Below are 288,358 nucleotides of genomic sequence, written 5' to 3'. Positions count from 1 at the left end.
AACAAACAAGATGTAAAATATTTCATCTTTATTATATACGCTTTGATTAAAATAAAACTATTGTGTTATAAAAATAAAACCACATTAACAACACCAAATTGACCACAACTTAATGCAATTCAAAATTGGAAAAAGTTTTAATAACTTTCACCGCTATTTCATATACTGAAAATAATTTTACTGAGTCCACTGGGATTATACAAAATAACGTCCACGAATGAACTTTCCTTGCATACAAAAATTATGTGTTTATAAAAGCTTCGCTGCATCCACTTTGGGGGTTACAAATGGTTTATTCAAAGGTTATGTTGTTAGTACGACCTGCAAAGTCAAATTTTGGGTGTAAAATGCAATAAGATTAAAATGAAGTTATTGATTTATAAGACAGTAAACAAACAGCTTTTTAATATATTCGTTTTATATCACTCTATGAGCATGTAGTATGTAATAGCAGGTACTATTACATACTACATACCTACGTCATATTCTTAAGTCTATCTCAATACTTTAGATGTCAAGGTCAAGATCAAAGATGAATTTAACAATAGAAAATCAATAAAAGTCACTTATTCATAACACCTACGGCTTTTACACTTTCACTGGTAAAAAATAAAAATATTCTTACATCTCACTAAAGTTAAATACAATTTCCTTCCATCTTTAATCTATGATATTTACATACTACATACTACAAGACACAATATGCGATAAGAGTCTCCTTTAACACAAATGTCGTATATATCTTGAATGAACCAAACAATACAAACCTCGATTACCACACAAATGAACATCAATAGAATAACTTAATCAGTAACCAAACTGTTAACTACATCGGTGTTCATAACAAAGCGATGGAAACAATAAGCGAAGTTGAGTAATGTGCGTAAACAGCCTAATTAATTACTAACAGCCTAATTCATAATTTAGACTTGATCGGTTTGTGTTGTATTCGAGAATTTGTCGCTCGAATCGCATATCGATGCCTATTTGGTTAGTATGTATTTGTTATTAATACATAATGTGTTTTAGTATTACAATCGAGATATCTTCAACATGAACGATTTCATAATCTAAGCAGTAATTTAGTTGATACAAAGATTTGTAATGTGAATTTATATTCTTTGTGTTGCTGTTTGCACTTTGAACAAATACAGTGAGTGCTATGTAGATAATATTAGGACGTAGATATAAACTCAAAAACTACAGCATCACTAAAAACTTTCCGAACCTTTACACAGCTATACAAATCAAAATCATATACATTTGGAAGTCACGTCGCAATTAATGACTAAATACATAGGACATATTATTATGTTCCAATTTACAATGAGTACCTACATTGTTCGAATACGAGCAATGCATTCCTGTACGATAACATTTGTGGACTTCGCTATTTAGGTGGTTTAATTGCGAGCACTGCATAGTGCAAAATCATGTATATGGCCTGCGCAAACGAGGGATTTTAGTCCGAGGACTTTTTTGTCCGCTAAAATAGAATACTTATAACTGCATCGAGTAAAGCAAACAAGGGATTTAAAGTACCGAGTACTAAAAGTCCCCCGAATAACCGCGGATATGTAGGGAGCGGACCGGATAAAATTACGCAGAGGTCCGCGAAAGAAATAGAACACGGGTGACTAGGCGAAGCAACGCACACGGCGGACTATAGTCCCCGTTGTAACCTATTCGCTTCTTATAGCGTACTTTTCTCCGCAATACGTGTGCGTTGAGTCCGCGGTAAATCCGCGGCGGAGTTTTTATTCGCGGAGCGTACTTTTTTCTCCGCCAGGGACTAAAATCTCTCGTCTGCGCAGGCCAATAGACTAACAGTAATGAGACTCAATTTGTCATTCACAATATACCGGTTTTGACGTTTTCGATTGAAACGTGAGATGCTCTTTTGTTTTGAATTTGATTATTTTGAGAAAATCATCGCATGTTGTATGTATGTTGGACTATAGAGATTAGAGATAATATCTCTAATTATATTATAATAAAGAAATTTAAGAGAATATCGTTTTCTGGCTTTATCAGGGTATAAAGCTCAAATTGAAGAAATGGCTAGGTCAAAAGGAGGAATTCACTCCTGATGTTTTTCCACTTCTTGTATTAGATGTATAATATTAATTAATATAAAACAGCTACTGTAAGTCTTCGTGATTCCACAAATTATAGGAGTACCCACCAATAGCTAGAACATTATCATGATGCTCCATTTACATTTGAAACATCATGATAATGTTCAGAAATAAAAATTAATTTGAAACCTTAAATAAAACACAAAAACCTACTTTTCAATAAAAACTACTTTAATAAGAGCGAAAAAATATCTTGAAAACTGTCACCGTTTTTAATGAATCTCGGAGGTGTAAAGCTGAGAAGAAAAGATTTTAATTTTAAATAAAACTAAAGACCAGTTCTAGTGATCATTAATCTGTCATGAAAGTAAACTGTATAATCATAACCACGAAATAAATTGTATGGGTCGTCCCAGTGAGAGACTTTTTTTTTCTAGGAAAGTCAAGCGTGGGTCAATGGCCCGTGAATTCGCATTACGAATAAGCATTCAACTTTTGGGACTATTTTATACTACTTCACATAATATATTATTATCACTAGGTATAGCCATTTGTATTGCACTCTTTAAATTAATATGATTGGAGCACATAAATACGGTACTTTGCTGCGCAGAACATCGACACCGTCGCAGTCAAAAAGCGTTCTGAAATGAGTAGTTTCGAAACATGATCAAGCATAGTAGTAAAATGTACAGAAAATATTATGCTTCATCATATTTACCTTTATTTTATTAATTATTTCTACTAGTGTATCTATATTTATTATTGTGTTTGACAAAAATCATCATTAAAAATTGGTTGTCTGTAAAGTCGGTTTACTGACGATCAAGAAGCTGACGATAGTTGAACGTGACAACGATTGTGCTTCTTTGTCGCTCGTTCCGCGCTCTCGCTTGCACTTCAAGCCTTACATGGAACACCTCAGAGCGAGGTAACGCCGCATGAGTCATGTTTTTTCGGGCGTGCAGCCGGCTCTATCGAATTATAAGACGTTATCACGTCAAAAATATTGTGTATCAATAAACTAAAAGTTACGTTACCATAACATACTAATGTTTCACACAGCTGTCTCTGTAGCCTTTCCGAGATTCATCGTAATAACCTGCCTATTGTTTGTTGCTGAGGTTAATTTTAATAAAGGTCTTTGTGACCCCGCGCTTACGTAATCAACTCTTCTGTTCATGTCAACTGTTACACGCAGACGTTTTGGAATGAGCTAGAATCTAAATAATAGTCATGTTATTATTGCCATTGCTATGTGGTTAAGAATAAAAATTTCAGTGTATTAATGAATTTGATCAAGGCAGAAAATCTTTGGTAATAAACAGATAGTAAGATAAATGAAAATAAAGTTGAATTAGATTCTTATCTAATATACCTGATTATACATCTTTTTAATTAAAGGTAAATGAAGTATTAAGTGTCAAAGAGATTTCATTTCATCATTGACGGGAAGAAAAGGTCACATCAAACATCAGATGGAAAAAATGTCGTTTCCTTGTGTTGAAAATGTTCATTTGTTTATGGAGAGATAATTAAAGTCTTGTGAAAGTCATTACTCATTTTCAGTTGAACTGTACATTATATAAATTTAATTAATTATTGCGTGCGACCTTTCATTATGGTAGTTTTCGATGGAGATGGTTACGAAGCATTATATTTAGATTCACGCGACACAACAAGAGATCATTTTAATAAAACCATTATCATCTATTTTTAGAAGTTTTAAAAAATCCTAAATCTCATAAACAATAAACATATTAAAATGAAAAGAGCGTGTGTGCCGAGCACACGTGTCCAAAGTAAAACTTCTTTGGCAAGATTCAAAGATCCCAAAATCGTCGCCTTACTACAACGTGACGGTATTGAAATAGTTTCACATCGTTCTAAATAACGTGTCATTAGGCAACCTGACGATCCTCTTGACGTAAATTAAATATAACGGTTCAATTTTCAAATCCCCTGATGAGTTTCTACATTGATTCAAGACTCAGCCCGCGTAAAGGAAAACGAAATTTTTATACAGTCTTATAGGAAATTGCGTAGCTCAGTTGGGTTGATGTCATTACTTCATTTGCTGAGTAAGAATCGGCTTCAAAAATTGACGACCCTTAATTTCCGTTGGAGCACTTATCATCAGTACTTCTGTCAAACTTCACAGATCGTATTTTATAAAAAGATTACGGTATGCCTAGAACGCGAATGATTTTCTTTTTATGAACTTTAAAGTTAACCTTCATTTTAAAAGCAACCCAGTCCCAAATTAACAACACCATATATTATTTGTCCATAAATAAAGCACGATGTTGAAAATAGCTCATGAAGTAACACGATCACTATATTTTAAAACTAAATCGTTGGATATGAGAATATTGTGTGTGTGTGTGTATTTGTAAACCGTCAAGCATGGACAGATATGGATGAAATTTTGCAAAAAACTTCTCCTTATAATATCTATTTTCATAATTATAGTGAATCTTAGAAGACTTGTGTAGCTGCTGTATTTAGCAATTTTTATTTAATTTCTGACTTTCAAATGTATACAAATATAATTTTGTAACAATTTTATTTTTGCACAGGATAGCTTTGTTCAAGTCAAACTTAGTTAGCGGAAAATATAAGACAAGAGGAAGGGTCCTATAGTTTCCGCTACAATTTAATGACGTCCTCGGCATCTGGAGCAATTTCATACTTTTTATCATAAGGAAATTGAAATAAAATAGATTTAATAATAAAGTAGTCACAGAGCAATTATGTAGCGTATTTTCTGTAAAAAATGTATGAAAAAAATAATTGATAATAATAAAAATAATTGAATGATAACGTATCTGAAAAATATGTAGAACGTCACATTATAGTATATAAACCAAAATCACTTTCTCTGTCCCTATATCCCTATGTATGCTTAAATCTTTAATACTAGACAACGAATTTTGATGTGATTTTTTTGATGGATAGAGTGGTTCTCGAGGAATATGTTAGTATATAATTTATTAGGTTTTTGACAAAGCGGGTGAAGCCGCGAGCGGAAAGCTTGTGTATATAGTATATGTGCTACTGTATACGGTACGTGAGTAAAGCCGGGGTTAATAGCTAGTTAAATTACAGTACTAAGAAGATAATATTATATCGGTAATGCATCAAGTATGACAAATGTGAATACAATGGCTGTACAAATTAGATTATTATCGCTGTTCAAAGGATTACGTTTGATAATTGAGGATATTGGTAAGCCTCAATTAGCAATCATATTTTGAATTATCTGTTATCTGTTTATTATTGGCTATTTATTTATTATATAGAGATTAATGACTAAAAATATTGGTAAAATCTATTGGTGATGTTGTTTATCATTGCATTTATAACAATAAAGCTCAACAAATCATAGATAAGAATATAATATTATTGTAAAAAATTACTCCAAATAGAATAACTGCTTGTGAATGTATTTTAAATCGGTTAAGGGCTGATTTTTCAATCGTTGGTTAAAACTTATTCATTGAATAACGTATTAAACTACCATTTCAAAAATGTATTCTAATTGTCCGTATTTGACAGTTTACAGGTGACATTTTAAAATGTCCGTGTAATACTTTATTGGACGGATAAATTTTAACCAAGGATTGAAAAATCGGCCCTTAGACTTTTAAATTCTTCATTTAAATTTTCACTATCTATAGCTATCAGTATATGCTCTGTTTCATTTAATTATAAACTAATACAATTCAGTAAATTTAATATATTGTTTAACTCAAAAGACGCAAGCAATTTTTAAGGTAGTACGAAACATCAATATTTACACCGGCAAGTTCGCAAACACCTGTTTAAATCTTATACATACAGAATACAGCCATTGGCCGTTCAGCAAATATGGCCCACATGGACCCAACTAAGTTTTTAGACGCGGTCTAAATCTATAACTTGGAGCGGTTTTTAAAGATTAGCAGTTTAAATTTTTACTTGTTTTTGTGTAATGAGTTAATGAGAATTAGCACACATTACTTACTTATTACCTACATTTAAAAATTGCAATGTCATTTTTATGAAAATGGTTTAAAATTCTGCCCTAAGTCCTTATCAGCGCGTAAGAGCTGTGTTGCGGAGATGAAAGTTACTCTTGCGCGCTAGCTCTAACTCGTTTTTTAGCTGTTGTTGTTTTCTTACCAACTAAAAAAAATGCCAAATAAATATTTTGTCTCGAATGCAGCATATTAATACTAATACTATTATAATGCATATTAATACTATTATAATGTAAAATGCAATGAAATTGTTAGATTAACACTGCAAGAGGTTTCTTTTCATTGCATTAATATTCAATGAACTTCGACAGAATGCTTCCAACACTTTTATATAAAAATAAATGAAATTCATTTTATTACTTGTATTTAATAAATAGCCGTACATTCTCTGTTGACTCGTAGTGCAAATAATGACTGATATTTCTCTTAGAATAACAAGAATTTCAATTTTCAAAAGAAATAATCAAACTTTCAACCGGTGTAAAAAAAATTAACAGCGATTCTTTATTTCAAGAGTTAGTATTTTGCTTAACTTTACCCTTATGACTTCCCCTTCCCGCCCACCGCTCGCCAGGATTAAAATAACTTATGTTACTAGCGGAACTTTTTAATGTTGAATGTTTTCAAATCAGTTAAGCAGTTTATCTTGAACGGTGAAGGAAAACATGATGTGGAAACCAACACGTCGAAGAATAAAAAGTTCGACGACATGTAACATCTGCCAGCCAACTTGGCCAGCGTGGTGGACTGTGGCCAGATCCCTTACATGAGGTCCGTTTCCCAGCAGAGTGAACATTATAGGCTGATGATGATGAAGTAGTTTATCGTTAAATCGTATCAAATAAATTATCAAAAAATCAAATCTTACTAATTATAATATTAGTTTAGATAAAACGCTATACGCTTATTTCGTATCCCACACGATATGTAGTTTAGGCTGAAGTTGTAGATAGTCAGCGATGTCGGTCGCTTTGTAAACCAAACTCAGCCACTTCTGTAAAACTTAGTGAGACACAAACCTCGTTCAGAGACTGTTTACTTTCCGCCATTACTTCAATCGAATCGCAATTTGACTTGAATTTGTTTATTTTATTAAAGTTGCTAGTTTTTATCCTTTTAGAGTTGGTGTATGTTCACCGTGGATAAATACACTGCAGAATTATTTCTCTATATTTATCGCGTATAGTATAAGAAAGGATCGGAATAAAGATACTCTACAGACTTTATGAGAATTCAGAGAGATTCCGTTGTAATGTTTTACATTTCAAACTAATAATATTGTGTGTTGCGCGTTTGGTTATACGTTTTGAAATAAAAACATAGACGGAGTAAAACATGATTTATTACAATATGTAAGTATAGAAAGTCGGTAACTTATAGTGTACAAAACGTAATATATAAATAACTTACTGCAACTCTACATTAAAATGTTCATATTATTTGTATTATTACATTCCTATTCACAACTTTTGCTCCACAATATGAAATTAATTACAACTTCTGAAACAAGGACACGAAAATCTGAAACGGCTTCAAACTAGTCATTTAAAACTATGGACAGACATCCCAACATCTTAATAGCTATGTAAACAACTCTGTGCTGTAATTAATTACTCGAAACTAAAATTGATTAAGCTGGAGCTTCCGTTCCAACTTAATACATTTAAGTTTTAACTGATATAAATTATTGGGATCACCTTCAGAGTATTTCCGAAAGGCATTTGTTATGGTTTTATAGCATATGCAGAGATTCAGTGGCACTATTTCGGTGGATTAATCTATACTTATATTATAAAGGTGAAAAGTTTGTCTGTTTGTTTTTGGACGCGCAAATCTAAGGAACTACCGGTCCGATTTGCGAAATTCTTTCGGTGTTAGATAGCCCATTTATCGAGAAAGGCTATAGGCTATATATTATTATCGTTACGCTTAGACCAACAGGAGCAGAGCCATGCGGTTGAAACCGCGAAGCGCAGCTAGTTCATTATATGATAGAAATATACATTTTTAATTCAATAGTTCGATTTTGGATTACAATTTAATTGCGGTTATTTTGTGAGTACAAATTAGGCTTTCGTTTTAAATTGATTGCGTCAAACTAAATTAAATATGATGTATTTATATTTTACTAGTACTGCATTGTAGTAATTATAGATATTTGAGGCAATATATTAGCCTATATAGTAGTTTTTTTAACCCGAACAAACTGTATAGTGGATATTGAAAATACAACATATAAAAGTATAACTAAATAACAAGGTCACGTGTCGAAGTATCGGCTTCCCATAAAATTTAATATTTAGTACTAAAGATTCGCAACTTATGATCAGATGGACACACGTCGTAAAATCGCCAAAACATATTGGAGTCGCAACTTTATTGCTCCTATGACATGATCCCTCGTAAAAGTATGGCGCACGTGACATATATGGCATTGTACTCGACGCCTACCATGAGTTTACGTAATACGTTGGTATCACGCTAGCGATTGCGTTAAAAGATTGTATGGAAAATGGAGCAGCGCCTCTAGCGGTCATTAAGAAAACTATCGTTAGGATGATCTACGCAAATGGGCCACCTATCTCAGCCACTGGTTACCAGCGACAGCCACTTAACACTCTTTATTCATATATTATTATCATGTATAGACGCACCGCCTTGTTGGTACAGTGGTTGACGCGTGAGCGTAGAACCGAGGGGTCCTGGGTTCGATTCCCGGTGGAGACGAAGAAAAAAAAATGTCTCGGTCTGGTAGGACACAGAAGGCTGATCACCTACTTGTCCCTAAAGAAAATCGATCCGTGAAACAGATGTATGCATAATGCATCTGCCCCTTACCCCACTACGGGGACACGGGACTTCACTTTTTAGACGCACCGCAAACGTGTAGCTGGTTGTGACTCGCTACAGATGTGTCCGCAATATAATATACCTATGAAAAACTAATATATCAAGTGACGGTCGCGGGATACCAGCGGCTGTGGTCAATGGCCCGTTTGCGACCACGCTTAATGTAAAACCTTCATAATCTTACCGCTATCAAGTCAAGTCTTGTTTTGTTTTCCATAGATAATTGGTACCATGAGTCACTTATTTTTGACCGATACTCTCGACTCAGAGATGCACCGAATATTCGGTTCCTATCCGGTATCCGGCTTATCCGGCCCTTTTTTACTATCCGGCCGGATACCGGATGGTAATGTACTATCAGGCCGGATACCGGATAGTAAAATTGGTAGATTTTATAAATAGAATTGAAATAAAGACAGTTGTAATTGAAGCTTTTTATTATTTTTAACGAAATTTTTTTTCACTGACACGATAAAAGTGTCTCTACCAAGAACTGTGACCGCGCGAACGTTCACTACGAAACAAGTCAAAACCTGCACTGCATAGGCGGCGTGCCGGTGCACGATACGCACCTACGAAACTCAAAAGGCCGTCGGCCGAATATTCGGCGGCCGGATACCGAACATTCGGCTGGTGGTCAGGCCGAACATCCGGTATCCGGTATCCGGCCAAACAACTATTCGTTGCATCTCTACGAGGATCGATCGAATTCTCGAGAGTCTCGAGAATTCGATCGATCCTCGTTTACTCGATATCGAACGCAGTGAACGCAATATTCGATTGCTAAATCATGGTAGGGGTATTGGTGTAATTTCGATAACGGACCCTTACGCGGCGTTTTAAATGCGTAAATACAATAATTTTTTATACTTTATTGTTGAATATTTATTATATTTATATTGCATTTAATGTTAAAGTGAGTAGTAAAGTTATAGTGTGAAAACATTTTAGTAATAAATATAACAAAGTTGAAAAGGGTTATTTCGTTAATAATTAATGAAATCAAAATACTTTAACTCTTATTTAACTATTTTTACCTGCAAATATATTTCAAGTTCTAAGAATACGTAAAATCCATATATTTATGCTATATCACACGTAGGTTATTAATTATGATTTATGGTAGAGTGAAGTACTTACGTGTCGTACCTAACATCAATAATTTTCTTTCTTAAATATCATAATGATAATAATATGTTAATCACAACGTAGATTTTCAATTTGCAATATCTAAATAAGCTTTCATAGACCGTTTGAATACCAATTTCTCAAACTATCTGAACTAAATTCAGCTTTCCCAAAATACTCCTTCGTATTTTCGCACACCGTTCTCAGGGGCCGTGCGTCCAGCGAGGCATTCAGTAAATATTTGAATCCATGTTTTACAATTTACACCCATCCAGAAACTCGGAGTAAAGCTGCGCTATCAAATGGTATGGAATTTTGTAATTAGAAATGTTTTACCCATCGCTCAGTAGAATTCGGGAGGTATTGTTGCGTTAATGAATTACTGCAACGTTCTTCACCTTTATATTAGTTTGGTGGAATGAAATCTGGATGGTTTCGATGTTTACGCGAATTTATATTGAATTTGAGAGTAGTGTAGAGCGCGCTTTACATTGTTTGGTATTGGTTTGGAACGGTTAGTTGTGAATGATAGGTTAGTCTATTTATTATTTTTGGATTAGTTTGTTATAATGAAAAAAAAAGGATTGAAATAATAGGAGGCAAATTAAGCTTTATTTATCAACGAATAGAGATTAATTCACTTCGTTATATTAACTGTATACGGCATAAAAAGCAGAAGTGTGTAGTGATAGCAATATGTCGTTAAATATTATTTTTTGCTTAATAATTAATAGATGAACAGTGTTACAGACCGTTTAATTACAAATAAATACAAGCAAAAACCGCAAAACAGCACGAAAATATGCAAGCTATTTATTACAAAGAATCATTTCTTTTTAATCCTATTAATTATAAACGCATTTATATGCAAGCTAATGAGCGGCTAGGTAAGATTTTTCTTTAGAAACGACTCAATAGACATACCGTAATTATCTATTCCGAGATATGAGATACGATCTTAAAACCCATGCTATGTGAATTACCTAACATAATATTTATTTATGTTATTTGAAAAACATGTTTGCCTTTAAAGACAGAATATACAGTTAAAAAGTATTAAAAAGGAAACAGTCAAGTAGTACAAGTAGTCTGCATAAAGAAAACTGAATAACATATTATTTTCATTATTATTTTAACATCTCAGCCACTTAAATAGTACCGTTGCAAACAGATTATTTGAACATACCAGCTTACTACAAAACGGACTTTTTTATTCATCACACAACACGATTATCAAGCAAGCCATAAGTTAAAGCACAACACAACATCAAAATATTTAATTAGCGTATATTGGCAGCGCCTCGCATATTTCAGCTTTCAACGTCGAGCATGCTGCATGTAAGCGATTGACGCGAGCGCAAACTAATTCTGATACTTTAATTCGATTAAATTCCAACAAAGTTTAACGTACAAATTAGTAATAGACTAGAATTGATTCCGGCCCGCGATGTAATGATGGCGCAATAAATATTCATTAGCAAATGTGTGCGAACGTCGGGCTTGTTCGTTGGATCTCATTAATCTTGCATAGAAGATTGTGTTTTTTGAGGTTAACATTACTATTTAATGTAATATAGACAGTGTTAGTAAGGAGCAGGTAGGTAGAGTGATTTGCTTTGAGATCGACTCCGCGTTACTGGAGTGTAAATATGAAATTTAAGTATTTGATGAAAGTTATACGATAATCAACGAGATAATTCTGATGGTTCAAGTATAATATTATGTTCAAGAGAAAGTTGAAATATCCTTGAGATATCAAAAAGAAAATATCTACTTAAAATAATATCAATAAAGTTGTTTTTCTTACGATATAGATTAAATGGTACCTTACCTACTTTATTTTATATTATGCCAAATCAAATAAATTTATACACAATTACTCTCCAATTTCCATTCAACTAAATAACAAAAACGGACTTCTGTTTCTAGTTCCGTTGCGTGCGAAGTAAATTCACGCAATTCATATCGATTGAAACCCTTATTTTCCAAGCTTTTTCCAAACTAAATCCACGTAAGCCTTGACACAATATCATCCACACGTCCGTTTATTCTAACACGAAGGGATGCCATGGGTTATTTCTGTGAATTCGAATCGATAAGCAACGATCATGCCAATAGGTATGGTATATTCGCCGCGTTTTTCCTTGAAAATCTGTGGTGGGGTTGAAAGCATGTGATAAAAGTTATCAAGAAAAAATTAACTTTAATATTCTCTCTTTTAGATTATATCTATTCTTTTCTACTTTTATTCTTTTCTACTTTTAGGGATTAAAACAACAGAGTACAAGAGATCAAATTATCTTCTAATATTCAGCGGTATGTGAAGCTAAATGTATCCTAAATTGTACTATGGAAATTAATGTTTTCAGCATATAAGTAGGCATTGTTAATTAAAAGAGGAATATTTCTGGGAATCTTATTTGTATAAGAACACATTCTAAGCGCTAACATTCTTTCTCTGAAGTATCTACACGATAATTTTAATCAAGAATAGATCGAGAATTCTTAGAATAGCTAAATATTAAACGCTTTAATTATCAGAACATACAAAGAATTTTCTATAATATGTTGAACCATATTATTGTATAATCATATTCATTGCTTCTCTAGTTAATTGATCTTGTATTAGCCTATACTTACCAAACTAACAATGCCTTGAATTATCGCGTTTCAGGCAACATGTATAGAACCAGTGCCTTAATTCTCAGAACAGTGGCAGAAATAGCCTTGGGGAGATCTGTTACTACACTATTGTAGTAACTGTTACTACACTATTTGATCTTTACCTAACTTTAACACTGTTCAGGCGTAAATATCATCCTTTTCATATAGAAATTGTATTTTGTTTTGTTAATTCTCGGAAATTTGGAATAGATTGGTTCAGTGGAATTATAGCGTAAATGAGGCAAGTTTGGTAATCTGTAATTAAAAGTGGATTAAGCAAAGTACGGGAAAAGAAGGTAGTATACAAATTAACAGAACATAGATAAAGAACATATAAAATGGAATAGGAGTAATCCAAGAGAACATAGACAGGATAGAAAACGAATATAGAAGAGGAATAAACACGACAAATGCGTACAAATTATCACTCCAGTTATATTCGAGTAGTTTCGGTCCACCTCTTACCTTATCATACTTTCAGGTGCTACCTATTCCATAGCTGTAATGGCATATTTCCATATAGCTTATAGTGATTTATGCGAGGTGTCAATGTGATTAGCATCAAAGAGCCGTGCGGGCCGTTTGGCGCATTTCAATTACTTCGGCTGAGTGTTGCCCGTTGAATAATGCATGGAGGAACTTTGATTGAAACGTTTCGGACCCATGTTGGTCTTAATTTCAGCCTGTTTGATTGCTTGTGTAGGTCGGCTAATCGAAGTGATTATTAGGGTTAGGATGAGTTTTAGAAGTGGATTTTGGGGCAAATATTGTGTGATAGATAAGTAGGTACTGTGTTGTTCTTTAAATATGCAAAGCAGTTAGAATATTGGTAAGTATCTGAAGTAGAAAGATTACTAAGTGGCCTCTTTTCTATTTTGAAATAATTCTGAATTATACTGAAATGAAGATGTAGCTACAACGCATTGTTATCTGTTATAGAGGAGCTTGTAAATAATTAAAGCGTGTTATTATTATAAAAAACTTCTTCAAATTAAAATCAAAACAACACACGGTAAAGTTAATTGCAAGACACAACACAAAATGTACAAAAAAAAACCTGTACATTCATTACAATTAATCAAAGATAATAATTCATTAATTTTTACCTTTTGTAGCTTATCTATACACTGCTTAAATTCAAATCTCTACACTGCTTAAATAAAATAGTTTTCACATGAAAACATCAAATAACAAGCCTTATAAGTATTATTCCAGCTGTTAATAAGCTATGATACTACATACAAACATACATACATCATGTTTAAAAAGAAACACAAACGCAAACGCAAACGCAAACGCAAACGCAAACACGCGATGCTTTTGCGTTTGCGTTTGCGTTTGCGTTTGCGTTTGCGTTTGCGTTTGCGTTTGCGTTTGTGTTTGTGTTCGTGTTCGTGAACTCACATTTTTTTTTGATCTGCTAAAAATGATCTGCTACGGGAAGTTGGTAAAAACGCCAGAACTATTTCTTAAAAAGTATGAGGAACTATAGAACTCAGCTGCACGCGATAAGAACTCACATTATTTTTTGATCTGCTAAAAATGATCTGCTAAGTTCACTTACATACATGACGTGTCAGAGAAAAATGATTGAAAAATGATCACCCAGGCAGGGTTGATGATGGTGCCCTACAGTCCATGAATCATATTCGTGACTAGCTGCTCGGCGCGGTTTCACCCCCGTGGTTCTACTCCTGTTGGTCGTAGCGTAATGATTGATAGCCAAAGGACAACTATTCAACCACAAAAATATTAAATCAAAAGTTACGTCTAACAATGTATTTATTTTCTATCATTGTGTTACATTCATCAAAACCTAAATTAGTTTAGCTAAAAGTTAACACTACATTCATTTACTGGGCGGTACGAAGTTAAAGATTAAAACGGGACAATTTCTCTTACTCTTAGGAGGATGAAAAAAACCGATTCGACGACTGGGGAAAATTTGATTATAATGCTATTCAGAAGATGACGTATATGGATATGGTTGTTTCAGGTTACATATAGGCTTTTTTTGGTATAGCTTAAGGAAAAAAAATTCGTTCGTAGAGGATGGAAGTGGGGAGGATGGGAGTGGGGAGGATGGAAGTGGGGAGGATGGCTGTGGGGAGAAAAATCTTTAAAAAAAGACGTGTGGCACTCGGGGACTGCCGCGGTAAAGCTATTGCATGCTATGCCTTCAAGCCACACCTCCGTGTCCATCGGAGTGGGGAGCGTTAGGTTTTTTCGTTACGGAATTTCTCGATTCGGTCCCCGCGCTCAAGGCCCGCGATAGAAGCTATGCAATAGCTTAAAAACATTATCCCAGTTGTCAATAAACATTTTTACTACATACAAACATACACACTACTAAAAACAAGCCTTAAAAAGCATTATCCCAGCCGTAAGTCCCTGTAGCAGAGGCTGAACGGAAGTGGCACCGGAAGTCGTAAGGCGGCGGCAAATACTACATCCTGCAGCTGTTAACAAGCCCCTTCTCGCTTTAAATTAAACGACTTTTCTGGTAGACAACAATTACTTCCTTTGTGTTGGGGATTTGTTTTAATGCTGGTGAAGTAGATGAAAATTGTATTGTGTAGTTTTGATCTCATCTATACTTATTAATATTATAAAGCTGAAGAGTTTGTTTATTTGAACGCGTTAATCTCGGGAACTACTAGTCCGATTTGAAAAATTATTTCGGTATTCATTCATCGTGGAAGGATATAGGCTATAAACTATCTCGCTATGACCAACAGGAGCGGAGAATTGAGTATTTGAATAAAAAAAAATTATTGATTTTTTTATGTATTTTAAAACTTTATTAATAATAATATTGATATTTAATGCAAAAAACTTTTTTTTTCCGTTAATTATAAGCAATTAAAAATTGATGAAATTTAAATTCAAATCACGTGACTTAAAACGCGCCGTGACTGGTCACTATAGTTGTGACGTCATAATGTTATAGCTATTGACTGCAGTACAGCGTTTACGGCTATTACACGTGACTAGCACTAGACAAATGAAAATTTATTGAAACTACTATATAGAAAATTTATTGCTAAAATACGATTTGTTAGTTGGTTCCGAATTAGTTAGTTAGTTCCTAAAATAATATTCTTGATGTTGATATATTTATAATCAACGATTTTTGTCAGGAGTTGCCTTTGTAGTATTCGTAAATAATGGTACAAAACGATAAATTTTGAGGTTCGCCATTTTCAATATAAATTTAAATAATATTATAATTAACAATTATTAATATAATTAATATATAATTATTAATTTTATAATGACAACAAAATTAAATAGATCAAAACACTGAATTATTATTAACCCACTTAAAACCGACGGATTTTGTTCAAATTTTGAACACTGATTATCAAGGTCCGACGACAATACAATAATATCATAAATTTATCGTGAATTTATCCTTTTATCCTGATAAGGATCGCTATCAGCTTAAAACATATGTTTGTATGTAACCAATTCTCCTTTCGATTCGATTTAGACCCACTCTAAACCGACGGATTTAATTTAAATTTTGAATACTTATAAAAACCCGTAACAATACAATAATTTCATGAATTTATCTTATTATCCTGATAAGGATGGCCACACAATGTGTGACTATTTTACACACGATTTCAACCCAATATTTGTGAAAAAAGTGTGGGGTGGCCATGTAGAATGAAGATACCTATCTATAATACGATCAGCTCATGAAAAGCGCCCCACGCTTTTTCCACAAAAATACTATGTATTGGTTATTGCTTGATGCCTAGATTAAGAATTATTTTCTACTTTTTAGTTGTAAGTATCTATCTTGAAAGCGTGTTTTTTAGTTTTTCAAACTATATTTATTTTTCTATCAACTGCAATGAGTGAAAACTAACATTATGACGTCACACGCGCTCTGGTGACGCTTCGGGAGTTGTCGGCGCTTTTTCGGTACTGGATTAATAGACTAATTTTTGTTTTGAAATAACTTTTGAATTATTGCAAAAAAAAAAAACAGTTTTGTTATAAAACTAATATATAATCTTTCCATTTATCACAAAAAAAAATTAATTCAAATACTCAATTGCGGAGTGCGGGTAAAACCGCGGAGCACAGCTAGTAAATGAATATAAGTTGCATTGCATGATGTATTTAATCCCTGTTTTTTGTGATGTGTTTTGGTTTGTTTCTAATGGAAAAAAAAAAGTTTTATTTTGTGACGTAAATAAAACCAGAACACAGCAAATCACTCTAAATAACTAAAAATGCAATCAAAACTTCAGAGTGGGAGTCGAGCATTGCTTCGGCACGAAATGGGTCAAGCTCGCACCGGGGAAGTTACCACACCCTCACAGAAAACCGGCGTGAAATGGTGGCATATTAACAGTATGCTACCGTGTTTCGTGCGGCAGCCCGTCGTATTCTGGGGCGGGCATAATTCCGCTCGGTCATGTGCCAAGGGGGTTCGCAGAGCAAGCGAAGAAAATCACCCCCCTCCACTCTCACGGTGGACTTTTGCAACATCCGAAGGGCTGCACACTAATTTACTTCCATCTTGAGACGGCTAAGCCGGCCTTGCTCTTCCTGACTGAGACTCAGATATCAACTCCGGCCGACGTATCTTATCTCACATACCCTGGTTTTAAGCTGGAGCATACTTTTGCACCGCGTGCCGGGGTATGCGCAACAAGAAAATACAGATAAACACTGTAATTGATAACATAAAAAAACTACATTATTATAATCCTATTCCACACTAATAGTGTTTAGCATTTAATGAATGAAGTTTACATTGCAATATTTATATGTAGCTAGCAAATGCGAAATACTGCCTTTTTGAAAATTTCTAACTGTGGCAAAAAGCGTTCGAATCGGCTTACCGATGTTTCGGCGAAATGCCATTGCAAAGCCTTCATAAAATGTCCAACAATACTCGGATGAACGAAAAAGAAATGTCATGTATCAAATTTTTGGATGCACGTCATATTTATGAAGAAAACTGTGTATCTATTGTCATGGTAGAGATTTAAAGAAGATATTAATTTAGAAAAGCTTTATTTAGTGCTTGTGAATAATTATAAAAATTGCAAGGAAAGTTTTTATATGAAGGACAAGTATGTTATTGCATTGTTATTTTGTTTTTGGTGTTATTGTTATTTTCCTAAGTATTAACTAATATTTTACTTAATTATATTTATGATGTAAGTATAAATTTCATAGTATTTTCTAGGGTTTGATTTTACGCGAGTATTATACATTTAGAAATTAAAGACTTTTTAAAGCTCGCTGTAAAGTGTTCGAAACGTCGGGAAAATAATATAATGAATAAATCGCGTTTAAAATCCGTTAAAAGTCTTTAATTTCTAAATATAAATTTCATTACAAATCATAAAATTTGTCAAAAACTTACATTTCCATTTAAAATACAGCCTTGCATAAAGAAATTTTAATCTCAGTGAGAAAACCCAATATATCCTCGGTTTAAAAAAATGTTATTAAAATTAGAATGAGAAAAATAATTCGGTTCATAAATAAAAATGAAGCGTCAATTAAATTGACGATCGGCAAAAACATAACGACAATCATTTGCTACGCGATAATTGGCTGCAATAATAAACAAACAACAACGTTACAGTACAATAATTATTTATTTTTATTTGTCACAGGTATTACAATATACTTTTATTGTAAACTAGCGGTCCGCCCCGGCTTCGCCCGTGGTACATATTTACGATTTCTCTACATAAGAACCATCCTCGTACTTCAAGGAATATAATAAAAAAAGAATCGGTCCAGCCGTTCTCGAGTTATGCGCTTACCAACACATTTTGCGATTCATTTTTATATATAAAGATTTAAAATGCGATTTATTCATTTCTTCCTTCCTATAGATTGGTATAGTAGATCTGCATTTATTTAGAGTATAATATAATATCTATGATTTAATACCCGCTATAAAGACTATTAATTCAAAAAGTACACATTTGATTAATTGCTAATATATACTTAACACTAGCGGTCCGCCCCGGCTTCGCCCGTGGTACATATTAACGTTTTCTCTACATAAGAACCATCCTCGTACTTCAAGGAATATAATAAAAAAAGAATTATCGAAATCGGTTCAGCCGTTCTCGAGTTATGGAATTACAACGAAAAGTGGCATTGATTTTTATACTTAACTAGCGGTCCGCCCCGGCTTCGCCCGTGGTACATATTAACGTTTTCTCTACATAAGAACCATCCTCGTACTTCAAGGAATATAATAAAAAAAGAATTATCGAAATCGGTTCAGCCGTTCTCGAGTTATGGAATTACAACGAAAAGTGGCATTGATTTTTATATATTAGATATTATAACGCTGAATAGTTTGTTTGTAATTGTTTGAACGCGCTAATCTAAAGAACTACTGGACCCATTTGAAAAATTCTTTCAGTGTTGGATAGCTCATTTATCGAGGAAAGTTATAGGCTTTTTTTTAGTTTAGGCGATAGATATATCATCACGCTAAGACCAACAGAAGCAGAGCCACGCGGGTGAAGCCGCGGGGCACAGCTAGCTAATAATAATTTATTGTTCTCGCGTAGTTATTGGTTATCCTTTTAACGTATATTCTCTGAAAAAATTATAAGAAATATAAGTCCCTAATTAGTTTATTCGTTTTATTTATATAAAAGTAAATACCTGTAAATACGAAATTTAAACTGAACTGCAGCACGTGCAATATAAATCGGGCTTTTCAATTCATGAAAACGTAATAGAAATCTGTATTTGATTTATTCTAATGTTTTTATGATTAAATTGTGAAAAATGTTATAAACATTAGTGCAATGTATTTATTATCAGAAGCAGTGATATGATAGTATTTATGATTTGATAATTTTATCTTGAATCCCTACACATAACCATTTCTAATACAAATTACAGTATTAATTATTTATTTTGATTTATTTAGGGATTCCCTATTCACAATAAAAAAAATGTGGAAAGTCATGATTAATTGCTAAACCTTTAAATATTACAAATTAAACAAGACCATCCTAGTTTCAAGGTCATTTAGATAGGTATATTTACACTATGTATTGTAATGTTTGATTAAATGTACCTAAAAACACATAAAATTATGTCATATATTATGTCATCATTTTTATATATTGTGCTCTATAATATATTATCTAAAACTAATAAAATTAAAACATGTATTTAAACCTTAAATTATACATCATTCCATTCCAAAAATCTCTAATTTGTTTCAAAACAAACTTGCAAATTAAAGGATGAAACGATACCAAAATTAAGCCAACTGTATTTGATTAAGCATATTCCAATAGATAATATCTGTATCGAAATGCGCCCGGATGACGAATAAATCACGCTCCACGGTTTATTTATTACCTGCGACTACCGCAACGCTAATCTCTACCAAATTAGTACACTAGATAGGCTAAATGAGCCATATCCGTGGGTGGCTGCGATTTACGACGCGACTGTGTTTTTAGTCGCAATTAATGTCGTGACTGCGTTTTTAGTCGCAAATCGCAATTAATTTAGTGACTGTGTTTTTAGTCGCCGTAAATGTCGCAACTGTAATACAACTAGCTGAACAAGAAATATGAGATCCGAAGCTCTTATTTACCTAATGGTGGAATTTAACGCTAAACGTGGGTTTTAAGGTTTATATGAAATGTTGTTGAGTTGAGTGTACGAGCGTGGAAATTATTTTGGTATTTTTTTCTTGGTTCATGTTATTGTAGTAGGCACTAAGCAGTGAAAATTGAAAGGAAATAAGATGTTCGATAAGGTATTACATTTTTGCAATCTTCAATGTCCTACAGCTTTATTAATTAATGTACTTGACCATTCTGTAAAGGTAATGAAAAAACTGCCGATTTAATGTGAACGTGTTTGAATTATTATAATAAATATTATGTATATAATTACTGACTTATTTAATTATAAAAAAATGCTTTTAGATTTCCTACATTATATTCATTGATTAAAATATTATATTTTGTAAAATTTTCAGGAACCTGCACTTTTAATAACAGCGCCATCTAGCGAATTCCGCATGAACTATTTGCTATTCCACTTGAAACAACCGCTGAAAGGTTCGCTTTGGGAGTCTGATCAAACACATTAGTTGAACAGTTGTACAGATAGATGTACACACTCGACGCGTTTCAGCCTCCGTTGGAATAAATTACGCGGGTGTAGCTACGTTTTGATAATTCAACATTTTGTTTACTTTTACAGCTCATACATTATGTATATGGGACTGAAGACGCGTCATTTGATTTCTGTTTGATGTCGCATAAAATAAGCGAATGTGTCGCATAAAATTCACCTAAATTTTGTGACCCTTATCAACTTTAAAGAATGTCTTTTCTTTTAGTTATTTTTTACTGCTTTAACGTGGGCTGAAATTTTATGTTTGATAAGTGTTTGGTTTTTACTTCTTAATATTAAACGAATCATAAGCCCTCTCAATGCTTCGTTGAACACAATAACTAAAACAAAATTCGCCTTATTTTTTGACTTGTTTTCCGATTCTATTTATATTATTAGGTAGGTGTGAACTTTCAAACATATATTTTTGTTTAAGAATATGTGAGTTATAAATACGAATATAAACACAATTGATTATGAAAAAAATAATCAAATACAGAAAGAATATACCTATAGGTAGGTAGGTAGGTACCTACAAAAATGGTGCACTTTACCATGGTGTGGATTGCAATAATTAATGTTTTTTAAGCTAAATTTAAGACTTCTTTCAGGAATTGGCAAAAAGTAAAACCATACTAGCGTTTAGCTACTATTATGTATTCTGTGACCATACCTTAAATAAAATAACACTGTCTGATGTAAAGTTTTAGTAGATTAGATCAAACATTATAGTTCAGGATACATCGCCCATTTTTGCAAGTGACTATAACTATCAAGCTAATTTTCCGTTTGTAGCTTTATTTTGATGAGACGCCCAATAATTTCGTGTACGAAAGTCTCGATTGTGGTAGCTAACAGAGATAACAAGGATAAAAAATTTTGATTTGATGATTCTCAAATATTTATTACTAACTGAATTTTTTTTGTTCAATCTCAAGATAATTACCTAAATTATTCGAAAAAATATTTGTCCTACAAAATCTATGGTTTGTTCAAAGAGTCCCCCTTTCCAAAGTGTATCGATAACGAGGTCATCATAAATGATTACTAACAAGCTGATTTTTTTGTTTTCACTTAGTTAATGTTTATATAAATCAACAGACATATTGTCCTACAAATTGCGTAATAAATATTTGAGAACCATCAAATCAAAAAAAATTATCCTTGTTATCTCTGTTAGCTACCACAATCGAGAGTTACGTACACGAAATTATTCGGGGTCTCGTCAAAATAAAGCTACAAACGGAAAATCAGCTTGATAGTAGTCACTTGCAAAAATGGGCGATGTATCCTGAACTATTAAAAGAATAAATTAGATAGGTAATATTATTATGTTTATTGTCTCGATTTCGTCTACTTCGTATCGTAAATATTAGTCTAGACGAGATAACTATCAATAATAATAATATTAGAATCAGCTAAGCTAGACGGATAAACTTATGTACCTATCCAATTATATCCAAAATAAATATCAATCTATAAATCAATAAGAAACCTATGTAAATCCTAAAATATATATTGCAAGAAATCTGTACAAATAGGTTATATAAACTTTTGGATGTTTAGTTTGTTTAGTTGAACTAGTATAGTATAATTATTATCTGTGGTTGAACCTACTAATACCGGGAACTACTGGTTCAGATAGAAAAATGCTGTTTGCGCTGAACAGAGATCGAGAAAGACTGAAATAAAACATAATGCTTCGACTTATAGGAGCAGAGATGGTTAAATAATACAAAAATACATATATACCTTTTGAGAGCAAACTTTTTAGACCCCTGTAACAATGATACAAATATTTTATATTGAGAGACAGACCTCATCCTCCTCCTCATCCTCATCTCACAAAATAGATGGTTACGTCTAGATTTATTCAACTACACATGATCCGAGCTTACATATTGTTGAATATTTCTTCTTTCTTTACGACATCTAGAGTAACAAGACTAACAGATTTTTTCGCAAACACAATATTTTTCATAAAATCTATAACTACTGACTTATTTAACATAAAATATAACATACGTAGAAAATCTCTCATTTGGGCATTTCTTAAACACTAAAGTCAATTATATTTTTGTATTATCTATTAGTTACTCCATACAGACACCTATCTACTGGTGAAAATCCCGTCAAAATCTCTGTACAGAATTTTCTGGAAAGTCTTACTGATGACGTCATTAAACTCCTTCAATATGTTCGTAGTAACATACTTCATTATCATTACCACATACTGATTAATAGACGCGTTACCCGCAGGCGCTTCGTAAAAATATTCCAAAAATGTTATTAATAGCTCTGATTATGCAACGTTTAAATTACCGATAGCCGAGGAATTAATACCGGGGCATCTGCGGATAATGTTGGCACAGAGAAACTTTGTCATAGATACGACGTGCTTCTGTTATCCGTATACCATATCCATTGTATTAGGTAGTTTCCAACTTCTGCCGTTCCGTTTACATGTTCAAACTTGTACTCATTCAATGTGAAATTTATTATCGTATTTTAAACGGCTATTTGGGTATAATTGGAAGTTAGCTTTTATAGATAGCGTATATGGTACCTTGTTTCACTGTAATTTTCAAAGTAGGCAATAGTAATAATTTATAAGTTGATAAAGAGGATTCTGACTAGACCGAGTTTTCAATAAATTAAAAAAAATATATATTTTCCTACACATCTAATAACAGAGTAATAATTTCATACTTCATCATTGAGAATAAAATATAATGAATGTTATCTGACTTTAATTAGAAATACTTTCGAGGTTTTAAAATAATTGTTGACTACTATTAAATGAAATAAGAATTTGAATAATAGGTATGTTACTTCTTGTTGTTTGATATTCACGTTATTTATGATATCTACATTAAAAAAATAAAACGACCAGGATAAAATTTACAAAAATCAATACTTTTTCTTATTTTTTTGCTATTCATTGCAGCCTCTGTCCTTCCCTACTCTGTACAGCAGAAGTGCGAATGGGGCCAACACTTGTATCAAGTGCCCCTACAGTTAGCGCGGCATGCTCCCAGTTAATTCTGCCATAGCTTCGAGGGGAGAATACCTTCGATAATACTAATAAGTCATAACCTCTTCATTCAGGATATATCTAAGATATCTTCTATAAATAAGGGAGGAGTTTCTGAGAAAGATAAAGGAAATATGTACCTTATTGGTTTTTGATTAGATTTCTTCTAGGTGTGTACTGTAGTCTGTAGCATTTCGCGATTTTCCGGATTCTGAATTGGGTATACTTAATGGTATGATAGATTTAACCCACAAATTTTAATCTCTATCACATATTTTTATATTATGTTTTTTTGCAATTAGTATGCAGACGATGGATGCTTACGACCATCTTGAAGGTTCTATCTATTAAAATTATTTTCAGCATTTAATGATAATGTGAAATTCTGCAATTTCATATTTTTAGAGAAATGTACCTTAATTGTTTATCAATTCGTAGCGGTGACCCTTTTTTTTTTTTTTTTTTTTTTAAGTGGGGAAATCTTGCATAGATACCCACGGCTTCTGGGGATAGGGCCGTGGGTTATGTCGGATTCCTACCGACCAAAACCCCACTGTATTGCGTCAAGCCGCATCAACGACGGGGCCACGGGTATATGTAGATTTCGTCCGTGACCCCATCAGCAGCTGCCCGTCTCCAGGCCAACACAAACTATGAGCCCGCCAGCTCTGACCTCATGGGGCGGCGTGAGCAGAACACGTCTCACGCCGCCTCATCTCACCGGACGATGGACTAAATCCCCGCTCCATCGCCCGGTGCCCCTCGTGTAGCGGTGACCCTAATTGATGGACACAATGACGATTAGATTCCCTAAAAGAAAATGAATATTAATTATTGGTATGTTTTGGTTCTAACTTATCATCTACTAGCTTACCGCCCGCGGCTTCGCCCGCTTTGTCTAAAACCTAATAAATTATGTACCAAAACCTTCCTTCTTAATCACTCTATCTATTAAAAAAACCACATCAAAATCCGTTACGTAGTTTTAAAGATTTGAGCATACAAAGGGACATAGGGACAGAGAAAGCGACTTTGTTTTATACTATGTAGTGATTACTAGCTACACATTGTATTGAATAAGCAATATGCTTTGATGTACAAGGCTTGATCGAATTTTACTAATCTTGTTTAACACCAGTTGCCAAATTCCCATTAATTATAATCAGTCCATTAGCAAGATAAAACTAAATCAAGTCCAAACAAAAGGTAATATTGAATTATATTCGATCAACATTCATACATTTCTAATCTCATAATTACGATCAACAGAAACTCCGACGAAACTAAAACAAAGCTTTGTAATAATTAAACTCTGCTTTCATATTTTATTATAGTAACCTTTTGTTGAAACAAAAGATTATGACAGACAATGGGGTAGCGTTTACCTGCGCTCCACAATTGTTATGGAAAATCAAAATTTCATCATAATATTGTTAATAACTTAACATTTTGGAAGTGTGTCAGTTGCAGGTTTATTAAAGATTTTTGATGCAGATTGTAGGAATACGGTCAATCGATTAGCGCACGTTTAAACTTATACTAATTTATTATAGTAAACTTAAATTAAGAATGATTATCATATTATCATCCATTTGAAATAAATCTACGCAAAAAGGTGTCATAACTAACAATTCCAGAGCAAAATAAAGGTATGAACTTGGTGAAAATATCATCAAAATACTATTAATATTAATAATAATCAAAATCTATATCTATACATATAATAAATCTGTAGAAGGGTCAATTCTGTACATTGAAAATATTGAAAAAATAAGTAGCAGGGGGTGTTAATGGATCGATACCAAACCCAAATATGTGATTTAAAAAATTTTTGTCTGTCTGTCTGTCTGTCTGTCTGTCTGTCTGTCTGTCTGTCTGTCTGTCTGTCTGTCTGTCTGTCTGTATGTGAAGACATCACGTGAAAACTACCGGTTCGATTTCGATGAAACTTGGTATAATTATACCTTATTATCCTGGGCGTAAAATAGGATACTTTTTATCCTGGAAAAATACGTAGAAAAAAAATTATCTTAATTTTTCAGTTTTATTCATAGAACCGTGAACACACGTGTATTATTATAGGCCTAGCCGTATTTGGGTCCAATAGATAATTATATAAAAGATGTCATTGTCAGAATTACTCAAAATGGAGAAATAAACCATCCACGCGAAGACCGACATCCGCGCGGACGGAGTCGCGGGCGGAAGCTAGTATATTAATAAAGCTTATTATTATTATTCATTCAAGTAAGGAATAAGGATAATACATATTTAAAAGAACGTGTGTGCAGAGCACACATATCAGAAGTGAAACTTCTTTGGCAAGATTCAAAGATACCAAACTCCATGACGTGACGGTACTGCCATGACGCGATCTTAAAATTTAACTCTCAAGAAGTTTAATTTTAAAAAAAAGACTCAAAGCTAAAAATTATCTTCGAGAATGTTACCTCGAAATTAAAAATGAAACACGTGTACCCCAACCCTGACATAAGTACGAAATACCAATTCGACCATAAAAGTATGCACTATTCGAACGATTTTGCGCATAACGTTGTTGTTTGCTTCCGTAACCTTTTAATATTTATTATTTGCTGAAAATTAACAGCAGTACTGCGACATAACCACAGGTATAATTATCGGACATTTGTAGGTGGCAGCACGACCGCAAATTTAGCTTGGAACAATGGCTATTTGCATAAAAACACAGGCACATGACTTTTGAAAATTACCAAGTGGTTAGCTTAATGACGTCAGATTTAGATAATGAAACTATTTAAAATGTTTGTTTTTATCAGCTTGGTTATGTTAAGAAAATGTACTGGAAACATTGCATTTATTCATTAAGACAAAATAAAACACGGTATAATTTGTTTTTTTATCATACTCTTCCAATGTTGATTGTAAATGAAACGATCAATCCATACTAATATTATAAATTCGAAAGTAACTCTGTCTGTTACTCAATCACGCCTAAACTACTGAACCAATTTTCATGAAATTTGGTATGGAGATATTTTGATACCCGAAAAAGGACATAGGCTAGTTTTTATCCCGAGAAAATGACGCAATCCACGGGAACGGGAACTATGCGGGTTTTTCTTTGAATGCGCGGGTGACGCCGCGGGCGGAAACCTAGTACAAACTAAAATAAGTTAGGGATTAAAAAGTTGATACCAAAGCTCCAACCTAGTATCTAATCTGTGCTCCAACAAACAATAAACGGTTTAGATTTATGCTTAAACAACAACAATCCTGTTAATCTCTATTAATTCAAACGTATTTGAATTAATTAATATACCTACAATACACGGGATACAAGGCGTGTACATTTAAAATGTACAAAGGGAAATATTTAATAGGAACATAGAATTAACCTATTTCACATTGGCCGAAACAAAACAATGAAAAACGGATTTCACTGACCCCATTTAGTTTGGTTAGGTCAGGTTTGGTTTAGCTTGAATTTGTTGCTGTGTAATGATCCATTTTACTTTTCCTGAAATCTGCTAATGATGTTAGCGTTAATAGATTCCGACTTCCGATGTGACTACCTTGCTGCTTTATTGTTTACCATTTCAACTGGAATGCTCCGAAATATAACCTGTATAAGAACATTAGAACATTAAATATAAGATGCATTAGCTGAACCGGAAAATGTCTGATGAAATCCTAATATACGCGGACAAATCCAACAATCTTTAAATCATTTACGTCTGTTCAGTAGGTACCTATGTATAAATTTGTATGAAAATTAGAGTATAGGAATTTAATAAATTAACCTTTGTTAAGATCATTATAAGAACGGTTTCATACTAGGAGTAATTTCAAACATTTTACTTCAAATAATACGGATATATAATATTATCTCTTATCATCTGCTTGAAACGTTCCCTGCAGAGTAGCTTCTATCAAGATTAACCGTCAGAACTGACATTTGGTTAAGGGATCATTACATTTCTATGTTTAATATAGAAACCTAGATAAGCCTTTAAAAAAATAATTAATGACTTTTATCTCTGTCTCTTTTACTCTTTCGCAATTAAGTGCGAGAGGAAGAGTGTGTGATCGTTAATTTAAACAATTAATAAAGTTACATGTGACGTAATTAATGTGTCATGTCGTAATAATAAAGCAGTCTCTGGGGGTGATTTCGATTAAATTAAATCACGTTAATATTTAAACCGCGTAAACGTTTCATAAAATTATATATACGCATTAACTATCGTCGATTGGGATAAAACAAAGTGACTATAAACCTCACTCTAAACTAGAATATAATGATTGATGTAAGTTTACAAAAAAATGTTGATAACAAAGCTCCAACCTATCTAATCTGTGCTCCAACAAACAATAAAATATGGTTTAGACATTGAGATAATATTAATATGGAGACGATACCGCCTACATCACTTATGTTCCACTCAACATACGTCATGTGGCGTAACTGCACTCAGTCGCTTGCTCGCTCATTGGCGCGAACGTCACGCTCATTTTTTATTTGTTTTAAAGTGAAACGCATCAAATATGCCTACGTGTGTGTTACGATATTGCACAAATAATACAAAGAATACGGAAAAGTGCAAAGGAATAACTTTTCATCAGTAAGTAACTAGATAATAATTTTTAAAACTTAGTTAGAGCAAAATTTTTGGCGGGCGACATTTTGTCATAGATTAAAAATTTAAGATATGACATTGGGCATGAAATAAGTGTTGTTAGTAATATTTTCTGGCGTATATTTTTATAGTATAAAATAATAATTTTACATAATATTTAGAAAAGCATAGACTGGTTGTTAATTGAAAAAAGGTGAAATCATGAAATATGAAAATCAATTACTCAATCACCAATTTTTTTTGTTAATTGATTTTAATCAAGTTTTTAATTGATATTGTATAAGCTACTGACTTGAACGTATAATTGAATTATTATTTATTTATCTGCACTAATATTATAAAGAGGAAAACTTTGTTTGTTTGATTGTAATTAATAGGCTCATAAACTACTGGACCGATTTTGATGAAAGGAGAATGCCCATTTTTGGTACTGGTTTTTCTCATGCATCAAGACAACAATACTATTAAAAAAAATCTCGGCAATTTAGAGGCCTTCTTACCATCGGAAAATATATTTTGAACAGGGAATGTTTTGTAAAATCTAATAAGACATGTAATTATTTAGATCCGTTAATATAGATTTAGTGTCCATTACCGGTTACCACGGCAACCAAGCGGTAACTTATTGGTTATTACATTTACTATAGTAAATAGCTAAATGTATTAATATCGATTATTGTTTTCATTGAATTACAAAAAAAATCAATTAACATAAAATCACTCTTTAAGGTATTGTTTATACACTGTAGGTTGTTTTAACAAAGATAGTGAAGTAAAATAATATAAATATGTATATATAAAAAAAAAATTATTATGACATAGCTTGGTAGGTAACCAGTTATTTCTTATTTGTTTCTTTCTTCGAATATGTAGTGAAAAAATGATTCAAACAACAACAACAACAACAACATGTAAACCGAATAAAAACTCAATTGGCATTTTTTAAGTATATATTTAGGTTTTCTTGAAATCCGTCCCGGAAGATTTCTGGTGCCTACCTACACTAGCCGATGAACAGATAGACTTTGTCTGAAAGCATAAGCTCTACGCATAGATTAAATATGTTAATCGAAAAATAACCTTTGGACGATAAAATGTTACCTAAATCACACATAAACCTAACTAAATCGGGGATAATTAAGTTTTGAGGTTATTTCACATTTTTCTCAATATCTTGAAAACCCCTGTTTTTATCACAAAAAAATCAATTGGTAAAAATCTTTTGAATATCGAAGAACCCTCCAAAACCACTCTGGCATTGACGCAACACTGTACTGTGGTCCATACTTTCATGGGCATTCTCCTTTGGCACAGACAATCTTAAGACCCTGAGAAAGAACATAGGCTACTTTTTATTGCGAAATATGTGCCACGGGCGAAGCCGGGGCGGACCGCTAGTTCAGAGATAAGTAATTAATATTTTTTCTATTCAAGGTTTCCATGTATGGGCCGTGAAGAAAGGGAAAAATTATTTTTTTTCTAAAAAAGGCTCAATTTGTAAGGAATAAAACTTCCCATAGCCCTGACTGAACCTAAAACACGAAAAAAATTAAATTATTCCATATGACGTCACTATTTACATCATCCTATATTATATGCCAGATATTGTTAGCCCCGCGTAGTAAAGCCAGTTTATACCTAAAATAAATATTAAGTAAGTACAAAGAAAATTTCAAGTCAACGTGCATGTAAGGAGTGGCACCCAATAAAATAGACAGAATGAAACAAAGTGTCGCCTCTATAGCGGTGAGTCAGTGACATCGCATAATCTATGACTGTCTAGCCGTCATTCGCGCGCCCCGCGCCGCCGCGCTTGGCGCACAGATTTTGTTCGTGGTGTCTGCTCCATATTAATATTATCTCAATGGGTTTAGATGAATTATTTGTATGACGTAATTTCGTTTCTTAAGTCTTCTTTCAAACAATTTGATTGAAACACAAGCAATAACGGCTAAAAGATCTTACTGAATTTCAAGGCCAAGTCCTTGAGAATTAGAGAGGAAAACATCACGCGTAATTTATATTTCGCGTAGCCTATTTTACTCTTGTAGGCTATGATGAATGTGAATGATCAAAACCTTTTTTAGTATATAGGAAAAATTTATTTAACATCTGACACAATGTCTCTTTTATTCATAGCAAACCTAGACAGAAAGAAGAAGAAAGATTACAGAAGTTTAAATCAATAACATATGAACCGCTTCATTCAGATACCATGTGTTTCATGGCAATAATAAACCATTTAAAATATAAACACATTCACATCATTGAATATTAATTAACATTTAATGTACCTTTACTCATGCATATAATCGTTTATATTTTCCTTACATTAACAGTAATCAACAAAGGACTTGAGCAAAGCATTAATTTCGAAGCTGTAGATGGAACAAGGTACAGTCAGTAATGATAATAATTATTATAAACAAGGATGTTAGATGGTACGCCAGTCTTGCAAGGAGATGTGGGTCTTAATTGTAAGACGATTAAGCGGAGATTCCTTTGTAGACCAAGTTGGAATTAGTTTAGGTTCGGTAGTCACCAAACTCGCCAACATGCTTCCGAAGGGTGGACACTTAAATTATTGACTTCAGCTCAATTTCACTTTGCATAATTAAGGTATCTTCTTTGTTTTTGTCGGGTAAGCGTATATAAATGCGTGTATAATAACAAAATTTAAATGAGAACCATAAAATGTCACCCTTGTATGTGTTGATAACGTGACCAAGTCTTAAAGACTATGTTTAATTTCATAAAAATAGCTTTAACGATTTAGTCGTTAAGATCCATTTACAAAATCAGAACAATCATCACATCCTTAATGATCCCACTTCAATCAAAAAATTTCCCATAGGTATACATACAAAAAACTATTCACTATCCTCGGCTTATGTAATCCGTGCGCTAGGAGCAGCTCCATAGCATGTAATTGAATTAGTCGCGGTTCGAACGATACGTAGTGTCGCCGCAAGTAGCGTGTACCAATTTCACGGGAGCGATTGCTAAACCCTAATTATGTTCGCAAACATCGACTCTAGCTAAGTCTGTAATGATGGTTATAAAGAGTTATTAATGAGACATCGCTTGTGGATCTTGAGAGATTAGGTGCTAGCAATAACTCAGGATTTATGTTCTCTGGATCAATACTAGACTTCAAATTTGCAAAGCTTCCGACTCAGCTCACTTAAATCTTGTTATTATATTATTGTAATTTTCTGAACAGTGTTGATATTAATAGACCTCATTTAGACTAAAAAGGGATTGTAACAAAAGCGAATCAATAACATTTCAAACTAATCATAATAATGTAATATTAAAAGTAAATGTAACAAAGTTCTGCGTTAAAATCATAATACAAAATACTACTTTTATGAAGAAAATAAAAACTCAACATAAACCTTAATTATTGTACCGATTACATAAGGAACAATTCACACCACAATCAAGACGTTATTTAACGGGAAATAGAAAACAGTTTAATCTGATATACATTCTAAACTTTCTACAAATAGAACCGCAGCCCGCAACTAATCAAGTATCGGGCGGTGGGCCGTCGATTAAACGAATTTCCACACCATCGACTTGGTAAGCCACTTTTACAGGCAACGTGACTAATTCCCCAGGTATAAGATCGATAATGGCCTGTACCTTTTATGTTTATGTACTTATCTACTTGTGTTCATCCTTATGCAATATTTTTTTAACTAACTTCAAACTTTTAAATTCAGTTTTCTGTTAAATCTCTACTTCTTCTTCGTCTACTACCTGTATATAAAATAGAAATTCATCAGATGTCAAGGAGTCTAATAGACAATTTAAGTAAATCGGTAGTCATATTGTGTATGTGAGGCTGTCTATTTGTTTGTCATTAAATTTATCACGGAATTAAATGTATTAAAAAAACGGCATTGAACTTGTTGTTTTTGAATCATTCCATAAGCAGATAATGAGGACGAAATATTTACGAGAACAGATTTCGCAAAGCTAATACCAACGTTATATTTTTTAGCAATAAAAAAGAAAATAGACCTATTTCCGCATAAAGAAAATGAACACATTAGCAACAAATTACCTTGTATTTCTAGCTACGTGTAACCTACTTCCTTGAAATGGAGTCATTATCAACTCAGAACATAGCTATATTCGATGTGAAGCCAAGATTGATGGGCGGGCTTCAGCTGCCCATTTCATTCACTGGATACAAATGGCTAACATGTTCTGTAAAACGGATTGGCTGTGAAGGTATTCAGCCTATTAAACGTTTCTAACCTAAATCCTGGCGAGTCGATTTTGATGGCTCACTGGGAACTGTGTTATTGTGTTGTGCTCAATTGAAAGTTGCGATTCGTCAATACGTAAATGCCTGTAGACTGTTTCATGTATAAAAAGTGCAGAGAGAAGTTGTGTGCGGTGGAATTTTGAGCTCAAATCGTGTAAAGAGCTTAAAGTGAAATAGCATAAGGCTAAAGTTTCTTTAACTGATATCAATTTTGTGAGTCATATACGATTAAGAATGAATGGTATATTAGACAATTTTTATTGCCGATTCACATATCTATACTAATATTATAAATGCGAAAGTAACTCTGTCTGTCTGTTACTCAATCACGCCTTAACTACTAAACCAATGTGCATGAAATTTGGTATAGAGATAATTTGATACCCGAGAAAGGTACCTTTTATTGCAAAATATGTACCACGGGCGAAGCCAGGGCGGACCTCTAGTAGGTACATAAATAAAAGATATTTAATAGTTATGAATAATATATCTGGAATAGAGCATTAATTATTGAGGTAAAGATTCTTACAATAAACCTCAAACTAAATAAAACAAAATCAGTTTCTGTAAGATTTAATCCTAATTAGCTATAATGAGCTTCATGGACCTTGCTCACCTGTTTTAGGACCTCTATTATGTAACTAATACGTTTAATGGGTCACTCAAATTGCTCTTTAGGTATAATAATTAGGTATAAAGCCATTTAAGGTCATTCGTGTCATCGAAGTGGCTATTGTTGTTATTAAGCATGTAGTTTCTGTTGTGACATCACAAGTTTAGAATGATAATGTTGTAGTTTATGTATGAAGGCTACATAAATGCGTATAATAACTTATGTTATTAAATAACACATTGAATATATTTACAAAAATCACATACTTAGGCTTTATTTTATTTAGAAGTTAGTTTAAAACATTTTAAAAATGTATTTACACCAGCGTTATAAATGCGAAAGTAACTCTGTTTGTTTGTCTGTTACTCAATAACGCCTTAACTACTGTGCCGCCTTAACCAATTTGCATTAAAATATTTGGTATAGAGATATTTTGATACCCGAGAGCCGGGGGAGAGAGGACATAGGCTACTTTTTATCCGGGAAATAGGATAGGTTTTATCCCGGAAATCCCACGAACGGGAACTATGCGGGTTTTTCTTTGACTACGCGGGCGAAGCTGCGGGTGGAAAGCTAGTAAGTAATATATATAATTTAAAGCTTAATTTCAAATAAATCATTTCATTGAAATGCGCTATCATTTTCTTTCAAATGCGATAAAAAAAAGAAACTTAAGAGCTTTTCATCTTACGAAGTAGATAAGATAAAATATTGCAAACAAAATATCCTTGGTTTTTCTGCTACCATTCTGCTACTGTATCAGTCAGTCAATCAGTCAATTCAACTACGGAATATTTCAAAAGAAACTTTACCTGACGCAACAAAAATATATTCCGGATAAACTTCCTCGTGGTGTTTCCGTATAAATATACAAAACAAATAAATTCGAATAATCAATAAATACAATTTAAGTGTATAACTGTATTGTTTTATTAAAATGGCGTTGAAGATTACATTGTTTTACGATTTACATTTAACATGTTTTCTTTTCTTTGTTATTTTGGAAACAACTACAGTACTTTTCACTATTCAATAGCTGATCTTATTCACAATAATTGTCTTCACTACATTATAAAAAACAAAGTCGCTTGCCGCCGTGTCTGTCTGTCTCTATGAACTCTTAGATCTTTAAGACGCAACACATTTGGATGTATATCAGTATGTTCTGAATAAAGTGAGTTCTCCAGGAAGTTTCTAGAATATTATTTGTTAAGTTATTTACACAAAACGGCCGGAAAGCTACTGAAAAAAATACAATCAAATCCATTAACCCTTCCTATAATAGAACGAATTGCAAATTCCAGTTAAACATAATACCATCAATTAATTAAGATTTTTAAAGGAAAACTGGTGAAATTCCGTTCATTTTATTAATTGTCTGTATATGAAGCATGTCACGTGTTGGCAGAACTATCGGAAAACCACTTAGCGATGAAATTAGGGAAGTTGGGACACACGTTGGGAATATTAGCAAGTGTTGCGGGATATTGGCCCGTTCCGTAAGATTGGGGCAAAAACTTGGTGCAAACAGATTAATTGCAAATTAGCTTGGTATGGTGATTTAGTTAAAATTTCTAACACGTATTAGTAATTAGAGTTAGGTGTAGGTATTGTAGTTTTGCACATCTATACTAATATTATAAAGCTGAAGAGTTTGCTTGTTTGTTTGAACGCACTAATCTCGGGAACTACTGGTCCGATTTGAAAAATTCTTTCGGTGTTAGATAGCTCATTTATCGAGGAAGGTTATAGGCTATAATTATTTCATCACGCTACGGGCAACAGGAGTGGAGCCACGGGGGTGAAACCGCGCGGAGCAGCTAGTTATTCAATAAGTGGGAGAACAAAATATCATTTTATGGAAAAGTATATATTTTTACTTTGGATGATTATAATTTAGATACGGACGATAGTGCTTTTGTAATTTTAATGATTTCATTGAATGATCAAAGAGCAATATTTAAATGATCATAGAATTGCACTAGTTTATTTTAGATATAAAATATTGCACTATGTATTAATAATAACTTAAATGAAATAGCTATAAATTAAATTATAATGATTAAATAATTATAATTAATAAATAATTATGATTAATATTTATTAACGCGAGTTTATTTAGATTCTTCCAATATTTGTATGTTACTTCACAATTAAAATATTTTTGTACAAATTGGTTCATTTAGATTGAACTTTGATTTTCAGTTTCCGTTGCTTTTATATATTTTAGTTGAAATCAAGTTAAATACAAATTTCTAATGAAGCTACACAATACACATCCAGTGATATTTTTACATCGAAATTCCGAAAATCTGGTACTGAATTAATGTTTTCTAGTACTATATTTATATGCAATTGACTTTATAAATTAACGATTTTTAATGTAAAATATTCGCGAGAAATCAAACAAGAAAATACTAAAACATAATTGTATTTTACGTAGGCAGGTAAAATGTATGTAAAAACAGTAAATCACAATTTATCTGTTCCTAACAAATCATCCATAAAACAGAAGCCACACAAATCCTCACTTCAAACATCGGCAAAGTGAAATTTTAAAGGAATCTGACGCCATTTATCTACCTAGCCCCAAGGCGGCAAACTGACAAATTGTTGTCTATACCTGTAGTATTATGTTATCTGTGTCTAAACGTTAGTCGTGAACATTTATAAACTGTCTAGAACTTAGCATGACCGTCTTTGGTACAGTGGTTAATGCATAAGAAGGGAGAGAATCTGGTTTAGATTCTGGGTAGGGAATAAAAAAAAAGTGGTCTAGCAGAAAAGGTTGAATTTCAAACACAAAATTAACCCGAAAGCTTTTTTATTCATGTAATTTCTTTACCAATTGGAAATTCTTCTACTGAAAGTATAGTCAAAAACTTAAGAGCTTTTCCTTTCATTATCTAAAGAATATCGATCAGTAGAATGTATGTATCTGGCCAGTACCCCCAAGGAGACAAGAAACTTCACTTCTACCACTAAACGTTCCAAACTTATAAATTGCGGTGTCCGCCGTACGCAAATAAACCTTTAAATAGGTAAACCAAATTCCCGGCCTGTCAAGCCAAGATAAAAAGTTGCCTGTCTTAATCAAAAACGTCACCTGTTATTAACATTGATGGCTTCAAATCGCTCGTTTATCATCGTTACCAATTTTGAATTTGTTTTGATAATAAACTTTAGGTTCTTGGCACTTTCAAACTGTTTGAGTTGATCTATGGACGGTTTATTTGATGGAAATATCTGTCAGGAATTTTACTAAAACCATAATTAGCCTATTGATTGTTTTAATAGGGTGATTATAATTCATAAGATTATAATATTGGGTCATGACATACTAGTTTTCCAACCCCAGTTTTGCCTGCGATTTCCGGGATTCAACCTATCCTAGTTCATGGTAGTTAATCCAAGTTACCCTCTGTATGTGCCCTAAATTTCATTGTAATCGGTTCAGTAGTACACATTCACATACATCCAAGCTCACAAACTTTCGTACCTATTTTTAATATTAGTAGTAAGTAGGACTTATAATATTGACGTAATATCATATATCTTATTACTTAGTTACCTATGTATTCAAAAGGAAAAAAATAGTATAACTGAACAATAGGAATGTAGCGAAGCGTCAACCAAGATTTATCTTAACTCGCTAGCTACGTTTAATATTTGTATGACACTTTGATAAAGGGCCTCTAGCGGTTACGTGTGAAACTATGGACAGTATACAATAGCATTATTTGGTCAAGATATAGATAAATAATTCTCTCAAAAACTTAGTATCAAATTCTCTTGGGAGTTGTTCTGATTGAATTCAATACATAATGTGTATTACGAAGACACGTTAACTAGCTAAAAGTGGTCGATGAAGTAGTATAAATAAAGAAGTTATAGAATTATTTCATAAAAACATTTATTATTTCATCCCTTGCTAAAAATTTAAAGTCAAAACCAACCAACCAGCATTATACCTTTACTAGTATACATAATGTTATAGTTGTGTTATGTGAAGTTCAGGAATAAGTTAGTTGTACTGTAGTTGTATATTTTACCATAGAAGCAGTCCTGGCAAAATCATCAAAACAGCTTGAGACCATAATATTATACCGAGTGTAATATGTTATAGTTGTTTTTACCTAGGTATATAAAATTCAAGAATATGTTAGTTGTGCCGTAGTGTATTTTATTTTACCATAGTACGCCCTCAAAACGAATTACGACAAAATACTTACACACAACACCACATACTCCAGCCCGTTTCTATTATCGGGATGTAAAAAATTTCCTTCATAAATAACGTGTGATAATCAAAGGCATTGTGGAGTGACGCAGGTTCGACGCACAAAACATTTGTGTGACGTCACTTTCCCATTTGTTAAGCATTCAGCGCCCGGATCAAACCGGCTATTTATCTCCTAACCATTGACTAGGCGTTCCTCTATCAATTCCCAGGGATTCCCGACGATCCATCAAAATGTATTCACATTTGTATTGACCATACAAATATGTTGCATGCACGTTTAGGGCTCTGGTCTTCCTTTATACATTTGGTGGACAATAATCGATTTTAATTTTAGCACTGTTAAGCTTGAATTTAGTTTAAAGTATAGCATTCTAATAGAAATACACTTGAATGTAGTTTGTGCTTCAGATTCTGTATGAATCCAGATTTAGAATTTTTTTAATAGGCGAGTCCCCATTGAGCGAGCAGACTCGCTAACGTTTTACAATCGTTAATATATTTATTTATTTATTTTGGTAGGTAATCCAACAGCTTTACATTTTATAAGATTTTACTATTTTGTTGATTAATTGAACAAATTGCCAATAAGGATTACAACATATTATTCTTAAGAATAGACCATAAACTAGAAAGGTATACCTACAATAATATTAATAAAAAACATAAAAATAACTACAATACAAACTTAGTTACTTAATGTGTGTGAGCGCATGTATGTGTGTGTGTGTCTGTGTGTGTGTGTGTGTGTGTGTGTGTGTGTGTGTGTATAATATTTAATATTTATGATGTGCTATTAAAATACGAAACACTAAATACATACGTTGGTAAATAAACATGTCAAATTATATACAATAAATTAAAACATCATAGAAGCAATTTACATGATTGAATAATCATTAACTCATTTTTTACTTACACAAAGTAATTCCGACCATTAAACAATGAATAGTGTATACTGATTACTTTCATATCTCACGTTCGAATCGGTAATAAAACTAATGAATTTAATGTATCTACTGCCTTTGTTTTGATAAAAACGTTATTCCGACTTAAAAGCATCAATTGGAACAATGTCTATAATTAAATGGCTCCAGTACATAATTTCTCTTGAAAACTTTTTAAAATATCGATTACTGTTTGGATACTGCTATCAGACAAATTCATCAACTAAAACCACCAATGTACTTCAAAGTATGTACTGTATTGTATTCTCAATTGCAACAGTATATGCTTTTTTGGCAGATAAAACTTACAAGGAAATTGGATTTATTAGAATGCTGCTTCCCGTGAAATATTGCGGTCAAATTATCATTTCTTTGTTTATGAGGCAAAAACATTTTCTTCAATTCAACAACAGTATCATAACTGTTGATAAATTTATCGGTTATAAAAGGGATCATTTTGACCCATACGCGACGGTCATATCAATTTTCATCCTAATCATATTTAAGCATGTATATGATGGAGTTATGAATTTAAAATCCGGGATACCCTTAAGCTATATTTGTGAAGGTTTGTTGAAAACGTCCAATTATATAAGTGGAGTTCCGAGAACAATTATCATAGAGATGTGCTGGACTCGCATGAGATTCATTAGAAGGAAGCTACAAAAACACTGCAATACTAAGAATTTGGATGACAAATGCTATGCTATTAAAAAGTTTTTGTTCGCATACAAACTGTTATTGGATATTTATAAGCAAGCAAATATTATGGTGAAGGTGACTGTAAGTATAATTTAACTATAATGACGTTGTTAAGTTTTATATTATTAGTAGATAGTCTACGTACTGCATATATTTTTACCTATTTAAAAAATGCGCTATGAATTTTTATTCCCATCCCGATATCTGGGTTTAGAACCTCTCGATCTAATAAGTAAATCGGCATATAGCAGATACACGTTATAACTAATCTTAAGCTCTTATATGGTATAATTAGCGATATAATAAAAATAGTAACCATTCATTAACAAGAAACCAAGTAAGTCTCATTGATTACATTACTATAGGATTAACCGATACTAGTTCAGTGATTAATCTACATAATCGAATTATATACATTGTATTTAGTTACGCAATGCAACAGTTTACGTGTACCTTGTTGTAATTGTACATTTAATTACTTGTTTATTATTTTCTTGTTCGATTACTGTGAGTATTAGAGATTCGACGCGATGGCTCAGTGGTGATGATTTAAAATTGATAAGCTGGGGGTTCGAGACCAGGCGAGCGTTTGGATTCAGTGGTAAGGACGTCGGACTTTAAATCGATATGTTGGGAATTTTAAATCACAAGAGCGTGCAGTAAATAAACTAATTTTTCAATTTATCTGCACCTTTAATAACGTCACCACGTTCACCGCTCGAAACCGACGTGTCAAAGAATCGAAAGTTCGACGACATGTGACACGCTTTTTTACTGATGTAAAACGCAATTTTCTTCTAATTTTCGTGTTCATACGGGCCGTTGAATGTTGACTATTAATGTGGGATATTTTAATGAGGTATTATCCGATAATCCGTAAGCAAAAACGTTGGAAACAGAATGGCATATACAAAAGTTTATTTTTATTTTTATGATCCATCTAAATACGGAATCATATTAGCTTAGCTATTGTGTATATTTAGTAATGTTGTGTTATCAGTTTTATCGTTCACTAGCGATCTGGTAAAAGAATTATTGAAATTGGTCTAGTTATTCCTGAGATTAGCACGTTCTAACAAACAAACTCTTCATTTTTATATTACTAGTAGGTACAGAAGTATTTTAAACGCGTATTGATTTTTTAAGAATAATACCATAAGAAACTTATTTATTAAGAAATCTATACGAAATAATTTTACTCACGTAGCGCTAGAATCTAATGTCATACAAACATTGAATATACTCGTAGGCGAAATTACGTGAGTAACTTTACCACCTCCATACTTACTGTAATCTATTTATTACAAGTTTGCAAGTATTAGCTGAATATTCCACTATTAATAAAATAACTATTTGTGATATACATTAGGTAGAATCTAAATCAATTGTGAATTATATGAGTTATCAAAATCAATGCAATCAGTTTATTACAATACATTTAAATTAGGTAGTGTAGGCAGGCATTATGCAACCACTATTCTTCTATAAGGATGTGACGTATCTGCAAAAAATCTGACTACAGTAGACAAAATATTAAAAAAGAGTTACTTCACAGTATTTTTAATAGTAAACTACATATTTAATGATATAAATTTGTGTAGATAATAATCCCAAAGACAGATAATAATTACTAGATCTCCGCCCGCGGTTTCGCTCGCGTCTTCAAAGAAAAACCCGCATAGTTCCCGTTCCCGTGGGATTTCCGGGATAAAACCTATCATATTTGTTAATCCAAGTTACCCTCTATATGTGTGCTAAATTTCATTGTAATCAGTTCAGTAACAAACATAGCACATAAATACAGATACATTCATCCTCAATCTAAGTATTTCATGATAATAATTACAGTAATCTAATCAAATAAACGTTCTAACAATAATTAATGTAATCAATGTCACAATACAACAATATGTAATTCAAAATTGTAAACTCCACCTACGCATTAATTACAAATGTGACCTTTTCACTCGAATCAAAACCTTAACAATTTGATAAGCTTATGAACTCTTGATTAATGTCATTTATAATTTTGTTAGGCAGTTTTAATTAAGTATCTTATAATATTAAACACTAGCAATAATATACTAATATTATTACGCTTTACCAACTGGTTAATTTGAATCTTCTTGTATTAGATAATCAGTATCAGTTACTAGCTGTGCCCCGCGGTTTTGACCGCATTGCTTCGCTGCTATTGGTCGTAGCTTGATGATATTTATATGGCCTATATAGCCTTCCTCAATAAATGTGCTATCTAGCACCGAAATAATTTACCTAAACGGACCAGTAGTTCCTGATATTAGCGCGTTCTAACAAACAAGCTAACTCTGCAGCTCTATAATATTATAGTTTATTTATCTTACTATTATGTCCATCACAACTGCTTACAGCAGAATTGAATTAAAATTGACATTTTCGTTGCTTCACCATTACTAAAGCTTTTTACAAAGCTGTTTAACTTTTTGTATGGTAAGGTAAATATTTATTTTCAGATGACAATAGACATTGTATTTTATTTCGTTAAGACTGTTTATTATAACCAACTTAGTATTTCCTACATCATCGAAGAGGTGAGTTTACATACTATATATTGTTTTTAATAATGGCTTATATTATGTCTTCATCTTTTTCTTCTTCCTGGTTTATGGCCCCACCCAATGGAAGAAGAAGGGACGTCACAATGGCACGCACATAATATTATAACGATCATAATTTATATACCAGTCTACTTTTGACAACTAAAAATATAAAAAATATACATCTCTATTGGTCTGAAGATGACTAGTTAGTGAAGCATTTACCTTTTACGTGTATATTTTTTAGTAAATTAGCCTCTAAATTTTGTTAAAAAAGTACCTACAGAAAGTAATTCATTGTAATTTAAATTTTAAGGGCTTCACTGTTCAAAGCTTATACTTTGGCTTCCAAAGCACTTTTGGGTTATATTTTGCAACAGCAACACCTCTGTTTCAAGAGCTAGTGTTGAACGAATACGACAAAATAAAAGCTATTTTGGGAAATGAATTAATTGCTTGTGACGGTAAGTTCAAAATAAAATCTATTTTTTGACGTGACAACGTCTTAAATTAGGTTGCGGCTGGGAGTCACTTATGAAAAATTGTAACGCTCGGTAACGTTACGATGAGTCACCGAAAGAGGCACGCGGGCATGGTTAGCCCGCCTAAGAGCGAGAGAGACAGACATAAAAAGTCGTTGTCACGTAAAACTTTCGCCCGTATACCGACTTTACAGGCAACCAATTTTTTTTTTTATTTGAAAGAACATAACCTACCTATTTTACTAGCCTTGTAACTATTAACGTATTACCAGACAGAAGTCATCCCACAAAATCTCTCCGTTGCAACATGAAAGAAAGGCAAACATTCATATATCATATCTTGTATTATAAAGCTAAAGAGTTTGTTTGTTTGTTTGAACGCACTAATCTCAGGAACTACTGGTCCGATTTGAAAAATTATTTCAGTGTTAGATAGCCCATTCATCGAGGAAGGCTATAGGCTATATATTATCATCACGCTAAGACCAGCGGGAGTGGAGACACGCAGGTGAAACCGCCAAGCGCAGCTAGTCTCATATAAATTCAGTACATATACATTATACATATTTTGTATAGATTCTAGTTGTTAAAGAAAAAAAACTTGTTTTCTATGAAATCACTATAAACTGAATAAACATTCGCAATAGCATAAAAAACTGTTAAGAAACGACGAATCTAAATATAGACTGCCTCTTATTTATTCTTGTACAGGAAACAATTATATCATCTATTACATTGTTTGTACTGAAATAAAAACTTTTGTCATAAATAGCTTCAATCTCGACGTAAAAATATCAATTCAATCAACTACTATGATATAAAACACGTGGACACTTGATTGTAGATTTTTCTAGAAACACTGATAGTTATTTTTATAATACAAGCTGCTCCCTGCGGCTGCACCCGTGTAGTCAAAGGAGAACCAAAATAGCTCCCGTTCCCATGAGATTGGCGCGATGAAAACTATAAGTCCTAGAGTATGTCAGGTCTCAAAATCTATTTGTGTCAAATTTCATCAAAATCGGTTCAATGGTTTAGCCGTGAAGAAGAGACATAATAGACAGACAGAACATACATGTTTACTTTCACATTTATAATATTAGTAGAGATTATTATTTACTTTTTTTTATTTACTTATACATACTTTAACTTATTATTATTATTTTCAGATGCAAAACTCCATTATCATCTGCACACAGCTATTGAATATATAGAAACTCGTCCACCTGTTCGGACTTTGTGGCGGATTCTTCCAATGGATATTTCTTTGATAAAAAACTTTATTAGTGCAATGATTACGTATATTCTTATAATTGTGTCATTCAAACTTACATAATGATCGATTTCTCATCATACGTAATAAAAATGATCACCTAATATAATTATATAAGAGCTTTTTTTCATTTCTCAATTCAATCAAGCTGTACCTCAGAAATTCTTGAATAACTCAATTTTTCTTCTTCAATTTCAATGGCAAATATATTTATATGATTAGTTCAACTTGAAAAAATAAATAAAATAAATTATCTTTAAAGAGTGTCCCACTATTAGTATACTAAGCGCGAAGGAACTTGTAGTTTTGCATACACTGATCACGTAAAAAATACTTGAACAACAAAATTACGTCAAACATTTTTTGCTACTTTTTTCTTGAAAATTCATGTTTTGTTCTCTAGCTTCGTGCAGCCGGCATATACCGCTTCTCTAATATGAGCATTTTGTCTATGAAATCATAATCTTAAACGATAGCTCACGTGCTGGTGGCAAAGTTGAACGAATTGCTTGTTATGGGTGTACACATAGAGTTTTAAGAGTTCATCTATTTGAAAAAAAGATGCGTATGGAATTTTATAAGTATTTTTTACGTATTCAGAGCTTAGTATACCAACAGTGGGACAACCTGTATTATATTTATAGGCTTAGGCTAATTTTTGTTTTACTAGCATTCCTATTATTATTTCATTGTCAATATTTCACATAAAAGTCAATAATATAGCACTAAAGAAATTTCCTCAGAATGTACAGAGCAATAAAACATTTTGGGAGAGCAACATCAAAAACGAATTATATGCGCGTGTAAGTGTATATCATATTGCAATAAAATATGGAAGTCGATAGTTGGTTGTCATCATAATTTGTACCCCGAATACGGCCCCGGAGGGCCAAAAACTACCAGATATAAAATACCGTAGATACAAAACCTGGAAACGGCACGTACTTAAATCTTCATGCTAAAAACTAACCAAGGAGGAAAGCTCCTTGGTTAGTTTTCAAAAAATCCTGGCTGACTAGAAAAAAAATGTGACGTCATCAGAAAAAAAAATATTCAAATTTATAAAAGGCTTAAACCAGAGCACAGTTACCAGAGTCTTCTAAATCCACGGTCCTCAACCCCATGACGAATGGTTTTTTCGACATATCAATAATTAAATTAATGCAGACTGATTTTCATTCTGCAATCGACGTGATGCCATCGGTGAATCGAAAAATTCAATGATTTATTAATTTTATTAATTACGCCCCTGATTAATTACGTCGAGTAATTTTATGCTAGCGTACTTCATTTGGAAATGTACGGTACGTGTGTTTTATAATTACGAGTTTATAAAATTTTGATGCGCATTTTTGTTTATTTTTAGATTCGGCAAGCCGTAATAAGAGCTCTACCACGTATATTTAAATTCATTTTTTAATTACGAAATGATGGATTGAAAATAAATATAAAGAACATGTAATAGTGAAATTTTTCATTATCACGTCATGTTCTTTATGATTGTTGTATGATTTCGAAATTTTTCATTAGTAACATAAAATACCAACGTTAAAACGTTTATATATAATATTACGTTTATATCGAGTTGTTATTATTTTCGGAACAAATCTCTACTAATATTATAAAGCTGAAGAGTTTGTTTGTTTGAACGCGCTAATCTCAGGATCTACTGGTCTGATTTGTTAAATTCTTTGGTGTTAGATAGCCCATTTATCGAGGGTTATAGACTATATAATATATAGTCTATAACCCTCAATAAATGGGCTATATAAATGGGCTAAATAATATTATTATCATCATCCTAAGACCAACAGGAACGGAGCAACGCTGGTGAAACAGCGGGGCACAACTAGTAAATTATATGGGTTATGTGACGATTAATATTGCAGTAAATAATATGTACCTATGTATTTTTAATTTTACCAATTCTGTACCAAATTCTAAATTATTTACGTTTCGGATTAAGGAATGTATTATGTAAAGTACTATTTATAACAATTTTTATCCTAAATAATATTATAATCTTAGTAGCAGGTTGGCCTAATATTAGACTGGGCTTTGTTTAAAGAAAAAACATGTTATTTTCAAGCAAACTTAAACGGAGTCTTTTATAAAAGGATTTCATAAAGACGGATATAATAGTCGCTAAAGAGTATCCTACGAAAACAAGTTTGTATAAATGAGTGAAAAGTGACTTGCTACTTTGATGTTAATAGACTCAAGATCTTCATCTTTACGGTTAAGAGCTCTGGGAAACATGTATCAGATGTAGGTACTAAGTTTCACATATTACTTACTGTTTGAAAGGATTTTAGAAGCTTTTGAATATTTACTGAAATCAATAGTGTAAAATATGTATCAGAGTTACATCTGAACTACTTAATATAACAGTAACAAATTTAAAAATCAATTGTAGTAAATAGGAGGCGAAATAAAAAGAGACATCTTAGCTTATTATAACACATGTTTGTTCTTTCTAATTTTGAAGAAAAGAGCGTTTAAAAAATAAATAAGAATTATTTTTTTCTTCATTATTAAATCAATTTATATCATACCTATTAGATAATATTTTTATCAATTTTGATTTGTATGTATCAAAAACTAACTTAATGCCTATAATATAATTTATTTCTACAAAACTGTTTTATCAAAAAATGAGCGCCTTAGTACGAAGTAACTATTACGAAGTTTTTTTTTAATCTCGCATAAAACGCATTAAAAGTAAGCTATACCCTACGGCCTTGAGATAATTCAGCTTTCTTCCGCTTTCCAGTTTGTTCTATAAATCCTTTGCGTACAGTTTCTTGGAGTTTAATGCACACGATGCACTTTCACGTGAAATTCTACGGAAAATAGTTAATTATTAATGTGTTGTAAAAGTTTGGAGACGTGCTCAAGTGCTCTGGATCCGTTGAATATTCTAAAGGAAAAATCTAAATCGTGTTTATGCTGACGGTACATATACTATCATAATTTATTTGTATTTAGTACTCTATCTTTTTAAACAGCTAATTTAAATTATTTCTGAGTTATTAAAGAGCATCTGTCTAATATTATAAAACTGAAGAGATTATTTGTTAGAAAAAAACTATTCCATTCCCAAAAGATATCCCATTTATCGAGGAAGGCTATTAGGCTATGTATCATCACGATAAGACCAACAGGAGCGGAGCACAGCTAGTAAATTATATGGATTATGTGACGATTTACCATATTACAGTAAATAATATGTACCTATGTATTTTACCTATTCTGTACCAAATTCTACTATTGCGGGTAGAACCACAGGGCACAACTAGTAATATAATAAATAATCATTACAAAAATATTCCTCTTAAGAAGTAAGAACGTAGGAAGAATTTTATTTGCAGAAAATATAACAAAGAAAGGTCAGCTGCGTTCAAATAAAATTTGTATTTGCATGTCGTTAACAAAATCACTATTGTTGGTATACGTGTATCAATATTTTTGTCTTTTCTATAGAAAACATTGGCTTTGATGCTTCAAGTTATTTTTGTTAGCGATACGGTTTCATGGAAATTATTTCGTCTTGTACTTCGTTTCTCAATTCTATACTAATATTATAAAGCTGAAGATTTTGTTTGAACGCGTTAATCTCAGGAACTACTGGTCCGATTTGAAAAATTATTTCGGTGTCCATTTATCGAGGTAGGTTATAGGCTATATAATATGATAACCCTAAGACCAATAGCAGCGGGGCAATGCGGGTGAAACCGCGGGCACAGCTAGTTAGTTTATAATATATACGTAGTTTTAGTTATATATTCCAACATTTTTAAAGAGTATATTGTATCATTGGATAACTTTGATGTTATTACATACATTTTTAAATCTAAGAGCAGAAGAAAAGATATCAGTACGAAATAAACCTCAAAGACGCACGTTATTATATAAAAAAATATATTACATTAAACCTATAAGAAAATGAAGGAATAGGGTAGGGATTTGAGAGTAAAAATAGTTCATGATTTCCTTTTATCTTTAATCATAAAAAATAAGATATTCTGTTAGATAATATAACAATAGCAATCTCCTATCAATATTTTATTAAAAGCTTATTATATCGGAGATTTTAGCTTTTACTCTCTATTGAAAATTTTTATTTTATAAAAGCGTAGTATTGTTATCAGTTCTAAGACTTTAACGTGAAATTAAACATTGATTCTTGTTAATATTGTAATATGAATTTACTGACGCTGTAAAAACATGAATGGCTTCATGGGATATTTATAATTGCTTAACTTTAACTGCTTTCCGAATCGGTGGTAAATGTTAAAAATACTTATGTAATGACGATTCGAAAGTGCTACTAAATAGTAGTCTAATTGAATAAATGAATGTTTGAGTTTGAGTTTGAGTTTTTCATAGAAGCCAAAAGTAATTTACCTATTTGTATTTTCATATTGAACAATTTACAGAGTATTTTCAGGAAAAATATCTGCATATTATGTATTTGGTGATTTTACATTTAAAATGTTTTGTGTATAAAAGGTTAAACGTGTCTATAAAAATAACATTTTCTTTTAAAAGCAAGCCCGCGGCATCGTGTAGTTACAGGAATAAAGGTACTCGTGGGATTTCCGAGATATTCTTTCTCCGTCTCAAACTATCCTTTACAAAATTTTATTCAATTCGGTTCAGGCTTTGGCGTTAATACCAAGAAACACTAAGCAGTAGGCCTATACTCACTACTTCCTCGGTACAGCCGTGGTGAGAATAGAACTGAGGTCCTGGATTCGAATTAATAAGAAAATAGGGATTAGTAAGGATATATTTCAATTTATGCATATGCAATTTTGCCCGCGGCTTAGCTCGCGTTATGAAGTGATATTATAAATTAGGTATTTTTTTTATTTTAGCCGGGGTAAAATTGATTAAAATTATTTCTTAGTGGATGCCTCCATCAAAATATCTATTTCAGACAAACTTTTATCCTCAACTATTTTGTCTCCTTAAGACATGAGCGCCTCCTTTGTGCAGTGGCGTGAACGTAGTACCGAGTGGGTTCGATTCCCGGTGGAGGCGAAGAAAAAAAATTCTCGGTCGGACACAAAACGCTGATACTTGTCCCAAGAGAAAATCGATCAGTGGAACAGATGTGTGGATAATGCATGTGCCCCTTACCCCACTTGGGGACACGGAACTTCACTTTTGATCTCCAGGGGTGGAAATTATCAAAATCCTCACTTGAGGAATTTTTGTCTCATTCCTAGTATGCAATTGAAAAAATTCTATAGTGGAATGTCAAAATGTAAAAAAAAAACCATTTATCTTGTTTAGTTGCTTTATTAAATCACATGTAATAAAAATCGCTGTCCGTTTCATTACATTTTAAAGTTAATTTTTACAATGGAACAGTGCTCTTTATAATAAATTCTTTTAATATAGTAGTTTGAGTAATATATACTAAAACATAAATTAAAATTGTAAAGTAACAATAAATTTACAATAATTTCCTATTTAGGTATTTAAAATTTCGGTACAATTAAACAATATCGTTTTTAAATCATATCTTTTTCTATTTTTAATATACATTTATTATTTTGAGCACTTTAGTGAAATCAAATGTATCTATCTTAAATTTTAAATTAATAAAGGTACCAAATTTGCTTACAATTTTTTTATAATTTTACTACTAAGGAAAAATATAATATCAGTCCTCAAATAATTTCACTACAAGTATAATCCTAACCAATTAAAAATCCATCTTTGGTAAAACGCTTTGGAAACAAATTCATAATATTATTTAACACATAAAGTACAACAATACATACAATTCATTTATTTAGTGGCACTTATGAGCCTATTTCTTAATCTCCAATTATCTTTGCAGGAGTAATGTTCTATCCGTCCCTTTCCTTTGTTTTAAATAACATGAGATAGCATCACAATTCTGCGAAGTAATTTTCTCTTGGTCATTAAGAAATAGGCACAGCATTGAAACGATAAACAAAAAGTAACTAATACATAAACAATATTAATATACTAATTAGTTAAGAAACGGCTTGAAGCCGCTATAAATATATTTTCATTATTTACACATCACTTAATTATACAAAAGTTAGGACTTATTTTAGATACTTATTAGATTATCTATTTTAAAAACTCGAAGCCGTCGGATTTGATTTCAATAACTCGATACCGTTTGAGCTTGATTGTTAATTATTGTCTTCAAAACAAACTCTTAATTTGTGAGAACTCTTTTTATTTGACTAAAAATAAATAAACCAATCACATAAGCAATAATAACTAGCATGTGCTATTAAAAACGTTAAATCCCACATCAAATTCAAATGCATTTGTGAATGTAAACGAGCATTGACTAAAATTATGAAACCCATCAAATATCACGCGTTTTCAGTCAGAAACTTATCAACCAAACTGTATGTATTAAAAATAATGATCAACATAGAACACATTATAGGCACGGAGTACCATTACATTATATATTACATGGAATCATGTATTTACTGTATGTACATAATCACGAAATGTCCCAGATATCCGACGTGCGATATGGTTACACACAGCTTTCTTGGTGTGCCGCGAGGAGCGGCGTCCGTGTGGTCACCACCTCTCTGTGTGACCTTAGCGCTCCATTACTGGCTCTTTCGTTCTGGAAGAAATATAATAATTGTCATTTTTAATTTAACTATTAATAAGGCTAAATTATCATATTATAGGTAAGTAATATTATTTTATTCCGTAATTCAATACCTAATTAATAAATTCTGTCCTCCGAAGTTTTACAAGCGGGTTTATGATAAGCGTTTAGGTATAAAATTTCTGATGTCAATCGCTATGAAACTACCACAACAAAATTTCAATAAAATTCCAATAGACCGTACATAGGTACTTTATTTCCCAATAACTGTTAACCTAAAATATATTATATCAACTTGTATCTATAACAGTAATAATCCTCGTGACATTGGTCTAAAGTACTAATTTACACCGCTTTCACAACTTCCTAATTGTTTCGTCTTACTATGTTTGTATAGGCGCCTTCTATAAACAGATAAATTCTACAAAGATACATAATTGTTTAAACCGACATAGCATCGGTCTAACGCAAAACGGGAAAGGCCAAATCTATTTGGCACGAGGCTTCAAGACCTTAACATAATATTGAGATTACAATTTCAATTGTGTTCTAAATAAACCTTTGTGATTAACAATGCCCGAAGTTCATTACAAACTGCCATGTGTGAAATTGCCAACGGTGCTTATAAAGCGCGAAATTGGCATAAATCAATCATTTACCAAATAACTCTTTGTACACATCTATATTGGGTAAATTTTTCAAACGTCCCCACAATGTAAGCGTACAGCTACAATTTTAATTGGAACCTTGATTAACAGTTGTTTCGCCTCACAAAGTTGTGAAACGCCAACCTCTACCTAATCAAACAGCTCCTTAAATAATCATTTTTAATTTTAGCGTAATTAATATGGAAATTAATCGAACACGAACATATCAACCCACAAATTATTTTTTAATCGAAACGAATTCAAAGGAGAGGCGATACAATTTTCGGAACGTTTTATATTGAAACATTTTAATATTTGTAAAAGTGCAGTCGATCATTATACAAATCATTCATGTCTGTATACTGGGAACGATATTTCGATGCGTATTCACTATAACAATTTGCAATTTAAATGCTAGCTTCTCGAGTTCATTAAGCCAGAATATCCGCATTTAAAATAAATAATGACCACGATCCAAATTAAGAAATCTCATTATTGCAGCTGAAAGCATCAGATAGTAATCAACGTAATGCAGATCAATTTTGCGGAAAAGATTTTTCATTCGATTTTATATAATAAGTCGTAAATTTTGCGAGTCGATACTGAGAACTGAGAATTTCATTAAAATTTAATAAAGCGTCACATTTTTGTGATTCAATTAATTTGTATCTACAGATTGGATAAAACATTTAATTATTGCGTTTATTATCGAATTAATTTGCCCAATATTTAACATACATTTGATTACATCTTCTCAATTAAACATTAAACAACACAACACTTAGACAAGACTAACAACTCTCTCTAAAGATCTCAAGGAGCGTAGTTCGTCTAATTTCCTAGAAAATATACTCAACACACAAGTACTTACAGACCTGTAACTCAGTGTTCGACGGGGGCGTGCCCGGCGACTGAGTTCGCAAACTTACAGCGCTTGAGGAATTTTTTACTTCTGGCTTCACAACCGCTGAGTATTCCGGCGGTTTCGGACAGTCCGCGTCTGCAAGAGAAATGCTGTTTGAGATGAAATGGATTTTGAACGAATTTGGAGTCGGTATGGTACGTGGATAAAGGATGTATTTACGACAAATTATTTATTGAAGACATTTTTTTAGATGTAGTCATGACTTTAATTTAAAGAAGTACAAGGTAAACTTTATGGAACTTTTTGGATACTTTATTAATTTCTGAAATATCTGCAAGATAATATTGAGATGCATATTTTTTAAATATACTGTAACATAAATGGTGGCTTAAAGGTTTTGATGTAATATACAAATAAGACAAAATGAATGTACTACCAAGAAAATTAATCAAATATTATCTAAATGAATATTATGCTTATTTCCACACTTGATTTCACAGAATAATACATTCTCGCGATCATAAGGAATGCATTAATTAACCGCTTTAATATAACCCGTAATACATGCCTGAAGGCATTTTGAATCGTATGTCTTTGTCAGTTTTCAATTCATATTTTATAGCACTAGGACTAAACAGTTTAAAGGCACGGTTTTATGATTTACAGGACAAACTAGCTTTGCCCGATTTCAGGACATACTAGTTTTATCTAGTTAGTTCATCTAGGCAAAACTAGTTTCTACTGAAATCGGGTTTAGTCAGTAACATATAAATTTGGAGATTATAAACCATACAAACTATTAAAAAACCGATAAAAATAATTAATAAATTACCAATTAACATAATATATGCAAATATTTTATTAGTATTTTATACAAAATTATATTTTATCCTTAATTCTGAACATAATATAATACCAGCCTATAATATTTCATCTCTATCTCACAGCTTGTTCTGTTAAAAATGACAGTACACGCCTCCAATGTAACTGCATGGATCGATCCCTCCCAGAGGAGTGTTGAATAATGCTTCAGTAACGAAGTTCACATTTTAACGAACTTTCAAACCTTTTTACAACGTTTATTTTGTTAATTAATTCAATGTATTGTTAGCAGTGGGAGTAAAGGTCATATTTATCTTACGAATATGTTCTAATAATACATTCGAAGTGTGATGAAGTTGTAGAAGTTTTTGTTTAAACAATCTTTGAAATTATGGTTTCAGTTATGTTTATTCTCTATTATTTTAAAAGTTAAGAATATTATAACATGATTCATGTGTAAATCTACTAATTCGTTAAAATCAAAAATATAGGTTTTAGAACTTCGTTTGAAAACCGTTTAAAATATTTATTTGTCTTGTTTCAGGAATCGTACCCGGGACTACGCTCAACCGCTCACCACTGAACCGCAAAAGTCTAGTTACCAACAAAAGTAAAAATGTATTTCTTCACACCACCGATTATCCAGTAAATTCCGCAAATCTTTTACGCAACAACAAATTTAATTACGAAAGATCTTTCACTTATTAACTTTCGTCACTAAAGGTAAATCTAAACAATGGAATAACAAAGGTTTAAGTTCGCGGAAACATTTCACGGGACTATATAAATTGGCTTGTCGCTATTCAATTTAGAACTAATTAAGGTTGGGATCGTATCAGTGTTTGTTATCTATGAAAACCTATGAAAAAGAGATATAAGTATCGATATGGTGTTTGGCCTCGGCTTCTATGTAGAGATTTGACCCTAGTGTATCTTTGCAAAGTTGCATTTAAAATTTACTTGTATAATACGGCTTTATAGTATACTAGCTTACCGCCCGCGGCTTCGCTCGCTTTGTCTAAAACCTATATGCTAAAACCTTCCTCTTGAATTACTCTATCTATTAAAAAAACCGCATCAAAATCCGTTGCGTAGTTTTAAAGATTTAAGCATACAAAGGGACATAGGGATATAGGGACATAGGGACAGAGAAAGCGACTTTGTTTTATACTATGTAATGTAGTGATCTGCTGCATATCTAACACATAATTATTATTATTAACATAATTCATTGTATTATTTTTTGTGCTTGCGTGTTGCAGATGTTTAAACGAAGCTATATTAAATGAATTAATTATATTAATTAGCGTATTCATTCTGTAGTTCTAAACTCGATAAGTCAAACAATAATACTTAAAAATAATTGCGTTTGCAATTCAGTCTACCGTCTTTAATTTCTACTTTTATCTTTATTAATACAACTAATTGGGTACAAAATTTATTTTCATTGCATAAAATGCAGTCACTATCATTTAGCACAATAGTAATCAACCGATAACTGGATTAAGCTTTCTCTTATATAAATTAGTAGAGAAAAATAAACAAAAGGCGAGTTGCGCTAATCCTCTTAACTCAAAATAGAAAATGTTCTAACTCTGTTTGTTCAGCTAATAAGACTTTCTAACATGACTTGACAATAATTACAATACAATATTAACGTTATACTTTAGTCTTTATATAGAAAAACGTGTGTTAAATGTGTTTTTTATATTGGAAAAACACGCACTCGTCGAGTTAGTCATAACAAATTTGTATTAAAGTAATCGTATTACTACGTTTACAATAATTATGGTTGTAATTTGATTACTTACATCGTTGCAAGATTATATTTTACTTAGGTATTCAAATACTATAAAATATTAATAATTTCATTGATATTGTTTGTCACAAGAAATCAAGACGTACCTATTGAAGTTAGAAAAATTGTGATGGGAAAAACTAGCGAGTTTTAGGTTCACTTCGAAAAGAATAATTCTAATCAATACCCGTGGCCCCATCATTAAAGCGGCTCGACGGAACACAGTGGGGTTTTAGTCGGTAAGAATCCGACATAACCCACGGCTCCTTCCCCGGGGGCAGTGGATATCTTTGGAAGATTTCCCCACTATAAAAAAAGGTTCACTTCGAAGAATACGTAAATGTAAAAATTATATTATAAATAAACAATTATTTTACCAAATTGTAGGTATTAATTTAGTGTTAATATAGTTGATGAGAAAACAGTAAAGTTTTGATTGATTGAGAATTTAATTTCAAAGCGAGAAATTTGTTACCAGATAGTTTAACCAATATTAGATAAACAACCTTATACAAATACTGTATTTGTATAACTATAGTATTTAATTTAATTTAATTTAATTTATTTAGTATATAATTCGGATATTGCAGATCCATTACTATACACATATACAGGTATAGTTTGCTTAGAAAAAATAATTTTGTATTAGTTATCAAATTAGAACCAGATTTCACAAATAATGTTGTGCCGTAAATTACGTCAGAAAGGTACATTTAAATCACGCAAGAACCGACCAGTTACACAATTTTTATTCGCTCCAAATATCGGCAGTATTGTACATATGGACAAATTTTATGAAAAACATATGGAAATGGGTCATAAGACGGTACACAATATACGAACTATAATGGCTAAATATAACGTAGTTCTAACTAACTTGTTCTAAATCCATTACAATGTAAATCTATTTTTATAAACATACCAAAAGCCATCTAAATCCCGGCTAATTAAAGATTACTAATACTAATGAATCCTCACAGAATAGCGTCCAAGGAAGGATATAGTGACATGGCTATTATATCAGACTATTCACCCTAATGACATGATCCCTGTGCATGATCCCATCTCAGAAAGGTCCGTATTAACTCGCAATGGAAAAAATGACAAAATGAAAGCGAAAATCAATAATGAAATATGGAACATTGACCATGGATGTTATAAAAGCAGATATGAATTTCTATTTCATTTTGATGAGAAAAATAATGTATGCACATAATTGGATTAATGTAGTATTTGCGTGAAAGAGTAACAAATATACATACATACACAATACACATAGACATACATCCTCATAAAGTTTCGCATTTATAATAATATTATAGTAGGAAGGATAGGATAATGCAGCAGAATGTCTGAATTTGGCACAAAAGCCGATTTTTAACAAATCTCAATCCCGATTTAAAGGAATTAAACAAAACCTATCTACCCCTTGGGAGGGTTTAACATGCGTCTGCCTACCCTTCGGTAAATCTGTTTACATATTACACGAATATATTAACCATTTTGTAGAACAAATTTTGTAAAAAATCTACCGAAATTATTTGACGAATATCATTAATCCTCTATAAGATAGCATTTCAAGAATACCTGTATACATTTCTTTCATAAAGTTTTAATATAAGGTATATAGAAATATACTGCCATCCCATTTGTATCTAAAGAGGTTATTATTATTATGATACAAGCGATTATTTCGCCTCTATCATAATAATACACGAGCACTAGGGTTAAAATTCCACGACTGACCGTTAATCTTCTACGTGTGAACGATTTCCGAGCTGTTTATTCATGCTAAAACACACCTCACACAAACTAGTATTGGAGAACATCTGTATTATGAATAATTTAATGTACATGACGCATGTATATTACGCAGATGCAAAACGTATTATGCAGTATGCATGTCAATTGCAACTTCAAAGGGCACGTTGAATTTTTAACCGACTTCAAAAAAAAGGAGGTTATCAATTCGGCCGGTATATTTTTTTTTTTTTTTTTATGTATGTACACCGATTACTCCGAGGTTTCTGAACCGATTTACGTGATTCTTTTTTTGTTCGATGCGGGATGGTGTCGAATTGGTCCCATAAAAATTTTATTCGGCTAGGCCTAGTAGTTTTTATTTTATGAGCATTTTTGTCTGTACTCGATGACTTAATTTCAATGTAGCAAGTAACTTTGATTCACTTCCCGATAACCGATTGAGCTGAAATTTTGTATACGAATGTAAATTGGATAGCGATGAAACATTATCATGACATGGAGCTGATCTGATGATGGAATCGGAAGGTGGCCATAGGAACTCAGTAATATATTGACTCAACTTTATCGAGTTTGGGCTCGTTTGATTCGTGTTGAAAAATACACTAAAAAGTATTAAATAAAAATAACTGCGTTAAAAACAACCGACTTCAAAAACGGAAAAGTAAGAAATAAAAAAGATTTGATATTATTAATTACTACATATTATTTTTATGTGCTATTTATTAAATAGGTTTGAAGTCGGTGCCAAACACTAAGCACTTAGTATTAAGCCCATGCACCGACATCAAACCTTTTTAGTAAATAGCACATAAAAATAATATTATGTAGTAATTAATAATATCAAATCTTTTTTATTTCTTACTTTTCCGTTTTTGAAGTCGGTTGTTTTTAACGCAGTTATTTTTATATTTTATACTGTGTTTGATTTTATTAAGTGAACTTAATTAATAGAATATGAGTTGTAGATTGAAAGACGAACACTGGACATGTAATTTAAGATATAAGATACTAGCTTTCCGCCCGCGGCTTCGCCCGCGTTTTGAAACAAAAACCCGCATAGTTCCCGGTCCCGGCAATTTTATTTTGATCCCGGTTATGAATAAATGTTCGTTCATTCGAGATTTTATTTTTAAGTAAATATTATAATTTAATTACAATATAAGGTACAACATGTAGCTTCAAACTACTGACTATTTAGAAATATCACATGAAGTCACTGCCCCATTATTAATTTTACGTTGTCTTCTTTTATTTTTTCAGTAACATTAAAAATCAATCTTACAAGTTTTGAATAAGCAATAATAATTTCTATAACATAATACCAATAACAGATTCCTATTACGATACGGAAATATGATTGTAAGACAATCTTACCCTTACTCAATGGTATTAAATCTGGATTGCAGTCGTCTGGAGAGCTTCGCTTCTGCAACGACGCCTTTTGATTTTTAGATGACTGCATTGTGACTGTAACAAACATTATCATTAATACATAGAACTTATAATATTGAAGGGAAATTTTTGGAACCATTTATCAGATATCACAAAAGAAGGTAAATTATAATTGAAACAAAAAACCAACTACAAATTTTGGTATTAATTTCTTTTGGCGTCAATTTTTTTTTGTGTACCCAGATTAAATACGATAGGCACGCCCGAAACGGCTTATGTTTCGGGCGTGCCAAAGAAATACACATACATAATAATATTATATACGAAAAACATAACCCTCTTGCTGTTGCAGTCAAGTCATCGATTTTTTACTATAATATTATTTACCTAGTGTAGTACAGTAAATATATAAAACTATAGTCGTTGTATTACAATATTCAAAACAACTTTAACCTTACAGGAATAATTTCAAGTCTTAAGAAAAATGCTAAAATATCTCATTACATATTATACAATAATAATTTTGTTTCCCATTACAGTTTCTGTACAAATAAATATTCTTAAAAGTAGAGCAAGAGTATAATTGATTCTTCAAGGTTCTTGTTTTTTTGTTGGATAATTTACAATAATGATATTATTATATTCACTTTTATTTTTAAAAACGGTTTTAAATTAAATATTTAATTTATGTGAAACTTAATGGTATTATAATATATTGAACTGTTTGTTATTTGTCGAAATTTCACCCTATGCTATTGTTTTTGAAAAGTTTCATATTAGTTACGTTTCATGTTAGAGAAATTATAATAATTAACCCTTATAATTGCAACACTTCATAGAGTATTTTCTAACATTAACAATACAAAACATAATATTGATAATATTAATATTATATTGAACACAAAAGTTATATTCAAAGCACGAACGAACAAACTGAATTTAGAGCAAATTTGTGATGCATAGTTCGAACCCCGCACGTTATCAAAACATATTTACGTGTGCAATATTTAAAGCAACGTTTAACTAAGTTATTGTTTCCACTGAATATTAATTATTTGAATATGTTATTAATCTATTGCATAGCTTCTATCGCGGGCCTTGAGCGCGGGGACCGAATCCAGAAATTCCGTAACGAAAAAACCTCACGCTGCCCACTCCGACGGGCGGAGGTGTGGCTTGAAGGCATAGCATGCAATAGCTTTACCGTGGCAGTCCCCGAGTGCCACACGTCTTTTTTTTATTTTATATCATGAACTCTTTGAATTTTTAATTCATCGCGTATTATGATAATATTATAAAATGAGTATTCATCGTACGCTTTTATTTTAATTTTCTCCATGGAGATATGCATGCTATAATTATGAATCGTGACTATATTTTGATTTAATATTCATTGTAACTACGTCAAAAAATACTGAATACAATTTATAGTATGCGAACCATTCCGCAAATAATCCTTCGTAAATTTAAATTTAAACAATCAAACATACGTTAATTCACTTTACTTCATTTAGAAGAACTTTTGAGCTAACAAAATACATGATAGCTTAATATTCCCGTCTGACCAATGCGATCAATGCAGAAGACTGATCATTATTACTCAGTAACATTTCATTCGTACAAAAATGAAACACAAACCTTCATAATTGGTCGAATTATGCCGTAGCCTCGTCGCAATGAGCGCTAGGCACAAGATAATGGCCACAGTGAGCGCGGCGCCCAACACGCCGCCCACGGCCCAATTCACCTCCCATGCTTCTTGGGCCTCTGTAACAAATTATTCTGTGATACATCCTACGTACAATTAAGAATACGAATGTGTGTATGTTTGTTGTCTATTATAATGATGACTTCTTTGTGGATTTGTTTCCTTTGAATGTAGTGTGACGCTTGCGTTACCTTGACTAATGACTATAATTAGGGATTTTTATTCACGAAAAATTATTTTGGGTAAAACATGAATGTGAAAATGTTGTAGCTAAATTGTTAGTTCGCTTAAGGACCCCTTAAAATTTTAATTAAAATAAATACTAAATTTAAATTAATCCAATTTAGGGAAACCTGTAGGTATATATAAAAAAAATGTAAAAGACACTTTAAATATTTGGCAAATAGGCTAAACTGGGTTTATATATTCCTAGGAAAAGAGCAAATCGCCCTTATAATCATCACATTTCAATATCCAGATACAATGGCAGCAGTATAAAAAATATCGATCTCATTTTCACTTTCCATAAATTCTAAACCTGCTTATCGCTACTTAATATTGACCTTCTGATATTCCATTTTATCACGTTTTACAAAATGCCGCTTAAGCCGGAAATTAAAGAGATACCGTAAGTTTTAAGCAACCTCTTCAAAGCGGCTTTCAAAAGATATTTTTGCACAAAAAATTACCTACTAATATTTTACACGTCAGAAAGGACTTTGGAATAAGCTCGTATAATGTTAGCGGAAAGTACATTGTTAGGTCAGGACAGTAGATATTCGAGCGAATATAGCTTCATTTTTTTGTCCTGTTGGAAGATGGACTTGTGACTTAATAGGTGTGAATTTAACCCTAGAACACTAACCTTATTTTTCAACGTTTAATACTAACCTTCGTCGTTTCGACTACGCTGTTTATTGGAGGGGATTTAGGGGTTTAATTAAAAAAATATATTTGTAGTTATGTCTTTATTTTAAGGACAAGGTATTAATCTACATATAAAAATATAAAAATATTTATTTTAACATAGTTTTAATTCAAACAGTCATCAAAATGAGATCACAGTTTACACGCTTTATGAACATTCTTAATTTTTTTGAAAAATTCCGTACAAATAATATATACCTCTAAATTGCTCGAAATAAAGTATTACTTACAAAAATAATATCTGGAAAATTAATTAAAAATATAATTTTGATAATAGCTTAGGATCTAAAACATTTGTGACACACATCAAGTTTGTGTTCCCCACACAACGATTTTTGCACCTAGTGCACCTATTTTTAGGTCTACCTTTGCTTTACGGAGGGACATAATATAGCATATATGTTTATTTTAGTTTGCTATGGAGGCACATTAGCAGCATTACTTTGCTCAGTCTCATTTATAACTTTCACATTATTTATTTCTGGCATGTTTAAAATTTATGTAATTGAGTCCCAAAGAGTATCAGTAATGTCACCAGTAATTATACCTGAAAAACATTGAAGAGGATCTAAAATATCTCGAAAAAAGCGTCACACACAGGTCCACGTGCTATGTATCTATGTTCTTTGAAGGTCTTCTGCTTTGTGGCCTTGACTGTTGTGATGACCATAATATGTGTTTGTCTTTCCCAAGAAGAATGGTATGCGATGGTCTTGTAATCGCTAGGGTCAGCTGAAGTGCTAGGTATCTCATCTTCAATAGAACGTGGGGAGATGTATTACTACTTGCCTCATAATCTTGATCTGGAAATTGCTCTTTATTTACAGTAGAAACTTCATCATCACCCTCCGTTTCATGCCTCTTCAGCCTCAATGTGGTCTTCAGGCTCTCTCGCAGATGAATTTTCCTCATCGCTTTCAACTTCTAAAACTAACATATGAATCGTATCTAAAAATAAAATAATAGGCACCATTATAAAACATAAAATAACGTAATTTTAACTTAACTAAATAGTACGAAAAGTTACGTTAATACTAACCTTCGTCGATGTGACGAGCCATGGCTGCTGGAACACCGCGTGTGGACCTTCCACGCACAAAGCACTACCGTCCATCGCAAGCGCAACGGGTTGGCTGAGATTAGCTGAAGTCAGAAAACCATACGGTCGCACGCGTAAAAGTTATAGCGATTTTTTTGGTGACGCGTCGTCGAATCGACGAAGGGTAGTAATCTAGGGTTAATTATTAAGTACTTCATTAAAGAATAAAGATGCAAGAAGGTATATTATTTTATTGATTTTGGCAAAATGGTAGGAAAATATAACAAATCGAGTCCACGCAGATAGAAGTCTAACAAATGTGACAAAATATTTACAAATACCATTAAAATCACTGTCCCATAAGTTTTAGGATAGCATCTAAACAAATAAACCTTTTCCTTTATTGAAGTTTGTTGAAAAGGTTATAATGTACATAATCGCTCGATAGTATCTCATTTCGGTATCATCGACTGAAAGGCTTAAATTAACGAACAAGCTTAAACTTCACATGTAAAGGCATTGGGATTAATTCACCAGTAAGTTAAGAACGGGTTAACTCAATAATGACGTGATTAGTAATAATAATTAACACAGGATCGTCATCATTAGTCACTGTCAAATTAATATGGATAAGATGGCTTGTTGCCAACGATAAGATAATTTGTGAATTGATTTATTATGCTAGTCGAAAAATGGTAATTTTAATTCAGACTACATGCCAGACTTTGGAAGAGTGCTTTAACATGATTGATATCTTATAAGTTTTGTAAAGCCTTTAATAAATTAGATTCTTTGCTGAATTGTATTTTACTCATAATATTATCATTGTACATTTTTTATTCTCTATTCGATATACTTTTGTTTCTCGCCAAACCATTGTTTATACTATTATTTTGTAAGCGAGCATTAGGTACGAGCAGATTATATCGTCAGATTTTAAACTGAAAGAAGATCGAACCAAACAAGAGAGATAATAATGTTACATAATTTACATTTTTTCTACATAATACTAAGATATAATATTAGTTAATACGTTTTATAATATAAAGCTATATAAGGAAATACATTTTCCTTTACTATACAATAATAACTGCAATTGCTCAGGATTTAATACAATGAACTATTCCTTATTTAGATACGATTCTAATTTGAACTGATATAACGGGAGAGAACAGAATGATTTCGGACTTGGAAATGTCTATCAAAAACCAACACAAAACTTTTTCTGATCTAAGACTCTGACCTTCTATTAATTATTTTAATAAAGTAACAAATAATATATAATAACATACCTGTTCTCGGCGACAATCTAGGCGCCGTTTCCACAGTAAAACTGACATGCTCAGAGCGGCCGCGTGCGTTCGCCGCGTAGACCACAACGCGCAAATGTCGCTTGGCGCCCAGCCGACGTAGGTTCCACACGGCGACGGTGTTGGTCGAGTTCACTACTAAGCCTTCATTAGCCCACACTTCGGCTATGTATGTGCAGGAGAGGCCGCCTTCGTAGCCTGTGGAAATGGGAGTTTTGAAATCGCGAAATAGTCATCAGATTGTACGTTAAATAAGCCCTACAGGATGTTCAACATTTTGTGCCTTAGTAAATAAATCAAGTCTAGCAGCACATACAAGATAGCTTATGTGCGATTACCTGATTAGGCAATTAAAACAAAAAATATTATTGCTTCTCGTCAAAGTTCCTACGTTCCGTTTCTTCAATTTGTCTTTTAGCTCTATTTATATTATAACATTAACAATACAAAGAGTGATTCATTCGACGGTTAACATGTTTTATATCTACTAATAGAATACAACATTGAATCAACAACAACTCGCATATAATACTACTCACATCCAAAGGTACAAAACGTTTCAAGGGGTACTTTCCAAATATATCGCATACACAAGAAGCCGGAAGCAGGAGCAGTCTAGTATTCCAAACACATGGAATACGCATTAGACAAGCGCTGTTTTCAGTCGCATATGGATAGAACGCCGCAACCGGGTGAATAATGTTTAGAAAATGGATGTGTTACGTAGCTATACCTACCTACCTAGTATACGTTTACTGTATCATAAATACGAGTGCGAATTACAAGTAGCTTGCGGTATATTACAGTACCTGGTAGCGTTAGTTAAATAGAGTAATGCGTCCCCTTTCTTTTGTTTTGTTTCTTATGGTATTTGTTTCTTTTATGTAACTTTTATTTGCACAAATTGAATTAAGCAATTTCAACGTTGAAAGTAAATGTTTACAAACATAATTCACAAATTAAAGACATCAAAATGTGATACACTTATTCTTCTTAGTATTGATATAAAATACTTTAAGGTTTCAAAAGCACTATCGCAGTTTTTCCCTGAAACATAAGTCATTTCCTACGAAACAATATAATATGCCTTGCTTAATAATCGTTCAGGGAGTTCATGTTGCCTCACTGACCTCTGACTAAGGGATGAGATCACGGAACCGATCCGTCAAGGTATCCCAAATTAACACGACAAATCCAGCAAATCATCTATCAAATTAAACACAACACAATTGATTGGCATCTACACGCATGATGAATTTTATTGTCCGCTTAATGTGGTCGTCCAAGAGTATAATGTTACTTTAATTAATATTCACGTTGTAATGCCCGGGTCGTCGTTACCCTAAATCTAATTTAGTTAGGTCAATTTGATTGAAATGAGTCGTATAAAGCCTAACTTATGTAAAAGATACTGGCTACGCCAAAAAGTTTGTTAACTTGATTGAGATATTATATCAATAACCACTAGTTGAATTATAAAAGATGCTATGACCAATATTGGAGCACCAATAAAACATTTCACACATCGTTAATCAACGTGGGTCAAACACAATAGAATAAGCTCTATAAAGTGTGCAAAGTTGATGATGATAATATTAACCCTAAAGCAATATTATACTGTAATCATTGTTCCTATAGAAGTATAGAGAAACGTAGCTAATATTTGCATAAACACACAACATCATTCTATAATCATCTCTTCAGAACTGAACCAAACTTCCACAATCTACCAATCCCTACCTCAACATTACCTATACTACCCACTTACCCACACTACTAAATTATTCTCTTCTAAGCTACATACCCGACAGGCACGTCAAATCCAGGGAATCATCAGTCAAATTGTACACAGTACAATTGGTCGGTGGGTCCGGTCTGGTCGCCGGTAGCAGCGTGTAGACACACGGAGATACTTGCTGGCCGGCGAGGTTGGTCGCACGACACGATAGCGTGCCGTAGTCCACGTCGGATACAGGTGTGTATTTTAGTATCGATTTGCCCTCTTTCGCGTGTACTGTGAAACGGTCCTGATGAGGAAATGTTTTGGGTAATTGAAATGTTTTGGTACTATATAGTATATCCTCTGAAAAAACACAGTTTTAAAACTCAATTTTTTTATTTTATTTTACTCGAAGGACCAAAGGGAAACATTTTATGTGTATAATATTATGTTATAATGTTATTTTCTGTCGATTCCTGACGGAATTTGAGAAATCAGTGCACTTAATGCCTATCTTAATTCAGTCTGATAAAATTATAGCTGAAATATCGTTATAATATTTGTTCTAAAAATATAATGGAACTCAATTTTATGAAGTTTAATCTTCCGGCCGCCAGAACTTCTGTCAAGAAAACGTGCTATAACGCCGCTGTTATAAAATGCTATTAATTTTCCCACCGCGGAGCTCGGGTCAAGAATTTTGATCAAATTTTAACAGCTAAAGTTAAACATAGACGACATAAACATTAAATTTAATCAGAAAATCTAATTTTCTTCGCATGTGAAAATATCTTGCGTTTCATCAATATTAGCATAAATTCCAAACCATTATAATGAAATGCCATGCGTAGGTTGGAAGGAAAATCCATCAAAAGGAACTCATAAAGAACGAAAAGCTCACATGTTACATGATATTTATAAAATATTCAATACAAGAACTTAACATTTGAGTCAGAAATCACGAAAAATAATCCCTACTCAATATCATATACCCGTGGGTCGAATTGTAAAGAATCAAGATGTATTCCCCTAGAAACTGAAATAAACGTGTGACGCTCCAAAAAGTATTTTTTCCATTCGTCTATCCCATATCAAAGGAGCCTTTTGAAAGAAGCGATTAAGTAATTTTATGTAAAGGATCTATTTTGACTTTTATTCCTAGATAATACGGTCGTTTTTATGTTCAAAGAACGTCGGGTTTTTGTAAACATCGCTTTGTATGCAGTGTGGCCCCGATTCCTCAATTCCTCCATATATTTGCGTAAATACAAATCAAAAGTATCCAGTGGGCTGTATAACACCCTTTCTATCTTTATAAGGGTCGTAAAATTGGGATGGACAAGTTTATTGTTCTTTTAATACCGTTCATAATACGTGTGGTGCTAATTTGTGTGACAATAAGGGATACGATGTCAATAGAAATAAACTTTTAATATTCTTTCTATTTTGTTAATTAAGAAGTAATAAAGTTAATCTCTATAGCACCATCGTATTGTACCTAAATTACTTTTTGGAGTGTGATTAGTTTTGTTTACTTTTTGCTCCCAATTTTACCAATTATTTCAAAAGTTGGTAGTTTTGGCGGGTTTCCTTTTAGCTCCTCCGTCAAACAATAATAACGGACTTGCAAATTAATTTAGCTTTTTTAAAAAATATATATATTTATTATTATGTATGTGTAATGTGTATCCAAATATGCATTATAATATTTTGGTTTATTATAATGTATTTACTGCACAGTGATGTGACCGCCATTCGTGCTTTTATTGAATATCACAATACCTTTAAGCATAAGCTTCCTAGCACTATAAAGTGGTAAATATATACAAAAAACAATTGTAATTTTTTTCACTTACCGCATCCACCTTTATCGAGCCAGCAGAATTATTCAGCGTCCATTCGAAAGTGTCTGGCGGCGGGAAGGCATCGACCAGACACTCCACGCTTGAGGGCTCCTGCAGCGCAGCGCCGATTAACTTGATCTCGCGTGTCCGACACAGTGGCCTATCTGTGAGGAACAGATAATCAATTCTATGATTGTATTGGTCGGAGGTGAGGCGGAATGGCACGTCAGTTACAATTTAGGTAGGTTGAAATCTGTTGCAACATAGACAAATTCATTGAAGTAAAAGTTGTCTATCTAAGAGTAAAACATATTATTATGTAAGTAATCATTTTTATAAATACGAGATCGAAGCGGCATAAATTGTAGGTAGAATATAAATTAAGATCATAAATTATCTAAATAATAATACATGTTTTCCGATGAATTAAATCGTAATTGAGATCAAGAAATAAATTAACATCACGTTGATTTATAATATTAGCAGAAGACAAAATTTTAAATTAGATATTTAAAATAATTATGCGGCATAAAAACTTATAAATTCCTCAAGAACTGCGTATAAATCTTTAAAATAAATAACAATCCCGATAGAATAATAAAATAAGTAGCCTTTATATTAAACATGTAAAAAATGACCAAATAATAATTTTGCCAACCCAGTCAATTCCAACAATTACTTAACCCGTGGAATACTCTGTGCACCGTATCATTAGTCCCTAATAGATTAAATGATCCACATTGGGACCTCTTTGTGATCGAATCAAAGGCCTCCAACACAATGTCTGTCGTTTTCTACTGATAAGAACCTCACTGATTAGATTATTTCGTCCAATTGTTCTGAACCAATCGATTAGGATTCTAGATGGTTGATTCATTGTTATAGTTTTGGCTGCGTATTCAAAATCAAACTTGGAACTCGAACGTTTAAGCATTGTTTTTACTTATTATTGAAGTGAAACTTCTCTAAGCGCGTTGGGAGCAAAATTTTAAGGTCGCGTCACGGCAATACCGTCATGGAGTAAAACGTCGATTTTGATATCTTTGAATCTTGACAAAGAAGTTTCACTTCTGACACGTGTGCTCGGCAATTTTGGAGGAAAAAGAAAATATTTTGGTGACGTATAAAAAACGCGTTAAAGATGATAATAACTTAACGCTGTCTACTTTTGTCTGTATAAAATTAATAATGAACTAATCATTGCGGATATCAACGATATAGCGTTCTTGATGTTATTGTCTTAAACAAGATTGTTAATGAATAAATGGTAGAGGAAATGAAACTTCCTCGTAAAGACACAGCAGGGCGTTCAATACTCCAATTATGAATATTACCCTTTTATTTGATGACTCAGTTATTAGTAACTTTGCCATGTACACATTACACAGTATGTAGAAAAAATAAGATCAATATCGTAGGATAAAAAAATTAAAAGTATTTTTGATTATCCACTCTGAATAATATTATATTTTAGAATCTGCCGACTTTACTTCTCATCTCATTCATGGTAACTATCAGAACAGAACACAAAGAAGATAAAGCCTTAACATTTAAAATTTACCAACACAATATATAGACCAAAAAACAATACTATTTTAAGTCCTACCCCAAAGTGCATAATATAGTCCAAAATAACTTACAAACGACTTGCATCCTCAGTTGCGGGGATTTCCCGTCCCCCTCCACATTGGACGCAGTGCACGTGTATAAGCCGGCTTGATGCCGCGACACGTTCCTGAGTGCGAGGTTAGTGTTGCCGGTCAATATCACGCCGTTCGCTGGATTATGTTGTAAGAGCACACCCTGGTAGGGAGGAGAATTTTAGGTTGTTCTGTAGTGCTTTGTAAAAGCTAAAAAAAGGGTAAAAGGGTATATTGTTGTTCTATTGCACTTTGTGCAATGATAATTTTGCGTTATCAATTACAGGTTTAATGTGTAATAGTGTTATTTAAAATGTCTAAATGTGTTATACAATTTAGTAGTAGCCAAATGCCTGAATGGCAATTGTTATGCAATTTAGAACTGACTGATTGAACACGTTACTATGATTTTATATGTACAAATGTGGATGTAAATAATATAGATTGCTTAATAATATACCTAATTACTCTTGTTTTTAAGAAGTATACAAGAGTATACTTCTCTATCGATTTTATAAGATATTAAACGTTTAAACGGTTAACGAGGTGATTTTTTCTATGAAGTTATTATCTATCACGAAGTTTGCCAGTTGTTGAGCTCATTTAATATAATATTCAAAAGGTCGAATAAAATAAGATATAATGAATAAATGTTACATCAAATCGATTTTAATATTTAAATCTCGTAAAGTTAAATCAATTAAAGTGATTATCTTGACTTGAAAATTAAAATAATAAAGTTAGAACTACTTCGAAATATATTTTTAGATACATAATTAATTTACATTCCTCAAAAAGTAAAAAATATTTACTAAGTGTCTAAAAATATCTTCAATAAATATTAACAAAACCATTTTCATTATTATGTAGTTGCTCTCGTTATTGTTTCTTAACCGCAACCATTAAAAGCACAGTCAGAAATATTTTAGTAATTCAAGTGGCGCTAAGCTCAAAGCAAAACAACATCGACGTTGAGCAAGCGAAAGTATATACAAAAGAATGCATTTAAATGCAAATTGAGTCAACACGATTGTCCTTAGAAAGGAATATAAAATCATAGACATTTTCTTATAATATAATGCTATTCTGTTGAATTGTTAGATTTTTTTTTCATAATACGTTTCGTTATTTCGTTATTTATTAAACGAATAGAAAGTGGCTGGATAATCGTTGTTGCTTCACGTTATTAATCTCTCATAATCTCTAATAATAAGAATAAAGGTGAAATGTTTTTTTTTTTTCGTTTTGAATATTTGTAATGCATAAACTAAAAAACATGTATAAACTCAACTCAATAGAAAATTCTTTAACCACAAGAAAGCTTCAATACTCCGACTCCGAAGACTATCTTTCTAGGGTTAAAAAAAATTATTTTTCCCAGATTGACTAGCGAAGAACGTTCAACTAATTAATGATAATATACGTAACGCTACGTAATCAATTTAATACTTTATCTTTACCGCAACTCTGATTTTGCTCCGTCTTTCTCAATTATTCCTATACCTAACGGTATTTTATCATTTTACACTATATGGACTATATTTTCCGCTTGATATATTATGTAACGCGTGTCAATCAGCCGGGAGGATGAACGCTTGATTGATTTATTAGATACAATAATTAGCCCTAATAGGCCTTGTAACAACGACATGTCCATACATTATCATATAATCGTGTAATATGTCGTGACTATAGCTTGAAGTTGGTTTATGTTTGGACAATTGACCACTTTAAGTACTGGAGAATTAAATTTTAGCACAGAATAATAAGCAGTGAATTTATTGCCTAGTTATTTTAGTGTTAGTTTTCAATTTAAATTGTAATGACGTCACACTTTTTTATCTCTTCTTTTTCTTAATATTTGTTTAGAATCCACGAAAATAGTGGCAAGTTTATTTCGCGAATACAAGCGTCGTTTGATGTTTACTTAATGAATACTAAAATAAATTAGCTTAAAGATAATTTACAAATTGTCATCTTCGTTTACTTATACGACTCAAAATTCATTTATTCATTGCTTGAACACTACATTAGATGTTTTTTACATGACTAGCTTCACTTTCAAAGAATTTAAAATGAAATAAGACCTATTTTATTTTATGTTTAATCGGTTATTAGTTTTTTTTGCAATGTTGAGCAATAAACATCCTCACATCCGATCATGTAGGTTCATAATATTCCTAGAATGTGACTAGTGATAAAATATTTATTTCCCTATTATTATTTCGCAATATATCACGTACGACACGACTCCGTAGAGCTAATAATACAGGGTTTTATATCTATCATACACTGAATTATTTATTTTGTATAATATACTCACGTCCTGGTAGTATTTTATTGAGTAAATAAAAAGATTAATTTTTCGTGTCGAATAAATTGACAATGAATACTGAATATTGACACGAATTGCAATTACTTTTTAAGTAACTGGCGCCGATTCATCATTTTTATGTTCACTAGCTTTATTTCTACTAGCCACTCGTTTCTGCTCCGCCCGGGTTGATCAAAAAGGATTAAATGAAGCCTATTTCATTTATCTTTTTAGTAGAGGTACAATAAATTACTCATGGATTGTATACTATTTTTAGCCATCGCTTAAATAAAAACAATAACCAACCAGAACACAAAAAACTCTTATCCTATTCATCCATTTAAAGTAAGCGCTAACCACAGCTAGAAAGTGCTAGAAACTCGCAGAACAACAGCGTTCCGCGCCAAAATAACATAGAGTAAGTATATAAACAGACACGTCACTCACATTATGCTCCCACACCACTTTGTAAGCCGGCGGATTGGCGTCGACCTCGCAGCCGAAGTACACGTCGTCGCCCTCTTCTATGTCGTTGGGGTTCATTTTTGCGCCGAGATGCATCCTCGTTTCTGGCACGTCTGTTCAAATATTCAGTCTATGTCAAATTGAGTTTTTTTTTGTATTGAATCGGGAGTTTTCTATGCATATTTGATTTTAATACGCGGCAGGTGAGTGGGATTGAAGATTTGTAACTTCAGTTTGTTTAAAAATAGATGTAAATTTCAAAATTTCAAAATTTGGAATGTGCTCCTTAAAGTATTGATGAAATTAAGTGTTAATTTATTCCCAAAAATATTATAAAACTTAACCAGCTTCATATATAATGTTCCTCCTATCTTATTATATCCTCACAAACATATATCATCTTCCAATAAGACGCAATATTAATTATAAGGGTAAAAACTTGTACGTTTTCATGTTCAGATACCCGTGCTTTGATTACATATCATTTTGTGGGCTTCAACGTATCTGTTTCGTGGTTTGCGGTTGCGGTTATATTAAACTAAGCAACGATTGGAACGTCAGACTTCCTAGATTCACAAGGAGTTTGTTGCTAATGAGGTTTTATATTTATGGCAATTACTAGTAGCCTATTATTTGTATTTAATAGATTGTGGATAGTTTTAGTTTGTAATCGAATTGAATGCCACTTGATGGAACTGCATTTTTAAAGGTTTAGTGATAATTTATCATTAAGTTCATTTCTGAAAGATTTTATAATCTATTTGACTTTGTATAGCAGCCCCTTTTATTATGAAACATTTAAATTGTACACCATCGATTAACGAAAATTAAAGAAAAGAATTATCTTTTAAAAATGTTAGAAAACAAGCCTTCTTTTCTATAACATTATAACTGGGACTTTTAAAACTGCCTCGTAATTTAACAAATATCTGAACCTTTGTCTCTATCCACGATCCAAAACTAGAAATAAACAGTACCAAATAATGAAAAAGTACTCACAATATATGTTAAGGGGCAATTTACTTTCAATAGTGGATCTGTTAAATTTCTCGTGCTCTGCCTTACAAGTGAGGACTTGACCGTTGTGCTCTTTGAGCGGAGTCCACTGCAGTAGAGACTGCGTCTCGTTTTTGTCTTCTAAATCCTGAAAATAAAATGCATTTTAGAAATGTATATTGGGATTATGTTAGTGGTCTACACTTTGAATTATTAAAACTCAAACTCAAATTCCAACTCAACTCAAACTCATACATTTATTCATTCAACTAGACTTCCTTTAGAAGCACTTTTGAATCGTCAAAATATGCAATTTAATATTTGCCGAGTATTAGTTGCTATTATTGAAATACATAATATAATAATGAAACATGTGAAATTGTTCGACAGTAACAATCGTTATTTGTAAAATAATATTGGTAACTGATTAAAATACTGATTATTAGAATATTGTATACGCCTAAGAGCAATTAACCTATAGAGTTCTTATATTAAGACAGAACAAAATACATATTTTCTAATCTACTTACTCTTAGTCAATAACAGCATAAGCCAGATTGAGATAGCGATAGAGTATCTGCACTGTCTTCAAACGTAGCGCGCCGGCAGTCAGTTTGTTTTCCAACCAGCTGGTGGGCTCAGTGCGTCAAGTGTTTTTAACGAAATATTTAGAAAATATAAAGTGTACAGTGTTTCTTTTTATTTGTCAGTGTGCTAAAATAACTATTGTATGTTTAGCAACCGGCTATCACTAGTCGAATGGGAGTTTTGGATAAAAACAATGTAAAAATATCTTTCCATCGGTAAGTGATTTTCAGCAAATTGATAAATATTTATGTTTTAAACCTATTTGAAGGTTTTATCAAGCGCTTTTTTGTAATTTTATGTTGTAACTGTAACATTTACCCACTTTATGGGGTTGTGGAATATAAAATAATGAAATAATTTTTAAAAAACGTCACAATAATATCACGTTTGGCATTTTGTTTACCACCGTAGTGTTGTAACACATCTAGCGTATATTATCGATTTATGACAAAAAATCTATTTCATATTAACGTTGATTTATTTATTTTGTTTCATATATCAGATTTATATGTAGTTGTTGTTGCAAATAATAGATGTAAATTTTTTACCACAGGAAAATAAAACATACCACGTGGTTGTTTTATTTGCCCTATGTGTTTTAGTTTTCGTTTGTTGTTTATTAATTTCTCTTTCAGATTATTAATAAATTCATTTTGTTTTAGATTTCCAGAGCTAAATAAAAAATGGGTATAAAACGTGAGACATGAGTTGATTGGACGCCGCCACAATTTGCAATATTGTGTTCACTGCATTTCGAGCCTACGTGTTATCAAGATGGATACTCTAGAAGAATTGTGCAATCTTACGCTTACGTTTTTTTTTGTTCCTGTAGATAATAAATACATTTGATTAAAGAGAGTGAATTTTTATTTTGAAATTTTTTACACATAAGTTACCTACTTTAAATGTGTAACTATGTGAAAATTAAACGGTTGATTAAATGACAGTTCTCATAGATGAGAAACTACTATTGAAATACATACTTAATATTCATGCGTTTTCAAAGAAAAACCCGCATAGTTCCCATTCCTGTTGGATTTACGGGATCAAAAGTAATTTTTCCAAATTTCATTGTAATCGGTTTAGTAGTATTCGCGTGAAAGAGTAACAAACATCCATCCTCACAAACTTTCGATTTATTAGTAGGATGTTAGGAAAATGTTTTCATTAAGACTGTCCTTTTATTAACTTGTTAAAATGCTGCATGATTCCTTCATGCTGACTGTGCCTTTCTCCTCACTCCCTTAACTTTATCATCATTTCCTTCTTTATTTTAAATTACATTTCAAGTTTTAAAATTTCTTTTATAATGTACTACTTTTCCGCCCGCGTTTTTAAAGAAAATCCTGCACAGTTCCCGTTCACGTGGGATTTCCGGGATAAAACCTAACCTATGTGTGTATGTACAAAATTTCATTGTAATCGGTTCCGCAGTGAAAGAGTAACATCCCTTCTCACATAATTTCGCATTTATTATATACGTAGGATTAAACAAATAATGTATTCAACTGAAATTAATTATAAGTTTTGTTTTTTTATTATTTATTATTTCACGAAACCGTAAATGCAAAATACATTCACGATTTTATCGATTGAAGCACATCCCATCACTATCACCTTCTATCTATCTAAATACGTACCTATAGTAAAAATGGTGCCATGACTATGTTGAAACGTAGCTTGTTGTCTATAGCTGTCTCATTCTTTCATACGACGTTTTCTTTAGATAGAGAGAAACAAATATATGTAAATTGTATACGCTCGATACAAGTACTCTATAGGTTAATTGCTCTTAGGTATACGCTATTGTTAATGGCAATTCTGGATTCACTATTTTAAACAAGTGCCAAAATATATGTGGATTCAATATAGGTATATAAATTGATGGTAATATGATAAAGCTGAAGAGATTCAGCCTTACTGAATTTAGCCCTTCTAAAAGAAGTCTAGTTGAATAGTCTACAATAATTGCCGGCATACGAAAGTAACAAAAGCGCTTCTAAAAATAGTCGTATTCCACACTCCACAGTTATAAAAACCTTACCCGTTGCTTAGTAACTGAATTGAGTTGTTTCCCGCCAAGCCACCACGAAATGGTGGCTGGTGGTCTCGCGCCGGTTGACTTGCACCATAGCTCGGCTTTTCTTCCTACTGATAGTGGCTGTTCTCGAGACACTATCTCTACTGTTAGAGGCCGTACTGTGGACAAAAAGGTCAGTTTTTATACATTTAATTGAAACAGTTAAAAAGAGCATGTGTTCCGAGCATACGTGTCAGAAGTGAAACTTCCTACCTAAAATTTTACTCTCAACGCGTATAAAGAAGTTTCACGTCAAAACATATTTATCGTTTGTAAATGAATACCTACTGTTGGATAATTATTTTCTGTGTCGATATCATCCCATTAAATTTATGAATAATTTGTGATCTTGCTCAGAGTCGAAAATACCTAATTTACTAAAACCATAACTTGAATGGCGTTATCAGCTAAATTATCAAAACATTATCATCGAAAGCTTATTTATTTCCACACAGTTATTTGAGAACACGAACGATCCTCTTATCCATACTCCAGCCACGTTTCTAACATTCGGTCGTACAAAAAATGTACCGTTAAATAATATCTTTAATAACAAAAATATTGAAAAACAAGCATATAATATCCTAAGGAGGAACAATATTCCACCGCTCCGAATTTCCCCACACTTGCCTCAAATATTTCCGTTCCCCGCTTCAAGTATATTTTGATAAAGAGTTTTATTTCGCTCGAATAGCAAGTAACCCGCCAATAAATATGCTTTAATACATAAAAGTAACAGAAACAGGCTTCTTATAGGCTTTTACGTACATGTAACTGAATATTTTTCTATCTTTCCTTTGATATTGCGTTTGAAATTTCTTTTTACGGCTTTGCGATGTATTAGGCAATAAGTAGATGAGATGGGAATGAGGATTGGACGCACCTGCGACTAACTGTCTCAGATCCATCTAGTTAGTCATGCCCTTACTACGGCGCAAATATTGAAGTATTTTACTTATACATCGTACTAATTTTATAAATGCGAAAGTTTGTATGTTTTTTTGCTTGTTACTCCTTCACGCAAAAACTGATGAACCGCTTTTCATGAAATTCGGTAGACACATAGAGAGTAACTTAGATTAACACATAGGATAGTTTTTATCCCAAAAATCCCACGGGAACGGGAACTATGCGGGTTTTGCTGTGGCTACGCGGAAAAAGCTAGTAACAAATATACCTAACGACTACCATATTATCTTATCAAACATTGCATAATATAATAATGTTCATATTGTGTACGTTTATAATGCCTTCATTAAATATCAGCACGAGAACAACGCTTTTAAAACCAGGACACCGAGATATATCTGTATAAGTCTCCGCTAAGTAGGCAGACTGTAAAACAAAGGCGATACTTTGCTTTGTGGACATTGTGATAATGTATAAATATATAAACAACACACCCACACTCGGTGCTATTTAAAAGTAAAACTTAGCCTACCTTTATTGTTTTTATGAAGGAAAAACGCCTACATGACTACAAGTAGCCTCGGCCACGCATGAATCACGGGCTATTACAAAACAACACTATATGAAACAATTGACGGGCGAAAGTATTACCAACGAAACAAAAGGGAACTTCATTCGCCGTCATTTTTCCAGGCAAGTATGAAACAAGTTTTATTTCTGAGAAATATATTCTGTTTAGTGAAGCGAAAACATTTCGCGCTGCGGAGTTGGGCCGCACCTGCATTCACCGCAATGCAATTTTTCCGAGTAAAACAATCATTTATACGAAACGTGATGAAAATACTCCGAGTTTAGAGTAATTTATTATTACTCCAAGTTGGGCGTTTTATTAAATTCTCTCGAGTTAATTGATTTAAGTTCATTTTTTTCCCGAAAACAACTCTGAAACTGTGGAATTTTCTTATTTATTACTTTTTACGGCTCGCGTCAAAAAGTTCAGTTGGTAATATTGAATGAGATTTCATACAACTTTTTTAATTAGCAAGGTCTTTGGCACGGATGGCTGAATAATATGAAATATGAAATTGTATGGCTCGGTTGGCTAGAAAGGAAATTGAAGGCGAGTGTCGATCGATCACCGAGGAGCGGTAGTTGTTTAAAATATATTTTTAAAATATTATATTTTCAAGACCGCGGTATTACTCAAGATGATCAATGAGCTAATAGACGTTATTTAATGTATCGCGCTTAGCTTAATACTGTAGCGATGGGATAATTTAATGATCCTAGGTAATATCTATATTAATTACTTCTAAATGTTAGATAATGATTATAATATTAACCACTGGTAGCTACGAAACATCTCTTTATTCGATTGAAAAAAGTGGCCATTATTAATGCGGATAATGTTCTGAAATCATATCCGAAAGAAGATTATTGCACAGAAAGATTAGGTACCTACCTAAGTACCTACTTTATTAATATACTAAAATCTAGAAATTATTTACTAGATTAAAAACTTATTTTTTAACATCATGTTTTAAGTTATGTTTAAAAAATGTTTAAAAAAAATTTCAATAGGAAAGATTCCAGATTCTAGACATTCATTGTTATGATTGTTTTATAATATTATTTTAAATGAAATACCTACTGTTTCCATTTTTCTTTTCTATAGACATAGAATAACTGGATATTTACTGAATAAAAAGTACCGTGTGCGAATTAAAACTTTTTCAACGAACAGACACATTTGACCTATAAATATTATTATATTCCATCGCTTCGTTCCCTGCGAACTCATAATTAAACCATAACTGAATCAATTACTCGTACGTCAATCACTTTTCCTTTTACTTTTTTATAGATTTTTATAACCATTTGATCACCAATTATTAACAAGTTTTATATTTAAACAGTTCAACATTAATGTTATTACCTACCATAATAATTATTATTCATAATTTTACACATTAATTAAAAAATATCAATTCATACATGATGTAGTTTTAACAAATATTACATCTAATAATTCAGCTACGTAGAACAAACATGATGTTGCTAACAATAAATTTATTTTCAACTATTAATTATTGTTTTCGTTGAACGAAAATCAAGTTGAAATGGAAATGGGATACATAATAGGTACGTTTGCCTCGAGGGAAACAGTAAAATCGATTTATCTCATAATAACAACATAATAACTTGTTTATTAATTTACATTCCCAGAAATCATATCTATACACAGACACATTTTAGCTGTGAAAATAGAGAATATGGAATCAAATATCGACATCAAAGTATTTGCAATATATTGACAGTAGATGAGAATTTCCCGTTTCTTTTTTGTTCCATTGAAATATTTAATCATAGGTAACATAGTATGTCGTGCATTAAAAGTATGCGCGAGTATACTATTCGTAAGGATAACTTATAAGTTATAAGGTAATTGTTTTTATTTCTACCAACGCCTGTACATCACCAGTGGGGTTTTTTTGGTCGGTAAGAACGGCTTTCATTTAAAATATTATAAAATAAGTCCGACATAACCTACAATGTGTCCATACAGTAATGTGCACGAATTTGGAATTAAATTCGAAAGAATACTATTGTAATGCGTCCTTTACGTAAATGCTTTTTATGTCTCCGTTATTACTATATACTTATTGTATTAAAACAAAGTTCACCGCCACGTCTTCTTGCCTTCATGGTAAACTCATTTTCATTATTTTTCACCAATGGATAACGTCGTTCTCGAGAAAGGTTCCAGTATATGCTTATTTAAAACATGCGAGAAAAGCCGTGGTCAGTAAGCTAGTAATAAATAATTACAATCGCAAGTAACTCAATCATTATTCAATAGATAGGTTTCTATTCCACACATAATATACCAATACAACGAGTGTCCCCGTTTCATTAAATAACTTATGCAGGCATCTATGAAATAACTCATATTGAACTAGTGCAGTCGCAAACATCCGATACAAGTCACAATAGAGTGCTTTAATAAAGAGGTTTTTATTTGCAACTCATCGATGTTTCGCTCTTAATATACGTCATAAATACGTCTAACGTCGGTATTAGATATTTTATCTGTGGTTTTTTGATCTAGATTTTGCAATAGTATTGGCCTTGAGTAATGTTTGTTTTTGATATAAGCGTGTATTGTTTTGATTTGTTGATTGTTTACTTTAAGATGTATCTTCAATTGCGTGGTAAATGATAAAAAGGTAAAATATTTTGTTTAAAATTAACAAATTTTAAGATAAAAGCTATGCGAGCACTAGCGCGTTGTGGGGACAGAAGCACCGTATTATCAAGTGTACAGGTGTACACTGCGGAGAGGTGCGCTCTGGTCGCGTTGGTCACGACCAGGGTGAGTGACCGGGTACTTACAATACAAATCCACTCGAACACTAGCGCGTTGTGGAGAGAGTAGCATCGTATTGTCAGCTGTGCAGGTGTACACTGCGGAGAGGTGCGCTCTGGTCGCGTTGGTCACGACCAGGGTGAGTGACCGGGTACTTACAATACAAATCCACTCGAACACTCGCGCGTTGTGGAGAGAGTAGCATCGTATTGTCAGCTGTGCAGGTGTACACTGCGGAGAGGTGCGCTCTGGTCGCGTTGGTCACGACCAGGGTGAGTGACCGGGTACTTACAATACAAATCCACTCGAACACTAGCGCGTTGTGGAGAGAGTAGCATCGTATTGTCAGCTGTGCAGGTGTACACTGCGGAGAGGTGCGCTCTGGTCGCGTTGGTCACGACCAGGCTGAGTGATCGGGTCCCGTGCTGGACCTCTCCCGCGGAGAGGGTAGCCAGGACCGTTTCGCCTTGTAACCATTGTACTCGCGGGATGGGGTTTCCTGTAAAAGATATAGGATATAATACATCATATTATTATTAACTATAATCGCAGTATACAGAAGCGAGGTTACAATCGAAAATCGCTTAAATTTTGGTAGCAAAAAGAAAAAGAAAAAAATATTTTGCTTGGTTGATGTAAGATTTTTAAAATAGGTATGTAACAATACTAGTATACCAAATCCATTAAATAATAAAAATGCATTCATAATACTTATTATTTAATTGGACATTCCGTATTAAATTATTTGTGAAAATACAGTGAGTAGGAACGTCGACATATTAAACTTTTTTATTTTAGCAAAGAAAAAAGTGTATACCTACACATATAAATAACTTTTCTATATGTGAATAACATTCATACATTTCTAAAGATAGAACAAAAAGTCACGAGTCTTAGAGTAGAGTTCGAATAGACCATTATATCAAAATACATACAAATTGGCACAAAAGCTTGAAAACATTAACATATTCAAATATAAACACTGGCTGAATGAACAGGAGTTTTATACCATATATCAAAACTTAATACTGTTGAAACATTTTAAGTACTCGGTATAATTACGTGTCATCAATCATTTCAATTCAACTCGGTTGCACTAAGAACTTTGATACACTTTTCCGTTATATATTCGATCATTTATCTTCATTGATATAAGTAGTTCCCGACACGAGAGCTATAATGTCGATCCATGAGTTTTGGCTTCAATACTAGCTGCGAAACGCGGCAGTCACCGAAAATAAATCTCTAAAACAGTCATGGCAAGTGAGTGTGTCTTTGTTGGAAAGATTGGATTGCAAAATTGTAGTTTATAGGTAAGCCACAAATACACAAAACTTACTACGCACTTACGTTGACCTAGTCTATTATATCAGTATAATTAGTTGCTATGTCATAAATACACAACGTTGGTATATTATAAAATATTAATTAATTAACATTTTTCCAAGGCACTACTGCCTCAGAATTTTTTTTTTCTTTATTCTATATGAGATTCCAAAGTTTCCTATTAGAGACATGCGTATTGTCCGAAACTCTGTAAATTGGTCAATTCGAAAATAAATTTTACTATAATATTTTACTACATTATATTATAACATATTTGCTTAACCAGCTAATGATTCTATCAAAGTACATACAATATTATATCCTCTAAGAGAGGAATAAAGGAAAATAAGTGTTAGCAGCTTCTACGTATAATGTCAATCAAGTCGATTGAAGAGGATTTAGGTTGTTTCTGTACAATTATTCTTGGACTATTTCATCTGTATTCGATACGTATTAGAGGGATTTGTTTTGGATCTATTTTCTATTAAATGTTTTTAGAATAAGAGCCAAAATGAAATGCTTAGAAAATATTATATTCTAAAAATTAGCTCTAGAAAAACTTGTAAACGACGTAATAAGGCTGCTAGACCTAGCTACTTGATGACATGGTTATAATTAGATACACTATTAAGTAGATAAGTAAAATTCATGTTAAAAATAAAAATCTCAATAACCAAAATTTAGTTAAGTACAAAGTAAATTTCAGTACTACCACTTCAGTCTTAACTTTTAAAATACCTTTACAAGTAATAATAAAAATTGATTATTATTCGTAAAGTTGGCTATTAAATTTTATCTTACACTGTCCGGAGTGTGGAAATGACAGCAATTTTGAAGGACGCCATCTCAAGATTAACATTGAGTCAGCGATCCCAACGGATTTTTCTTTTTCTTTGAAATATTTGTTACGTTTCGTTAGCACATAAATATAATACTGTAAAGTATACTAAAAATATACATTTGATATTTCATTTCACACAAAAGCTAAGTCTCTAGCACAACTACAAATCTTGTACTATTCAAGTTAAGTTACATATCAGACAAAAATTCCGAAGGCCACTTCAAAAAAAAAAATTTAAAACTACGGTTACCTCAATAATATTATGCCTCCACCTACCACAAAACGTCACAGATTTTCTGTGAACCTATTACCTATACATGTATTGTTACTTTCAATGTAAGCAAGAGAGCCAGGATCCCCATTACATAATATTATATTAACAAAGGTGAATTAATAAAGATTTATTTTATAAAAAAAATACAGTAACTCATGAATTTACAAAACAACAAACCGTATATTTAATAAAGTGAAATTGTCTTACCCCCCACCACGGAGCAAATAAGTTTGAAGTCACCTCCTTCATTGTAAGGGCCCGCAACTCCAGATATTTCTTTGCCGAATTCGTCAAAGATCACCGGCTTAGATGGTAGCTCTGAAAAACGTTTGTTATGTTAAACAGTTGTTTATTCTGCGGCGAGGTGATTTAGGATGAATAAAAATGGTTTTATTATAAAAAAATGTCAGTGCGTATGTTAATATCGGCGTTATGTATTCGGGGTACGAATTTTTATTTTGTGCACAATATTTTGGTGTTAGCAAGGTGTCTTTAAATGTTAAGCTTTTGGTGTCACTTTCAAAATGATAAAGATGATCACAATTGAAATACCAACAACAAGAGCAAGTAATTCATCCATACTAATATTATAAATGCGAAAGTAACTCTGTCTGTCTGTCTGTTACTCAATCACGCCATAACTACTGAACCAATTTGCATGAAATTTGGTATAGAGATATTTTGATACCCAAGAAAGGACATAGGCTACTTTTTACCCCGGGACATAGGATAGGTTTTATCCCGGAAATCCCACGGGAACAGGAACTATACGGGTTTTTCTTTGACTGCGCGAGCGAAACCGCGGGTGGAAAGCTAGTAAGAAATATATTTGAATAGAAGCTGTATATGTAGGTAATCATCTTATATTATATTGATATGCTAGCACTATATTATAATTGTACATAATACGAGTATGTGTTTATATTTGAATATGTTTCCGGAAGGCGTCATAAATTATAAAACAGCATTATGACGCTTTCAGAACCTATACCATACCACATAAAACATCATTTGAAAATATACAAGAGAGAAATAAGGCTCAGCAAAAACAAAAATTGAAAGTTCATCTTTTCATACTCTATTATGTAACTAATAGGTAGATACAACTTTTATCAACTCAACAGCTTTACGCATCTCAAAGGGTCAAGTACCGTATTATATGAGGAAGTTTTGGGTACGAAATCAAACATTTTATATTTGTACTATATATAAAAACCTTTGACTACGTCCGTAACTGCTATTTGATTTTAATACAAAAGTTTCTTATTTTCAAAGTACGATGTTCTATATTTTGATACTGATATTTATTAATAACGATTCACTATAATACTTTAAGTACTCAATGTGTCTGCAATGAAACACGTTTCATATTTGTTCAAAATAAAAATCCAATAAATAAATGTTTATAAACTGATATGATAAACGATGACAGACAAAATGATCGAACACCAGGCGAACAGGAACAACAAGAAAGTATCGGATTAATAATTTTTCTATAAAATCCGTCTATTTCATACCACTTCAATGTTATTATTAGATAAAATAAAATCCGGACTTTTCTCGAATCAATGCTGCCGTATATTTCCTTTATGTAGTGTTCTAGCTTCTACTTTCTAACTAATTAATAGTTTTAACTTAATTAGTCCCCAGTTCAGAGAAAAAATCTAAAAGCATTGCAATGTTTAATAATACTTGCAACTTTGTACGTTTTTCAGTTCCAGTCGTAGCCAAGGGCATTATATAGAACATAAAAATTAAACGTTTAATAAAATGGCACCTAAGATCTTTGAAGTTAATTCTCAAGGCATATTAAATTGTTGGCGCCTGTCGCCTGTTAAATTGTAATTGAGATTGTATATCTTGAATAACTGTGAGTTAAATATATGAAAACGTTTATTTAAGACGAGATTGTGTGAGTTTAACGTTGAGTTGATTCATATTGTCATTGTTACGAATGGATTTATGTTTTCAATTAATGTACTATATAAAGGTAGTGCCGTACTAAGGATGACGATCTTGTCTTATAAATACACTCAGATAACAATGTGCTGTTGGAATGAGTAAAGGAAAGGAGTATTAGAAAAAAAAATGTGTGCGTGTACTAGTACACACGTTAAGAAGTGAAACTTCTTTATGACCTTATTTTTCAAAAAATTATTTACTATATGCAACTTTATAGAAATACGTCGAATTACGCGTGGTAGGGATAAGAAAAAGATGGCGCGTCACGGAAAAATTTCACGCGTAACGAAAAAATGTTACACTTAATTTTTTTCCAACCCCGTTATAGAAGTTTCACTTCAAAAACGGCTATGTATATATAACACAACCGAAAAAACGAATGTTCTTGCCACTATATACGATTTTACCTCAAAAGTTCTGATGAATAAGTCGATATTTTAATGTTATCTTGGCGTCCAGCTCTTGTAACTACAATGCGACCTTTAGTATATTGCAAATAAAACACTCAAAAAGTATAACAAATGCCCAATTTAAAATCACAACACAGCTCATCACAATCAAATTGAAATCGGGTCTTACCAAATTGTGGATAAACAAGCCGGGCGGAGGAAATGAAAATGTTTTCGTTCAGAAACAAAAGGTTTGATGGCACGAGTGTTGAGAAGGATCTGGGCAATCATTGGATGCTTTCACCGCCATTGCCGCTACGCTGATATCGCTTACCGAAATGAACAGATGCTGCCTCATTGTTCCGTACGTGGGATAAATGAGAATCAGTGCCATAATTATTCGGTTGGGTTATTAAAAAGTTGATTTACATGTGCGATTGTGGAGGCTTTTGTTTGTTTCAATTTCTGTTCGCAAATGAAACATGATAACTGATTTGCGAGCGTTTAAAACTTTTATGGGGTATTCCATGACTTTCTTTATGTTGATACCCTTTTGTATGTATTCTGTGACAATAGGTTCACGCTTTCACAAAACCATTAAGTATTTTGATAATTTGATACAATTGTAGTTTCAGGCTTTTAAAGATTTATCAGTGGGGACATTAATATTTGAAAAAACATTAAATTTTGTGGTTACAAGTTTATAATACGTAGTACATACAAAGGAATGTGGACAACAATTTAACATCATTGAGCATGATATTATCGTCTTCTCTGGGCTGTAAAACGTGGGTCCGCATTCATCCAAATTCTATTATCGTAAATAAATGTCGTGAAAAAGGTGTTTCAATGTACTCGTACCTACACTTTTTACGCAGTTGAGTACGTGACTGATAAAAGAAGAAATAAATATTATAAACACCAGATTTTGAGAATTAAATTGAGTATTTTCAGTTAAACAATGAAATTAAAATATTCATCTTATTAAATTATGAATTATATAAATATAAATTAATACCTATCATAATATCTAATTTGTTTATATAAACAACTCACGGTTAGTTTGATGTTTTCATAAAATTTTATGATATTTATTCATAGTGGTTTTTCTACAATTTTTATATGATACTACATCACTTATAACAGCGTTTAAACACTCTTAAAATATAACATTGCTCCTGTATTTTTAGGCGAATTTAATTAATACGCCTCTCGTTATATTCCAATTTCCGTTAGCTAAATTAAAATCACAAACAATAAGTAAGTCCTTCTAATTCCGCAAACGGTTTATAATGCAAAAACCATGTATAATATAAAAACCTGCCTACTTTATTTACGCAGAATCCTCATCAATATGAAAATGTGAGGGAATGATGAATGTATTGACATAAAAGATATGTTACCCATTGTATAGAGCACAGGTGTGAAGATAACAATACGTTCCATGGAAATTGTTCAAGCGCTTTACTTAGAACGCTGTAGACTATAGCACCAATTCGTTTAAGTAAGTAGTAACTAGTAAGACGTTGGTTTAGTGGAAGTAGTAAAAGAGGGACAAGGTTCAAGATATTATGTCCTAGGTTTATAATCTTAGTAGTTCAAAAAGGTTTATATTTTTTGTTTAAATATCGTCGAGAAATTACTGGTGTGGTGAAGTTTAGTGATAAATTTTTAGAACGAAATAGATATTTAAATATTGCAAATGTTTGAACTATAATTTATATTAGGTACAGGAAAATGATTGATCTTCGTTTTGATGTCTCAATAACATCGTAGCCAAAAATGTTTATATTAGTATAAATAAGTATAGATCTTGTATTTAACACAGAAAATAAATTTGAAGAACATAAACATTAATAATAATAATCAGCAATTATAACAAGAGCATTAATTTCTTAATTTTATTCATCATTTCACTCAATTTATTTCTCAAAAATTACATTTGTTTTTAAAATTTGAAATCTGCGTCCATAATATCACATTTTAAAAATAAACCTCTAACGCATGATAAAAATAAACCCAATAGTAATTATTGATCACATTAAGTGACCTTGTTTATAAGCTTTTCAATAATGTATTTGTACTTTTTATTTAGTAAAAAAGTCCTTCAATCAGAGTATTAATTAATGTGATTACAATATATTTTAGTAATATTTTTTTAACATGTCAACTTTTCTTTTGTCTATTTCAGGAGTTATTTTTAACCTAGATATAAAAAATAATTTCAATGCGTAGCAAAACTTACTGAATGTACCTACTATGTACTTAGAATAAACACGGTTCTACAATTATCAATTTATTAAAAACGATTATAAAAATGTTATTCATCCTTTTAAGTAATTGTTAAACGTCCAATCCAATAAATTAATTTAAAAGAAAACTCGAAACACCACTGTGTAAGCAATTGATTTAGGATGGACGTAAACTAAGTTTGCCAGTCGGACTGCAACTTGCAGTGGTCTGGATTTAGACTCGCCAATTTATCAAATTGATTGTGCAATGCTTTTAAAAACGTGTAAATCATACTTCAGTACGAATAAGGATGGTCTCTTGTTATGAAAAGGAATCGTTATCATTTTATCAGCTAAAAAAATGTTATTAACAGTTTCTTCGTAACACAAAAAATATGAAATCGTTACATTTTTGTATGGTATCATAGTAAGGTGCTTTTATTTAAGTCATAACTGATAATAAAATAAGAAAGTGTATATTTAAAAAAAATTGTATTGAAATAAAATGGAATATTTTATTTTGATAGTATTTCAATTACTTTCGATTTATATGTCTTCTTGAATATTATCCAACGAAAAGATGTGTTATTTAATTGATTATATTTTGAAAGGTATATGTAAGGTACCTACCTATGTATAAATTTTAATTTTCTCTACTAAGTTTCTTTTTAACAACATAAAACGCAATTTATAAATTACACTATCGTACCAACACATACTTTATGACTGAAACATATTGAATTAACGGTGATTCTAAAAATCTACAACTACCGTCAGTTTCCATACAATACACTCGCATTGCAACAATCGAGATTACCGTCACCAATACAAGTTATTCTAACACATGGAACGATATAAACTTATAGTTCTAGTGCAATCGCTTATTGTAAATACGATCCCAGTTCTGAGTTAGCACAACTATAAATTGAATCTGATGCAGCGAGTTTCAAATTTGTCGTATTTCGTTATTCCGAACGTTTGAAAAGTTCATTTGAAAGGGCATGTCGTAATGCCAGATAATATTACTAGTGGAATTCAAAGGGCGCTGTGTGTTTTAAAAATGTTACTCGAGTTTCATTTAAAAGCACGACGACGTGATTTCCATAATAATTTTAAAACGATACATGCGCTACACGAGTGAATTATGAGAAATGAACAGTTTTAAATCTGATTACGTTCTGGGGCTTGATTTTCGACGTTTTTTGTTGGTATGTTTTGCTTTTGAAAGTATAAAATGTTATCTATGTTAAAATTTAAATAAAAACAATTCAAATAATTTATTTATGCTAAGACATTTAAATTAAACTGGTTTTACTAAAAATGTCCTAAGAGAAAATTACTGAATCATTTTCGTATTTAATTATAGGTATAAGTTAGTGAAGTATGATCAGCACTTTTAACAAGTAAACACAATTTTAGGACGACAAATATAGGATCTCGATTGATCTTTATTGTACCAGTTACTGCATTTTCTTCTGAACCACTAATTTAATCTATGAATCTAAAAATATCATCGAGGTCTTTTTATGACGGAAATATAACATCCCTAAGGACGTGAAATTGTAAAAAATAAACAGCTACTTAAACCGAACATTCCAAACGCTAGATCGTAATATAAAGTACAACATATAAATAATACGAAGATCACAAAACCGACCTAATGTGGCGGAGAGATCACAAATTTAATGTTCGCCACATTTCACCGAAATCTGACTCACAGATTTTATTTACATATGTACATAACTCGCGACTTGGTGTGCATTTGTCCTACATTATACTTACCCCAATAAAATTCGGGAGAGCAATAAATGAACCCTTATGACGCTGTTTAAACGTAACCGCGCGGTTTGTAAGGACAGTGGAAGCTGGCCTCGATATCTAAAACTCATATATTATGGAACGGTGCAGAAATTTCATTCTATATGCGCTCCAGTTTGCTGTAAATGCAGTTTCGGATGTCTGCTAGAAATGCGGTGAAAGGAGTTTTTATTTTAAATTTTCAGTCGATTCTCGTGGGAGTGAGTGTCGTGTTTGCGGCACATTAAATATTGATAATGTTGCAAGATATTCTGATTGCAGTTTTGTTAACATAACGTGACTACAATGTTTTTGCGTTTTTATTGTATTCGATTTCGGAAAGCACTCTTATGCCTCGTTCGACGTTCGTACTAACGATTACCTAAGACTTGGTGCAGAAAACGTAGTTTTTAGAGGTAACTTATATATTTTTATCCGTATTAGAACTAGTTTGAATATACGCATGAATATAATTTAACAGCGATGAAAAATAAACGACATAATCTGTATTTAATCGACATCGTTTTAATAAGATAAATAATGTAAAAATTAATTAAAATAATTTTCGCCCGTCTGCATTTATTTAAGAAATAATGAGAACTCTGTAATAGGTAAATGTAATATGCCTATTACTTTTTTAAGTCTTCCAGCTTAATCAAAAGATGATTACGTTCCCGTGTAATGGAATTCAGTGAAAATCCTTCGTAAACTTAATTTTTCAATGAAATTATGAACATATTTCTTTATGCATGAAATTTCGAACAAAAAGTCTGTGATAATCAAAATTGCGTTGTTTCCCCAAGAACCAAATATTATATTCTCACAAAGTCGGACGATGTTATCAAAACAGAAACAAATGAACTTGCATTTATGAAACAAAACAGGTTTTAATCATCCCTTGTAACAAAAAACAAGATCAAACAAAAGTCCAATGTTCTTTATTTCCGTCAATAAAAAAGTTGTTGTCCAAACAAAGAAGAAAAGTTTTTCTTGGGAATTACTCGTAAAATTCCTAGCGTTGATTTCATTGGGATAAGGCTCTCGGTGTACGTTTCAGACGGTCGGCTATCATGGCGGCTTAGAATACGCTTCTTTTAAATGGAGATGATAACACAAAGTTTTTGTTTTAATTAAAAGAGAATATTGTAAGGACTGGGGTTAGGCGAGTTCATGAATTTTTAGACGCTCCTTGAATACCCAGTACTTATGATAATATTATGTTGTTATTGTTATTTTTGAAGTGAAACTTCTTTATCGGGGTTGGAAAAAAATTTAGTGTAACATATTATTTTCGTGACGCGCCATCTTTTTCTTATCCCTACCACGCGTGATTCGACGTATTTCTGTAAAGTTGCATATAGTAAATTATTTTTTGAAAAATAAGGTCATAAAGAAGTTTCACTTCTTACGTGTGTACACTAGTACACGCACACATTTTTTTTATAGTGGAAGTTAAATAAAAAATTATTATTATCTTTTCAGTGTACCTATATTATTGTTTATCGAAGCGTTATAACGCAAAATCTTTTCAGTCAAATTGTATAAAATATAAAACCACTGTCTAGTTTCTACTTCGATTTCTTGGATAAATAACTAACTAACTTGTTCTTTTTTCATACAAAATAAATGTTGTTGTTATACCTTATAATCATTTTAATAATTTATTTCCAAAAACAATTTCAATAAAGCGTACCGCTTCCCAGAAATCTGGTTTTATTCAATAGCATCCCTTATTTCCATGAGATTAAATACCACACACATAAACAAGAATTACAGATATGCTCAATTAAGAGGAAGGCAAACAGTTTCCTAATAGTGAATAACGACTGGAGTTTCTCAGTTAAAACATGATATGTGTACGCATGTTTTAAACTTTTAAAAGGCACTGATTCTCAATTTATTTTCCTCATATTCCGCACGGGAAACTTTTTGTGAAGAATAATATTAACTCAGATGCCATATGTGTAAATAGTATGTGTTTACATTATATACCTAATTGAGTAACCGAGTATTTAGGCTACATCTGACTACATTTTGTATGTATGATTTATCAAAAAAAATAAAATAATAATAATCTAACAGCTAAGTTTGGTTACGCACGCTGCAGTCTTTATACTCCAGTCAGTCAAGACAATCATTCACAATAACTCCAAAGTTTTCAAACTTCGGTCAAGTGAATGGTAGATACATTGGGATTTGGGACGACAATAAATCTCATTTTGCAACCTTGTCCGCAGTCCGGAACTGCAATTAAATTATTTTTTGCTGTATAGTCGTGAAAAAAATTCCAAAAGTTCTACAACCTTGGGGAAGTTTTCGATATAATATTTCATATCACGTATTAAATTGCTGCTCAGCAAAAAATCACGTATTAAAAGCTGGTAGAGATTGCTGCTCAGCAATAAGGCCGCCTCTTGTACAAACTATGCCTTTTTTTTGTATTTTAATGTTATTTTGTCCTAATTTTTGTTTGTGCAATAAAGTGTTATAAATAAATAAATAAATAAATAAATTTGCAACCAATCTCAGTGTACTATGTAGTGATTAGTCTTGCATGCATAAAATTTAACACTATTAATTAAACGATATTATAATTTTATCTCCGAGTTCGCGCGTCTCACCTCTCCTACCTGAATTCCACACAGCTATCTCAAAGGCGTTATAATTTTAAAGTACAAAATGGTTCGGAATGTCGATGTAGGATACACTGTCGTTCAAGGCATGTTATCGGTCGCGTGAGGGTCGGATTTTCGTCGCCTGGATACCAGCAAAGCTGCAACTGTGTGCTGTATAATTTACGACGTCACCACGTTAAGTGTGATAAAATTTGTCGAGTTCCGCTGCATAGTGTTTTAAGCTTAAAACTATTTTGTTGACTCTTTAACTTATTTTATTGTGTTGGTAATTTATAAAGGCGTTTAACATGACGTGTTAATTGGATTTTTAGTGCTTAGAAATTAAAAGAAGTCTCTTACTTTAATATACAAGTATATGGAACAGTATATGAGCAAAAATAATGCACAAATCATACCTATTATTACTGTGAAGATGCAGAGCCATATATTATAACTTAAAGTTAGACGTCAAAACTACTGTAAAATACTATGAAAAATGATTTTAATAATAAAACATTGGCGTTTTATTCTCAAAGTTTAAAAGTAATAAAGGGGAAAAACTAAAAGAATATCTATAAAATAATTTAACGGCGGAGTTGGGTTTCATCGAAAGTTTGAACTGAATAATAAAATACAAAAGGGTTTGTCTTATCATACATCTGAGATAGCCCGATACACTTTGGGTACAATCCCAATAAAATTTTAATTTTCCTATCCACGTTTTATTGTTCTTTGGAAAACTTAAATCATCTAGATATCATTCTATAGAGAAAAATGTAAGAGCTGCTGAATAAAAAAAAGGTTAATTTCACTCTATAATGGCTATAATTGACGATTCATATACCTGCCGCGTGTCAAGCCGAGTTCAAGCGAAGAGAACTGGCGAGCAGCAGCCGTGTGTATATTTACACGAACCATTTCGAGCCACTTTTCACCCTCTTATAACTCGAAAACTATTTGAGTTAAATAAACCAAATTTGGTACATATCAAGAGGACCTCAAGATAAACAAGAACCTTAAATTTCATAAATACAGATTAAACAGTTGCGTAGATATTAATATCCAAAAATCGCAATTTTTAAGACTGACTGACTTATAGACATATACAAAACCTAACCCACTTCCAGATGACCTAGAAAGTTCAAATTTTGTAATCAGCTAGGTAATAGTGAGTGTACAAAGGAAAAAATCAGAAAATACTGAATTTATTTGTATTTAATTTTTTTTTCAATGACATTAATTTTGTTTGTATGGAAAAATGGAAAAGTTTAAAAAAATAGAAAATAGTATATTCACCTTACTAGTCTTAAAAAATAGCTCAAAACTAATCAGTGGCCGAAAAAAATTTTGAAATCCATCAATAAATGACTGAGATATAGATTATTGAAATTTACATATTTTAGGACGAAACATCTGTAGATTCGAAGCGCCTCTGACATCACACTCACTCGCGCTAGTATCGCTAGGGTGGATTACTTCGATTGCATGATTTCTTTATTCAAAACTGTTATTAAACGTAAAATAAAAGAAAATTGTAATAAAATTATTGCTCATACAGTTAAAAATAATATATAATTTTACATATTCACATCTATTTATTCTTTATTTATGAGCGTTTAGTTTAGTTTTAATTTCAGTGTAAATAAATAAGAAAATAAATAAATAAATAAAATCTTTATTTTGCTTTAAACATGGTATTCAATGGTGATACAATTATATTAATAAAGCACAAACATGTTCAGCCAATACAAGCATGCAAAAATAATTAGGTACCATAAATGGTGTAATGGAAGAAGGCTTCGTCGAAGGTCGAAATGATTTAATTTGCGTAATATTAATATGAGTGAAACATCTTTAGGCGCGTTTAGAGTAAAATTTTAAGATCGCGTCATGGCAATACCGTAACGTCATGGAGTAAGGCGACGATTATTCTACAACGATCTTTGCATCTTGGTAATAGTGTGTGTACAAATTCACGCTGGATGTTTGGAAAATCATGTAATCTTTTAAACAGAAAACGAGTTTAAAAAATTGCAGATAATGACGGGGCAATGTGCGCTGACATTCATAACATATAAGAAAATATAGAAAACTAGCGGTCCGCCCCGGCTACGCCCGTGGTACATATTTCGCAATAAAAAGTAGCCTATGTCCTTTCTCGGGTATCAAAATATCTCCATATCAAATTTCATGCAAATTGGTTCAGTAGTTTAGGCGTGATTGAGTAACAGACAGACAGACAGAGTTACTTTCGCATTTATAATATTAGTAAGGATAATACTAAACAAACCATACAGAGAAACCGCAAGAAAAAATAAAAAAATCGTATATAAAAAGTATTATATTCATAAAGTAAATCAAATTTGCAGAGTAATTTTCTGTACAAAAAGTAATGATATCCCACCAAAAACATAAATGTAAAATTTGGAGCCGAGTTCAATCGTTGACTTAATTTGCCAAAAAAAGAAATGAGATCTAAATGTGTGCCAAGTTCTGCAGACAGTCCAGAAATTTATTTACAAAGATGTATTAAGTTCTTAGGTTGACTGAAAACTCAGTTGTTTTATTTTCCCTTAGAGAACAATGTTTATTCCAAAATATAACTTTTTAAATTTGAATAATATAATTATTTTCACAAAGCAAACAACTAATGACCTATTGAACCCCATAATTTGATGAGGCTAGTTTTACATACTGCTTATATTTTGTGAGGTTCTAAAAACTAGCCTCCTCAAATTATGGAGTTCAATAGGTCATTAGTTGTTTGCTTTGTGAAAATAATTATATTATTCAAATTTAAAAAGTTATATTTTGGAATAAACATTGTTCTCTAAGGGAAAATAAAACAATTGAGTTTTCAGTCAACCTAAGAACTTAATACATCTTTGTAAATAAATTTCTGGACTGTCTGCAGAACTTGGCACACATTTAGATCTCATTTCTTTTTTTGGCAAATTAAGTCAACGATTGAACTCGGCTCCAAATTTTACATTTATGTTTTTGGTGGGATAATAACTTACAAACATAAATGGAACATAAGCGTTGCCTTTATTTAAATAACACTTTTTATAAAACCCAAGGCAATTTAAAGATTTACGACAATTTAAAATAACACTTTTTATTAAATAAATTGATAATATCTTATAAGTAATTACGACTGTTGCGTTATTTGCATGATTACCTACGTAAATCAGTGTAGGAACATCTTTCTAGGACACACTCATGAAATTTCTTCCGTGTGTATTGAAAATATAAATTAGTCGACTTTTAAATCATCTTTTCCCGATAAACATACTTGCATGCCAGAACGTACTATCTGTTTCCATGTAATAAACAATTTTCAGATCAAATGCAATTTATTTTAAGCACTGGCTCTTACACTATTTTAGTATGAAATTTCCGCGTTGATGCCAGGATAAAGAAGGGTCAACTTTATCGCTATTTCTGTTTTATCGTGATTACCCGAGCCTCTGTTCCCTTGTTTTTAGCTTATTTTTATAAGGAAAAATGTAAGCTTTCATTTGTTTGATGAGGCCTTTATTTTCTTTGTTATTTGATTTAACTTTGATAGTGTTAAAATTATGTTATGGCTTGCTATAATTCACTTGTTAACTTGCTGCTATTGCTAAGGTTTTATCATTGAGGAAAGAAAATTAAGTCGTGTTAATTGGTTTTAATAAATATTTCTCGTACGACAGTTAGTGCTTATTTTGAATTTATTTACAATTTATTTACAACTAGCTTCCGCCCGCGACTCCGTCCGCGCGGAAAAATTAAGAAAAATTAAGATTTTTTTTTCTACGTATTTTTCCGGGATAAAAAGTGTCCTATTTTACGCCCAGGATAATAAGGTATAATTATACCAAGTTTCATCGAAATCGAACCGTTAGTTTTCACGTGATGCCTGAACATACAGACAGACAGACAGACAGACAGACAGACAGACAAAAATTTTTTTTAATCACATATTTGGGCTTGGTGTCGATCCAGTAACACCCCCTGCTATTTATTTTTTCAATATTTTCAATGTACAGAATTGACCCTTCTACAGATTTATTATATGTATAGATTAGAAATGAAAGTAAAAAATATAAAATCATCAAGTCACTGCGGCCATAGAGGTTCGAAGCATAGGATTTGGAAAGGAAAGGATCTGATATAATAAATACAAATAACACGATGAAACTAAAAGAGTTACGTTGTGTATTATAATAATTATTTTCCCAAATTAATTAAATCCAAATTTTTGTTATAAAAGGTGAGTCTGGAAGAGTAAAATTTTGACTTTTTTAAATCATTTCATATGTAATTTAATAAGGTTGGAATCGTAATTCAAAAGAGTTAAAAGTCAATGAAATACTGCTAATTGGATTTCGAATAATTGCACAGAACACTATCAAATAATTGTTATCTACGCCACTCCAAATATTATTGTATTATTTTGACAGTTGATTCAATTGTTTATCCATGCCAATTTACTCTAGCTTATTTATTATTCCAATTATGGCATTTATTGTTGCTAAATAATTTTATTCCGTATTCAAGCCGTATCCTAAGATTTATATTAAATTACTAGCTTACCGCCCGCGGCTTCGCCCGCTTTCTCTAAAACGATTTGAGATTTAAACTATCCTATCTCTCAAGTTGGATCGAACTGCACATGGTGTGCGAATTTTATTATAATCGGTTAAGTGGTTTAGGAGTCCATTGAGGACAAACATTGTGACACGAGATTTATATATATTAAGATTATGTCAAATATATTATCATTGAACTGGTTTTAAAAATTGAACGTTCTATTAAGATGATTTATATGCAATTTTATAAGACTAATTCTTCTCTAGAAACGTATTACCTTTTTCAATATAAGATCAAAAACGAATATTAAAAGTTCTAAGCCGCAGATTATTTTTAATAATTGTCGTTCTACAGAACTTTTTATTGAATAGGAAAAAATGGTATCGCAATACGCAGAACACATCTTGATAAGCTCCTAACAATATGCAACAGTTTACTACATAAAGCATCATTTTAAAATTCTCAGAACATAAATATTATACTGCAATCGAGAAGGCTTAAGACGCCTTTTCGCTCCTCATACACGAGTAAAAATAACGAGATCTTCTAATATACGTTTATGCTTGTGACATCATACAACTTATACGCATTTCTTTTTGAAAACATTTACATTGTTTCCAGTATGACATTAGAATTTAAAAGCGTCTTTATCCGGCATACATTTGCGAGGTATTTTCGTCTTTCGGCTCACGAGAAAAGTGAGCACGTGAATTCATAGGATAGGTTGAAGTTGTACGTTGTTTTAATGGTTTAACTTTACACATGATATTATAATCTTGGATTAAAATTAAAAGTGGATAATTTATAATAAAATTTAAATCTAATAGAACAACATTCCTAATAACTAAGAAGCTTGTTACATACATCTGTGTCTTAATTTGATGATGTGGTCAAATATTAAAATAACAACCCTTAACCAAATTACACACAGCCAGTTTAAATATGCATTGAAACCAAACACTGATTAAATTCGTGTTAACTATGAATTAGTTATGTCAAGTTCTAGACTATACATACATATACTAATCTATGTATATGATTACTACGTGCATTGTACTAAAGTGTGTCTCAACATGCGTGTCTAAACTCTAAACCTGATTCATTCTAGTAGCTCGTACTTGAGACTTATCTCTTTGTACGAGACTTGAAGTTTTGAGAATTTTTGCGGCGATGATAAAGGTTCAAAGGTTGCGCCGTCTTTGTTCTCTTACGTTGGAATTTATAAGGTTTTGTATCGTTGTTACAATGAACACCTAGTTTTATGAAACACGATTTCTTTAGAAGCGTTTGTTACTCTATTTTTTTAAAAGAACTTTGACCTATATAATTTATAAATACTAATGAGAATAAGAATATTAGAATGTTAATAAAAACTAGGCGTTTAATGTGGGAATGGCTTTCCATTTCGATTTATTTAATAGGATATAACATTATGTGCTTATCATAGTGATAATAATATTATAATCTATATTCGGCAATGGTCTACAATAAATCTGTTGCAATTTGAAGAATTATAAAATAGTAGCGTTGTATTAATTAATATCAAATAGTAATTTTGCATTTAACACGACTATATATTTTCAATCAAACAATTCACACAGCATTGATATTTTGAAATGAGGTACATATTACAAATCATTTAAACCGCATAAACCTAATTTTCTACTTAGTCCTCCTTCCAATACCAAGACCTTCTTGGGTAGATTAACGATAAGTAACTTGCTAGTAATCAAATCATAATTGAACAACACGAGATCTAAGTACTAATTATAAACTTTAGGATTTAGATTGTAACCCTTGTTGCCTGGTGGTAACGGAAAATCGACTATTTTAGCATAGTACGTATTGTATTTTTATTCTTTGTTTTTCTTTTTTATCGAAATTGTATGTGTTGGATTTAGTTTAATTCTTTTTGTAATATGTTCGTGTTAAACTTACCAATAACATCCAGTGCGATTCTATAGTTCCTTGTAGGTGACACTTGGAAGTCGACTCTGCACCTATAGATGGCTCTGTCCCTTGACTGTATGTCTCGCACGTGCAGTGAGGAGGTGGGCAGGCCGACCCATCGCGCTCGCTCCCCGAACGTGTCGTCTGACCAGTGCCCTGTAGGCCCTGGGACACGCGTGTCGTAGCTGGAACAAAAGAGCTGGGTTAAAATATTTTTTTCTATACTATAATATTATAAAGCTGAAGAGTTTGTTTGTTTGTTTGAACGCGCTAATCTCGGGAACTACTGCTCCGATTTTAAAAAATCTTTTGGTGTTAGATAGCTCATTTATCGAGAAAAGCTATAGGCTATGTTTAATATCGTCTCGCAAAGACCAACAAGAGCTGAGCACGGCGGGTAAAATCGCGGAGCACAGTCTTTATAATAAAAATGAATCTCTAATTTTTTTGCTAAGCGCAAATCACGAGTACAGCTGAATATTCCTTGAATTATGGTTGATGGTTTTCATATAGTTTAGGATACATCGCCCATTTTTGCAAGTGACTACTATCGAGCTAATTTTCCGTTTGTAGCTTTATTTTGATGAGACGCCCAATAATTTCGTGTACGAAAGTCTCGATTGTGGTAGCTAACAGAGATAACAAGGATAAAAATTTTTGATTTGATGGTTCTCAAATATTTCCTTTGAAAATTTTTAAATTAATTACAATTAAAATTGTTTAATTCAAAAGAGATTTACTTTTGAATTAAACAATTTTAATTGAACTATTCCAATTGAACAAAAAAGTTATTAAAAACCATTATAATAATTATGTATGTAGGTGGTTAGATACACAGGTAAACCTAGCTTGAAGGTATCAGCAAAATGAGTTTATATTTTTTAAATCAACTTCTATAAAAATATAAAAGTTTCATAAAAATAAAATCGCTCGAGATATTTCGAAATAAAACTTTACACGAGAACATTTCACATAGTGTAAAATCGTGGATAAACTTTAAAATTTCGTTATTTTTATAGGACATGAGTATTGAATAGAGAAACCAAATATAAAAGTTTAAATTGAACATAATATTATTTTCATATAGACAGACAAATTAACATAGTAGTTCATAGCGCCGTCTATCTTCCATTGTAATAAATTCAGTAAAAAAATATTTGTTCCTGAAGTACTCTTTTATTACTGTGTAATATGGTTTCATTCTAGTTAATCTAGATTTCTTCGTCAAGTTATACACTTATAATGAAATTTTAAACGTTTTAAAATTATTCGGAAATACAATAAAATTAATTAAATTATTGAATGTATTACGTGGCTAAATTATTACAACCATTCATTGATGCACTTTTGACATTATAAATTTCAAAATGGTATTCAAATCATTACATTAGAATTCCAAATCATTCAAATCATTGCTATCCGAATATCACATTTCACAGTTTTTTCATTTCATTGAAACTGTTCGAAAAGCCCTTTTCACCTTGTCTCATTTCGCTCTCAGAAAAGTCATCGAAGCAAAAAAATCTCCGGACATTCCGGGAAAGTGACGAAACAGCTTTTACACCATTCGTTTGCAACTCACAATTGCTTAGCCGTCATAATTCAAGAAGGATTTCCAGCTGGCTATAAATTCTTCGTCCACTGAACCGTTGGACGCCTGAGTGCTGTGATTCCAACTGATTTTACTGCCTTCCATAACTCAGCGTGCATTTTACATTTAAACTGATTTTTGTAAACAATAGCGTGGAGCAATTGCGACGTCCGTGGTTCTTTGTTTATCAAATGTGTGTAATGGGTCTATATGATTGCCAATTGGTGATGTGGTCATAGTAAATTTTACTATGTTCATTGTTTTTTTTCCTAAAAAATTATCTTGCAATTTATAGCGATACGACTATTTAGATTTCTATGGCTACGACGCTTTTACAGGTCTCGTTTTGATTGTGTTTAAACTTGAATTACTTTTATGATAATGAATATTAATAGAACGCTAGCATATGCTGTATTCTAAATTGAACAATAGATTTTTAAGAAAAGTAGGGCGCTTAGAGCGAGCGTGGCACGGGTAGATTGAGGTATTACATGTCTTGATGATGATTCAGCTAAATGTTTTCACTTCTTCAGATAAAAGACTCGCGTTAAGTCAAATACATTATTAGAATGTGTGCTAAATGAACCAAATAATACATAGAAGATATTATAATCTATCTTTCATTAAACGTACTCATCAAAATTGTAATTGTTCCATCAGCATCAAATACGAATTACATTCATGTTCTTTTGATTAAATATTGTAACTTCAATATACTTACTATATTTTTAAAATATATACGTGCTGGTGGTAAAGTTGGGTGGGTTGCTTGCTATGGGTGTACACATAGAGTTTTAAGAATTCATCTATTTGAAAAAAAAATGCATCTGGAATTTTATAAGTATTTTTTTACATACCTACTCGGCGTAGGTATGCAAAACTATAGCCTCCTTTGAGCTTAGTATACCAACAGTGGGTCACCATGTATATAAGATAAAAATTAGACTTAGGTTCTCTTAAAATTTACGGCATTTTCACATGGTCTCTTTAAATTCTGACATAATAGACAGTCGCCTGCACCATTGTACTCGCATCCAAATTTTCACCGCATTCTATCAATGCTAAACTTAATCCAAATCTGCATATTCAGTATTGTATGTTTGAACAGTTGAACACCTATTCGTTGAATCCGTACCATGTGGTAAGCTTAACCGCAGTGCTAGTGCATTCCGCGAATATAAACCATTTGCGAATCAATACTTTAGTTGAGGCTTGAAAAAGCAATGTATGGTTTTTAGGGATATTTGGTGTGTTTAATTAAAGGTGAGTTTTGATGGTAGAACATTTATGCTGTTTTTATTCTTATAGTGCATATTTGTATTTTTTTAAGCTATTGCATAGCTTCTATCGCACGCCTTGAGCGCGGAGACCGAATCCAGAAATTGCGTAACGAAAAATCTCACGCTCCCCACTCCGACGGGCACGGAGGTGTGGCTTGAAGGCATGCTATGCAATAGCTTTACCGCGGCAGTCCCCGAGTGCCAAAAGTCTTTTTTTTTTAATTATCCATTGTATGCGAGTACAAGAAAACTGGGCTCTATTTTTGTATTAGCGATAAATTTACTGAAAAAAATAATTGTTAAATGATAAAATATTTGATGCCATTTCCATTTATCCATGATTACGAATTACACACAATAATTATAACCTCAATACATTTTTATCCTCAAATGGAATAATATTTCGAATTATAAAAACTCAAACCGTTTTTCTACAACGTTCTATCCAATTCCATACAAATAAACAATAGGAAAGGCGTATTTCGCGCCAATTATGCAAACAAGCGACTTGAAAACTTCAGTATCGCCTCTGACAAAATATATTTAATTCAATTACAACTGAATGCTAGAATAATATCTCCAAAGGAGGTGTAACTTCCGAAGCAAACCCTTATTTAAAGTGGAATTTAACTTGCAAATGCGTTATATTGAATTACACGGCTATTCCTTGGAGGTAGAGCTCTTAGAATCCTTTGAGATATTAGCAACAAGTCATATTTTAAACGTGAATTACCATTACTATTCTATTATTGTAACTGCGAGGTCTGGAGGGGTCAATTTGCACTCAAAATAACTAAGAAAATAAAATATTGCCGTATAAACTGAACATTGCATTTACTAAATAAAATGGACGTTATATTATACGAGAGAGAGAGAGCAGTGATGGCTCAGTGGTGAGACCTCGGACTTCATATCGATAAGTCCGGGGTTCGAGACCAGGTGAGCGCGCAGGAAATAAATTGATTTTTCAATTTATCTGCGCATGTTGTAACATCACCACTGCTCGAACGATGAAGGAAAACATCGTGAGGAAACCGACATGTCGAAGAATTAAAAAGTTCGACGACATGACATGACATGTTGTGTCATCCGCCAACACGCACTTGGCCAGCGTGGTGGATGTACCCTCATAGGAGTCCCGTGTCCCAGCAGTGGGCGTAAACGTATAATATGGGCTGATGATTATACGAGTAAAATATTGAGGTATCTATGTAATGCTATTTTTAAATAACCTTTTAACTATTGTTTTCACTAATGTAGTAGGTAGTTACATATTTAGACCTTATTGAACTCATCAAACCATGTCTTATTTTTTCAATACGATTGCCACTATAGACGACAGCAGAAAATCCGAATATATTTATTAAAAAAACATACTCTAAGAAGGAAATATATCCGAAAAGGAGCACTAAAGCTTTCGGCAATATGCCAGCTACTTCAGTTTTTCACATATTGCCTCCGAGTCTTTAATATAGCCGTAGATATGAATCAGTGTGTCAGTCGTTTGATGAATCACTTCTTCTAGTACTAAAACGTAAATTTATTGCGGAATGATAAAGAGTTCAATTGTTTTGTGCCTACTTTGCAATTTTAGTAAGGCGTGTGTCATTTATGCAATGGAAATTTCTAGAATTTACTATACATCTTTTTAGGACAGTATATAACAAAAACAATCTTTTGACTTTAAAGGAATTTTAAATATAAACTATGCGCACCACGCAATCGAAATTTTACAAAACTATATAATACTAGCGCCCGTGGATAATTATATTTCACAATAAAAAGTAGCCTATGTCCTTTCTCGGGTATCAAAATATATCAATACCAAATTTCATGCAAATTGGTTCAGAAGTTTAGGCGTGATTGAGTAACAGACAGACAGACAGAGTTACTTTCGCATTGATAATATTAGTATGGATTATATTATGTAGCAAAACTGTAACTGTACTTAACTGTGTTGTAGAGTGGCATATTATTCCACTCAAATCTTAAACCCCATCAAAAGCAACTATAAATTCAAAAAATTTCAAAGCTCCTAAATTATTTCCAATTCATATAATTCCTATAAACATTTTTATCAGATTGATTGACAGCTACATTATAATCTATTATTTCTTATAAGGAATTTAATTAAAATTGTAGACAGCCCTATAGCAACCTATATTGCCAATGAGCGTTCAAAGCTCTTTATAATAAGTTTATTGAAACCACCTGTTGTCTGAATACACGTCAATATTTCAGAAAATAAATTGTGTTTTATAGCCGTATAGCTTGTTAGTTGAAAGCTTAAGTCGTTTTTTATTTATTAAACCTTGGCGAATAGTTTATAATCCGTATTTATTAAATTCTATCTAAAAACGTTGCGAATGTATACCTTGATATTGAGGTTAAATACGCAGATATAGAGGTATGGTTTTAAGAACTATTAGGTACATAGACGTATATCTGTCTCTGTTTGAATCTATACTAATATTATAAAGCTGAAGAGTTTGTTTGTTTGTTTGAACGCGCTAATCTCGGGAATTACTGGTCCGATTTGAAAAATTATGTCGGTGTTAGATAGCCCATTTATCGAAGAAGGTTATAGGCTCATATATGTATAATCACGCTACGACCAATAGGAGCGGAGCCACGGGGGTGAAACCGCGCGGAGCAGCTAGTTAGTTATAAACTACTTAGTAGGTATTGGAATTAAATTCTAAAACAAATAATATTAAACTGTAAAACAAAGAAAGCTGTGAATAGTTTTGCTAGTCGCGCACGAAATGTGATCATGAAATTTTAGTAAGTTATTTTATTCCAAAGTTCCCAAATAAATACTAGAATATAGAATTAATTAAAATAAGAGATGGAAGCACTTTAATTACTTATAATGATAATACCATAAGAATATCATATCATCTACCTTATCTACATATAAATAATACCTAAATGCAGTAATAACTATACAAAATCAAATTCAAACTAAGCTTTATAAACTGAAAATGAATTCTAAATTTTGATGAAGTTACTAAAATGGGAATGCATTGCCGTTGAGTGTTTTGAGGCACGCGATTGAAAACCTGCAATTTAAGCTAGATAATCTGGCCATGTGCCGATAGCGTTTAAAATGAATACTAATGCACTAAAATCATGTAGATATACCGGTAATGATATCGATTTAAGCATCGGTATCGGTATGATTTAATGGATGCGAACTCGTTATTGGAAATGTGACACAAAATTAAAAAAAAAAAAAAACATAATAGAAAGATGTGTCTAAAGGTAACGGTGGTCTTGTTATTTTATTTTAATGGCATTAATTGAAACCTTCTGGATATTACGTTTTAATCAAAGCTTACCTGGTAGTTATAAAGAAATAATTCAAGAACTTAAGGCAATTCTTAATTTAAGAACAATCAGAATTTACGATATCTGTATAAGATACATACAAAATATTAAATCGACATCATTATTTGAGTATATCAATCCTCAACATAAGTTTATAGTATACTATATTATTTAGCCTTATAGTTCTAGTGTTGTTTATTGACTATCAAATCTTATCAAACATTTAACAAGATTACAAATCAAACGTCAAACTAATGTGCTAATATTCAGTAATGGTAACTAATAACTATTGAAATCAAGAGATTTCATCAACAAGGTTACCTACCTCGAAAATTCTGTTTAGAAAGTCATGTCAGTTCCTCACTTTTATTAGAATTTAATCTAATTAAAAAGAGATATTAATTACGAAGATATAGGTATATAAATGTTTCGAGTTCAAGATCACGTCACAAAAAATATGAAATTTTAAAAGCAAAGTTGGTTCTATCTTTCAATTATAAATATTTTCTTATTTAAAATAACGCTAATTGATTTATACACGTGGGGTTAAGAAAAATTCGGAGCGTGCTCTGAAAATTTTAAAGATTTATTTTTCCTGTTTGCGTAAAGTTTAATCCATTTTGTTGATTGGGTAATATGACATGTACCTACCTCATTAGTCAAATTAAAAAAAAACAATACAATAAATACTTTATTTCAATTATTATCATTCGATAATGAAACGTTTTGTTTTTCTAATTACTGAAATTAAAGAAGCTTATTATGTTATCGTGGGCAAAATTGTAAGAATGGTTTGAAGGCCATAATTCGTTAGGCACACAAATCAAAGAAAAAAAGAGCGTGTGTGCCGAGAACACGTGTCAGAAGTGAAACTTATTTGCAAGATTAAAAGATACCAAAATCGTTGCCTTATACCATGACGTGTCGTTATCATTGAGGTATTATTACTACGTATAGAGAGGACACCACGAACAAAATCTGTGCGACAAGCGCGGCGGCGCAGGGCGGCTAGTGGTCACTTTGTAGATATCCTGCCCCTTATTACTTATAAATTGAAACCAATCAATGTAACAAATAAATGTTGTTTATCTTAAAAAAATATGAATAAACTTATCAATTAAAACTAATCAGTGTAACAAAAATTGACTTTTTTGAGACGATTGACTCTAACTCGTGTTACAAATAGTGTAGTAGCGATGTCCTCTCTATTACGTAGTACATAATAACTCAATGGTCGTTATCGTCATGACGCGACCTTGAAAATATTTTACTCTCAATGTGCTTATAGAAGTTTCACTTCGAAAATATTATCAGTACTATATTTTTTGTTCAATTAACCACATTAATTAATTAATATGATTCTAATGAACCCGTACACGTGCGATGTTCAAGAATATTCAGCGTGCTCTAAAAAATTTAGAGGATTTTTATTTCCCCCGCTTCCATAAAGTTCAATATTGACCTATTTCGTTGATACTAACTGGAGCTCACTCCATTTCTCTTTCAAAATTTTGAACGAAACATATTTTATATCGAGTTCCTATCTTAATTCCATCGAGCGTCCGTGACGTAGAATATGTGGATTTTAAAACTGTTTTTATCATGTTACGTTTTTGCAGAACTTTTTTTTTTTAAAATTAATGAAAAACAATAACAACACCGTTGTCAGGGACTTTAAATTGAATTCGTTGAAGGTCGCTTGAATTGAGTTTCAATAATAAATAATACTAAATCGTGTTTCATTTCCTTTAAACACGATGAATTACTTCAATATTAATAAAACACCATAAATCAATAAAAAAAGTAAGTATGTAAGTTAAGAATAGTTCAGTATGGTTTAATTTGTAAAGCCATTTTATATAATACTAGATTTCCGCCCGCGACTTTGCCCATTTTGTCTAAAACTTTATCCTACTAATAATATAAATGCGAAAGTTTGTAAGTATGGATGGATGGATGTTTATTATTCTTTCAAGTAAAAACTACTGAACATATTACAATGAAATTTTGTACGTAGAAAGCTCTAGACCCAGAATAACACACTACTTTTTATCCCGCAAATCCCACAGGAACGGGAACTATGCGGGCTTTTCTTTGAAAACGCGTGCGAAGACACGGGTGGAATCTAGTCTATTATAAATTATGTGTGATAGATACAAAGATAAATTAGGTACCTTAATATAGTAAGACACATATAATCACTACATAGTATAAAACTACGCAACGGATTTTGATGCGTTTTTTTTTAATACATAGAGTGATTCAAGAGGAAGGTTTTGGTATATAATTTATTAGGTTTTAGAGAAAGCGGGCGAAGCCACGGGCGGTAAGCTAGTATTATAATAAGTAATATATAAATAAGAATAGTAATAATGCCGTAAAACTAATTCTCAGCTACTAGGTGTCGTTGAATAATTCGGTCAGAATCAGACAAGACGGTGGCCTGAAAGTTTTTCCGTTCGCTTCATTGTTGGCGCCCGACTTGCTTTTGTGTGCCAAATGTGGAATGCTTTACCTCGAAACAATACTTGCCATAATGGATGCTTTGATGTTACACTCATTTTTATTTCGCTTTTTATATCTCATGTTATTTACAAGTGTTATTTGATAGCCTGATTCGTGATTGTAATTACTGGGGGAGAGATAATTTGTCCGAATTAAATAACCGATTTTATAGGTTGTATGCATGTGGATATGAATATATTGGATGTTTGTTATTCTTTCTCGCAAAGATACTGTACAGATTCTTTTATTTGATAAAGAAATAGACCATAGTCTAGAACAACAAGACTACGAAAAAGAGAAAAATATGTTGTCCATAGATAATGATTATTATTGTAGGTACCTACGTACTTTAATTATCACATAACTTCATATTTTATAATAGTGTTCCATTGATTAAACTCGAATATTATTATAACGTTTGCACTATTATATTAAGGGCTGATTTTTTAATCCTTGGTTAAAACTTATTCATCGAATAACGTACTAAACTACCATTTCAAAAATTTATTCTAATTGTCCGTATATGACATTTTACAGGTGACATTTTAAAATGTTCGTGTAATACTTTAATGTACGGATAAAATTTAACCAAGGATTGAAAAATCAGCCCGAACTAAAATAAAATATTTATAATTCTACTCAAATTATACCATCCTTTCACATCAAGTTTTCAAGAAGCACTTTTCCATTATATTATACAACATACAATAACGCTTTATTCTATACATTTTAGTTTATTCCTTTTTATCTTTTATATAATCCACCATAATATGCGGATAATGTATTAATGTCATAAAAGCTTTTAAATGAACCCTTAAATATTAATTTTTATTATGGCTTAAGGAAATTAATTATGTCTAATGAGTAAAATGATGACAGGATTTTTATTCAAACTAGGTAAGGAAGAAATTGTATTAAAATTTTTCTACGAGTAATTTATATAACTGAGAACGTTTTCTCACTATTCAAAATAAATTTTATATTATTTTAAGAAAGCAAATAAAAATCTAAGTACTCCAAATCGTTTAACACTAATAATAAGATCACATCACATATTACAGTGATGATTTATTGACAATTTAATAATCGTGTACGTAACGTTATACTATTATACTATGGTTATACCTATGTCTTATCGTACGTTTTCAATCAATAACCTTTGACGTCCTTCTTTCTACGCTATTAAACCAAAGAATTCGTTCATTAACAAATCTAATATTGTTCTCGTAAAATAAAAAAAGAGTCTTTACTTTATCTCTAATAATAAAATTGGAGTATCTGTTGTGAAATAACCAATTATTACTAAATGCATATTATGGATGTATATACACTGTACATATTATACCAAAGTAAAAGTATTTTTTACAATTTTTATCTGTATGTCTTTTTGTTTGTTCCGGCTAATCTCAGGAACGGCTGGACCGATTTTGACGGGACTTTCACTGGCAGATAACAGTGGTTATATAGAGTAATATTATCTATTTTTACACCGATATTCCCCAAGGAAAATTATAGCATTGAAAGGAAAAACTCATTCACACGCGTGCAAAACCGCGGGGCGCAGCTACAAATAAACGAATTCTGTTAGATTGAAGGCCATAACTCCTTAATCATTTCGTTAAAGACCGTCTGAGAATTTCCTCGGCTTGATATTATGCAAAATCAAATAACATAAGACTGATAAGTCCAACGGGAATGTAATTTGCATTAATAATTGCGGAAATTTTGGGTTTGCGTTTGTTAATTGAATTAATTTAGGTATTGTTTGGTAAAAGATTTATTAAGTCGGTAGCATTATAAGATGCAATATTACGCTAAAATTAATAGTAAAGTCGTCAAATGTCATTTTAAATGCTCAAATGGTTAAAAATACGGTATCCTTTTAAAAACTGTGTGTCAACGTAATTTTTATTTAACTGGGTACCGCCCGCGGCTTCGCCCGCGCAGTCAAAGAAAAACCCGCATTGTTCCCGTTCCCGTGGGATTTCCGGGATTGCGTCATTTTCCCGGGATAGAAAGTAGCCTATGTCCTTTCTTGGGTATCAAAATATCTCCATAGCAAATTTCATGAAAATTTGTTCAGTGGCGTGATTGAGTAACAGACAGACAGAGCTCGTTTCGCATTTATAATAATAGTATGGATTAATAATATCCTTCATTTCTATTTCCAGGCTCAGGGTTTATACCTATGCTTTTGGATTAGACATTTCTCATCCATAAAGCTAAGCATTAATCAGCATAAAAAATAATATCACCATTTAAAAACAAGAGCAGATGCTTTCATAAAACCTACATATTTATGCCGACCGCAAACTTTCTGCAATTTTCATCTCGAATTTTTAAAATTTAATTTGTCCGTCCACTTTACGATTCTTGTTTCATAATAAATTTATTGTTCTTCTTCGGATGGCTCTTGTTTCCAATATCTACGTTCATCGCACACTTGTGAACTTTTAAGATCTCTAGTAAATTATCCAAGTTCCGGAGTGTAGGAAGTTTCCAATCTTAGCGATTCGTTTCGCTACAATTTTCACATGATAACGTATTTATGGCTGTTCCTTGAATAGATACTGCAAATTCTGCACTTGAAAGTTGAAAGAAATATCGAGTTTTGTAAGTGCAATGTGAGATCTTTAAGCCAGTGCAATAAAATCTAATATTCTAATATCTAATATATATTATAAAGGCGAAAGTTTGTAAGTATGGATGTATGAATGTTTGTTACTCTTTCACGTAAAAACTACTGAACCGATTACAATGAAATTTAGCACACATATAGAGGGTAACTTGGATTAACACATAGGATAGTGTTTATCCCGGAAATCCCACGGGAACGGGAACTATGCAGGCTTCCCTTTGCAAACGCGGGCGAAGACGCGGGCGGAAATCTAGTGTAATATAAAATGTAGTTCATTTTCACTTGTATGTCTTTGTAGTAAAGTGTAGGATGGTTTGTAACTTAAATATAATATGTCTGTTTGTAATTAATAAACTCAATAAAAATAACTGCGTTAAAAACAACCGACTTCAAAAACGGAAAAGTAAGAAATAAAAAAGATTTGATATTATTAATTACTACATATTATTTTTATGTGCTATTTACTAAAAAGGTTTGATGTCGGTGCATGGGCTTAATACTAAGTGCTTAGTGTTTGGCACCGACTTCAAACCTATTTAATAAATAGCACATAAAAATAATACGTAATTAATAATATCAAATCTTTTTTATTTCTTACTTTTCCGTTTTTGAAGTCGGTTGTTTTTAACGCAGTTATTTTTATTTAATACTTTTTAGTGTTTTTTTCAACACGAATCAAACGAGCCCAAACTCGATAAAGTTGAGTCAATATATTACTGAGTTCCTATGGCCACCTTCCGATTCCATCATCAGATCAGCTCCATGTCATGATAATGTTTCATCGCTATCCAATTTACATTCGTATACAAAATTTCAGCTCAATCGGTTACCGGGAAGTGAATCAAAGTTACTTGCTACATTGAAATTAAGTCATCGAGTACAGACAAAAATGCTCATAAAATAAAAACTACTAGGCCTAGCCGAATAAAATTTTTATAGGACCAATTCGACACCATCCCGCATCGAACAAAAAAAGAATCACGTAAATCGGTTCAGAAACCTCGGAGTAATCGGTGTACATACATAAAAAAAAAAAAAAAAAAAAAAATATATATACCGGCCGAATTGATAACCTCCTCCTTTTTTTTGAAGTCGGTTAAAAACTAATTAACCTATTGAACAAATTCACTAGTGAACAGAGCGCATACTATAATATTATGTGTAGTATGGACAGGTTTGTTTTGGACATGGTCTTTTCACGATATTAAATATTTGAAACATATTCCAATAAATATTATAAAATTGTGCCTGTATAACCCTATTTATTTTATTCCAGGTCAACGTGGGCGGAGCCGATCGATCTAGAATTATAAATAATTTCAGAATATGAAACATATAGATACCTAATAAATATAGTCTAATTATTATATCGTTACCTTAACTTATTCAAATTACAGACCTATATACCATATCAATTATAAATGATAACGTAGGCGTAGGTGTTGAAATTATTAGCTACAACTCATATTTATTTAATATTTCGAATTGTTAGAGTAAATTGAAGAAGCCAAATAATTGATTTTTACTTTGAATATGTAACACAAGTTTATTTTACATTAAATTTCAATACTTATAATAATGTATTTATTTGTAGCAATAAATATCAGCTTATTTATTATTTTCGCTATGTTTTCTCATGTTTATGATATTTACGTACCAAAAGATAAACCAACATGCAAAAAGCCATAGAAAGGCTGAAAGAGGGTTATTTCCTACAGGAAGAGGAAGGGTTGAGTACTCATTCACGTATGAGCATTAGTAAGTTTGTATCGACAACACCGAACTAGATAATAATCATGTTTAGAAATTTTAGATTTAATGTTATAGGTATAACTATTAATACCTAGATACTTTCTATTTATTTCTCTATGTTGTATTATAATTGTGAAATATTTACTGTAAAACTAGCGTAAACGTTGTTCTGCCAGTACATCATTTTAGTATTAAAGTGTAAAAGCCTAGATCACGACAGCCGATTGACGGACAAACCGAATATTTTATTATGTACGCAAAAAAAATCATAAAATTTATCAAGCTGTTCGATGGATAAGTGATTGGTTTTAACACCAAATACAAGAATGCGTTTGTATCTACGTACACAAAGTTTTTCCGTGATACACGGAAAAACTTTGTGCTATTCCAGATTATATTTTATATTCGAGTCGAATATCATCCAGATCCGTATAGAAATACGAATGAATATAAAATATTTTAGTACATAATATTTTACAACATTTAGTTTTTGCAGAGGTAAAGGAAGAATAATACGCAATTTAGAATACTCGGAGGTACTATTACAATTTCGCGACTGTCGCAGTGCGCTTTTGGGAGAGTAGGGTTGTGCGATCGAAAAATAAATGCAAATATGTTTGAATTTATTTTATAAGATCGATATTTATTTTTCTTAATAGACTTATCTACCTTTTTATTATTATTTATGTAATATTATCTATTATTGGTCATAATAATATGTTGATTTTTCAATTAAACTTATAGATAAGATGCTTATAATATGATACATCCCTAAGTTAAAAGGGGGGTAATATTAAATACTGTTTGTCTAATTGTATATTATATTTCAATAAAACTGAAAGACGGAATTAAAATATAAATAAATGCTACACTGTTATTGTATATCAATATTTTTCATGATTTCCTAGTAGAGGCAGAAGAATTAAGCTTACAAGAATGGCATGATAAAATACCACTGTGAAATAAAAATATCTTCCACACAAACTATACAAACAAAATCCAGTAACACACGAAGCAAAGCGAATATCTTTCTACAGCTTCACAAGTATTCCTTTGACGAGAAAAGGTTCTAACAATAAGGTTTACGCGATAAAAAAATCCGCTCGTAAAGTTGTACAAAATGTCGCGAGTGCCAGCCCTGAATGAGTGGAATTTTTGTGAGCTGATGTAAAATTTAGATAGCCCACATGTGTAATGCGGGTTATTTGAGACTCGGTGCCGGAATATTTTATTAATTATGATGAATTCGTTTATGTTTACGTGCGTGTATTCAAATTTGTTATTATATTACATCTGCCTATCGTGAAGTTTATTTTTTTAACGTTTGATGTAACGAGTGTTAGGTAAATTTTTAACGTGTGTGTTGCCCAGATTAACGGATGTTTGTTCATGTTTTATTATAAAATAAATTGTAACAAAATATACTAGCTGATGTTCAAAATAATTCTTTACTGACTCCTCTAACCTCTTATATATTTTGTTTTATCGCACCATTTTCACTTGTAGCTCATATGAAGAGGATCGATCAATCAGTATAATAACTTTGGCCACAAACATTCCACAACGCTTACCCATCTCAATGAGGTCACATACCAATAAATTGCTTTATGAATTAAATTGATTGATGGTATGACTTATGACGACAATATTTGAGACGCATTCAAATCGTTTAAGGGCCGATTTTTCAATCCTTGGTTAAAATGTATCCGTCTAATAAAGTATTACACGAACGTCAATGTCACCTGTAAACTGTCAAATACGGACATATAGAATACATTTTTGAAATGGTAGTTTAATACGTTATTCGACAAATAAGTTTTTTTACGATTGAAAAATCAGCCCTAAGAATCATAAAGTATCATCTATATTTCTTTAATTTGTTAGTATGGAAGTTAGAATAGGTAATAGTTATAATAGTTAATGTTATTTAAAAATATAACACAGTGCTTTAATCATCTTATCCTGTAGAAATTTGTAATTTCAGTCAGTGAAGTCACTCGCTATTTACGCAGCATTAATATTTATTTATACGCAATGTTGTTTATCGCAAACACGCAAAATCAAATGTATGTCGTACATTGTCAAAGCCATAAACAGAGTCTATAAACTTCATTCACTCAAAAACGGCAAAAGCAATTTTCGCGACTGGAAGACGCATTTCAATCTCAAGACGGCACTTTATACGTTGAACGCTGTATCAGACTTTCACACACGATTTATTTTAGCTTTAGATAAGCGTGAAAGAGTGTCTCGAAAGTTGTTTTGAGTCATACGTAAATTGTTTGTAGTCATTGCCATAAAACTGATTATTTTTAGTACGTGCGAACGGCGCTAGATAAAACTCGTGAAACTTATTCAATATTATTATACTGATGTTCAAATAAGTGCTCATTAATTAAGAGGAATTGGAAATAGAAAACGCTGCGTCAGATCTAACGAAGCTAACCATTGGTTATTAATAGAAAAATCTGGAAATATCTCCACCAACAAGACTTGCGCTTAAATAAGTTATGATGAGTCGGCTGCTTCACAGTTGGATCTTGTTCTATAATATTATATCGAAAGTTATGATATTTCAGTATTGCTTATTTGAAGTATTACTTCTTTCTTTGTTATATTCCAAATATAACAACCGTTTTAGTTGGAAAAGAAAGAAGATTACATTTTTCTGAAGTCTCACGTTTTATAAAATAATATAGATACATACTTTACTATATTTTAGACTTTTACAGTAAGAAATCGATCTTTCTAATGCAGTAGATTAATAATTTATCTTAATATCTCATCGTGTTCAACCCTACACGCATGGGTTAAACTGCACCTTATTACGTAATATAATTGGCTATTAGGTCTTCCTAATGCTCTTGCATTAGAGACAATAGTTCGAAGAAGTACCGCACATGAGTACAAGCGAAACTAAACCCGTACTCAAAGACGCATAAGCCAGATCAACTACAATTCTGATAGTTACAAACATTTGGAAAGCAGCCAACTGAACCTAAATCGGTTCAGCTCGGAATAGTTAATAAGGTATAAAATTTCCGCAAACAAATCAGATTTAAATAAGCTTTAAAAGGTATTATCATTTACCTGGGTACAAGGTTCAAAATCCCGCGGCAAAGTGCAACGCAGTTGCGATGTTTATCGCCTGTAATGGTGGCGACACACGATCAACATTATCATCAAATTTGCATGAAACTTGAAGCTTGACTTAATTTTCAGTGAATCCATAAAATACACACGTTCGCAACAGAATAAGAGTAAAAACTCGACGCAGATGTTTTGAGAAAGTTAAATTAAAATTATTGATATGCACAGGACAAAGTTTAATTAATTTCATAGTACTGTCGATGAAGCGATTGTGCAAGATGTTTCTTCTGTTCAATATCGAGAATATTGCAGCAATGTGGGCGTTGCAATCAGCAGACTTTATAACTTTTTTTCTGTGGTATTAATTTTGTGAAATACGTTGTAAAAAAGACTAACTTATTCGACTATTCAATCGTCACAAATATTTACCACAGGTAAATATTCTTCAATATAATAATTGTTAAGAAGCATTTCCAAATATACTTCGACCTTTACGAATAAATTAATTCGACAACAGACATTGATAAACTGATTCAACATAAAAATCAATCCAATTGCCATGACTTAGCTCAATTTTCCTAAATTTTGGGCTAATACATTTAGCTCCGCAAGCAAATTGAGCGGTAAAATTGATCGTGTCTACCCAGCATAAAGTCAATAAATTTGTACGTACGAAATAGTAGCCGTCTGTTTACATCAATTTGCGATCGAAATGTCGATTCTACTTTAAAAATGTAATGTTTCGCTTTTTCATTTCATTTCCGAGCGTGAAACGTAGACATTGCAACAAAACAAACCGATAAAGTGATTGTTGATTGATGACTTCGCGAAATGTTTCCGTGTTTTTATTATTTTTTAATTTTTTTGTCTGAATCGCGCGAAACAATAGTGTTGCGTCAACGAATGGTGTTTTGATTCTTCACTCGAAAAATATTGACAAAAGCCGTTTTTGTACGGAGTGAAAGATAATTTTAATTCTTTTTTTTTGGAAACTAAGAACACGCTTACTTAAATTTCAAAAGCCGAATACTTTGTTTTTGAAATAACAAACATTATTTTGTATGTATGGGAGAATAATTCGACGTTTAGACGAAAATAATGAATGAGAATCATCACTACATAATGATTTAACTATTTTTCTCAATATAAAGAAAAATAAAAGGTCATGGCACGATCGTATTAATTTCTAGGTTAATTTAATAATACATGGACTCATACATAAACAAAAAATATCCAGAAGTAGTAGTGTAGCTGTGTGTAGGGAGATGAAATTAAAGATTGCGGCCAATTAAATTTTATATTTCTTCTAAATTACACAAAAATATACTATTTAAATTTATTAACTACAAAACGTGGGTCGGTGGCGCGAGCTATGGGACAACTGAGGGGCGACGCTATGTGACTGTGCGACGCGGCCGAAAATCCTGCGTCAGCACAGCACCTACAATATTCCCCCCTTTTCAAAAAAATGTGGAACATTTTTAAACAAAATCAAATTAAATTATCTTTATTTACATTACTAACTCGCACAACGAACCCTAACAATTCTGCTGACAGACAAAAATAACAATGTGAAACATAATACAAGATTAGTTCAGGAGTCGGTGAAACATTTTTATAAACACACGAACATTTATTTTAAAAAAGATACTTAACATATAAAAATTACTAGTCTGCAGCCATGGTGTTTGATATAACGTTATGATGTCCTCTCTTGGCATCATTGCGGCCATTTGCCAACAATACAATCTAATAAAGTCCTACGATCGAACAACATAACATTACATATTACACACAAACATTATAATGTAAAGTAACATTATTAATAATAAAAAAATACGCAATGTATAATATTAAGGTATCATGTACCTAGTACATTAACATGCAAATAAAATCATTCACAATTAATACGAAAATATAATTAAAATTGTTCCCGTCTCTTACACTATGACGATAGATACAATAACAATGCAATATATGACACGTCATGACATTAAAATTTTAATAACACACAAAGAAATATAACTTACACGTTTGTTAATACACAACTTTATTTAATTCTCGTGTTCTTTCCACCTTGATTTCAGGAACAGATAAGCTAGTAGTACTCATAACTTCTTTTTTTAAACCAATTACTAGCAACTTTAATACACTGTTGTTTCAAAACACAACAAACAAAAATAGTTAATATAACTGCAATGAAAATTATTATGATTCCAAATATATTAATTTTATTTTCCAGCTTTGAAACATTGGAAATACTTTCGTTAATGACAACACTTTCCTTGGTTTGATTTAATCCCATAGTAAAATTGTAAAATATTGTATATAGAAAAATAATTGTAAAAAATGTATATATTTAGTTGTATATAGTTTGAAAATAAAAATGTTGAATAAAATATTTAAATATAACCATTCTTTAAATTCAAAAAATTACGTGACCTAAAACAACAACATACAATTTGCAACTTTGCATGGTTGCAATAACAATGGCTATGTACATGATTAAAACATAAATTTACTTGGCGTTTTTCGTATTCGCCCTGATCGTGTAACATAATTTTTACAGCTGGATTTGTCTGTCTCAAACGTTACCTTTTTAATTACCTTTTTTGTATGTAGCGAATCATTAATTTTACTATCACTCATACTAACAGACTTACCTGTGAACTTAGTCACAATATTATTATCATCAGGTAAAACGTATGCAGGTTTTAACCTATCTACTGAAACGTTAAGTTGTCTGTCCATTAATTGAATTTTAAAAGTTTTATCCTTTCTACTAATGACACGATATGGCCCATCATACGGCGGTTGTAATGGTTTCCGTACGGTGTCATTTCTTAAAAATACATATTCGCAATCAATTAAATCTTTATGAATGAACATTTTACACGGTAATTTATTAATTCTAGGTACCGGTTTCATACTGTGTATAATCGACCTCAATTTATCAACATAACTATGTTCGTCACACGGTTTTATATTACTTGTGTCATAAAAATCACCAGGCAGCCTTATATTACTGCCATAAATCATTTGAGCTGCAGTTACGCCTGTGTCTAATTTAACAGTTGTGCGTAACCCTAACAATACTGTTGCTAGTTCATCAACCCATGAATTACAATTTAAACGAGCCATAAGCGCTGCTTTTAAAGATCTATGCCAACGCTCTACTGCACCGTTGCTCTGTGGATGATATTATGGGGTGGTCCGCAACTTTTGTATTCCCATTAATAACATAAGCTGCTTAAATAAATTACTTTCGAATTGTCGACCTTGGTCACTTGTAAGCCTAAGGGGACAACCGAACCTACAAATCCAACCCTCATACAACACCTTTGCCACAGTCTCCGCAGTAATTTCTTTTAAAGGAAAAGCCTCGGGCCACTTGGTGTACCTATCTATGATTGTTAGACAATATCTAAACCCTTCTGATGAAATTGGCCATGGCCCTACAAGATCAATATGTATATGCTCAAAACGGCTCGAGCCTTGAAAACTTCCTAAATCGGATACAGTATGTTTTGAGACTTTAGCTCTTTGGCACTTAATACATGTTTTGGACCAAATTCCTATATCCTTATTCATTTCTGGCCAAAAATATCTATCTGTTACTAATTTTTTTGTGGCTCTAATACCCGGGTGACTTAAATTATGCACAGCATCAAAAGCTAAACGTCGAAATTGTTTAGGTAAATATGGTCGAATTCTATCTGTGGATGTTTCACAATAAATTTGTTTATTACAATCGAACATTGCAACACGCTTAAGTGTAAATTGACTGTTTACGTTTGACCGGTGTCGCATTTCTGCAAGTTGTTCATCCGTTTCCTGCGCTCGGGCGAGTTCTGCGAAATCTAACACGGTGGGACATGTTATTGTTTCAATTCTCGATAACGTGTCAGCGACTATATTTTCCCTACCTGTTACATGACGAATATCTGTACAAAACTCACTAATAAACATAATTTGCCTAGTTCTTCGAGCAGTTTCCCTATTTGTACCTATTTTACTAAATGCAAAACAAAGTGGCTTATGATCTGTATAAACTATTAATTCGCGCCCTTCAACCATATTGCGAAAATGAATAATTGATAAATATATCGCTAACAATTCTCTATCATAGGTACTATATTTACGCTGAGCTTCCGTAAGTTTACGTGAAAAATATCCTAAAGGTTGCCAAATATTGTTAATTTTTTGTTGTAAAACTGCACCTATACATGTATCTGAAGCGTCAGTCATAAGAGACAATGGAGAATCTAAGGAAGGATATGTCAACAAAACTGCATTTTTCAAATCGATCTTACATTGTTCAAAATTTTGTTCTGCTAATTTATTCCAATTAATTTTACTTTTGTCTTTCCGTTTCGCACTACCAAGATATTTATTTAACTCTGACTGATGTTCAGCCGAGTGAGGAATATGAGATCTATAAAAATTTAACATGCCTAAAAATCTTCTAAGTTCTTCTATAGTACTAGGCTTAGGAAAATCTAAAATTGCTTTAACCTTGTCTTCGAGCGGCTTAATGCCCTCGGTAGAAACTTCATAACCTAAAAACTCTAATTTTTGCTGACCAAAACTACATTTTGAAAAATTGATAGTTATACCGAATTGATTAAAACGATCAAAAACTTGCTCTAAATGTTCTCTATGCTGACTTTCTGATTCTGAACTGATAATAACGTAATCGATATAAATAAATAAGAAATCTAAACCTTTTAAAACCGTTTCTTGCATGAAACGTTGGAAAGTTTGCGCAGCGTTTCGCAAACCAAATGGCATACGCATAAATTCAAATAAACCAAAAGGTGTAATAACTGCTGTCTTTTTTATGTCATTTTCTGCAACAGGTACAGAATTATAGGCTCTATTAATATCTAATTTAGAGAAAATTTTCTTATTACCCAAAATATATGTGGGGATGGTGTAAATGAAAAGCCAAATTCGCCCAATCGATTTATTTCCCAGACACCGGTTACATATCAAAAATACATTTCAACAATCCTCCATTACATCGTACCAAAAAAAAAAAAGTCAAGTCATAGACAACATAGATCGTTTTACAGTCTACAGATAACATATCCACAGATTAAATAATAGAAAAGCACAGACTAAAAATAAAACTAGTAATCATGAAATACATCTTAATATTTTATCCTATTCCCACACGGTCATCCTGCAGAATCATCTGTCCCAGATGAGTCAACAGTCGTAGATGATCAATATGGTAAGTAGACAATGGTAAATCACCTTTATCTATTACATGTAGAAATCCTTCCTTCTTTCCTCTTTTATTTGAATTAAGTATACATTCCACGCAATTATCAATGTTTGTTTTAATCTTTTCTTTTAAATTCTCCATATAATAATTTCTATTTATTAATTCCTCAGTCTTAACACAACCAAAATGTCCGTTTTCATGATGTTTTCTTATAATTTCATTTTGCATTTTCTTAGGTACAACCATTAATTTATTTCCATCCTTAATCTTCCATAACATTCCATTCTTCTTTTTTGCAAGCACTATTGGACTAGCATAATCAGACTTACTTGTTTTTATTATTCCTTCATCAAGCCATTCTTTAATCTGTTTGTCAACAATGTTAAGCTCCAAAGGTGACAATCGTCGTGGATTCTGATAAACTGGTACATCATCGGTTAATAATATTTTAAGTTTTACATTTGATGCTTTAGTACATCTTTTGGGGTTATATTCTTTTATAATATTCTGTATTTTATTCTTATATTCTTTGTTTTCAATATTTGTGATATCTTCATTTTCATTCTCTAGCATTGTAAGGTGTAATATTCTTGTTGCAGTGATAGTTCCAGATTTAAAATTGATTTCTACTTCTTTCAGTACAGGATTTCCTAATATAATGTTGACAGGGATAGCGCCATCATCAACAACATAAAATAAAGTTTCAAAATAACAATCATCAATTTCAATTTTTGCTGTGAAAGATCCTTTTGTATAAATTTCCTTTTCAGCTATTCCAGTTAAAGTTTCTGTTGTTCCTGAACTATAAGATAACAATTTTTCACCTTGAATCTTCCTAAAATAAGACATAATTATTAAATTAGCATCGCTTCCGGTATCAATCAGGGCTTCTACATCAATATTATTTATTTTCAGCTTCTTGAAAGGTCTCACATCAATATTATTTTTAGTTGACATAATTTCCAAACTCTTTTTTATACTTTTAGAACATTCAGTTGATTTATGGCCAAACAAGTTGCATTTAAAACATTTAATGCCTTTAGTACAATTAGGCGACTCATGATCTAAATCTCCACAATTGAAACATCTCTTTACTCGTAGTGTTTTTTGAATTTTCATGCCAATGGACTTTGATACTGAATTACTTTGAATCTTATTAGGTGAATATGATTTTTTCTTAATTTCTGAATAAATGTCTAATTTCTTTCTGAATTCTTTAATGTTACAAGCGCCATATAAAATATTTTTGTTGGACTCACTGTCTTTAATACCGTCGATGACATATTCCATCAGGGCTTCATCTTCAACATTCCCAAGTACTGCAAGTTCCTTCATATGTAAAAAATATTGCTGATGAGTCTCATTCATCTTCATCCGGCGAGTTGAAAGTCTCTTGTGAACAGTTGCACTGTTCAACTTCTTACCAAATTCCTCACGGAGCTCAGACTTAAGTGTATCCCACGTGGTGGTCCCACTTAGTGAACGTAAAAATAGCTTGGCGGTTCCCGCGAGAAGCCGCTTCGAAAATATGAGTTTTTCTATTTCGCCCCATTGCATTAAAGAGGAAATATCTTCAAAATCTTTTACGAATGTTTCGATGCCATAGGCATCATCACCCGAAAATGGCGTCATTGATTTCTCTAAGTCATTGAAGGAAATACGCGGCGATGGTTCACCACAATCATCATCATCTTTTACTCGTTTCGGCGGCATGTTGAATAATGTAAATAAAAAGTTTTATAGTCTTCAAGTCGTAATCGTATAATCATAAGCTTCTTTAAATCTTAGTCTTCGTTCGTAATTCGTAAATTCTTAATCAGGTTAAATCACCGGCATCATAGTCTTCGTCTGTTTTTTCTTTATTCCACCATCCCGTATCCCGGACGAGCCCCCAAATTATGTGGGGATGGTGTAAATGAAAAGCCAAATTCGCCCAATCGATTTATTTCCCAGACACCGGTTACATATCAAAAATACATTTCAACAATCCTCCATTACATCGTACCAAAAAAAAAAAAGTCAAGTCATAGACAACATAGATCGTTTTACAGTCTACAGATAACATATCCACAGATTAAATAATAGAAAAGCACAGACTAAAAATAAAACTAGTAATCATGAAATACATCTTAATATTTTATCCTATTCCCACATATATGTAAAATCATGTAAACGTGGTACTGGATAACGATCTGGTTTCGTAATTGCATTTAAACGTCTATAATCACCGCAAGGCCTAATATTACCATCTTTTTTGGGAACTATATGTAGTGGACTTGCCCAAGGACTACTACTCGGTCTACAAATCCCTAACTCTTGCATAACAATAAATTCATTTTTAGCCTTTACGTACCTGTCAGGAGGAAGCTGCCTCGCTCTCGCATGCACCGGCGGTCCTGTCGTCTCGATATAGTGACAAACATCGTGTTTTGGCGTCTCTTTGTAAGAAATAGGTTTAGTTAAATCAGGGAATTTATTCAATAAATCGGAATATGGACATTCCATAATTGTTTTTAAAGTGGGCACAGTAGAATTTGAGATATTTCCCTTAGTACTCAAATTAGTTACTTGATCAATCAATCTACGTCCGTTTAAATCAATTAATAATTTATGATTAGCTAAGAAATCCGCACCAATAATTGGTTGCTTTACATCCGCTAATATAAAAATCCAACGGAACGGTCGTCTCAGACCCAAATCTAGAGACAAAAAATGAATACCATATGTTTTAATTTCCGTTCCATTAGCAGCAAATAATTTATATTTATTACCTTCTGCATAAACCTTACCATACACCACACTACGCGGGATGACGGACACATTTGCACCACTATCAACTAAAAAGTTTAGTCCTGAATTTCTGTCCAAAACACTGAGACGGTTATTTCTGTAGACTCGGTCGCAGGCACCCGTCGCTGGCTGCACCGATGCTAGTTTTCCGCTGGTTTCTCACGCTGACTAGGTTTCCAGTTGCACGGTTTCACACATTTCGTCGCTTTGTTTTTAAATTTGTAATGGTATTTACAAAGCCAATTGGGATTATGCCTTTGATTACGTTGAAATCTACCTCTTGACCTGGATCGTGACCTCGTTCTAAAATTTGATGTATTATTTCTTGTTTCCAATCTTCTCAGTCGATTATTTAATTTTTCTATCTCACCAATCAAATTATTTTCTGGACTGTTGCTTAAACTGGACTGTTGAACTACTGATACCGAGTTTAAAGGTGTCATGCTCTCCATAACTTTATCTGCTATTGATGCCAAAATATCTTCACTTTTACTCTCGGATACGGCTAACACAGCTCTTATTGCCGGCGGTAATAAATTTTGCCATAAAACTAGAAGTGTTTCTGTTGTTACTCGTCCACGCGCCAAATCTTGCATTTTCCTCATTAATTGTGACGGTTTTTGATCACCCAATTCCATTTCGCCAATTAATTTTTTTATTTGTCGATCTTCCGATTCTTCAAAAATTTGTAATAATCTTCTTTTTAATTTTTCATATTTTCCTGTCTCCGGCGGGCTAATTAAAATGTCCGTGACTTGCTCGATGACTTCTGGCGTTAATTTAGAAATTACTATTTGATATTTCGCCTCATCTGACATTTTCTGTGGCGTTAAAACTGCCTCCGTTTGAATAAACCATATTTTCGGCGATTTCTTCCAAAAATCTGGGATGCGGGACGTAATGGAGACTGACGATAAACTTGCAAATTCTTCTTTAACCGGTTCCATGGTGATATTTAATTTTTATATGTACTTTTATGTGTTATTAAATTTTATTAAGTTATTTAAATTTTACCGCTGCCACCGCCCTGTAGTTTCTTCTTGAGTTGTCCGTATATATATTTATATATTAATTTTGAATATTTATTATTCTCCCTACTACACACTCACGTCGATATAATATCACGCCGGTCGAGATCACGTCGGGGTCACCAATTTAGTGTAGCTGTGTGTAGGGAGATGAAATTAAAGATTGCGGCCAATTAAATTTTATATTTCTTCTAAATTACACAAAAATATACTATTTAAATTTATTAACTACAAAACGTGGGTCGGTGGCGCGAGCTATGGGACAACTGAGGGGCGACGCTATGTGACTGTGCGACGCGGCCGAAAATCCTGCGTCAGCACAGCACCTACACTTTGTTTTTGAAATAACAAACATTATTTTGTATGTATGGGAGAATAATTCGACGTTTAGACGAAAATAATGAATGAGAATCATCACTACATAATGATTTAACTATTTTTCTCAATATAAAGAAAAATAAAAGGTCATGGCACGATCGTATTAATTTCTAGGTTAATTTAATAATACATGGACTCATACATAAACAAAAAATATCCAGAAGCCTCAGACTTGTCTTTCCTTGTAGGAATAACTCCCTTCTGAATATCGACTATCACTCTATGAAACGTTACCATTTTGGAAGTCATAACAAGAACGCTGTACAAAATATTATAATACTCTAAAGAATACTTTATTACATACTAATATTTTGCATTTGTAATTCTGTAAGCTTCTCTTAAAAATATTTTTATAGAAGGTGTCACAGAAGTGTTGTTACGTTTTATACTTTCGGTTTGGAGTAAAATGGACTTTATTTGGATAAATCGTATAATCCTGCTGGATAGCAAGGCTTTTATGATACTTTTATATGAGTTATGGGAGAGAAAACATGTAAGCCCACGTCTTGGGCTAGCGGTATAGGGACTGTGACAAGGTGACAATTATAATGAACACCATACGAAATGGAATGAAAATGAAAAGCTTATTGCATGAAAATAAAGACATTGAAGCCAATAGATAATATTATTTGCCATAGACGGCCCTATCGCTCGTTAGTGATCTCCACCAGGTAACATAATATAACATGTAAAAATAGAAAAAAAAATAATAACATAGAATAAACTATCAATTTAAATAAGAACCGAGGAAGGTGGATATCTAAACATATTTCAAATATGGTGTGTTGTAATGGATAACGATTTCAAATAGGTACAAAATTTATAGCATTACATAATATTATAGCAAAAATCATGGAGAAAGCCGATACGACAATAAACAAATCCGACAAGTGACATTTATCAAAGTGCAGGAACTTCGCCAACATGCAGAATTAACGCTCAAAGCTTCCAAACAGGCCAAATAAGCCTATCCCTGCACTGGGAACATTTTGTGAATATTGATGACAATGGTTAGATTCTGAAAAAAGAGAGCGTGTGTGCCGGGCACACTTGTCAGAAATGAAACTTCTTTGAAAAGATTCAAAGATACCAAAATCGTCGCCTTACACCATGGCGTGACAGTATTCCTCTCACGTGTTTGTGTGTATGTACTTAATTAAATAAACATGCATCGTTTCCACCTCCAAAGTGTATATTCTTAGCAAAAGCAAATAACAATTAGCGCAGTACTAGCAAACCTTTCTCGAAACTAAAAATTCTGAAATTGGAAATGCAGTTCGTATGAATTATGCAACCCATATGCATGTTTATGCTAACAAAGAGTCGGTGTTAGTGCAGATATAGGCTTCTGACCTAAGTGCTGTATTGTACGTACAATTTGAAGATAAGCTTTGGTTTGGTGAGAGATATTGAATAAGTGCATGTGTTTCCTAGTTTTGACAGAGGTGAAACGTCGGGATAGTTAATATAATTACATTCATATTCCAAATCGACTCAATTTTACAAATTTCATTTTACCTAGGCCGAGACATAACTATTTCATTTAAAAATTGAAATAATAAAATAATAGATTTCATAATGAAAGTTTTCTCTTCTTTATACTGATTAATAATATTACTTAGTTATAACACAAAATTATTAATTACGAACCTATTTTATAAGTTTAGTTAAAACTATAACCTACTTACTAGGAAGTAACTTAATCTGTGACTATACCGTCTTATTTGGATAGTACTGTCTCATATTATAGAGAATAATATAAACCCACAATATGTTGTAGTTTGATTGAATCAACTCAACCTTAAACAAAACGCCTATTCCAACCACATTCAAAACGGGATATTCAATTAAAACACCCGCCCAACAATAAACACATCTAGTACATTCTTATTTGCACTTTTTACATTGCTCCCCCAAAACGTAACAAACTTGTGCAATTTAAATAAAACAGCGATGAAACGCGAACGCGGTTTTGTATCTGCCAAAACAAGTTTCTGAATGTATTCTTTAAAATTGCAACAGCTGTAAATTGCAGAGACAGGGTGCAAACGAAATGGTTCCATTATGCGCCTCGTGTTACCAACTTATAGCTTTTTTGTTGAATATAATATGCTGTATAAATTGACTGTTGAATATTATATTACTGCTAACGTCAAATGTATTGTTATATTCGTTTATGTTTTTCCTTTAAAATAAAAGCTAGCAAGCGAGCTATTTTATTATATATTAGGAAAAGTTATTTAAATATATCAACAAGTAGCGGTCCGCCCCGTCTTCACCTGTGGTACATGTTTACGTTTTCTCTCCATAAGAACCATCCTTATTTTTAAAGGAGTATTATAAAAAAGGAAATCGGTTCAGCCATTCTCAAGCGCTTATTAACAAATTTAGGGTTCCATTTTAAAATTATATAGATTGTAGTGACATTTAACAGGTTTAAATTCATTTTATTTTCCTATTTGAACTCGTGTTGAACATTATTTGCGACTGTGCCTGCGAGAGCTATACACTACACACGGTTGCATACAAGCTTTGACAAATTACAGTTACAAGTCCAACCGCCCGGAATCGCCTGTGTTCCTGTCCATAATACACGATTTGCTCAGCACCGAATTACGTCTAAAAGGAAGGTGTGAGTAGCGGACTAAACTGACAATCCAATCATATTTCAAAGTGCTGGTCAGTCAGTCTTTGAAAGGCTTGGAACTATAATTATGGTGAAAGTATGGCGTATTTATGTCCGCGACGATACCTTAAAATCCATACTAATATTATAAATGCGAAAGTAACTGTGTCTGTCTGTTACTCAATCATGCCTAAACTACTGAAGCAATTTTCATGAAATTTGGTATGGAGATATTTTGATCCCCGAGAAAGGACAAAGGCTATTTTTTATTCCGGGAAAATGACGCAATCCCGGAAATCCCACGAGAACGGGAACTGTGCGGATTTTTCTTTGACTGCGCGGGCGAAGCCGCGGGCGGAAACCTAGTATGTTATATGTTAATACGGTAATAAGTATTCACACAAACTGACCACCAATATAATTTAATGCTTGTGGTATTTACAGAAACAGAAACATGTTTTCTTTATATTGGATATGTAAAAACAATAAGAAGCATAGTCCTTTTAACAAAATGGTTTTAGTAATGATCGCTCTATCGCGTTTAATAGGTTACTAATTATAAAAATAGAGTATAATCTCATACACTTAAATATATTATGCTATTACTTAATAAATAGAAATGCATAACAATAAATCAAATTTTAAAATGCAAACATTAATCTAGCATTGAAACAAAACCGATCTGTCTTCATGTTGAATTCATGATAATAAACAACCATTAGCAAGCAATACTACCCACTTATCATCCTTAGCACATTAAATCCGTTGCCATGGCAACATCCGTCAGTGTTTATTAATATCATTCCACTGATTTCCCTTTATCTCGAACAAATAGAGGACATTTTCATGTAGGAATGAATGAACTTGCACTTTAACTGGCATATAAATAATACTCAATTGTTTAAAATATGTAACTAGACAATTAAAAACCTATCTAGTAAATCATCATTGTACATAAGATCTTGTTTAAAACAAGAATAAAATGAAGTTAGTTATTATTTAATACAATATTGGTGGAGGGAAATGCGTAGAGTCGAAGTAAAATATACTATTTACTACTATTAATAAATCATATTATTATTATTTCTTTTGAGTTATGTGTTTTTTTTTTATTTTGATATGTATGTAGTGTATATATTTATACAGGTATCTATTTTAATTTATTCATATTTTTCATTTTCTGCCACTGTAGGCGTCATTTGGGAATATGGGAACCACTGAAAATCAGTGCTGCAGCTCTTAAGCCGCATAATTCCTGAGTGGTGTCCCTGTTCAGCACACAGAATCACAATTAATATTAATGTCTCTATTTTATATCGCAATTTCGCTGTGTTTTTGTTTTCAATTTCTGTTTTTATTTTTAAGTATTTCATGTGTGTTGAATTAAATGTATTTTCTTTCTTTCTATTTCACTAAACAGAGAACTGTGAAATGTGAAAAATGTGATTGGTTCATCCAATTGATACCATCCAAATAGTTACGTGGTTTTACTCCAAAAGATAAACAATAATATTTTTATCAATGGTTGTGTTTAATATTCATTGAACCTTATAAACGATAAAGTTTTCTAAGAAATAATAATAACAGATTAACTGTAAATAAGTTTGAGCAAAGATAAAGTTTTGAGTTATTTTATGCATTCCTTAACGAAAGATTTTACTGCACTATAAAAGAATAATATTCTGTTAATTATTAATCGTAACCATTACGACTGGTTTTAACATCCCGCATAAAACGTTCATATTTATTATGAGCAAGATAAATTTCACTGTTATTCCAATTCAGACTGGAAGCGGATTAAATATTTAGTGCATAAATCACTGGGATTATAATTTACTTTCAATTATTATTCAATCCTCTATATACTAAAAAAAATTGGTTGTCTGTAAAGTCGGTTTACTGACGATAGTTGAACGTGACAACGTCCGATTGTGCTTCATTGTCGTTCGTTCCGCGCTCTCGCTCGCACTTCAAGCCTTACATGGAACGCCTCAGAGCGAGGTAACGCCGCATGATTCATGTTTTTTCGTGCGTGCAGGCGGCTCTATCGAATTATAAGACGTTGTCACGTCAATATCAGGCTATCTTCCACTTGGGATATTATGATATTGTTTACTATAGTGTTATAGATAAAACTTGTTTATATGACTATTCAATTATAAGTTTAAATACAATAAATTTATTCGGTTTCTAACCACAAATAAAACAATTAACAGTAATTTAAACATTTAACATACCTTGTGGTGATGTCAGAATATGCGTACATATTGTACAACTACAATTTGCACACAAACCTAAATTTTGGCAACGTTTTTATAATTTACAAGCTCCCGGTTTACCTCGTACTGTCTACAACTTAACAAACTATCTATATACTAAATCGTTCTTCTTACACCATTTTCTAATCTATTAACGAAATCGCATTAAAATGATCATTTTCATAGTTTTAAAGATAATCGTATACATAGACACAGCAGGAAGCGACTTTATTATACCACTATTTGTTCCCCGCGGCATCACCCGCATTGCTCCGCTCCTGTTGGTCTTAGCATGATGATATAATAAATAGCCTATATAATTATATATACAGCCTTTCTCAATAAATGGGCTATCTAACACCGAAAGAATTTTTCAATACAGATCAGTAATTCCTGAGATTAGCGCGTTCAAACAAACAAAAAACTCTTCAGCTTTGTAATATGTGTATCGTATACCATGTGAAACCTAATCTAACATTAACTAATGCAATAACATTATGCAACTGCGTACCCACGACGGATCTTAAGCTTAGATAGATTACTTTGCTAGGCTATTAGATTAATTCGTTCTCACCGGTCACTCACGTAATTAGCCTATACGCATAGTACATAGTAAATTGTTTGTACATAACGTTTGCATAGTGTAATGAAATTTAATAGGGCGAGCTTCAGGTTTCAGGTGTGTTGTTTTAACGTAGCAAAATAATGCATTCATTAATTTGTGAAAGAATTTTCGAGAGTTTTTTTAATTAATTGAAGATAGCCTTTTAAAGTGAAACTTTTATTACATCGTCTCAAACTTTTTGGTCTGTGTAGCGCATGTCGCGTGACGCACGATACGTACGATAATTATCGTACAAATACGATAATAATTTTTAGTTAAATGTCTATAGTGTGAAAAAAAGTTTCACTTTTACCGTGGTTTCATAAAACCACACAACATTTTTATATTATAATTGATATTGATATAGATAGAATTCGAAAAGTAAATGGCGATAATAAACCGTGTACTTCGCCGTTACGTCGTGATAAATGAGAAGCTTAAAACTTGAATATAGTTTCATACAAAACTATATTCACGTACTTATGTACCAACTTTTACACTATTAATATTTGTAAGCAATAAATCGAAATCTGCTTTCCGATACCATTACATTTAAAGCGCGTATAAATTTCGCGAATTAACATTTTAAATCGTCATTTAAATCAACTTTAATTTACATTAAATCGAATTTAATGTCCACTTGCATAAAAAGCCAATATATTATTTCATACAAGGTGGAGTCGGGAATTTTATGCTTCGTGAGTTCGGCCGGCTATATATAAAACGACCCTTTGTCTGAGTTTATAATACGCGATGTTTTTTCCTTGTTTTCGTATACGTTAGTGAAAACACATGTACCTTTCACCGTTTTGTAATGTATGTGGCGTCTATGTGACAATTACATGAGGTTTTTGTTTTCTTAATGATCTGTTTTAAGGAACTTTAGGGGGATTATAGTAATTTTTGTTTCTTTTCCATTTTTTAACAGATCAAAGATTCGTTACAATGCAATGTTAAGAAAAATAAACATTGATTTTATTACAATTACTAGCCCTATAAAACTACTTTTTTAATTCTATACTGTTAAAACTTAATTCTTATGAAACCCATCCATAATAAATATAACATGACTGTCTGTAGAAATACTAGTCTGCCAAAAAAAAAGAAATGATCGTCACCAAATAACTACGAATACGATTAATAAATAACATGAAGACAATCTCCTTCCATACAATATACATTGAGATTTTCGTCATATTTGTTTTACAGATGAACATGGTTTAATACCAAAAAAATGTGTGTACCTACACACGTAAGAAGTAAAACTTCTTTATGACCTTATTTTTGAAAAAATAATTTACTATATTTTACAACTTTACAGAAATACGTCGAATCACGCGTGGTAGGGATAAGAAAAAGATGGCACGTAACGGAAAAATGTTACACTTTCCAACCCCGATAAAGAAGTGTCACTTCAATAAATATCAAACACTTCACACTAACCTGTATACTGGATTATCATCTCTATACCAGACGACCAGTAACAGACTATCATTGCGTTGTGGAGGCCGGGAGTCGCAGGGCAGATCCGCCTCGCCACCCACTACTGAAGACACGCGGGTTACCGTCCCGGTTACTGAAGATTGGCTTCCTGTTAACAAGTAACAATAATAAATAAAATGTTTATATGTTGACAAAAAGACATGTAAAAATAAGGTAAATTACACGCTTTAGTAAGTAATATTCAATGCAATTTATGAGTCGAAAAGGAATTCATAAACTCCTTTTCGATATAGAATGATAACAAAACTGTTCTTGAGCTTATAATTACTATTTGGAATATTACTTTTATGAACGTTCTATATGTGAATTACGATAAAAGCTTTCGGTCTAATTATTGCTATGCCTAACTATTTAATACGTTAAAATCGATTACTAATGGGTAACATGTAACTTCATTGACATTTGATTTATTTAAATTTTTGTACAATATTATAATCTAATTGTGATGAATGATTTTGAGTGGCCCCTATAGTAGTTAATTCAAATTCAATTTTTAATTAAAATGCTTCATTTAAAACTATGTAGATATATTTTTAAGAGCCATAGAACGAAAGTTTGACCACTAAATCAAAACACAAAACCACCAGAAAACATAATGAGTGTAATCTCATTAATTTTAACAAGCTCGTAGTTTTGTTATATTGGATTAGTTGAAAAAATAACCTTGAAGTTTTAACCAGGTAATTATATTTTTATCATTATTTTTGGTACACAAATTACGCTGACTCGCGAAACCTGATGTTATACAAATTTCTGTGGCTTAATTATTATGTTTCGTAACGTTATTTATTCAAGTAATTTTAGGATTTATATGGTAAACCTTCGCACGTCCTACGCACGTTATTCGCGCGTAAATAAATCTGTATTTTATAGTAGACGCGTTCATTGTGGATAAATCCTAAAATTACTTGAATAATTAATGTACCTATGTTTAATGAAATTGTGTACAATTTTTTACACTACATAATGTTTTTTCGTCGGCCAAGTCACGTCCACACTAATCGGGCAGGGCATATAATTCCAGGAACTACTGGACCAATTTCACTACTGGATACATAAATATGTACGTCATTCCTGAGTGCTATAGTTAATATTATAAACTACAGGAAAACTGCTAGTAAATAACAAGCTTACATTAATGAAATAATTTATTGTCATATCAATAATCAATACAGACAAAGCTATCTTTCACTCATCTAAAATGCGGGTAATCATAAAAGAACGGTCACTTCATTCACCGTTTGACACAATTGACTATCTAAGTCTATAAATAAAGAGGAAGAGCAACGACCCATTACACTCAGCTGAAAGGATTAAGCCCTTTGTCCGTTGGCACTAACAAATTAAATATAACCCAGCTAAAACTAAAATTAAGTTCATTCCCCTTCAATTTAGAACTCAAATGAAGCTTGTTAAACTAGTGTTTTAATAATTAATAGGCAGTAACTGCGTTCGTGGATGAGATATTGTGTATGTTTGGAGTTTTGTGCATTTTGAGTAGTTTTAATTGAACAGGTAAATTAAATTTGAAAAAGTTTTTTGAATATAGAAAAATTAAAAACAAACAACAGATTTACGTATAATTCAGACTATGATGGATAACTGGAATAACACCACACGTTCTTTGAAAATTTATCTACACTAATATTATAAAGAGGAAAACTTTGTTTGTTTGTTTGTTTGTAATGAATAGGCTCATAAACTACTGGACCGATTTTAAAAATTCTTTCACCATTCGAAAGCTACAATATCCACGAGTAATATAGGTTATATATTATCACGCTAAGACCAACAAGAGCGGAGCCACGTGGGTGAAACCGCGCGGCACAGCTAGTCAATAATAATAAAGCTTCAACATTGTACACAACGAAGTAGTAAAATTAAGATTATTAATCATTATCAAAGGGTTAAATTATATTTTACGTATTATGAATCGGTGGTAAATGTTAAAATATATAAACATACATAAAAAATATACAGGCCGAATTGAGAACCTCCTCCTTTTTTGATATGTAATGACGTTTCTAAAGTGCTTCTAGAAGAAGTCCAATTGAATAAATAAATGTTTGAGTTTATGCACATTTAGTTCAACAATGCTTGTTTGTTATATTTTTCATATTATATCAATGATAAAATTATTAATTTCCCAAATTTAAATAAAAGTTCAAAAACAAGAACAGAGTGTTTTATGTTAGAGGCACTTAAAGCGGCGTATTACCTAGATACGTAGTTATAGATTCTATTTTATAGGTCGAATTATTAAGTGTTTCAATTAATTTGCCGAATTTGTTTCTGTATTCTAAGTGTGTTCAGTCAACGTTCAGTTACTAAATAGATATTATGTTCGAGAATCATCTTTACGCTAAATTTCACAGAAGTGCTAAGTATTCAATAGTAAGTAATTATTTGCGTTATATCCAAGACAAACACAAATAATGTCTGCTTTATTTATAATAGTAGAGTTATTCAATATAGCGGATAGTTTTAAGAAGATAAACAAGTCACATAATATTATTTGGATCCCTTTTTATAAAAGGACAGATTTATTATCGAGTACATTAATTACGACCATTTCAATAATAGATTATCGCAGTCAGTTATGAGCAAGCACATTGATAATATCTGTCGTCGCTTTCTCTGTCTCTATGTCCAAATGTATGCTGAAATCTTTAAAACTACACAACGGATTTTGATCTAGTTTTTTTAATAGATAGAGTGATTCTCGATGAAGGTTTTAATATATAATTTATTAGGTTTTCGACATAGTGCGCCAAGCATCGGGCGGAATTTGATTTATTATTCACTGATTATTTCATTTTCTACATCAAGATTATCATTTTACCAAGAATCCATCATAATTTATCAACTATAACCGACCTAGTAACAAAATCAAAAGATACAAAAAAATCTTTTTATAGAACATGATATTCCAATCCATTTCAAATAATATTATCCTGGAATCGAGTTAATCCGTCTCAGATTTTCATTACAGTCACTCACAATAAAGGCAATAAACTCTACATCATATTATGCAGCTTTATACAGTTATGTAAAACGACTTGGGAATGACATTTATTTCATTGATTTAGGGCCAATTTTTCTTTCCTTGGTTAAAATGTATCCGTCTAATAAAGTAGTACACGAACATATTAAAATGTCACCTGTAAACTGTCAAATACGGGCAATTGGAATACATTTTTGAAATGGTATTTAATGGTAATTTAATACCATTTAAATGGTATTAAATGGCAATTTAATACGTTATTCGACGAATAAGTTTTAACCAAGGATTGAAAAATCAGCCCTTAATTATTATAATGGATTGCGAGAATCATGTTTGGTTATTAGTTTTCTTGTTTTATTCATCTGTATAAGACTACATTACTAGACGTGATTTAGTCGTAGAATTAAGAGACACACTCTTAATTTTAGAAAAAAGCACCAATAAATTAGTAAGAATTTATTTTCTGCTTACTCAATTCTAATGTTATATTATCATAAGTGAATATTTATATCAAAATATCAGATAAATTATAAGATATTAATACCACTTATTTCGTTAAAACTAATGTAAAACTTAAACAATCAATTACTTTTTAATACAACAAATCATCTTACACATTGTGATAAAATCGTATAGTCGAGATATAATGCTACGTCACAAATATTTTCTTATAATATTCATTATAATGCATTGTTAATGGAAACAAAACAGAAGATAACCATCATCGCATTATGATAATATTTTACCTTACGATTAAAATGAGTGTATATTGCATAAACGAGTATAAAATATGTGCTCATTTATATTAAAACTAAGACATTATTTCTCCAAACACATTCAAGACCAAAAATAACTATTAAAAATACACAAAAAACTTACGTGTTATCGTCAATTTCACCTCCAAAGCCCATTCTCGTAAAAAGCTACGCGTCTACGAGAGTCTACATTAAAAGCTACGTAATCCCTACGTATGAGTGACGGACACCTTAATATCATCGTTTACGTATAATTATCCAACAGATATAAATTTATAAAGGATAGAAAAAATTCGATCACGAGGCGGGACTTGAACCCGCATCCTTCGCGCCATTCCGGGGCGGATGCCTAACCAACTCAGCCACTCGTGACCCGCCTGAGCAATCGAATTTATTCTATCCTTTCAGTTTTATGTGTCTTAAGGGACACACCGCGCGCCATCTATTGAGATGATTTAACAACCATTTCAACCAATATGAACGAGTGGCTGAGTTGGTTAGGCATCCGCCCCGGAATGGCGCGAAGGATGCGGGTTCAAGTCCCGCCTCGTGATCGAATTTTTTCTATCCTTTATAAATTTATATTTATAAAGCATTTGAATGCCATAAAAACCAAAAAATATAAATTCAAGAAAAGGTCGTGTTCCATCGTTACAATATTGTATTCACTGAAAAGTGCTTCATATTGGTTGAAATGGTTGTTAAATCATCTCAATAGATGGCGCGCGGTGTGTCCCTTAAGACACATAAAACTGAAAGGATAGAATAAATTCGATTGCTCAGGCGGGTCACGAGTGGCTGAGTTGGTTAGGCATCCGCCCCGGAATGGCGCGAAGGATGCGGGTTCAAGTCCCGCCTCGTGATCGAATTTTTTCTATCCTTTATAAATTTATATTTATAAAGCATTTGAATGCCATAAAAACCAAAAAATATTATCCAACAGGTTTTATTCATATTGGTTTTTATAATAACTGCCAGTATTAGTGTTATTACGAATCAAGACAATTTCGAATTCAATTAAAAATCAAATTTTTACTACAAACGAGGATTGCTTAATATTTAAAACATAATCCTACTAATTATATAAATACGAAAGTTCAAAATTCTTTCACTAAAAAAACTACTGAACTAATTACAATAAAATTTGGGTAATGAAAGTAGGTAAGTAGGTAGATATTTTTTGGGTTTACTTTGAAAACGCGGGTGAAGACGTGGGTGGAATTCCAGTATCTAATAACTATCGGCTATCGGTTTATATTTATAGAGAAGCATATAAAGAAACTATATGAATTAACATACATGCCAGTATGTTGGACAGGATAATTATTTTCACATTTTCTTAACGGGTCAGTAGATTTTCCGTCTCCAAAAATATGTTTGAATTATATCATAATTATTTACATTTTTGCTTCAATAAACAAAACTAATATTCATAAAAGAAAAAGATTTTATATTGTTTTTGTTTTCCATACTTTTGCGTTTATAATATTAGTTAGGTAATTGAAAAACATCCACAAATGAAATATGATACGCGGATAAAAATAAATAATAAATACGGAAAGCACATAAAAGGTTGACGTATAGAGAAATATGCAGCAATAAGATAATCCCCTCTTGATGGACGACCAGCTAAAGAGTGGTCAAATACATCTGGTTTTATTATTCCTTTCTCTTATATTAAAAATATTTTAAAAACTCATTTATCGCAGCTTTATTTAGTTTTTAAATTGTATATACTTTTAAGCATTTGACAGAAAAAAATAGCGATACATCTACTTTAAAGTTCTAGAAAATTTTTGTGAAATTAGACAAACGAAAGATGTATGTTGTAAGGTATGTATTTATACAAATATATTTTGGAAATACACAAACAATATACCTACAAAATAAAGTATACAACTCACAAATATATCCCTTTTATTAGGATTCTATTATACAAAGAACTCACGTTCCTTTTATTTGTTTTACAAAGAAAAAACATTAAATTGGTGTAAAATTCATATGCAACTGTTCACAAGTAAATAATAAAAGTGTAGAAGTCTGCGATAGCTATTCATCTGGGACTTAGCATCCTAGAGCGCTGCGTTTATTTTTTATCATAAAATCCAGTAAGCAAAACCTTTGTAATAAATACATGCTTTCCGAGACCCAGCTGTCGTCTGCATCTTTTAACATAATCCTATTCCTTTTAACCTGATAAATACTATATGAAAATGTTTTTAAACGAAAAACACACAAAACAATGAGGAAAATTATAAATTAACTTTAAACTTTATGAGCATAATTTTATGTTTGTGAGGTATAGCTCAGTTTATTTCTAAATGTACGGTATTTGAAGCGATATGTTTTTGATATTTAATTCAATTGAGTTATTTGAGTAAGTACTACTTTATGGACAAGTGATAACTGCGTTAAAAACAACCGACTTCAAACTTGCACTTGCAACATTTACAAATACAGGCAAAAATGCTCATAGAATAAAAACTACTGGGCTTATCCGAATAAAATTTCTATGGGACCAATTAGACACCATCCCGCATCGAACAAAAAAAGAATCATGAAAATCGGTTCAGTTACCTCGGAGTAATCGGTGTACATACATAAAAAAAACATACCGGCCGAATTGATAACCTCCTCCTATTTTTTGAAGTCGGTTAATAAAATTAACACAGTCAGATAACTGTGCCATCCACCTATATTTATCCAATACAAATAATATACCTACCCCGTAAACATAATAATTTTTCTAAACTATGAAAACTGTCACAACCACACAAACTCTCCACTCCAACTATTTACTTGAACTATCTCGAAGTAGAATTTGAATCTTAACATGAATGACGTCACATTTCACGTTTCTCGGATGGGTATTTGTGATGTGGGTTACATTCTTTTATCATAACAGTATTATAATCCCGATGAGGAAACTCTGAAGATAAATACACCCTTGCTGAGACGCAGCTGTCTACTGTCCCTTCAATGTAATATATTATAAGGCTTCGTTCTATTTTGGCTAATATTAACCGACCAATATGAACAGAATATGCGCAATTGTATGTATTGACCCAATGTAAGATAGAAGATGTTATATTGCGTTTTGAGTGATAAGCATGAGATATATTTGCAAACTTAGAATTAACTGATTTCTGAAAAACTTCGATTTACTATAATTTGTATTATAACATTACTTATTTCTCAAAAACCTGTTTTGCTATTATAAAATTTCATAGAATATTTGCTGTGCTAATCCTTATTCTAAACAACTGACCTAGATATTACTAAGTAGAAGCTATAATAAAAGCAACTATAATATTAAATTAATTTTTATTACGTTTTCACAAGTGCACTTTTTCTGAACTTAGTAAGTACTCTCTCTCTCTTGTCGGTCCCTCATGTCTGAGGATCGTGGTCAGCGTTAGGGTTGCATCTGGAGCGGATGATTTGCCTCCATCGGTCTCTGTCCATGGCGTCTCTTACGACCGTGTAAAAGTAGTGGCAGATGAGTTCTTGACTTGGTCTGTCCATCGTGTTGGTGAACGACCACGCGATCTTTTTCCCTCCGTGTTCCCAACCACTATCAATCTCTCTAGATTTTCATCGCCTCTGCGTATCGTGTGGCCGAAGTATGACAAGATGCGTTGTTGGCATATGGTGGATAACCTGGTTTTTATATGGAGCTGGGTCAGGATTGATGCATTTGTGCGTCTCGCAGTCCAAGGTATTCTCAGCATTCGCCTCCAGCACCACATTTCGAATGCATCAATCCTTTGTCTTTCTCGGGCCAGAATTGTCCATGTCTCAACTCCATATAGGAAGATAGGGAAAACTAGGGCTCGTACCAGTCTTATCTTGGTTCTGATACCAATTCCTCTTTTCTTCCAAATGTTGTTCAGACGTGTCATAGCATCTTTTGCCATCCCAATACGCCTTTTTATTTCGGGGACACAGCTGCCGTCATTGCAAATTTGGGCTCCCAGGTAAATGTAGCGATCGACGGTGTCAACGCCAGGAATGTTGAGAGTAACATTTGATAGCTTTCCGGCTCGATCGACTATCATCACCTTGGTTTTCGCTCGATTTACTGTAAGCTCTATATTTTGACTTTCTATCTCTAGTCTATGGAACAGTTCTCTCATATCTTCTGCGGATGTTGCGAGAAGAATGGTGTCGTCGGCATATCTGAGATTCGATAGTCTCTTACCAACGGGAAAACCTTTCTTCCAGTTTTCGATTGTTTTTCTTATAACGTACTCTCCGTATATGTTAAAAAGTGCTGGGGACAAAATACAACCTTGTCTCACGCCTTTCTTTGTTTGGAACATACTGGAACATTCCGTACCAATCCGGATGAAAGAGCGGTTTTCAGTGTACAGATTCTGAATAAGGGCAACGAGGTGATCTGGAGTTCCCATTTCAAGTAGCACACTCCAAAGTTTGTCCCATTGGACGCAATCGAAGGCTTTTGTGTAGTCAATAAAGCAGAGGACCACGGGGCTGTTGAATTCTCTACTCTTCTCGATAATTTGTCGAACGTTAAGTATCTGCTCCCGTGTTCCTCTACCTTTCACAAATCCAGCCTGTTCTACGGGTATTTGGCGACTTAAAAAGTAGTTTAGGCGTCGGTTAATTACATGTACATACTTATTACATGTTATTATTACATGTACTTAGTAAGTAAGAAAACAGTATAAAAATGATTATTTGATTACATTTTTAGTTCCTACTGACAAAGGACTTTCGAACTATCCAAAACTATATAGCACACTATAATTATCACCCAATAATATCATAGGTGAGTCTAAACATTATCAAGGACAAAACCATCGTATGTGGTTTCTTGACGATTTAACGCGGAATCAATTTTGGTTAGTTCAACTCGGAATGTTTAACTTGTGAACTTACACGTGAATTAATTTTCCCACGAATGTTTGGGATACCGTCTTTATTCCGTAAATGTGTTTTTAGTTCGAATGAGAGAAGAAAACCGCGTTATATAAATAACTTGGCTCTTTGTTTCGCCTAATGGTATTGTGTAATTAAACATTAATGTGAATATTTTTGATCGTAATTAACGAGAGACTAATTAACTTTTTGGTGCAAAACGTGCCATTGTGAAGCATAGATAATAAAATAATCATACAAATATTAAACATAATTATAATCGAGAGGTCGTGGGTTCAATTCCCACTCAGGGCAAATATTTGTGTGATGAACAGAGATGTTTGTTCTATGTCTGGGTGATAATTATCTATTTAAGTATATATTTAAATTCATAATATAATATGTATGTTTATCAGCCATCTGGTTTCCATAACACAAGCGAAAACCTTAGTATGATATCAGATCGTATCGTGTGTGAAAAATGTCCTGAAAATATTGATTTATTACTTACTAGCTTTCCACCCGCGGCATCGCCCGCGCAGTCAAAGAAAAACCCGCATAGTTCCCGTTCCCGTGGGATTTCCGGGATAAAACCTATCCTATGTCCTTTCTCGGGTATCAAAATATCTCTATACCAAATTTCATGCAAATTGGTTCTGTAGTTATTGTGATTTGTTAGTTACGTGATTGAGTAACAGACAGACATACAGAGTTTCTTTCGCTTTTACAATATTAAGTATGGATTTATTTATTAATCGAACAAACATATTGTATAACGTATTTATAATTGTATCAACTTTATTTCGACGAAAAACTCCCGAACCGTAAAATTTTATAACAAACTTACTCGCAATATGTACTTAAATGTTATATGAAACGCACCAACTTCATATAAATATGATGTGTCCATAAAACGCGTTTTACGGCTGCGTCTACCACCGATGAAATAAAACCTACATTATATATATTCTGAGCAAAGCATACAGGTAAAAAAACGTGCCACAATAATTATGGCATGTCACGTTACGTTCACATCACTTTCCTAATGGAGGCGTTTACACGCAACTGCATTAGTAGTGAAGCGTCGAAAAAGTTACTAACTTTTAGCGGTTCGTGGAACGATTAGGTAACGCTTTTAGGGTGTAACGTTATATGCTTAGATTACAAAATAAAGTAGGTATAGATGCTAAAGTATAGCATACTTTATGCACATCATCCTGCTGGTACGATTTATTCTGAGCTATATATTCTAGGAGAAATGAATTTGACACGCACTATCTGCCTACCAACCTGCATTTGGCCAGCGTGATGGATTATGGCCTGAACCCTCATAGGATGCCCGTGTCCCTGCAGTGGGAGCATATATTATGGACTGATGATGATGATGAATTTAATACTATCTAGGAACATAAATTAGAGCATACTTTTAAATTTAGATCTTTACTCATAAGGAATGTTCTGGACTGTATATTATTATTATAGAATTTGATGAATTTAACCCAAATATTTATAATTCTTACAATAATTATACAACTTCCCTTCCCATTAAATAAGAAAGGACTGCAGACCTTCAAGGAAACGTTCGGTGCTTAGGAATGCCGTGGCAATAAAATTTATTGTCTGTTTTCTCTTTTAGGGTTGTAATTTATGTAATTCATTTATTGAGTACATTGTCACTTTACTGGATAAGTATATATGAAAAATATGTATAACATTATGTGTTATTATTGATGGACTACATTATACTAAACTCAAACACATCATTAAGTAACAATACGATTTCTATCGCAATTTTTACATTAAGCAGATAACTTTACTATTTTCTCTCTTATAGCATTGATCATGGCTATTAGAACATAATAATATATTTAATGTAGTTACTTTTATTTTCACTCTATAATCTTTTCGGTATGTAAATCAAAGACCATATCTCCAAACATTTATTCCCAAATCCCGCAATTTGGTCTGAATATTGTTCAAAGCGAAATATCTTCACATTATTACACTCCGATATTTTGGCAACTACACAAAGGTTTTGTTTTTGTGGGAACCCCACTAATATTGTCTTCGCTTACCGAGGGTCGGTGTTACGCTGTAATTTCATGTCGTTGACTAATGTTCACAATCTCACGCGTATTTGTCTCTTTTCTTCTTGCACTTAATCCGTATGAGGGAAAGAGATGCGGTTTGTTTGGCAAAAAGTCGTAGCGTAGTTTGTGTGAACTTTCGTATTGTTGCTTTATAAAACATTGTTTAGCTTTCGCAATACAACGTAAGGGAAGTGTGTACACTTAGCGTTATTGACTTTGAATATTGTAAATCGAAAATCGAAACCTAATTAATGTAAAGTGATTGTGTTTGGATACTGTTATTATTTGAAGCGAATAAATAGCACCGGTTTTTCCTGATATTGATTTAAACAAATAACGTCTTTTAAAGATGAAAGTGTTGGTGTGAATAACAACGCTGATGAAAACTTTCTATGTGAAAAATATAAATAATTATAAATAGATATGTATCAAATATATAAATTATAAATATATCATTAATTATATTTGCAAACTATTAATTAACTTTAAAAAAAAATACGAACGTGAACTGAGCAGAGCTTTTTTATACGCTGCTAGCTCGCATTTCACCCGCATTGTTCCGCTCCTGTTAGTCTTAGCGTGATAATATATAGTGTTCCTCGATAAATGGGCTATCTAACACTGAAAGAATTTTTCAAATTGGACCAGTAGTTGCTGAGATTAGCGCGTTCAAACAAACAAACTCTTCAGCTTTAAAATATTAGTATAGATGACAATAGTATCGTTATCGTTAAATATCACTGGTTTCACAATACTTCACAAAAAACTAATCCAGAAAAAGACGTAGAAAACGTTTGACAAATCAAACCTTAGTTCTGTTCTTAACTACCGTTCATAAATACGTTTATTTAGTCGTCCAAAAATACCACAACACAATGATCTAGGCCAATGAAAAAGCTACAAGAAGGTAAAGCCGCGTCAAAGCCTGCGTCGTAAACTGAGTTATAACAATAACCTGTAATTTGGAGGCGCGAATAAAGTTCAGCAAGTTAGCTCTATTAAGATTTTAATCCATTTTCCTTTATAGCCCTTTATTATGAATACTCCAGCTATAATTTTTAAATATTCCATGATTAATGTACTGCGCTATGGTGAAGTGTTTGAAATTTATCGTATAATCAAGTCTAGTTAATAGAATTTAAGGCGAGGTTGTAAACCGTGACTAATCCACTTTGAGAGCTACCTATTTTTTAAGCGTAAAAAAACGTAGGTCGGAAAGACATGGGATATTTATAGCGTAACAAGGTATTCGATAGTCTATATATTATTATCATTATTAAAAAAACACGTAGTATAAAGATAACTTCTGTTCATCTCTCTATTAATTATTATTTACTTGTTTTCCACCCGTGGTTTCGCCCGCGTTTTCTAAGAAAAATTCGCATAGATCCCGTTCCCGTGGGTTTCCGGGATAAAACCTATACTATGAGTTAATCCAAGTTACCCTCCATATGTGTGCTAAATTTTATTGTTATCTAAGTTCAGTTGTATTTATGTGAAAGAGTTACAATCATACATACAAAATTTCCCAAATTATAATATTAGTAGGATTATTTTCATGTAGTAAGTAGCGATGCGCAATTACTGGATTGGCTTTGTTTATATCTCACGAAGAAACGTGTATGAATAAGTCTAGTCCATTGTGCTATGTAATCTAAATGAAGTGATTTGCCAAGTTCTCAGAAAGCTAGTATTTATATACTAAAACAAATAAACGTAAGTATATTTAACAAAAGAATTCGGTTTTATCAATGCTCTTTTTATAGGTCAATTATTATAAACGTGAAAAGTTAATTAGTACTAAAATGTAGCAGAATGTTTCTTATATGAACGAAACAATGTAACCTTATATTATGACGTATCAAGTATTTGTTCGACTAGTTTTTTGTTGTTTTCTGTAAACACAAATTGACATAAGAGATAAATGGTTCGTATTGTTTTCAACCAACACTGTATAAAAAATAGGTCACATTGAAAAATATATTATTGTTGTCTATAAAATTATATTTTTAATTCGTCTTTGTGTTTTTAAATTAACATATTTTTATGGTTTTCGTCTGTAACCCCCTGTAACAAGTGACACTTAAAAATTTTAAGTTAATCTTTATATATAAAAATGAATCGCAAAATGTGTTGGTAAGCGCATAACTCGAGAACGACTGAACCGATTTCGATAATTCTTTTTTCATTATATTCCTTGAAGTACGAGGATGGTTCTTATGTATAGAAAACATAAATATGTACCGCGGGCGAAGCCGGGGCGGACCGCTAGTCTCTAAATATAATTCGATACAAACACACTTGCAGGTTTAAAATAAACAACCCATGTATCTATTTGGACAATCGATTCCATCGAGCATCCAATAAAATTATCTGTACAAATATTCGGTTTTCGCTCTAATCAAAAGCTAACAGCGAAGGCAAATAGATTAAGTTTCTTGCATTCATCGAGCGAGCATAGCGTGATATCGTTTAGTAATTACGTGCTCGTAAAAAGCGTCTATTAGGGTGACTATGAGAACAGTTTTCGATAGATTATATGTAAAACAAGGACATTATTACACTATTTGTATTTTTTTTTTAGATTTGTCTCGTTATTTTGAATAAATTAAATTTACTGTTAAGCTATTGCATAGCTTCTATCGCGGGCCGCGAGCGCCGGGACCAAATCCAGAAATTGCGTAACGAAAAACCTCACGCTCCCCACTCCGACAGGCACGGAGGTGTGGTTTGAAGGCATGCTATGCAATAGCTTTACCGCGGCAGTCCCCGAGTGACACACGTATTTTTTTATTTATAAAATATTTCTTAATTATTACGGTCTTCTGGAACGTAGTCAATTAAATCACATTGACGTTAGTTTTAAATTTTTAAATTATAGAAAAAATCTAAACCTCTCGCCTTGCCTGGTCGATGCCTGACATCTCGCCTGGCAAAGCGATGGACGCGGGTTTGAATCCTGCCTCTTGACATAATATTATTATTATTTGGAGCATAATTAACATAATTATTTTTGCAAATTAAAAAACGTAAAATAAAATTCATAACCTAAAACAAACGAATTATTTGTGAAGGATATCAAGTTAATTCAAAGGCTTTATAAAATCTGTATGTGTGTTCTTTATATAAAGAGGAGTTAACGTGGTATTCCAATTGATACCTCTATTTGATTCCCTCAGGCTATCCTGACTCATACAGATAAGCAATGTACTGCATTTTTCATTTTGTATCTAGAAGGTAAAACTATTTTATCACTATTTGTAACAATTGTTGCTGCTATTCAATTCTAAGTGTTATAATTTTGAGTGAAAACATTTTTAAATCCTTTTCTACGGATTTAAAACGCTGAATATAATATGTATTCAGGGATTTGGATCGGACTTAAAAAAACTTTTTTTTTAGACTTTATGCTTTAAAAATATATGTAGGTTATCAGATGAATTTCGGATGTAGGATTATTCGGTAAAATTGTGAATACCACTTCAGATCATCGTTTTATTGTAAATGTCGTATTGTATGAAAAGATACAGGTTTGATAATAATAAAAACATTCATATTTGTTTTATCAGTCACTAGGTACGAATTCATTTCACTTTATTGTATTAACCTCGGAATTACCCTTATGCATTTAAGTAACAAATCGCGTTTGAAATCCGTTAAAAAGTCTTTTGATTCTCTCTTTATTTAATTTCAAAAAATGTCTGTTTTTTAAAACGTTTGGTAACCTCACTCTATTTCCTGTTCACTACAGTAGCGGCTGCATGCAAAGCCCCAATCTTACGATTTCGTTTTCGATAGAGATGTTAAGGAAGTTTTGTGTTTATGATTGACCTAATATTCAAGGGAAATGGCGATAAATCACATGACTTCTAATTCGACGAATTCGTTCCTATTAAAGGTTAATTATTTCTATGTTATTGCCATTTCTTAACACGTATTCTAATAAATAGGTAACTGTAAAATAGTGTGAGACACGTGTAACTTTTTGGCTTCGGTTTCTTCTAAGAATTTTCATATACGAATATAATATAGGTATGGAAATAACTTTTTCGTATTTAAATTATGAGAAATAATTTCCCTTAAAATGTTGGACCTATCAAAGTGGGAATAAATTTATTAGATTTTGTATTCCAAATGGTTAAACACTAAAAACGTCTTTAGTTTTTCTATTAAGCGTCTTTCACTCTCATTCATTTACTCATGTTTTTTATGTAAACTCCAACAAAAATAGGTGATTCACTTTCAGGAAGTTCGTCGTACATTTGCTGTAAATTCCTACACACCAATTAGCCACTATCAATATTGTACATCACCATTCCTTCCATGACCATTCGCTGTCAAGTTCTATTCAATTCCCAGCAGAAAATGCTAATTTATCTAACACTACCAGGTTAAAATGTTTCCACTAGAAAACCGTAAAATTGCATGTTACTAACGCATTCGAGCCGCTATCGACTGAAGTGCTAATTTCGACTGCGATACCAGCATGTAGGGAAATAGGCTTAATTAATTTACATTCATACGTGGTTATCAAATTAATGTGAGTCACGTTATTCGGAAAGAAAATCGTGTAAATGAAATTTAAAACTTGTTCAAACTTTCAGTTAAGTCTATATATATAATATTATTATCTTTGTTAGTCCAAGAAAACCTATTTATTAATATTATGTTGATTAAACTTATAAAGAATCAGATTTGAAAGGTAAGAAACATATACTATTAAAGTTGCTACATAAACATTACTATTAAAGTCCCACGTAATAAGGTAATTTTTCGAACTAAGTATATATCTGAAAGGAAATTGTTAGTTCATTAAATTATTTTAATCAATGTGTACTTACTTGTTACAATATTATAATATAAATAATTATGTCTAGAAATATATTATGTAAAAGAAATAATTAACAAAACACTAAAGATAAATGTAACAAAGGGATCAGACTTTTTCTTGCAGCTGAGCTACCATCATAGCGTTAATATATATTCAGCCCTTTCGTTTTTCTTGAAGCTTTTACGTTGTTCAAGGTTTTGACAGTAACTTGCATTAGAAAAGTTTTAATGTAAAATAATTTGAGTTTTCCCTAATTAATATAGGCTTATTAAATAAATAATTAGATTACGAAATTAATGACTATACAATACACACGATTATTACATTTACTAGCTTACCGCCCGCGGCTTCGTCCGCTTTTTCTAAAACCTAATAAATTATATATTTAAACCATCCTCTTAAATCACTCTATCTATTAAAAAAAACCGCATCAAATTTCGTTGCGTAGTTTTAAAGATTAAGGCATACAAAGGGACATAGGGACAGAGAAAGCGACTTTGTTTTATACTATGTAGTGATGATATTCCAACTTATCAACTACTATCTAAAGTTATTGCTTCTTGAGGCCAAAATATAATTTATAGCAGTTAACATTAAGTACTGTGATAAATAATATAGGTTTTAAGATGAATAAGTACCGAATAATATCCTATTTTAATCTCCACAAAATATTACACGATATTGCTATTCAATTCAACAAAACTTTGTCCATCTCACGCAATAAATTTGACAGTCATAAAGAAATCAATAAACTGGCAAAGAAATTAACAAGACACAGCAATTGCTTTATGTAAAAACCGTTGAATCTGAAAGCCTATTATTCGTATCGGGTATTACATTGAAATCCCTCTTACGATTATAGCCAGCATTATGTTGATGTAAATATGAGAATGGGTACTTCAAACGAGTTTGCTTATTTGTACGCGTGTTATATTATAGGTAACACTTATTATTAGATGGCTTTGTCGTCGTTTGAGTGGCTTCAAAATTAAAGACAGGGTATTTTAAACTTTTGCAATAAATGTATTGTGGATATTTTATGTTCTCTCTTTATGTTTAAAAAAGAGCGTGTGTACCGAGTACACGTGTTAGAAGTGAAATTTCTTTGGCTAGATTCAAAGATACCAAAATCGTCGACTTACTCCATGACGTGACGGTATTGCCATGACGCCACCTTGAATTTTTACTCATATTATTATGATTTATGATATTTGAGAATATTTGGTATTTAGAACATCAGACAGATATCTGCATATCCTTAAACCTACGTATTTATATTCAGAAAATTTTATCATATCAATATGTACGTGATATCTTTGTAATCAAAAATCAAAATCACTGTCCCAAATTATGTCCTAAAACAACAATTACAATATCAAATAAAAAAAACTTTATTTATTTGCCTTCACAACTTATACTATTACAATAGAACAAAATATGTAAACGTGTAGCATTTACGTTGTGAAGGACTAGTGTCTGAAATAGGTCTGTGAAAGACCTGTAGTACAGATCACTAGCCCCCCTCGCGGATGACACTACTTAAATACATTTATAACTTAACATAATAAACAAATGGCAAGAAGAGAAAAAACAAAACAATAGACTGAACTTAATATCTACTTCTACTTAAAATAATATAGACCTATTAATACGTGACCAGTGTATGTGTAGTGAGTGTTTGTCTGCATGTATGTGTGCGCGTGTAATATGTATGTTTGTATGTGTGGGTGTGTGAATGTGTTAGTTTGTGTGTGCGTCTGCGTGTATGTGTGAGTGCGTCTATGCGTGCGTTTGAATCTTGTCACTTTAATCAAATAATATTCTTGCTATATTTTAATTACATTTTAAAAATCAAACCATATAACTAATTCACGCTAAACACACAACCTACAAGCATCCAAGTTTACTTGATAGATAGGCGTTAGCATTCAACTGTGAAGTACCTCTAACTTGTGGAGCCATTGAGTCAGAATTACAAAGGTCAGCGAAAAGGATGTATGGAAAACGCTTGGTTCTTTAAGACAAACTTTTTATAAAGCTGAGATAAATGTTGGATACTTATGTTTAAATTCTTTGATGTTTATCGTTTATTATTCCAATAGATGTATTGTACCAACATTTTCGATGTTATTTATAACAAACTCAGAAGAGCATATTTATTCAAAATAAAGGAATAAACCCAAATGTAATTTTTGTAATAGTTTAATAACACATAAGTGCATAGGTGTAGGTACATATGAACGTTATAAATATGGCTAAGTGCACATATGAACGTAGGTAATAAATATTCAGATTCCGAATTATTAGCCTTTGAGAAATATTGAATTAATCTTATTGAATTACACACACGACCAACACGAATATAAAATGATGATGTCTTATAATTTTATATTATTTATAACACAATTAAAATAGTCAACGACAAACGCTTAACAGACTTAAAAAGTCAAATTACTTGAATTGTCATTCAGAAACAAATGTTTAAAAAGTGTAATTATAGCATTAAGAGGAAAGCACCGATAATTATTTTCTAATTAATGAATATCGAATTCATTAAAGCTATGAAATTTAACGCTCAAAGTAAGACAAGAATATTTCCTTCTAATTATTATTTTTTTCTATTGAGTAGAAGATAAATTAATTATACATATTTAATCCGTATTTCGTTTGATTTAATGTATAGGTTGAATAGGGTACGTTTTTTAACAATTTTCCTAATATAAATAAATCTTTCTAATAATAAATATAATTATTACGAATCTAAATATATTACAACTAGCGGTCCGCCCCGGCTTCGCCCGTGGTACAAATTTCGCAATAAAAGGTAGCTTATGTTCATTCTCAAGGTCTAAAGATTGTCTTTGCCAAATTTCATCAAAATCAGTCCAGTAGTTTATGCGTGAAAACCATACATACATAATTACAAAACTTTCCTCTTTATAATAATATTAGTATATACGAAGATCTCTTTTATATCCGTTGATTGAAAAAACAAGTACTTTTTACCAATTTGTCTTGTTCTTTGCTTTTCTATTAATATTTACTAGGTTCTCTCTGATCGAACGCTGATGGTCTCATTCTGTCTACTCACACCTGTGTTCCACTGTTCGTACCTCGATCATAATATTATATTCTAGGAATATGCATTCAATACGTATACCAAGATGTATATCGTGGAATTAGAATAAATACAATAAATATAATCAGATCATAGAAAATCAATACATACTAATATTATAAAGGCGAAAAATTTGTATGTATGTTTGTAACGAATTGGGTTAAAAAGTGCTGGGCGGATTTGGAAGAATCTTTACAGAATACGGTTATACACTAGAATAATCATCGCGTCGGTATAAAAGTCAATACAAAACGCATTCACACAACGGGGTCACTCATGACGCAAAGGAATCTCGTAATTCTGCATTTAGGTAGGAGGGTAAGAAATTAAATTTGTAACAGTTAGCAACTGCCACATGTTTAAGTATGAACAAAATATCAAAATGTATTCGAGCAACCGATTTTTCAATCTTTGGTTATAACTTACCTGTCCAATAAAGTATTATACGATAATATTAAAATGTCACCTGTAAACTGTAAATACATGCAAGAAGAATACGTTTTTGAAATGGTAGTTTAATACGTTATTCAACGAATAAGTTTTAACCAACGATTGAAAAATCAGCCCTTACTATCTGCATAAAATTAATACGTTCCAAGTTAAAATATTCATGTAACTAAAGTCATGTTCCAAATATTGCTTTACGAGTCGTAAAATTTGATCACACTTGAGATGTAGAGAGCACTCAAATAAACAATATATTTCAAAAAAATATGACATGCAGAAAAGTTGTTCAAGTTTACGTTCATTTCTTCAACACTAAAAATGTAATCCGACCTTTACTACGTTATAAAAATAGATGCTCCATAAAATATCTTCCGTAAGTTGACATAAAAGTTTATACGTATGCGTTTCAATTCACTATAAAAATGCCTAGAATTCAGACGTAATTATATCACCTGTCCAAAGCAGACAATTCAGTGAATAATGAATGGACGCATATTGTATTGTTTTACCCGCATTTTTATTTTTATATTAAAAGCATCTAGCCTATGAAAAGATCAGAAAATGGGTGGCGCGTTCGTTAGTCGCTGGCTTTTTACTTTTTAATGAAAGCCACAAACTGTAAGGACCGTGGGGTTGACATATTTATTAGTTTATTATGCATGAAGTTGGACTTTGTAGAAAGGCTGCGCGGTGGTACATAAAATTATATTGCCTAAACTTCCAACTTCGGTTAAGTAGTGCTGTAAATAATACCGCGACGGGATTAACGATTGCTTACGGACATAGTATGGCAAATGTCCTTTTTCTACAATCTATGCTGATGTTCTGATGTAATTACAACGTTGAATTCATATTTTTGAATGTACTTATCGCATCACGTATACTGAATTTGAATTTTTTAACCTTTTATTTTATTAATGCAAAGAATTCATCTTTTTTACATTTTCAAAAAAATCTTGTGCATGATAAAAAAAATAAGGAAAGATAATGTTCTATTTTTTATAATTTTATTTGCATCTCTCAATTGTTATAATATTTTATTAATGCGTCTCAAAAATATTTTGTTTCACTTTAGATTACTATAGCACCAAATAAATGCACGACTCATATCATTTTTTTTAAGAAAACGTTATTGATTTTAAAATATGCTTCAGCATATTTCCTTACTTTCATACCGACTCCCTCGAGTACATAATTTCTGAGCTTATTTCTACATCGTACTTCCTAGAGACGTGATACGCTTACACGATTATTACAAGTTTAGTTTTTATATTTATACCATACTTAAATTTTTTTTCTCTGTATAAAATATTTCACGATCATAATATTAGGTAAGTGTTATAAAAAATAAACTTATGTTTTACTAGCGGTCCGCCCCGGCTTCGCCCGTGGTACATATTAACGTTTTCTCTACATAAGAACCATCCTCGTACTTCAAGGAATATAATAAAAAAAGAATTATCGAAATCGGTTCAGCCGTTCTCGAGTTATGGAATTACAACGAAAAGTGGCATTGATTTTTATATATATAGACTAGCGGTCCGCCCCGGCTTCGCCCGTGGTACATATTAACGTTTTCTCTACATAAGAACCATCCTCGTACTTCAAGGAATATAATAAAAAAAGAATTATCGAAATCGGTTCAGCCGTTCTCGAGTTATGGAATTACAACGAAAAGTGGCATTGATTTTTATATATTAGATAGCGGTCCGCCCCGGCTTCGCCCGTGGTACATATTAACGTTTTCTCTACATAAGAACCATCCTCGTACTTCAAGGAATATAATAAAAAAAGAATTATCGAAATCGGTTCAGCCGTTCTCGAGTTATGGAATTACAACGAAAAGTGGCATTGATTTTTATATATTAGATTATTGTATTATTTGTAATATGGTTTAATCACGCAAGTAAGAAACAATATTGCATTGTTAAAAAGAAATAATTATAAGATTCCTGTATTATTATTGGAGTTTAAAAACTGTATGAATGTAAGACATCCACAGGGATTAAGGCGAGGATCAAAGCTATGTAAGTTAAAATTTAGTGCGAAGTACCTAGTATTTTTAGTTTTATTTTTAGAACAATTTCATTTTATAAATTCGTATTTATAAATAGGTACAGATATAAAATTGGATATTCTATTCAAAGAAAATTACATCATACCTCACGAATTACAATATACATGCCAGAACTTAGTTGTTATATTTAATACTAGTGGTCCGCCTCGGCTTCGCCCGTGGTGCATATTTCGCAATAAAAAGTAGCTTATGTCCTTTCTCGGGTATCAAAATATCTCCATACCAAATTTCATGCAAATTGGTTCTGTAGTTTAGGCGTGATTGAGTAACAGACAGACAGACAGAGTTACTTTCGCATTTATAATATTAGTATGGATACTTTTAAAGTAATAAGACTCATAAATGCTATGCTTAGATTGTCAATATATTCTCATGACTTTAATTAGTACCTTTAATTTGCAACTAATGAATATTCTTGCATTTCATGGCAATACACAATACCTAGTCTCCAACCTTAGCGCTTACATATACTACGAACTACGTAAATTACACAAATAATTATATAACACCTTCATATATATCAAGACGATTACGACATCGACATTGTTAAAAATGATATTCTATACTCATAAAACTATTAAAATTAACTAATTGTTACATAATATTAACAAATCTTCTTTACTGGTCGTCCAAAAATTCCGTTATTTGCTAGAGTACAAGCGCTCCGAGATTGCTCAACCTACTTACCAAACTTTTCACCAGCGAAAGCTACTTAACGCTTCAGTGACATAGGCTATATTTTTTTACATAGGGTAAAGCTGAGATGATAGAGATTAGAGAGACTATTGAAGTGAAACATTTTAGGCACGTTGAGAGTAAAATTTCAAAGTCACGTCATGGTAAAACCGTCACGTCACTTAAAGCGTCTATTTCGGTATCTTTGAATCTTGCCAAAGAAGTTTCACTTCTGATACGTGTGCTCGGCACACACGCCCCTTTCTTTACGTAGAGACGTGAGCGTATAGAGCGATTATTTTTATTAAAACCTATGATAACACGGAAAATTAAAAAGCACATCAAATCGCCTACAAGTCGTTCACATAGCGTGTACACAACTCGGCGGTATAATACTTAGTATGACTTTGGCTTTCAGTTTTACGAGAGAACGGAACACCGGAACGAGAATGAGTAATTGCACGAAATACACAAGTGTAACACGTTTGCGAGGCTGTTTTAATTGAGCCCTAAATCACACCGAATAACTACTTAATTTGAAATTGTTTTGAGGTGTACTTTTGTTCTTGAGGTATTTTGTTAAGTCATTTTCAACACAGTACCTATGTGTTTGTTAGCAAATATTTGAACTATTAAAGCTTTTATTGTAAGTGTAAACCTAAGTATAAGAATATTGACGTGATAACGTCTTATAATTCGATAGAGCCGGTTGCACGCCCGAAAAAACATGACTCATGTGGCGTTACCTCGCTCTGAGGCGTTCCATGTAAGGCTTGAAGTGCAAGCGAGAGCGCGGAACGTGCGACAAAGAAGCACAATCGGCCTTAAGACGTTATCACGTTCAACTATCGTCAGTAAACCGACTTTACAGACAACTATTTTTTTTTTTAATAAATTATAGATAGTATGGACTCAATCAATCAATAATAACGATTCAATACATATCATTACTCAACAGTAAACGTACTCAATAGTTACTGAATAATGTCGTTTAGTATGAATAATAAATGATTATGAAAGCTCTTTTAACAAGAATAAAATAATCTTTAGTAATGTTTTCAATTTATACTGAGTAATAATTATCTTAAGTAAACCAAATATAAAATGAAATAACTAAACTAAAAGTCGAACGTAAACAAGTAAACAAAAAGTTCTCCAATCATTAAGATTTACAAAAACAGAGATTCTATGAAATCTATTAACAAAAGAACATCAATTTTTCCACTAACTACAAGTTACAGGCTAGCAAATTAGATAGCAGACTCAGGACTACATCGTACAAAAGCCTCCGAAGACCTTGACAAAATACATCTTGAATAAGGCGACCTCGTTAATGCTTACCTTTAGAATTTTGTTGCATTGCCCTTCGTGTGAAAAGCCATTAAGTTGCCATTAAAAAATAAACCGTAACGTGTTACAAGAGGGTGCCTTTTCGCATTGAAACCAGGCGGCTCTAAAGATGCTCGTGGAAAATTAATTTAAATCGTCATGTCTTTTAAGTATACTGTCCCGAGAGTATTATTCATAATTAATAATATTTATGGAGCGAGAACGCTTACTGTAATTGAGTAATCGTTCAGGATGTTACAGAAAATATTCACACATTTTGTGAATGTTTAAATAACTGAGCTTGTGAAATATGATGTTTGTAATACGTTAATTGTGTACAAGAAATAGCTTGTGTATACAATATACGTATAATGTGTTAACAATATTTTGTTTAACCCGCCATTGGTGACCTTATATGTCTGTGAGACCGGGCAGTTAAAGAAACCCAAATATTTTTGTCACCGTTTATCGAATTACACTGTGGTTTCGAGTAGCTGCCTAATTTCGCGCCCCCTACCGCTAGTCTATCCCGTGAGAGAGACGCAGGCGCAGGTTACAGAGTTTTGGCCCCAACCCGGTGCGTGAGACCGGCGTCACCAACTAAGTAAGTCAAATGGTTATTGTGTATTTTTTTTATTTTACTCATTTTGATAGAGCTGTTGTTGTAATTTATAGTTTAATCATATTATATATAATTCTATTATTAGTAAACGTTTTGCTAGATTTGATCGATATTTTACAAGAAATTCTGTGTTTTTTGTTCAAATTGTGAACATTGTCTCAGCATGTCTTACGAAAGAAATCAGCGTCGTCGCGAGGCTCTTTTGCAAGAAGCAGTATCTGATGAGGATAGATTACAAACATCATTGGAAATTGAAACTGGAAGTGACTTCGAACCAGATAATTTCGAACCAGATAGCACGTAGTAGGTACCAACTTGCTCTAGTTGTTTGGCTATTGAAGATGAGTGATTTTAGTATTGTATATTTATTTTTTTGGTCGAAGTATTACCATTTATGTTACTTCATTTTATGTTTTCAATGTCATAAGACTGACTAAGCCTAATTTTATTGTTAAATAATTAAGATTGCTGCTTTATTTTTCAGTTTTAAAAAACCTTTGTTAAAATACTTGAAAATTTTAGTTATTTCAAAGATATTGTCTTATGCTAATAAAAGATATTTGATTTATGAAATACCTATGTTTTATTGACAAAAAAACATCAAATTTTATATCTATCCCAATAAAAAGTAGCATGAACTGTAAATTACAGAAAAACTCGTAGTCAAAAACCCCGGTGCGTGAGTCCGGGGTCACCAACGGTGTAAGTCAAATTCACGTCACCAATGGCGGGTTAATAATCTACACTAATATTATAAAGAGGAAAACTTTGTTTGTTTGTTTGTTTGTATGATTGTTACGAATAGGCTCATAAACTACTGGACCGATTTTGATGAAATTTGGCACAGACAATCTTTAGACCCTGTGAAAGAACAAAGGCTACTTTTTATTGTGAAATATGTATACCACTAGCGAAGCCGGGGCGGACCGCTAGTATGTATTAAAGCTATATAGGTACAATGGTAATATGCATTTGATCGTTCAGTTTAAATCTTTGTAACGTATCTTCACATCATAATATATTGCAAAGGCGGTATAATCACAGTATAATGATGGAATTTTTATGACAAGGTATAACTCTATTTTTGTAACAAAACAAACAAATAAACAACAGAGGCGTATCTAAAGTAAACAGGGGCATATCGTTAGCGTTATTTTCATTGAATTGTAATAATCTATATATATAAAAATCAATGCCACTTTTCGTTGTAATTCCATAACTCGAGAACGGCTGAACCGATTTCGATAATTCTTTTTTTATTATATTCCTTGAAGTACGAGGATGGTTCTTATGTAGAGAAAACGTTAATATGTACCACGGGCGAAGCCGGGGCGGACCGCTAGTATTCTAATACTTATTGATATCTATTTTACTTTATTAAACCTTCCGATATTTGCTAAAGCATCGACTAAAATTTAAGTTAGATTACGTTATATTATGTGTGATGGATTTTGTTTTTTGTCTTCAGGCTTAATATTACCACATTATTACAATATTATTGTAATACTGTGATATTACTCATAAGTTTGAAGAACTTACGCACAATTTATATAAATTATTGAAGTTATGTAGGATGGTATTAGTTTTGTGGCAGCCAAAGATCAAAAGTAGGTAGTTGTCGTTTAGAAAATATATAATATTATCAAATCGATTGGATTCTTAATTGAAATCTGGAATCAATATTTAAACCTTGTTGAAACCATTACGATTTTCTCATGCCAATATAATATTGAACGACCCAGAACGTAGATAATCTAATAAACGTCAGATTATGTTTATAAATGGTTAATTAGAAATACTAGACATTACCTACATTAGAAGTTTCTCCTACCGTACATAGTTTCATAGGTACTTTGTATTAGATAACATGGAATCCACACGGAGTTCAATTATAAACTAAAGATTTATCGAGGTACTTGGCAAGGAACACACATGGGGAACAATGTGGCAACCACAAAGCGTTGTTACTTTGAATTATTTATTTAGGCGGCAAAGTGTTGAAGTTAAACACAAGTAAATTGGATCCGTGAAACTTTTAACGCAGTTTTCCGAAATTGTTTAGTAATTGATAAGAATGAGGCTTTATTGTGAGGATGTTTATTGGGAGGTTGGAAAAGTGATAAGGGAATAAGCCAGACTATTAAGTAATCTACTATTTAGAGATCTGTGCTATTTTTTATTATAAAGTGGGTAATCGAGCTTGTGGAGTGCCTGATCCTAAGCGAGTCCACCGCCCATATTCATCTACAGAAACTTCTGCAGATGCGTTGCCGACTATTTGAGATTGAGGATCATACTATGATAATATAATAAATAATCATTATGAAAAACAGGTTTTTATTATCAGGTTTAGAAGAATAACCGATAACGAAAAAGTATTAAAAACCAAAGAAGTAATAAAACCTCTTTATTCCACTTTATTTTATTCAATTCTTTTGCTCAATTAGCCTATTACTAGCAACTTTAACGCCCGAGTCAAGCAAAATTTTTCCCTCAATGTTTCCATATAATTTTTGTTATTTTTTGAACAAATTTACATAGTAACGCATTTGCATTTAACTTTGTGACCATATTAGTGCCTGTGGAAACACTTTAAAGTAAAATCAACGCGAATTTTTGCTCGTAATAAAAGTTAAGGGGCCGAGAAATAACTATAATTAAACGCTACTACGTCGAGTTTGTTCTTTTGATACCATTGCGCCATTATCATTAGTCTCCTGTTTTATTTTTTATCGTTAAATTACTGACTAGAGTTTTCAAAGTTGTTTAAGCTTATAGGCCTTCAATTTGTCTTAATGATTGCTATGTATGCTATCTACAGTTGGTAGTAGTCTTCTGATAACTATACAGTGAAAATTACTATCGACCATGAGTGATTGACCGCCTCCTTGGTACAGTGGTTGACGCGTGAGCGTAACACCGAGGGGGCCTGGGTTCGATTCCCGGTGGAAACGAAGAAAAAAAAATGTCTCGGTCTGGTAGGACACAGAAGGCTGATCACCTACTTGTCCCTTAAGAAAATCGATCAGTCAAACAGATGTATAATGCATCTGTCCCTTACCCCACTAAGGGGACACGGGACTTCACTATGAGTGCTTTATCCACATTGTTTGACTTTAGCAGGAGAATAAGTACATTTTATCTAAATATCAAATATATTTTAATTAATCTCAGCAGTTTATCATAATGAACGTTGAGTTAGTATATTTTCTTATTATATCTCCTTCTTATCGTAAACACGTGACATTATCGATATATACTATCTATATATCGTGACTATATCGATCAATTTTATATATACGGGCTGTGTAACTGAGTTTATTACAGAAATTCCAATACTATTGGGTCTAAAATAAATTAATTGATGCGGGATGCTGAGACGAAAAATAAAAAAGGTTCTTCACAGAGTATACAATATCTTCGGAATGTAAATTAATGACGTCCATATTAATAGCCTAAAGCGTAGACGCGTTTTTTTTCAATTACTTGTAATAAGTGAACGTCCAATCAGGAAATATAATCATATTGTTTTGTATAATAAATGTAAAAATATGGCTTTTATTTTGTATTCGGGTAAATGAAATAAATAATACATAGAATAAGGGCGTGTCTTATTAAAAATCATAGTAATAACCATGTTATTTATATGAGTTATGGTTGGATCTTTGTATAAGCTATTTTCCGATTTTTTTATATTGTTAATTGATATCTAGATATAAAAAGGTAACGTTTATGTGGTTGTAGAGTATATCTCTGGATCTATGAAACTGATTCTGAAAATTCTTTTACCAAAAGAAAGCTGTGCTATTTATAAATGTCATAATCTATTAAAACGTCATCTCTTTGACATAAAACTATCAGCTTTTCATCGTCCAAACAACATCAAAGGGTTAGACGTGTGAGCGTAACACAAGCCTAAAACTATTTACAAATTTGGCGCAAAACTCTAATAAGGTGTATTGTTAGCACATGTCACGCAATGTTATACACGCGAACTTTTCTGATAGGACAAACAAAAATATGAGCTGTAATTTTGTTGTATTACTCATATGTCCCAACAGACATTTATATTTGGGCGGGTAATGTTGAAGTTCAAAGATGATCTAATTTTTAGATCTTTTGGCATTTGGGAGGCACGTTTATCTGAGTGGTGTAATATTATTAATAATTAATTACTTTTTTTTTCGGCATTAAGGGAAATTGTTAATTACCTACTTGAATCAAATCGTATTATATTCATAACTATAATATGTAACCATTATAAATATATTTTATCACTTATTGCTTTAAGTGATACGACTATAATTTATTAAATACCAGTAAGTAGAGCTAATTTCCTAGTACTATTAATATGTGTCATCCGCCAACCCGCACTTGGCCAGCGTGGTGGATTATGGCCTGTACCCTCATAGGAGGCCCGTGTCCCAGCAGTGGGAACGTATATGGGCTGATGATGATGATTAATTTATTACGTCATTGATTTATGTTATTTAATTTATATAGTCATTTTGTGGTAGCAATAAAGCGGAATGTTTAATTGTAAATTCAATACACTTCACTCTATCAAAGCACACATTAAAATATACCTATCTCTCTAAAGCTCTACAAATTTTAGTGTCAACGACATTAAAAAGTGTCGTATCGGTAACCATATATCGTGTTATGTAAAGCACCCTCAGTGCGTCACACCGTAACGCAAATTCGTACGATCTAGCGGGCCGGAATTAATTGGTTATTATGAAGCGTAAAGAAGGGTGCTTATACGATTTTATTTAGTTAACGAGCTGATTGATGCTATAAATACCTATTGTACAAGACTCTTAATTCTGTGGTGGACGTTTTGAAGTGTGAATGAGAGGAATTATCATTTTTTTATTTTAACAATTTGTTAAGGTGTCGTAAGTATATTTTAAGATCGTATGAACTAATGTATTGCTCCTACAACTAGACCATAGTAAAACACTATAGCAACACTAAATAAAATAAAAATAAAATAAAAAAGCCTTTTGTTACCGTACAACAATTTACAATTTGTGTTAGTAATCAATTATTTACATAAAGTGAGACTTAAATAATTATTGTTAGTATTGTCAGCGTTGACTTATATGTGTTGTTATAGTATTTGTTGTGATGGATCCACTTGTATCCTGTCTTTACCGCAGGATATCCAGTCCTTCCCAGCTATGTCTACAATGTCATCAGTAGCAACACTATGTGTTATTAAAGATTACGTGATGAGGTCTTATTTAATATCATTACTCAATTATAAGCTAGCTGTCAAACAAAAAATATTATAAAGATCTGAAATTTCGTAACATGATGAGTCCATTTTAACGAGATCCTAAAAAATGTTTCACTTCTTGAAATGTACATAAACGTATCATTTACAGATAATATAATATTATAAAATGAAAAAAAAATGATACGTGACACAATTATTATTTACATATTTTAATCGAGTCACCATTACTCATACTAAACATAATGTATTGAATTTTTTAAATAAAAGCAAACTATAAATGCTCGTACAATGTCTGACGTACATGAATATTCAAAACATTCAGAAACAAAACCTCACACAAAGGATTTAGCGTTAAACCGTTGCTACATTTCAACAAAAATGTCTATTCATTATTCACGTTTACACCTTTAATACTTATTACAATATAAAAACATAATAACTCGCGAATTCTTCTGTAAATTTCAATAGAGCACCTCGCATCAAAGGTGGTTACACGAGCGCGCAGTGTGCGGTACAATTTTGTTCTTTATTTCATCGTAATAAAGGTAGATTTGGTTTGTATAATTTTATAGGTAGAGCCTACCGTACAATGCTTTTATGTTTGCGTATAACGGTTCTTTATCTGCTGAAAGACCTTTCAACCCCCGGGCGCTCCCACTTGACAGAGGCCAGAGATTTATTTTCTACTAGCGGAAACCTGTGACTTTACTTGGATCTTGATAGGTAAGAGTTACATGTTTTATTTTTAGCGGAAAACGTACGGGTGGATTTATTTCATTGTTGCCATTGTTGGTCCTGCGACTGGCGGGAATTCAACCGCTTAAATGACACCAACTTGTACCTTTGTGTTCGATTTTATGTGTTATTTCAACGTGTAGTTTGACCGCAATTTAAAAGTTACAGGGATAAATATGAAAACAAAATTTATATGATTTTTACTGCTTAAAGCGGTAAGTGTTTAGTCTTAACATTGCATTATGGTGAACAAATCAATAAGCTGTGCCTAAAAAACTTTTAATATATCATATAAAAAAGAACTTTTGAATTAGCTATGGTGACATTTTACTGAGTAAAAACTGTACCGTGGACATAAGAATTCCTACTAGACAACGTAGCAACATCAATCATCTCTGGTTTTGTACCAATAATCACCAAAAACGATGTGAACCAACATTACATAAAAATATATTATGCTCTTTACATGACACAGTACGCAAATATCAAAGCTCAAAGTCCAAAATGAAAACAAATTGTAACTCATTCTATTCAAATCGAGATTAACAAACGCTGAAAAATTTTCAAGTGGAAAAATCCGTCAGTGACATATGTGGCCCGATGACGTCACGCATTCCAGGCTTTTAGCATTACGTGATACGGTACTGAAAAGGTTCGCAAATTTCACCCATAAGGCTGCGTTTCCACCAGACGTGTGCGAGGGATGTGTTTGTGAAGAACCAATAGTAATGCTTCATTTACCTTGCCTCGCTCAGCGCAGCTCTGGTAGAAACTGCGTTTTTGCGTAGGTATACAAAAAAGCGAGAAATATGTGCGAAGTATGTTTAGTTGTTCTAAAATCTTGAGCAAGAGGACATTTCACAGCTTTGCAGCGCATCCTCGCACCACACATTTTCCTCGCACGTCTTTGTTGAAGCCCCCACACATTTTCACAGCACAGTTAAATAATATCTATTTATTGATTTATGCTTTATTGCTCTAAATAAATTACAAATTGTGACTTAACCTAGGATACATTGTACAAACGGCGGCCTTATTGCTAAATAGCGATTTCTTCCAGACAACCGAATTACAGAGAGAAATTAAGTAAAGGATAGGAGTAGGGCAGGGCACAAATAAATGTAATATACATACAACAATAATAATTAATTATATCCTCGCATGACACATTTGCCTCACACATCTCTGGTGGAAAAGCACCCTAAATATGATGTATGTTTGTATTAGACAAGCGAAAGCTGCGTATGAAATGTTATTTGGTACAAATTGAAACATGATTTTCGGTTTGTTGTAACGATTTTTATGTTGTGTATTGTGATGTGATGACATGTTTTGTGATAATCCACAATACAATTTTAATTTATTTTTTATACTTACTGTTTAACTTTTTATGAAATGTGGTTATATTGCTGTTCTGTATTACTAGGTTTGTATTTTTTAATATGAGATTCACACAATCAATAAGATAGTAATTTTAGAGTATGTAATTCGATCCAATGAATTTTTAAGGCTTTTTAAAACATGCCTGACAAAAGGCTTTTTTAAACGACCAAAATAACCAAATTACACACGTATCAAAGTATGTCAAGCTACCTACTGAATCTCAGTAACAAATGAAATTGTTTTAATAGAGCTTTAAAAAGCACAAGCGTCAATTAGCATGGAAAATTATCTAGTACTTTAGATAATGATATTACGCATTTCTTGAAAAACTTACTTACTAAAATGAACTAAAATTAAATCTAACACTAATTACAAGTTATCTATCACAAAAGACTATGCGTGTCTTAAAGTAATTTTCTCTGAATTCCGTAGCGTTTATGATATCTATAACTTAGTAATTATTATTAACGATCCTACCTTTTGTTGCTATTACGTGAAACTCAATTATATTGAAAATTATGTCTCTAATATACCTTATAACCCAACGTTGCTCCGTGAACCAAATCAATTGTAAATTTGTAAACAATATAATCATTTCCTTTTCTGAAATATTAGTCTATATTTTTAATCTTTATTAATATTATAAAGCTGTTTGTTTGGTTAAACGTGCTAATCTCAGGAACTACTGATGCGATTTGAAAAGTTCTTTCGGTGTTAGATAGCCTATTTATTGAGGAAGGCTATAAGGCTATATATCATCACAACGCGTGGAATATTTTATTTGTGAAAGGGGTAAAAATTTATAGCGCCTATATCGATTTAGTTCACCTAAATTCACACAAATATTTCATTCTATGGTACTATACCATTGTAGTGTTATAGAGACTATAATTATATTCTCAAGGCTGTTGTAAAGACCCTTTCAATGACTCTAAAGTAATAATCTCTATAGTAACCAATTATAAAGGTACTTATGTGTTTCTTACTTGTCTAAAATTTTAATTATCAAGAATATTAATAAAAAGAAATACAATATAATCATATTGTAATAAATCCACATAAAATAAACACGCCCTTTCCATAAATTATCGTACTTGCAATACGTCAAAGTTTTCTTAACTTAAGCCCCTAAAGGCGAACGCGTTCTCGTGAAGAAATTTTCTTATACCTTATTCAAATCATAACAAAAAGTAAACGATCGTCACAGTGATTGCTCACGAATTTCGAATAACATTATAATACTATATTATAATATTTTGTAACATAGTAATACCACAGAGAATTTATCATCTATCTATATTTTTTGTAATCTTGCTATTATTTTATTATTCTTTTTATTATGCTCCCGACAATAGTGATACTTTTGCCTGTTACCACGGTAAACGTGGTTATCTGGCAGAAATCACTAAAAAGGTCCCCGAATAAGTTGTACTCTGTCTTTTTTTGTAATTCTTCAAGCGTAGAGTGAACAGGTACCTTCTAGAGAAGCGCGTACCATCTTAGACCACATCTCAGCTTAACATTAGGCGAGATTGTGGTCAAGCTCTTCCCTATCGACAATAAAAAATTTAAAAGAATTCTAGGTCTTCCCGTGTTGTACAACTATATTAAAGTGTGAAATTAATATCAACATTCACAACAATATAATCAACTCTAATGAATACATAGTTGTTAACATCCTGTACGTTAAACACCACCATTAATTACCTAACCCTTTACATTGGCCTGTAAAACTAAATGTTCACTATGGCACTTATCTCTAAGCTTAAATTTATCGCTATAAAAGAAGGATAGAGCCCCATTTGGCACTCTTACGTCTAACTTCAACACGAAGACGTGTTTTATTTCGCTCTTAAAAGGCCAACTTGTGCTAAAAGTTTCGTGGTTAAATATACAATGTATATGGAGTTTTAAGTGCAGTGTAACGTTTGGTTCTCACGATGTTTAATGAATGTATGTGCAGAGGGAAATAAATGTACAGACGTCAAAATAAATCTTCATGTTTTTAAATACGGACACATTTCGTCTATTTTCCACGTTGAGCAAACTTAAAATATGGAACACAGGATACTTTTGTGATAAAAAATATTAGTATAGAATGTAAATTATATTTTACATAAAGAGTTATTTATACACAGGACCTTTGTGAGGATTAAGGGCATTCGTTATAAGAATTATCATAGTAGGTATATATAACTAAACGTAATATAAAATAAAATAAAATGTTACAAACAAAAATGCGTAAAATTACGAGTATACAGATTTTTTTAGAAATTGGAAAATGAAAAATGATGATGTACCGAAAAAACCTACTCCTTACAACTATATTTAAGAGAGTAGTGTACAATTAAAGCGTCACAATACCACAAAGGGTTCAACTTTTAAGCCGACAGTATTAGTGTCGCGTTACTGAATCTGTTATTGAGGGTAGTTCAGGAAACGTACGTGAGAAACCTTACACAGTCGAGTTTTTGTGTCTACGACTTCGGATTACGTTACGCCCGACACGAACAACAGTACAATAAATATTGTTTGTGAATTGTATTTTAGAAATGTAATTAAAAGGAATAAGAGTGAAGAATATATAGATAAGAATAAATCAAAAGACAGGCATAATATTTGACAGGCAAAAATATTATTAAAGCGACATGTCCAAGAATCTAAAGTTAGACGACATAGCGTTTAGATATACTATTATGTATTCTGTGACGACATAATAATACGAAATCTGCCAAACTACATTTGGCCAGCGTGGTAGATTAACGCCCGTTCCCTCCTAAAAGGCCCGTGTACCTGCAATGGGAACATATAATATGAGCTGATGATGATAATGATGTCATCAAGTTCTTCCAAATTTAAGCATAAACATATAAGTAACATACCCTTACAACATATTATTATAGCTAAAAATAAATATTATCTTTCCTAACGATTGGTTTGAATCTATAATTTATTCAAAACCGTAATCCGTATATAGTTAATTATTATTTGAAAGGAATCAAGTTTGAACTTCTGTTAACTTCAGAAGTTATTATTGCCTAGAAGGGGCTTGCTTAACAGTACAAAAAGCATAAACATGCTATAATAATATTAATGCTAGAATATTATAAATAAGTAACTGAGATCATTCTTAATTTTATCTTCAAAATTTGGTACTTTAGCAATCCTACCATCAAACATTTCACATTTTCCGAACTAAAGCGTTATCGTTAGCCTTTTTCTCAAGATGCCAGACGTCTTGAAAGTACAATAATATATACCTAGATTGTATTTGGACGTGATACGTAGTTATTGCATCCGAAACTACGATAATCGGAGCCGGGAAGCGAGAAATCAGAGCATTCGAAGAAGTTTATCTGGGCCTCGTTGTTTTTGGCACGGCTCAAGTTATAGGCGATTGTTTATTGATCTGAAGTTTAAATACACTAAAAATGCGTCTATTAGAAATATTCCAAAGATCGTATCATACTTTACAAAACAGACAGAGTAAAAAATAAAATAAAATGCACTTTTTGGTCAGAAAATGGGGAAAGTGTCCTAAATCCTATAGTTACCTTAAATATGAGTATAGATCAATTTTCTTTTATTCCCCCAAAATTGTCTTCGCTTTTATTATAGCGCATTAGTTATAACCCCCTGTAATCTATCTGGAATCAATGTAAGGGGTGTTTATTGTTTACGTAAGAACCATTCCATCATAAATGACGCACCCTTTAAACGCAGCGTGACACACGATTCAAACCAATTTATGTTGACTTATTGCTGGAGAGATGAGCTGTTAACCCTAGAAACAGGAATGTGATGATGTATGTTGTACATTTATCTTTATCACTATATCTATGGGCTTAAAGGGAGCCTAAGGCTGGTTGCAGAGCTTGACCGACCATCAGTGCGTACGTCAGTCGCGCTTGTCATATTATGTATGGAAATTCATAAAACCGTTCATAGCTAGACCGACCATACGCACGCGTATTGTCATGCGCATTAGTGTCATAGTCATACAATTGTTGATGCGTATCGTCAGGACCGACGGTACGCACTGACGGTCGGTCAAGCTCTGCAACCAGCCTAAAGGAGGAGGGAGTCTACTTCTTGACTACTAATACTATGAACTAATCTATTTGTATGTATTGTACGTTTGAATTTTCTGTGTTATATTGGCCATTTATCATCATCATCAGTTTAGAAGTATCCCTCATTATTTACCTGATATGAGAACATTGGAAAATACGAATAAGGAAATATCAGATGTCTCTATAATTACTCTATATCTAATATCTCGTTTTGAAAGTACTAGTTTTCTGTTCATGTTGGTATTTTATATTTTCCTTTAATGGTATGTATGATGTTATGGATAATGTGGAGTTGAATTGAAAATTTTCGTATTTCCACATTTTCTTTCAAAACTATTCGTTTAAATTAGGACTTAACCACTTGGTCACTGGGTCAAGCTGATTGAAATGTAACACAGAAACAATGTATTGTTTCACATAATTAATATTAATGCTCCTTTATCCTCATTAATTATGATTTTAATTTTAAGTCGATTCTAAAAATTCCGCATAATTTTTAACAGAATGAAATAACTTATGAGCAACGTGTCGAAACAGTTAATTATTTATTCAAGGTTGAATTAAATACCATTTTCAGTTCGCAATAATTACATGGAATTGAATTCCCGACTTCAATATGCAAGTATATTAAAAAGCCTTTCATTTATATTTTAATTGAAATTTTAATAAAAGAGAAAATTTGACACGTGTATCTGTGTTTTTGTCTTAGTAATAAAGAGTTTTGTAGAATCTATTTTTAAATTGTTATTTAAATGCGAATTATTTAATTTTAAATTAATTAGTACATGGTAGTGAAGACTTGTGTGTGTTTATATAAATGCAGGCTACAATCGTCGTGTTAAGTCCGTTCTACATAATTTACTATCTTCATGCTATGTACGTAAGAACGTTTGTGAATACGGGAGCGCCTCTGGGAGCCTCTGGGAGTGTTTCGAAGTCCAGCGAGGTAAGTGGGGATTAGAAATGTTGAATATAGTTCGACTTTGCTGGTTCTGCTGTTTATTGTTCAAATAATTACTCGGGCATCGCTGGGATTTGTGGTAGAACGTACAGACGGTGTGGGTTCGTCTTATGTATGCAGTACCAATGGAATCAAATAAGAAATTTGTAAAATATATAAAATATATAAATAGATATTCAATTAGATGTGAGAAATTGATAAAAGTTCCTTTTAACTTTTTAGTTGGTACCGTCGGCGACCTTTTGCTAAATTATTTTTTGACAAGTTAAAAAATTAAATTAATTTCAAAGTTTCACTTTTCGTCCTGTTTTATCGTGTTACTAATATAATTAAGGTTAAAGTTTTTAGATTTTTTTTGTTTTTTGCGCTCATAAAGTGCAAAACTTTTTGACATTTGGAAGGGTGATTACGCTACTTTGTGGAAAGCGGTGATGGATTAGAATGTTCGAATGGAATCCATTTTCATTAAAAACTAAGCTCAGACAAGGATAATGCGTTTTCTATTTGTTTCTAACAAACAAGTCTTCTTGTATTTAATTTGTGTCTTTTCACATATATATTTTAAAGTAAAGGACACAATATAATATCATTATGAATGACTCATAGGTACCAACCTCTATAAGATAATTAAAAATATACACAACTCTAAAAAATCACCTGAAATTCCAATATCACAATTTTAATTCAACGAAAATCGTCTTCAATCGCTTATGTTCTACGTCCCGTTCCGCACTGATACCATCCCGGGCTTATCTTCTCGGAGATTTATCGTTCAATGGGCCGAGACCGTCATTCCGTCAACGACTGTTTTTTACTGAAATTATTGAATAGATTCCAAGCTTACACCACTTGGGCGTTTGCGAGTATCGTAAATTGTAATGCATGGGAAAATGTGGTTTACTGTTCTGGTAATAAGAGATTGTTTTGAGATAAATTGTATTTTTGAGTGACGTTGTTTTTGTATATGGAGCGTGTGTGCTTTAATGTTATCAAAAACCTTTTTTAAACACGCATGATGCTATATATTTAGATGTAGTATGACAGATACTTTTTATACGCGATAATATAATATTATATTCTAAGATATGAATTAAAAACGTATTGAAATAACAAGAATGACCTGTTTCAGAATTAATTTTTCTTTATTCACAATTTCTATCGACTATGAAAAGCCAAAATAAAGTAATATTTTATACCTTTTTTAATTCTGCGTCTTATATTATTGAAAACCTAATCATGAATTTTACCGACGACATTTTACACATCAAAAGTCACAAATAGCATCAATACGCTACATGTATATATTATATAAACTAAATATTCAGTGAGCATACGTCCAACATAATTGATTTAATCAAACACGCCACACCAAATAGGAGCAATGATAAACCAAAATAACAGAAGCTTTTCGCAGTATTCAAAGCGCCATAGCAATAAATTCTTCAAGCTTCAAGCGAAAATCAACCTCAAATAGAATATAAATTCACGTACAAAACGCCATTTAATCCGAAACCCATATATAATACTTTAATAAGCACAAATTAGGTTCGTCTATTAGTTGGTGCATGTTAAATAAATTATTTATCGTATGTGAGCCTAAACAAGTCGTATTAAAATTTACCATTGTACATTCGCTGTTGTCAACGGCATATCGTGACAAATTGCATTTAGCTGCCACTGATAGAGGTGTATTATGCATTAATATTTAAATTTCAATTTCAATAGTTAAACTTTGTACAGACAGCATGGACGTGCAATGTTTTGATTGTTTCATATTGCTTATCTATAAGATAGCCATCAAACTGTGACTTAAAGTTTTATGAATATATAAGAGAAATAACAAGTGATAACTGCGTTAAAAACAACCGACTTCAAACTTGCACTTGCAAAATTTACAAATACCTACAGACAAAAATGCTCATAAAATAAAAACTACTGGGCCTATTCGAATAAAATTTTTATGGGACCAATTCGACACCATCCCGCATCGAACAAAAAAAGAATCACGTAAACCGGTTCAGAAACCTCGGAGTAATCGGTGTACATACATAAAAAAAAAATAAAAAAAAAATATACCGGCCGAATTGATAACCTCCTCCTTTTTTTGAAGTCGGTTAATAAAATAAAATTATGATTGACAAGCTAATTTATATGATATAAGTAATAATTTTGTAATTAACATTGATAATTTAATTGGATACATTGTTCTATATACAATTATAAAATTTGCATGCTGTTTTTAAATGACGGCTAAACAATAAACATGTTGTACCTGCTATAAGTAAAAATGTAACATCTAAAAATACTATGTTTAACGTAAATAAAGATTTATGAATTATGACTTATAACTGCAATTGACTGTTTTCTTTAAACTGCTTTTTTATGAACCTCATATTAATCAGAAGATACAATATAAAGGATATGTTTCCAAATTCTTCTAATTCACGACACAAATTTCTTTCCCGTGGCATATACATTTCACTTGAAGCGATAAATGACTTGCGTAGGTACCTAGTACAATTAATAGTAACATTGATTATTTATTGAAAGTTACGCCTAAAGTATTGTATTCAATAATTGCCCTTGAATGTACAAGAAAATAGCATCATGCAAATGGCGCTTAACGTAAAGTGCTTCTACAAAAAATAGTCTTTAATTATTTTACCTAAAAGTAATACTAAATCTGCTACACTTTAATTAACCAAGATGCTGCTCAACGATTGAGCAATAAACATGAATGGATGGTTAGAAAAACCGATATGGCACGAAAAAGCGAGAGCTCTGCCAAAACGATAAGAAATGTTTGTGAACAAAAAACCCTTTTTTACTACAATCGATATTAACTGCTTGAACAATTTTATTACTAACTAGTTTACCGCCCGTGGCTTCGCCCGCCAAACTTCTAAAACCTAATAAATTATGTACTTACACCTTCCTCTTGAATTACTCTATCTATTAAAAAAACCGCATCACAATCCGTTGCGTAGTTTTAAAGATTTAAGCATACAAAGGGACTTATGGACAGAGAAAGCGACTTTGTTTTATACTATGTAGTGATAAGATATTACATGAATTATATATCTACGTATTTTATGCTGTTTTTATCATCATAAACGTTTTCTTAATTCTTATATAGTTTTAGAATAAATCACTGGTAATGTTTGATTATAATATTAATTCTTACACTTTTGTGTTTTGCATTTATAAGTCATATTTTTATATTTATAACTGCAGCTAGTATGGACGATTTTTAGACTCTTGTCGAATACATGATCCTTCTTTTATAAGGGTGAGATGCGTTAGACCCTTTTATTGAAGTTTGGAAACTTATGTTTGTCAATAATTTATACAGATAGGGAAGAGTCGAAGATAAGGTTTATACGTGTTTTTTTTTTACATCTTGCAAGAAAATAAGGTAAGCTGCATCCCTTACATTTAAAAAATCATAACTCATAGTAAAATGTCATTCATACTAATTTCATTGATTTATCCAGATCTGTTCATTCAGGTTTATTTAATTAATACGTACTAATTTTGTGGCCAGGTCTAAAGACATAAAAAATCATTAAAAAAAAACTTTGAACACACCAAGTTTAACAGTCCTTGGACTCTTAAACAGGTATCTCTAGGTGTGCAAACTTCGCTAGTTTTATTATACGTATACAAGAAAATAGCCATCTAAATGTGTCATAAAATATTCGATATTCGTAGCGCATAAATAAAACGTGCGATATGAAAGAGCTCGCCAATTTTTGCCGCTATCTCGTTCAAACGTGCCCCGGCTACGTTTAGCGGTTTTAGATAACGAATCGATCAATTTGTTGTTTTTGACAATTTGCACTGGATTCTGCGGTTGTCTTTGTGAATAAATTCCCTTTTTAATGGTCGAGCTCCGAGTGGATTTTGGCATGAGCAAAACAAATTATTGCCCAATTGCAAGTGGTCTGGTAATAAACCGTCTTAATCGGTCAGTTTAGATTATTAGATTCCTGTATTACTCGAATAATTATTATCAAATAGAAAAGATCTTAGATTATTTGTGATAGCAATTCTATTAAAATTAAGCTCAAAATAGAACTGTTATCAGTTCTACAGTATAATTAAAGCTATATAGATATCTTGTTTGTTTATATTCATTGAATTCCTTAAATACACATAATGGTAATCCCAAAACGTTTTCATTCAATTCCAAATTAAATTCCACAAATATTGAAATAACTGTTTATTATTATTTTGTTACAAACTCGAGTTGAGAAACATAAACACGCACAGATTTAACTTCAAAGGTCAAAACATCCAAGTTTAATTATTATATCAGGCCATTTGATCTTCGTCTTGTTACAACAACAATACATAAACTATATAATACGAAATAATGAGTACAACTCACAATACCGCAATTTATTATTTTACTTGAGATGATGATATTTATAATAGAATATTTTCTCAATGTCCCCTTTAATCTTTGCATTACTAAAAGCACAATAAAAACGTTATATGCCGGCTTTTAAAAGATAATTTCATTCGAGAGAGCTTTGCGACCGCAAAATGGAAGATAGACAATCTCAAAAATGTTTCCGAGGAAACATTTGTAGGGAATAATTTATAAACATGACAAACGCTGTATTTTTATGTCACTCAGAACAAAGCGCAATTTTGGTGAAATTTTAAGGCGCGATTCGCTATTTTTGCCTTGACAATTTTGTTATACGACTACGTATCACAAGCAAGCATCGCAAGTTATCACATTTTAATAATAATTTTATGTGAAAATATTTTTATGTAATTACTGACACATTAATACAAAGAGCTTTAGCAGTATATCATCATAATATAAATTATATAGGTATATGAATTAAATTCAACATGTAATTTATGTACATATTATTAAGAGAGGATTATGAGCATACATTAAAGATGTAGGTATGTCTCAAGTAATAATAATATATGTGTATCTACCTATGTTTAGAAATAAATCAGAAATTATGTTTACTAAAAGCCTTATTGTATATCCATTTATTAAGACACCTTCCGGACACATAATGCATTGACAGCTGGTTCAATAGATTACTCAATTAGAAGATTAACCAAAAAATTAACCCCTCATAAACATCAGATAGGTACGAAAAATAATAAGGTATTCAAAAATAAACTCTTTTAACTCTCGAATAAGGTACACATTGCATAATTCTCTAATAGCATATTGCTAATCACGATTATATTAGAAATAATTTACCGCTAATACAACCCAACATGTCTTTCCGTGTACATTAATATTCATAGGCGGATATCATCATGATAGAAATTGAGTTAATAAATTATTCATAGCATGTGATTACGGTTTTTCGGTTATCAAGCATTTAATTGCTACTTTGATTACGTGCGAAATTCAGGCGTACTATTATATCGTTAAAAATCTGTTTCGAACTTTGAATACGTTTCAAACTATTATACTTGAATTAAGTACTTGAATTATGTACTTTAATATTATTATGATGCTAATTTAATATCTGTTATAATATCGTAGGTGTAAAACATACAATGACGAAATAATAGAAGATAATATATAAATAATAATAGATACTCAAACTCAAACATTTATTTATTCAATTAGACTTCTTCTAGAAGCACTTTTGAAACGTCATTACATATTTTTAACATTTACCACCAATTCGGAAAGCAGTATCTACGGAGAAGAACCGGCTTGAAACTCCATAGTTAGTTGCTCTTTTAAATCATGTCAGTTTTACAATTTAATTTTACAAAATAACTACATAATATAATCATATATAAATAATATGCCAAAGAACTGGCATGGCACATGGCACTGGTATGTGGTTTTTATGGGACAACCCTCCATGAGTTTTTATCGTCCATATATTCCTTAATACTGTAGTAGAATCTCTGAACTAGTACATTTTTTACATAAGTAAGATAAGAATAAATAGTACTTTTTAAATTCTTGAGTCTGTTCTCAGTGCTAAAGACTAAAAAGAAGAATTTAACTTTGTACAGAAACAATGGCTAGAAATATTTTGTTAACACTTAAATAAATAAATAAAGAAATAAATAAACACTTAATAAATAAATAACACTTAACTGTTAATAAATAAATAAATAAACACTTTGTAAGTAATTCTATTTACCATAGCTCAAATAAAAATACCTAATATTTTCATCATAGTATTCGTGGATTACATTTTATTTCCTAAATTAATAGTTAAATCTCGACAGCTACACAAGTGCCAAAATTTCACAACTATCGCTTTGAAATAATTTTATATGTTTCCACATTGACGCCTGTTAGGCATTTTAGATTTCAAACATTTCATGCAATACAAAAAATATTCGCACGTTACAGAAATAATTTTGATATTTGTACAACTAAAACTATATATGTATTTTCAATAGCATAATATAATCTATACTAATATTATAAAGATGAAGAGTTTGTTTGATTGTTTGATTGGTTGTTTGTTTGTTTGTTTGTTTGAGCGCGCTAATCTCGGGAACTACTGGTCCGATTTGAAAAATTCTTTCGGTGTTAGATAGCCCATTTATTGAGGAAGGTTATAAGGCTATATAACATCACGCTACGACCAACAGGAGTGGAGCCACGGGGGTGAAACCGCGCGGAGCAGCTAGTATTATATAATATAGAGAACGCGTAAACAATCTCTTTTAGAAAGCATTGGGATTAGTGTTGTATTTACTAAGTATAGAATCAACGTATGACGTAACAAAGAAAACAATAAAGAGCATAAATATAAAATAGGCTCATAAAAACGTGAACAAGTGGCGGTCTGATCGCTTTACAGCAAAAGAAAAATTTATTTATGTTTGCACAGTCTCTGAAACATAATACGCGTCAATAAAGATACGTTTTTTGCAAAAAAAGCTTAGAGGCCAATATAAATAATATTGTATTTTCAGTGCGGCACCGAAAAAATATTGCGGGCATTAATAAAGGAACCTGAGGCGGCAGCAAAATGTCGATAGCCCATTCAGTATTTAACCGCGCCGTGGAAAATAATCCAATTTGGTCAGAAAAAAGAAGGATTTACTGTGAATAAAAGAAATCTCGGTGGAAGGAATTCTCTATTAGGTGTGGGTCATATTTTCCGTAAATCTACACGGGATCGGTGGGATTTCGGCGGTCATAATGCTCGGAAATTAACTTGGTGTTAGCGCGATAATATGTTCAAGTTTTTGTTTGAATGTTGGTTGTTATGAACTTTGAATTAAGCATAATAACATAGCGAGTATTTAGCATAATTTTGAAACTGTGTTGATTTAAAGAGTTTATAGGAGAAAAGAGAAGAACGAAGAAGTTTATAAATGAAAAGTACAGTATGTGGTAATTAAGTTCTATTGTTTCAATCCATAATATTATATTTAAAAATGAATATCGTATTGTGAAATAGCACAGAATATTCAGTTTTTGGGTAATCAAAAAAAAAAGGGAAATAAAAAAGCATTTTATTGGTGTGGGTGAATAATTGCCGGTTGGTAGATTAGAATGTTGTACTTTATTTCGACGATACACGTTTTTGATTGCATTTTTTTTCACGTACAAACTCGTATCATTTTAACATATTGTATTAAAATTGGTTATTGGTTGTTATAAAAATGCATTTTGTGTTAGATATAAGTACAGTTTATATTTTATAGCTAGATATGTATTAAACGTTGTTTTAAATGTCTTCCGTCAAAATATATATTATCAAGTTACTATTTCATTCAAGAGAGGCTTCGCTAGAGTGAAAGCAATTCTGAAGAAATAAATAAGTGTGCTGAACAATTGTAATTATCTAAATAAAGTATTATTTATTTGGTCAATTACGAGGTCCTCTACTATATTTATATTTGGAGTTTATTTTTTCATTACCTAATTGTAAAAATATTATTTTCATAATCGAATTAAATCAAAGTTAAGTATTAATGTACTTATGTGAATTTTAACTGAGACAATATTGGTGTATCAAATAAATAATATAACTTCGCCTAATCTCACACAAAGAAACACACAATAAAAATACATAGTGTTACATTTTAAAACAAATTAACAACTTCTTTGAAACATAATTTTCTACGAAAAACACAATATTATGTTCCAGCGTTATTGTTAGGCAGATTATTGAGCAGCCGGGTCACTAGACAGTAATTAATAGGCGCACCCTATATGTATATAGCTTTCCTGGAAAATGCGCGCGTGTTTTTCATACTCTTGATATAAGGAGTTGAACGGAGTAGTAAGAGAGAAAATGAGAAATACAAGGAGATTATGACAAGTAATAGACTTTCGTACAATTACAATTAGAGTATATTTCAGTAAAATGTTGTTGAAAAGATGTATATTTTCAGTTGATTCGGTTGGTACAGGAGAATGCTGATATATTATATATCGCTATCCACTTCTAATATACAAGAATAAATACAAATAGATTTTAAAAAGAAAGAAAGACAATTTGCTTATTATGGACACATACCTATATTTAAGAAGATACAATATAGGTAAAAGAGTATTATTAAGTAAAATATTTCTAGAAAGCGGTATTATCATCTTAGCTGATACGATGTAGCAATATGCTGATATATTTTACAATTGTACATGATATGAGATATGTTCACAAGTTCCAATTCGCTTTACTTGTAGAATCACCCTATTGCGTAACAGCTGTTTCGATTCATAGATACTTCCTTCAACTTTCACCCTTTAAGGATATTTAGAGACAAAAAGTTTTTACTGTACTTTTCCAATATTTCCTCCTTCATTTATATCCAAAAAAGTTTATCTGAATTCATCAGTTCAGTCGTTATAAGGTAACAAACAGACAGAGTTTCGTATGTTGTTGTTGTACCTAATTATAAACGAATCCAAATAATAATTTCAAGTTTGATTTATTATTCTGTAGACTACATAACGTTTGTGTAAATCCTACGCAATAACATCCAAGTCTCGAAAAACTAAGGTAAACTAGTGAAATATTTAAGAGCATCCCACATTCATCCCACCGAGGTACTGAATGCTGATTTACACGTCTTTGCATTTGAAATGTACGTATCACAGCTACATCTACAAAGAATCCCATGAATGCTTAATAAGTAATGACCTTTAAACCTTGTGACGTTCCACAGAAACCACCTTTAAAGTGCAACTCAAAATCATCCCAATTACAATTGTTACAAGGTTTTAATTTGCTTGGCGCATACAGTTTCGTTCAATAAACATAATTATGAAGCAACTGACAAGAACATTAATAAACGCTTGAACCTGACCGCAGGGAAAGAAAAATATCATATTCAGTACTTGAAATTCAGAACATGTTTCATCCTTATCGTTATACTGATAGTTTAAGGGGATTCGGTAGGATCTGATGGATAATCAAACTTTGAAAAGGTTTGGCGTAATTGGTTTATGGAATTAAGGTCATGATTGACCAGGAAAGCGATATTAGAAACTTATAATATTCCCTAGTATAGGAGACATTGTTTAAATATCGCAACTAACTGTACCTACGGTTTATGTTTTACTTATATGTAAGTTATCCCATAATTGCATGTAGATGTATATTTTTTCTGTTGTCAAATAAAGAATTATTATATTATACTAGCTTACCGCCTGCGGCTTCGCCCGCTTTCTCTAAAACGATTTGAGATTTAAACTATTCTATCTCTCAAGTTGGATCGAACTGCACATGGTGTGCGAATTTTATTATAATCGGTTAAGTGGTTTAGGAGTTCATTGAGGACAAACATTGTGACACGAGATTTATATATATTAAAAGATAAGATTATTATTCTTAGGACCTAAAGGCCCTTCTGTATAGGTGTTATAAGAATTAATAAAATAGGTACGACACAAACATGTATTATTATTAAATACATTTTATGGAAAACTATAACAGTAAAATACCTGAAACACATTTAATGGATAACGTTCTGATGTTAGTGGTAATTTATTATCCGTAAAAATTAACATTATGAATAATTGAGTGTTTGCTAAACGTTTTAGTATTATTCTATATACATTTAGTCGCTACGAGTTTTCGTAGCCCTTCGTAGGCGAATTATACGAAAGCAGCAACAGCATTTTTAATACCCGCATCTTATAGTAGAGTTATTATATCTATACTAATATTATAAATGCGAAAGTAACTCTGTCTGTCTGTCTGTTACTCAATCACGCCTAAACTACTGAACCAATTTGCATGAAATTTGGTATAGAGATATTTTGATACCCGAGAAAGGACATAGGCTACTTTTTATTGCGAAATATGTACCACGGACGAAGCCGGGGCGAACCGCTAGTTTTTTATATATTCGCTGACCAAAGTGCTTAAAAGTCCAGATAAATAAATGTTAAAGTTTGAGTTTAAAGATCAGCTTTGGTATTCCCCTTCGATTTACTTTTTCGCTATACTGAAACTTCTTTCTTTGTTAGTCTCTGACGGGGTTCGAACCAGGAATCTTCGCTCTTTTAACGTAGCAGTAAGTATTGTAACAAGCTTAGCAGAGCAATAATAATCAGTAGAGACATCCAAATTAGACTAAGAGACACACGATTTCAACATCTTTGAAATTACAAGGTTCAAACACCTTTCAGATTTGTAGGCAAAATAAGTTTTGTCTTGACAAAGCAAGAGGTATGTCAGATTTCATTAATGTTTTATAAATAGTATCAATGTCTGGAAAATACACACTTATTTCTACTTAATTATTTACATTCTATTTTGTATGTGTTCTTCTTTATCGTGTATTTGCGCTCTATTTGCCTATAACTCTTTATATTAATGCCTGTCTGTTACTAAGATGCTCATCGATATTCCATTCCCTATTTCTAGCTAAAAGGTCTTTGTATTTACGCCTGTTTTTTGCCAAAAAGTTTCTCCTAGTGACTCCATTGCTGCGTTTGTGGTTCTAGCCTAATATTACCCATAAAATAACATATATTTTACCTGTTATAACAGTGTTCTGCGTGGCCGATGGGGACGAAAACACCGCGGTGAGAAGGAAGGCCAACACAGTCCGTTCAGTTAACCACGCTGATTGCATTGTTCATTTACTATCTAATTTATTTATATTGCACACACTGGCGCGGACCGCCTCTCTGCTGTCGTCCAGAGCTGGAACAAAATTATTACATTTATATGTCAAGAAATAATTGATTATTATCACTTACATGGTATATAACAAAGTCGCTTTCTCTATTCCTGTGTCCCTATGTATGCTTGAATCTTTATAACTACGTAAGGGAAATTGAAGCGCTTTTTTAAAGATAGAGTGATTCAAGAGGAAGGTTTTAGTATTATATAATTTAGTAAAATTTATTAGGTTTTAGTCTAAGTGAGCGAAGCCGCAGGCTGAAAGCTAGTATTCTATATATCGTAGTACCCAACCTGAAATATTAATGTATCAAAAAATGTCGATTCACACAGTTTGATTTAATAAATATACAACAAGAAAAGGAACTGTATGATTTAATGAATTTTTATTATTAATGAAACATTTACGTTAGTAAAATAATAATAATAAGTGCAGCCATGGGCAGGCTGCGGCTGGTGTCCCACAACACAGTAAAGTTCTCGAAAGGGCCTCTGCGTGTTGGATCCGTGTCCCCACGTAAGCCTTCCAAAGGACCGGGTACCTTCCTTATGATGGTACCCGTGTATTATGGAATTGAGATACATAATAATAATAAAAATACTTTATTGTACACACAGAAATTTACAGAAAGACAGTATAAAAGCAGCAAAAGAGGTCAGGGTACAGTAGGCGGTCTTATCGCTCATGAGCGATTTCTTCCAGACAACCAAAAAGCAAAGGAGAGCTGAGAAGTAGGAGAGTAGGCGTGGTACAAGAGTGAAAGTTCATGTACAAATATTACACAAGATAAAATAAAAGTGCAAGAAATACTTAAAAACAAAAAAATATTAAGATGCTAAACTAAATAAACATAAATATAATACACATAAATAGATAAATATATAAATACATATAAAATATATATATATAAATATATACAATACATAAATATATACAATACATATATACAATACATAATATAATATATACACATACACTTACATATTATATAATGTTATGTTATACTGACTGAGGATAGAAAAATTTGATACTTGAAGGAGAAATAGTGAGAGTTCTTAATTTTCCTGTAGCAAAGTACTGTAATGTTTTTTAAGACTGGCTTTAAAAATTGGGAGGCTTGGAGCTCTTCTTACCGAATCTGGTAGGGCATTCCAGAGGGAAATTGCGGAAATGGTGAAAGAGGAATGGAAGAATTTGGAATGATGGGGTGGAAATGATAGCACGAGATTGTTCGAGGATCGTAAGGAGAGAGTGTGGTTAGAGGAAAGGTATGAAAAATTTTGCTTAAGGTAAGGAGGGGTTCTAGGATCAAACAGAATAGAGTATAGGAAGTGTAGGATATGAGTATTCCGGCGAAGACGAATTGGTAGCCACTTGAGCCTAGCGCGAAATTCGGATACATGGTCATACTTACGTAAACCGTATATGAATCTGATGCAGAGGTTTTGTAGGCGTTCAAGGGAGTTTAGTTGACACTCGTTGAGATCGGGATAACATACGTCTGCGTAATCTAGGATAGGAAACAGGAGGGACTGAGCAAGCGCAATTTTGGTAGGAATCGGTAAGATGTTACGTAGTCGCCTAAGGGATGCTGCGACACCAAACATCTTTTTGCGCACCAATTGAATCTGCGACGTCCAGGACAATGTTTGGTCTAAGTGGAGGCCTAGGTTTTTTACAGTACTAGAATAGGGAATGGGAATTGCGTCAATTTCGATACAAGGGAGTACTGACCAGTCAACTTTAGCAATTAATTTTGAACTGCCTATAATTATGACCTGCGTTTTCGACGGGTTGACCTTTAGGCCATAGTTTTTACTCCAATCAACAATAGAACGAAGATCGGCATTCATGATACTGACAGCATTGGGAAGTTCCAGGAGAGAGGCTTGAGTGTATAATTGTAAGTCGTCTGCATACATGTGGTAGAGAGACGATATATTTAGGGATATAGAGTTAATGAAAATAGAGAACAGGAGTGGTGACAACACGCTACCTTGAGGTACGCCAACTGAAACGCTACACCAAGAAGAGATCGACTCATCTATCTTAACGCGTTGTCGACGACCTTGGAGAAAACTACGAAACCAGTCAACTACTGCTGGAGATATGTTAAGAGAGTAGAGCAAACTCAGCAAGATGTCGTGATCGACGGTGTTGAAAGCATTGCTAAAATCAAGTAAAGTGAGCTGCCGATTGTCCATTCCAGATCGAATATCATCGGTGATTTTGACAAGTGCAGAAGCCGTGCTATGACCGGGCCGGAAACCAGACTGAAAGGGATTAAACGAATTAGTTTTGTTCAGGAACCTGCATAATTGTCCCTGAACTAAACGCTCAAGTATTTTGGATAGGAAGGGAAGAATGGAGATGGGTCGATATTCGGAAAAGTTTGAGGGATTCGTTTTTTTAGGAATAGGAATTATAAAAGCATCTTTCCAAACAGATGGGAATGTGGAGGAAGAGATTGAGGAATTAAAGATGAAGGTTAAGATGGGAGCAATGACATCAATGATAGGAACAATCATATCACGGCCAATGCAGTCTGGACCGATGGCTTTCGAGGATATGGACAATATATTCTTCTTAACATCACAGACAGAAAATTGACAGAAAGTGAACGGTGGAGAATTGGCAGTTGGTAAGGATGAAAGACGATTTAAAGTGCTACTTTTAGTTGTGGCATCTAAGGCTGTAGAAATATTGGAGAAGTGTTGGTTTAAAGAGTCAGTATTAATTTGGGAGGGAAAGTTATTTAGAGGTTTACCAACTCCTAATGTTTTAAGAAATTTCCAAACTTTCGCAGGGTCGCCGTTCTCGACTGCATTATGAACGTAGCGTTGTTGTGCATCTCTACACACAGTATTGCAGCGATTACGAATTTTTCTAAATTTCTCTCTATTTTCCGCTGAACAGTTTTCCCGAAGCTTAGCTTTGGCATGCTAAGCATGGTAAAAGCATAGTTTATAGAAACGATGTCATACTGAACTATATTTTACACATATTATATCATAAAAGAGAAGGGAACAAATCTATACTAATATTATAAAGCTGAAGAGTTTGTTTGTTTGTTTGTTTGAACGCGCTAATCTCGGGAACGTCTGGTCAGATTTGAAAAATTATTTCGGTGTTAGATAGCCCATTTATCGAGGAAGATTATAGGCTATAATATATAATTACGCGACGACCAACAGGAGAGGAGCCAGTGAAACCGCGCGGAGCATAGTGTTATATATGAAGGTAGCAGTATATTGTACTTAAAGCAGTTATTTAATTTAAACTTAATTATTTAAAATATCATTAACTAAAAGTAATTGGACGTGCGACCTCTACAGTCAATGACCTTGCGTTGTCATTGAGAGTAAACCGAGACTAAATTATTCAAATAATAAAACGGTTACTGTAAGAATTAATCTACATGAAAACTGAACGGTTAATAATTCAATCGGGTCAGCTGAAGGCTTTGTCCTTGAGGAAATTTAACAAACCCAGTGACCCTTGCCTTTTGATGTACACGTTAACATAGCATAATATTTAGTGGAAACCGTGTGATTTTAAAGCTAATTTCATTTATGAATTTATAATAAACAGTGTTGGTAGTTGAGTTAAATGCTTGCCGTTGTCTCTAGCTATCGAAGGCTTTATTAGGTTAAACTTAGATCTTGTTTATATAGTAGTATATATTTTGTGGTTCAAAATTCACTCAAGCTCTTGTTAGTACACAATAAATAAGTTGTTAATATTAGAAAGAAGAAAAAAAAATACGTTTAATCACAAATACTTAACTTGGTACAATTTTTCACTTCTCGTACACTTTTGAGAAAAATACACATTAATAAATTTAAACCTTAAAATACAATGAATATATTCAAATATAAGTCGGTATTCGTGATTAGGTGGACTACTCAGCATATGTCTTTATTAAAGTCTGTATTAGATTGTATATATTATAATGATTAACGTAAAAAGAATTACAACTAAATACATACATAGTACTTTTAAATTCATATTCCTATAATTTTAGTTATACTACAAATAATACCATAAAATATAACCAGACACTTAACCAAAGCAATACATACTTAAAGTACATAATATACTATATAAACAATTTTCTAGCAAATATATATAAATCCATAGAAGTATGTCCGTCCGTCCCAAAACAGTTTGCGGTCAAACTTCACTACTCAAGCTTTTATTAGCTTAAAAAGCTCTTACTGAGACGTTTAAGTTGCCGTGATATATTCCAACATTTGCTTGCTATTTGAGATTTTAAATGTGTTTTAATTGGTATTTTAAACTGATATTTTGCATATGTACTTTGAGAAGAAGAAGAATATAAGAAAGAATATATTATTAAAATAAGTATGGATAAAAAAATAATTTATAAAACATAGTTTTTTATTATTCTGCTCTGTTACATTACCTACTGAAATTTGTTATACATCTTATTTCTTTAGAATAGATCTTTAATTATACGAAATAACGTCTTATATTTGCAGTGCTATTTATTAATATTGTTGCTTACATCCCTAAGTATACAATTAATCTATATTCAATCGAATATTACCTAAATATACATTGTACATGATGACGCACTACACCTATGTGGTAACCGAGTAAAAATAGCCTATGTATGTGAATATAGTCTATAATTAATTTATCTACTTAATTTCATACGTATCTGAGAAGTTTTTATTTTATAAAAGAGTGAAGAAACATTGAACTGTTAATCTAATAATAATCCATACTAATATTATAAATGCGAAAGTAACTCTGTCTGTCTGTCTGTTACTCAATCACGCCTTAACTAAAATAAATAAATAGAAATAGGATAGGTTTTATCCCGGAAATCCTACGGGAACGGGACCTACGCGGGTTTTTCTTTGACTGCGCGGGCGAAGCTGCGGGTGGAAAGCTAGTATAATATAAATTCTGAGCGAGATAATATAGGTTTATTACTATAACAAAATTTTAGTAAGATATACCTGCGTCAATCTCTATCATCATAAGTATCTATATTTAATCTGTATGTATAACATAATAATATATAAGAATACACTCTAATTCGTAAAAACATCTACACTCTTCCAAACATAAAATCTTCATACAGGTAAAACGAGGTTTCCCAGGGAAAAGCAGCCAAATTGAATTATGCCTCCCCATCAGTATGTATAAGATTGATATTGCGAAATAAATTGTGTTCACCGTTCGTACACTTATGAACAGGTATAGGGAGAGTTATAAAAACGCTGCTCGATGATAAAAATTATATGGTTAGCGATGTAGGGATGGAATTTTTCGAGTTAAGTTGTTGTACGTAACGTAGACTGAATGTACCTATTCATCTTATTGCTTATACATTCATATAAAAACACATAAACACATAATATGTATACTAGAATAGCAAATCACGTAAATATATTTCAAATAATCTATAATTGATAAACGCTAGTTGCTCTTACACATTTTTAATCACGATTTACTTAAGTATTTATATTCTGACCAAAAGCTAATCAATGTTCATCTAAACAAACTTCAAAATACAATTACGCGTTTAACCCATTATACACCAAACCTATAATTCAATTTACACCCAGCTTAACTAAATCCGCATGGAATTTATTACACGTAAGCCATACTTTAGATAAAGACGTTTTTGGGTTAGGGCAAAACAAGGGACACCCCACATTCCATTCGAACGACGCAAAGTTTCGAACACTCGATGACCCGGATTTGACGAGACCCATTCCCTGTATGACACTTCACGCACCCTTACGAATAAAAGGAATAAAAACATTCCGAGGGGCTGTTTTGATATATATTGTACAAAGGAACTTATCACAATTTGCAAACAAATACAAAAGTATATTTATAGTTAGTGTCGGAGAGAAGATTCGTGTTCTTATTGAACATGTAACTTTTTTATACATAAGTATATATGGATACAGCTGTATTACTTAGTAAAGAGTAAGAAAATTGTCTTCTTTTTTAAAATTTATCTTTACCCCAAAATTTGTCAGTAACATGTAAAAGTCTGAAAACGCTAACACGTCCGTAGAAAAAGTATATCATGATTTTCGCCATATTTTTCCCGGTCAATAAACACACTCTATGGAGATAAAACAAAATATTATTTACATTTATATAACACTTCGACCCTCTTCAAAACGTAACAAACCCAAAATGTATCCGACGGATCCAATTTTTATGAAATATCCCGAGTGCTTTTAATAATGGCTTAATTAAAATTGTACATAAAATTAACTGCGGATCAAAAGTGGATTGAACATAAAAGGATGGAAATTGAAATCTGTCGAACGGTTACCTTTCTCATAGCAATTTATATAACAAATATTATATTGAATAAATTATAAACAAAACTTAATTTCGGGCAATTTAAATTATGTTCTGCGGCCGCATGCTTTTAATTAACATTTTTGTGCATGTATTTTGTATTGCATTTATGGGGTGTTTAAATTAATTTCAACACTAAAGATTTAAATGTATACATTATACAGGTATTTAATTATATCTGAAACGAGGTCATCTGATGATGTGCCATCAACACGTTGGTATCCTGGGATATCACATTTTCATGGTCGAAAAAAAGTAATTTGTTAGTTAGTTCTTAGATGTTAAGTTTTTAATTGATGTAGGTAAATTAAAAAAAAAAAAAAAACAACAACCTAACAGTATCATTGTAATTCGGTGATAATGCCTATTAAGTACACTTCAAAAATTCGAAACTCGTATTATTTGTAAGGCCTTAATTAGATGTTTGTTAAGGCCGTGTAAATAATGAAGGAGCACTTACATCTTCATAAAATTCAAGGCAAAAGCAAAAGCTAGTAAAAGGAAATTTTACTTGATTAAAATACTTTACTTGAGCCGAATCTTAAATGAAAGAAAACATACGCGTCGTCGAGATTCACTTTGCATACCCGACTCAAGGACAATTACTTAATATGCTCCTAAAATCTCGGATCTCTTTCATTTATATAAGGAGTTAATTCAACAAAGTTGCCCGGGTCTTATAAAGCTTAGCCGCTGAAACCTTAAGGCGTCTGTCCATCGGGATCAGACGGAATGAGGAAAAACGAAAAATTACCAACAAAATAAAGGTTTTATTAAAAATACGGGAATCGCGGTTTACATAATCATATACCCGTGTAGATGTAGAATGAATTTGTAAATTGAGTAAAGCCGCTTATACCGTCAACAAAAGAATCAATAATTTTAATAACATGACACGGTACACGTGTTCCGTTGAAATTCAAGAGAAATACATACCTACAAAGTAAAAGGACGGCAAACTGAGAATTTATTATACAGAAGTTTTAAACTCGCTCTGAGTGCTTACTCAAAACTGTTATACACGTATTATTCCAGTTTTGTAAATATCTTGGACAAAACTCGCTTTCATTTCCAACTTTCGTAATTAACAAGGTTTCTAAAAGCTAAACAATATTACCTCATTTTCTAGAAAACAAATGACCCTTTACACGAGTACGCTTTCTTGTGAAGTCAAAAACTGTTTCAAAGGCGGAGTTTTATACGAAAATCGTTTACAATTACTCTTTAAGTCTGGTGATAGGAGCGATTGAAAAATCTGCTTCGAAAATTGCTCAAATGTGCTGATATTTTTGCTATCGCTACTTACAAGAGGGCTGAGCAAACAAAGTTCAAGCAAGGGAAATAAAACAAATGCTGTATTTTGTAAGGTCATTTTTTATCAGCGTGAGGTGAGCTCAAATATTTTAACTTTATTTTCAAGGATGTTCATCTACCAATGAAATATATTATTATATATTTTGTAAAGCTATTATAATAAGACTTTTCGTATTCTGACATACAATTACCTTATATAAATAAAAAAAATTCACTCGCGTATATATTTATTTACACAAAGATTTTCCCTATAAAATATTACTGGGATTCACTACTTAACATAAAAAATATAAAAGAGCATACAACTAGCACATGTCTGAAAAAATATTTTCCTAGAAGGGAACTTAACGAATATTAACTCATACGCATTTATTCAACCTGTTTTCCAAGAACCCTTTTCTATGTACGCCCATGTAAATATCGTTGAAATTGGTTAAAATCGATTTTTCCCTTTTGGGCTATTATTCTACGCCGTGACAGCCTCAACACAACGCGCAATTTAACCGATGTTTTACCATTTTTTAAACCGACTATGAATTTTTGTGGAGAAATAGTGGCAGGGATCGTTAGAAAATAGGTTTTTAAAATTTGCAGAAGATTTTAATTTTGATACCAGCGATGCTAAAGCTCATACTAATTACTAAGATCTGTTTTCATGCCAGGTCCCATCTGACTGATTTGTACTAATTTTACATAATAACATTAAGTAATTATAATAATTTCGATTGAAAATTTTCTTTAGAATATTTTGTTTACTTAACCTAGCTAGAAATCAAGGTGGAATTCTATGTTATAAAATATAATTAATTTAATCGAGTCACTAGTAACAAGTTACAGCTCTATCGCATTAAAAAAATCATATTCTCTTGTTTCATTCGACATGCTTTTCTATAAGCATTCACAATTTAAACTCTAAATAATTTACACTACCATTATGTATTGGAAAAAGAAAAAATGAACTATACAAAAAACTGCGAAACATACAAGAAATTAAATAACAATTAGCCCCAAAAGTTGTAGTGAACATTGTGAAAAAGTCCAACTAATATTATAAATGCGAAAGTTTGTAAGGATGTCTGTGTGTTTGTTACTCTTTCACGCAAATACTTCTGAACCGATTACAATGAAATTTAGCACACATATAGGTAGTAACCTAGGGTAATATAGGGTTTCCGGTGTGAACGTCAACCAGTAAACACCTGTCACTGTTGCTCTTAATTAAACAAATAATACTTACGATCTTTTCCACCTAAATTAATTAACAAGTAATCTAAGGATTGTTATCATCGATCAGCGTGCGAAAAGAAATTATATGTGGACCTGTGAAGTGCATAATTATAAAATATTTCGCCAACTTCATCAACAACAAAGGTTAGAAATTATGTCAATTATGAAATGTCAAATCAAATTGTGAACATAGACAATTAGAGCTAACTTTGCCATCTCCAGACCAGTGTTGCCAACTCTAAACTAGTGTTGCCAACTGCAAATTAGTGTTACCAACCCAAAAAAATAAATATAAAAAACCTAATATGGATAATATGGAGACATTCTTTGAACGCATGAAGATAGAAATGACTAAACAGACTGAAGACATAATTTCGAGAATGGATGAAAAGTTAGCCCCACTATCACGCGAAGTCGAAGATTTAAAGTTAGAAAACCGAGAACTGAAGAAAAAAATTACTATGTTAGAAAAAAACCGAAGACATAACAATTTAATTTTATATGGACTAGAAGAATCTGAAGAATCTACTATGGAACTTTTGCAAGCGACAACAAAAAAAATTAGCACTGATTTAAAGATTTCTTTGGATATTAAAGACATTAATGAAATACGTCGAATTGGTAAAAAATTTAACGGCAACGATAGGGCCAGACCAGTACTTATATCATTTCTCAATTGTTGGAAAAAAGGAGAAATATTAAAAAATAAGAAGAAATTTAAAAACGCCTATGTCTCTGAAGACTATCCTAAGGAAGTTCAAATTAAAAGAAAAGAATTAAGAGAGAAAATGCTAGAAGAAAGAAAGAAGGGGAATTTTGCGGTGCTAGACTACGACAAATTAGTTATAAAAGAAAAACCACTAAATAACGAGAAACGTAAACGAGACTTATCAATAACACCTGAAACTTCGCAGCAACCACGGAAACAACATGCACCCTCTAAAAACTGCAGAGCAAACGCCTTTGATTTGATGAGAGGTAGAAGCAGCTCTCTCTCCTCCATAAACAAATCTAACGATCAGAGACAATGACATACACACATCAGCCACCGGAACGAGACAACAGCCAAATTTAAACGTAACAATATAAATAAAAAAATATTCCCCAAGCCGACTGGTCCTCGAGGGGAATCAGACCACTACCCTCCACTGAAAAATTTTCCAACTAAACACAATGATTACAATACAGAAACGAAGACAAACAATAAAAACAGTATAAAAATTGGAACATACAATGTAAGATCCCTTTCATCCGCCGAGAGATATCTCCAACTAATTTACGCACTTGAAAATATAGATTTTGATATACTAGGACTATCTGAAGTGAAAAGACTTGGTTGTAATATAGAAGAGTAGCGTTGGATTTCTGCTTAATAAAAAATATAAAGGAAATATACACAATTTCACTGGAATCTCCGAAAGAGTAGCTTTGTTACAGCTAAAGTTAGAACAGTTTACAATATCTATAATTCAGGCATATGCTCCTACGGAGACATCCAAGGAGGAAGAAGTCCAAACATTCTACAACGACATGGAGAAAGCACACCTTCTTGCTGGAGAGAATCTCATAGTAATGGGAGACTTTAACGCAAAAATCGGTCATCCTAAACCAGAAGAAAGACTGTGCATGGGAAGATATGGCTATGGGCAACGCAATAAAAGGGGACAACAACTAATAGATTATGCCATTGAACACCAACTATTCATCATGAACACATTCTTCAAGAAAAAAGCAAAGAGAAAATGGACATGGATGGCACCTAATCAAAAAGTTAAAAATGAAATCGATTTTATTATGACCAACCAACCCCATACGATCAGCAATATCGAAGTTCTCAATCAAGTCAGCTTCTCTTCTGACCACAGATTATTAAGGGCAACAATTACCATGTGTCTAAAAACGAAAAGCAGGAGAAACTTCAAAAACATTAGTAAAAGTCCTAAAACAGAAAACGAAATAGAATTATACAAAAACCGCCTAAGAGACAACCTAAAAGACACAAATATTAAACTTTCAGAAAATGTCCAAATATATTACGATTTATTGGAGAAACACATAAAAAGCAGCTTGTACAGTAACCCTATTCAAAAGAAACAAAATAGAATACTTACGGAACATACCCTACAACTAATCAAAAAACGCTCTGAATTAATACATACTAAAAATAAAACCAAACAACAGAAAAAAGAACTTACTCAACTATTTAAAACTACGAATAAATCAATTAAATTAGACTATAATAAACATAGAGAAGAAATTATATCAAGGAATCTAAGTACATATAGAAGTGCTAAGAGAGCTTATAAAGAATTGACCCTACAAAAGAAATGGATACAGAAACTGCAATACCAAACATGCGAAACAAAGACAAGGAAAGACGTGATAGACCATGCGACGGAATTTTACAGAGAGCTATATAGCAAAAAAGAAAGCGAGACAAAATACAAAAAATACAGTAGTGCGGACAACAATAAACACTCAATTGAACCAATAAGAGAAGAAGAAGTATACTCACAAATAAAAAAGCTTAAGAACGAGAAGAGCCCTGGACCAGACGGGTTGACAAACGAATCTCTTAAATTAGGAGCCCCCATTTTACTTAAACACTTAACACATCTCTTCAATATGATACTTGACACTGAAACAGTACCGAAACAATGGTGTTCATCTGATATAATTTTGATATATAAAAAGGGGAATCCACTGGAAATAACTAACTATAGACCAATTAGCTTACTAGCAAGTATATATAAACTCTTTTCTTCTATCATATTAAAACGAATTTCTAAAAAAATTAACGACACACAACCAGTAGAACAGGCGGGCTTTTGTTCAGGTTTTAGTACAATCGACCATATCCATACTGTGGAACAACTAATTGAAAAATATGAAGAATATAATAAGCCTCTGTACATAGCCTGCATTGACTATAGTAAAGCTTTCGACAGCATTAGCCATAATTCAATTTGGAACGCACTAAAATCATCAAACGTGGAAGACAAATACATAAATATTATAAAATGCATTTACTCCAACAGTACCAGTAAGGTAAAATTAGAAAAAAGAGGTGATCCTATTAGAATAGAAAGGGGAGTCAGACAAGGCGACCCTTTGTCGCCTAAACTTTTCATAGCTGTGCTGGAAAGCATATTTACTAACCTACACTGGGCAAAATACGGCATTAGAATTGATGGAAGACATTTGAATCATCTCAGGTTCGCAGATGACATCATCGTATTCTCTGAAACGGCCAATCAACTAGAAGATATGCTGCGAGAGCTAGATCAAGAAAGTGGTAAGGTAGGCCTACAACTAAATAGAAGCAAAACTAAAATCCTTACTAATAGCTTTAAAACACCTATCACCATAAGCGGAGGCAATATAGAATATGTTAATAATTATATATATCTAGGAAAACAAATATCATTCAGTAGAACTAATAACGAAGAAGAGGTAGAGAGAAGAATAAATATTACATGGAAAAAGTTTTGGTCACATAAAGAAATACTTAAAGGAAACTATAGTATGAAGTTAAAGAGAACTATAATGGATACGTGTATCTTACCTAGTCTGCTATATGGATGTCAAACATGGACCTACACAAGTAAAATTAAACAAAGATTAAGTACAACACAAAGGGCAATGGAGAGAAGTATCTTAAACATAAATATCAAAAACAAAATAACAAATAAAACAATACGACATAAAACAAAAATTTTAGACGCACTAACACACGCTTTGAAGTTTAAGTGGCAATGGGCTGGTCACATCTCTCGCTATACCGACAAAAGGTGGACATGGCAAACGACCAAATGGAAAGGACCAGCATTGGGAAAAAGAAATGTTGGACGTCCACTCAAAAGGTGGGCTGATGATATTATAAAGATTGCGGGAAAGAATTGGATAAATAAAGGAATAGATAGAAACCTGTGGAAGAAAATGGAGGAGGCCTTTACTCAAACGAGATCCATACCTCATTAAATATATAAATCATACTAACACTAATTAACTAGCGTAACAACATACTAACAATACTAACAATCATTTGAAATGTAAACTTAAGAGTTATGGAATAAATAAGGTTTTATTATTATTATTATAGGTAGTAACTTGGATTAACACATATGATAGGTTTGATCCCGGAAATCGCACGGGAACGGGAAATATACGGGTTTTTCTTTCAAAACGCGGGCGAAAGCTAGGTACTAATATTTTATTTAGCATTCAGCTTCTTTCTTTGAGTTATAATATTTTAAATAGACAATTTGTTAGATAAGTCTGCATTCATATTGTAAAATTTGTCGGATAAATTGATGTTTATTTTATAATTTTTAAATCGAAAATAACAGAACAGTAAAACAATACAAGGGTTAATAGTTAATGAGAATAAAAATAGAGTTTTATTTGAAACCTTTAATTATTTGTTGTATCAATATTTAATATTATTTGTACATGTAAGTTATTTGGCTTCCAAAGGATTGACCCAATTTCCATCTGTATTTTATAGATATTTCAACTTTCTTCTTGATATTAAATTAACATAAACTCTCGCCGATAAAACTATAACGATTTTTATTTATAAATTCATATAAAAGAGTACCTATTTTTAGTGTATTTTTCATGTCACTTGTTGGTTGAAATAGAAAAATACGTTTGTTTCTATGTATAAGTAGGTACGGTACAGCGGAATTCGGATTATCAAATAAAATGAGGAATAATAGTATATTAGTATTGTTCCTTTAAAAATAAGCTGATATAGTTATTTCACTTCAATATTTCATTTAGAATTTTATTATATTAAGAAAGTCCGATACTAAAAATGCTACTTAACAAATTCAAACGCAATTGTATCTGTAAACATAATCTTAATTGTTTAATAATAGTACATGGTATAGCATATCAAAAACCAAATAGAAATCTCAACAAAATATCAGTTCGCAAACGCATGGGCGAGGCGATTTCCAAACAAAAATAATAGTGAAATAATTCAGAATTCTCTCTGAATATTTGATGGCAATAAATCTAAACATAACGTTGTAGAAGTTATTTGAATTTCAAATCGAATTGCGTTGTTCTGACACGCACAGAAAGAAAAATTATTTATGCGCGTTTATTTCATGAATTCTGTGTAATGGCTGTGTCTGGCAGCGAAATATGGTATTTTTGCATCATTTTTATTGCGGAAAGGGTCTTTCTACAGGGGATATATTCGTTGCAGTCGTAAATGTGTTTACGAGTTAATTTATAAACTTCAATGTGTTCGTTATTGTAGGTAATGCTTAAGTTAATTTCTTTAAATCTGTCAGACTAAACAAACAGCTTTTTGTTGTACAAGAGAGTGAAACAGGAGAAAAATACTGGAAGATAATTTTGTTGTTTACTTATGCCAATTTTATTAGTAGGTGATAATTTAAAGTAATAAAAAGGTAAATTTTAAGTTTGTTATTAAAAGTATAATTAAATAGAACTACATTATTTCATTGTGTTTATTCATTATTCTTTTTCCAAGGCGTAGTTGTAGCTTTTACATATTATTTCATATCTTTGATGCAGAATATTTGCTAACATGATGAAAATTTGTATTTATTTATATACAAATACGTGTAACAGAGAGGATGTTTTCGATACCGTATGGTCGAACGTAGACGACCCTTATCTTCAAGCCTACCTCATGTCGTATAGTCCTCTTGAAATATATACAGACAGGATAAGCAACTAAATAACATGTATAAAAGATCACTAAGTAACGGTATTTGTTCTTCGACGTATATAATACTAGCTGTGCCGCGCGGTTTCAGCCGCGTGGCTCCGCTCCTGTTGGTCTTAGCGTGATGGTATATAGCCTATTATAGCCATCCTCGATTTTTTCAAATCGGACCAGTAGTTCCCGAGATTAGCGCGTTCAAACAAACAAACAAACTCTTCAGCTTTATAATATTAGTATAGATTATACTAAAATAATAGTCCGAATGCTTCATCTAAATCTAATCTTTAGCTAAAAAACGTCGTGTGTGACGAGCACACGTATCAGAAGTGAAACTTCTTGGCAAGATTCAAAGATACCAAAATCGTCGCATGACTCCATGACGTGACCGTATTGCCATGACGCGACCTTAAAATTTACTCTCAACGCGCCTTAGAAGTTTCACTTCAAAAACAAAACCGAAATGAGTACATCCATTTGTGAGAAACGATGTCAAAGCTTACATAAAAACTTTACCGCTAAACTTATAACACCGTTTATCATCCTTAATAAAAAATAAACACGTAACGTTCCCCGTTCATGTTTTTCAATACCAGAATATATCAATCATCTTTCGAAACTAAAGTATGAACACAAAGATTTTCCTTATTGCCACATGCGAAAGGAAATTTGTATTCCTTATGCACCCTTTTCAAATGTAAGCTTCTATTTGCCTTATTGCGGACTTTCAAACTAATAATTGAAAGACGCTTAATGGAGGAGCGGAACATTGGCAAGTTTTTGGTATCGATTTTCTTTGTTCCAATAGTATGGAGTAAGATTTTTGAACGTTATTTTTTATGTTGTCAATGCGAAATAAAAATGAATTTACTCAAAAGCTCGTCTAATAATAACCTCTTTTGGGTTTTGTACAGAAATGGTAAAAACGGGACCCTATTACTGATACGCTGTTTGTATGTCTGTTCGTTCGTCTATATATAATATTATAAAACTGAAGAGTTTGTTTGCTTATTTGAACGCGTTAATATCAAGAACTACTGTCCGATTTGAAAAATTCTTTCTCTAATACGGCGGTAGACTATAAGGAAGATTATAATATTATTACACACATAGAATGTAGAGTCTACAATGTTGTACAATCCTTCGTCTAGTATATAGAATTTATTTTTGCCACCACCAAAATTCACTATAAATAACACAAATAAATGTTTAATGAAATAATCGGGTATTGCGGTGTGTTTCAATTAATTAAACGTTACACTAGTAAAATGCTTTTAAATTACCATATTTTATTGAATACTAACTTTCCACGCGGTTTCGCGCAGTCAAATAAAATCCCATATATTCCCGTTCTCGTGGTATTAGACCTATCATAATAATATTATATATTATGTCCTTTCTCAGGTCTCAAGCTAACTGTGTGCCAAATTTCATCAAAATCGTTGCAGTTGTTGAAGCGTGAAGAAAAGACAAACAGACATATAGAGTTTCTTTCGCGTACATAATATTAGCTTATTTAGATTGTTAAACAAAGCTTCAAATATTTTGTAACGTACGTCACGTACAAGATCTACGTTCTAGACGAAAGTACATAAATAATTTATTACAACTGGGAATTTGACCTTTATCATAATGCTTGTATCAATGAATGTTGTCTAAAAAGTTACAACATTTATGAAAAGTGTTAAAAAATTAGAGTTTATAAAAGACTAGCTGCGCTCCGCGGTTTCACCCGCGTGGCTCTGCTCCTGTTGGTGGAGGGTGCTACAATGATAAAATTATAGCACCCTCCCTCGATGAATAGGCTATCTAACACCGAAAGATATTTTCAAATCGGGAAAGTAGTTCCTGAAATTAGCGCATTCAAACAAACAAACTCTTCAGCTTTATAATATTTAAAACCATTTATATTATTTGAGAAAATACTCGTATGTTGTAGTGCAAGTATATTTTCATTCTCAGCGAGGAACGTGACTCCTTGACCATTCAGTGCAAATTGCTTCCTATCTGACACTTGCAATACACCAAAATTTTCAACAATTTATACGCGCCGCACGAATTTAAATTGCCCTGTTTACAGAATTGACTATAACATACTTGTATATCAAATATAAAAGATAAAAGAATATGTAACATTTTTAAGTGTTAATTTAATAACTTATTTTCTAATATCTAATACTACTACTGTTCCGCGCGGTTTGACCCGCATGGCTCCGCTTCTGTTGGTCTGATGATATAATATAGCCTTCCACAATAAATGGGCTATCTAACACCGAAAGAATTTTTCAAATCGGACCAGTGGTTCCCTTGATTAGCACGTTCAAACAAACAAACTCTTCAACTTTATAATATTAGTAGGTCAGTAAAATACCTAGATATAGATTTTTATCATGTTTATACAAATATGAAAAAAATTCTTAAATGAAAATTTTTCATATCAACAAAAACATTATCATAATATATTTTCTTTGTCAAAACGAAATCTTTAAGTACCAAAATATATCCCTCAATTTTTACACCATTCCAAATACGACCTGCTCAAATAGGTAATTTATAACAAAATTTTAAATAAATCGTCCAAACTTTCAACACAAAATGCAGACGACTTCGCAGGCTCCAACTAGTTTTACTCTGAACGTGACTCTAGTACAGTGTGAAGTGTTTCCTATCTGACACTTGCAATAAAACGAAATTTACTAGCGCTTTTCAAGTACAGCACGATCCTAAATTGGTACTTCGATCAGCAATAAGTCCTTTTCGTTGTTTAATATATCTTTGTATAATTATATTCATTGTAGATAAACAAATAGATATAATATAATATAGTATTTTCTAGGGTTTTATTTTACGCGAGTATTATACATTTAAAAATTAAAGACATTTTAACGGATTTTAAACGCGATTTATTCATTGTATTATTTTCCCGACGTTTCGAACACTTTATAGCGACCTGTCTCCCCGTGACCACGCTCGCTGTAAAGTGTTCGAAACGTCGGGAAAATAATATAATGAATAAATCGTGTTTAAAATCCGTTAAAAATAAAAAGTCTTTAATTTCTAAATATAATATATTTAAGAAATACTGGGAAAATATATACAAAAAGTGCTTTTATTGTTTGGTAGAGATTAATAATGTAGAGTTACTCATAATTTTTGTTTGAATGTTTTACCTCTGACAGAATTATTTGAATTGTTTACTTTCTTATCTACCACACATTAAAATATATTATGTATCTAGCTATAAAACTCATGGAATAGTTTTTAGGAGCATCAACTTTTTTATAAAATTAACTGTAAAAAAACATGTCATGGCTTAAATTATCGCCAATGACATATTACAATAATTACTCAGTAAAAATAATATCTTTTATCACTTTTCGATTCCCGCATCATAGCAGTCCATGCTTCTTCATATAAATATTTTTAATCTATACTAATATTATAAAGCTAAAGAGTTTATTTGTTTGAACGCGCTAATCTCAAGAACTACTGGTCTGACTTGAAAAATTCTTTCAGTTTTGGATAGACCATTTATCGAGGAAGGCTATTGGCAATATATCATCACGCTAAAACCAACAGAAGTGGAGCCACGTGGGTGAAACCGCGGAGCGCAGCTAGTCAATAATAAAATGTTTGTATTTATACAAATGATCATACAAATGATGATACAGATCTTAACTAATACTATCAGCTCTGAATATCGGAGGGATTAATAAATCTAATTAACATACTTGTAAGTATTCTAATCAATTTCATTGTTGAGACTTCAGATCAAGTTTAAACTAATAACTATTGTATTAAATTTAATATTAGTTTTCAAGATAGATACCTAGTTTACGATGTAGAGATAATGATTCGTTTTTCCATTAGGTCATTAAGGATAATATATTAAACAACTTGCATTCAAAAACTTGTATTTTTAAATAAGTATAATATTAAAATGCTAAAACTTGAATTAAAAATAGATTAATTTGTTTATCCTTTGGAGATTTCGATCAAAATGCATGTCATTTTTTATATTAATAGAAGTGTCATAAGTAATGAAGACATTTTATTAAACCTTACACATTATTTATTATCTGTACAAGTGTACATATTAATTATTGTTATGTAGTGATTACAAAATGTATTTATGGATTTCAACAACGAACATAATACACATGATACCTACCATGATATTAAAACTTAAAAAATGCGACCTAATTTGGCAGTGCTCTAAAAGTTTTCCGAGAATAAAACCTGCCATGTCACTTTCCAATTATTTAAATTAGTATAGAATTAGGAACAAACGAATCTATGTATGGTTTATGATACTATAAGTAAAAATATACTGTTTGCTCTGGTTTTAACCCGGTAGAGTTCTAGATTCTAGAAGATTCTAATGATAAAGTTTTAAGTTTGGGGCTTTAGTAGTTTTTAGTATACAACAAAGAATTATAGGTACTACAAGAGAACAAATATTTCTTCATCAAACACAGTTATGGTACAGTATATAGATAAAATTATTAGTTCACACTACCTATGTAAATCACTAACCATTTTCTCTTAGCACGAAATAAAAGCCGCCAAATAAAAATCTTCCCCCTTTTTGAAGTTGGTTAAAAGGCATTTCACCTATACATTTGACACGCTATTATTCTTAATTCGTTTTTGATAATTTTTCTTCTAATTAAAGCTGAAAACAGCGGAGAAATTAATACGTAATTAATATTCTTTACAGGCGACAGACGTCGTGAAATAAATTAACATTTCTCAAACTTTAACGGTAGAATAAGATTGATTTATTTATATTTTTTGTAGAAAATATTTTTTTTAATAGTTTTCGTATTTAAATTACGGAGAAGATATTATTATGTTGTTAGAACTCTAATTAGTAGATGTTATGATTTTAGAGGTACCTACATAATATCGTGTGTGCAGTAAAACATTACATTTGGGAACCGAAAATTTTTTTTTAAAGTACCTACTATAAGAATATTTTCTTATTTATATCTATGTCCATTGTCCATCTATAATATAAAACTGAATCGCAAAATGTGTTGGTAAGCGCATAACTCGAGACAACTGAACCGATTTCGTTAATTCTTTTTTATTACATTTCTTGAAGTACGAGGATGGTTCTTATGGAGAGAAAACGTAAAAATGTACCACGGGCGAAGCCGGGGCGGACCGCTAGTACATTTATAAATTTAATTGTTATTGCGGGCAATATCCTTAAACATCGCAATGTCAAGAAGCATTTAAAGGTACCTATTCATCGTATTTTATATTATTGACTCCCATTGTCGCTCTAATTAACAATTGACTCCAATAAATGCATTCATTTAAACTAAGTTAACAACACATTCTTAGTGACCAACTGACTACTCACTATACTGACTACACGCTAATGTGTTAAAACAGTACTGCTAAGTTTTTTTTTTTTGCAAAATATAGTTCAGAATCCATAAATACCTAATTTAATATCAGTAGTATAAACTGCACTAAGTACATCCTTGATTTCCACATAGGTACCTAAGTACATTCGTATACAAATATTTAATAAAATTAAATTCAACTGAATACACAATAGAACCTATTATACGTAATTTATTTCTTTCAAAATCCTAAAACAAAATACAAAAGCATTTTTAATACCGCTCAGGATTTGATGCGTGAAATATTTGAGAATTTTGTAACAACGGGATAAGAATTCGGAACAATTTTAGGGAAGCGCTTATTGTTATTCTTATTTTCCAATTACGATTATGGATTTTATCGGCGTTACTTATCATAATTACTTTCTTCCCTTGTCCAATTTTATGTTTTGGGCTTTGTTTATCCTGCCTTTATAATAATGAGTATTTATTATTCTGTTTAATCTTTTATACGGCGTATTGTACACAATTTTTATTACAGCCAAATTAATTTTTCATGTTATATTTTCGTTCAATATTAAACTCATGCTTAGTCAAACTTGAGTTGTTTACAAACTCTTACTCACAATAAATGACATTAAACTCATAAAATTCAAATTAGATTTTATCAGAATCCGCTTCGCAAATAATGATCAACTTTAAAATCAAGTCCGATACAATCAACATGATATGGAAACCGCAAACGCGAGAAACAAACACGCAACAGAATTGCAAGGACAATTGAGCCAATTAAAGAACTCGTAACATCTAAAAATAATACTGACCGTCAGAGAAAAACTTTCCTCGTCCATCATCCAACACTATCACAACACACACAATAGAACCTCAAAATTCGGAAAACTTTATAACCCGACTTGTTTTTGCACACTAACTATTTTGTAAATGGACCGAATAATTTCCAACTACATATCTGCGATCGGAACTTTTTCGCGAATATCAAGAGTACGATTTTTAGAATTGAACATCGCACTTGAAGGAGAGAGAAACGCAGGCCGTGCGCATCGTTCAGACACCCGGTCTACACTACATAAGGGCGTATCTAAAATGGCCTTTATTGCGCTTGCGTACTACCAAGTGACTCTTCGCCGTCGCGGACTTATTCACTAGTTAATTAATATATCAACTTTTCCACCCCGTATTAAAAGACTCTCTTAATAAAATATTTGGCTTAGTGTCGCCGCTAAAGTTAGTTCCCTGAAACTGCTTTGGGTGTTAATACCTGACGTATTAACTTCGACTTTAAACAAATTACGGGTTGTGACTTTGTGACTTATTTGAACACTAGTTTTAGATTTCGTTTTCATAATTTTCTATCTTTAAAAACCTACTTTATTATTGGATTTATCTGGACATTATTCATTTATTCACATTATTGTTAAAGTAACTTATAGATAATGTACTTAGAGTACTTATTTCTAGGGTCGTTTATATAATAATACTTATATTAAATCTTAGGTTAATGCGATTGCCGCAGTAATACGTATGTTATATCGTAATGTTTATCGTATTATAAACATGACTAGCCTAAGTCCATTGCAACGATATTTAAATAAGGTATATTGTATATTAAAAATATAATATATTTTTTACCAATATAATAGTAATTAGATAAAAATCCTTATTAATACATAATAATTTCATAGAGCAATAGGTACTCTACATCCTATCTACTTAGTTGAAATTAAATTTTAAGCAACTCTACTGGATACATAATAACGCAATGTTCAAGTGTCTATAGTTGCACCGCTATAGGATGCTCCCAGCTCCCATGCTCCTAATTCAAAAACACAGTTACCTTTTTTAAGTGGGGAAATCTTTCATAGACACCCACGACGCCCAGTTAAGGAGTTGTATATTACCTAGAATCAGCTCTATTGGCTCATATATTTAGATAGAATACACACCATAACAAGAATCGCTTCAATAGAAGAACCACACAGCAGCGTAACCACTAATAAACGACTACGTAGCCATATTTGGTATCTGGAAAATTTTATACGTTTCACGTACCGTATACAATTACCAGAATTTTGGCCCTCTTTCAGGCTTTATTGAATGACGTAATTGTTAATGTCTGCCGATGGAAGTACAAATTGTATTAAAATGGATTAAACGATGAAGTAATGGGTGTAATAAAACGCGCCCAGGGTATTCATTTTTTAATGTAAATTATTTTGCGTATTTGTTTTATTTTACTGTTTCATTGAACAAAGAGTTTATACCCTAACTAGCTGTTGCCCGCGACTTCGTCCGCGATTAGGTCGTTTTTCGTCATTCGTTGTTTAAAAAAAATACGTGACACTTTATTTTAAAATTTTCTTAATTATTGTCTCTTATAAAATTTAACTACATTAAAATTGAACACTCTGATAAGAAAATCTTAAAATCTGAAGAAAACATGAATGTGGTTTAAATTCTACATTACTTAGTATCAAATAATAATCTAAATTAAATGTAGATTAACAGTTTGAGCACACCATTATAGAATATGTACCTAAGTATTAAATTACGTTAGTTTACATAGTAACTTTACTAAAAACACGATGACTATCTTTCGCGCTCGATACCACAAACTAAGCATGTTTGTGGTACGTGGCCCGCGTCACTTGACCCCCATCTGGATCCATGATGATGATTCCATCCTGAAGATGATTCAGAAGATGATTCTGAAGATGATTCTGAAGATGATTCTGAAGATGATCCAGGATGATTCCATCCTGAAGATGATTTCTTTTGCCTGGAAGAAATCACCGTCGCCTAACAAATATAATGTGTTTTCTTATAAAACCGTAACATAATTTATTTTATCTACTTAAATAATGAAAATGATATATTTATAAAATATAAAACATATTATTTAAAATGATTAAAAATAAATAAATGAAGCAACTACGATTCAAAGAAAACATCTTTTTCAGTGTGAAAATGCTCTAAGCAATCCTGGATGATGAACTGTATATCATGTACCTACTCTGATCCCAGTACGGTCGGTACGTCGATAGCCATAACGATTAATATTATAATCAGATAACCGCAAAATAAAAACATTACTTGTAAAGTTGTGAGTGCAAAATTTACGTTTCATTTGGCAATAACATTTTTTTCGGTACTAAAACGTAGTAGTTTGATATGTGGTTGGCTGCCCCTCCTCTCCTTCCTGAAAAATATCCTCCAAAATTTCCTGAGATACTTCCAATGATTGAACCATTGGACGTTGGACATTAACTTCAGTCAAAAATTGACGAAGCGGATGATTACTAATTTCCACTTAATCCTCGCTGCTACTGTCTTTATCATCAAATCATCAATTTTCAAGTGGTGTAGTAAAAATATCAGCAGAAATCGACTTCCAAAGGCGATATAATTTTATTAGCATTGAATAAAAAAATCAAAAGTTAACTGTAAATCTATAAAAAAAGCTAAGTACTTACAAATAAAATTTTATCAAAAACTTCTGTTCCCAATGCACCTCAAAATAATAAAAGAATCATTCATTTCATTTCATTTCAATAAATACCTGTAAGTAACAACTTACCTTTTGTGGGAACGCATGATGGTGAAAATTCACAAAACACGAAGATTGCATTTGATATTTTTGGTTTTATGGCATTCAATTGCTTTATAAATATCACTACATAGTATAAAAAAGTCGCTTTCTGTGTCCCTATGTCCCTATGTCCCTTTGTATGCTTAAATCTTTAAAACTTCGCAACAGATTTTGATGCGGTTTTTTTAATAGATAGACTGATTCAAGAGGAAGGTTTTAGTACATAATTTATTAGGTTTTAGACAAAGCGGACGAAGCCGCGGGCGGTAAGCTAGTAAATTTATAAAACACGAAGATTTTAAAAATTGTAACTAATGAACACAACAATATATTATTATACTCTTTGGAACACAATCATTAGATTAACTGTAGATAATGGTGTCTATTTTTACTTAAAATAATAAACATCTAAGTACCCTCACTTTAAAAAAAATGTAGTTTATTATTTACACGAAATATATCTTATAGGGAACTGAAGATATGGGTTAAAGAGTTAAATAAATAAATAACATAATTATATTTAAATTATTAATTTTTAACATTGTGTTCAGTAGTGTTAACATGTAAATTGATTTGATTTTTACGAAATCTCATAGATGGCGCTGTTACAAAATTAACATTATACAACTTACATTCTTTAAGCTATGTTTCTCTTCCCAAGTTACTTAAATGGCATAATTTTTATAGTGTCAATCTAGATATTGTCAAACAACATTTATATATGCGTCATTTGATTATTAATTTCCAATAGTTAACGTGTAAATTGATTTGATTTTTATAACATTTAATAGATGGCGCTGTTTCTAATTTGTCTTTATACTACTAAATTCATTAAACTGTTTCTCTGCCCAAATTACGTAAATGACATAGTTTTTATTTTGTAAAGCTAGATAATAGCATGGCTTACTCGAAACCAACATTTAAACATGAGTCTTTAGATTGTACGCTGTCGTAATACACGGAATACGTAAGAAAAATAAAGGTTCACAGCTCCTCCCCCGTAGATGATAGCTTGATAATATGTAGCCTATAGCCTCACCCGACCTGTTAGTAATATTCATGCAAAATTTGAAGTCAATCTATGCAGTACTTTTCGAGATTAGCTCGGACAAACATACAGACAAACAGACAAACAGACAAACAGACAAACAGACAAAAATTCTAAAAACTATGTTTTTGGCTTCTATATCGATTATAGATCACGGCCCAGGTATTCTTTTAAAAAAATATTCAATGTACAGTTTTGACTTTCCTACGATTTTATTATATGTATAGATATTCTCCTTGTTGAGAAGTAGTTGTTTATTGAAAACTATTAGTAAAACAAGAAGAAAATGACTTTCTTTAAATGGTAGAGTCGTACTTAAAATAAGCGCGCGACATATTATTATATTTATTGTATCAAGCTTCATACTAATTCATCTTTGTGAACTTATTACTGCTATCGTTAGAAAAATATTAATATTTTCTTGTTCTGTTTAATTGAGAATAAAATATATAAATTTACACAGACAGCTTAAAGGATACCGAGAATTTGCTCAGTTAATCTTTCTTGGTAGTCTTTTAAATAGCAATATTAAAACCAAGCTTCAAAATAATACGATAGCAACTTATATAAAATACTAGCTTTACAACCGCGGCATCGCCCGCGCAGTCAAAGAAAAACCCGCCTTCCCGTTCCTGTGGGATTTCCGGGATAAAACCTATTTCCCGGGGTAAAAAGTAGCCTATGTCCTTTCTCGGGTATCAAAATATCTCTATACCAAATTTCATGCAAATTGGTTCAGTAGGTTAAGTCGTGATTGAGTAACAGAGAGACAGACAGTTACTTTCGCATTTATTATATTAGTATGGATTATAATAACATGAACATTCAGTACAATATTTTCATATTCTAAAGGACCCTTATCCACTTATATTTGTATAATTCATTATCACGCCCAATGGAGATAAGTACTTATCCAGCGAGTAAGTTTTCTCAGTAAATGTTCACTCATCATAATATTTATTCACATAATCATGAAAGATAATTTATCCGAAACGGCTTAATCTTAAACACAAGTGTTATCATAGTTCGATAAACGGATCAAAATAGTTCATATTGATTTGCAGTCTCGGAATAACCTCGTTAATATTATGTACCTACAGTGTACGGGATTGGAATACTATCCTATGTTGTTATTATGCTATATGTGATACGTATGAAGGGTTATATACCCTGCTTAACCTGGCCATATGTATTTCGAATTATGTAACGTAGTAAAATATATGGATTATATATATATATATATACTAGTTAGTTTTTTTATCATATATTCCTAACTACTTTAATTATAGATACTATTATGATAAGAGACTGCACTATCTACTTTACATAATATAAATAACGTGGGATACATATATTATAAAAAGTCTAACAAAATTTATTAATAACTAGCTGCTCCGCGCGGTTTCACCCCCGTGGCTCCACTCCTATTGCCCGTAGCGTGATGAAATATAGCCTATAACCTTCCTCGATAAATGGGCTATCTAATACCGAATAAATTTTTCAAATCGGACCAGTAGTTCCCGAGATTAGTGCGTTCAAACAAACAAACAAACAAACAAACTCTTCAGCTTTATAATATTAGTATAGATTTGAACGGAATTATCGTTAGGAATTTAATTATAAACATACTTATAAAAACTCGAAGATTTTGCTATTAACGAAATTAATATTCCCAAAATACAAGCAAAAGATTAAACCGCACCGACTTTAAAAGTTTTTTTCCTTAGGGACGAGTAAAATATGAAGTTCGCTTCCCTCCAAGGAATAAACACGTCATAGCGGACTCAAGATTTCGCATTGTATATATTTACATGCCATACAAAGGATACTTCCTATAACTAAAGTTTATACACACTGCGGTGATTGGAAGTGATTTTATGATCACTATTTTCAGAGAGAGTAGATATTAAGTTCAGCCTATTGTTTTGTTTTTTCTCTTCTTGCCATTTGTTTTAACATAACTGTTAAGTTATAAATGTATTTAAGTAGTGTTATCCGCGAGGGAGGCTAGTGATCTGGTACTACAGGTCTTTCACAGACCTATTTCAGACACTAGTCCTTCACAACGTAAATGCTACACGTTTACATATTTTGTTCTATTGTAATAGTATAAGTTGTGAATGCAAATAAATAAAGTTTTTATTTATATTATTATTTATTTATTTTCTCATTTTTAACGACATGCATTAGACATTGATTTTTTAAACGCAAACTTACTTCAGACAGTACCAAAAAAAACGACGTGTGGCACTCAGGGACTGCCGCGGTAAAACTATTGCATGCTATGCCTTCAAGCCACACCTCCGCTCGTCGGAGTGGGGAGCGTGAGGTTTTTTCGTTACGGAATTTCTTGATTCAGTCCCCGCGCTCAAGGCCCGCGATAAAAGCTATGCAATAGCTTAATAAAAACTTACAAAGTTTTACAAAAACTCCATAATTTCAATAATGAGTAAATCATGATGATCGGTTTCTTAAAACAACTGTAAAACTATCAATTTACATCAATGAATATCTTATAACTACAACACAAAAGTAATAGCAAAGAAAGATAACCTATACATAGTTACTCTAGTGCTAACATAAAACGCTCTACATTACTTCAAGTTAACGCAACGCAGTTTAAAGCGTCAATATATTAACGTTATTGCGTTTATTAATCACCGTATCAAAACTGCAGTGCGTACAGACCCTTACTCGGAATGTGAGGCCACGGTAAATTCCTCTGGATTCCCAATAGATTTGATGGACGTGTTTTCATTTCCAAATACGTTGTAACTTATTTTTATCGTCCGCGTTTTAGTGATACACCACTGGGATTTGTTGCCTGACCCTGATCAATGAAGGTCTTGTAGGTTAGTTAGATGCTTGCAGAATAATAGCTAAGAGTAAATCGTCTTTAATTTTGTTTATTTTATTATCATCACGCCATAACCAATACAACATACTAAATAAATATTCTTATATTATTAAAGTTATGTTTTTCTGATTAACCTTTATCAAATATTAGTTTCCTATTATTTTTCGGAAGCCAAATATCCGGGATATTATAAAGCTTACGTAGAGACGTAGTTCAAAGACAAAAAAAAACATATCTAATTTATTATTTTAAGAGCAAATCGTTCAAGACTATTATAATAAGTTATATTCTAAATTATCAGAAATAATGAAATTAATATTACAATCATATACCTAACTATGTTTTTATACATGCCATTATAATTACTCTATAAATGCTCTACTTATATTAATCACTAGCGGTCCGCCCCGGCTTCGCCCGTGGTAAATATTTAGCAATAAAAGGTAGCCTGTGTTCTTTCTCAGGATCTAAAGATTGTCTGGGCCAAATTTCATCAAAATCGGTCCTGTATTTTATGCGTGAAAACCATACATACATACATAATTACAAACCTTTCCTTTTTATAATATTAGTATAGATGAATATCTCCGAATATCACGGAGCTATTGAATTCCAATATTTATACAACAAATTAATAAATTGACTGCAGTAGCTCAAATTAGGTATTTCACGTAATAGTGTCAACTACGCTAATTACGGTAATTCCCTAATGACATTAGGGTGTTGAATATTTTATGGTAATATCTATCAGCGCAAATATATTCGTTGTTTTATAGAAACCGAGAATAGTGCAGATGCTTTATCATAATAGGTATAATTGGTAAAAACATCCGATTAATTTTAATTTACGTACAGAGTGATAAATCTGTTATTTTTAAGCTATTGCATATGGCTTCTATCGCGGGCCTTGAGCGCGGGCACTGAATCGAGAAATTCCGAAACGAAAAATCCTCACGCTCCTCACTCCGACGGACGGAGGTGTGGCTTGAAGGTATAGCATGTTTTTTCTAAAATTCTGACTAGAGAACTTTTAATGCATTTATATACAGTTTCCTAAGAATATGTTCATTGTTGAATTTTGTGGAAAACTTCAAAAAACATAATCTACTTATTACAGAAAAATATTTATAGTAGTTGTTTACAATTAGTGTAAACAGTAAAAACAGCATATTTTTACTCAACTGAAAGCATCGTAGAGATTGGTATTCACAATCTATAAACGTTTTGCTGCGAAAAATTCTTGATTTAAATTTATAACAATTTAATACAAAGACATACATAATAAAATAATATGAATTGCATACTAGCCTTGGTACATTATAATTCTGTGATTATAATATATAATAGTTTAAATTGATCACATGATGCACTTTTTATAGCTCGTAAAGTGATGTGATATCATCTTAATTATTTTAAATACCTTGTAATGGAAGTATGCGCCTGTTTGATATAACTCGTTTGACATTTGTAATTTTATTTATGGGGACAAACTGAAGGTTACGAACGAATTGTATTTTTTCAGTTATTGCAATAGTTCAGAAAATTATATTATATTTAACTGGTAGGGCTGACAGTCTCACTGCCAAGTATTATCAAAATCCATTTAGTAGTTTTATCGTGAAAGACTAAAAAAAACGTGTGGCACTCGGGGACTGCCGCGGTAAAGCTATTGCATAGCATGCCTTCAAGCCACACCTGCGCCCGTCGGAGTGGGGAGCGTGAGGTTTTTTCGTTACGAAATTTCTAGATTCGGTCCCCGCGCTCAAGGCCTGCAATAGAAGCTATGCAATAGCTTAATAAAATATTCAACTATACATAAAAACAACACAGAATACCTACTTAGTAGCAGCTACCGCTTCTTTAGTATTATTATAATATGTCCCCTTACGGGTGTTTTATGTTGTATTTAAAAACTAACATAAATATTTTTGTTAACGTTTTTAGTTTGCTAGGTATGTGAATGCCAGTAATATTTTCTATTACGTCCACGCACAACACATAGGCATATGATAAAGGGCAATGTGACCCAGAAAGTATTCGAAAACAGTCCACTTTACTCGTTATTTATTAAGGATTCAATCCCCAAGGAGTCACGCCCGCATGTTCATAAATTAACTATAATTAATTCATATTAACTGACACGCCGTCATGTTATTTCCGAACGAATTCACTTTCATGTTTTGCTTGGTCCCCGGCCGCGCTTCTTATGTTTGTGTGCCCTAAATTATTTTGCGTACTATTGTGTTACGGTATTGCGTTTTTTTGCTAATGTTCTTGTTCTTCTATGAACCCAATATGGGGGTCTTCAAGCGAAGACTGAAACGGCAACTACTAGGGAAGCGCGTAGGTACGATCTTAGACCACATCTTAGCTTTCCATTAGATTACAGTCTCGCACTGTGGTCAAGCGCTTCCCTATCTGCAATAAACAAAAAAAAGTTTTGAAGTGAAACTTTTGGCGCGTTGAGAGTAAAATTTCAAGGCAGCGTGGCAATTCCGCCCCATCATGGAGGTAGGCGACGATTTTGGTATCTTTGAATCTTGCCAAAGAAGTTTCACTTCTGACACGTGTGCTCGTTTTTTGAAAATGGAATAATTATTTATTAATTTGCCCAACCAGTTATGAACTACACGAATTAATGCTTGGCTAAATAATAACGATGTTATTTTTGTAATTATCCGAAACATATCATATGATAGTTAAATGAATGTACGCTATTCTATATAATTATTATTGTAAAATTATTTTAACCTTTGTAACATTATGGGTAATTACGGGGTATTGTTTCAAATTCTAGTGAGAAGTAATTGAATTATATACGGAATAGATCTATTATTTCATGAAAATTAAACATAAACACACGCTTTATATACGTTGTATTTTCACCTCAAATATATCATATTTCTTTCAATCTTTCTTTATTTAAAAGTACTTAGTTCAATCATATCTGTACAACTGTTGTTACCTATATTATGTTTAAAAAAGCCTTTGAAACGGGTATAGTCAAAAACAGGAATACGATTCCTAACTTATGATAGAAATTAAATCCGACCACTTTTTTTGCACATTTTTAAATTTTTGACGCGGTTCCATTCCCACTATTCAGTGAAAATAACTTTCATTTTCTCTTTCATAACTAACCCAAGAGTATCGTGTATTTTTTCGAAGCAAAAAGTAGTTTATGTCTTTATGACTCGTAAAAACTCTGTGCAAAAAAACTCTGTGGAGCCAAATAAATAAAAAGTTTTTACGTATTTACAATGGAATTGAAACGCCAAAAAAAAATATGATTTTCAATACTGTTCGTAGAAAAAATTCTAAATTAATCTACTAGATCTTTCCATGGCGACATCAATAATATAAAATATTAGTATCCTTTATTACATCGTCAAATTGAAAACAGGTGTGTAGGTAGGTATTAGTTTTTCTTATTTTTAGCACAGGCCTCACTCTGGGCCTTTTTTAAGTTATGAGACTCAGTCTATAAAAAAATAAAACTATTATATTATATATTATTTATCCCATTACTATGAAAGTTTGTGAGGATTGATGTCTGTTACTCTTTGACGAAAGATTTATACAATCTTGATGAAATTTTACACATATCTACACTACTAGATATTATAAAGAGGAAAGATTGTTTGTTTGTATAAGCTACGTTATGACAAAGTACTATAGGCTATATTTTATTTTGTTTTATCAGGATAAGGACCCAGGGGTCAGCACGAGAGAAGCCGGGACGAGCGTTTAGCAAATTATTTTATGAGCATAATTATCTCGCCAAGCTAACCTTTGTATGTAGCTTTTATAACGACAAAAGTACAAGTACAAGAAACACCATCATTTCATGTAACAACACAGGCTTTTATCCTCAATTGCATTGAAAAATGACCGACGAACACAACAAAATAATTACACTTGCTTTCATGGCGATTCGTGTGTTCCATGAAAAGGCCATTCTGCCGTAATGACTCATTCCACTCAAGGCTCTGCTATTATTTATCGACTGTTGATGTGTGCTTCAGACAATTATCAATGGTGTTCATGGAACTTATAGAACCTATTGAATGTGATGTATGTATGCGTGCGTATGTGTATGTGTGTGTATGTGTCGTCGTCGAGCTCGTGTCTTTACTTGTATTTTATATAATTATTAACATTGTGTCATATTTTGTTCTCTACCTATATAAATATACATATAATATTCAACTCTTTCAAAATGTTTTCTTAGCTTAAAAGGATCATGTATTCTACATACAATCGAACTTATCTATAATAATTGTTATAAGGTCTAATATCATCTACATTTTAATAGAGAGTTTAGTAGAAAACTTTCCAATATGAAATCACAGAAATTAGCTCTTTTTTTAAACTTCATCGCTGTAAGCGATATAATTTTTTATTACACTCTTATTACAAGCTATATATAGAAGTATAGAAGAAGAATTAATTAATTCTATCTACTAGAAGTCTTTAATGCGTCCAATCAATGTGAAGGAAAACCTATAAGTTGATATCGAATCATTGTAACTAGGTACATAAAATATTAATTTAATTCAATTACTCTGACTAACCTAGATTTTAAGTGTGTTTAGATATAAATGAACAAGTATGTTGTGGTGTGAGATCGTTATATTTTTTAAGATTATTGTTTTCAAATTGTAATGTTTTTTAATGAGACAAATTTTATGGCCGGGTTCATGTTTAAAAACTATCGTCTCTTGAACAAATTAATTTTGGTTACTTAAGTATGCTATTAATATTTTATTTATGAACACTTTACAAACTAATGCAAATATCTAATCATGTTACACAAAATAGCGACGTACCAAGTTAATATTCCATCAAAAATTAAACGCCTTTTAAAAAACAATTGAACGACTTGATCGTACCTCTTATCAAGATACATTACAAATCCTCTCGATCCGGAGAGCTCTGGATAAATTTTCTAGAAGTTTCTGCCTTCAAACTAACAAACTTTTTGATACTGAAGCTTGAAAGTCTTGACCTTAAAACTGAAACAGGGCAAAGATAAACTGCAAATTAGAATTTATCTCCGTTAATAAGATAGCGGAGTACAATGAAAAATCTCCATTCTAACACTTATCAAACGGTCAAAGTGTTCCTAATAGCTCTGAGGGAATAAAGTTACACTAATTTGCATACATTACCTTTCTCGTTTAAGAAAGTTAGGGCCGAGAGTCCATTCCGATTGGTTCCCTCGAGTGCCCCCTGGTGCGAATATAATAAATTATTACGCAATAATTTTCACAGATTGCTCGATAATGATCCCTTTGTGGGATATTAGACGTAACGTATTTCTTTGATGTGTTATAATCTTCAAGGGATAAGAGAAAAATGTTGCGTTGGCTACATGATAAATGTTTTTGCGCCGGTTTTGGAAAGATGTTCAATTAAAGGGTAATTTTCTGTAGAATTTAACTTTGATGGGTATTTTAAAAATATTAACTTGCATCAAATATTATTAAATGACAAAATGAAATGCACAAACATCAAATAGAGATAGCAGACCTTGCCCCATATTTTTCCATATGACTACGAAACTGTAATTTAAAAGCTAATCTGAGAAACGTGTACATTTTGAAGAACTGCCTAAAACATAAATTTAAACATAACATAAAATTCCGCTCGTATTTCCCAAAAGACTTAACAGAGATGCAATTTTGCTTGTAATAATATATCGTACACGTTTCGCCTGTTTTGTTTAAGTCTCATGTAAGAATGAGAAATGAGTCTAAAAAATAATTTGGTCCATATTCCATATCATTTTTAATGAGAAATATAAATTAGAAACAGATGCAATCAGGTAACATCTTATTAGTTAAAAGAAATGATTTTTATTTAACGCATGCATTTAAGGATACCGTTAAAACAAATCTTAGGATGCATTGAGAACATACAACATTATGACTGTGTAATGAAACCAATATATTTTTAAAGCGTTTCATTAAAATATTACACTCGAATTTGCTGCAGTAAATTTGATACAAACCTATTTTATACCCCGCGCCGGCCCTCACGGCGTAGGGGAGCGTCCCCAAGGTGGCGGATGGGGGGAAGGCCGGTAGTTCAGCCCAGCTGCACTATCAGCTAAGGCCGATGGCCTCGCTGACCAACGAAGGGTGTGGTCCTCCAGCAATATGGGGGTTGTGCGATGGGTTAACACCCCATCCACGTAAAAAAACTTATGTTACGAAACCGACACAAAAAAGTTATATACGATCTTCTCAAAACGACGACCCTCGGCGTGGATTTAAGGACTTAAGATTAGCCTCTTGGAATGTTCGTAGCTTGTATCGCCCAGGCACAATATATCAGGTGCACAGAGAACTGCAAAGATACAGAATCGGCATAGCAGCACTTCAAGAAGTGAGATGGCCAGGAAACGGAGAGTGCAACATTGACGGGAAGGCGACTCTATTCTATAGCGGTGATTCTAACGGGAAACATGTTAATGGAGTAGGATTCTTGATAGATAATAAAGTGTTAGGGAACGTAATAAAATTTGTTGCAGTATCAGACAGAATATGTGTGATTCGGATAAAAAGTAGATTCTCCCACATTACTATTGTTAATGTCTATGCACCAACTGAGATTACAGACGATAGTCAAAAGGATTTATTCTATGAAGACCTAGAGCTTGTGTATGATCAAATAGCAGACTATGATGTAAAAATTGTTGTGGGTGACTTAAACGCGCAAGTAGGACGCGAAGACACGTTCATTCCTACTATTGGAAAATACAGCAAGCACCAACACACAAATGACAATGGTCTACGACTGATAAGTTTTGCGGCTTCCAAATCCATGCTAGTAAAAAGCACAATGTTCGATCATAAAGATATTCACAAAGGCACCTGGAAATCACCTGATGGTACCACTGTGAACCAAATTGATCACGTGCTTGTTGACAGCAGACATGGAAGTAACTTGGAGGACGTGAGAACCTATCGCGGAGCAGATTGCGACTCTGATCATTTCCTACTACTCATAAAAATTAAAGCAAAAATCCGATTACAACGCAGTGGTGGCAGTGAAGGAATAGTAAATCTAGATACCGAAAAACTGAATGATATAGATATAAGAAAGTCATTCCAATTAGAATTAAAAAATAGATTTCAGGAATTAGATAACATAGAAGATATAAATAAAATGTGGGTTAAAACCAAGGGTATTATGGAAGAGGTCGGATTGAAAGTCTTGGGACGGAAAAAGAGAACGGGGAACAGAAAATGGTGGAATACTGCATGCGAACAGGCCTATGAAGAGAGGCGAAAGTATAAAATTCTCATGGAACAGGACGAAGGATGGAAAGAGAAACACCGGGTAGCTCGGAATCGACTCAGAAATCTCATGAAACACGCTAAAAGGGAACATCTTGATAATATATTGCATGAAGTCGAAACTCTTAGTAAAGCTGGCCAAAGCCGAAAGTTTTATAAAGAGATAAAGCTATTCAGGAAAGCCTTCAAGCCCTCGTCTCAGCTTCTGGAAAATGAGAATGGGATGCTCCTATCGAACCCAGATGATATCAAAGAAGAGTGGAAACAATACTTTAAGACCTTACTGAATTGTCCAGTAGCAGGGAGCCCCATCACTGAAGTGATAGAAAATAATGACACTTTTATAAACGAGATAAGCCCAATAGAAGTACCAAAGGCAATATCAAAACTTAAAAACAACAAAGCCCCTGGAGCTGACGGTATACCAGGTGAACTGTGGAAGTACGGCGAAGATATAACAACCTCCAAAATGTACGAGCTCATTACTAAGATATGGAAGGAAGAAAAACAACCGGATGAATGGAACCTAGGTGTGATATGCCCAGTTCACAAAAAAGGCTCCCGAAGAAAATGTTCCAACTACAGAGGAATAGCGATATTGCCCACGGCGTATAAAGTACTCTCGTATATTATACTGGGTCGCCTAGAACCTTACACAGAGAAAATCTTGGGAGATTATCAATGCGGCTTTCGAAAAAACCGCAGCACAACAGACCAAATCTTTCTCTTGAGACAGATTATGGAGAAAAGGTGGGAGTATGCACAGAGCCTTCACATCCTATTCGTGGACTTTATCAAAGCATATGACAGCGTCGACAGGGATTCACTCTATAACATCTTGAGACTTTTCCAAATCCCTGAAAAACTGATAAGAATGGTAAAAGTAGCTACTGAAACCAGTAAAATGAAAATCAAGGCTTGTCGAGGCTTTACTGATGTATTTGAAGTCACCACTGGGCTAAACCAAGGAGATGCACTTTCACCAATTCTGTTCAATCTTGCTCTAGAATACCTTATTAGAAAAATCCTGATACTTGAGGGCGGGATTGAGCTCAACGGCAATCACAAAGTTATTGGGTACGCTGACGATCTAGCGCTTCTAGGACAACGTGAACAAGATCTTACGTTAATGGCTAAGACACTAGAATCGGAAGGTCTTAAGATTGGCCTTAAGATAAGCGGGGAAAAAACGGAATACCTACATATGAAAAGGTACAAAGATACTAGAGTGTGTAGGAAAAATCTGGTAACCGGAGATACTACATACCTAGGAACAGACTCCTTTAAATATCTAGGTTGCACAGTTACGGACACTAACCGCCGAGAAGCCGAAATAGATATCCGCATCCAAAACGCACTAAGATGCTCAGCAGCGCTCCATAAAATCCTTGTGTCCAAGATTATAAGCAGGAAAACAAAGGTCAAAATCTATAAAACCATTATTAGACCAATCCTAATGTATGGGTGCGAATCGTGGACACTAAGCCAGAAAGAAGAACAGAAGCTCTTAGTTGCGGAAAGGAAAATACATCGGAAAATCTTAGGACCTACAAAAACTGATGAGGGAACTTGGAGAATGAGGAAAAATCTAGACATCGAAGATCTCATCCGTGAACCCAACATTATTGGTGAGACAAAAGCTGCCCGCCTTCGATGGATCGGTCACCTAGAAAGGATGCCAAACGATCGCGCTGCGAAAAGGGTGTACATGAGCAAGCCGATCGGTAGGCGCCCCGTCGGCCGACCTCGTCACCGTTGGAGAGACGAAGTCCAAAAAGATCTGGACATCCTTCAAGTAGAAGACCTCAACACCAGGGCGCTAAGGCGCGAAACCTGGAAACTTTTGGTGTCGGAGGCCAAGATCCTCTTTGGGTCGTTGCGCCGTTGAAGTAAGTAAGTAAGTATTTTATACATTATTATAAAAATGCTACTTAATCTTATTTTATTTAAACCACACATTAACACATAATAAATAAAAACCCAAGCTGACTACAAATTAACATCTAGCGAGTAAGCTACCAAGTAAGACGTGACAACGAACAGTGAATCTACGAGTAAATCATTTTACACAGAATTAAGAAATTCTTCTCACACTGAGATTATGCAAATTGTACTACACGTACATAACATAACACTATATGCAATATGTAAGCACCCTTCGTTCTCGCGGGTACAAACAACGAGAAAATTATAAATTTATGTATAAAGTTTGTTCTACACTCCCTAATGTTGATGGGAGGCCGTGTTCTAATTAAGGTTTCAGTAATAATACGTAAAAATTATTACTTCATAAATAAGTTGCGAATGGAACGCCCGAAGCTGTTTTCCGGTATCAGATAAGAAGAAATTACTGTGAAAAATTCTTAGTTACTGGACAACTTTTAAGGAGCAGGAATACTGCACTTTTTAATGTAATATCTCTTTAATGATGTTGAAAGTCTGTTACTTCTTATTCCTATGTTATTGTTACTATTTATGAAAATATTCGTTGTAATTTGTGTTTTACATTATTTGACATATTAATATAGACTTTTGTAGAAAATTATAAAAATTGATTTGTATTATTAATACAAAAAAACTAATGAAATTAAATGCAATGTTACATTATGCAAATGACTGTCGGTCACCAGCACAACGGATGTCATATAATTATACAGACAATAGGGGACCTTGAATAAAGATGAGTACTGCTTTGTGGTCACTTAGCTACAAATATAGTACTTAGTTAACCTGTATAATAAGTATTTGTTCAATTTTACACATAATTTCTATACAAAATTTAATACGTAATCTTTAATTAAAATGAATCGCCCAATGTGTTGGTAAGCGCAAAACTCGAGAACGGCTGAACCGACTTCATTAATGAATTTTTTATAATATTCTTTTTAGTACGAGGATGGTTCTTATGGAGAGAAAACATGTACCACGAGAGAAGCCGGAGCGGGCCGCGAGTCTTCTAAAAATAATGTTTTATGCCTCCATGGCCGATCACCTACATGTCCCTAAAGTAAATCGATCAGTGAAACAGATGTATGCATAATGCATCTGCCCCTTACCCCGTATGGGACACGCGTCTTCACTTTATGACCTATTTTAAGCAGAATAAAAAAATATAAGGTTAATTAACTATAAGTGTCTTGATAAAAACTTTTATTTTGCCTTTAATAAATCTAAATGAATAATTTGACCTGCGCCTACAGAACTTCCTCAAACACCAATGTTATCAATGAAATCCTCAAAGGACAATTTACTTGAAGAATAAATGAAAGCCCAAGAGTATTTTATTGTATTTCTAACACGTTGTAAGGTTTTTTATTGTTTCACTGACCTCATTGAGTTCCTTCCGTAAGCTATTTGAAATAATTATATTATTAAAGGAATGCATATCCAATGATATTGACTTCACAATAGGATTGATTATAATTAGTACGACGATGTTTACTTAAACTAGGTATGCTCTATTTATGTATAAACTTTACGGTTTAAGAATTCTGTAAAAAATAAATACATATTCATGTAACAATTACGTAACAACACAACACTCTTTTATTTTACGTGAATCGTATTCATAAAATATGAACTGTTAAGCCGGAAGATTTATTTCCGTAACCATACTTGCTGTAAATTTTCGATATGACGGATGAAATAATAGTATTATTTATTGTTTAAAATTGTTCATTTTAAAGTATACAAGTTAAAATATAATGATTGTTTTATAAAAATATTAATTAGGCACAATACATTGGTTACAAGCGAATAAAACCATAAACAGTAGTACAGAAATAAATTGAAGAAACTTCTAAATTCACACTCGATGGTGATTACTGGTGTAAAGTTGGAGATAACTGCTCGTTAAGCTTCCATTTAATTTTCCTTCAAAGGTTCCTTTACAAGTGTTTACGTTTACAAAATATGGACCGTAATGAAAAACATATAATATACAATTGCATGCTACAAAATTTACAGTAGTCTTACGTAATAACTGACTCCATCTTTGTTTTAATACAACACAATTTGGTTAATACCAAATTGATGGTAATGTATAATTACATTTCTATATACCTACTAGCTTACCGCCCGCGGCTTCGCCCGCTTTCTCTAAATCGATTTGAGATTTAAACTATCCTATCTCTCAAGTTGGATCAAACTGCACATGGCGTGTGAATTTTATTATAATTGGTTAAGTGGTTTAGGAGTCCATTGAGGACAAAATATTGTGACACGAGTAAGTTATATCAAATACTCCTCCTAAACGGCTGGACCGATTCATAAAATGTTGTGTGCCTATTGAGTAGATCTGCGACTCGACCAACATCTATTTTTCATACCCCGTAGTGACAAAAGAAAGGCAAAATAACGGTTGCCGGGGCAGCTAGTGTTAATATAATATGTGTCTGTTTAAACAATGTACTTAGTTGCTAATTTTCATATAAATAATTGAGTCCAATTTACATAACTTTAAAGAGCGAGGTAGACAGCAAACGTACGTAATATTATATGACAGGCCCCAAAATGTTAACAATGAACGTAAAGTTTTTTTAATTTAAGTTTTTATTAAATTACATTATGTTGAAATATGTCATGATAACTGTTGAACATAATTTCAACAAACAATTTGAAATAGAATTCGTTTTGTTAAAATTATATAAGCATGGAGATTACCATTATTTCGCGTAGTTTAGTAAATAATAAAACGCGCTTCCTTAAGTATAAAGGAAACAAATAAACAAATACAATTTCGATTAAAATATATACCATAATTTTTTGTTTTCAATGTATTTTATTAATTGCTTATTTCGGGAAATACATAGAGTATGTAGATACATCGTGTTTAAAAATTGAATATATCACGTGATACATTTCAAAATCTGAACATTCATTGACATTTTTTTGAACAGTCAGGCCCACTTTGCTTGCTTTGGTAAAAAAACTAGCTTTTAACGATATTTCAAACGTGAGGGCTTGGAGGATTACCTGTGAGCTCTCTCGGTTATTTTGGACAAAATATAACAATTTTTTCCGTATTTTAACAGGTTTTTCTTTTTAAAATTTTACAGATTTATGAAACATTGAGATTCACAATATTTTATCCGTATGAAATGATATATGTACTCTACGAATGTTTTCTTTATTATATGAACTGTTAAAAATAATATACATTTAATGTTAACGAAAATAATACGATTTATTCAAGTATTGTTTTTGACAAAGACGTTTTATTAATCAAGTTTCAGGAATAAAAAGGATTACCTTTCGCTTAATAGCTTTTTAAATTTTAATATTTAGTATTAAAGCATTCAAATGCTCTATAAATGAGCAAGATAAAAAATACGCTGGTTAAAATCCTGCCTCGTGATTTATTTCTATTCTTTAAAAACATCTTAGCTTTTTTGTTTCAAATTCTTTAGTCATCAGTAACTTATTGATAGATATTTTTATACTATAAATAAATAAATGTATTATACTATAAATAAATGAATATATTTTATTTATGTATGAAAATAATATCTAACAAATTATCAAAAGTCGTAGAACAATTAATGTTGTTACTTATGATGTCAGCTATCTTGTCCTGCGAGGTTGCTGGTGTTTTACAAGTAACCCTGTACTTATAGTCAAAAACCAAAGTTTACAAAATGAAATGATTAGAAATAGTTATATATATAATTTGCTACATTAATTTCATCAAATTCCACTTCAGTTGAGAACCTTGAAACAGAATGGATTGTTATTGATTATAACCTATCAGGGAAGCCTATTCATCATTAAATGCTTATTAAGACCTGAATATTCTACTGTATTATTGAAGCATCGAGGCTAGGTATTACATGGATATTCATGAGCCATGTAATATAGTTTTATTACATCAAAACGATGATTCAGATTACTAGAGTACAACAATGTTTACATGCTTTATACATAGGTATATGTATAAACGTGTTTTATCTATTTCCGTAGTTATTTATTGGTAGTATTTTTAGGAGATTTAGAGGAACAATTATTTTTGTTTTGCAATGGGAATTTCATTTTAAAAGACCATTTAATAATGCAGATTAATATATGGATATGAAATCTGTTATATAAATTATTGTCAATTACAATTTATGAACGTCTCATAAAATCACAAGAATCTGCACAAGTTCAAACATTCCTAGAATTTACAATTTGAAATTTATTCCAAAAGACATTAAGTATATCAATACATACATACAATAACAAAACTATTTTCTAGAAACGTCTTAATATAATTTAACGTTTATATTGGTATTATCGAGAAACAGCTAAAGGTAATTTTCCGTTTCTACGCGCTATATCAAAATACTAAAGATATTTACGTTACTATGGTGTAAAATTAATTATTATTGTTACAATATACCCCAATAATTCAAGAAACTAAAGATAACGTTACTATGGTCTAAAATTAATTTTTATTGCGTACAATAGGCCCCCAAGTTGGATAACAATCAGTTTGTATTGACAACCCGCTCTTGGTCTAACAATAGTTGATAACTAATGTTAACCCGCATGCCAACATCAGTATTATTGATATGATTGTCTAGCTGTTTTGATTTCAATCCGTCTATTGGTTATAATAGAGCGGTTAAGGGTTAACTTATCTTTCGGAGATTATATTGTGATTCCAATATCACTGTATTCTTTATTGAAACAATTGCATTCGTTTTTATTTAATACTAGCGGTCCGCCCCGGCTTCGCCTTAGTACATATTTCGCAATAAAAGGTAGACTTTGTTCTTTCACAGTGTCTAAAGATTGTCTGTGCCAAATTTAATCAAAATCGGTTGAGAAGTTTGAGCGGGAAAGCGTAACAGACAGACAGACAGAGTTACTTTAGCATTTATAATATTAGTAGGGATTTGCTTCTTAATTATTTCCTTAACTTAGGAACATTTAGGAACGTTTTCATCACGTTTAATATAATCTAATTACTATATTCCTTGTCTTGTATCTTGTTAGCGGTTTTTGCAAATTTTACATGTTCTGTTTTATTTTTGGTGAAAAGTAAAACTGTCTGTCACTTTACCCATTATTTGATGACTATCAAAATATTATATTAACAATTCATATGTTTGGAAATTAAATGAATCCATCATTAAGCGAAGATTTATTGTATATTCAAATTGAAAATTGTTAAAATAATTTTCATTTTACATTTCAAACTTATTTATATTTGTGTTCCGTTAAATTATTTAAAATGTAAATATAATATTTTCAGTATAATTTTATTATGTAATCTTTTCTTATGAAAAATACATAATGTTTACAGATTACCAAAAATATTATAAAAATATGTAAGTACCTATCTTGTTTGTTACGGTACATATAAATATAAATATATAAAACTTCACAATAATATTGAATGACATAAAAATCCATTAGAAACAAATAAATATTTATGAAAAGTATATTCACAATTGAAACGTTGACAACAGATATACTTGAACAAATGAAACCGCAGAAAACATTGAATACTACGGGAAATATAATTATAATTGAACGGATGAATATTTAACTATATCGGAAATCTGTATGAGATATTTGATTTAAATAAATAAAAGAACGGATTTCCTACAAACAGGATGTTTACGTTTCAAAATATATATTTACTCTATAAAATATTGAACGTTATTCAATGTATAAACAAAGCCCATTCCGTAAAACTTTTTGCCGAAAGCGATATTTGGAAGAATTGAAATGATACAAAGATTCAGGAAAGGACAATATTATATTATTCAATTACGAACAACAAACATAATTTTCTCAAAGAAACAAACGAAGGAATGAAACTGTCTTATACATTTGTAAACATACATTCAACATTTTGGGATTACGACGATTTTGTTTCAAAGATTTAAATTAACAAAGGAACTTTTGTTACAAGAAAATTACAGAGTAATTCGTATCAATCAAAGGAGGTCAAAATTAAATTCCATTAGGCAATTTTATTCGGAACTACTTACTTGATTAAAGGTGCTTCGGTGTTTAAATAGATTAGGAGTTAGGTAACGTTTCTTTATTAATTTATTAAATATTCAAAATTTTGTAGGATCAGCGGAGTTTATGGCTTAATGGCTTTCATAAATCCCATTGTAAGTCTACATAAACGTTATAATAGAATGAAAGATAGAGATAGTTAATATTAATTATATTTCGTCTATTTACGTATATATTTTAGCCACCTTAGTCACTGTGAATAATATATTTTAAACGATCATGAACAATTTTATAATAATTATATTTTTAACCCTAATGTGTATTTGTTACCTAAACATTTGTGTCGATATCTAAATTTATCACACAGGTCCATAATTTAAACCCAAACCTTATATTTTAATCTATTTTTATTAGAAGCTCCCTAAAATTACTTGCGCGTTCACAAAAAAATGTACCCAACGTATTTATATACAGTTTTGTAGCATAGGCTCTTGGACCTTAATGCGATTAGAGTTCCTTCGCATGTCAGCCACAGTGACGGGAACATCAAAGAGTCGGAAGGCGGAATGCGAGATTTTATGTAAAAGTTTTGATGGTTTCGATCGACGAAACGAGTTCTTTCGCACGCGTTTTTTCGTGATTGTATTATGCTGTTTGATTAGCGATTTTGTTAAATATTTGGTTGGTTAATGCGAATGTGCATTGAGAGATCCTTTGTTTTTGATCTTGTGTTATAATAGAAATTCTCAACGTTTTATTTTTCCGTAAAATTAAGTTTGAACAAAAATTGTCCCAAATTAATGGTACACAGCAAAATCAAAAAATTAATCATTTATAGCATTTCTAAAGTTTGATAAAATACTCGAATCTCAATTTTTCATGCGTAAAAAAAACATTGTCGAATAAAATTTATCTTGAACCACTCACTAAATAAGTACATTAATTACCACAGTAATTACCCTATTATTACATATTTTTAATTACTCAATCCTTAAATTAAACAGCTAATTAATCTCAAAAATAAAATTAAATAACTAGGCAATCAATAAAAAAATTACACATTCTAAATAATCAATTTCCTTAACAATTATTACTTACCAAAAATCACCAGAACACACAATTTTTGCACAAACACACAGCACACAACACAACCACCAACATTAAAACATTAAACAAGTAAGGACATGCTTCGGACAATTACACATAATTGTATTGACCTAAGCTAACCCGGCTAATTCGGTCGTATGCACCCGCCTTATTGATAATTCTGGATTAGTTTATTAGCATTGTTTCGGGATGTGTAAGGAAGCGGTTATTGGCATCGGTTTGGATTACTGAATGAGCAAGGAAAGTAACACGTAATTATAGTTGTAATAATTTGTAATTTATCTCTAGTGTAATATAGTTTTGTATGGATTACATATACGTATAATAATTTCTTAAAGGGTAGGTGTAACTCTTGTGGTGTAATATATTTTTTATTTATTTACGATATTTTGTGAAAGGTACAGTAATTTTGTAATATTTGAAATGTAGAGTCATAGAGTCAAATAAATGTCACGTATTTTATACCTTCTTAGTTATTTTTTTTTTTTGTAAAAGGAACTTTAATAGTAATTTTGAAATGTATAAGATGTAGAATCGAATATAGAGTTTAATAAAAATATAGGTATATTTCAGAACAGAAAAGACATGAGAAAACAATAACTTAGAAGACTTAAACTTGTAATAAACAAAATATCTACAACTTATAATGTTTCAAACTTTCTTGTGTGTAAGTGCGAATTGAAAAAGTTTCGTTGTCAACATTGTAGTTAGTGTAAAAATTTTAACATCTATAATATAAAAATGAATCGCAAAATGTGTTGGTAAGCGCATAACTTTAGAACAGCTGAACCGATTTCTTTAATTCTTTTTTTATTATATACCTTGAAGTACGAGGATGGTTCTTATGTAGAGAAAACGTGAATATATACCACGGGCGAAGCCGCGGCGGACCGCTAGTTTACAATAAATTTTACATTAAACATGTTGTTACAATATTCATAATTAAGTGGTTAATAGTGATTTTGTTTATGGTAAACATTGAAAATGGATAATGAATGAAATGAGTGGCTTATTTATAAGTACTCATGCAAATTTGTATTGCGAATGCTATTATATCCTTAATATAATATTATTGTAAGATGTATTTGTTGGAAAACGATAATATGGATCTATTTTATTATTTTCACATTTACTGTCTTAATCTAGAGTTTTATGAGTATGATGTTAAGCAAATTTTTTCCCTTTTTCATTAAACAAACATATTTTTGAATGACTTAAAACCCCCTTAATTTTTACGCTCGAGCTTTTATTTTTAATTAAGACAAGACAATGAAAACTACCATTCGTAATTCTATTTGCATAAAAATATATTTAAAATGGCGCAACACTATTTCATTTAGCATCTTCTCTATAAGGAGTCTCAACTCTTAATGGTTGTAGGAGCGTAATTAGAAAACTCCTCAAAGTTTGAGTCTTGGCTTTTCTCTGAAGCTAGTTTCCTTGAATTAGTATGCTAAGAACAGTTGGCAGCTCCCACTGGATAATAGAATTTACACTATAACTGTTAATAGTATGAATTATTACTTGGTTTCATCCGCTTTGTATGTTTGTCGTAAACTTATGACACAGAATGATACTATTGCAATTTTGACGAATGAATTCTATTCAGTGCTAATTTAAGGCAGAAATACACGTAAAATATACGTTGTTATGGTTATAATTAGACTTCAACTTTGGACGAAATGTTTGTGTTTTTCGCGTTCACTATTTATTATAATTCACATTTTTGAACAACAATTTTAACATAACAAAATAAGCTTTACGTAAGATTTTTAGTATGTAGGAAATATACTGAAGTATTCAATGTTAATACAAATTAATAAAAAAGTGTATAAAAATGAAAGTTAATATTAATGAATATGACAACGATAAATACATTTAATACATAACACTATTAATCTTAAAACACACAGCAAACCACACGCGTGTACATAACCAGAGTATAAAGAGCGTATAACAATCGTGTAAACTATATTATAACTATTATCGTAACTATGACAACCGTTCTATATTATTATTGTAACTATAATAGTCTTGTAAGATAGCTCACGGTAGCTTCCACGGTCAATGGAGCGGCCATCCCCAGATACAAGTTGCTAACTAATTTACATACATATACCGTATCTCTTACGTTTAGCAGATTGTCGGGTTCTTGATTTTATACTGTGTACTTAGTATAATGTTCTTGATATTACACTTTGCTATAGTTGTAAAAGTTTCGAATATTTTGTCTGAATGAGAAGAAACATTTAGGATTTTCTTAGCAGCAGTAAAACATAAAACAGAAAGTATTATAGGCTTTTACAATATTGTGACTATTGCCATTCAAAATTAATTTTAAAATAATTTTTCATAGCCATTTGATTGCTATAGTTGTAAAAGTTTCGAATATTTTGTCTGAATGAGAAGAAACACTTAGGATTTTCTTAGCAGCAGTAAAACATAAAACAGAAAGTATTATAGGCTTTTACAATATTGTGACTATTGCCATTCAAAATTAATTTTAAAATAATTTTTCATAGCCATTTGATAATATGAAAAATTATGTATACTTCGATGTTGCTCAGATGCGACATTCTGAATCTGTGTTTCAAAAATAATCATGAACACTTGTAACAATTTACATGAATAAAATACAATATATAGGTAAGTTAAAGTTTACGTCTATGAAATTAATAAATAAGTATTAAATTAAAACTACTGGTACTACTGTATTAACTACTTAATCAACGCGTTAACACACATTTATTTTTAATTTTCTATTCACTATAATGTGGCCATTAAATTACCACGAAATTCAATTACTAAAACGTAATGCAAATTACAATGTTGACACATCCAACCTCGTCTCGGATGGTGCAAGTATAAGCACTTTCGACTTGAATAATGAAATCGAGTTTCCTCTAAATAACTGGACCATCAACCCTCCAGGGCATTGTGATGGTCTGAATATTTCATTTTGCACTAGTTTTTGCGTCCTTCTTGGTTTTTCAAGTCTTTTTAGAAGTTGTAGTAGGTTTGTAAATATTTTTAATGTTTTAATAGTGGATATAAATTTTTATGGTATTTTATATAAATATTAAAATAGAACAGTGTGTTTGCATTTTACGCTTTCATGGCAAAATGGCTGAATATTTATGAATTTTATTTTTTTTTATATCGTACCCTTACGAAATGATATAGAAATTATGCCTCTAGTTATTTTCATTAGATTAATACAATTATGTAAAAGAAAACTAAGATCTTGAAGTATTTAGCTAGCAAATAATAATCTATTTTATTTTGCTGGTTGTTAGCGGTTAAGTGCTTTTAAAGTTATTTGTAATTTATTAACATACCTTTAAATAAATTTATAGCTACTCGTCCTTTCTATTATTAGAAAATTACAAAATTTCGAATTATGATATGGAATATCAAATATTCTTGCGGATAGCAAGAAGGTAATAAATTATTACGAAACAAATGCGAAAGAAAATAAATCGAAGGAATGGAGGAAAATTGGTTGATTCATCCTCCAAAACATGCTCGTTCAAACGAAACAATTGAATTTGATTATTTAATACCATTTATTCGCAAACCCAACTTGTTTTCATATTCTTAAAAGCAGCTTTTCAACTGTATAACATCAAATTAAAAGGGAACTTTAAAAGCACTTAATACTGATTTATCTGAAGTGTTAGTTAAACTATTGGCAAAGTTTGAGAAACACTTTCGTTGTTTTCCCTTCTCCGCTTGCATTGAAAACTATTGTTCTCATATAGCGAACGTTTTTCCTACAATTTTTAAACATGCACTTTATTCTAATTGCAAAGAGTTGAGTTTTGTTTGGCTGAATTTATTGACAATGGTCATTACGAGCTGTCTTTTGTATTGTGTGATATTCATACCTTACATTATTTTCTTGCAACCAATAGATCTATTTCCGTACAATACCAATTAGCTATTATTATTTGAATCTACAAGTATTTCGATTGAAAATATTTTTCTTCAGAAAATTATTTTTCAATCTCGTTTAAGTGTTGTAGTATTTCTGGTAGCTTTTTTTTATTTTTATTTCTGGTAGCTATTTTTATTCATACCTGAATTACTATGAAACTACATTTTATATTTTGTTAGTGAAATGAATGTAAGAAAACATGAAAAATATAATTGCAGGCGGAAAGTTGGCTTAATATAATTTGAGGTTGTGCGTTGGTATGTTTTGAATATTTTACTGAATTTTAACACTATATACTTAATAAATTATAATTAATACAGCCTTATAAAAGAAAACTCGTTCGATATTTCGTGTGGAAACGTTTTTGAGTCGTCATAATACATTTTAAAAACGATGTAATAGCCACCAGTCAAATCAATTAAAGAATCAAAGAATTATTTTAAATTGGGAAAAAAATACATGTTTCACAACGAATATTCTACGCATTTCAAAGTTATTAAACTATTAATATTTACCTGTAATGTAATAAATTACAATAGCACTTCCCCTCAGCAATTAAGAATATTAAAACTGAAACCATAATAATGTTGGACAAACGTAAGGTACATTAAAACATTATGCATATGAGTGTGCAGTATGGGACATAATTTAACCAGTTTCAACGCGAGTTAATGAGAAATACTATTTTAATTATTTGTGGGTTTGTTAGACGCAGTCTTACAAATTATTAAACACGTAGCATGCATTTTCACACTGTTAGTACGAACAGTTGTTATCAATCTTATCCCAGTGGAGTGAATGTTATTATTGCATTTATTACGGTAATGCGCTTATATTTTTACTTTGGCCTTGGTTTATAAAAGTATTCAGTAATATACTTATTACATTTTAGTGTCTCACTGTTAATTCAAAATGTTCGTCAATATATAAGTGGTCGAATTCTGTTTTGTTTCTTACAACAAGAGGCTTCAGCGTAACCTGAATTCTCTGCCTATTCAATCCTTTCTTTCATTTTATCTTCAATAATTTTCCTCTTTACCATTTTTAGACCGGTGTAATAATTTTTAGTCACATTCTTGTCGTCTTCATAACACCAGTGATTTCCTAACAAAAGTATACAATTTTCATTTTTTCTATAAAAATCTATTAGCATAGGTACACACGAGGTTCTCGAGATTCTGACAAATGTAATAGTAGGGGAGCCCAAGAGGGGATTTTGGGATTTACTCGAGCGCGTCAGATTACTATTAGGGACGGTACCTTAGCTATTCATTAGTACCTCTAGTCAATATGAGCAGTTATGGTTGGTGGGTGCGCTCAGGGGCCCCGCTGGAAAATTTGAATAATCCATAATTCCCTAAGGTTGAGCTCGAATCGTCAGATTAGCGAAATGGGGACTTCTTATATTGTAATTAACCCCCCCAGATATTAATCTGACGCGCTCGAATAATATTACTTTAATTTTTTACCCTTTCTTCATAGCGATTAAATCGCCACTTTAATCGTCAGATTAACGTATACTTTTTTTCAGTGACGTCCTGGAGCATGCAAAATATCAATATCTAACGCGCTTGAGTATTTCCAAGCCATTTTTTTTTCTTTTTTAAATTAAAAAAAATCAAAAAACCCTTCCCCACCGCTAAAAGTGAAAACATTATAGGACCTTTTTTTCTCGCTATGGTCTAATCTACCAATTCTAATAAGTTCCCGTGACGCTCGAGTAAATCCACATTTAGCATCCTGGGCTCCCCTACTATAACCGCTTGTAACCGAAACACTCCAATGATTACTGTATTTGAAATTCAAACTACAATTTAAATTCTCCCTTCAGATTTCATACAAGATAGCTGCGTATGCTTAGCTTGGAATAGCAACTGTCTTCGTGTAATAGAAACTGAATTTATGAAAGCAATGCACGGTGAAGTTTGCGTATTACCTCAGACAAGTGATTTAATGCTATCTTGATTTCGTGTAATTGTAAACGTGAGTGTAAAGGGAATGTTACTTGGGATTATGCATACGTAATCTGTAATGTAAATGGTGATGTTGTATGACAGGGAAATGTAGTTGGTTTTTATCTCTTGTTTATGTTTCAATAATAATTAACACATTAGCCAAATCATTATCATTTTCAGTTACTTGTTCATAGTCAGCATTTAATTAAGGTTTATGGCGGTTATTATTCAATTTTAAATATATTATTATCGTTGTATTAAATAATCTTATTATGTAAGTATTTTATGTTATTTTAATCTATTGTGAGCTCGCGATTCTATCTGTAATATAAATGTATTCGTAAATTCCGTCAAAATTAATGTAGATTAATCAATCCCGATAAGTACTAATTACTTACTAGCGTGTGTGCCGAGCACACGTGTCAGAAGTAAAACTTCTTTGGCAAGATTCAAAGATACTATAATCGTGGCTTTGCTCCATGAGACCATGACTTGACAATATTGCCATGACGCAACCATGAAATTTTACTCTCAACGCGCCTAAAGAAGTTTCACTTCAAAAACATTGGTATCCTTAATTATCTTCTACCAATTACAAAAATAAAAGAAGATAAGTATTTCACGTATTAATCATCATAGAAACAGCAGGTGAAACGTCTCAGTTGAGATCAATTGAGCGGTTAAAAGCACTTGACACGGTAATTGGTGTTAAGTAACAGATCAGAGGTCAAATTAATTGGACGACAGATGTCCGCCGTTCCAAGATTTGTATGTATTTAACGGTTGATCTACTGGAGATAAAGGATTGCATGGCTTGCTTGTTTATGACAAGTTCTTAAGTTCACTATATGATTATCTAGAATAATAACATAAGAGTGGCTGCACATTTATACAATATTAATCAACTAGATTTTCGCCCGCGTGTTTTCAAAGGAAAACCCGCATAGTTCCCATTTCCATGAGATTTCCGGGATAAAACCAAAAATGTGTTAATCCAAATTACCCTCTTAATGTGTGCTAAATTTCATTGTAACCGTTTCAGTAGTATTTGCATGAAAGAGTAACACACACACACACACACACACACACATTCTCACAAACTTTCGCATTTATATTCTTAGTAGGATTATGAATCATGTTTTTGGAGGATAACTTGACATCGCATTCTTCTCTATTATTAAAATATTACAGTAGGTAGCACTCATTAAACACGCATTTACACATGTTTTTCATACATTACCTAGTTCTTAGAGAATTACTCTGTATAATGCAATACAATCGAATTAACAATTCCAATTTGCCTCACAATCATTTGTGAGGCAAATTGGAATCCAGTGCTTGTTTAACGAAGGTAAAGCGGCTAATTGCTTAACTTTCCTAATTAAAATTAACTTGGAGTTGTAAACGTGAACGTCTGAAAGGTGCACTGCGAATAGTTTAAGTATTGACGAATCATCCTCTTTTTTGTTTTGAGTGCATTTAATCCTCTTAACATCAAATATATTAAATCCCATCCTATCCTACTAATATTATAAAAGCGAAAGTTTGTGAGGATGGATGTATGTTTGTTACTCTTTCACGCAAAAACTACTGAACCGATTACAATGAAATTTAGTACACATAATATATTGGGTAACATGGATTAACACATAGGATAGGTTTTATATTAGACATCCCACGGGAACGGGAACTATGAAGGTTTTTCTTTGAACACGCGGGCGAAGCTTCGGTCGGAAAGCTAGTCATGCTATAATCTTGTATATTGGTATATTACTAAGATCTATATAATGGCTTTAAATAGAACAGTTAAATTCAATTCTATTTAAATGCTTATAATATTATGTTCTTAAGAATAACTTTTGCTATAAATAGAGCTATCAAATATGCAAATGTTTGTCTGGACTTAAGGTCAAATGATTTTGAACGAATTTATGAATTTATAATGTGATCTATGTATAAATAATATACATAGTATGCTATTTTTAGAATAGCTTGTTATTTACTCCTCAATAATATGTTATTACTATAGATAGTACAATTAAACATCTAATTTAATTAATGCAAAAGTCAATTAAATATTTTTTATGAGCATCATTGATACACTCTTTGTGGTATTGTCTGTTTTTAAATCAAATAATATTGCCATAAAATACATCATCAAATTTTTTTAATTAATTTATTTTTTGTCTCGCCATCTTAGGGTATAAAATTGTCGTCTGGAATGTAGTTAATTTTAATGCATTTAAAATACAATTACTAAATTTACATTATAAAGTATGTCCATGATTAATATACTAAAAGTAACACACAGTGAAATTAGATAGCGCTATTAAGTATGTGATACTGCGAGATTAATTGCTATAGGACAGTGTTGTGACCATTGCAGGAAGTCTGGTTAGAATCCCGATGGAGTCAATTAAGTGTCGGTCTGACACAAAGGCCTAGTTCGAAAATTAATTTTCTAAATACTAATGCTATATGGGAGAGTAATCGTATAGGAGGTAGCAACGTTGACAAGTGAGCATTTTAGTATAGTTGGTTCTTTGATATGCTGTTCCTCTTGCTATTTCGGTTACAGTCCGGGCTGTCTGGCTGGCCGCAGTGGTTGCGTTTAATAGTGCGCATCTTATCTGCATAGGAAAATATCCTTAATTTAAAGTCATTTTTTAACGCGTAATTTTTAATCTTTTGCCTTTAGATAGATCCATTAGACATACATTTTTTATTGCAAGACGTTTTTTTCGTTGTTAAATAGGTGCCAGACGCAATTTTTATTTCAAAATAATTAAAATATCATCGAAATAAGTGAAATTCCATCAACATAGCTAGCTGCCGTACTATAAGATGTGACAGATTATTATGAAATTTTTGCTATTTAATTGTATCGAAGTTCTTTCAAAAGTTTATTTTCAATCTTTGGTTTATAATTGATGTTTCTTTCAATATATACATTTTTATTGGCTTGTTGGATGGTTCAATTACAAAAAATATGAACAAGTATAAAATATCTCACCTATAACTGAATTAAAGATACCGATAGGTATTGACATTATTGATTTAATATTTTTATTTGTTCCAGAATCAATATGGTAATTTTCTGAATATTGTAGTCCATAATTTAAACAGTGTTTAACAAATCCAATGAACAATGAAAATAATTCTAGATTAAATTTAATAATTTGTAATAACAATTATCATTAATGAATGGCAGGTATTAATTCCATTCAATTTCCCAAAACTCACTGAATTAAATTCATCTATAAACGAATTGGTTTCTATATTATTTCCTAGGTTTAAGCCAATGCTTAGCACAGCTTTTAGCTTGAAATATTACAATTTTCTATTCAACTGCAGCGATATTTGAAAACATCGTCCCAATTCAAATCCATATATGTACCTTTTTTGTGTATCTAATAAATATGTTTTGTAGGTACTTTATAAAGTGTGTGAAGTCCCATGTCCCCTAGTGGGGTAAGGGGCAGATACATTATACATTTGTTTCACTGATCGATTTTCTTTAGGGACAAGTAGGTGATCAGCCTTCTGTGTCCAGGCAGACCGAGACATTTTTTTTTCTTCGTCTCCACCGGGAATCGAACCAAAAACCCACGGTGTTACGCTCACGCGTCAACCACTGTACCATGGAGGCGGTCTCTGTACTTTATAAGTACCCAATAAATATGTATTAACACTGGAAAGTCTCTGTACTAGACATTATCTACCTTATCTATTGTCAATAAAAATAGATAACAAAGCCAAGAATCAGTATTGCATTTGGAGCGCAAGGAAACAATGTACACTTCATGAAATTCTTCCGTTTCTATGCGGTCGGGCTGCATTCTTGCACACGAGTTGGTTTATATAAAACCTACATGTACAATTTTATGTGTTTTTATAAGAAAATTTTGTATATTATAGTTTTATATACTCATTAATACATTGGTAGTTTTTTAAAGGAAAATGGAAATAAAAGTGGAATTAGTGAATTGTGTTTCTTTAAAAAATCTTAACTAAAAATGCAGTTCCATCAAGCGTTAACAACACAAAGTATAAATTATATTAATATTTAATACCTTCACCTCTCAATAGCGACAGAATATTATCAATATTTATTAAAAAACTTCGAAAAATATTATAGGTAGGTGTGTCATTATTATAATGTATGTATTCTAGAAAAAATTCAATTAATTTTTTTTCTTAAGAATTTTTTAATGCAAAAAATACCGTTTAAAATTGTACAACGCTTAAATTCAGAGTCAAACACATCATTAAAATACGCCAACATTCTTATGCTTTCAACTGAATAAAATAAGAAATATTCCAAGCATATTAGACGTTGACAATACATCTAATTACAGAAGATAAAGGGTCACACCAATTAAGAATATACAATGGATTCCGTGAACATTTAATTGTCAGAGTGTTTATAAATTAAACGGATATTAAACATCCGGCTGCGCATTCTCAGCCATTTCATTAATATACAGAAAATAATTTATTTGCGGAGCTAAATATCAATAGAGCTTAAAGAATTTTGATATAATGTATGATTTATGTATTAGTCAGTTCAATAAAGAAACGAATCTTCAATGGCGGCCACAGCTGACTTTGACGGATGGTAGGATCAGCAAAAAAGAAAATAAAAATAACGTAAATTGATAATTATTTTATTAATTATTTCAAATTGTTTGTTGACAAACTTTTTTGTTATTGTATTTGTGTATTTATATGAATTATCATATTTACGTATACAGAATGTAATAAAATCCCCATAATACTTGTAATAAGCCCATAAAACTGAACAACTTTTCCCCAAGAACATATTTTGTCTAAGGGCCGATTTTTCAATCCCGAGATAAACAGTCTAATAACTACCCATCGAATAGATTTATTCAATTGTATATCTAACTCATAACGGCTCGCCTATTTTTCAATTGTGATTTATTTGATGAATAACTATCTGACCAAATATTTCCATATTGGCAGCTCTGCTCTCGGAGTGGCGAAACAAACATATTAAATTAGTCAGGTTAGAGCGGGATAGAGTCAACTCTTGCAATTTGTCAACAACCGTCATTATGACTCACGTCAGGAGTGCATTTTAAGTTTATCTTGTGTTCTATGATTGTTGATTATTGTTTTGATTCGAGTAAAGAGTTTTGATTAAATTTGTGTTTAAATTTATATCTTTTACGATGGAAACGACATAAAGGCAGCGTTCGGCAAATTTTCAATGGCATGGTCATCAATACTACCAAAAACATCAATTTCAATATGATTTTAGTTGATAATAATTATATAGAAAGAGGCTTAATTGTTAATAAATCTATGCTCTATGTTATTACATACGAAAATATCCCAAATTTGACGCGTCAGTTGTCAAATCAAACGCCTATTTGTCGAATAGCGCGCTATCTGGCCGTTGGAGCGGCAAATAGATTTATTCATCAAATAACGTAGTTATTCGATAGATAAGTCCTATTCGTCTATTGAAAAATTGAATATTTTGTTAACTGAAGAATAAAGTCTATCTAGCTCTTTATCTGGGCATTGAAAAATCGGCCCTAATTCCAATAAAACATTATTTACTTTCGCAAATGTATAATTGTCATTGTAAATTTATGATAAAAACTATTATAGGGAAAATCAAATACATTTTAGTGATTTTATTTTTTCCTTTTTTTTTGCATACCGTACGGCCGTATGTGAGCGAGAGGGAATGATAAGCGCCGCCATTGAAGATTCGTTTCTTTAAAGAACTGACTAATACTAATACTAACTGCCTCGTTTTAAACCCAAGTAAAAGTAAATACATGATCTTAGGAACCAGGTGCCAAGTTAATGCCATTGCAAGCCAAAAACCATGTTTGTCAATAAGCGGAGAACAAATAGAAAGGGTTATGGAAGCACGCAATTTAGGTGTAGTTTTTGACGAATCCTTACGTTTCCATAATCACATAATTAATATATCAAAAAATTGTTTCTATCGTCTTAAATTATTGTACAGAATAAGAAATTATCTAAATGTAAACGTTCGAAAACTATTATGCGAATCGCTGATCCTCTCAAAATTTAATTATGCTAGCACTGTCATAGGTCCCCGGTTATTAGCATCAACTAAAAAAATAATGCAGAGGGTACAAAATGCTTGCACTCGTTTTTGTCACAATATTCCACCCCGAGCCCATGTCACCCCGTATTTGAACAGTAGTAACACTTTAAAAATGGAGTATCGACAGCAAATACAACTAGCCACACTTTTATTTAACGTAGTTAAGTACAAAGTACCAGCCTATTTGTACAAAAAGCTGAAGTGGTTGTCGGAGTCAAACACGAGTCACTCAACACGGTACAGGAATGTACTGATGGAAGTGCCCCTCCACAGAACTGCAGCATTTAGGGGTAGCTTTAAATTTAGTGCCTCTAAGTGCTGGAATGACTTGCCACCACCGATCCGCAATAGCAACAATGTATTGGGCTTCAAAAACAGACTGAAGTTCCATTTGCTCTGCTTACAAAAAGGTTCTGAGGTCGGGGCTCCAAACACGTGACTCGGTACGGCTCTGGTAATAATTCTATTTGTAGTTGTTGTTTATTAATTATATGATGTATCGCGTATTAGTATTGTATCTTCTTTTAGAATGTATTATTGTCTGTTATGTAAGTAATAATTCTTTATAATATATATGATATGTTTCCTATCTACTATATTATATTATTATATATTATATTATTGCTTTTATTTTTATTTTTTTCATAATAAGTACACTGCCACTGTCAGGATGTCAATGTGGTGTCCACTGAAAATCAGTGGAGAATCTAAGTGTCTTATATGTCCTTAGATTCTCAAACCACTGAGTGGATATTATCCATTTTGTGCCGTTGTAACTAGTTATAAGTTAATTTTATTTATTTTTTATGTATTAATGTGCATCGGTACAAATAAATGTATTTTCTTTCTTTCTTTCTTTCTAATACCTACAAAATATGACCGCAACAAAAACATGAATTTGGAAGCCCGAGTTAGAAATGTTTGCAAAAATTATGTTAATCGACTTTCTGATAAACTGCAAACGAATTTGTATTTAAATTAAATGGTTTAATTGAAATTTTTATATTATAATTACAGTGTATTGTTATCGAAAATGCAAATTTCTCAATATTTAGGAACTATTCCATGATCAATTTCAAAGGGGAATATTTTTTTCCAATGTCTCAATTACATTGTTAGTCATTGTTCATTTACATACAAAATTAAATAACATAGGTAACCACATATTTAAGCTATACTAAAGATTTTGATGTTCACCACCGTACAAAATAGGTATAAATTTCCAAATAATGCGCCATCGCAGTCTCTTACCAGCTTTTACATAAAAAATAAATAAAATGAACAGTCGCATCCCGCTCACAAATTAGTCATTTTAATCACCAAGAACCGTCTGCAGTAATAAAGTTACTTCGTAAACAATTTGTTAATTAAATTTAGATCCTCCTGAGCACACGTAAATGTGTGGTTTTGCTATGAATAATAGAATGGGTAATTAGAAACTAATTAAATATGGAATCAGAGTTCTGCGTAATTGTTTTTTCATTACGATCTAGCGTTCAAGCTTGAACATAATTTGGAAATCAATGTCGTAGCAGATATAATAAAAAGTCAGTATGGTGTATCTTTTTATTAAGGTTGTGATTGTTGTGATGTTCTCTCTTCTGTTCTATCTAATATAATGTATACTAAGTTAAGCTACTACTTAATTCAGACTGAATGTATTTTAAGTTTATCTATTTGATTTTAACCATAAAAATAATGTGATTATTAAATATGTATTTGATCAATTCAATTCTCTTCTGCTGCTCAAAAAATTTTATAAGATAAAAAATCGATCATGAGGCGGAATTCGAACCCGCGATTTTTTCCTTTTCTCATTTATTAAGCACTAGCTGCACTCCACGGTTTCACTCGCGTGGCTCCGCTTCTGTTGGTCTTAGCGTGATGATATAATATATAGCCTTCTTCAATAAATGGGCTATCCAAAACTGAAATAATTTTTCAAATTGGACCAGTAGTTCTTGAAATTAGCGCATTCAAAGAAACAAACTCTTCAGCTTTATAATATTAGTATAGATTTGAATGCTATAACACTAAAAATCATGATAAAAAGTTATTTTTTGCACAAAAGCTCTATGTAGAGTTTCAAATATGAAGGAATTTCACACAATAAATGTATTTTAGTATCTAGTACAGGTAGATAATACCAAATATTGCAATGTCACCGAATTTACATAATATGTGGAAAATTTCAGCTTAACTGAACAGCAGAAAGTGGGTCGAATTCAACGTGTAAGATTTGATTATACGCAGACAGAAACTGGGTGAAACTGAATAATGCTTGGCTTGTTAAAATGTTTCAATTGTATTATTTTATCTATTATCTACCTGTGCTAACATTTTAAATGATATTTATGTTAATTGTCTCAACAATTACTATATAAATATACACAAAAATAAAGAACATTGCAACGTACCTAATCTTTGTTTAATACGATAAACTTAAAAAGTTATCGGTTTTTTTAAGTAAAACTTCTTTAGGTGCGTTGATAGTAAAATTTCATGGTCACGGCAATACCGTGACTTCATGGAGTAAGGCGACGATATTGGTGTCTTTGAAACTTGCCAAAGAAGTTTTACTTCTGACACGTGTGCTCGGCACACATTCTCTTTTTTTTCGTTAGAATGCAGTTGTTTTTATTAGATTCTAGAAAAATATGAAAATATACAAAATGGAAATGTTAGTCTAGTCTTTATTTAGTAGCTAGATTTGACCTAGACCTAAATCCAGCAGTTAGACTATTTCTATAGCTACTAGGTTAAGTTAAGGCGTATTATCATACAATATTTGATTCAATGAAAACTAATAAATCCTATAAATAAATCTATTTATGATCAAACTATAAATCAAAACGTCAAAAGAGTCAATTGCCAGATTTTTATCAAGTATGAATGAATTTCATATTTTAGATAAAAAAAATCAAAAAATCCTTACAAAGCCACAGATAATCGCGGTTTAAATGAATGGTTGTAAAATAAAACAGAATATCAAAAATGGATGCCGAAATCTTTCCTTTAATCTCCCGATTCAAGTGGGATCCGAAAGAGTACAATCGACATTCTGAGATACTTTGTTTCTTGTATATTTAATATTTATGTCCCTTTTAATTTTACAAAATACATAATGTACATATTATGTATTTTTTAAAATTAAATTATAAAACTGACATGATTAAAAAGAGCAACTATGGAGTTTCTTGCCGATTCTTCTCCGTAGATACTGCTTTCCGAATCGGTGGTAAATGTTAAAATATGTAATGACGTTTCAAAAGTGCTTCTGAAAGAAGTCTAATTGAATAAATAAATGTTTGAGTTTGTTTGTTTGAGTTTGTAAAGGATGAATATAATTAATTTCTATGTATTTTTAGGTTAGGTTTAATGGGTGGCGTCTATCTAAGACCGTGCTGACTCTTATAAATCTTTATTTATAAGAATCTTTGAAGTGAAAATTCTTTATCGGGGTTGGAAAAAAAATTAGTGTAACATTTTTTCGTTACCTACGCGTGACATTTTTCCGTTACGCGCCATCTTTTTCGTATCCCTACCACGTGTGATTCGACGTATTTCTGTAAAGTTGCATACAGAAATTTTTTTTTTTGAAAAGTAAGGTCATATAGAAGTTTCACTTCTTACTTGTGTACACTAGTACACTAGTACACGCACACATTTTATTTTTATTAAAAAAAAAAACTATAACAAATGTGCGTTATAATAACGTAATACTGATTTATGTTATATACTACCAGTCCAGTACGTACAATCCAGTACGTAAAACTATGTACCTACTGGAATATGATTCACTACAAAAATCATCTTATAATTATTATTTAAGTCATGTTAAAAAAATATATTTCTTAAAGTCTGCAGTAGTAAATCTTGATATTATCTCTTTAGATACTTCTCATAATGTATGAAATAGATTTCTGACAAGGTGATAACTTAATTTAACAAATTAACGCTTAATACTTAATGATAATATAGCAGAATATTTTTACTCTGTGGTCATGAATTCATTTAATTTCAGCACGTCTCCCCTTCCATAAACGCGACAATAAATAAGAGACTCCTTAGATTATGGATTGGTCTCCGCGCGCGCGCTACGACTAGATACCGCTCCACCTAAAAACAATAGCTCCGTGAGTGCGGCAACTCAGTTCTGTAGTGTGTGTAAGGCGATTTGTAAGGACGCTAGTGTGTGTGAAGAATTGTACTGCCAGCTACATAAATTTTACCCCATAAATGGGAAATGGGCTATCTTGGAAAGAAGTTTGAAAAATATTTTTATTTCATTTTGGCCTTGCCGGGAATCGAACCCATGAACATGTGACTCAAATCCACTTGCGATGCCACTATACTATCACAAAGGTTTTTTAAAAGTAAAAAAGCGGTAATAAAAAAAATAACATATAATATATGAGTCAGACAGAAATAAATTATTGTTATTATCATTTTTTTTATAATATGCGTTAGTAATAGTATTGAAAAAAATAACATTATGAATAAAATAAGTTCAAATTAAAAGTGTGTTTTTGGGATATGCAGTACGGCAACACTAAATGGCGTCGTATTTTCGTAAACAACATTTTCAAAGTACAGGTGAAATATTGAATAATACGATTATTCCTGATGGTACGTAATCCCAGTGTCTTTCTTATTATTTGTTGTATTTTTTTTAAACAGTTTTATGGCACAAACAGGCATTTTACTTCAGGTTTTGTCCAAAATCTTTAGAAACTATCGGTACGCCCTCTCTACACAATGCTTGTGACACGACTGGCTCGGGTACGCCGATTTCGGCGTACTTTTAGTTGCCGCATTTTTCGAGTACGCCGGCGGTATCTAGTCGTAGCGCGCGCGGAGACCAATCCTTAATCTAAGAAGAGACTCATTACTCAGAGTGGTTACAGACGGAATACACATATACATTCTATTGTATGCAGATTTTTTACAGGCAACTCTAAATGATTCACATCGAAACATCGCGAGGAAAGTTGCCATACTTATTCTTTATCACCAAGTTGTCTAGAAGAGATCACTTACTGCGACTGCCAGTTGAGCTCTTCTGTGTTAGTCTCGATTAATTGTATCTACTGCATATTTAAGTGTAGTGTTTTGTTTCAGGAAACCAGCACGTTCAAGAACCGACATTGAAAAAAACTGTGTTCGACGACATATTAAATCTGCCAACACGCACTTGCCCATAATCCACCTCTGATCTGTCTTCTGGACCTACAGAGGAAGGCTGCAACCCTGAAATGGGAATAAATATAGCATTATAATTTAAGCTAATACACTTTTGATAAGAATAAAAATCGCTAAAAATTGTAGTATTCTGCTGCTATGCTATGCTATAGCTGTAATAATATATACTGTAATGTGATGATAAACAGTATTGCTTCCTAAGCCAAGCTTTAGTTTGCTCAAATTATCTTTGCAACGAAACACCAAAGAGCTACATTATCCCATCCATAACATCTAGTATTTATGACGTAGTTGTATTCCATTTGGAAAATTACATGTCGCATATTCTGTCAATACATACAAAGGAATTGCACCTCAGTGAGTTCATTGAGCTAGGAAACGAGGAAGGGGATTTGTGAATGCAGCGTAGAATATTGTTGTCTAATAAATTAAAAACATTCATTTTTTATATGGTGACGGTGGATGGCATGCTTTGTAAATTGGGTCAGTGGCGCACGTGCGTCTTAATGTGCGCAAAGTTTCGTGTGATTGATCTGAAGATTTATTTATCTCGGATACGTGTTGAGAAGGCTCTCCTGAAACATAGTAAAAAATATTGTAAGCTGTGGACTCTACATTTCTATATAATTATAACCACGTTCAATGTATTATTTAAGTATTGTAATTTACTTATCTACTCATGTTTTTGTAATGATAGCATTACTATGAATATCCAATTTTTCCTAGACCTATATTATAATAGGCTGTATATCTTATCAGTGTTATACCAGGTTAACTATAAATTATATTATATGTATTAAATATATTTATTTATTTATAACTCGGGTGCATCCGAGACTTGTTGGTAATAAATTTTCGCATTAAATTATTTTAGACTCAAGAAAATTTAAGATAGATTTCAAAAAACGTATACACACATGACAGAAACACATCCTGACACTCGTATATATATAAGTTCGGAATTGAAAATCTTGTAAAATAATTAAATTCTACAATAATCATATTCAGTCAAAAGCCTTTTTATTAAAGCTCTTATTAAACTCTAAACCAAACCCAACAATTCCTAGTACCAATAATCAATATCATATAATTATAACATAGAAAGTTACAAACTTTGACACTCATTTGACCGTTAACAGTTAATACAACCGCGTTAAATACATAATGAGACTAAGTTTGTTTGTTTGTACAACGTCTGCTTCGTGTTGACTTTATCCTGATTGTCGTAATTTTATGCAGGTCTGAAATAATATTTAGTCGTTCTGCGTTGATATGAATTAACATTTTATGAGTGAGCTGTAACTTTAATCCTTATCTGCGAATAGAATGAGGTCAAACGGTATAATTTGTTTTGGGTATAGGTACGTAGAATACGTAAAGTCTAATTTTACATAATAATATACTAACTAAAGCGCCTTATTCACGGTCCATTTGGCTGTACGTCCCGCCAAGGTCATACACGATGCACGACGCAAAACGACAGTGAATAGTATTGACGTACGTCAATAATAACATAATAATAATAATAATTACCCCCCCACGGGACCACCTTGTCGTGGTGGGGGGGGCTTACGGGAAGGCATGATCATTTAATTGATAGTCACTACCAACTTGACTATACCCTGTGAAAAAAAAAAAAAAAAAAAAAAAAAGCAGGTGAGACCCAAAATAGCCACAACATCTCGGCATTACCCTTCTCAACCAACGGTCCCAACTACCCATTTAACATTTGAGATTTTTGAATTTAATATGGAGACTAGATTATCTAAAAGAAAACGTATAGGGTCGCTGCCCGGGGGCGATCGCCGGGGCACACCTGGAGCTGACGCTGGGTGTTTCAGCATGCGAACCGTCAGCGGTGAGGAGCTGAGCAGGCGGGCTTCTACCGATAAAAATACTACAGCCGAACACTACGACGAAAATGACGCACCGACTGACAGAGCGAATACCCCAGAAGAACCATATAGCCCAAGCACAATATCATACACACCTTCCGCATCGTCGTCACCATCTACTACTTGTTTAAATCCGTGTTCCCCCACACCGACTTTGGATGTTGCGCGGGAGGCTAACGCCTTTTTACCTGCGTCCACCAAAGCTGGAAAACCAAGAGTGCGCATGCGATGGAGCAAAGATGTAAACATATTTATCATGCGCACTTACTACTATATAACTAAATTAGAAACAGATTTTACTATATATAGGAAACAACTTCATGAACTTTTCACACAAGAATACCCAGAAATAAACGTGTCAGAGCAAAGAATTTCTGATCAAAGGAGAACTATAGTAAGAAATAAACTACTGGACCAAGAGACGCTGAACCGATTAAAAGAAGAAGTACAAGTGAAACTACAAACAGAAATTCAAAACACAGAAACTAATGAACTGATCGCACCAATATATACCCCGACGGACAATATGATATTATCTACTTACTCGCTATCTCAATCACCCACACAATCTTCACATATATTTACACAAACAGAAAGCACAACACTTACATTAGAAAACGACACCGTAATTCGAACAGATAACAATAATATGACAGAAAATGAACTCGTTCAAGATTTATACGACAAATTTAGAGAAGTACAAACGCAATATTCTGAAATAGACCCAACAGTAAGACCAAAACTGCCTAAACTAAGATATAGTCCTCAACTTGATCAACTTGTAAAAATATTTAACAGCCAGATACTGGGACAGTTTATTAATGATGAGTTACAACTAAAAGATATCCATACAATTATATATTGCACAGCTCTAGTAATATCAGAGAAACTAAACTATAAAATTATCAATAACCGCCAGGACGCCAAATCAAAAAATTATAGGAAACCTCCCTGGGAAATAAGACTAGAAAAGGATATTGAAAAGTTAAGAGCAGATTGTGGCCGCCTTACACAATATATAAATAATAATAGGTCTAAAAAATTAGTTAAAAAAGTAGAAGCTATATTTAAAACAAGACTCACACATACCAGACATGAAAACAATAATAAAAAACCAGAAGAATTCTTAGATACTCTTAAACAAAAGCTAGCACTTAAAGTTCATAGATTAAAAAGATATAAAAAAGCACAACAGAGAAAGAATGACAATAAGATGTTTGCAACAAATGAAAAACAATTTTATAGAAACTTGCAGAAGCCGAAAACAGGTATACACAGAGAAGATAATCAAAATATACCCACAGTACAACAGTTAGAAGATTTTTGGGCGGGTATTTGGGAGCAGCAAGTGGAACATAATGACAAAGCTGATTGGATAAGTGAAGAAACAGAAAAATGGAGTTCAATAGAAGAAATGGAGTTTGTCGAAATTACTGAAGCCGATATTAGAAACATAACAGCTAGATTACACAATTGGAAGTCACCCGGTGTAGATAGAATTCATAATTACTGGTATAAAAAACTTATCGTCTTGCACAAATCATTAGCTAAAAATTTAAGTGATATTATAAAAGGACATCAGAATATACCCGAATTTATTACAACTGGAATAACATATATGCTCCCGAAAACAGACTATTCCCCGTTACCTTCTCAGTACAGACCTATCACCTGCTTGCCAACAATTTATAAAATATTGACATCAGCTATTACAGTAAAAATCAATTCGCATATCGAACGCTACAACATTATAGCAGAAGAGCAAAAGGGCTGTAGGCGGGGTCACATGGGATGTAAGGAACAGCTTATTATAGATTCTACAATTCATAAACATGCAACCACAAAAAATAGAAACTTACACTGTACATATATCGATTATAAAAAAGCTTTTGACAGTATTCCGCACACCTGGTTAATACAAATACTAAAAATGTATAAAGTAAACTCAAAACTGGTAGATTTCTTACAGAACATAATGACACAATGGAAGACCACACTTCATCTCAGCACACATCACATTAATATTTCCACTAGAGAAATATTTATTAGAAAAGGTATATACCAAGGTGATTCCTTGAGTCCCATGTGGTTCTGCCTAGCTTTAAATCCGTTATCACATCTACTACAAAATTCTAAAGCTGGTTATTACTTCAAACGAAACGTAGAAGAAACTGTTATATCGCATCTTATATACATGGACGACATTAAACTTTATGCAAAATCCGACAGAGATATGAAAAAGCTTGTAGATATTACGGCTCGATTTAGTAAAGATATTAAAATGGAATTCGGTTTAGATAAGTGTAAGACATTACATATAATAAAAGGTAAAGTCCGCCCTGGAGACTATGAAATTGAAAACGGAGAAACAATAGCAGCAATTGAACCCACTGACCTCTATAAATATTTAGGATATAAGCAATTAAAAGGACTAGACCACTCAACTATTAAAAAGACTTTAATTACAGAATATAAAAAGAGATTAAGTTTACTTTGTAAAACACAACTTTCAGGCAAGGCTTTAATAAAATCCATTAACACGTACGCAATACCGATATTGACTTATTCATTTGGAATAATTAAGTGGAGTAAAACTAATATAGAAACAATAGAACGTAATACGCGAACGATACTCACAAAATATAACAACTTACATCCTAAATCTGCAATAGAAAGGCTTACTATCAAAAGAGAACATGGAGGCAGGGGCTTAATAGATATCCGACATCTCTGGAAGAAACAAATATCCAAACTAAAAATATTTTTCCAATCTAAATCCCGCACCAGTAGCATACACCAGACCATTCTCCAACACGATCATAAATACACACCACTTAACTTAATTGAAAACACAGATATACCAAATATAGATGCAGATCCTACTAAACGAAAGATCGAAGATTGGCGAAAAAAAGTCTTACATGGGCGACACCCTCATGACCTGGCACAACCACACATAGATACAATAGCATCAAATAAATGGCTTAAAATAGGTAATCTTTTCCCGGAAACCGAAGGATTCATGATAGCAATTCAGGACCAGATAATCAACACAAGAAATTACCGAAAATATATCATCAAAGACCCTACAATAGCAAATGATAAATGCCGCAAATGCAACATTCAATCAGAAACCATACAGCACATTACGGGAGCATGCACAACACTAACACAAACAGACTACACTCACAGACATAATCAGGTAAGCAATATCATTCATCAAAAACTTGCAATCAAACACAAACTCATACACAACACAAACACGCCATACTACAAATACACACCAGAAACTGTCCTAGAAAACGATCATTATAAACTATATTACGACCGCGCCATACTTACAGATAGGACAATTCATTTTAACAGACCGGATATAACTTTACAAGACAAAAGAAATAAAACAACTTACCTCATCGATATAGCAGTTCCAAATACGCATAATATACAAAAAACAATATCTGAAAAAATTAATAAATATAATGATCTAAAAGAAGAAGTAGTACGAATTTGGAGACAAGATAAAGTATACATTGTACCAATAGTTCTTTCTACTACCGGTGTTATTCCCAAACATTTAAAACAAAGTCTAAAACAAATTCATCTAGAAGAAACCGTATTTATTCAACTACAAAAAGCAGTCATACTTAACACATGCAGAATAGTAAGAAGATTCCTCCAAATAGAAGAAAATGACAATACTTGACAGACACACAGACACATATAAATAAATTACAAATGCTGCATTTACTTGGTTTCCGCCCGTAAATGTGGCTGCTACCAGCATTTATGCTGAGATATAAATACGCAAATAAAAAATAATAATTATATGTGACGACCCCATCGCCCACGGTTGGAACAGATATTCCACCCGTGCAATCAGTCAACCCGCAGGACACCTTGTGGCGGGGTGTCGGGGAGTAGCGACCCCGCGGGAACCGAGTGCTCCCGGGGGAGGCCCCTGTCTTCATCTCCGGCTTGCCTTCACCGGCCGGTCGGAGTGAAGCTTGACGAGGACAGGACCCCCACCTCTGGCTTGCCTTAACCGGCCGGCCAGAGTGGAGTCGCGAGAGCTTTTAGCTCGAAGGGTGGATGTGAATCGTAAGTGGCGAGTGGGCACGTGATGCTGGACCCTCAGGGAGCGCGTGATCGGAGTTTAAAGTCCAGGGACGCCTCTCCACCCTTAGCTGCTCACAATATGTTGCCCCCTTGTCGCACTATTGCAGCGACTTATTTCGGGGGCCCATACAGTGAGAGGGCGAGTCACCACCTGCCAACAATTTTTTGCTATATTTTAGTAGAAAGGCAGGTGCCATAGTCTTCCATAGTCCTAAATTCCGGTCCATTAACATCCCTTTCCATAGCCCAGTTTATTTTGTTTCCTTATCTTGCAATAGTCCTACATCGGCCGCGGACTGCCCAGGGCTGTATCTCTATAGTGCAGTCATGGGCAGGCTGCGGCTGGTGTCCCACAACACAGTAAAGTTCTCGAAAGGGCCTCTGCGTGTTGGATCCGTGTCCCCACGTAAGCCTTCCAAAGGACCGGGTACCTTCCTTATGATGGTACCCGTGTATTATGGAATTGAGATACATAATAATTATTAACGTACGTCAATACTATTCACTGTCGTTTGACCGTGAACAAGGCACTTAATGCCCCGCGATTTTACCCACATTGCTCCGCCCCTGTTGGTCATAGGGTGATGATAATATTATATAGCCTATAGTCTTCCTCGATAAATGGGTTATCCAACACCGAAATTATGTTTCAAATCGGACTAGTAGTTCCTGAGATTAGCGCGATCAAACAAACAAACTCTAAAGCTCTATAATATTGGTATAGATTACCTTTACAGAACTGTAACTAAAAGTGATGTGTATCTCTTTAATTTAAAATGTCTATGTCTAATTTATGTTTTCAATCATCTGAATACTTACCTCAAAATTTGCATTTGAGACAGAGTCGGGTTGCCTAACTCATTGTTACTGGAAGATAAGTTTCAGTAGTTTGTATGTTTATTTATTTAAATACCTATAAAACGTAATCCTAGAATTTGTCCTGGAATTCTTATAAAATCAAGTTAATCCATTGACATAAACACACAAACACAGCGACAGTACTTTGGACGTAATGTCTGTGACCTAAATTGGCAATAAACATTAAGTGTTAGTCGTTTGGAAGTAATTAAATTTGTATTCATGGGCTAAAGCTAGGTATTTATTTGTTTTGCTATTTGATTGGTTTAACTTGTATCTAGATTTCTGGATGTAAAGATTATTGCTAGCTGGTTTGACGCGGTTTCGCTCATGTACTTTCAGATTTTTTGTAAGTTGTTTCACATATAAAATTTAAGACATTTTAGGATAAATTATTATGTTTATGTTATTTAATATGCTTTAAAGTATTTTGAATTTACTGTGAAATGAATCATTGAATAAATTTTGCTACATTAAAATTGCTAAAACTAAATTTAGGTAGGTACGTTTATAAGATGTTTGAAACTTTATACCAATATTAATGTGAAAGTAAATAAAATATATTGTAAATGTAGATAGCCTATTCCCTAATTCATTAGACCCTCCATTATCATACCCTTTTTAAATTAAGAAACAGCTGACACCGAATATTGTTTATTACAAAATAAAATTTAAAAGTTAATTATGCTGTCCCAAAAAAATATTTTGGAATAAGAATTAATTAAACATAATTTATTTGCTAAACGTTGGCCCTTCAATTATGCTTTTTTTTTTCAATTTTTTTTTTAAGAAATCTTAAGACAAAGACTATAATATTAGTTACTTTCATTATTAAGCTTATAAAAGTTATTTTGAAAAATTTATGTAATTATGCCTAACATATATTTGTTTTTCTTATACTTTCGTCTGTGGTTTCGTACAATAATTATTGAATATTAAGTGTGTACCTTTTTAAAATTTTACAATTTTAATGGCGGGAAAGGAGCCCGGTAACAAATTGCCTAGAAAGTTTTCTTTGCACAATTTAACCTCTTTCCCTAGAGAAATAATGCTATATCACACTTCAAGTACCTAATTCTCAATTAAGGTAATTGCGTACAAAATGAACAAAAATTTTAAAAATTATAAAGATTTCTTATTAATTAAAACTTCACATTCACAAGGCAATACGAAGATTTCTAATCATAAAATGCAAATCAAAACCTTTGTGCTTATTAAATACAAAAATTTTAAAAGTCAACTAGAGAGCACGTGTTATAAAATCACTTTCAACGAAAATTAGGTGGATGCTAAATCTTCTACATTAACATATTGAAAAGTGAACTCTAGTACGCGGTTATAAAGTTGAAAATGCGTTTTCTACATCGGTTGGTGTTTATTTGTTGTAGTCGCCTATTAATTATTTCATGTATCCCACGCGAGGTGTGAATCCAGGGATGGATTAAACAGCTCAGGAACTGCATTATATTAAGGAAATACATATTATCTTTCTGCATTTTATATTAGGTGTAATTTAACTCTGAATAACGTGTGTTTATTGTTTTATACATAGAATTTAAAAGGTTGATTATATATTATGTATAATTAATCACGCCAAGCTAAAATGTTTTTAAATCCATACTGATATTATAAATGCGAAAGTAACTCTGTCTGTCTGTCTGTTACTCAATCACGCCTGGGCGAAGCCGGGGCGGACCGCTAGTAGTAAATAAAAGCATGGCCACATTGTAGTTTTTTTCAACCAAGTTATTGAAGTGAAATAACTACTCATACAGTGTTAAAATGCATTATGCATATTGGCTTTAAATTATTACAACAAAGGTTTTATTTCACAGTTTCAGGAGTTCCGTATAAATTTAAATTATATCAATTTTTCCAATGGCATATGGGATGCTTCAGAAAAGTCTCTTGTTATCTAATTTTGTTATATTCCAGAACAGTCAAGAATCTATTTAAATTAATGCTGTATATTCACTTACAATTATTAAATATTAATTTATTTTATTTCTGCCTGTTAAATTAATTGTTAAAATTATGTATAGCTACTCTTTTCTTGTCGGTTTCGTAACATGATTATTTTTACGCGGGAGGGGTGTTAACCCAGGCTCGGCCATGTTGAAAGAATGGGGGAAGATCGAGCAGCGAAACGGGCGTACCTGGGACGGCCATCTGGACGTCGTCCGGTTGGGCGTCCTAGGTACCGCTGGAAAGACGAAATCGCCAAAGACCTGCGCACCCTCCAGATCGAAAACTGGCAAGAGATGGCGCAGTATAGAGTAAAATGGAGGCTCTTATTGTCGGAGGCCAAGACTCACTTTGGGTCCCTGCGCCACTCCAGTAAGTAAGTAAGTATGTATAGCTACACTAATATCAGGCTAAGGGAAATAAAGTATGGCAAAAAACTCGCCGTGTTCAAAAACAACGTTTACCTATTCGGTCACCTAAATTGTTTTGTTTCAATACAAAATGTCGTTACGGCTCATTCAATTAAGGGAAGTAACGCGTTGATAAAACATCAGTTAATAAAGTAAAAAGCGTGGTATTACGATTGTCCTACAGTATTCCATTGAATTCTGCCATTTGGTAAATATGTACGTTACTAAAAGCATATGCGATCTACGATTCATATCTTTTGTACTCGTTATTTTCGGTTTCTTTTATGACTATTCCGGTACGAAAGTAAACCGATGGGTACTGAAAACTCTTTGTTTTTTATCGGCTTTTTTCCAAATCACAACTGTTTTGACTAGCCCGTGTACTTCACATTTCTATGGAGAAAAGAGAACATACTTCAGGCCTCTTGAGTATCTAAGTTTTGTGGCAATCTCACTGTGGACAAAGAATAAATATATTATAGATTACCTACAGCAAGACAGAGAGATTGATATTGGTTCATACCAAAACCGGATTTTTAGAAAATCTAAATTATTCATCAAATTTGTATTAGCGCTTATCGTCGTTCACAATTTACTTTTATGTGTCCCGAACTACATGTTTTTTTGGGAATGTAAAGACTTCGTTTATTTCAGTATGTTGGCAATTTTGCGTTTTTCTATTGAATTAGGCAGATTACCTGTTTTTATAATATTCACTACGTTTTATGTTCGAGTCAAGATTTATCACAACCTCGTACATAGAGGGTTATGTGAACAGCCTCACTTTGAAGGAGATAGGTACATACGTATTTATTTTAAATTGCAAGAAAATCTAGCGAAGACTCTTCCAGCGCTGAAAATAATGGTAAGTGCATTTATAAAACTTTATCGAATGTTATTTTATAAAGTACAAAAGCAAAATAATATTATTTTTATTTTCAGATTGCCATTCATCTTGCTTCAGTTTTTGTAGATTCACTGTACTTGCAATACTCGGTCGTGTATCAAATAGTGGTATGGGAAATTTTCATATATAAATACTAGCTGTGACCTGCGGTTTTTCCCGCATTGCTCCGTTCCTATTGGTCTTAGCGTGATGATATTATGTACTAATAACCTATATGTTAATCCAAGTTATCCTCAATGTGTGTGCCAAATTTCATTAAAATCGGTGAAGCAGTTTTTGCGTGAAGGAGAAACAAACAAACATACAAACTTTCGCTGTAATTTTATTATCATAAAGCAAGAAAATTATGCTCCAAATTGGAAACCTTCATCATTTAATACCCATTGCATTGTAATTAAATGTTTTCATATTTTTTACATGTTATAAAAATATACTCAATTAGGTTTCAGATGTAAGGTTTTTATCTATATTTGTTGCATCGATGCGAACCATATATTCGTACTGGGCGGTTTCGTATCCTGTTATTATTCTAGAAATGGCTGCCGATGTTATTGATGATATTAAAATAAATTTGGCGGACAGAATCATTACTAGCACTGGTAATTTAAAAACAATTTTTCTGCTTAAGTTAAGAAAGACACATTTAATGTGAGTTTTTCGCGTTCTTAGAAGACCAGAAGCATGTTACCTATTTTATTCTTAATTAATATATTTAGATCTCCAATTCGGTTCAGTATTTATGCTTACTTCTAGTAAAAAACATACGGATAAACCGGAACAACATTTTTATTATTTTGTTTTCAATGAACTCGTCTGAAAAGCTTATTAGCCTCTCAATTTGCTAGGACATACATATTCGGGTAGGTAATTTACTTTTATTTATAAAAATAAAACTTATAACTAGTAGTATATTAAAACAGAACAGATGGTCACAGGTCTTCGTATTCTCTACGAAAATCAGTTATATTACTTAACTAGCTGTTGCCCGCAACTTCGCTTGCGTGGAAAAGATAAATAAACATGATACAAACTTTCATCCCCTATTTTATCCCCTTGGGGTTAGAATCGATCATAATCCTTCGCCGGGGACGCCTCCGTCCTAACATCTACCTGCGTGCCAAATTTCAGCCCGATCTGTCCAGTGGTTTGGGCTGTACGTTGATAGATCACTAATCACTATATCAGTCACCTTTGAGTTTTATATATTATATAGATTATACCATCATCATAATACTATTTCTTAATTTTCAGATTCTAGAAGAATTGACGAGTTAAATAAGCTATTGCATCTGCTACAGAATCAACCAATCACGTTCAGTCTGTGGCGAGCCATCCCACTGAACGCACGTCTGCCGCTCGGCTTCGTTTCCTTAATCGCTAACTATTTAGTTTGTCTATTACAATTTACACACTTTCAAGCACTTTAATTTACAAATAAATTTGACTGCTTTTGCTGGACTTAAAATTTATTATCCTGTCAGAACTAAGACATTGTTTATGATGACAAAGATCATAAAAGTACAAGTACAATGAAGGTAGCCGTTAAAACTACTACGTTGATACAGAAATTTATTTAGCTTGAGAATTAGCTAGCTATTAAGCTCGAGAAGTTTCGTTACCGTCAGTAGTATTTTTCTTGTGTTCATTTCTGTAGAATTCCAAATGAAGTGAATGCTTTATAACTTAATCTGCCTCTCTTAATTAGACGGATAATAATTTTATTTTATTTCATTAATATAAACAATGTATTTAAAAGAAAACGCATGTAGGTATCACTCGATGAGTGACAATCGTCCACATCCTGTTACCCTCCCTTCTGGGGCGGGTAACAGGATGTGGACGAGGCACCCCTTACTGACCTTCTCTTATGACTGACCGGTTGGCTTGGTGGGTAGTGACCCTGCCTTCTAGGCCAAAGGTCGTGGGTTCGATTCCCACCCGGGGCAAATATTTGTGTGATGAACGAAGATGTTTGCTCCGTGTCTGGGTGTTAATCATTTATCTATATAAGCATTTATTTAAAATTATATATATGTATGTTTATCATCCATCTGGTTTCCATAACACAAGCGAAAGCTTAGTATGCGTGCTGTGTGTGTAAATTGTCCTGAAATTATATAAATTTATTTATTTATAAATCCGCCTTATGTTGGAATGTGGAAGTCGAACACGCTTTGACACGGATTGGGCCATATCATACCGGGAAAGGTATCACAAGCCCACAAAGATCGTTTAGAAATAGTACCGTACGAATGCTACTGTTTCCTGTAAAGAATGAAGGAGTAAGAAGCTTGTTTCCTTATCTTCACCTATCGCAGTCTACTCCCCTGTTTCCGCATTTAATCCTTTTCATATCCCTGAAAAGAGGACAACGCATCATAGAGGCCCTACCTTCGCAACTAATCATGGGCAGAGGCGATCGCTTACTAATAAACAAACAACATTTAACACAACACCTAATTGATAAAATACTACTGTATAAAAATGTTATAAGGCTGGTTGCAGAGATTGACCGACCATCAATGCGTACGTCAGTCGCGCTTGTCATATGTATGGCAATTCATAAAACCGTTCATAGCTAGACCGACCATACGCACGCGTATTGTCATGCGCATTAGTGTCATAGTCATACAATTGTTGATGCGTATCGTCAGGACCGACGGTACGCACTGATGGTCGGTCAAGCTCTGCAAACAGCCTAAGGTTTTCTTTTTAATTATTACGTTCAACCTACACGAGTCACTACAATTTGAAGTATGAAACGCTCATCGTAATGAAACACATTTCATGATAAGCATTGTTTAGAAAATATATTATTTATACATAGACCGTTTATCACAATATGTATTTTTAATTGAATCGACCTGAATACAGAAAGAATGTATTCAAATATCATTATTTGAACGGTCGCCTAACAAAATGAAAGAGAAATTCGTTTGTAAAATACATTCAGTACTGTATACATATAGGGATTCTTTGTGGTTATTATTGTGCTCTGCCGATTTTTAAAAGGTTATTTTTTCATCAAGTACCTGTTTTTTTTCTATACTTCCGCCTCTATTTATACTTGATAGGTATACCTATTTCCAAAAGAATTATATTCCTTCGATCAGCATCGCATGGCGATATACTGAATACATCGCATATATTTGCATTTGAATGTATATTGAAAACAAATACAGCTTAAACTATTACATCTACGACCCTAAGGCCTAAAGGAGCGCACAACGCACCAGCTAATTTTTAACCGACTTCAGGAGGTTATCAATTCGGCCGGTATGTTTTTTTTTATGTATGTACACCGATTACTCCGAGGTTTCTAACCGATTTTCGTGATTCTTTTTTTGTTCGATGCGGGATGGTGTCGAATTGGTCCCATAAAAATTTTATTCGGATAGGCCCAGTAGTTTTTATTTTATGAGCATTTTTGTCTGTATTTGTAAATGTTGCAAGTGCAAGTTTGAAGTCGGTTGTTTTTAACGCAGTTATCTACTTGTTTATTCTATAAAAACGAAAAGATTCATATAATCTTACTAAGACCTTATTCTCTAATCTAACTTACATATACAATCAGCAGTAAATTTTTCATGTATACCTATAGTACGTACAATACAAATTATATATTCCTGATAACTATCCAGTTTTTGTTATCGTCACACAATTTGAAATATGAAACACTCAAAATAATGAAAACATTGTGTAGAAAATGAAATATATATAAATAAACCATACCTCATATAGATTAATCGAATAACCCCAATAGTAAACTGAATTACGACTACTAGAACGCTCGTCTAGCAAAATGAAAGAAAAGTTTGTTTGTAAAATACATTTATTAATGTATTTAAGATTATTCTGTGGTTATTATTGCGCTTTGCCAATTTTTAAAAGATTTCGCTTCATCAAGTACCTTTTTACTGTATACTTATTTGTTTATGTATCCTTTAATGTATATTTTCAACTCGAAGGTAATCCTTTCGTTAACGTTATTACTCGATTTTCCGAATATTTAACGTATTATTTAATTTCATTTTACACTGAGGACAAATACGTTTTAAACTATTATGTTTTCGATCCAAAAGTCGATAGCATGAAACATAGGAAAACTTATTCGAAAATACTACGTTATTTTCTTTTTATTTTGCTTTTCAAGATTTGTATGTATTATAGTTCGTATATTATTATTTCCTTCGTAATAACCGATTTTGATTATATGGGCCATTTGAGTCGAGCTACGCTCAGAATGATTGGTGACTGTGGCCTTTTATCACCTTTGCTTGTAATAGCTCTTTATTTTTGCCGAGTTCGAATTTATACCCATAAAGTGAAAAGGGAATTACAAAATCCAGAAAGTTTCAACGTAAAGGCAGCTATCGAGTCATATGAGAATATTCAGCAACGCTTTGAAGATGTGGGGAAACCGTTGAAACTTATGGTAATAGCGATTTTGTAAAAAGTGATTATTTATTTGTAATTTTTTTCATTACATAAAAATTGTCATTCTTAGTAATTTCACAAAATTTAAGAATAATTTAAGTGGGTGTATTTTTTTTGCAGATGCTCGCTATGTCTGTATTTTGTTTAATCAATATTTTATGTCTACAATATCGTATTATATTGAGTTATTTATATCAAGGTATGTGTAACGTGCAAAGTTCGATCGTTAGTTATTTTTAGCTGTATAGTAAAAAAAAAATCATACATTTTAACACCATAAAGGTACAATTTCGAGACGGGCCGCAGACCGCAAACTGCAACAGCAAACTGCAAGCGACAACACTTGTTTCTATGAACATCTATGAAATTGATTCTAAGCGCGGTGACACTGCTACCTGCAGACGCAACGCGCAGCGATTCATAGATGTTCATAGAAACAATTAGTGTTGTCGCTTGCAGTTTGCGGTCTGCGGCCCGTCTCAGAATTGTACCTTTATCATGAAAATCATGTAACCTACAGAATTGATATTTCTCAAGGAATAATGCTTTACTTTGACCGATATTTTTAGTAGAATCTTAGTCGTTAAGTACAACGAAAATTTTAAAATGTCCGGGGTAATATTATGTCCTCAAGTTAAGTCAGTTCAATTAACGGTGTAACTGACTGGGAATAAGAGGTCATAATACGGCCCCTGGTAACTTGTTTCTTATTGTACACCTCCTCTATATAATATTATAGTAAAATTTACAAAATTTAAAATTATTCACAGGTAAAGAAATAAGTATGGCGATTATTTCCGGCTCAGTATTTCGTATGATAAACTACACATTAATTATATTTTACTGTGGAGGCATATTCGAAATGATTTCAGAGGATATGAATCGCCTACGATTATGTTTGGCGAATAAAATTACATCGGATGCGTGTAAGCTATAAATATAAAATAATATCTTTCGTATGTATAAAATTCCTCTTGAAATAAACCGGCCATTTGCGAGTCTCACTGAGTGCAGCAAGGGTTCCGTATAAATCAGTTTCTTTTTTATAATATGTTATACATTTAAAACTACACCCCTTATGAAGCAAATCATCCGTGGTTTGAGAAAACTTTTGCAAAATAAAGACTTAATTCGAAAAAATAAAAACAGACAAAGTGCGAGTCGGACTTGCGCACCGAGGGTTCCATTAAACGTATTATTTTAATAAGGGCTCCGTTATTTCCTTTTATGGAACCCTAAAAGTACTTTCATTTGTTAAAACACTTATAGTCGTATTGATTTGCAGATGAAAGATATAAAGCTGATATGAAGACGCTGTTACAATATTATGAAGCAAATCCGACACATTTCAGTGTATGGAACATTATCCCGATGAATATGGCCTTTCCCTTGGGATTCCTTTCTCTGAGCATTAACTACTTTATATGCATGTTACAATTTTCGCAAATTATGAAGAATAAATAACCACAAAATTTGCTAAGGATAATCTACAAAAATACTTTTAATTCGATGTGATTGATAGTATGGCAAGTTTTCGTATAAAATAAATTATGTATCGATGCCTCCTAAGTATAATGAGTCAACTGACATTTTAGTAATTTTACAGGAGAGTGATTTGAAGGCAAATCATTTATATTTTAATGAAATCTAATTACTTCGAAACAAAGTAAATGTTTTTTTAATAAAAAATATAAGCTCTTCCTTTCGTATAAAATGAATTTGCTGATTTTTGTTTTTAAATGGCTTTTTTTGTAGATGGCTGGGTATACGCCGGCGGGACTCAACAGTGAAATGGTTTAACTACCAGTTATATTTATGTACGTTGTTCATCAAAATCTATCGTTTACACCAAAATCACATGAAATAATGATTGTCATTTTATTAATTTAATTTTACTTTTGTTTGTTTTCGGGTTTTTATATCTCAATAAATTATAAAATGCTGAAATTATGTCACTTGACTCATTATACTAGGAAATTAATCAGCAATGTTAACATTTGAAACCTCAACGTATACTGGACCAATGTAATTTACTGAGGTTTATTTTTAGGATTTTTTTTACATACCTTTCGATGTGTGGGATTAATAAAAGCTAGGAAGAAGAACGTGAATAAGAAACCAATAACAACTCATTTTGAAGAATCACAATGTATTTTTCGCTATAATTAAGTAGGAATATCTTTTCAACATAATATTTTTAGTTTTTACTAAATGCTACAACGTGAAAAAATCGCTATTAAAAAAATATCAATTGGTAACTTACGTTTAACAAAAATGAAAATTATAGAAATTAATAACGTAATAATCCAGGCATTTCTAATGTTCAAAAGATAGTTATAAGGTTTAACAAATTAAAAATCAGTCGTTAGATCCATTAGAGCATTAGAGTTCGTTGAAATCAAATTATTATAAAATAAATGATACTCTTTAGGAATTACCAGTGTTTTACAAAGATCCATCAAATCTTTGTGCTTATTTTGGTGAATAGGAATGGGTATCTGATAAGCTAAAGAAATATTATCTACGTCAATAATTAACTCTCTTCTATTTCGTGTAGCTTTTGATATCTTTGCACAATCTATCCACTTGTAAGCATCATCTTGGTATCTCGTTTTACAAAATGGTCTATATGGATAATCCACCAGCCTTAAACTAGTTCTTCTGTTGCTTTATTCCAAGGCATTTTTGATCCATCATTGATAGTTTTCCAGTTATTTATAAGTTATAGCTTTGATTTAAAGTCTTTAACTAAATCCTGAGACACTTTAATAACTTTGTATGGATTTCGTCTGTCTTTCAATTATAGCGTGCATACTGTCGCCTTCATTTGGACCCACTAATAGAAATGTACTATGACTAATATCTATAACAAACTTCGAAATAGCTAACATATTATAACACATTAAGGATACAATTCTGTTTCTATTTTGGCCTCCACAGTTGTCTGACTTGACACCATTACCCACCGTGTCTTCTATAAACTTGAAAACACAGCTGGAAATTTCATTAGCGCCTCTCTTTGCTGCCTGTTGATGCCATAAAAAACAATAACCATAATATCATTAATTCATGTCATCAATCATCATAATATCATCGATTCTTGTGTAAATTTTTAAAATTTTCGCGCCCTGTTTGACTGCATTCTGTTAATAATATTAATTTAACATGTTAAAGAACAATTATTACCTAAAATTGCGTGCTTACTTGCCGCCATTCATAGTCTACTGAGCCGATATAAACTTGTATATTGATACAAGTTTATTGTGTCCCCCCTCACGCCCCGCGTACACTGGTACAATGTTATTTAGATCAGTTTACAATGTACGATTTTAACCGATGTTGAAATTGATTTAGTATACGTGAAATTATCTCGGTAATTATTGTACTTTTTTAATTTTTTTTAACACGAACGTTAAGATCACGATTTATCATGTACGTTTATATAAAAATATGAAAATACCTAAATTTGTTAGTTGACTCAGTATACTTAGGAGGCATCGGTATTATTGTTTTATTTTTTCATTTCAAAGAAATACGATAAAAGAGAAGCAGTCAAATTTCACTCCGGTATTTGATCAGTAAGCTCAAGTTTATTAAAATATTCCAAAGTAAAGTATTTTAAATAACTTCTGCAATTAACGTTTATTTGAATTAAAATAATATTATAATAATTAAGAATAATGCATATTAGGTACCTTATATTGCCTTAATATTTGAAGATAATCATAATTTAGGAATATGACAATCATAATAGCTTTTCAAAATTTCTCGACTCTAATAAAACTAATGCATTTAAGGAACCTTAAAAGAACGACCGCTTCTCAAAATGGTAGAAAAAAAACGTGTGTAACGTAAACAATCAATATTAATTTATACTAGCTTCCGCCCGCGACTCCGTCCGCGCGGATGTCGGTCTTCGCGTGGATGGTTTATTTATCCATTTTGAGTACCTCTGACAATAACATCTTATAAATATCTATTGGACCCAATTCCCAAATACGGCTAGGCCTATAATACTTAATACGCAACGTGTGTTCGCGGTTCTACGGAACAACGTCTATGGATAAAACTGAAAAATTAAGATTATTTTTTTTCTACGTATTTTTCCAGGATAAAAAGTATCCTATTTTACGCCCAGGATAATAAGGTATAATTATACCAAGTTTCATCGAAATTGAACCGCTAGTTTTCACGTGATGCCTTCACATACAGACAGACAGACAGACAGACAGAAAGACAGACAGACAGACAGACAGACAGACAGACAGACAAAAATTTTTTTAATCACATATTTGGGTTTGGTATCGATCCAGTAACACTCCCTGCTATTTATTTTTTCAATATTTTCAATGTACAGAATTGACCCTTCTACAGATTTATTATATGTATAGATAAGAGGTTTTATCATTCTTTAAGAGGTTTCTTTTCATCGAGTTTTTAATATACCTATTATTGTATGCATTCTTAACTATCTGCTTACATATTGGAGAAATTAATATAATTTTTACTTTTACTTGATCTGTCTCATTTATTCAGATAACGTATTTTTTAATTTCATTTTACACAGAAGACAAATATTATGTCTTAAATTACTTTGTGTTCGATTCAAAAGTTGATAGCAGGACATATACCTAGGTATTAAAGTTATTCGATAATACTGAAATATGTTTACTGTTATCTTGGTGTTACCTATTATAATATAATAATATTATTACATATAGGATATTTATTTCCTTTTTGATCTCTGGATCTGATGATCTAGATATTTGTATTTTATTGGAGTTTCACTAAGGTTCATATGTGACTGTGACCGTTTATCCCCTTTATTTTTATCGTGTTCAAATTTATATCAACAACTTAGAGAGTTGCAAAGTCCAACGAATTTCAATGTAGAGGCTGCTATCAAGTCGTATGAAAGGATTCAGCAACGCTTTGAGGACGTGGGGAAACCATTGAAAGTTATGGTGATTCAGTTTGTTTATCTATAAAAGTGAACTGAAAACGCGTATGCTAATTTTTACTTTGAAAAAAAAAATTGATAGAATTTTATTTTTTCTTATACTTACTTGCAATCAGTATTTTGTTCAATGCATATTTTAGGTGTACAATATCAACTAATAGTGTCACTGTATGCAGGTATGAGTTACGTACAAAGTTTGATTCGGTAGAAAATCTTTGACAATTTTAATTGTGCGAAATATCTACATAGCACACACTTGTGTATTCTCAGCACACAATTAAAGAAAGACATCATGAATGAAAATAAAATGTACAAAGTTTAAAAAAAAATTAAGAAGAAAACGAGTATAGAAAAAGTACTTTTTTTCGGAGTAAGTTTAATTTATAGTTGGAGAAGACTCGTCAAAGGTTCTGAAATTGTTTTTATTTATTTATTTTATTTTAATGAAATAAATATCACTGTTCTACTTATTTTCCGCACCGACATGTACAAGTTAGAATACTGAATAGATAAATACTGAGCCTATTATAATAATTAATAAAACTTTATTGTTCACAGGTGAAACAAATAATTATGGGTGCATTATTGGTGCATTATTTCGTATATTGAACTATCTGCTGATTATAATAATATATTTTGGTGGCATGTTCGAAATGATTTCTGATGATATGAATGTGTGGCTAACACACAATATTTTAGTGTATGTATTTTATTATACGTATTTATTACACACAACAAGTATTTAAATATTTTATTTCATATTTATATTCGTATTTAAGTATAACACAAACATTCATTACACAAAAACACAAGAAATACAGACATACATTACTCTTATACAAAATAATTATAATATTTATTATTTCATGACATAGTCGCGGTATTTGCGTAGTATGCGTGCCGCGACTAAATTATCACGGATCCAGCGGGTAGATCGTAATACTTTGCATTCAAGTTTCTTCACAATTGTAATATTAACAGTTCGATCTTAGTTACCGAATGCGCATCTAGTCAGTGTCTTTTTTGTTCTTGTATTTTCATGTCCAAAGTGTTGCTTGTATCTGATAATTGTCTCTCTCCTTCTATGTGGAGTAATAAACGTTAAAACTGTGAGTGTGTGGTTATTTGTGCATCACCCAAAGGTACTGTACCTAGTGTAATTAACCTTCATTATCACGCACTCCACAAATTGGTGACCCCTCTGAACACTATATATATATATATGAACTATGTCTAGTGCAAGCGATTCCGACAACGCTGATAGAGTAAATACTCAAGCGCGAAGGTGCGCCAAAATGGCGGAACGACCGTCGCACGTGTCCCCCGCCCAGCAACCGTCCGTTAATTTACGGATCCCACCTTTCTGGCCTGAAAAACCTGCAATATGGTTTGCACAAGTTGAAGGACAATTCACTATAATGAACATAACTGACAACACTACAAAATTTTATCACATATCGGCCACATTGGACCGGCAGTATGCGGCCGAGGTCGGAGACATCCTTACCGGCCCTGCTGATTATAACAAATTGAAATCAGAGTTAATAAAAAGATTGTCCGTATCCAGAGAAAATAAAGTGAAGCAGCTGTTGATGCACGAGCAGCTGGGACTACGCAAGCCGTCCCAATTTCTACGGCATTTGCAGCACCTGGCTGGTCCCGAAATCTCAGAAGATTTTTTGAAAACAATCTGGACCAGCCGGTTACCTGCCGGATTGCAGCCGATCGTGGCGTCACAGCCTACGCTACCCCTGGACGCTCTGGCCGAGCTGGCTGACCGCGTGTATGAAATCGCGGCTCCCACTACTCATGATGCGGCGACTTCTTCATCATCTTCAGCAATGGACGACTTAGCACGCCAGGTGGTGGAGCTGACGCGCCAGGCGAGCGCGCTATCCACCCAAGTAAGCAGTTCCCGACCCGGTCCCCGTGTGCGCAGAGATCCCTCTCCCCATCGTCGTCAACGGTCTTCTTCTCGACGGTCCCACTCTAATTACCGGCGTTATCCTATCTGCTGGTATCATAACAAACATGGCACAAAGGCTAACAGATGCATTAAGCCATGCGACTTCAAGGCATCGCACGACACGAAACGCGTACGACAGTCAGTGATGGCGACTAACGCCTGTCCCATTTCCCCTGGTCGTCTTTTCATTACGGACCCCACTCTAAATGTTGAATATCTAATAGATACCGGTAGTGATATTTGTGTTTTCCCTATAACTGCTGTGTCTGAAAAACGATGTAAAACTAATTACCAACTGTGTGCTGCCAATGGTTCCGTCATCGATACTTACGGTTACATTCAGTTAAATCTCAACTTAGGCTTACGTCGCGTTTTTCCATGGCGTTTTGTTGTAGCTGACGTCACTAAAGCTATTATTGGTGTAGATTTTCTTTCACACTACGGAATTATTGTTGACGTAAGTAAAAAACAATTGATCGATGGCTTAACCAATGTCAGCAGCTCAGCAATAAATTGTAATATGATTAATTGTAACATTTCTAGTGTTAAGGTTGTAACTGGTGGTGATAGTAATTATCATAAAATTTTAGCGCAATACCCAGAATTAACACGCCCCGCTGGTACTCCAGGTATTGTCAAACACAACACTACACACCACATTCGCACAACCCCTGGCCCTCCCGTTTCCTGTTCCCCTAGACGTTTGGCTCCTGACAAACTTAAAATTGCAAAGATGGAATTTGAGGCTATGATAGCTAACGGAACAGCCCGTCCATCTGACAGCCCGTGGTCGTCTCCGCTTCACCTTGCTTCGAAAAAGGACAATGGATGGCGTCCATGCGGTGATTATAGACTGCTCAACGCCAGAACAATACCAGATAAGTATCCGATCAGACACATACAGGACTTTTCACACTGTCTGTCTGGTTGTACTATATTTTCTGTAATCGATTTAGTTAAGGCGTACAATCAGATTCCTGTTTCTGAAAGCGATATCCCGAAGACGGCAATCACCACACCCTTCGGTTTGTATGAATTTCCTTTTATGACCTTCGGACTTCGCAACGCAGGTCAAACTTTTCAGAGATTTGTCGATGAATTGACGCGAGGCCTAGATTTCTGTTATCCGTATCTCGACGACTTCCTGATATTCAGCAGATCAGCACAAGAGCACGAAGACCACCTGCGCAAACTCTTTACCCGTATGAGAGATTATGGTGTTCTTATAAACACAGCCAAGTGTGTCTTCGGCGCTCCTAAGGTAACATTTCTAGGCTACGAAATCTCTGAAAAGGGAACCAAACCTTTGGACAGCAAGGTGCAAGCCATCGCCGATTTTCCTGTCCCAAGAACTGTTCGAGAGCTTCGAAGATTCTTGGGCATGGTCAATTTCTATCGACGTTTCTTGCCCAATGCTGCCCAAATTCAAGCACCATTAAACGCCTTGCTTGTAGGTTCTGTTAAAGGTTCTCATCCCGTGGTCATAGAAGGAAATTCGCTGCAGTCATTCCAGGACTGTAAGAAAAGCCTTTGCGAAGCAGCCCTGCTTGCTCATCCTGCCTGTGAAGCTAAATTAGGACTCGTCACTGACGCTTCAGATACAGCGATAGGTGGAGTCCTACAACAGCTTAAGGATGATGATTGGCAGCCGCTCGCATTCTTCTCGCGCAAGCTGAGCCCGTCACAGGTAAAATACTCACCATACGATCGAGAGCTCCTTGCCATCTACGAGAGTATACGGTACTTCCGACACATGCTGGAGGCTAATCACTTCACGATCTATACTGACCACAAGCCGTTATGTTACGCTTTCCACGAGAGGAAAAGTAACTGCACGCCGCGTCAGTATAGACACCTCGACTACATCTCGCAGTTCACAACCGACATACAGCACATATCAGGTGCAAATAATGTCGTCGCTGATACTTTATCGCGCGTATGTGAACTGCAGAGGCCGGTTTATCTAGAAGAGATGGCAAGGTTGCAAGCTTCAAATCCTGAGCTCACTGCGCATCTCACAGGTGAATCATCTCTTCGCCTTAAAAAGATGAACTTACCTGGAAGTCGTACTCCACTGTACTGCGACGTCAGTACACCGACTCCCAGACCTTTCGTCCCTACACAACTGCGTCAGCAGGTTTTCAATTGTCTGCACTCATTAAGCCACCCAGGCGCAAATTCTTCAGCCAAGCTTGTTGCACAGAGGTTTGTCTGGCCTTTAATGCGGAAGGACTGCCGCGAATGGTCTAAGGCATGTTTGACCTGTCAGCGCTCGAAAGTAAACAGGCATGTCGCGTCACCTATTGGTACGCTCGCTTTATACCTTCAGCGCGATTCAAACATGTCCATATAGACCTAATCGGCCCTTTACCACCTTGCGGTGATTATCGGTATTGCCTAACAGCCGTCGATCGCTTCACGCGATGGCCGGAAGCTGTACCACTTACCGACATCACCGCAGAAACTGTCGCAAAAGCTTTTGTGTCCTGCTGGGTAGCCCGTTATGGTTGTCCAACCGACGTCGTTACTGACCGCGGTGCACAATTTCAATCGGCCCTATTCCAGCAGCTCGCTAAGTCTATCGGCTTCGATCACCGTAAGACAACGGCATATCACCCGCAGTGCAACGGCTTGGTGGAGCGCTTCCACAGACAATTGAAAGCTGCAATTACCTGTCACGCTGACGCAAACTGGGTGGAAACACTACCCCTCGTGCTTCTCGGTATAAGAAGTGCTGTAAAAGAGGATCTACACTCTTCCTCAGCTGAGCTGGTTTTCGGTGAACCACTTCGCCTACCAGGTGATTTTTTTGGTCACACCACTTCGTCTTATACTACCGATATCACCGATTTATCAGCTCGGTTGACGAATTTTGCCCGGAATATTCGTCCTGTACCAACTCAGCATCATGGCAAGAAAAAAATATTTATCTACAAAGATTTAGCCACATGTGGTCACGTATTCCTTAGGGAAGACGCGCTGCGTGGCTCCTTACAACCCGCATATTCAGGACCATACGAGGTCATTTCAAGAGATCACAAATTCTTCAAAATTAAATTAAAAGGGAAGTCAACGACGGTAAGCATAGACCGCCTTAAGCCAGCCTACTTACTATCGTCTCCTACTGAAATCCTTCCTTCTCCCGCTCCCGCTCTTCCACCTCCCAGTCCTCCCCTACCTCTTCCCAGTGCTCCCGTGGCATATACCACTCGCTCTGGGAGGAGAGTTCACTTCCCAGATTTTTATCGCCCTTAACCCGGTCTCTGGAGGGGAGTGATGTGGCTAACACACAATATTTTAGTGTATGTATTTTATTATACGTTATAACATTGAAGGTTGAAAGTACTTTATTTACTTTAACACACATGTTATTAAGATACATTAACACATAAAATTATAACATTTTCTTACATTTACACATTATCAAAATACAATTAACGGCGTACGCGCTGCTGCGCGACGCATAGGTAACCGTTAGCACGAATCATGGCCGACTGTTGCGGCCCGCGCCGCTGCTAGGGCGAGCGGGGTGCGCGGTGCCGAGGCGGGGGGGACGGAGAAGGGGCCCACCCCGGGTTACGATTGAACGTCAAGTACAGCGCGTTACACACTCCCCCTTTTGACCAGGGAAGGGTCTCCCGAGAGGTCAAATAAAAAGGACAAGCGCGCTGCAGTTAAGTCACCTTCCGTGGACGACCTCTATTACGTTTAGGAATAATCGGCTCAGGACATTCACCCTCCCTAGCATGGTAAGGACGCAAATCTGACACATGATACTTACCGACGATTTCTCCTGTCTTATCATGAGCTAGGAGGTAGGTAGTGGGACTCACCTTTTTAGAGACGACGTACGGTCCATCTCGCTTTGGATTAAACTTCGAAGTGACTCCCTTTGCGGCGTTACTAAGCGTGTGGGTCCGCATTAGGACTAAGTCTCCTTCCAGGTATTCATGGATAGACATCCGACCCTTATCGGCATATGTCTTACGGACATCTTGTTGCCGCTCTATAGTCTCCTTGGCTGCCGAGACGCTATCTGCGAGCTTGAGCAGGTAAGGCGTAATTTGGGGAACAAAGTTCTCGGATTCCACCACTGCTCTTAGGTCTGCCTGAGCCGTAATGGGTGACCGTAGCTCACGACCGAAAGTCAGGTAAGCTGGAGTATGATCTGTAGACTTAGTAACTGAACTATTGAAAGCAAACCGTACAAACGGTAGTACCTCTGGCCAAGTTTGATGACGACCTTCCACTAAGATGGCGAGCTGAGCCTTTAGATCCCTATTTTTCCGCTCAACGGGATTCGCCTCGGGATGATACAGTGGCACCAGACTTTGTTTGACACCTAGAATAAACATCGCCTTCTGCATAACATCTGCCACAAATTGCACTCCGTTATCAGAAATCATCCGTCTAGGAAGACCAAATCTCATAAATACCTCATTGACCAGAGTTTTAGCACACATCTCTGCTGTGGCTTCGGTGAGAGCAAAGACTTCCACCCACTTACTAGCGGTGTCCTCCACTATGAGGATCCATCTCTCACCTTGGGGTCCTTTAGGCAACGGACCAAAAAGATCAGTTGCGATAGTTTCAAACCTTTGAGACGGGACAGGAGTTTGAAGCAAACCGGCTGGTTTGAGTGTTGATGGCTTGTAGCGTTGACACTCGGTGCAGGTCTTCAGGTACTCGGTTACAAACCGTCTCATCCCAGGAAAATAGAAACGTTGCGAGATACGGTGTATTGTTCTATCAATACCACCATGAGCGGCGGTAGGTGAGTCATGACATTCTATCATGACTTCTTTCCGCAGGCTCTCCGGTACGACGAGTTGAGGCTCCTCGGAATCAGTATCAGGTACATACCGATACAGAACACCTTGATTCAGGAGATAACCTCTCTCAGACCAGCGATTTATATTAAGTTCCTCCTTACCTTCAAGGTCTTGGATGATTTTTGCAACTTCCGGATCGGCTAACTGCGCATCACGGGTGGAGGTTGCATTCCAGCGCGGTACATCAACAACAACAGGACAGATAGCCGATTCAGATGCAGGACCATCTGATGTCACGGGACGGCTGAGCGTATCGGCAAGTACATTAACCTTATCTGGGGCATAGTCGATACGCAGGTCGAAAGATTGCAACTTCAAGGCCCAACGCACTAATCTGCCACTTGGGGACTTGAGAGTGAAGAGCCATTTCAAAGGTTGGTGATCTGTTATCACGTTAACCTGGTGACCATCGATGTAACCTCGGAATCGTTCTACTGCCCACACCACTGCGAGAGCCTCCCTCTCCGTGGTGGAATAATTCTGCTCGGCCGGAGTGAGCAGACGGCTGGCATATTCAATTGGATGTTCCTGATTCGGTGACTCCCCCTGGAGTAAGGCTGCGCCGAGTGCATAATTACTGGCGTCAGTCCGCAATACGAATGGTTTCGTATAATCCGCTTGAACAAGAATAGGGGCCGTGGTCAGGAGCTTCTTAAGAGTTTCAAAAGACTTAACTTGCTCCAAACTCCATACCCACGCCTGAGACTTTTTTGTTAAGCGAGTAAGTGGTTCAGCCACCTTGGCGAACTCTGGGATAAACTTGCGGAACCATGAGCAGGTTTGGAGAAAGGTGCGAAGTTGTTGCAGGTTTGTCGGTTCCTTCATTTCTATAACAGCACTTACCTTCTCTTGGTCTGGTGATATACCATCATGAGATATCACGTGCCCAAGGTATTTGAGTCGGTCTCTGGCAAACACACACTTCTCTCGGTTGGCTCGAAGCTTGAACACACGGAGACGCTCAAATACAGCACGCAGATCTGATAGGTGGGACTCCAGGTCTTCCGAAATCACCAAAAGATCATCCAAATAACCTAAAATAGTCTTACCGCCAAGAGTAGACCCTGATCGGAAACGATCTATAAGCCTCTGAAACGTCGCTGGCGAATTCTTAAGGCCAAACGGCATACGTTTGAAGCGGTACATACCGAAAGGCGTGACGAACGCCGTTTTGTCACGATCGGCGGTACTCACCTGCCAGTAACCACTGCGAAGATCCAGGGAACTCATTACACAACCTTTCTTGGTCGACTGTAAGAGCTCGTCAATACGCGGCATGGGGTATGCATCCGTCTTAGTGACCGCGTTCAACTTTCGGTAATCGACACAAAACCTATACGTACCATTACGTTTTGGTACCAAGACACATGGTGCTGCCCAGGCGGATTCACATTCCTCGATCACGTCCTCCGCCAACATCTTGTCTAACTCGGCGCGCATGACCTCCTTCTTGGCAGGCGTAACGCGATACGGGGGCGAAGCAATAGGCGGATGGTCGCCGGTATCGATGTGATGTTCCGCAAATGGAGTCGGCTCTCCGACTATATCGAAAATATCTGAGTACTCACATAAAAGATTCTGCAAACCCCCACGCTCCTCCTCAGTCAACAGCGCGCCCTCATCTTCCCTCAGTAGGTTGAGAGAGGCGCAATCCACCACCTCACGAGAACTCTCCGTCAGTAGGGGGTGAACGAACTGAGGCCGATCAGCTGTATACCATGTCATGGAATCAAAATTCAAAACTAACTTAGATTTACTAATGAAATCTATCCCTAATAACGTTTCATTGTTTGACGCATCGGGAAACACAACAAATTCAACAGGAATACACAAAGACATACAATTCACATTAACACATGTTAACAATACAGTTTTCGTACGAATACTACCATCGGCCAATCTAATTGACATAGTCTGTGATTTAAATTTAACATTTAAACGTAACAATAGTGCATATAGCGATGAACCCGCGATACTACGCCGGGCGGCAGTATCTATAAGCGCTGAACCACAATAACCTAAAATCTCAATATTTAAAATAGGGCGGTCTTGCGCGATGGTATTATTCGACGTACTACAAACATTAAAACAATCTTGTGTCGTAGTTATTGAATAAAATACATTACGTAAAGGTTGTGGTTCATTTGAACTATTAACATTACAACAACTGTTTACATTACAACTGTGAACATTACAATTTAAACTCGATACGTTATTTTTACATGTTGGACAATTTGTTCGTACATACCCTTTTTCACCACAACCATAACAAACAAGGCTAGACTTATTATTATAAGAAGACGATACTTTATAGTCTTTCTTTGGACACAAATCACGCGTATGACCTCGACCTTTGCAATACGCACAGAATAACTTTGTTTCACTCGCGGTATTATTTTTAGCGACACTTTGCACTTCGTTACACATATTATTACGTACGGATTGAACCTGCGAACTCGCGATCGACTGCTGAGTACCACTGAGCGACGGGGACGTCACACCGTTTCCCGCCAAATTGACGCACGAAGCGGCGGCGGCGGCGGCGGCGCGCGGCGGCCGCGTACCGGCCTCCCGCACGTGCCGCTCGCGCGTCGTTCCCGCCGGCGCCGGCTGCGATGAAGTACTTGCACTGGAACTTTCCGTAATGGATTCTTCTATATCTCGGGCTTTGTCGATTAGCGATTCAATACTGCTAACCATACCTCGAGGTAATCGCTTGCGAATACGTTTATGTAATAATCCGTATATCATATCTATCTTAGCTTCTTCGGGTAATACGTAAGGAAACTTAGCAATCATGCCTCGTATACGTATGATGAAGGAGTCCGCGAGTTCTTCACTTTGTTCGTTAGCGAATATCTTCCGATATAGCTTATGAGCCGGACACGGAGTACCATACATACTTCGTAATCGTCTGACGGCTTCGGACCACGAGGACACTTCCGTCCGGATCCCTCTCCACCATACTGCAGCCTCACCATGGAGCAGCATCGGGAGACCACGAAGCGCAAGGTCATCGGTAACCATTGCACACTCTTTGTACATCTCGACGGAGTCGATGAAGGCTTCTACGACTTCCGGGTCACGGTTAGAACCATCGAAGCGTGCCGTACACTTGGACATGTTCCCTGTTTTGTTAGTCGACGACGGTGTCGGTGAGGGCGTCGGCGCGGAAAACCCACCTGCCGCGTGCGATGCCATGAGGGATTCGACGAGCTGCCGATTTGCTTCCGCCTGAGTCTTCGCGAAGGCGGTAAGAAATGAAGTCAGCTGGTCACCAGACATGAGCACTGGCGAAGGTCTGTTGGTATCTTCATCCGAGCTGGACTGCGCGTCAGCGTCACTTGCCTTTGTGTCCGTTCGTACTTTACGTGGAGGCATCTTCACTCTTTACGTATTAGTACCAGAGAACGGGAACACAGGAACAAAGAAAACCGTAACGGTCGACCGGCACAAACTTGTTTAAACTGGTTCGCGGCCGCGAGTTGGAGCGCCACTTATAACATTGAAGGTTGAAAGTACTTTATTTACTTTAACACACATGTTATTAAGATACATTAACACATAAAATTATAACATTTTCTTACATTTACACATTATCAAAATACAATTAACGGCGTACGCGCTGCTGCGCGACGCATAGGTAACCGTTAGCACGAATCATGGCCGACTGTTGCGGCCCGCGCCGCTGCTAGGGCGAGCGGGGTGCGCGGTGCCGAGGCGGGGGGGACGGAGAAGGGGCCCACCCCGGGTTACGATTGAACGTCAAGTACAGCGCGTTACAACGTATTTATTACACACAACAAGTATTTAAATATTTTATTTCATATTTATATTCGTATTTAAGTATAACACAAACATTCATTACACAAAAACACAAGAAATACAGACATACATTACTCTTATACAAAATAATTATAATATTTATTATTTCATGACATAGTCGCGGTATTTGCGTAGTATGCGTGCCGCGACTAAATTATCACGGATCCAGCGGGTAGATCGTAATACTTTGCATTCAAGTTTCTTCACAATTGTAATATTAACAGTTCGATCTTAGTTACCGAATGCGCATCTAGTCAGTGTCTTTTTTGTTCTTGTATTTTCATGTCCAAAGTGTTGCTTGTATCTGATAATTGTCTCTCTCCTTCTATGTGGAGTAATAAACGTTAAAACTGTGAGTGTGTGGTTATTTGTGCATCACCCAAAGGTACTGTACCTAGTGTAATTAACCTTCATTATCACGCACTCCACAAATGGACTTCGACTATGCTTAGTCAATAAAATTACATAATATTCTGATGCATGTAAGCTAAGTATAAATTAAAGGCTTTGCCAGATAGAACGCTTTTTTTGCGCGTGCGTGGAGCGTTAACGGACACCGTGCTATGACGCCGAATTGCTGTAGTACGTAGTGTAGTAACATCAAGACGTAGTGCTTCGATGCTCTGACGCGCGCTACGCATTCTATCCGACATAACCACGTAGTACCTATGGTATGTCATGAAGGCGTAAGGTTGGCTTTCTGACGCGCGCAATAACGCATTCTATTTGATAGTGCCAGCTAACCAAAATAAGCTCTAAACCTAAAATTTTTAAAAGCAGTTTAACTAATGCAAGTAACAAATCCAACCTAAAAATGTCTTTCGTATTTTATTATACCAGTTAAAAATCCATAATCATATTGCGTTGCAGATCCAAGACAAAAGGCAGACAATATTATGATGACGCTATTACAATATTTTATGGTGAATCAGCCAAATTTCAGTGTGTGGAACATTATCCCGATGAATATATCCTTTCCCTTAGGATTCCTTTATTTAGTAACAATTTTATATGCATGATACAATTTACGCAAATGATTAATTATAAATCATAAAACAATCTTTAATAAATCGATATTGTATAATTTCTCAGTTGTTTTTAAAATAAATGATTACTTAGTGTAATAATGCAGTTATCATGGTTCCTAGAATTATGGTAACCATGGTAGAGTGAGAACTCTCTAAATTAGTTACAAATTCCCATAAACCCCTCTTTTTCTTGACCAAAATATTTGCCGATAGAACTCAATTTGCAACTCAATACATTACAGGTGGAATAGGCCTATAATTGGGGAAACCACCTAGAATTCACACCACCTTGAGAACCATCAAATCAAAAATTTTTATCCTTGTTATCTCTTTTAGCTACCACAATCGAGACTTTCGTACACGAAATTATTGGGCGTCTCATCAAAATAAAGCTACAAACGGAAAATTAGCTTGATAGTAGTCACTTGCAAAAATGGGCGATGTATCCTGAACTAGAACCTACCATAGTTTTAGGGAACGCTTTTAATAAACGTTACTTAGAAAAAAATTATACATGTAATATAATTACCGTAAAATACATGTAACTATGCGCCTGCATAAAATCACATGACATTTTATAATATCACAACTGCTCTAAACGGTGAAGGAAGGTGAGGAAACCGGCATGTCGAAGAATCAAAAGTTCGACATATTGTGACATCGGCCAAGTGCAGGTTGGCGGATGTCACACGTAGCAGGCTCGCGTTCCTGCAGATGATGATGCATAAGATAATAAACATTTTATAGAAATAAGCCAGGTTCTATACCCGGTTATTTATTATATAAAAACGAAAAGATTCGTATAATCTTACTAAGACCTTATTCTCTAATCTAAGTTCCATGAATCAGCAATCAATTGTTTATGTTAAAGTACGTACAACACAAATTATATATTCTTGATAACTATCTAGTTTTTGTTATCGTCACACAATTTGAAATATGAAACACTCAAAATAATGAAAACATTGACTAGAATATTAATAATTTATAAATAAACCATATCTCATATAGATTAATCGAATAACCCCAATAGTAAACTGAATTACGATTACTAGAACGCTCGTCTAGCAAAATGAAAGAGAAGTTTGTTTGTAAAATACATTTATTAATGTATTTAAGATTATTCTGTGGTTATTATTGCGCTTTGTCAATTTTTAAAAGATTTCGCTTCATCAAGTACCTTTTTACTGTATACTTATTTGTTTATGTATCCTTTAATGTATATTTTCAACTCGATGATTATCCTTTGGTTAACATGATTATTCGGGTTTCCGAATATTTCACGTATTATTTAATTTCATTTTACACTGAGGACAAATACGTTTTAAACTATTATGTTTTCGATCCAAAAGTTGATAGCATGAAACATAGGAAAACTTATTCGAAAATACTACGTTGTTTTCTTTTTATTTTTCTTTTCAAAATTTGTATGTATTATAGTTCGATTATTATTTTTTCCTCTGTAATAACCAATTTTAATTATATACGCCATTTAAGACGAGCTACCCTCAGAATAATTGGTGACAGTGGCCTTTTATCACCTTTGCTAGTAATAGCTCTTTATTTTTGTCGGGTTCGAATTTATACCCATAAAGTGAAAAGGGAATTACAAAATCCAGAAAGTTTCAACGTAAGGGCAGCTATCGAGTCATATGAGAAGATTCAGCAACGCTTTGAAGATGTGGGGAAACCGTTGAAACTTATGGTAATAGCGATTTTGTAAAAAGTGATTATTTAGTTGTAATAATTTTTTTTCGTCGTTCGTCGTTTTGTTGCGTCATAAAAAAATTGTCTATATTCTTCGTAATTTCACAAAATCGAAGAATAAGTGAAGAAGATTTGTATTTTTTTTGCAGATGCTCGCTATGTCTGTATTTTGTTTAATCAATATTTTATGTCTACAATATCGTATCATAATGAGTTATTTATATGAAGGTATGTGTTACGTGCAAAGTTCAATTTTATGGGGATGCGTCTAAATTTTTTAGTTTTATAGTAAAATTCATAACTTTTTAGTACAATTAATATCATTATCATCGTGTAACATACAGAATTAATATTTCTCAAGGAAAATAACATCACTTCACTTGTGCCTCATTGTCCACCTGTATATATTTGACGACGCGGTTGGCGCAGTGGTAAAGTAACTGCCTACTGAGCCGACGGTCCCGGGTTCGATCCCCGGTCAGGTCAAATATTTGTGTGATGAACTCAATTATTTGTTCTTGGGTCTGGGTGTTATTATCTATATATGTATTTATTAAATATTATATTTATCGTCGCCTAGTACCCACAACACAAGCCTTAATTGAGCTTACTGTGGGACTAGGTCGATTTGTGTAATAATGTCCTATAATATTTATTTATTTATTATTTATTATTTATATAGTAAAATTTACAAAATTTTAAATTATTCACAGGTAAAGAAATTAGTATTGCGATTATTTCCGACTCAGTATTTCGTATAATAAATTATACATTGATTATATTCTACTGTGGAGGCACATTCGAAATGATTTCAGAGGATATGAATCGCCTACGATTATGTTTGGCGAATAAAATTACATCGGATGCGTGTAAGCTATAAATATAAAATAATACCTTTCGTATGTCTAAAATCCCTCTTGAAATAATCCGGCCAAGTGCGAGTCTGACTTGTGCACCGAGGGTTCTGTATATACTTGACTTTATATGTTATTCATTAAAAACTATACCCCATATGATGCAAATCGTCCGTGGTTTTAGAAAACTTTTGCAAAAATAAAAGCCGACCAAGTGCGAGTCTGACTTGTGCACCGAGGGTTCTGTATATACTTGACTTTATATGTTATTCATTAAAAACTATACCCCATATGATGCAAATCGTCCGTAGTTTTAGAAAACTTTTGCAAAAATAAAAACCGACCAAGTCGGACTCGCGCACCGCGGGTTCCATACAAACGTGTTTTAATAAGGGTTCTGTTATTTACTTTTTTGGTTCGGAACCCTAAAAGAACTTTTATTTGCTAAAACACTTATTATTATAGTCGTATTGATTTGCAGATGAAAGATATAAAGCTGATATGAAGACGCTGTTACAATATTATGAAGCAAATCCGACACATTTCAGTGTATGGAACATTATCCCGATGAATATGGCCTTTCCCTTGGGATTCCTTTCTCTGAGCATTAACTACTTTATATGCATGTTACAATTTTCGCAAATTATGAAGAATAAATAACCACAAAATTTGCTAAGGATAATCTACAAAAATACTTTTAATTCAATGTGATTTTTAGACAATTTTTCGTATAATATAAATTATGTATTATTGTTTAATTTTTTCATTTCATAGAAATGCGATAAAAGAGAAGCAGTCGAATTTTACTAAAAATTTTAAATACTTTATATAAGAAGTTTTACCATTCTTTAAGAGGTTTCTTTTCATCAAGTATCTGTTTTTAATATACCTATGTGTACATGTATGCATTCTTAATTATCTGCTTACATATTGGGGAAATTAATATAATTTTTACTTTAACTCGATCTGTCTCATCTTTTCCGATGACGTATTATTTAATTTCATTTTACAGAGAAGACGAATATTTTTGAAAGTTGATAGCAGGAAATATAGGTATTAAAGTTCGATAATACTTAAATATTTTTAGTGATATCTTGGTGTAATAGTATTATTATATTATATTGCCATTATAGTACATTAATAGATTTCATTATTAATTGTATTTTATTGGAGTTTCACTAAGATTCATATGTGACTGTGGCCGTTTATCCCCTTTGTTAGTTATAGCTCTTTTTTATCGTGTTCGAATTTATTTCAACAACTTAAGGGGCCTTGATACGAAATTCATGTTTCTAAATCATGTTTTTTTCAAAGAAATCATCATATTTAAAATCCTAAAAAAATATATAGTACAGATAAACGTTTGATCTAGTGGAATTTTTGGATAGAAACACAATATTAAACATTTAACTCGATAAAAAAAAAATCAGAAGTTGCATCGATTTTGAAAGCAGATACAGTTTTATGCGAATTAGGGAAACGCTATTTTTATGAAAATTTTACATTTCATTTACTAATCAGGTTTTACAGAAGAATTTTTGGATAGATATATAATTTAGCCCTTATTTTTTTTATATAAAATATAATACGTAAATTACGACTCGCGCGCACCACGCCAGTGCCACCAAAGTCCAACCGGACGTCATCGAGGGAGGACCTGTGCTAGTTTTGCTCCCGACCACGTTGTAGTCGCCGCTCGTTTTAATTAGAACCGAGCGGCAAGTACAACGGCGAGCACGCCACAATATAAATAAATCAGTAGTTTAATTTTATTACCTATTGTTGGTGTAAATAAATTAACTTCTTAATCTATACTATTAAACGAGCAATATTTGCATATTTATATATGTATATTTGTTTGTAAATTTGTTTGTAAATACAGTGTGGAAATTTTCGATGTGCCCTGGGTGAAAGTACTAGAAATACTGGAGATAGCAAATTTTGCTGAAAGGAAACATTCCTTTATTTTTAAAAAGAAATAGACCTGCATTCAAAGATTTTCAAAAATTCATTTTCTTCGGCCGGGAATCGAAAGAACTAAAAATGTAAAAAAATAAAATTTTCTATTTTATTCTTCAAATCAACACAAGTTTCATATTACAATTATTTGTAACTAGCTTCCGCCCGCGACTCTGTCCGCGCGGATGTCGGTCTTTGCGTGGATGGTTTATTTCTCCATTTTGAGTAACTCGGACAATGACATCTTATAAATATCTATTGGACCCAAATACGGCTAGGTCTATAATAATACGCAACGTGTGTTCGCGGTACCTACTACAGAACAATTTTTTTTCTACGTATTTTTCCAGGATCAAAAGTATCCTATTTTACGCCCAGGATAATAATGTATAATTATACCAAGTTTCATCGAAATCGAACCGGTAGTTTTCACGTGATGTCTTCATTGTCTTCACATACAGACAGACAGACAGACAGACAAAATTTTTTTTAATCACATATTTGGGTTTGGTATCGATCCAGTAACACCCCCTGCTAGTAATTTTTTTCAATATTTTCAATGTACAGAATTGACCCTTCTACAGATTTATTATATGTATAGATTTAAAATTATGTTTTAAAAATTACCTTGCCTGAGACCCTCTTTTTTATGGGTTGTTGAATAGGAATAGCGGCAAAGTTTTGAAGTACTAGTCTGTAGGAAGACTATTATGATGTTGGTTGATCTGTATGAGTATGACAAATATTATTTTTATGAAACAACAATCCAAGATGGCGCCGACGAAAATTTGACTTTTTTTCGTGATGGGTGTCATTTTCATGGTTTTTGGGGTAGCTATTAACGAATATGAGGTCAAAACTAAAATCCAAGATGGCGCCGACGAAAAATTTGACTTATTTTCGTGATGGGTGTCATTTTCATGGTTTTTGGGGTAGCTATTAACGAATATGAGGTCAAAACTAAAATCCAAGATGGCTCCGACGAAAAATTTGACTTATTTTCGTGATGGGTGTTATTTTCATGGTTTTTGGGGTAGCTATTAACGAATATGAGGTCAAAACTATAATCCAAGATGGCGCCGACGAAAATTTTACATCTTTTCGTCATGGGTGTCATTTTCATGGTTTTTGGGGTAGCTATTAACCAATATGAGGTCAAAACTAAAATCCAAGATGGCGCCGACGAAAAATATGACTTATTTTCGTGATGGGTGTCATTTTCATGGTTTTTGGGGTAGCTATTAACGAATATGAGGTCAAAACTATAATCCAAGAGGGCGCCGACGAAAATTTTACATCTTTTCGTCATGGGTGTCATTTTCATGGTTTTTGGGGTAGCTATTAGCCAATATGAGGTCAAAACTATAATCCAAGATGGCGCGGACGAAAACTTTACATCTTTTCGTCACGGGTGTCATTTTCATGGTTTTTGGTGTAGCTATTAACCAATATGAGGTCAAAACTAGAATCCAAGATGGTGCTGACGGACATTTTATATGTTTTCGGCATGGGTGTCATTTTCAAGGTTTCTGAGACAGCTATTAACAAATCCCCAATGTAACCGTCGATAATTTGGTATATTTTTCTTACAACCGTTTACATATTTTTCGAGCAGAATTCAAATTCTGTGGAACTGTACACAGATAATAGCCTTTTGAAGTGTAACTTCTTTAGACGCATTGAGAGTAAAAATTTCAAGAACGCGTCATGGTAATACTGCAACTGTCATGTTATGGAGCAAGGCGGTGATTTTGGTATCTATAAATCTCGCCAAAGAAGTTTCACTTCTGACACGTTATCTCGGCACACACGCTCTTTATTATTTTATTCTCTTCGTTTTAATGTTTTAGATGAACTTTATTTTAAAAAAAGTTAAGCGAATATATTTGTTAGAATATTAACATGATTGCCACAGAGTTACGTTTTATATATGTTACAGGAAATGTATGTAATCCGTCATTGTATACAATTCCTAGGAAATGTATGCAATTCCTAAAATTGTAAGGAAATGTGTGAAATAAATTATTTTATACACATTTCCTAGGAAATCTATACAATTCCTAAATAGCTATCGGAAATGTAAAACATTTAAGATATTGATATGTCGCAGGCAAGGGTTGGACTAAAGCAAAGGGGGCGCAGGACTTAAAAAATTTTGATGGAGTTGGTATCATTATAACACCTATTTATTATTGTTTTATCGTAAAGATTACGCTTATATAAGCATGTTTTATAGGAACAACTTTTCTCTAAAATCAAAAATAGCCGAGATATTCGCCCTCAAAGTTAGGTTAGGTTAGCCGTTAGGTTAGGTTAGGTTAGGTTTGTTAAAAACCCCCCCCATCAGTTCCAAGCCTTGTCGTGGCCGGGGGGGCTCAGTAGCTTGGAGTGCCCTCGTGTACTCTGAGTGAAGCTAATTGGACGCGGAGGGGCTGAAAGGCCGGTCTGTCGTCTGACGACACGATTGGTTCGACGGCCAGGGATCCATATAGCTGGCTGGCTGGCTTGAAGGCCGGCTGGCCGGGCTGGCTGGAACCGGCTGGTCACACCGGCTGCCTCGCTGGCTGGCTAGGGGGCCGGCTGGCAGGCTGGCTGAAACCGGCTGCTCCACCGGTTGGCTGGCTGGCTGCTTTGGACGGCGGCTGGCTGGCATGCTGTCACCGGCTGGTTGTCCGGCTGGCTGGCTGGCTGGCTGGATGGCTGGCTAGCTGGCTAGGATCCTCCGGGGGGCCAGGATTGGCTCAGGTGCCGTTGTGTGTGTACGGCGAGGGATGGCGGCTAGTGGTCGCGGCCTGGTAATTTGGCTGGGCAAAACGGGGTTGGAAAGTCGATCGGGGCTCGTTTGGGTCTCGTTCCGACCGACTGGCAGGGGGCTGCGCTTTGCGGCGATGGATGGCGGCCAGAGGCCGCGCGCGTTGTTTTTTGTTGGTAGTCTAACTACCAACAAAACAGGGGGCGGGATCCCGACGCGTCACTTTCGTGACACGCGGTGACTCCTTTAGGTGGGTGTAGGGCGGCGGCTGTCCTGAGACAGCCGTCTGCCAACTCGTAATCCGGTCCGTGGGGCCGGACCGAGGGCCGCCACCTCTGGTGTGAGGTGGGGGCTGCGAGGGAAACCTCTATAAAAGTGCGCCGGAGGGTCGTTTGACGCGTGACTCACGTTTCGGAGGGCCTTTCGGCGCGCGTCCTTCGGCCGGTCAGTGCTGGGGTCGAGGGTTTGGGGAACGCCGATGATGGAACGGGGAACAATCCATCATCGGCGAGTGGGTGGCGTGAGCTCGTGTACGGCTTGCGCCACCCCGGGGTGGGCATTTGGTGGAGGGCCTGGAAACGGGCAACTGCTGGGCGGGACATGCGGAAGATTGCGAATGTGTACCCGCATCCCGTCTAAAGCAGCGCGTTGGTACTCGGTGGGGTTTTGGTCGGTAGGAATCCGACATAACCCACGGCTCCTTCCCCGGGAGCCGTGGGTATCTTAGGCAAGATTTCCCCACTTGAAAAAAAAAAAAAAAAAAAAAAAAAGGTTTGTTAAAAAAAAACTACACAGACATAGGAGCCCCGCGAAGCGGGGCTCCGTCAACGAAGATCGAACGATCGAAGATAATAATATGAACATAATATTATTACAATTTTACGGTATGACTGTTACCCGATTGTATCAATAAGAGCTATAATAAAAAAAATAACAACGTGTTTTATTACAGAAAGCATTTACTTTACACATTCGTATTAGGAAATACGATAAAGGAATTGTATACAATTCCTAGGAAGATTATACATTTCCTAGGATATGCATGCATTAAATAGTTTTTTAAACAATATTTTATACATTTCCTAAATGGTATCGGAATTGTACACATTTCCTAGGAATTGTATACAATTCCTTGATTTCATACATTTCCGGTAACATATATATTACATTACTAAATATGCATTTCAATGTTCTTTAAAATTGTTTTTAAGACTGTCTACAAAACTGTAGTTGTAAACGTTTTTGTTATTTTATTTATGTTTACTTTAAAGGAGTAAGAAAAATATACCTAATTATCCACGGTAACATTGGGGATTTGTAAATAGCTGTCTTAAAAACCTTGAAAATGACACTCATGCCGTAAAGATGTAAAATTTTCGTCGACACCATCTTGAATTTTAGTTTTGACCTCACATTGGTAAATAGCTACCCCAAAAACCATGAAAAAGACACTCATCACGAAAAGATGTCGAATTTTCCTCAGCGCCATCTTGGATTTTGATTTTGACCTCATATTGGTTAATATCTAGCCCAAAAACCATGAAAATGACACCCGTGACGAAATGATGTCAAATTTTCGTCGGCGCCATTTTGGATTTTAGATTTGACCTCATATTTATTAATAGCTACTCCAACTCTTTGAAAATGACACCCATGACGAAAACATTTAAAATTTTCGTCGGCGCCATCTTGGATTTTAGTTTTGACTTCATATTGGTTAATCGCTACCCCAAAAACCACCCACATTTGCTACTTAGGAAAAGTTCAGATTTAAAGATATCATAGGTAATGTGACGATTATAATTTGAAATTTCATTCCGACCGTTTCTCGGAATAACAAACATTTTCTAAGAAGGGTTTAATATATTACCGGTAACATAATATTATGATGTATGATAATAATTAATAATTTATAAAAAAGTATTTTATACATTTCTTAATAAGCTTCGATATTGTATACAATAATACAATTCATTAATTGATTATTATTCAAATTGTTGTAAAATAGTCACACTTTTTTAAGTTGGTTGAATACACTAACATACTTATCAGGATCGTACCTACTAATAAAAAAGACAAAATGAATTTTTAAAGTTCCCAGTACCTAATCTTCTAGAATCAATTTCAATAAAAATAATATAATATCAAGTTTGAAGATGGTCTATAAAATGGAATGTGCTATGTTTACGTGAGCGTTATGTTCCCGCGCACCACGTTGCGACGTTATTAGATACCTAAATTTGAGTAACGCAGATATTATATGTACTAGATTTCCGCCCGCGGCTTCGCCCGCGTTTGTAAAGGAAAACCGGCACAGTTCCCGTTCCCGTGGGAATTCCGGGATAAAAACTATGCTATGTGTTAATCCAAGTTACCCTCTATATGTGTGCTAAATTTCATTGTAATCGGTTCAGTAGTTTTTACGTGAAAGAGTAACAAACATATAAAAAGAAAGAGTAACATACATCCATACAAACTTTCGCATTTATAATATTAGTAGGATTAAGATATTAAGATATACATATATTAAGATGTGACAACGTCCTTAAACATGTTTGCGGTGCAAGACTTCAATTTACAAAATTCAATTATTATTTTGCCTTTTTTATTTGTTTTACTTTTAATTATTATTACCAATATTTTCAGAAGAAAATAAATTATTGATGTATCCAGAACGAGAGTTTCATTTTAAACTTTAAATGTATTTATAAAATTAAAGACCAATAAACCAGAAGCGTTCTTTATGTTTAGATGATGTTGATGCTACAATAAGAAACGAGAAATTAACAATAAATTATCTTTTATATTGTTCTATCGATTTGAATAATAAAATAAAATTTGAAAAAGGAATGTTTCCTTTCAGAAAAATTTGCTATCCCTAGTATTTCAAGTACTTTCCTTTCAGGGCACATCGAAAATTTCCACACTGTATATATACAAACAAATATATAAATATGCAAATATTGCTCGTTTAATGGTATAGGATAAATAGTAAATTTATTTATCAACAACATTCCTACGATAGCAAATAAAATCGAACTACTGATTTATTTATACTGTGGCGTGCTCGCCCGTCTCCATAGGTCACCGGAGTTCATGTCGCGCCGGCTCCTGCGGAACGCGGGCGCGAGCCGTCTCAGCGCCTAAAATGCCTAAACTTTCAAAATCATGGGCTCTTAACAAAAGAGTTGCAAAATCCAACGAATTTCAATGTAAAGGCAAGTTTTCCAGAGTCTCTGTATATCAATATTTTGTTAAGTGAATGTTTTAGGTATAGGTACACTATCAAATGTTAATGATGTGTCTATATGGAGGTATGTGTTACGTGCATAGTTTGTTTCTAACGTAATTTCCTTTTAATATTACGACTTATGAGCTCAATATGAAATTCTATTATTCACAGATAAAGGAAACGATTATGGGTTTATTGTGGGTTCATCATTTCGCATGATAAATTATATTCTGATCATCATCTATTTAGGAGGTATGTTCGAAATTATTACTGGGGATATGAATCGTCTTCGACTATGTTTGGCAAATGGCAAGTATTATACATTTAGAAATTAAAGACTTTTTAACGGATTAAACGCGATTTATTCATTTTATTATTTTCCCGACGTTTCGAACAATTTACAGCGAGCGTGGTCTCGGGGAGACTGAGATGTTATAGGTCTTGACGGTCATTCAAAAATTGTTATTTGTAAACTACCTCCACCTATTCCTCCGTAGTTGGTATGTGGAGTATTTTTCCGGATGTTGGCAGTATTGACTGATCGTGTCTTCTAGTCTTTTGGTACGTTTGACATGGTATAGAAAGTTTCAAACCATCTTCTCTATTGAAATTTGAACACACAGTTGAAAGACAACGGCCTGGTTGTCTTTCAACTGTGTGTGGCTTCGTTCGAACAGCATCACAGGAATTGAAAAATAAAACAGAACTTATAACTGTAAAAATATTAAATTAATTACATTGAACAAAACATTAAACTAATAAATGAGAATAAGCAATATAGGTAGTGCTTTTTCAATAAAGAAGTCACGGGTAGTAGTATAATATAAAAGCCATTATTCATAAAAGCTACAATTAACAATTGACTCGATCGAAATGTTTTAGTATCATTATTAGAACAGCCGTCTCACAAAATGAAGGAGAAATACGTGTGTAAAATACAATCAATAATGTTTATGAGAACTTTATGTGGTTGTTATTGCGCTTTGCCGATTTTTAAAAGGTTTCCCTTCACGAAATACTTCCTTTCTTTATACTTTATTGTTTATGTATACGTAACTGTGAATTATCAAAGGGTTGGTACTAATACAATTTATGTTTGTGTTCGATCGGCTGAATACTTCGCGTATTGTTTAATTTCCTTTTACACTGAAGACGATTACGTGTTGAAATATTATATTTTCGATCCAAAAATCGATAGCCTTAAGTACAAGAAAACTTATTCGAAAATACTGCGATATTTCTTCTGCTATCTTGGTTTAGTGGCAGCGCTATATTTAACTACAATTTTATTTCTGAGCTTAATACAATCCAGTTTTGATTATGTGAATCTAATTGGAGCTACATTTAGGTGGTTTGCTGACTGTGGTCGTACATCCCCATTGTTAATTGTAGCGCTTTATTCTTGTCGTGTTCGAATTTATACCAATAAGTTAGAAAGAGAGTTGCAAAATCCAGCGATTTTCAATGTAAAGGCAGCTATCGAGTCGTATGAGAGGATTCAGCAACGCTTTGAGGATGTGGGGAAACCGTTGAAACTTATGGTAAATGAGTGAGTTTTGCTATGAAAATTAAATTCATAACACGCGTTTATTTTAATTCCAATTAGTTTTTTTAAGTTCTTAAACTATTTATTAACATCGTGTCTGCCTGCCAATTTCACATCATACAAGATCGTATGCCTAATAATAGATACCTATTTTTTTCAGATGCTTGCTACATCAATTTTTTGTTTAATGAATATTTTATGTATACAATATCGAGTTATATTAATTTCTTACTATGGAGGTATGTGTTATACAGCATGCTTTTGATACAGCAGTCGAAAGCAAGGTTATGGTGTACCGAAATTTAATAAAAAAATATACATTTAATTGTCAACAAAAAATTACAATTTTGAGTTAGTAATGTATTGTTCGCAGGTGATGTAAAGCAATATTCGTTTACTTTTGCTTCAGTATGTCGTTTATTAAATTATACAATGGTTATAATTTATTTCGGAGGCATGTTTGAAGTGATTTCAGAGGATATAAAACGTGTACGACTAAGTTTGGCGAATAAGATTACATCAGATGCATGTAAGTTAACTAATGTTACTCAGGCCCCGGAATCACAGACACAATAGAAATCAGGCCGCTTGGGGCTCAATGGGTTAAAAAGTAAAAACTTTAAATGTTACAAACCCTCACTTTAAAAGAAAAGTATTTAATAATAACAGTTCATGGGCCCTCTTCGCAATCGACAGCGTTGGCCCAACAAATGATCGTCGATGATTGCCGCCATTACGAATAAATATCTACTAATGACGGCTGAGGCCTCTACTTGCCTCTACTGGCCCAACGCTGCCTATTATGAAGAGCATATATAATTATGACGAAGGGTAGTTTCATAGTTTTATTATTTTACAGATGAAAGACAAAAAGCAGATATGAAGACGCTGCTACAACATTTTGAGGTGAATCCAACACATTTCAGTGTGTGGAACATTTTCCCAATGAATATGTCTTTTTCCTTAGGATTCCTTTCTCTAATTATTAACTACTTTATATGCATGTTACAATTTGCGCAAATTTTGAACAATAAAGGCACAAAAACTTAGGTCGTTTGTACAAATGTGTAGAATTGAATTCACCACCTAATGTTCAAGTAAGTAATTAAATGTATGTATTGATAATTTTCTGGCTTTTATTTGGATATTGTGTAATAATTTTTTTCTTTAGTTTTTCATTTCACAAACCCTTTACTTTTAAACTTGCAATAAAAATCGACTAAGTGTGAGAAGTATTGGTGACTAGAGTTTCGTATAAATAAACTAAACAGCAATTACATAAAAATGGTTAGCAATCAATTTTATGACCGTGCGTGCCAAACTTGTGATAGCGGCCATGGAATAATTTTCGAGAATTCATCGTAATAAACGAAAATGTAAACTTTCTAAATATCCAGAGCGCCGAGACAAATGTTTAATCGAAAAGGAATGGAATTCGCTAGCGATACCAATTGTCACAAGCGTATGAAATTTCCCTAAGGATCTGTTCACCCTAACAACGACCACCAAAAAAAATTTTCATCCAGTCGCAATTTAACAAAATTGTTAAAAACATACTTAAAAATAAAATATTACAATTTCCTGTCGTTCTGGTGATTGGAATTTTTTATTTTTGAGATTCAAGGAATGAAAAAATAGATTTTTCGTAGAAAAGATGGCTCCTAGAAAGAAAAAATGTATTTGAAGGTTTTTATAGATAATTTTATGATCTACAATTACAATGACTTATGCTTATGACAATACTATATAGTAGGTATCGATAGCGGATTCTATTCCTTTGCGTTTTGACGTTTGTCTCAGCGTTGATTCTTATACATTCTAATCGTTCGTATAGGTACACCAAAGTGACAGAGAGACGGACTGACAACAACCCCACGAAGTCTCAGCAAATAGAATTCCGTTTTTACCTTTTGGGAACAGAACCCTGAAAACCAAAACAATTTTTATGTTACTCATTGATTACATTATTAAAAATTCTGTTTTATTCTTAAAAGAATCTTATTAGCAATGCCTTTATAGAAAAGGAGGGTAGAAAAATAAACCGATAAATTAAGATATCGTTAGCTATAAACAAATAAATAAATACGTGTAATAATCATACATATTTATTACCTAGATTGGATGGAAATAAAGAAATGTACTGGAAAAAGTGACGAATAAGGAAAAGGAACATATTGGCATTCGCATGCTTCTATTTCCCGCCGATCTCCTGTAAGGGTTTGATACCTTCCCCGGTTTGAGTTGTCTAAATTCGTGGCGAATAAAAAATAAAACAGAACTTATTACTGTAAAAATATTAAATTAATTACATTGAACAAAACATTAAACTAATAAATGAGAATAAGCAATATAGGTAGTGCTTTGGCTTTTTCAATGAAGAAGTCGCGGGCACCAGTTAGTAGGTATATAAAAGCCAATAATCATACAAGCTTCAATTTAAAATTCACTCGATCGAAATGTTTTAAGTATCATTATTAGAACAGCCGCCTCACAAAATGAAGGAGAAATACGTGTGTAAAATACAATCAATAATGTTTATGAGATCTTTGTGTGGTTTTTATTGCGCTTTGCCGATTTTTAAAAAGTTTCACTTTACGAAGTACTTCCTTTCTTTATACTTTATTGTTTATGTATACGTAACTGTGAATTATCAAAGGGATGGTACTACTACAATTTATGTTTGTGTTCGATCGGCTGAATACTTTGCGTATTGTTTAATTTCCTTTTACACTGAAGACGAATATGTGTTGAAATATTATGTTTTCGATCCAAAAATCGATAGCCTTAAGTTCAAGAAAACTTATTCGAAAATACTGCGATATTTCTTCTGCTATCTTGGTTTAGTGGCAGTGCTATATTTAACTACAGTTTTATTTCTGAGCTTAATACAATCCAGTTTTGATTATGTGAATCTAATTGGAGCTACACTTAGGTGGTTTGCTGACTGTGGCCGTTTATCCCCATTGTTAATTATAGCGCTTTATTCTTGTCGTGTTCGAATTTATACCAATAAGTTAGAAGTGGAGTTGCAAAATCCAACGAATTTCAATGTAAAGGCAGCTATCGAGTCATATGAGAGGATCCAGAAACGCTTTGAGGACGTAGGAAAACCGTTGAAACTTATGGTAAATGAGTGAGTTTTGCTATGAAAATCAAATTCATAACACGCGTTTATTTTAATTCCAATTATTAACCAAAAAATGAAGTAGTTTTTTTTAAGTTCTTAAACTATTTATTAACATCGTAACTGCCTGCCAATTTCATGTAGGTAATACAAGATCGTATGCCTAATAATAGATACCTATTTTTTTCAGATGCTTGCTACATCAATTTTTTGTTTAATGAATATTTTATGTATACAATATCAAGTTATATTATTTTCATACTATGGAGGTATGTGTTATTCATTATGCTTTTGATACAGGAAGGTTATCTTACCTACCGAAATTTAATAAAAACATAATTTTCATCAAAAAATCACAATTTTGAGTTAGTGATGTACTGTTCGCAGGTGAAGTAAAGGAATATTCGTTAACGTTCGCTTCAGTTTCTCGTTTATTAAATTATACAATGGTTATATTCTATTTCGGAGGCATGTTTGAAGTGATTTCAGAGGATATGAACCGTGTACGACTAAGTTTGGCGAATAAGATTACATCAGATGCATGTAAGTTAACTATTAGAAAGTAAAAACTTTAAATGCTATAAACCCTCACTTTAATATTCACGTGTATTTTTAATAATAACAGTTCACGGGCCCTCTTCGCAATCGACAGCGTTGGCCCAACAAACGATCGTCGATGATTGCCGCCATTCCGGCGATTACGAATAAATATCTACAATGACGGCTGAGGCCTCTACTTGCCTCTACTGGCCCAACGCTGCCTATTATGAAGAGCATAATTATATAATGAGGACGAAGGGTGGTTTCATTGTTTGATTATTTTACAGATGAAAGACAAAAAGCAGATATGAAGACGCTGCTACAACATTTTGAGGTGAATCCAACAAATTTTAGTGTGTGGAACATTTTCCCAATGAATATGTCTTTTTCCTTAGGATTCCTTTCTCTAATAATTAACTACTTTATATGCATGTTACAATTTGCGCAAATTATGAAAAATAAAGAAACAAAAACGTAAGTCAATTTTACAATTGTTCTAGAATTCACATAAGATTTGCGATTTACTTTATGTATGGAAAATGGGCATTAAACCTCTTTAAAAAAAATATAGGTATTGTAATTTCTAAGACTATCGTACAAAATATAAACTTATTTTAAGTTTTTACTTTGCTATTTCTAGGATACTGCATAAATCTATTTAATTGTCGCGATAGTTATATTTTTTTACCAATAGAAAAGTTCATTATTCCTAATATTCCTATAAATGAAATACAAATATAGTAATAACTATATTTGTATTTCTTTTTAGTGTTACCCATACCTTACATTTACAATTCAGTTGCAATGTAAACTATTGTTTAAACATACTGTCTACCGTACTTTCAAGTTTTTATCCAACCTTCCGGATTGTCTAGGCCTAGGTTAAGACCTTCAACACATTTTGTAAGTCCCAATGCTCATTTTTATAATATTGTATTTATTGTGTAAAATAAATCACCACTACATCCACTCACGCGCTTACACACCCACACACACACACACACACACACACACACACACGCACACTCATAAATACACACACGCTCACACATGCATTCAAACACGCACAACACATGAGTATATCTACTCAACTTGAGTTGAAATGTATAATTTAAATTTTATTTTGAATAATTTTGTATAAAAAATAGCTAAATTACCTAAAACATTATCTAAGTTAATATTATGCTATAGTTCTGTTATTATTGTGTCATTAAGGAAGGTGGACCCCAAAATACAGGCTGTCCTAGTTTGGGGTCCAAAAGTTACATGTTGAATAAATGTTAACCCACAAATTGTTCAATAAATGATTTTTATTTTATTTTATTTATTGTGTAATAATATAGTCTCGTAAATTTATTGAAAATCACGGATTTTTCCTAAAACATTAAAAAACCTTAGTATGTAATATGAATGTTCCGTGCTTTTTGAACTTATTTACCTGCAGTAGGTACATATTATATTGATTGTACAATAGTTAGGAGTTGTATGTGTTACCAACGTAATATTAAAATAATGAAACACTCAACATAATGAAAGACGCGATAATATATACCTAATAGTTTTAGTTAAGAACTGTAGATGTAATTTTTATGATTAATATATAAATTCAGGACCTCGGAAAAATACGCGGGCAGACTGAAAATCAGCGCTGTTCGGGTGTTAGCCCACAGCATGGCTGAGTCTGTTCCGATTGCCTAATATCTGTTTACTTTTTAAGTTAAGGTAGTCTAAGTTTTTGTTGGCAATAAAGCTTTTTTTTCTTTCTTTCTATATAGCTACTTAACTGAATCGGCTCCAATGCTCGAAATCTATAGATACTAATATTATAAAGAGGAAAAGTTTGTAATTAAGTACCTATGTATGTATGGTTTACACGCACAAACTACTGGACCGATTTCAAAAATTCTTTCACCATTAGAAAGCTGCATCTTCACTGAGCAACATAGACTAAGTTTTATCCAGAAAATCCCACGGGAACGGGAACTAGGGTTTTTCTTTGAAAACGCGAGCGAAGCCGCAGGCGGAAAGCTAGTATATAATAACATTATTACAACAACATGACAGTACCATACGTTTGTTAAGGACAATCAATAATGTTTACATGAATTTTTTGTGGTTATTACTGTGCTTTACCGAATTTCAAATGGTTTTATTTAATAAAGTACTCGTTTTTCCTATACCCATTTTACCCAATTCATATACAACATAATTATACAACCTGATCATAATATTAATCATAATATTATTATAAATAATGTTTTAATTAGATCTACTGAATATCTCACATATTATTTGCTTTCATTTTACACTGAAGACAAATATGTATTGAAATATTATGTTTTTGAACAAAAAATCGATAGCATAAAATATAAGAAAACATATTCGAATATACTGTGATATTTCTTTTGCTATCTTGGTATATTGACATAAAATAATTGGTATTACATTATTTCGTGTTCCCTTCGTTTATTAAATTCAGTTTATAGCTCTTTATTTTTGTCGAGTTCAAATTTATACCAACAAGATAGTAGCAAAATCCATCGAATTTCAATGTAAAGGCAGTTATCGAGTCGTATGAGAGGAGAATAATAGTTTTATACGTTATTCGATGAATATTAAAACTTATTCAAGGATGAAAAAATCAGCCCTTAATGTTCTATTTAACTTAGATTAATGTTCTGTAAAAGGCAATTATTTACAGGTAAACCAGTTACGTTTGTAACTTTCTTAACTACGGAATTTCGTATATTAAACTATACAATTATTATAATCTATTGTGGAGGCATGTTCGAGCTGATTTCAGCGGATATGAACCATCTACGACTATGTTAAGCGAATAAAATTGCGTCGGATGCTTGTAAGTTAACTTTCTAAGTTACAAACTGCAACTTAAATAATATATCATTATGTTGTCATCAATCCTTGATAAGTTTACAAAGTGTTAGGCTGGTTGCAGAGCTTGACCGATTGTATGACTATGACACTACTGCGCATGACAATACGCGTGCGTATGGTCGGTCTAGCTATGAACGGTTTTATGAATTTCCATACATATGACAAGCGCGACTGACGTACGCACTGAATGGTCGGTCAAGCTCTGCAACCAGCCTTAAATTAAATCTGTCCGTTAAATGTGGTTAAAAATGAAGTCTAAAGGAGTCGGTTTAAATGACTTGTTTGCATACAAACATACAGCTGAAGCTTATAATAGTTGAAATCATTAAATTTCTCCTACGAAAGACAAAAGGCAGACTTTAAACCCCTTTACAATATTTTGCGGTGAATCCGACAAATTTCAGTGTATGGAACATTATGCCGATAAATATATCTTTTCCCTTGGGATTCCTTTCTCTTCTTTTTGAATTTAGTCAACTTGTTCGAAATTGTCGTCAGCACCAAATGACGTCATTCATACGGTGAGCGACATTTTTACTTGTGCTCATTTTGATTAGAAAAATAAACCGCGGGTAGGTACATTATTGTAAATGTCATGTCATGCACATATCGTTAGAACTTTATTTTTTGTATTTGGTGAAAATTAAGCAAAGGCACATCTTTCTTCTACTGTATGAATGGTGTCATCACATAATTTTTAATTTTTTTTTCTCTTAAAATATACAATAAAAATTGTGTGTTCACAATAGCATTATGAAGAAATGTTTTTTTCCATGGTCATATAAAAATGAAATTTTATTTATTAATACTTATTTTATCAATTTACATTAATTATATTAAAATAATTAGGAGTTGTATAAAATTTTGTTATCATAATATTAAAAGAATGAAACACTCAATGTAATGAAAGCCGAGCTGATTATCTAAATAGCTATTTACAATGGAATTGGCTTCAATAACTAGAAATGTATTAAAGAAGTAACATTATTAGAACGACAGCCTCACAAAATGAAAGAAAAATTTGTTTGTAAAATCCAATATTTAATGTATATAAGACTTTTCTGTGGTTATTATTGTGCCTTGCCGATTTTTAAAAAGTGTTTCTTCATCAAGTACCTATTTTTTCTGTACCCATTTATTTA

At 32.8% G+C, this 288,358-nt stretch overlaps 4 protein-coding genes across 4 annotated transcripts; 2 read left to right on the top strand and 2 right to left on the bottom strand.

Moving 5' to 3' along the window:
• Positions 1–49,134: 49,134 nt before the first annotated feature.
• Positions 49,135–197,397, bottom strand: LOC123692111 (nephrin-like). Its single transcript, XM_045636755.1, has 17 exons — positions 197,151–197,397; positions 176,220–176,387; positions 128,979–129,126; positions 96,424–96,620; positions 81,121–81,231; positions 78,765–78,971; positions 74,161–74,315; positions 71,532–71,676; positions 70,515–70,645; positions 67,754–67,916; positions 66,126–66,277; positions 64,354–64,576; positions 62,532–62,747; positions 59,204–59,332; positions 57,548–57,640; positions 51,800–51,924; positions 49,135–50,289 (listed from the first exon to the last, which is right to left on the bottom strand). Exons 2-17 carry the CDS (start codon positions 176,314–176,316, stop codon positions 50,194–50,196), a joined length of 2,388 nt encoding a protein of 795 aa, XP_045492711.1. The 5' UTR covers positions 176,317–176,387; positions 197,151–197,397; the 3' UTR covers positions 49,135–50,193.
• Positions 120,702–121,842, bottom strand: LOC123692110. The gene has a single exon (XM_045636753.1). The coding sequence runs from the start codon at positions 121,586–121,588 to the stop codon at positions 120,782–120,784; it is 807 nt and encodes a 268-aa protein (XP_045492709.1). The 5' UTR covers positions 121,589–121,842; the 3' UTR covers positions 120,702–120,781.
• Positions 185,571–186,296, top strand: LOC123691879. Its single transcript, XM_045636464.1, has one exon. The coding sequence runs from the start codon at positions 185,571–185,573 to the stop codon at positions 186,294–186,296; it is 726 nt and encodes a 241-aa protein (XP_045492420.1).
• A 41,671-nt stretch (positions 197,398–239,068) lies between the features above and the next one.
• Positions 239,069–246,233, top strand: LOC123691877. The gene is made up of 2 exons (XM_045636462.1): positions 239,069–242,505; positions 246,213–246,233. Exons 1-2 carry the CDS (start codon positions 239,158–239,160, stop codon positions 246,231–246,233), a joined length of 3,369 nt encoding a protein of 1,122 aa, XP_045492418.1. The 5' UTR covers positions 239,069–239,157.
• The last annotated feature ends 42,125 nt before the right edge of the window (positions 246,234–288,358 follow it).

The sequence above is a fragment of the Colias croceus genome, chromosome 5 (genome assembly GCF_905220415.1).
Source record: "Colias croceus chromosome 5, ilColCroc2.1".
Taxonomy (NCBI): Eukaryota; Metazoa; Arthropoda; class Insecta; order Lepidoptera; family Pieridae; genus Colias; species Colias croceus.
Note: the sequence above shows the minus strand (reverse complement) of the source record. Positions and strands in the feature narration are given on the sequence as shown.

Coding starts and splice junctions, on each gene's coding strand:
- LOC123692110 (XM_045636753.1), bottom strand. CDS start 121,588: ATGGAACCGGTTAAAGAAGAATTTGCAAGTTTATCGTCAGTCTCCATT.
- LOC123692111 (XM_045636755.1), bottom strand. CDS start 176,316: ATGCAATCAGCGTGGTTAACTGAACGGACTGTGTTGGCCTTCCTTCTC. Junction 96,621..128,978: donor GATGATAATCCAGTATACAG/GTTAGTGTGAAG, acceptor CTTTTGTTCCAG/CTACGACACGCGTGTCCCAG. Junction 59,333..62,531: donor TAGATTGTCGCCGAGAACAG/GTATGTTATTAT, acceptor AATTTGTTACAG/AGGCCCAAGAAGCATGGGAG.
- LOC123691879 (XM_045636464.1), top strand. CDS start 185,571: ATGGATAATATGGAGACATTCTTTGAACGCATGAAGATAGAAATGACT.
- LOC123691877 (XM_045636462.1), top strand. CDS start 239,158: ATGGAGACTAGATTATCTAAAAGAAAACGTATAGGGTCGCTGCCCGGG. Junction 242,506..246,212: donor ACACTCACAGACATAATCAG/GTAAGCAATATC, acceptor GTTATATTCCAG/AACAGTCAAGAATCTATTTA.